Source organism: Danio rerio, chromosome 7, assembly GCF_052040795.2.
Source record: "Danio rerio strain M-AB ecotype USA chromosome 7, GRCz13ab, whole genome shotgun sequence".
NCBI lineage: Eukaryota > Metazoa > Chordata > Actinopteri > Cypriniformes > Danionidae > Danio > Danio rerio.
Window position 1 is genome coordinate 17928495 of NC_141027.1, and position 261506 is coordinate 18190000.

General features: G+C 35.8%; 8 protein-coding genes across 46 annotated transcripts in view; all 8 read left to right on the forward strand.

Annotated features, from left to right (window-relative positions):
- The window catches only part of eml3 (EMAP like 3), an 87666-nt gene extending 34073 nt beyond the window's left edge, over positions 1-53593 (forward strand). Inside the window, exons 2-24 of one of the 3 annotated variants that reach the window (XM_087260694.1) lie at positions 11959-12135; positions 12258-12369; positions 15863-16312; positions 22898-23011; positions 24185-24213; positions 27689-27718; positions 29273-29393; positions 30858-31007; positions 31080-31149; positions 32546-32656; positions 34650-34745; positions 38458-38592; positions 39447-39585; positions 41281-41432; positions 41556-41681; positions 41871-42002; positions 43446-43513; positions 43631-43719; positions 44817-44914; positions 47476-47563; positions 47668-47766; positions 50349-50479; positions 51977-53593. In XM_087260694.1, coding sequence (XP_087116820.1) covers positions 11959-12135; positions 12258-12369; positions 15863-16312; positions 22898-23011; positions 24185-24213; positions 27689-27718; positions 29273-29393; positions 30858-31007; positions 31080-31149; positions 32546-32656; positions 34650-34745; positions 38458-38592; positions 39447-39585; positions 41281-41432; positions 41556-41681; positions 41871-42002; positions 43446-43513; positions 43631-43719; positions 44817-44914; positions 47476-47563; positions 47668-47766; positions 50349-50479; positions 51977-52165 — 2906 coding nt within the window. In that variant the 3' untranslated portion in view covers positions 52166-53593. Of the gene's footprint in view, positions 1-11958; positions 12136-12257; positions 12370-15862; positions 16313-22897; positions 23012-24184; positions 24214-27688; positions 27719-29272; positions 29394-30857; positions 31008-31079; positions 31150-32545; positions 32657-34649; positions 34746-38457; positions 38694-39446; positions 39586-41280; positions 41433-41555; positions 41682-41870; positions 42003-43445; positions 43514-43630; positions 43720-44816; positions 44915-47475; positions 47564-47667; positions 47767-48617; positions 50480-51976 lie in introns of those variants that run through there. The other 2 variants (XM_087260695.1, XM_087260696.1) reach the window with 2 other exon arrangements.
- Positions 53594-56504: 2911 nt separating this feature from the next.
- On the forward strand, positions 56505-93120 carry mta2 (metastasis associated 1 family, member 2). 8 transcript variants are annotated; one of them, XR_015494594.2, is made up of 19 exons: positions 56505-56916; positions 66418-66485; positions 70152-70245; positions 77634-77751; positions 77855-77918; positions 79364-79481; positions 81342-81444; positions 81545-81644; positions 81736-81924; positions 82000-82074; positions 82197-82255; positions 85382-85482; positions 85590-85729; positions 85814-86042; positions 86134-86223; positions 87032-87150; positions 87238-87394; positions 90916-91680; positions 91833-93120. XR_015494594.2 is itself a non-coding variant. In XM_087258852.2 (18 exons), exons 1-18 carry the CDS (start codon positions 56889-56891, stop codon positions 90921-90923), a joined length of 1860 nt encoding a protein of 619 aa, XP_087114978.1. In that variant the 5' UTR covers positions 56505-56888; the 3' UTR covers positions 90924-93120.
- A 3742-nt stretch (positions 93121-96862) lies between these two features.
- Positions 96863-99838, forward strand: cth1 (cysteine three histidine 1). The gene is given in 2 exon segments (NM_130939.1): positions 96863-96970; positions 98515-99838. Coding segments are annotated over 2 exon segments (960 nt in total). The 5' UTR covers positions 96863-96961; the 3' UTR covers positions 99466-99838.
- A 3560-nt stretch (positions 99839-103398) lies between these two features.
- Positions 103399-121540, forward strand: taf6l (TAF6-like RNA polymerase II, p300/CBP-associated factor (PCAF)-associated factor). 4 transcript variants are annotated; one of them, XM_087259515.1, is made up of 12 exons: positions 103399-103540; positions 103664-103810; positions 105685-105771; positions 105852-106002; positions 106081-106131; positions 107483-107577; positions 108279-108353; positions 109423-109643; positions 113732-113864; positions 113969-114097; positions 115780-116276; positions 119247-121088. In XM_087259515.1, the coding sequence occupies exons 2-12, from the start codon at positions 103664-103666 to the stop codon at positions 119584-119586; spliced, it is 1926 nt and encodes a 641-aa protein (XP_087115641.1). In that variant the 5' UTR covers positions 103399-103540; the 3' UTR covers positions 119587-121088. The 4 variants fall into 4 exon arrangements, with proteins under 4 accessions (XP_087115641.1, NP_001186651.2, XP_087115643.1 ...); NM_001199722.2 differs by having other exon boundaries at positions 103399-103810; positions 119247-121540; XM_087259517.1 differs by lacking the exon at positions 115780-116276.
- Positions 121231-131316, forward strand: kcnk7 (potassium channel, subfamily K, member 7). Of its 4 annotated transcripts, none has more exons than XR_015494803.1 (3): positions 121231-123732; positions 125767-127031; positions 131038-131316. XR_015494803.1 is itself a non-coding variant. In XM_087259512.1 (3 exons), the coding sequence occupies exons 1-3, from the start codon at positions 123304-123306 to the stop codon at positions 130178-130180; spliced, it is 783 nt and encodes a 260-aa protein (XP_087115638.1). In that variant the 5' UTR covers positions 122798-123303; the 3' UTR covers positions 130181-130428. The 4 variants fall into 4 exon arrangements, 2 of the variants coding, with proteins under 2 accessions (XP_087115638.1, NP_001373286.2); XR_015494802.1 differs by lacking the exon at positions 131038-131316 and adding an exon at positions 128088-130428 and having other exon boundaries at positions 125767-127952; XM_087259512.1 differs by lacking the exon at positions 131038-131316 and adding an exon at positions 129825-130428 and having other exon boundaries at positions 122798-123334; positions 125767-126162.
- Positions 131317-142799: 11483 nt separating this feature from the next.
- Positions 142800-219284, forward strand: ehbp1l1a (EH domain binding protein 1-like 1a). Of its 23 annotated transcripts, XM_087260617.1 has the most exons (34): positions 142800-143060; positions 156948-157005; positions 159057-159152; positions 159874-159927; positions 160697-160875; positions 162322-162461; positions 164514-164579; positions 167132-167371; positions 170195-170398; positions 172617-172841; positions 174919-175365; positions 178016-178231; positions 181540-181599; positions 181692-181845; positions 186160-186573; positions 188986-191325; positions 191422-191487; positions 193337-195777; positions 195882-195930; positions 196245-196445; positions 197443-197931; positions 199291-202422; positions 202840-203083; positions 203163-203317; positions 204038-204086; positions 205601-206131; positions 206316-206367; positions 208434-208477; positions 208645-208756; positions 211765-211864; positions 211964-212037; positions 212836-212950; positions 215345-216474; positions 216524-219284. In XM_087260617.1, exons 1-33 carry the CDS (start codon positions 142957-142959, stop codon positions 215433-215435), a joined length of 12942 nt encoding a protein of 4313 aa, XP_087116743.1. In that variant the 5' UTR covers positions 142800-142956; the 3' UTR covers positions 215436-216474; positions 216524-219284. The 23 variants fall into 23 exon arrangements, with proteins under 23 accessions (XP_087116743.1, XP_087116748.1, XP_087116745.1 ...); XM_087260622.1 differs by lacking the exons at positions 197443-197931; positions 199291-202422; XM_087260619.1 differs by lacking the exons at positions 188986-191325; positions 191422-191487.
- A 533-nt stretch (positions 219285-219817) lies between these two features.
- On the forward strand, positions 219818-242617 carry si:ch73-40a2.1. 2 transcript variants are annotated; one of them, XM_087260712.1, is made up of 14 exons: positions 219818-220699; positions 220787-220848; positions 222406-223009; positions 227062-227218; positions 227429-227532; positions 230857-230991; positions 231676-231783; positions 233212-233292; positions 233453-233545; positions 235560-235681; positions 235823-235932; positions 236069-236231; positions 237830-237963; positions 241107-242617. In XM_087260712.1, exons 1-14 carry the CDS (start codon positions 220615-220617, stop codon positions 241387-241389), a joined length of 2241 nt encoding a protein of 746 aa, XP_087116838.1. In that variant the 5' UTR covers positions 219818-220614; the 3' UTR covers positions 241390-242617. The 2 variants fall into 2 exon arrangements, with proteins under 2 accessions (XP_087116838.1, XP_087116839.1); XM_087260713.1 differs by having other exon boundaries at positions 220395-220699; positions 230914-230991.
- A 3647-nt stretch (positions 242618-246264) lies between these two features.
- The window catches only part of rab1ba (zRAB1B, member RAS oncogene family a), a 15499-nt gene continuing 257 nt past the window's right edge, over positions 246265-261506 (forward strand). The window contains 6 exon segments of the mRNA NM_201142.1: positions 246265-246550; positions 252095-252167; positions 252342-252437; positions 252591-252686; positions 254263-254394; positions 259475-261506. The exon segment at positions 259475-261506 is cut by the window's right edge and continues 257 nt beyond it. Of these exon segments, the coding sequence (NP_957436.1) occupies positions 246537-246550; positions 252095-252167; positions 252342-252437; positions 252591-252686; positions 254263-254394; positions 259475-259669 (606 nt within the window). The 5' untranslated portion in view covers positions 246265-246536 and the 3' untranslated portion in view covers positions 259670-261506.

Here is a 261506-nt window from a genome sequence, read left to right on the forward strand (position 1 = left end):
TTCAAGTGTAAAAGGAGATATATGCTGTTTATACACACACATGCTGTCAACTCTATTAAAAATACTGGAGTACAATAAATTTTCATGTTTAAAAGACATGGTGCGGAAAAATGTAATTTAATGCAGTGCTTCTTGTACATTCCGAGACGCACTTTGTCATATATCAGTCAGTGAAGATTGATTGATTTGTAAACACTGTAGACCTTAAACATAGCGATTATATAGCGGCATACAATTCACCAGAAGCGATGTAACTGGGTTACTGAAAATTAAAAGTCCTTCTGCATATACCCTATTAATTGTGACTAATCATGTATAAAATAAAAGATTGTATTTAGATAACATATACTGTATATTTCATATGTAAATTTGAACAGATATTTATTTTACATTTAATTATTTGCATATATACAGTTGAAGTCAGAATTATTAGCCACCCTGAATTATTAGCGCCCCTGTTTATTTTTTTCCCCAATTTCTGTTTAATGGAGGGAAGATTGTTTCAGCACATTTGTAAACATAATAGTTTTAAAACTTATTTCTAATAACTGATTTATTTTATCTTTGCCATGATGACCGTAAATAATATTTTACTTGATATTTTTTAAGACACTGCTATACAGCTTAATTTGACATTTAAAGGCTTAACTAGGTGAATTAGGTTAACTAGGCAGTTTAGGATAATTAGGCAAGTTATTGTATAATGATATTTTGATCTGTAGATTATCGAAATAAAAAAATAGCTTAAAGGGGCTAATAATTTTGTCCCAAAAATGTTTTTTTAAAAATTAATAACTGCTTTTATTCTAGCCGAAATAAAACAAATAAGACTTTCTCCAGAAGAAAAAATATTATCAGACATACTGTGAAAATTGCATTGCTCTGTTAAGCATCATTTGGGAAATAAAAAAGAAAATCAAAATCAAAAGGGAGCTAATAATTCTGACTTCAACTGTATAAATATACGGGCAGCACTGCTGCCTCACAGCAAGAAGGTCGCTGGTTTGAGTCCGGGATGGGTCAGTTAGAATTTCTGTGAGGAGTTTGCACGTTTTCCCTGTGTTCGCGTGGGTTTCCTCTGGGTGCTCCGGTATCCCACACAGCCCAAAGACATGAGATATAGGTGAATTGAATGAACTTAATTGGCTGTATGAGTGTGAGAGTGTATGGGTGTTTCACAGTACTGGGTTGTGGCTGGAAGGGCATCCGTTGTGTAAAACATGCTGGAATAGTTAGCGGTTCATTCCACTTTGACGACCCCTAATAAATAAGGGACTTAGGTGAAAGAAAAATGAATAAATACATACATTAATTTATGCATTCATAAATACATGATAAATAGTTGCCATTAACACAGAATTATGGAAATTCAAACTTTTCTTTTGCATGCGATTGGTTGAGATTAATCATTTAATGGCACTATAAAAGTGAGTAAATAATGATAGCACTTAATTTTTTGGCTGAACTATTCCTTTAAGCCAAACAGTCTTACTATTTCCCGCAAATGTGACTCACCACCATCTGTAGTCATAAATGAGAGTTATTTGATGCAAACAGCGCCATTGAATGATTTGTAGCGCTCGTATCTCATCATGAATCTCAGGTCCTTACAGTAGATTCACTTTCAGTCCATATTTGTGGCCGCTGTGCACTCGTTGCACTTTGGCCCTGTTTAAATCTGCTTGGTGTATATGTGGTTTTGGACGCCGCTCGGTCTTGTGAAAGCGAAAAACATGTTAGCTGGATGAGAGCGTCCCAAATCTTCAATGAAGCCATTGTGGGAAGAGTGCAGAGGAGTCACGGTTCTAGCCCAGAGGCGTTGAATTGCTCTGTTTATGACTGTCTGTGTGTGAGACGGAGAAATAAAGTTCTGCGTGTGACATTAGGGCTGGTTTTTTGTCTGAAAGAGCAAAACATTGTGGTTCAGGAAGTCTGGACGTTGGTTGTGCGCACTTCCTGCTGTATTTCAAAGAACTTGAGCCAGTCGTTCGCAGGCTGCGTGAATGAAATGGGTCATGTCTGGCCTTGCTTTGGAAGAGCTAAATTAATAATTGGCTGAAACCTGTTTTAGACGGTAATTTCGTTTTATTGTCAAAGGAGTGCTATTAATCACAGTTTGCAGAATACAGTTGAGTGGAGAGTTTAAAGGAACATGGTTTATTTGAAAAGGTAATCTGTGATAACATTCAATAAGTCATCGTCACTTTTGATCAATTTTAAATCTTTTATTAATAAAAGTATTATTTTTATTTTATTTTTTATCATTTATTTACTTTCCCTCTGATAAATAAGTAGCAACAGCTGTTTTAAATATTGATAATAATAAGAAATATTTATTAAGAGTGAAATCACCTTATTAAGGCTGCATGATATTGGAAAAAACTGAAATTGCAATATTTAGTTTTTCTGCGCTATACATTGCGATATCAATATGATTTCACAATATAACTCTATTTTGGATAGATTTCATCATTTTACATTGATTGGGATATTACTGTACTAGAGTGCATTTGCAATAACTATACAAAATATACTAAATAAAATAAACAAATAAAAGCCCAGAATGAAAAAAATAGAAAAAAATTAAAAATGAAAAAATATTGCTTTATGGTTTCTGGTTTCATTGGTAATTAACTCTATTGAGGTACAGAAATTCTAATATCAAATCTAAAATAACACTGCATATTAGATATAGGGCGGCGCAGTGGCAAAGTGGGTAGCGCTGTCACCACACAGCAAGAAGGTCGAGTCCCGGCTTGGTCAGTTGGCATTTCTCTGTGGAGTTTGCATGTTCTCCCCTTGTTCGCATGGGTTTCCTCTGGGTGCTCTAGTTTCCCCCACAGTCCAAATAAGTTTGCTGTAGGTGAGTTGAATAAACCAAGTGTGTGTGTGTGTGTGTGTGTGTGTGTGGGTGGGTGGGTGTTTCCTAGTACTGGGTTGCGGCTGGAAGGGCATCAGCTGCATAAAATATATGCTGGAATAGTTGGCGGTAGGGTTGGGCAATTTCGACCAATTTGGCATCGTTAGATGTCTAATGTGAAGCATCGCAATGAAAGAGGCCATCGTCCATTGTAGGCAGGGGGTGGGGGTCATTGAAATATCAGTTAATTCATGACGAATTAATTGATTGTAGCCTACAGTTTTCACTACCTGACCCACATGGTCTTTGCTTTACCCAAAACCAAACCATAAATAAGTAAAGTTACAAACAAATTACCACCTGTCAATTTGAACGCAAAAAATTGGTTAATATCAGCCATCAATCACTCAGTCAATGCCTTCTGCCTTCCCTACAACTGCAAAAATGTGAAGCGCTGAAGATGAGAGAATGACAACACTGACAGGTTTTGTTTTAGAAAACCCCTAAAAGTCACTAATAATGGCACATCTAAGTAGTGATCATGTGCTGAATGTTAATCCACCATTTACACTTTTCCAAGAGTGGATAAAAGACTACCAGTGGCTTTAAGTCCGCTATGAAAATGACTAAAGCCATTCACTGTAAAGTCTGTGGGACGGGATTTGCAGGTAACAGCGTTTGCCACTTAATCTATACATTTTATTCGTGAGAGGTGCTGTATAATCCTTCATTTAATCCTTCATCCTATATGTAAAATTTAACACAGCTCATGAAAAGACCGTTATTGCTATTAGGATGACATGCAAATAATAAGTTCTATATCAACATAAATGTGGGACGGGGCAATGGATCGCGATGCCAACTCAGCATCGTGAAGTTTGTCGGCCATTAGCGATGGGCGATGGCATCGTCTATCAGCCCAACCCTAGTTGCCGGTTTATTCCGCTGTGGCGAAAAAAAAAGAATAATAATAAAATCCTAAGATTCCATTAGATTAAAGTAAATATTGCAGTCAGAGACTTTGCACAAACCCCAATATCGCTGCTGAAGCAATTATATTATGTTGTGCAACTCTACAGCATATATAGTACATAGAGTTTTTGTCATATGACCCTAAAACTGGAGTAATGCCAACAAAGGATTACATTTACTAGTGTTTAAAAAGTATTTAAAATATACCAATTTAAAAGTATGAAATACATTTGCAGACTGTTAAGCCCAAAACTACTTACAAATAAGCACAATAAAAGTAACCAAAGCAATAAAAGAACAGCAATATGCAAAAATGACAATTCCTAGTTAGTCTAACATAGTTAGCCTATTTTGTGTGTATATATTTGTATATGTAGATCATTTTTAACAAATTGGCTTAAAAATTGGCTTTTGTAGTTAGGCTACAAACACATATAAGTAGACAGACTAGAGATAGATAACAGTGTTATTATTAGATAAAGAAATAGAAAGTAAAAAATAGGGGGTAGTAAAAAGTCAAGGAACAAAGCATATGCATACTCCTAGAATTTTAAAAACAATCCATAAATGACTAGGGCTGAACTGAATATGCGCATTCAAAATAGTCACATCAATGTTGAGTCAGGTTAATATTATTAAAATATTTATACAATGAAGACAATACTTGTCACAATCACCAGCGATCTTCATAGATCTCTGGAGAATATTCACATTTACATGGACTACAATCCTTTCAATCCTTTACAATCCATGACATATCTGTGACGTATGGAATACTGTTTATAAGCCGCTACTCATTTGAATTGAGAAAATATTCCTTTATGGTCACTTTTTAGTCATATCACACTTTAAAGTGAATTTTATATGAAATCATAGCGTACACATCAGTCTCTGGACTTGCTGCATCATAAATACCAAATTACAATAACTATTTATAAAATATTAATCACTTTCTGGCCATCGCATAGTAGGCATGGATATATACATTGCGATCGTAATTTTCGAAAGTATTACATCGCTTAAGAAGGTCGCTAGGTCGCTGGTTCGAGCCCTGGCTCAGTTGGCGCTTCTGTGTGGAGTTTGCATGTCCTCTCTGCCTTCACGTGGGTTTCCTCCGGGTGCTCCGGTTTCCCCCACAGTCCAAAGACATGTGGTACAGGTGAATTGGGTAGGCTAAATTGTCCGTAGTGTATGAGTGTGTGTGTGGATGTTTCCCAGAGATGGGTTGCGGCTGGAAGGGCATCCGCTGCGTAAAAACTTGCTGGATAATTTGGCGGTTCATTCCGCTGTGGCGACCCCGGGTTAATAAAGGGACTAAAGCCTGATTTATACTTCTGCGTCAGGTGACCAGCGTAACCCACGGCGCATGCAACGCGCGTGGCTGTGCATTTATACTTCTGCGCGCTGTCTCTGTTGGTCTGCATTAACACTTCCGAAACACTAGTTGGCAGTGAGGTGTAAATGTTCCTCTGTGTCAAGTTTCTTCGCTGTTGTTTTGCTTTTCCTGAACACTTCCGGGATGTACAAGTGGCTCAAACTCGCTTATTTTGAGGCAGGAACCAGCGGACGTGCAACAACTTTAACTATGAGGTAAACACAAAACAAAACTTTCCATCCAGAGCTCCTTCACGGTACTCCACACTTGTAAAAATCGCTCGCGCCATTCGCGCGGCTCTCGGTCCCGCCCAGACTCGTCAGCGCTACCAAGCCGACCAATCACAGAGCTTACGCTACGCGTCGTTGCGACGTGTAGTTACATTTTTTGAGAGGTGCACGTCAGCGATGGCCACGGCGAAGGGCTATGCGTCAGCGCCGTAGCATTCGCCGGTGTTTGACGCAGAAGTATAAATCAGCCTTAAGCCGACAAGAAAATGAATGAATGAATTACATCGCTTTGTAAACATTTTTTATTACTATTTGATGAGTCTCCCTATACAGTTTGATATAGCATTTGGACCCAGAAGCCGCTTCATGTGACGTCACATTTAACAAGTGGATTAAATGACAACTTCTTGTTTCCACCATTTAAAGCTCCTGGAATATCTCGGCTTGTTGACATCTGCTCATTACCGTAAACACACTTCTGCTTCTGCTTATTTAAATACAGACAAAAGGGGAAGTTCAAAATATTATTTGTGGCATTAAAAAAAGCCACAGTTTTTGCTGCCTTGGATATTAATGATTATCAGAAACACAACTTTCCTTTAGAGAACATTGTGACACTTTTGAACAGACCATTGGTTGATCTACATTTTTGATTGTAATGCAATAATGTGCACCTTTTGTAAGGCTTGTTTGAAACAGTAATTATTGTGAAAAGCTCTATACAAATAAACTTGAATTAAATTAAATCTGTACAGTAAAGGCTTAACTGTACTCAACTGTTGCTCAACTCTGTGTAATTCATCCACTGCAAAGTCATCACTGAGGAGGAAATGCTTCAGGCTTGAAGAATCTTGCGGGGGAAATAGATTAGTTTGTAATTTCAGGTGATCAAAGCCTCATGAACTGGGTGTGTAAAGGTGAGGCTATAGTGTGTGTGAGAGTGATTATCAGCACTACTCCAATGTGACCTTTATTGCAGTTTGTCAACTAGACACAATGAAAAACTTTATTGTTAAACTTCACAATGATTAAACTATTCCTTCCTGGTCAACTATAATCCCTATTCAAATTTTTTAAATTTTAAAAATTACTGTACAACAAAAAGTCGGCACTCAAAACCTCTCAGATTTGCCAGTTCATCTGCAAATCTTTCGCGCTCTGACTTTTGCTACACATTTTGTGCGATTCCTGTAGCAGAACTCATTTGTGCATTTGTAGATGCACAAATGAGAGCAACGCGGGGAGGGGCTGGGCGTGGCTAAAGCTGTTTTATTGGCCGATGTCTGACCAATGAACAATGCTGGCCACCAGTGGGACTGGGGTGCAAAAGAAAAAATTCTATGATTATTGTATTATTTAGGAGTTTTAAAAACATATTTTCTAAAAAAGGCTTTTGTTAAATATTATTATTCTACCGAAATGTACCAGTAAAAGAGCTGCAAAGTCAGTTTATTGGCTAGAGACAGCCAATGAGATGGGACATTTTTGTACGTCAGCACACAGGGCAGCTCACGTTGTTTGAGGCATCGAGCAATCAGAAGGTGAGTTCTCACATTTAGATTTGCGAGCTCTCGAGTTTTGCTACTGATTTACCCAACCCGGGCTCATTGTGGAAACGTAGCCCTGCGGACGTTTCTGCGGACCACGATTTACGTCCCGGGAGGTACGTATTCGAGCGTTTTTTGTTTTCGCGGATCCGCGAGAGGCCGCTGTGCGCGCTTTTTCGCGTCTCGGGCGCCTCTCGGGAGCGCGCAGCGTTCGCGCCCGCGCCGTTCTCGCGCGAAAAGCCGCCGGATCAAAAAAAAAAAAAAGCAAAAGCCCTCGTCTTCGATTTCGACCGCGTTTTCGGATCCCGCCACGTTCTCGCCCTTATTTTTTGGATTCCGTTTTTCGTCTTACTTGATTTCCGGAACCTGCTGTTCCCCGGACTCGATCCCGGTCGTCGTCCACCGCGGCCGGCTCCGGCTCCTCCTCCTCCTCCGGGGCCTCCGCTCCGCCGAAACAACGCTGTGAGCTAAGCGGACAAACTGATTGCATCGGGAAAGCCCTCCACTCGGAGGCAAGCCGTCGGCCGGCGAGCACGAAGAGGAGGGGCGGAGCGGTGCCACACCGCTCCGCAGCGTTCACTCGAAAAAAACCAAACGCGGCCTTTACGTACCTCCGGCCACGTAAGTCGCGGTCTCCAGAAACGTCCGCGGGGCTACCTTTCCAGAAAGAGCTTGGGTTGGATTTACCTTCATAATATCTCCAAGTGAATTATGGTGCAGTTTGACTTTAATAAGCATCTAATACCAAAGACATGTTAACAAACCACAAACACCACTGGATTTCGCAAGATATGACCATGAAAAGGACAGAAATCCTGTGCATACCTGTTTTATAACCAGTTTTTACAATCGTGATGTTGCATATTTCAGTTCAGCACAAATGTTAGAATCGTCTCTGATTCTTTGTGTGTGACAAAACGGTGCTGTTTTGACTCCTTTACACAATTTATAAGCTGTTCTTAATAAACTGTTAAAAACAGCACTGCTCATGTAGATAAACAGTACATTGAGCACATTCAGCCAAGCACACTAAATAATCAGGTTGCAGATGCCCCATATAACTGTTTATTTGATAGTCAAATAGCCAATGTTTTATATGTGAAAAGCATCAGTCAAAGCTTATAATTGGCAGCATCAATATGAAGTGAATCAGCCCAATTTATCTGCTGATCATTTTTTTTTTATATTAAGCTGATAAAGAGTTTATTTGTGAATCACTTCTTTCGGTTGTTTAGCAATATGCATGATACATCTTTTAGAGGTTTCTTTTTTTTTTAGGTTCGGCTTTAGAAATAACAGTTAGATTGCTAACAGTTAGACCAGTCATGCTTTCCTTTTTTTTCCGCTTTTTCTTTCCTGGGAACTGAAGTATAAGTGTGAACATAAGGCTGTTGCTCAATGATTTTGGACCAGGAACCTACAATAGGGGAAATAAGTATTGTACGCCATGTGTTTTCCTAGGAATACCATTTCTAAAGGAGCTGTTGACATGGAATTGAACCAAGTTTTGGTAAAAACAATACAAATATAAAAATAAAACAAACAAAAATTAATCTGATAAATAAGTTATGTGTAATAACAATGGAATGACACAAGGAGAAAGAACTGAACTACTGAAATGTAATTAATACTTTATATAAAAGGCTTTTTTTGGTGATGGCAGCTTAAAGACGCTTCTCAAATGGAGAATGAACTCTGCTCAGGTGTGAGTTTTTGTTTTCAACAGAGTGTTAAAATCTTGATGTTCTGTCATGGGTCTTGTCTATCAATTCTGAGTATTTTCTATTGGATTCAAGTCAGGTGATTATAACTTGATTTTCTTTCTCTGAAAGCATTTGAGAGTCTCCTTGGCTGTGTTTTGCATCATTGTCTTGCTGAAATGTCCACCGTGTTGATCTTCTTCGTCCTGCTAATGTATATGTTGGACTGAAGCAGCTAATATTCATTCACAATGAGGAAGGGCAGAGGGTCGCTGAAGAACTACCAAGACAGGGGTGACCAACCCTGTTCCTGGAGAGCCACCTTCCTGCAGATTTTTGCTGCAACCCATATCAAACACACCTGCCTATAATTATCATGTGGTGTTTAGGCCCTAATTAATTGGTTCAGGTGTGTTTGATTTGGGTAGCAACTGAAATCTGCAGGAGGTGGCTCTCCAGGAACAGGGTTGGCCACCCCTGTACTGTACTAAGAGATTTTAGCTGCTGTTTCACTGTCTTTTTTCCCTTTCTTCATGTATTCAATATTTTTTCCCTGCGTAATTTCATTTTATTACACATAACTTCATTTGTAATTTAATTAGATTTGTTTTCTTTGCATATATGGATTTCTTTTGGTTGTTTCAAGTCTTTGACACTTTTAGAAATATGTTTTCTGAGAAAAATTGTGCCGTGTTTAATACTTATTTCCCCCACTGTATATGTGCAAAAAGCTTGGTAGTAAAAAAAGACTATCTTTTATTCTGTCTGCTTTTATGATGTGTGTTGTTAATAGAGGAACCGTTAAAGTTGCATATAATTCCACCCGTGTGTTTGTTTTGTGTGGCCTATTGTAACTAAGATAATAGGCATTTATTCCTGTTTAAATACAACCAACACATCCTATTTATTCAGTATGCTGAAACCTAGAGGGCAGAACATTCAGTCTTTTACAGTTTCACTGAAGACTCTTAATGACACTCATGCTGTTTCCATTACATTCCAAGATTTAAGGCCTCAAGAAGCTGTCCTGTTTTTTTCATTTAGGTATTTAGAAGCTCAATTATAGGTTATAAAAAAAGTTCACAAACAACTAAAACATCATAAATTTATCCACATGTCATTTTCGGAGTTAGCGACTTAGACTTGAAACCCAAAGGTTGTGGGTTCGATTTTTATACCAGCTCAGAGTTTTAGGTGTGAATATGAATAAATAGTGTTCTCGTCCAATCAGGACTTGTATGTGTGCGTGCGTGCGTGCGTGCGTGCGTGCGTGCGTGCGTGCGTGTGCATGCTTGTGCTTGTGTGTGCTTGTGTTCATTTACTGCTCACTTCTGTGTATTGACTTGGATGGGTTTAATGCAAAGGACTGATTATGGGTTGCCAGACTTCACATATTTTTATAAATGTTTTATGAAATTATAACTTAATTATAAGTGTTATTTAAAAAATCGTTCTTTTAATTTTAAGACCACTAGGATATCTTACGTTCTCATTCAAAATCATCTAAAATATATTTTTTAGATATTTATTCTATCTATATAAGTTTAATATATAATTTACTCATCATTTATTCGTTTTTTTTTTGTTTTTTTTTTGGCTTAGTCACTTTATTCATCAGGGCTAGCCACAGGGGAATGAACTGCCAACTTATCTTGCACAGTCTTGCAACTTATCTTTTAAACAGTGGATGCCCTTCCAGCTGCAACCCATCACTGGGAAACACCCATATTCACTCTCATTCACACTATGGACAATTTAACTATATAACTCCAATTCACCTATACCGCATGTCTTTGGACTGTGGGGGAAAACAGGAGCGGAGGAAACCCACACCAACAAGGGGAGAACAATACAGTTTACTAAAATAAATTACGTATAGTAAAACCTAAAATTATTTAGACTTAAAGTTACTTTATTTAACCAGCAAGTTTATTTTTTTACAAAAAATGACACAAAAACTAAAAAACTTTAAATCTGAATTTTCCAACCGTATGAATTTTTGGATGAATAATTATAATTAATGTTTTATATTTTATTTTTAGTATAGTGTGAACGAGGATTTCTTTAGTGTGTGTGTTTATGCTGTGTCACACTTGACTTTATATATAATATTTAAATTCTAATATATTTGAGGCGCAGTTTGTAGTGCTGTTGCCTCACAGCAAGATGGTCACTGGTTCGAGCCTTGGCTGGATCAGTTGGCATTTTTGTGTGGAGTTTGCATGTTCTCCACGTGTTTGCTCCACAGTCCAAAGACATGCGCTATAGATGAATTGGGTAAGCTAAATTGTCCGTAGTGTATGTGTGTGAATGAGAGGTTAAGGGTGTTTCCCAGTGATGGGTTGCAGCTGGAAGGGCATCCGCAGCTTAAAACATATACTGGATAAGTTGGTGGTTCATTCCACTGTGGCAACCCCTGTTTAATAAAGGGACTAACACTGTGAATTTGCTTATTATACATTTATTAACATTTTTTAAATGTTTCAATTCTAGATTCACAGACATTATTTTAACAAACTATTGAAAATATGTGGCTAAAAATAGCTATTAACTTCTATTTTTTTTTCTTTTTTGTGGGGCCAGTGAAAATTTTGCCTGGGCAAGTAAAAGTCCCTGCATGTAATAGGTCAGTGTGTTAGGTCATGTTAGGGAGATGCTACCTTAGTGATAAAACTAAAACATATTCATGCTAGTAAAATGTTAACAGCATTAAGTCATGCTAGCAGCAAGCTAACTTGTCCTCAAGCATGCGTTGCATCTGAAAGCTCTCAAATACTGCCTGCAGAGACGGCAATCCAAGTCAGGAAGATATCAAGACACGTCTGAAGCAAGTTCTGCTTTACTTCCTGTCTTGATAGGATTTTTGTTTATTTTTTGCTGCCTTTGATATCCCACAATCCTGTGTGCTCCATTTCTGAAAGTCGGGATAAAATAAAGATGGTGTCTCGAAGGGCTACTTGGATGTCAATTAGTGTGTAAATGTATGTTTTTGACCAGTATTTTCTACTTTTGGTGGCATTTCCAGTAAGAATTTAGTAATTTAGTAAGCACACATTCCTTAAGACATCACTAATGTTGTCTTATTTTGTTGTAAATGATTAAATAAGTCATTATGCTGTCTCCGTTTTCCCTCTGGAATCGTTTTTCACCGGATAGAAGACGGCCATTGCGTTCAAATGTATCAATGTTTTATATTTGATTTTTAATATAGTGTGAAAGATGTTGTTTTTTTATTTGATGTGTGTGTATTTATGCTGTGTTGTTTTTTATCTAGATGATGTGTCAGCAGAAAGCAGCACAGAGTATCCCGACAAGCTTTCTACAATGGAGGTGCGTCTCCAAGCACAGGAAGATGAAATAACGCTACTGAAGTCCTCATTGGCCGATGCTTTACGCAGGCTCCGCCTCCATGACCAACAGATACCCCTGCTTAAACAGCAGCTGATTGCTGGTATGAGCTTTCTTACTGTTTTTACAGTGTGCTACTGTACAGATATCACATCAGGTTTATAGCACATTGACATGTATTGCAACAGATATTATTGTATTGTGTTTCCTGAACAACCTAAACAGTGAACCCTGCTGCTGCTCGAGTGCTAAATCAGTCCTGTTATGTGGATGGATTCTCTAAACCATGCAGACTGTCTACAAGTTCTCTTGATGGATTTAACCACACACCTAACAGGTACAGAGGAGTCTAGGTTTGTAATGAGCTTAACACGCTGTTATCTAAGTATATACTAGTGTTGAGTAAAAATAAAAAAGTTCTATATTATTTTAAGCTTTATTTTAATCTTTTGAAAATAAGATTGCAAAAATAATATAACACATGAAGTGAAAATATGTGCTGTCATTTATTTATTTATTTGTTTATTTATTTTAAAGATTAAAGGAATAGTTTACCCAAAAATTAACTATTATTTACTCCCTCTTTACTCATTTCAAACTTTTATGAGATTCTTTCTTCTGATAATCACAAAAGAAGATATTTCGAAGAATGCTTGAAACGTGTAACCATTGACTTTCATAGTATTGTATTCAAATATATCTTTGGAAGTCAATGGTTCCAGGTTTCCAGCTTTCTTCAAAATGTCTTCATTTGCATTGACTGTAATGTAATGTGTATTTATATTGCGCATTTATTGTGTATGGCCATACACCCAAAGTGCTTCATAATCATGAGGGGTCTCTCCACACCACCACCAGTGTGCAGCATCCACTTGGATGATGCGACGGCAGCCACAGGACAACGGCACCAGTGCGATCACCACGCACCAGCTATTGGTGGAGTGGAGAGACAGTGATAGAGCCAATTCAGTGGATTGGGAGGATTGGGAGGCCATGATGGTTAAGGGCCGAGAGGAAAACACCCCTACTTTTTATAAGAAATGCCATGGAATTTTAATGACCACAGAGAGTCTGGACCTCAGTTTAACGTCTCGTCTGAAAGATGGGGGCCACTGAGAGTATAGCGTCCCCTTCAATTTACTGGGGCATTAGGACACAGACCACAGGTTAAGCACCCTCTACTCTCCTCACTAACACCACTTCCAAGAGCAACCAGGTTTTCCCATTTGGTCTCCCATCCAGGTACTGGCCAGGATCAGGCCTGCTTAGCTTCAGTGAGTAACCGGTCTTGAGCTGCAGTGTGATATGGCTGTGGATAGAAGAAGAAAAAAACTCATAAAGGTTATAATCTAGTTAAGAGGGAGTACATTATGACACAATTTTCATTTAGGGGTGAACTATCCCTTTAAGATTGGCTTAAAATGGTTATATATGACTTTTTTGTACTCAACACTGTGTATAAGAAATAGCACAAGACTGATTAACAGATATTCATCAAAATATCACAACTGTCATTTACAAATGAAATGCAGAAATGTCTTCCTGGAGTTGCAGATGTGCTCGATGACACTGAAAAGAAATGCTCTGCGAAACAGAACAGCCTGGTCGCCCACATGTGTTTAATACAAAGAAGCAGAGCAACATTCCTTGCAATCTGCACATTTGGGACATTCTGAACAACATCCAGGGAAAAGGGGAAAACTGAGAAAAGCATTCAGAATAATGTTAATGTGACTATAATGAGATTTCTGTGTTTGTGTGTAGGGCAATGTCAATTACAGTTCCCCTTTTTGAGGTTTACTGCAGGTCTGTGTTATTGAATGTTGATGGTATAGATTAAAGAGTTGGGCTACTGGATGCTGAAAGACTTGTACGTAGTTAGTTATACAAAAACTTGAGCTATCACAATTGTGAGTACTGGTTCATGTCAATTAGTTATTCATAAATAATAATTGTATCATTTACTCACCCTCATGTTAATCTTTACTCAATTTTTTTTTTAACTCAAACACAAATATTTAAAAAAGAACATTTAGAAATGGAGTTTTGGAGTATGTTGATGTTTTAGGGTAAGGATGTTGAACATTAGAGATGTAGTCGTCCATTAATCCATTGTGAAAGGTAAATGCAGGAGCATTCTAACTAAAATAAGCTTAAACAATTGCAAAGTTGTCAGTAGGTGAATATAGAATATTCTGTATAAATAAATTAGATATTATTAGATATCAATAAACATGAAAATATGTTTCCCCCCAATATTTAAAGTCTAAAAACAATACTTTATGTTGGCCTATTGTCATTTTCTGCAAATAGATTCTTTTAATCACCAAGCTTATTTAAGATGCAAGCTACTTTCTGAAAAGTGAAAGTGGCCAAGAGCTACTCGTGTCATGGTCACCAAACCTTTCAAATTGATTAAATATCATATATAATAGATCATAAATCTCACAATAACAATAAAAAAATCCAAACTTTTACACACCCCAGATTTTGCCCTTTACATTTAAAAATAATAGAACTGAACAATGCATTTATTTTATAGAAAAAATTACTTTGTGTAATTGAATACTGTAGCTGTCGACACAAAAAAATATAGTCTTATAGACATTGAATGTGTCATAACTCTAAAATTAACAAACATCAAAACTGAAGTAGCTACTAGTAGTACTGGTAGCACCAGTAGCTTGCAAGCAGCATGTTGGTGACCTCTGCTCTATAATACAATTCTTAATCTGATTCTTATCCTGTAGGTTTGTGAAAACTTCTAGAAAATTCTAAAAAAATTGTGAAATTTTAAGTTGATCAAACTAAGTATGTTTACACGGACACCAATACTCTGATTTTAATACGATTAAGACAATACTCTGATTAAGAGTCTACCATGTAAACAGCAGTTTTTGATTATCTAATCCGACATAAGCAATATAAACAGAAATCAAATGAAAACCCGTGGAGTAATACTATTTTAGTCGCATTATTGAAATCAAACTATTACTGTAGTGTAGAATTTTTCTCCTCGATTTGCGACAGGATATTTTTTATAGTTTGACACTATTCTCTGCACCTACGAAGTCAGTAAAAGACCACAGACACACTCAAATTGAAATGCACAGGGTTTGTTTTGCATTTGGTGTGCGGGAATCAAATTCCATTAAAACAACACTCCACCAGTCCTTACTCCATACTCACATCCAATACCTCAGTTTGTCCAGGGCATGAATGAAATGTTCCTGAATGAAAGTGAAACTGCCAAACTGCAGTTAGTCAACAAATTATTAATGAAACTCCAAAAATTACATGAAACTCCAGAGGAAATGTGGATAGCGTGCTGACGCAATGACATTAATCAAATTATGTGCTATAACATGTAAAACAAGATCATGAAAGGAACATTCGCTAAGCAACTCATGTAAACATCCTAATCACATTATTGATTCAATAACAGATCTGATTCAGATTATGCAAAAAATTCGACTACTGATGTCTATGTAAATGTAGTTATTGACTTCACAAATAGCTCATCAAATATAATTGAATCCTGCATAAATCTTCAATTCTTTCAGGTTTTATAAATTAGAAATTTGACATATAACTACTTGGTTAGTCACATATAGCTTTCAGAACATTTTGGTGAAAAATCTTAGAGCGTCAAAAAAGTTCTTAAAAGATATTTATGTTCAATGTTTGGAACATAACGAGAGAGTAAACGATGGTGACAATTTTCAATTTTAATTTTGTTGAATTCATTATAAGTGACCTGCAGCATTTGATCCGACAAGCATAATTTCAGACCCTTATCATCTCGAACTGTTTTGTTTGTGTATCTGTAGCCTTATTTCAAACACAGCAGAAAATGGGGAGGGCGGGGCTAAAACCATTCCCAGCCACAAACCGAGCACTAGCGAGAGGTGCACACAGACTGATCCTTGGATCCCGAACCACGAGTCCTTTCCGCTGGCCCTGACACGACGTGTGCAGAGTCTCTCCCTGGAGGACGCCTTACTGGAAGGCACCCCCTTCACAGATGAAATCCAAACCAAAGAGGAAGACGCTGATGAAGATGAGGGGAAGAAGGACCAAACCTGGAGCTCCATAGTTGAAGACACCATCCAGCCCACCACCATCAGAACCCTCCAGCAGCAGCACAGCAAAAGCAGCGAGGACAGCCAGGGTTCATGTCCTCAAACCCCAACATCTTCCTCACCGGCACCCCCAAAAGAGCCCACATCCAGCCCACATGGGGGTCCTCTCTCTCCCATTCAGGAAGGAGAGAAAACACTGTGCGTTCACCCGCAAAACATGGAGTCAGGCATTGGCTCTTGAATACACTGCAACTTGATTTGGTTTTAATCATTGCACTAATGCTTGTGTTGCTGCGCAAACCACAGTTACAGCTTGATGATGCAGTTTTGGCACCTAGGTCAAGCTTTATTAACTTGAAAGCATGGAGGAGTCACTTGAAGAGTGGAATTTTAGTTGTTGGATTTAGGATGAAACATGGTACTTGTTTGAATTGGATGTATTGTCAGTAGATTAAAAAAAAGAATCTACTTTAGGTTAACTGCAATCCTGAAAATCTTGCATTTAAGGACAATTAGAAAATATCTGAAAGTATTTAAGGGTCATAAAAATACAAATATACTCGGTAGGGATGCACCACAATTGGGCTATACTGTTCTGCACTGCTCAGCAGTGTTTAATTTGCTGGTTTCGCACTTTCTCCAGCTGTAGTCACTGAGCAATCTGAAGTGGCTTTCACATTAGATGCAGAAAGTGAAGTGCTATGAAACCCATTTATTTTAATGGGATGCGCCATGCAAGGACAGTTTGTTGCTACACTGACCAAAGCACAAGACCAGAGGGGTGTATTGAACTAGGTTGTGTTTGCACCTCAGTCAAAGATCAAATTAGCTTAATATTTCCCTTATCTATGCCTGAACCGCGCATGCTCAGCTGAAAGCAATGTCTGCTCAAATAACATGCCGACAGAACATTTCTTTGTAGTTACATTGCTGTTATGACAACGTTAAAAATAAAAAAAAATGATACCTTTAGATTTGTTCATTGTCAATAAAATTTTAGTATCAATAAACTTTATTTGGCATGTTTTTTATAATATAATTTAAGTTTTTGAGTTGAATTTAAAAGTCTTTACATTATCTAATAATTTTTATGTTTCGGTTTCCACTCAGAAATTAAATTATGGTGCATCCACTGATTGAATTTGTTATTTATAGATGTTTTACCGTACAACTTCTAAAACAACTATTATTCTTTCAGTGGGATGCCCTTCCAGCCGCAACCCACTACTGGGAAACACCCATACACTCTTGCACTCTCAATTTAGTTCATCCAATTCACTTATACCACAAGTCTTTGGACTCTGGGGAAAACCTACACCATCACAGGGAGAACATGCAAATTTCACACAGAAATGCCAGCTATCCCAGCCGGGACTCGAACCAGTGACCTTGATGCTGTGAGGTGCTAACCACTCAGTCACTGTGCCGCCAGTTTCTTGACATGTATAATACAAATCAGGAAAGCATCCTTATGTGGTCAGTTTAAACGAAGCATTTGAGACTGAACAATTTATGTATTGTCATCCTGAAATATGACCATGGGATACATCTTCTCAACTTGTTGCTCAAATTTAAAATATACACACAGCATCAGTTTAGGTTAAGTTAATTGTTTATATACAGTATATTGAGCCAGAAACATATTAATCACTGGTATAAACACCCGGTCATATACCATTAAAATAATCAGTTTATCATTATGATGTTTAATTAATATAATATTTAATATATAGAAGTTACCAAGACATGCACATCCCAAATATAAATCATAGACCTCAAAAGTATTTAATGTATAAATTCACTAATGTCAAGATATTTAATATATTAAAGTGCATATAGAAACTTTTCAGATTCCCTCACACTTGTTTATTTAAACTTACCATTGCAAGATATATTTTTAAGATGCGCATTTGTTTTATTTATGTTTTTGCATTTGGCCAACTTGCATTGCATTCAAGGTATTCGTTTAAACAGGTTAAACAGTCCATGTTAATTAAACGCATTACTTGCATTGTAGCATTTTTAAATCAATAGCATGGCTTCTGCCATCATCTACTGTTTGAACTACAGTAATGTATGAGTCCATCAGTAATACCAGAGACACAGACGTTTGTATCCCTAGGGCACTACAGAAGGACACATGTCTGAATTGATATACTTCTGGCATTCATTCAGCCCTTTGAAAGAAACAGATCCGTGCCAACAGAGCTTTACATTTGTTTTTGAATCAGCTCCATGCTTTGACTTCTTTGGAAATGCATTTGTGATTTGTTGAGGCAGATGTCAGAGTTTTGGAAATTGCAGCCTTGAGTTTTTTATAGAAAAAGGGAGGACAGCTCACTGTGTTTGTTCAGTTGCGATGTTGACTTAGCCCGGTATGCATGTCCGTTGATCCGGTTGCAAGAGCACCGCGCCATTTCTCAATAAATAAGGCAATAATATTGTGTCATTCAGACCCGTCGGCTCTCCTTCAGGTGAATATGAAAGATATGAGATCATTGCTAAAGCTGAAGAGCTGTCGGAGTGAGACAGGAATGTAGTCAGTATGTATGCCAAAACTGCTGCTAGGAATCTTGGCTGTAACATGGTTTTTGCAGAAACACAAAGCTCATGATTGAGCCTTGCTGGAGCATTAACATCATACTAACCCATCAAATAATCTCACTTAATCTTCTGAACAAAGCAAATCTGTGGATTCGTTGACTGATTTATCTGCATGCGTGCTTTGGGTGGTCTTTCGGGGGTTGTTATCGTCTGTTTTAACTTCTGTACTACTTGGTTTCCACAAATTTCGCCGTAATTCCTATGGGTGGATTTTAATTTCTGTTCCATGCTCCTTGTAAACAGTTTTGCCTCGTTCCTTCCTGGTTTCTTTGCGTGGATGTCAAGCAAATGTTTTTTTTTTTTTTTATGAGGCTCAAGAATGTTAAAGCAGGTTATGTCGCAACAGAGCTCTAGGACAAGTAAATTTGATTTTTATGCGGTGTGAAAATACAGTAAAATGTACAGAAAAATAGCAGCTGTAGTTGCCAGAATTTTACTGTTGAAAAAGTTACACTGACAACAACACAACCAAAAGCAGGTGGTAATGAGAAATTTGCACAATAAACCAATGCTCAAACAGCTTATACACTACCTGACAAGTCTTGTTCCTTATCCTAGTTTTAGAAACAACAAAAAATAACTTGACTTCTAGTTGATCATTTGGTATCTAAAGTGGCTAATATGAAAGTCAAAGACCTCTAGAGTTTTGTTTGAAAATTAAAATCGGGTTGACGGCAGAACCCAACGTCAGGCCAACATTTTTGTTATTTTCCATTGCAACCTAAAAACAACAACAAAATATTAACGCCTAATGATGTTACAGCTTAGCGTTTTGTGAACGTTACCACTGTTACGTCTGTCAAATGTTGGATTTTGGTTGCCATACTATAATAAGATATTTGATTAAGACTTTGGCTCGATATTAGATTTTAGTCACTGTGCAACACAACCTAAAATCAACGTCATTTCACATCGTTATTGGACCTCAAAATAACATTGCCTTTAGATGCTTGTGACACAAATCTAACCTAATATTAGCGTATATAACCATATAAGTGTCAACAAAAGGCATAAAACTAAAAAAAAGTGTCTTTCAGCGATTTCTAGCAAAGTTAATTTATGGTTATTCGCTATATACAGTGCATCCGGAAGGTATTCATAGGACTTTACTTTTTCCACATTTTTTTATGTTAGAGCCTTATTCCAAAATGTATTAAATTCATTTATTTCCTCAAAGTTCTACACACAATACCCCATAATGACAACGTGAAAACTTTTTTTTTTTAAATTGTTGCAAATGTATTGCAAATAAAAAAAAAACTGAAACATTACCTGTACATAAGTATTCACAGCCTTTGCTCAATACTTTGTTGATGCTCCATTGGCAGCAATTACAGCCTCAAGTCTTATTGAATATGATGCCACAAGCTTGGCACACCTGTCTTTGGGAATTTTTGTCCATTGCTCTTTGCAGAACCTCACAAGCTTTATCAGGTTGGATGGGAAGCGACGGTGCACAGCCATTTTCTCTCCAGAGATGTTCAATAGGATTTAAGTCTGGGCTCTGACAGGGCCACTAAGGGGCATTCAACGAGTCGTTGTTAAGCCAGTCCATTGATGTTTTGGCGGTGTGCTTTGGGTCGTTGTCCTGCCAGAAGATGAACCCTCGCCCCAGTCTGAGGTCAAGAGCACTCTGAAGCAGGTTTTCATTCAGGATGTCTCTGTACATTGCTGCATTAATCTTTCCCTCTCCTGACTAGTCTTCCAGTTACTGCTGCTGAAAAACATCCCCACAGTATGATGCTGCCACCACCATGCTTACGGTAGGGATGGTATTAGCCTGGTGATGAGCGGTGCCTGGTTTTCTCCAAATGTAACGCCTGACATTCCCTCCAAAGAGTTCAATTCTAGTCTCATCAGGCCACAGATTTTTGATTCTTATGGTCTGAGAGTCCTTCAGATGCCTTTTAGCAAATTCCAGGCGGGGAGTGGCTCCTGTCTGGCCACTCTACCATACAGGCCTGATTGGTGGATTGCAGATGGTTGTCCTTCTGTAAGGTTCTCCTTTCTCCACAGAAGAATGCTGGAGTTCAGACAGAGTGACCATCGGGTTATTGATCACCTTCCTGACTAAGGCCCTTCTCTCTTGATCACTCAGCTTAGATGCCCGTCCAGCTCTAGTAGAGTCCTGGTGGTTCCAAACATCTTCCACTCATGGATGGTGAACGCCACTGTGCTCATTGGAACTTTCAGAGCAGCAGAAATTGTTCTACCTTCCCCAGCATTGTGCCTCGAGACAATCCTGTCTCTGAGGTCTACAGACAATTCCTTTGTCTTCATACTTGGTTTGTGCTTTGACATGCACTGTCAACCCTGGGACCTTATATAGACGGGTGTATGCCTTTTCAAATCTTGTACAATCATGTAATTGACCACAGGTGAACTCCAATGAAGCTGCTGAAACATCTCAAGAATGATCAGTGGAAACAGAATGTACCTTAGATCAATTTAGAGCTTCACGGCAAAGGCTGTGAATACTGATGTACATGTGATTTTCCAGCTTTTGTATTTTGAATAAATTTGCAACAAATTCAAAGACTATTTTGTCACATTGTCATTATTGGGTATTGTGTGTAGAACTTTGAGGAACTAAATGAATTTAATCCATTTTGTAATAAGGTTGTAACAAAAAAATTTGGAAAAAGTGAAGCGCTATGATTATTTTCCAAATGCCCTGTATTTTAGGGAAACTCACTGTTATCCAACCAAAATTTTTACAGTAGCATTTTAAATCATTGCATGTAAATATGCACTTAACCATTTTTATGTTTACAACTGCACAACTCTCTTAACTTTTGCTTAATTACTAATTGACTCTAAACAGTGAGACTAAACATGATAATGCAAAATTATTATTATTATTTATTTTTATGTTAAGAGAGTTACAAATTAGCCCGTGCGATTCTTCAGTAACATTGCAGATGGCAGTCTGTAACTTGTCAATGTTCTGCTGGATTATAGCACTGAGAGAAAACAAATGTGGGTTTTTAATGAAAGCACTATGAACCACACTGGCACAATGTGGAAGTCCAATGCATGAAGTTTCCATGCACTAAGTGGACTGGACAATAACCATATTTTACATTACACACAATGTACTTGGATAAAACATAGTTATATCAGTACATAGTCAATTTAAGTTGTGCTGTTTTGATGTTTAAAGAATGATGTTCATTTTTTAAACCATGTATAAAATACAATTAATATACACAAAGCGCACACACACACACAGCAAATTTATCTCAGGTTTTATAATAAATGCAAAGAAATTACATCACGCTTTAGTCTATAAACAAATGATATTTGGAAATTAAAAATTAGAGCTGCATAACATTTCGGAAGAGTTAGGAAATCAATAATGATGCAATAACCCTGCATAATTTGTATTCACAGCAAACGCTGCCTGCTTTTATCAGCCGAGTTTCACTTCCCTGTCTTCCACCACAAGTATCGTCATTGATCACGTGACTGCAGTTATTTCCTGTTTCGTGTGGCTTGTATTGGACGTCTCTAAGGGTATTGAGAAGAAGAGGAAACAGGGCGTTCTAGAGGAAACAATCCCTCAGTGAACACTCATTCTCACACACATAATAAACAAATCAGCCAAATTCACTCCTACGCAACAGTGGCATTAACTCGCTGATCTCTGATGGTGTTTGTGTGTCTGCGTGATTGTGGGTTTAAAGAAGTGTGTGTGTTTGCATGCTGCACCTGTCCAATCCTAATGGGAGATTTCAGCTAAAACCATGCATGTTTTGCCACGGCTAGTTTGCATGCTCATTTTTGCATTGATGATTACTTGCATGTGTTACGGTAGATTTGATTTGATTTAAAGGGATAGTTCACTCAAAAGTAAAAACTGAATCATTATTTACTCACCCTCACATGATTCCAAACCTTTAATGAGTTTCTTTCTTTTATTAAACACAAAAGAAGATATTTTAAGGAATGCTGAAATCCTGTAACCATTTAGTTCCATAGGAAAAACAAATACAAAGTCAAAGTCATTTCAGCATTCTTCAAAACATCTTATTTTGTGTTCAAGAGAAGAGAGAAACTCATGAAGGTTTGAAACAAGTAAAGAGTCAGTAAATGATGGCAGAATTTTCATTTTTGGGTGAACTATCCCTTTAATGCTCTATCCAGTGACTGACTTGTGTTTTGTATTGTTAAAATCAGGGCGAGGAGAAACAGTGAGAAATGGAAAGAACCTCAAGACAAGACCAAACAGCGGCTCTCTAAGAAAGCGGCCTCTTCTACCAATTTACTCACAAGGTCTCCAAGTCTGGAAAGGTGAGAGTTTTTTTTTGTTTTTAAATTGTAGTATGCTATGTACTTATCACTTCTATGTAAGGAAATATTTTAGAGTGAAAAAAATAAAAAAGTAAAGCTCTATCTGCACAATCTATAGATGCTATCGATTAATCCAGAAAAACATTATGCCTCAGACTTTAGTTTATAGAGCAACAGAAAGATTGCCATGGTAATGCATGTATAATGGAGAGCCATGGGACAAGGGAGATTTTTGCGTAGCTTATTTCATTTTTTTTTTCTATTTTGGCGACATTTTAGTAAATAAATCATATAATTTAGTGTATCATTTTTTGTATTTTCTGTTAAGTTTTTTTGTAATATATGTTTGTTTTTGTATTATTTTTCTATAAGGTTTGGTTATTTATTTACATAAATCTAAACTAAATGAAAACAATCTTTTGGCATTTAAAAAAAAATGTAAAGTTTTTGTTTAAATAGTTTTAATTATACTTAAATGTACAATTTATTTACGTTTTTTATACATTTTTAAAGAAATGCCATGATTCTTACATTCCTGTTCACAAGAAAAGTGATAGTGGAATGATAGGAAAACATTTTTTTTAAGTTTTCATGTTACCTCACAAAGATGTTTTGCGTTCCCTCGCAAACTTGTTTTCCATAAGAGGGTGTCTGCTGGATCTTAAAAAGGATTAAAATTTAATTATGAGAAAGTTAAGGATTCTTAAAAGGTATCAAAAAGTCACGTTTTTACGAGATATTAAACTTTGTTCAAGCATTGTCCAAAGTGTTTGACTCCAAAAAAGCATAATATATTTATTTTCCTCCTTATATTAACAACAACGTGCTCAATCCACACGTTTGGTTCTGGCCGGGGTGCATTTCGCCAATAATAATTGGTCCTTTAAATCTGGTCAAAATCCTCATTTTCTTGTGGGCCACGTTTATGCCATATAAATTCAATTATAATGAATTTTCTTTTGAAATGGCTTCTTCAAAAAATCAGTTTTTAATTTTATAACTCAAGGATATAAAAAATAAGCAAAAGAAGGCTTTGGCTTGGCAATAAAAAAGGCAAACAAAAACACAATTATACAATTTCTTTGTTGCTAAATCTGCATTGAAAAGCTTTTGTGTTTAATTTTCATGTTAAATTATTTATTCACTAATTCACTTATTTGTTTGTCTCCTCAGTCGGGCAAAAGACCTCATCGCCAGTGCTGGTAAGAAGGCATCTGCATTTGATCTCTTTTTTTTAATTAATTTCATGTGCTTAAGTTATACAGATGGATGGGTTTTATTTTTTATATATATTTTTATTTTGTTTGTGGAGTTTCTGCCTATTAAATAGAGAGAGTCAGTTCACTATTGTCTCACTATTCATGTCGTTCACAATGCTCCTTTCTATTCTCATGCCTCGCAGTGTTTGATTACTAGAAAAACTGTCATGGGTTTGGAAAATAAGACACTTTTAACCTTTTTGAAAGTCTCTCACCATGTATTCATTGTCTGTTCAGTTTCATACAGTCTTAAATCACGATCGAAAGTATTCAGTTTCTTAAAAGCAAATGCCAAAGAAGGACAAATACCGTTTACAGGATCAGCAACATGTTGATCAGGGTAGTAATGTCTCAGCCAAACTGTCTTAGTCAACCTACTTTGTTTTTCTAATTAAGATAATTACTGTCATAAATCCTATTACTGGATTATGATTGTTGCTTTACATACTTTAATGTCTGTTTTCATGTCCAAGATTTATTATGTTAATTTAACTGTTTAACCATTCGGTAAAAGAGTGCAATGTGTTTTATTTGTAATAGAATACAATATTTAACTGTTACGTATTTTATAATAAAGTTTCATCTATATAATAATAATAAAAATAATAATAATAATGCATATTATTATTATTATTATTATTATTATTATTATTATTATTATTCAATTCAATTCAGCTTTATTTGTATAGCGCTTTTACAATGTAGATTGTGTCAAAGCAGCTTCACATAAATGGTCATAGTAACTGGAACAGTGTGGTTCAGTAACTGGAACAGTGTGGTTCAGGTTTTAGTGTTTAAGTTCAGTTCAGTTCAGTTTAGCTCAGTTCAGTGTGATTTAATCATTACTGAGAGTTCAAACACTGAAGAGCCAATTCATCGATGCGTAGCTCTACCAATCCTGAACCATGCGAGGCAGTGGCGACAGCGGAGAGGGAAAAAAAACTTCACCTGATGGGAGTGAAGAAAAAAAACCTTGAGAGAACCAGACTCAGTTGGGCACGACCATTTTAATTTCTCCGCTGGCCAAAAGTCTTGTGCAGAACTTCATTCGCCGTGGTTTAGGCTGGAGGATGGCCTCAGTGAAGACTCGTCTGTCCCTGGAGTGTCGCTGGAATCAGACTCATGTTCTCCACTCCCCACGACCATCAGCGCAGTAATACAATATTATTGTATTACAATTATTATATGAATAGATAAAAATTTATTTTGTTTATCAAATTTTTTATTTTTAACATTTATTTTTTATTTTATTTATTTTATTTAGTTTTATTATATTATACTATATTATATTATATTATATTATATTATATTATATTATATTATATTATATTATATTATATTATGTTATATTATATTATATTTTTTGTTTGATTTTAATTTATTTTTTATTTTTCATTTTGTTTTTTTGTTTAATTTAATTTTTAATTAATTTTATTTATTCATTTTTGCTTTGTTTTGTTTTTATTTTTTTGTTTTTAAATAATATTATTTTAATTTATTTCTTTATTTATTTTGTATTGTTTTTTATTTTATTTTATTTTGCATTTTGTTTTAATTTATGTTTTATTTATTTATTTATTTATTCATTTATTGTTTTTTATTTTACATTTTTTTATTAATTAATTAATTTAATTAATTAATTTTTATTTGTTTTGTTTTTGTTTTATTTTTTTATTTTTTGTTTATATTTTGTTTTATTTTATGTTGTTTTGTTTTTATTTTTTGTTTTATTATTTATTTATTTATCTTTTTTTTTTTTTTTCATTCATTTTCTTTTTGGCTTACTGCCTTCATTAATCTGGGGTCGCCACAGCGGAATAAACCGCCAACTCATCACTGGGAAATATCCATACACACTTATTTACACACATACTGTACACTATAAACAATTTTGCCTACCCAATTCACCTGTACCACGTTTTTGGACTTGTGGGGAAAACCGGAGCCCCTGGAGGAAACCTACACAAACACGGGGAGAACATGCAGAATTTCCCCAATTTCTGTTTAACGGAGAGAAGATTTTTTCAACACATTTCTAAAAATAATAGTTTTAATAAATCATTTCTAATGACTGATTCATTTTATCTTTGCCATAATGACAGTAAATAATTTTTTACTTTTTAAAAATAATATTTTTAATTTTTCAAGACACTATTAGGTTTAAAGTGCGATTTAAAAGCTTAACTAGGTTAATTAGGTAAGTTAGGGTAATTAGGCAAGTCATTGTATAATAATGGTTTATTCTGTAGCCAAAAAGAAAACATATTTCATAAGGGGGCTTATAATTTTGACCTTAAAATAGTTTTGAAAAAATTAAAAGCTGTTTTTATTCCTTCCGAAATAAAAAATAAGATTTTCTTCAGAAGAAAAAATACTGTGAAAAATTCCTTGCATTGTAAAACATCGTTTAGGAAATATTTAAAAAAGAATATCACAAGATTAGGAATCATTTTAAAGTTTTTAATTTTAAATAAACAAAAACACCCCAATGCTAGATTATAGAACAGATTTGGTCATGCAAACTTGGTGCATTGAGATCACCATGTCTGTAAACATTCATGAGCACCGTCAGATTTGAATTGCCATAACAAGACATTAGTGATGTGTGGTAATTAAATATTCATCTGTTTGTTTATTCATCATTTATACATCCTTCAGCAGTGAAACACAGAAGTGCTTTTGTTTCTCGTGCTGGAAAGTTACTCTCGTCCGTTATGCAACCGCTTTTCTGACCAAAATGATGGATTTCTGTTTCCTTTTCCCTCCATGCCAAAAACTCACACCACATTTTCACAGCACTTGGCCTCCTCATACGTGTGTGTGTAGCGTTTTAATAATTTACTCACCTGCGCTCTTTAAAAGCTGGGAAATATAAATGGAGGGTTTTATTTGACATATCACGACTGAGCTCAACATCAAACACATGTTGTTTCTCCCTCAGGATGAAACCGACACGTTTATGAAATGTTGTTTCGCCGTTACCTGGGTGACTAACATTGACATAACCTTCCTGATGGAGTCGTATATGCTAAATACAAAACCATACACTCTTTTGAGGAACACGAAAGCGATTCGACACAATTCTGATTATATAAAATACTTCAGTGATGTTGTGATGCAGACGTATTTAATCGTTTCTTGCTGTTGCTTTTATTATCATTCCATTACAGTGGACACGCTGATTGACTTGCTTGCCTCATTGTTTTTAAAAGGTCCTGTTAAAAAAGCAGGTTTTCCCTGTTTGATATAGTCCAAAACCAGGTCCAGACAGTGACAGAGATGAGTCAGCGAGGTGTTCCCATCAGAGCTTCCCGTATAGAACGGGAACTTGGAGACCAGTTGAACTGTAGGAATTTCTAATGTGTTTAGCAGATGCAGAGATAATGTTGTTTGTGTTTTTTTTGTTATCTTTTAACAGGTTCTCAGGGGTCTAGACGAGGAACTCAAAGTAAGTTTTTAGCATGGTTTGAATTCGAAATCATTTTCAAATATTAGAGTTTAAAGTGGAAATATTTACAAAGAGTTTTGAATAAGTTATTTTAATTATTTAAGCAGAACTGGAATACATATCTTAAAGAGACATAATTATAGTAGTTTTCACTACGCTCTTATTACGTTATTATAGGTTTATACTTTGAGTTGATCTTTTAGATTGCCAATATAGGAAGAAGTGATCGGCACTCATACAAATATTCTTGTTTTGATGTTTTGTTTTACGTCCTGTACACACTGAAGAGGGCTTTGCAAGGCAAGGCAAGGCAAGGGAAGTTTATTTATATAGCACATTTCATACACAGTGGCAATTCAAAGTGCTTTACATAAACAGGAATAAAAAAAGACAAGTTTAGGACATAAAATGCAGACAATAAAAATGATTAAAAAAAGGAAAAAACAATTTAAAATGTGTTAAAATAGGTTATAAAAGCAGAAACATTTGTGTCCCATTTCTGGACGACTATAAAATAAAACAGTATGAGTGCTGATGAGCAGGGCCAGATGAAATCTGCGGACGTTTTTTGCTATTTCTGAGGAGAATTTTGGTAAAAATCTGCTTATTTCTGCGGAATTATTTTGGGAGTATCATAACTAAAACCTTAATTAGTAAAATAAAAAGTAATGCCTTTTTAACTTTTATTTAATGTTTAAATTGCAAATCTAATTAGATTCACTTTATTTGGTAAACAAAGCAAGTCTCTCATATAATATATATACTACAAGACAGAAAATATTACTTTACAAACTGTATTGTACATAAATCAGATGAACATTTTCATATTAGTCAATAATATTACTGTAATTAATCAAAAAAACTGAATAAATTTAGATTTACACACATTTAATCAAGTAAATAAACAGAATTAATGATGGGCTTATAATATTTTAATACCCCAAAACTTTATAATACCCCAGACTGCAGACATACTCGCGCTTTCCACTTCAAGCTGCTTCTGTGTTCTACTTTGCTGGCATTTTACCAATAGCGTCTCTGCAACAAAGTGATGTCATGCTGCACGCGTTGCTGTTTCTGTGTGAAGTCAAGATTGAGGTCAAACTTTGTGCGACAGCATAACTATAGATGTGTTAAAAATAATGACTATATATATATATATATATATATATATATATATATATATATATATATATATATATATATATATATATATATATAACGTCCGATTCTGATAGAGTCTGAAACTGCGTAATTGGGCCTGATTTATATATATATATTTATTTATATATTGTATATATATATATATATATATATATATATATATATATATATATTGTTTATATATATAATTTACATTGTAAACGTGTAGAGTGACAATAAAAGGCATTCTATTCTGTTCTATTCTCAAAAAATTGAAGACAGGAACAATTTTTTACTATATATCCCTTAATATAGTAAACATTTAGGTCATTAATTTTTTGTTTTTTAAACATTTGCATTCTCATGTTTTATTTCTGAAATGAATGAATGAATTTATTTATTGGCTTACAGATCAGTCAATCAAGATGTTTATCCGTGGGCGACCGATCACCATGTACATTCCTTCAAACATTCAAAACTACGAGGAGCTGAAAATGGATCTTCCATCACAGAAACTGGATCTGGACTGGGTGTATCTTTAAATTATGATTATAATATTGTTGTTTAAAAATGTATATTGTACACTATATTTTGTAAGTAAGGGTAAAGGTACATCATGGCGGCTGTTATTGCTGAATAAAGCCCAACAGGCTTATCGGCATAAGACTGATGTGCTTTATTCTATGAAAACAACTCCCAAGCTTTTTAAATGGCTACTTGTCACAAAATGTAAAAAAATACACACAAAACATTGTTCTGATCTGTAATAAACTATTAAAGAATAACTATTAATAAAATGAATTAAAGTTGATAAATGAAAGCGGCTGAATGGAGCATACATTAACCTACAAAATATTCAATCACAACTTGATACCTACCAGTCAAAAACAGAAGAGAGAGGGACAAGCATATGGATGTGAATGTATTCGCTGATGGTCAGCATGATTCAAAGTACCTGGATGAGTTATTAGTTTCAGTCTTAATGGTATTACAAACCTTTGAACTGACCAATCAGAATCAAGTATTTCAGACAGCAGTAATAATATACAATCATATTGTATTTGAATCTTGTAAAATGCATTAATGTACACTGATTTTTTTAAAGAAGGAACATGTTCATGAGTATATTGATATTAAAAAGGTTAGTTTGCCCCAAAAATGTAAATTCTGTTAAGAATTACTCACTTGTATGTTGTTCCAATCCCCTGAGACCAGTCTATATTTAGCACAAGTTAGCATATTTTAGATGAAATTACAGAGCTCTCTCATCTTCCATAGACAGTGACAGTCCAGAAAAGGAACCAAAAATATTCCATGTGACTTTAGTGGTTTAACTGTAATCATACGAAGCTCCTAGAACACTTTTGAGCACCAAAAAAATTAAAACTGCTTTGTATTTTTTCCTGCATCCTGCCATCTGCATGTGCTATTACTATGGTCAATATGGCGTATTGCCACAAGAATCGGCAGTACAACACACAAGTATCATATTAAGTGTATCAAACACGTACCCTAATCTGATGTGGAAGATTTAAGGAAACAATGACGACTGTCAGGGATTGGAATGACATGAGGGTGAGCAATTAATAACAGAATTTTCCTTTTTGGGTGAACTAACCCTTTAATAATTTAACTTGTTTTAGCTTGTTTTCTCAATATCATATTATTTCGGGATTGTACCCAAGACGAAATGCTTATAACAAGACTCTTCCCATTTATTTAACAAATAGTATCAATCAGCTCTCCAACAATCTGACATGGTCTCTATGTTGGCACATGCAGCACAGCACGACTATTGGCCAACAAAATCTTCAGTCTGTTCTGTCCATTTTCTCATGTTTCATTGGTGGCAGTAAAGCGCTGCCTTGTTTTATTTATAATGTACTGACACAAATGACAGCTGATTTGAAACGGGCACTTGATGCCAAACACTGAATTAGATTTCCTTTATATAATGCATACTTGTTAGCAAATGTTCCTTGACTCATATTTTCAGCTATGGTTACCGGGGACGGGACTGCCGAGCAAACCTTTACCTGTTGCCATCTGGAGAAGCAGTTTATTTTATTGCATGTGTGGTGGTTCTGTATCATATCAGCAACCAAAAGCAAAGACATTATCGGAAGCACACAGACTGTGTAAGATGGTGAGTTGAGTGACTTGTGTTTCTTTTTATGTCAGTATTTTATTGACTTTACTCTTACTTCTTGGCTTCCAGTCTCGCCATTCACCCAGATAAGGTGCGTGTTGCATCTGGACAGACAGCAGGTGTGGACAAAGATGGCAAGGTGAGATGTATGTATGATCTTCTCTCCCCCCACCACACAACAGCCTCAAATCATTATGCAATTCTGAGTGTGCCTCACACAGGTGAGTGGGCTGGACAAACCACCTGTAGAAAAAACTCTTTCATCGCTCTGATACGTTAACCAACAATTGGACCAGATACTTTCTAATGGTACATTCAAACTAGGGGTTGCACCGATTAATCGACTAGTCTACTTTAGTGCTCTGCCAAGACGTTTTTGATTGATGTTGACTAGTCACGTTGCGCAGATCACGTGGTTTGACCTGACTTACACGACAGCTTTACACAAGAAGGTAAGTTCACTGAATGAAACTGCCCTCACATAATTTAAAGTATTTTTAAAAATTAAATTTTTCTTATGTCAGCGTCAAAGATTCACGTGAACTTAGAGTGAACATTAAATTGTAAAACAGATGGCAATTAGGTCGCTCCATGCAAATACCCTAGAGCAAATGATCACGTTTTCGCAACAATAGAAAAGTCATGCGATTGGCCGTTGTCCTCTGCGAAGCATAGACGCGAACATATTTTGTGAATGAACCGTGAAGCGCACAGAAACCATGTGCAGTTGTGGGGGTGTGGCAAACTTCACAGCATGTGTAAACATTATCCACAGTGAATATGATGAAGATGTGCAGTTAGGAGACGTTTCTTTTGTACAGTATGTTTTGACATAGTTTGACTGTTTAGGCAGCAACTTTTAAATGATATGACTTAATATCTGATCTTTGCATCTGTTGAGTTATACCATCCTTCATACATAAGCATGATTGATTATTGTATACATTTTCCACAAATACAAATGTAATGTGCCACATATGCAAATGTGGTCTTAAATACAGCGATTTCATTGGCTGTCATGATTATTAACACATATACATAAGCAAATCTTCCACCTTTTGTTTAAAGACTTTTGGCCTGATCACCTTTTATATTGACAACTTTCCTAAGTAAACTCTGTTCAAAGTGAACTTAATAATAGCGTGTGCTAAAACATGTGCTTGACAGAGATGTTCTAAAATTTAAATTGTCCAATGCCCGTGCTTTTCTTATGAAAGATGAAGTTATAAATGATACAAAATGTCTTTATTGAGTTGTGGATTACTTTGAGTCTCTCCCAATGCACTCATCAATGTGAATGGATATGGTTTTTGACTATTGTCTTTACTAATTGTGGAGTGTTGACCCGCTTATCCTCTATTAATAACCACTTCACAAATCACAGACATATTTCAGTTAACCAGTTAATGCAAAATGGAGATATACTTGTGAAATCAACTACTTGTTTATAAAACTTGTGCCTAAATTTGTGAACAAAAACATTAGTAACAACTTGTCATTGTCATTGACCCACTTGTGTATTCTGTGTTTGTCAGCCTCTTCAGCCCTTTGTGCACATCTGGGACTCTAAAACGCTAGTGACACTGCAGCAGATTGGTCTCGGCATATTTGAGCGAGGTGTCGGAGCCATAGCATTTTCCAATTCAGTGAGTTTTGCCTTCAATTTTGCATTCTTTCCTGCTGAAACGCAACACAGAGAGGGAATTTAGTTTTGTTCCTATGTACAATAAATGTGAAATATTATAAAAAGATATAAAGTATTTGAGAATATTGTAATCCAGGATCCAAATACTTTTTAGTCTGTGTGTTTTTAGACTAGGAACTAAGGCTAGGCGTTGACACAGATTTGATGGTTCAATTAAAATATAGTAGATTTAGAATATAAACTTTTTTAACTTTTAATACATTTTAATTAGGGTGACACGGTGGTGCAGTGGCTAGGGCTGTCGCCTCAAAGCAAGAAAGTCGCTGGTTCGAGCCCCAGCTGGGTCAGTTGGCATTTCTGTGTGGAGTTTGCATGTTCTCCCCGTGTTGGTGTGGGTTTCCAAGTGCTCTGGTTTCCCCCACAGTCAAAGACACGCTGTAGGTCAATTGGATAAGCTAAAATGTCCGTAGTGTATGTTGTTATGTCTTGTTCCTCCAGGTTGAGGGTTGAGCGTTGGGCTAACAACCCACCAAATAAAACTCAAATAAAAAAAATTTGAGTATATTCATAATATGAGTATATTCAAAAAATAATATATTCTAAAAAAAAACCAATATGGTGCAACTAAATATCAACTTCGATATAAATGGCCCTAGGAGTAAGTAAGTAATACATTTTAGTTTGCTACACAATTATGTTTATATTCTGTTAAAAAAATTGCTGCAAATAATATTAAAGTCCACATGAAATCAAAGTTTAAAATGTTTATTTTGCGAGGGCACATTGTTAGTCTTAAGTCTTAAGATTTTTTTTATCCCATTATTGAGTCTGTTTATTTAATTATGGAAATGTGTAAATATTTATTTATTCAGTTTTATTTTAATTTCAGAAATATTATTGACTAATATCCAAATGAAATATTTCTCATATTCCTTAAAAACAATCTTTCTGCTATATTTGCATTGTAAACTATAAATAAAAGTTAAAAAATATATATTTTTATTTCATATTTTAAGTTTTAGTTGCTATACTTTCAAAATCATTCAGTATTTTTACTAAATTCTGTATAGAAAAAGCCAAAAATGTCGGCAGATTTTGTCTGGACCTGGTCTTAAGGTGAAAAATTGATCCATTAAGTTAATCCACTGAACAATCCACAAAACATGTTTGGTATTCTTTAGTCAAAATACCGACAGTATACTGAATATACTGTATACAAAATACTGACCATTTTCTTCAGCTCTTGAATGACAGTGCTTCTCTGATGATGTCAGTTTCACAGCTTCTCCCTAGCCACGCCCCTCAAACCGTTACTATCCTGCAAGTGAAAGATGAGAGGAGGAGTGCAAAAATAAAACCCCACCCCCTACTCAATATTCCATTTTAGAATCATACTGAAATAAATCTGCCGCAGCTTCTGGTTCACACCCAAAAGTGAAGTTTTGTTCTCACATAAACAGAAAAAAATGTAGACAAGATTTTATGATTCTGCTAGAAACTTTGTTACTTCTAGAACTTCTAAAACAACAGTCTTTGGGATATTCATTTTCTTTTCGGCTTAGTCCCTTTATTAATCGGGGTCGCCACAGCAGAATGAACCGCCAACTTATAAAGCATGTATTATGCAGCGAATGCCTTTCCAGCTGCAACCAATCACTGGAAAACACCTATATACTTCCATGCACACACATACAGTTTACCCAGTTTACTTTCATGCGCACACATACAATTTAGCTTACCCAATTCACCCAGAGTCTTTGGACCTGTGGGGGAAACCAGAGCACCCGGAGGAAACCCACTCAAACTTGGGGAGAACATGCTAACTCAACACAGAAATGCCAGCTGATCTAGCCGAGGCTCAAAAACAGTGATCTTCTTGCTGTGAGGCGAGAGCATAAATTATGAGAGCATAAGTTAAACGAGAAGAAATTGTTATTCATTTCAAATACCTACATTTTGAGATATATCTAATCTTAAATTTTGTCTTTTTATAGGATGGTGGTACATTCCTGTGTGTCATTGATGACTCCAATGAGCACATGCTTTCTGTGTGGGACTGGAATAAAAACATAAAGCAAGCCGAAGTCAAGGTTTGTACACACACACACACACACACACACACACACACACACACACACACACACAGTACATAATAACATAATTGAGTACACCCCATTTTGAAAATAAATATTTTTATTTATTTCTCAGTAAATATAGGTCTTATATTTTGGTGCGTTTAAACACAGCAGATTTATTAAACAGATATATTTATTAAAATAATAAACATATTTAGAAATAGAAACATTATACATTTAACTTCAAGCTAAATATGGAGAAAAATTTACAAACTGCAAAATTTCAACAAAATGTTATACTTTTTTTGTTTCTATTCAATTTTGCTCTTTTTAACTTTTTAATCTAATATTTTTTCTGACATATACATTGGGGTGTACAAATTTTAGACAATTATTGTAGGTTATTTTTTTATCAAATTAGCTTCAGCTTTGGCTTTAGTACTGACTAATCTAATGTATATGCACAAATATAATATTGTAAAGCTTCCTGTAGAAAATATGAAGCTAAAAAGAGAGATTTGTGAGGGGTGTACTCATATACACTCACCAGCCACTTTATTTGGTAGACCTGTCCAACTGCACGTTAACACAAATTTCTAATCAGCCAATCACATGGCAGCAACTCAATGCATTTAGACATGTAGATATGGTCAAGAGAATCTGCTGCAGTTCAAACTGAGCATCAGAATGGGGAAGAAAGGGGATTTAAGTGACTTAGAACATGGCATGGTTGTAAGTGCCAGTCGGGCTGGTCTTAGTATTTCAGAAACTGCTGATCTACTGGGGTTTTCACACACAACCATCTTTAGGGTTTACAGAGAATTGTCAGAAAAAGAGAGAATATCCAGTGAGCAGCAGTTCTGTGGGCGTTTGTCGATGCCAGAGGTCAGAGAAAAATAGCCAGTATGGTTCAAGCTGATAAAAAGGCCAAAGTAACTCAAATAACCACTCATTGCAACCAAAGTATGCAGAAGAGCATCTCTGAATGCAAAACACGTCCAACCTTGAGGCGGATGGTCTACAGCAGCAGTAGACCACACCGGTTGCCAGTCCTGTTAGCTAAGAACAGGAAATTGAGGCTACAATTGGCACAGGCTCATCAAAATTGGACAATAGAAGATTGAAAAAACATTGCCTGGTCTGATGAGTCTTGATTTCTGCTGCAACATTCATTCAGATGGTGGGGTCAGAATTTTGGCATCAATACGATGAAAAAATGGATCCATTCTGCCTTGTATCAACGGTTCAGGCTGGTAGTGGTGGTGTAATTTTGTGGGGAATATTTTCTTGGCACGCTTTAAGTTCATTAGAACCAATTGAGCTTCATATCAATGCCAAAGAAAGCCTACCTGAGTATTATTGCTGATCATGTCCATTTCTTTATGACCACAGCGTACCCATCTTCTGATGGCTACTTCCAGCAGGATAACACGCCATGTCATTAAGCGTGAATCATCTCAGACTGGTTTCTTGAACATGACAATGAGTTCACTGTACTCAAAAGGCCTCCACAGTCACCAGAACTCAATTCAATAGAGTAACTTTAAGATGTGGTGAAATGGGAGATTCATATCATAGACGTGCAGCTGACAGCAGCATCTACTTGATGCTGTCATGTCAATATGGGTCAAAATCTCTGAGGAATGTTTCCAGTACCTTGTTAAATCTATGCCACGGGGGATTAAGGGCCTACTCACACTATGCCATCCGTATTGTGCCCAGGCCCGTTTCCCGGATCGTTTGAGAAGTGTGAGTGCGCTGAATCGGGCTCAAGCACGGTTCACTTGGCCGACCCTGGCCCGGTTGGAAGAGGTGTGCCTGAGCTCGGTTCACTTGGGCTTTGGCGCGGTACGATTATGTGTGAGTGCGAAACGCGCCAAAGCCCGAAACTGAAAGCGAGACGTGACTTTTATGGGGCTGTTTCATATGGATTTATTAATCATTCTTACTGTTCATTGAACGCAAACTGCCGTAGTTTATTCAAGATGCAAACTCCTCACAGCACGACAGCTGCGCGCCTTCAGCAGACCTCCTCATTCCTGCAGCACGAGAGCTTTATGATTGTTTATGAGCGCCAAAAGTGGCGGATCTGTTCGGCGAAATATCTGACTACGTGTCCCCGCATCCCTAAGGACTGTTTGGCGAAATATTTGACGGCATATCAAACGACTGAAACGATATAACTAGAGAAATCTCCACTGTGCTGCTGAGCGAGAGAACGCTTCTCACTGAACAGCCCAGCAGCGATGACGTAAGCGTGCCGAAGCCCGTTTGTGGTGTGAGCGCGGGCTGTCGGGGGAGACGGGATGGGGGATAAGCGTGCTTTGACCCGGTTCGAGGCAACTGTACCTAGTGTGAGTACGGCCTAAGGCAGTTCTGAAGGCAAAACCAACCCAGTACTAGTAAGGTGTACCTAATAAAGTGGCCGCTGAGTGTATGTTGAGCACTGTATGTTATCTACCATTACAGCATCCACATGAGTCTACACAGATCTAGTTTACATTCTCATGTTTAATAGTCTAGAAATTGAGCACATTAAGCACATGCACAATATTCCCTAATAAAAAAAAATGTGGATTTCGACCCTTCATCATGTCTGAAAGTCTCATAAATTACTTCCCAATATATTTCAGTTTTGAAAGTAAATCATCCCTGTGATTATTTCAGCAGCTCTTGACTGAATATCCAGCCAGCTGCTTCTAGCCTGAGTGTAAAACCATCAGCTTTATAGTGGAGATTTGCTTTTTTTTTAGTTCTGTGTGACCCTTTATCCTACATGTTTCTTCCCACATCTTCGTCATCGGCGTTGAGCGTGGTTTCCATGGAAGCAGCTAAATATTTTACAGTACATTTGTGTAAGTGATTGCTGGCCGTTTGCATGAAGTCATTTTTCTTCCTCGTGTTTTATTTTTGGGCTGTGCGGCTGGTAATAGATTTAGGAAGTTGTAGACTTAGAATAGCATGACGCTTTTCATGGAAGTTCAGTTTGCTGACAGAAGTTAATCCTAGATTTGCGTCAGACTTTTTCTTTTTTTTATTGAAGTATGTTTGGGGGATTTCTGGAAACAATAGTGCCTAAAGATTTATACACATAACATAGTTGCTGTGCGAAATTAAAGACCATGAACGGGTTTTAAAAATAAGGTCATAAGCAATGATATTATCTTCTGCAGAACTTTGAAGATGTAGTTACAGTTTCTGTATTATACCTTTTAATAATATAGGAAAATGACAGTGATTTTCTGTCATTACACTGTCAAAAGCTGCTATTGGAGTGGAGGATTGACTGGATGTTTAAAGTTGAATTGCCAGTTTTCTTCTGTAATAACAGAGCCACTGGCACACGATCATATATACACTGTGGAAAACCATATGCCTTTATGATGTGTGTGTGCTTGTTTATATGATTTATGAGGACACGTGAGTTTATGACCTAGGTATACCAATGTCGAGGTGATTTATAAAGACATTCATTGTGTCTTCATCTGTTATAATCATACTTATTTGTCTTGTTAATTTGCTACTGGTTTCCTGTGAGGGTTGGGTTTAGGAGTAGGGTAGGGTAATGTCATATAATAAGTGTTTTTTACAGTATAAAATACTTTATGCCTATGAGTAGTCTTTTCGCAAATATTAACCTGTGTGTGTGTGTGTGTGTGTGTGTGTGTGTGTGTGTGTGTGTGTGTGTGTGTGTGTGTGTGTGTGTGTGTGTGTGTTCTTGTTTCAGAGCACTAATGAGGCAGTTTTGGCTGTGGATTTCAGCCCTACAGACACCAACAACATCATCTCCTGTGGCAAATCCCATGTCTACTTCTGGACAATGAGTGCTGGCACAATGACCAAGAAACAGGGCATCTTTGGAGTGAGTTCATGTTTGGCCACCAAGTTGCATATATACAGTCGAAGTCAGATTATTAGCCCTCCTTAATTATTAGGCCCTCTGTATATTTTCCCCCAAGTTCCGTTTAAAGGAAATACAATTTTTTCAACACATATCTACACATGATCATTTTAATAACTCATTTCTAATTACTGATTTCTTTTATCTTTGCCATGATGACAGTAAATAATTTTTTATTAGATATTTTTGGAGGTATTAGTATTCAACTTAAAGTGCAATTTAAAGGCTTAATTATGGTTTGTTCTGTAGACAATCGAAAAAAATAAGACAGTTAATTTATTGACCGTAAAATATTTTTAAAAAAATTGCTTTTATTCTAGCTATAATAAAACAAATAAGACTTTCTCCAGAAGAAAAAAATATGATAATATAAAATATAGAAATATTAAAAATATTATTGTTGTGCCAAATGTAAGAACAGTATTCAGAATAGAAAAAGGAATGAATGGGTAAATATACCATTAAAAAACTGAAGTTATAATTATTTATTTTAAATAAATTAGATTAGACTTGATTTATAATTTTAAAAGTGAAACTACTGTTGGACAAAATGTGCTATTGTAAAATGTGCATCTGTTTCAGAAACAAATCCTAACCTGTGTTCCTGTTGCGCATGTTTTGATGGCAACTGCATTACAAAGGCCACTTTGGAATAAGTGACTTCTATTCTGGAAAATATTGTACACAATTTTTGTTAGTGCGTAGATAGTGTATGATTAGGTTTAAAGGCTATCATTGATTGCTCTCTCTGTGTGTCTTTACAGTAGTAATTGTTTGCCATTTTTGATTTAGTTTTTTTGTTCATTCATTTACAGAAATACAAAAAGCCAAAGTTTGTGCTGTGCTTCGTGTTCAGTCTTACGGGGGATGTGTTGACGGGAGACTCCGAGGGGAACATTCTCACGTGGGGAAAATCAGCTGCTGACATCAAAACATTAGGAAAAGGAGCAAAGGGTGCGTGAAATGACTTTGGATTAGGGACTTTCTTTTTAAAGATGACATTAAACAAAATGTTAAACTGTCTTTTTGGTCCCACTTGGTATTAAGTGGCTTTAAGTGATATGTACTCACACTGAAATTAATCATTTGTTACAATGTGCTTATTGTGTAAATACAAAATACATGTTTTTACATTGTACTTATGATTGATTAAATACCTGCATGTAATTAAATCTGTAATCGATTTCTGTAATTACACCTTTTATTTACACCATGGACCATCCCCTACACCTTAACGTACCCTTAAACCTACACATCAAAACAAACATGTTCCCAACCTTACCCGTATCTTACCTTAAGAGCACCAGAAGAGTTCAGCAATACATTATAAACACTGTAAGTACAATGTATTTAATTTTGATGCAAGTACATACTAGTTGAGGCCACTTATTATAAAGTGAGACCATCTTTTTTTTATTGTTATGGAAATCTGAGTGAAGCATCTTTTTGAAGTTGACAAATTTAGGTTGGGACTTGATTTTGTTCATTAAGAATGTGATAGATGTTTGACGTTTGCTATTCAGTCAATAGTATACAAGTCATAATTTGATCCCACTCTTATTCCAGTAAACTAATTACCAGAGAATATGTTGTTTAACAGGCAGACACATGTTTGATTTATATTATATAAAGATGTCATGGAATAAAAATCTGGATATATAAGTATAATAAGTGTTTGGTACATAAAAGGAAGTTTTCGTTACATGGAATTAGTATACTGTGAGCCTCAAACACTTATGCCATCACGAAGAGGCATAAGATCTCTTTAAATATATTTTTGGTTAGTTTAACATGTATATAGAGAAATTTGGCTTGTATGTTTGTAATGAGGCAACAAAACATGAATATAGACTGCTGAATATAAGTGTTTAATACACGTTATGCACCTTGTCATATCACTCAGCTCTTACTATGATTTTTCTTGAGTTTCGGACAGCATCAGTTTATGCAGAAGTTGGTTTTAATTCCTGCATCTGTTTTTTTATATACGTTAAAACCACAAAATACAAAGCTAAATACATTTCTGTTGGCCAGTTTTGTAATTAAGCCTGTTATTTCACCCACAACCCAGCCCAGGAGCAAACTTTCACTTAATTTACTAACCCCTACAGAAAATGTATTTTTGACAACTGAAGGATGATTATTTTGAGTTGTGTATTTCAGAGTACATCACGGTGTGTGTGTGTGTGTGTGTGTGTGTGTGTGTGTGTGTGTGTTTGTGTGTGTGTGTGTGTGTGTGTGCGTGTGTGTGTGTGTGTGTGTGTGTGTGTTTGTGTGTGTATGTGTGTGTGTGTGTGTTTGTGTGCGTGTGTGTGCGTGTGTGTGCGTGTGCGCACGTGTGCGTGTGTGTTAATATTCATGACCTTTCCAAATATGGTCAAAGCTTGATATTGACCATATTTGGAAAGGTCATGAATATTAACATACACATTCTAAGGGTAATTTTTGTGACTATAGAAGAAAATATAAAACCGTTTCTGAAGAATCTTTGCACTTACCTAAGCCACATACCCACTTTGCAAAAATTAGAGAACAATTTAACATATTGAATCGATTCACTCTATGGCACCTTTAATGTTGTTTTAGAGATTGTTTATTTAAAAAAAATATGTCTACTCTAAAATCTCATTTTTTCTTCTCTCCTTGCAGAGACGTTTCAGATCATGAAGCAGACCCGTGCTCATGAGGGCAGTGTGTTCACTATGTGCATCCTGCAGGGCGGCGCTATACTAAGCGGTGGCGGCAAAGACCGCAAGATCATCCGCTGGAGTGCAGACCTGGCGCCTGAAAGAGAGTGTGAGGTAAACCATGAGTCTGTGAGAATTGTGCGTTTATAGCTCTGTATAGGTTATGGAATATGAAGGTATAGCATTGATTGTATAGCTTGTAACCAGAAACATTCTGAATGCTCTATGTTCTTCCAGATTCCTGAGAAATTTGGAGCTGTGCGCACCATTGCAGATTTAGATGGAGAAGAGCTGCTCGTTGGCACAACACGAAATGCAATCCTCAGAGGGACATTTTCAGACGGTTTTGTGGCCATTGTACAGGTAAATAGACTGCATTTGTATTTCAATTAGGGTCTTTGTTGTAAATGAATACCAGACATAAACTAAAATAACTGTTATTTATGAAAAAATAACACATATTGAATTTGAAATCGACTTTAGATAGATAAATAAAGTTGGGATAATTTAGTGTGAATAAAAAATTTAAATGGATATTTCTTCAATTGTCAGGGACATGTGGATGAAATGTGGGGTCTTGCCACACACCCCACTCAAAATATCTTTGTTACCTGTGGAAATGATCGTCAGCTGTGTGTGTGGAACGCAGAGGACCACAGACTGGACTGGTGCACAACACTAGAGGTCAGAGAAGTCACTGGAAAATGCCACTGAAGTTTAAGCACACAAAGTATTTTATGTGTGTATCACTGGCTTTATACTACACTGTATACTGACACCTGTTAGAATGTTTTTGTGTGTGTTTATCAGTTGATAGTAAATACTATTTATACAGTTAAAGGCAAAATTAACTTTTGTGCAACTTTAATTCTTTTACAAATATTTCTCAAGTCATTTTTAAAAAGCAAAGACATTTTGGCAAGAATAAAAAAAACTATTGTAATAAAATGTAAAACTGCTAAGGTCAATAAGAAATTATTTTTGTTCAGCTGGCTACAGAACAAACTACTGTTAATAATAATAATAATAATAATAATACATTTTATTTATAATGCACTTTTCTAAGACCCGAAGTGATACCACAACAGAGAAATCAAACATGCAACAAAATACATGTATACATAAGAAAAAGTTCTGAAATATAAACACAGAATAATCAAGAATCTAAAAATGCAGTCTTAAAAAGATGAGTTTTTAGCATCTTCTTAAAACTAGCTGGTGTGGAAGCATTTCTTACAGAATAAGGGAGAGCATTCTGTAACCTGGAGAAGGCTCTCTCCCCCATTGATTTTAGGCCCCGTTTACACTAATGCATTTTCATTTTAAAAAGCAAAAGTTTTGCTACGGTTACGACATCCGTCCACACTACGTTGTTTTTGGGCCCCTGGCCTGTGCCCATAATGCCTATTGGTTAATCCAGCCCTGATTGTACTAATGTACATTGAAAAAGCTTGCTGTGATTTTAATCTTTCTGTTCGTAAAAAAATCCTTTTTTTTACGAACCCAACCTTTGTTGCATAGCTGAAAGAATTTGATATTATGTGCATTCCTGACTTAAAGTAAATAGTGTCACAGCATGCCTAAACATGCTTGGAAAGATTTTTTCGAAAGAAGTCTCTTATGGTAATTAAGGATGAATTTATATGATTAAAAAACAATAAAATATTTGATGTATGATTTAATTTTTTATGCTTTTTTATGCTTTTTTAAAATACAATACAAAAATATATATTGTTATATTACATTGCTAGTATTTATTGTAATTAGTTTAATATTGTTTTTGTAATGTATTATTTACTGTATCATATATAGTGTTATTATTTGACATAAACATAAATGATATAAATGTCACATTACACTGCAGAAATTTATTTTCCCAATAACTGATAATTCTTTTGACAATATAAATGTAAAGAATAATGATTCTTGAAAAAAGCTTTCCTAATAAGAATAACATTTTTACAGTTTTTTTTCCACTTCTGACTAAACCTGATCTTATATCAGTGTGTGATTTTAAACATTCATCAGTATAACAGTTCATTCATGTAAGTGTAAATCATCCACACAGTATTATCAAACATGTTCTGTAATGTGAAAAATGAATCAGAAACACATTCGTCTCGGCAGGACTCTGGTCTGTGTGCTGATTTCTGCCCTAATGGAGCTGTTGTGTCTGTTGGACTGAGCACTGCAAGGTAAAAAACATTTACTCACAGCACAGCCGATAACAATTACCACTTCACTTTTACAGTGTGCTTGTGAAATGTTTTTAATGGCTTTTTTGATGGTTTTCCAACCTCTCACCCATGTAGATGGGTTGTGCTGGATCTGCAGACTAAAGAAGTGGTGGCAGACCTGATTGACGGCAATGAACAGTTGTCTGTAATGAGATACTCACCAGGTCAGAGTTCAACAAGATCATTGTGCAATCATAATAATAATATAATACTGTATAATACTAAGCATACATGGTGAATTTCACAATATACAAGTTAAACTGACAAACGATACATTGAAACCTCATGCCTCTTCAGGGTGGCATAAGTGTTTGAGGCTCATGGTGTGCCAATTCAATGAACTGAACTTTTATTATTCAGCTATGCTTAGGTTTATCCTGATTTTTATTCTCTGGTTTGTTCTCTTGAAATGTGATCCAAATATTTGTAACTTGAAATAGATGGAAAATCTGCGATTTATGTTGTGCTTCTATGAAAATTTCAGCGTAGCTGCTATAATGACCTATTGTTTTTATGCCCACCAGGTCTCCGCAAAAGTTACGTGACTGAAAACTATCAATGGAATTTTTAAATATAATATAATATAATATAATATAATATAATATAATATAATATAATAAAAATAATATAATATAATATAATAAAAAATAATATAATATAATGTAATAAAAAAATGTAATATAACATAATATAATAAAATAAATGTAATGTAATGTAATAAAATATAATAAAATATAATATAATATAATATAATATAAAAATGTAATATAATATAATGTAATATAAAATAATAAAATGTAATGTAATATGATAAAATGTAATGTAATGTAATATGATCAAATGTAATATAACATAATAAAATGTAATATAATATAATATAATATAATATATAATATAATATAATGTAATGTAATATAATAAAAAATAATATAATATAATATAATATAATATAATATAATATAATATAATATAATATAATATAATATAATGTAATCTAATGTGATATAAAATAATATAATGTAATGTAATATAATATTATAAAATGTAATATAATGTAATATAATATAATATAATATAAAGTAATATAATATAATTTAATTTAATATATAATAAAATATTATTTAATTTAATTTAATTTAATTTAATTTAATTTAATTTAATTTCTCTGTTTCTAGCTTGATTGTGCCCTGTGTTTGAGTTTACATGAACATTGCTCTGTTTACAGTCAATAACTTGTATTTTACTGCTCACCCAAACACAGATGGCAGCTTTTTGGCAGTTGGTTCGCATGATAACTTCATCTACATTTACAGCGTCACCGAGGGTGGCCGGCGCTACACGCGATTTGGAAAATGCACTGTAAGCGATGCATGCTGGGAAAACGCATGGGTAAAACTGTTTTGAGGCAAGACACTGCAGGCAAAAAATAGATATTCATTGCGATTTTGATATTTTGAGCTTTTTGGCTTTTTTCTTTTTTTTTTTATTGATAGAAAAAATATCCAAAATACACTTTTAGGTGTTTGTTTTGTCATTCTTCATCAGTTTGAGATTTCAAATAGTCCATATTTTTAAAGACTGTTTTCAAACCGATTCTCCTGCACTGAGCTATTAATTCCCACTTCAGCAGCTTTACATCAGTAAAATTCACAGTTTTATACATATCTATTCTAAAGACGGATGTTTTCATGCCTTATTTACCTGTTTACACACATTACATTTAATTCTACAAAAAAGTATTGTTTACAACCAAAAGTATTGGTTACAGTATTGTTGCTGTTTACAGTATATTGTAAATTATAGAGTGATAAAGCGAGTCCTGAAATCCCCTCTAAAAAAAAACATTTGACTGTAATAAGTCTAAAAAAACTAAGAATGAAACTAGAATTTTGACCCTGAATTCATGCAGTTTAAAAATGTTCACTTGAAATGCTAGAAAATAACTACAGGGGTTCCTATACTTTTCAGCCCACAGCCCCAAAATAACAATGCCAGGGACTTGCAACCCTCAATATCCTCTGATATATAAATATATAAACCTTGCACACATACCAATTTGGCCAATTCTGTTCATCGTTTAATTTTGAAGAACGTCACTCAGAGACCATCCTCCATGTTTAGTTGTAGCTTGTATTTATTTGTGATGTACATGAGTGACATAAAGGTTTCAGAAAGTATAACCTGGTGCTATAAAATCAATCTACTGTGTCTTTACAGTTTTTCTCCATTGGTTTGGCTCATTTCCTGAAACAGAACTTACATTCTCAAAATAACATGGACAAACCTCTAAACCATTTGGCAATTGTTCACAACAGAATTGAACTTCTTATTCATTTCATCAAATTGCAAATGTCTAAGTACATCTTTGCAAATGATTAAGTTCAGATAGCCTACATTTAGCACAAATTGCAAGTGAATAGATCTTGTTGATCTAAACTGATCAGTTATTTTCAGTCTAATGGTTGTTCTCTCCAAAATGTGTCAGCGTCATATCATTGTATATGTCATTACATGCACAATAGTCTGTTCCATTGTCAAAATTAGTCAAGACCATAATACCTTCAATACCATACAGTAGGTGAATCCTGGAACATGTGAGTACAATTTATTACGGCTATTTATTCTGTTAGCTCTGATATGTGGAAGTAACTTTGTGTGTGGTTGATCATTACAATAAAAAAAGGAGTAACCATTATCATAGCAGTATGAGTGCAATGTGTGACGTCAAACCTCGGAGGCTATTCTTACCCTAAAATCCTATTTCTTTTTTTTCAGTTTAATACACAACTGTATTCTGTTAGCAAGACAAAAACAGTACAGTAACCATTGTCAATGAAGGACTGGGCTAAGATTGTAAGGTGGACATGAGGGATATTTTAGTGGTCCTGTGCCATAATGGTAAAACATCTAAACATTTTGACCTGCTGTGCTTACACAATGCTGAAGGGACGAAGCATTTTGGGGGTACTGACTATTTAAATGAGAAGGAAATTTACTTTTGACACATGAGTGAACTGTTTTGGGAAAGATGTGAGCTATAGTGTTGTGCTAAACTGTAACACTGTTTAGCCAAATGATCTTAGAATTTTGAGAATTAATTTCTGTTTCAAGGAAGGAGTCAAACCAATGCAGAAAAACTAAGCAGCCCAGGGGTCATAAAAGAATCGAAAGGCTCATGGCTTTTTATTTGCTTGTTGTTGTTTTTTTAATGTAGCTATTAAGTACTATTTTTTTTCCTCTGTAGGTTATGGATAACATATGGTTTTGTAATAGTTTCATAAAATAAATTTTTAGAAATCACCAAGCGACAACCTGCGACCCCCCGACTTTGGGAACCACTAAATTAGTATATATTTAAACATCAAAATGTGTTGTTTACAATAATGTAATGTTATAAATCAACTGTGTATGGTATGGTAAAAAACACCTGCAGTGTCTTGCCTTAAAGGGATAGTTCACTCAAAACTGAACATTTTACCACTATTTACTCTCCCTCAAGTAATTACAAACCTTTATGTATTTCTTTATTCTGTTGAACACAAAAGAAGATATTTTGAAGAATGTTAGATTCATGTAACCATTGACATTCATAGAAGAAAAAAACAAGTCAATGTTTACATTTTTCAACATTTTTCAAAATATCTTCTTTTGTGTGTATTTATTCATGTTCCTTTGGCTTAGTCCCTGATTTATCAGAGGTTGCCACAGTGGAATGAACCACCAATTTTATGTTCATCAAAGCAAAATAATCAGTTTGTGACAAGCTTATGGTGAGTAAATGATGACAGAATTTTCAGTTTTTGTGTAAACTGACCCTTTAGTGTACTTTGTTATAGTAATTAGTTGTGTGTGTGGTTGTCTAGTAGTGTATTTGTGTAAGAGTGCACTATTAGTGACGTAGATTAAACTGTTAATTACAGGGACACTCCAGTTTCATTACTCACCTCGACTGGTCCAAAGATGGGAAATTCATCATGTCTAATTCGGGCGATTATGAAATTCTATACTGTAAGTCTGCATGCCTGCTTGTGTAGATGTTGAATCCCATTCATGGAAGACAGTGAGTAATGTAAATTGTAATGAATTTGGACGGTTGTTTTTGTGGAAAAAAGGGGATGTGGCAAGCGGCTGCAAGCTGTTGAGGAACCGGTTCGAGAGTAAAGATCGGGAGTGGGCGTCCTATACCTGTGTGCTTGGATTCCATGTTATGGGTGAGGGAAGATCTCTTCTTTTTTCATTTCATTTATTAGTGGTAATTTATTACAAGTCATTTCTTTAGTCTTGTAATGTTATTTAAGTTATTTTACAAGATACTAGTATTCAGCCTGAAGTCTAATTTAAAGGCTTAACTTGGTTCAATAGGTTAAAAAGTGGTTTGTTCTGTAGCAAATTGAATATTTTGCAATATTTTGCAAAGGATATTGACCCTGAAATTGCTTCTATTCAAGCCAAACAAAAAGAATAAGATTAGAAGAAAAAATGTTATTGGAAATAGTGATATTGAAGAGTTTAAATTTCACAGAAGGGCTAACAGTGTTTTATAATCATTGAAACCAGGGGTGGGGAACCTTTTTTCTATCAAGGGCCATTTACATTTTTGTAATATCGTTCAGGGGCCATACTAAATTATAGGGCTGCTCGACTATGGGAAAAATCATAATCGCGATTATTTTGGTCATAATTGTAATCACGATTATCAGTCGAAGTCAAAAATATTCACCCTCCTGTGAATTTAGTTTATTATATATTAATATTACCCAAATGATGTTTAACAGAGGAATTTTTCACAGTATTTCCTATAATATTTTTTCTTCTGTAGAAAGGCTTATTTGTTTTATTTCAGCTAGAATGAAAGCGGTTTTTAATATTTTGAAACGTATTTTAAAGTCAATATTATTAGCCCCCTTAAGCAATATATATTTTGATTGTCTGCAGAAGAAACTACTGTTTAACAATGACTTGCCTAAATACACTAGTTAAGCCTTTAAATGTCACTTTAAGCTGAATACTAGTGTCTTGAAAACTATCTAGTCAAATATAATGTGCTGTGATCATAACAAAGATAAAAGAAATCAGTTATTAGAAACGAGTTATTAAAATTATTATGTTTAAAAATGGGTTGAAAATAAATCTTTCCATTATACAGACATTGGGGGGAAAGGGTCGCTAATAATTCAGGAGGGCAAATAAATCGGATTTTATATATGCACAGTTATTTTCCTCCCTGTAAATAAGGAAAATGAAATAAATACAGTAGAATAAAAATATGAAACAAACTGTGCTTCCCTGTAAGAAAAAAACTTTAGCTAAAAAAGTCCTTCAATCAAGAGCAGTGAGTGATTTTGTCCTTTTGTTGTTTGATTAAAAATAAAAACAGTCGGCAGCAGGGATATTGCGCACTGTCACTTTAAGAATAGTGCGGCTCTGATATGGTTTCTCTTTCACGTGTCTTTTGTTTCTTAACTCTCTTGTTTATTACACAAATGAGGGTTGATATGAATAATCACTAAACACTGCGCTCCGACACAAATGTGCATGTATTTGACCATTAAAGCGCTCACATTAAGATAGCGTTAGATGTGTGTGCTCTGCTCGTCTCCGAGGCTAAGCGTGCGCGCACACACACAGAAGCATGCCATGTGGTCTCGTTCGAGCTATTGAAAACATGAATGATGCACATCCCGTGCTGCAAACGTTACATTACAGCACATGCTTTTAGTCATTTTCATGTGAAACTGAGCAACAAATGTGTACAACTGTCACTTTCTATAACAGAAACTTATTTTTATTATTTTTCCTGAGGGGTGATTTTGAATTGACAGATGGGGCCGGATCAAATGGTCTCTCAGGCCGCATACGGCCCGGAGGCCGGACGTTCCCCACGCCTGATTTAAACTGTAATAACATTTATTATGATGAATTGCTCTTTTAAGTGTTTTAATAAGCACAGGTCTAGTAACGTATGTTGTTTCAGTTTATATACATTTATTTTTTACTGATTATTTCACCCATATTTTCACAGATTAACATAGGCATCTAGCTTACATGTATTATGCTTTCTATGTAAACAAAATAACTGTAATGAATTAACATTCAATTTGATTTAAAACAAAATGTTGTGTATTTTGAAACATGCAGTCGGTGTTTATTAAGTCTGAACTATTAGCCCTCCTGTTCATTTTTAGTTATTTTATATTTTTTAACCTTTTTAACACCAACTTTAATAAATCATTTCTGATAACTGACATCTTTTATTTTTGCCATGATGACAGTACTTAACATTTGACTCGACATTTTTCAAGACACTAGTATTCAGCTTAAAGTGACATTTAAAGGCTTAACTAGGATATTTAGGCGAGTTATTGTATAGCGATGGGTTTGGGTCAACAGTATTGACCTTAAAATGGTTTTTATTCTAGCCTAAATAAAACAAATAAAACAGAAGAATAAATATTATTGGAAATAATGTCCTTGCTCCATTAAATATCACTTGAGAACTATTTGAGAAAGAATAAATATTTCGTAGGAGGGCTAATTATTTTGCCCTCAACTGTACAACATTTTAAAATCATTCATTTCTTTAGATGTAAACATTCAAATGTGCTTCTTTGAACATCTATTAGTATCTTATTGTTTTGGTTTACAGTAGTGTGCATGATAAATCATACAGACGTAACTTTCTAAATACTTGTTTAAATGTGTTGAGTTAATTCTTATAGAGTTTGGTTCTGATTGGTAAAGTGTTTGTGAATATGCTGTTTCCCCTGTGTACTGATGTACTGATGTTGTGTAGGTGTGTGGCTGGAGGGGTCAGACGGGACAGACATCAATGCCTTGTGTCGATCACACAGTGAGCGAATGGTGGCAGTGGCCGATGACTTCTGTAAAGTTCATTTGTTCCAGTACCCTTGTCCCAAGCCAAAGGTCAGTCACTACCACAAAATAAAAATATATATAATTATCTTCAAATGAAAATACAATAAAGTGTATTAGATGCCATGTGCATAACGCACAACACATTTAGGTCCGTTTTGACACAGAAGAGATACATTTAAACAATTCAGAATAATCAAAAAAAAAATTATAATTAAATAAAAAAGGCCTTTGCTTTAAGGAGCTCGATATTCGCACATTAATGCTGTTTAATAAAAGATAGAACATTGTTTTAAAATGTTGCCTTTTTGTACATGGGTAATGAAGTTAGTGTAGATTTAATTTTGGACTGAATTGAATTAATAAACAAGTATATGGACAGCAGATGCCGAACCGTTGCAGCATGAAACATTGATTTTGTTTTTGCTGATTTAAAAGTGAAATTTCATGCAAAATTAATTTTTTAAAATCTGAATATTATTAAATATTAAATATAATATATATTAATCCTTTTTGTGTCCTTAAAATGTCAATTTGATAAAAAGTAGCATTTTATTTGATTACTTTTATATTGATGAAAGTGTATTTACATTTGCATCATAGTTTGTCTGTTGTTTGAATTTGTTCCCTTTTTAATTAGTAAAAATGGGGTAAATGCAGATAAAAAAAACATGGAAACAATATGGTTTTAACAAAAAGAATTGTCAGAAAAAGACTGTTTTATTAAATAATGATTGTTTTGAAAATGGCTCTTATGCAAAAATAATATTCATTTCTTGTGTTAAGAGAGTTAAAGTTAGCAATATATATACAGTTAAAGTCAGAATTATTAGCCCCCCTTTAAAATTTATTTATTTTTTTTTTTTTATATTTCCCAAATGATGTTTAACAGAGCAAGGACATTTTCACAGTATGTCTAATAATATTTGTTTCTTCTGGGGAAAGTCTTATTTGTTTTATTTCAGCTAGAATAAAAGCAGTTTTTAATTGTTTTTAACACAATTTTAAGGACAACATTATTAGCCGATAGTTTCGATAGTCTACAGAACCAATTATCTTTATAAAATGGTTCATTAAAAAATCAAAACTGATTTTATTCTAGCCGTAATAAAACAAATAAGACTTTCTCCAGAAGAAAAAATATTATCAGACTTACTGTGAAAATGTCCTTGCTCTGTTAAACAACATTTGGGAAATATTTAAAAAAGAAAAAAGAAAATTCAAAGGGGGGCTAATAATTCTGACTTCAACTGTATATATATATTTCATGTAAATGTGATACACACATAGAAACAAAACTATACATATATACATACATACAACTATATATATATAAACATTTTCTCAAATATATGCATGCATGTGTGTATTTATATATACATAATAAATATACACAGTAAACACACTTAAATTGTCAAAACAAACTTTTATTATGAATGTGATTATATATTATCTATATAGTATCCTTAGTTACAAAATGCACATTAATAATTGACATTTCTTATGATACATCAAATATCATCATTTATTCTCCAATTTCTGTAACAGGCTCCAAGTTATAAGTATGAAGGCCATGGTAGTCACGTGACCAACGTTCGGTTTACGCATAATGACAGTCACCTCCTATCATTGGGCGGCAAAGACACCTGCATCCTCCAATGGCGAATGAAAGGGGCGGGGACTGCGGAACCAAAAGAACATTCAGCTGCTGCTTCTCCTCCAGAAAATGGAACATAGAGAGACTTATTTACCTGGAATCCAGAGGGCAAAAACAGGCATGAAGATATTCCAGGAAATGAAACAAGGAGGAAATATCTTACTGCTCAATCTGATGTGACAGGAAGCCTTTGGTAGGTTATGCCAGCTTTTGTGACACAGCGCAGAAGTTATATACATACTGCATAGCTATTCACTACCAACGTTTTTTCATGAACTGATGTTACCCTGTTGAAAGTTTACATGGTGGGCGTTATTAAAAAATTGTGAAATGTCACATTGCATTCCGAAATATCAAAAGAAATTAATAATAAATATGATAATAATTATTACAAATATTTTTTTTAAAGTTCTTTTAAATTATTAAACCTTTTTTAATAATTTAATTACAGATTTTTGCCACTTATTTTTAAGACCAAAGAAATTGGGCACAAAATATTATTCAAACATATAAATTATTGAAATTTCTCTCTTTTCAGTGTATCACAACCAAAGGGTTCATTAAATTAAATGAAAAAATCTTTTATGTTCTACATTTAATTTGAGCAATAAATAGAAATAAAACAAATAAACAATACATTTTAAAAAGTTTTTTTATTAAGTTATTTTAATTAAAAAACTTTTTAATAATTAATTATTAAACTATTAAAATATTTTACTTGTTTTTATACACTGTATGCAACTTATTTTTAAGGCCAAAAAAATTGGGCACAAAATATTATTCAAAAAGTATATTATTAAATTAATAATAATAATAATAAATACAATTGCTGTGTCTTTCCAGTGCAACACAAGGGTTCCTTAAATGAAATAAGACAATCTTTAATATGTTTTACATTTATGATTGAAAATAAATAATAAATTGATATTATTAATCATTTAATAATAAATTATTAAAGTTTTTAATGACCAAATAAAGAACTTTCATAATTTATTATTAAATTATTAAAATATTTTAAAATATTTTAAAATGTTTTATATACTATATGCAAATTACAGTTTTTTGTATATAGTAAATAAATAAAATAAAATTTGCCACAAAAACTTATTCCCACAATAATTTGAATTTCTGTCTTTTCAGTGCATCACAACAGAAGGGTTTATTGAATGAAATAAAACAATCTTTACTTTCTACGTTTATGATTCTTTCCTCAGTGTACCTCTACATTTACATGTGCTCGTTTATGCCATTATGCCTTTCATATGCTTATTTTAATCATCCGCATTGATTTGTTTTTCCCTGACCATGAAATACTACATGCATAATTGTGTTATTGCATTATTAACCAAAACTCATGTGTCGCTGTGAAGCATGGTGTAACTGACAGCAGGATTTTCCTGACTTTATTTGACCAAAATACATCCAAAAGGCTTGTGTTTTATGGAGTCAGCGTGTTTAACAATGTGAAATATATGTGATTTTTAATCAATAAATATGCTTTAAAGTAAGCTTTTTTCTCTGTCTGTACTTCTAAATTCGGAATTAAATGTGAAAATGGAGCTTTCAGGACAGCTAAATGACATCTAGAGGACAATACGAGGAAGAGTTTTTAATGATGGCTGTGATGAGCTCTGTCGACCTGTTGATGGCAGTGTTGCGTCAGTTTTCTCCGTTCTAATCTGATCTTGCGTTGTTCAAGAGTGAAGGCATGTCTGCAGGAAAGTTGACTGAGCGTAAACCGGTTTAGAACAGCAATATACATACTCACCGGCCACATTATTAAGTACACCTGAACTTTTAGTGTGTTCATAATTAGTGGTTTGCTTGAAAGAAATCTGAATGATTAACCTTTATTGATATCGTCTGATGAGACCCATAAATGTACTTAAGTATGCACTAAATATTAATAGTGAATATGTTTTCTTGTTTTGTGTCATGTGTTTTCAGAATGACTTCATATAAACAATGTTATCTCATGAATTATGATAAACCACAACAAAAATAAACAAAAGCGTCATAAAATGAGTAATAATTGTGTCATTTTTATTAAACGTGTCTTATTGTGTTTATACTCGAATTCTAAAAATAATTTTAAATACATACTAAATGCAAGTGAAGTGTCACTTAATTGTTAACACTAACTTTAGACATGCGTTTTGTTTTGAGATATTTATGTAAGAATGAACCACTGATTCTGATTCTGATTTCATTTTCCTTCAGCTTAGTCCCTTTATTCATCAGGGGTTACCACAGCGGAATGAACCGCAGACTATTCTAGCATGTGTTTTACACAGCAGATGCTTTTCCAGCTGCAACCCAGTACTGAGAAACACCCAGACACACTCACAGACACTACGACTTGGTTGATTCAATTCACCTATAGCGCATGTCTTTGGGCTTTGGGGTAAACTGGAGTCCCTTTAGGAACCCAACACGAACACAGAGAGAACATGCAAACTCCACACAGAAATGACAACTGACTGAGCTGGGGCTTGAACCAGCTAGGTTCTTGCTGTGAGACGACAGTGCTAACCACTGAGCCATTGTGTCACCCCGTACAGCAAGTCGTTATACTAAAATTAATTAAAATATTAATGATTAAAACGCTCTTGGGTAAAACTTAAAGGATAATGGAAAATGATATAAAGATTAAATAACAATTGGTATTTTAAAGCTGCATAAACCCTACGACAGCATATGATTGAATAAATGAACGAAAAGAAATTGGAGCTGAAATTTTTTTTTTCCTTTTTTTTTATTTTTTTATTGTGAATATGGACAAACGTAGTACATAATATACACTCACTGGCCACTTTATCAGGTATACCTTACTAGTACTGGGTTGGACCTCTTTTGCCTTCAGAACTGCCTAAATCCTTTGTGTCATAGATTAAATTCCAAGGTACTGGAAATAATCCTCAGAGATTTCATGATGTGAATCTCCCGTTCCACCACATCCCAAAGGTGCTCAATTGGATTGAGATCTGGTGACTGTGGAGGCCATTTGAGTAACTTAATATCGTGATCAAAACACCAGTGTCCGATGATTCACGCTTGGCCATCAGAAGATGGGTGCACTGTGGTCATGTAGGGATGGACATGGTCAGCAACAATACTAGGATAGGCTAGAGATGGTTGTGCGTGAACATCCCAGCAGTTTCTGAAATACTCAGATCAGCCTGTCTGGCACCAACAACCATGCAATGTGCAAAGTCACTTAAATCAGCTTTCTTCCCCATTCTGATGCTCACTTTGAACTGCAGCAGATCACCTTGACCCTGACTAAATGCATTGAGTTGCAGCCCCCCCCAAAAAAATTGGGTTAACGAGAAGTTGGACAGGTGTACCTAATAAAGTGGCCGGTGAGTGAACATTTCACAACAATTATGAACAAATAAAACAAAATAAAAATGAGATGATTTTATTAGCTACACAATCAAAGTATAAACAGATGCCAGGAGTAAAATAAATACAGTGCTTGGCATAATTGAGTACACCCCATTTTGAAAATGAAATGAATATGTTTATCCATTTCTCAGTGAATATAGGCAGTGTATTTCGGTGTGTTTATACAAAACAGATTTATTAGACAGATATGTTTATTAAAATAATATTTTAGTCACCAAATATATTTAGAAATTGAAAGATAATACAATTAAATTCAAGCTAAATATTGCAAATTTCCCAGAGATGGGTTGCGGCTGGAGGGGCAACCGCTGCGTAAAAACTTGCTGGATAAGTTGGCAGTTCATTCCGCTGTGGCGACCCCAGATTAATAAAGGGACTAAGCCGACATGAAAATGAATGAATGAATGAATATTCCAAAATAACTACAACCTACAAAACTTTTCAAAAAAATATAATGTTTTGCTTTGTCTGATTTTTCCTTTTTTTAAATGTGTATTTAATATTTTTCTATATCATATAAATTTGGTTGTACTAGTTTTTGGCCGTTAATGTAAATTATTTTGTGAGGTAAGCTCCAGATTTAGCTTTAGTACAGACTAATCTAATGTATATCCACAAATATAATATTGTAAGCTTTCTATTAAAATCATATATGTAAAAGATAGTTTTGTGAGGGGTGCACTTATATATGCTAAGCTCTGTAGATGGGTAGGATAATAAAAAACAAAATATTTATTTAATCAAATTAAATTTGCATAATGCTTCAAATGTATTTTTTTTTAGCTTATCTGTTTTTAATGTTACACAGTGTAGTGCCATACTGTTTAGTCTCCTTTGTAAAATGTTCACAGTTCGGCTTAGCTTCAGCCCATTTCTTGACTGAAATGTATATTTGCCAGGAGTTTTCCGAATTCGACGTGACGTTGCGAGCTTTCGAAAATGACGTTGCAGAGGGGGTGCGTGCCCGTGCGCGCGCCCGTATGTGTGTGTGTGTGTGTGAAACAGAGCGGAGGTGAAGAAGAGGAGGATGAAGCAGGGAGCGGAGGATGGGAGGAAGAGTGGAGTGAGTGAGAGAGAAAGAGAGAGACGGGCTGGCTATCAAGGGCTCGTGTCAAGTGTGAATGTCTGAGAGGGGCTTCGATGGGAGTTTTATCGCAGCGCCGAAACAAAGACGCGATCTTTTTTTACCATCCGGAGAAACATTGTAGCGGAAACTTTAAACTTTTACCCGCCAGAGCGGCAGCGCCGTGCCGGGTCCCGGCTTTGTCTCGCGACGGGGGGAAGTACGCCAGCACACGCGAGGATATAAAGAACCAGCACCACGTTCGGATACACATTTTGACTCCCACGAAGAGGGAATCTGCGATTATTGCGTTTGTTTAGGAGAGCGAGAGAATGGCGGCCAACATGTACCGAGTTGGAGGTGAGTATTATTGTTAAGGCTAACACTAGCAGCAGGCTCGCGGGGGTTAGCATTAGCATTAGCGCGAGCGGCTGTTTCCGCCTTAGTTACAATGAGCGGAATCCCGTTGCTAAGCAGGCTAGGCTAGTTTCGTTACGGCTGCATTCGGGATAACTCGAATTTAATTATTAATATATGTATTAAAGTTCACTTGTGAAGGTTTAAAAACTCGTGCTGACTCTTAAAGTCTTTCTTAACTCAGTAGTTTTGGTTTCTTTTTAATAATTAGCCGCCGCAAGCAAATGAGCTAATTATACAGAAAGCCTTGCGTTAGTTTAATCCATTATAGTGCTTTTTACTTACTTTTTCTAGAGTTATGTTGAAGTTTTTGTCGTGCACGTTTCCCAAACTCTGTCAATCTGTCAAACCTTTGACAACTGAATCATATGGGAGACTCGCCGCACTTTCAGTTTCGTCACCTGTTTGAAAGGAAGCAGTAAAATAATCCAAAATGTTTAGTTAAAGGTGTATTACACGCATGTTTACACTTGGTTAACCTAGAAATAGTGTTTAGTACTAAAAAAAGTCTCTTTTCTATTCTCATATATGCAGAAGGCGCGTATAATGTCCTATCCAGCTGAAGTTTTCTCCATCATACATGTTCACTTCTACTGTAGACTCTCCTACATATGCCTCTCATATGTCTTTTGTCTGTAAGATGCTGGTGATGATAATATGCGTTAACATCACTGACTGACTGACGGCTTGGTAACCATCTACATTACAGTGCCTTTACGTTCTTAAATCCGTGAATCGGCCGTAAATAGGTCACGGCAATCAGCCTGTGTTGCTTTAGCAGACGCCGCTGATTGCTTTATTGCAGTTGCAGATTGAACATGCAGCGAGTTCTGCAGGAAAGAACTCACTTATTACACGCTTGTCAAAATGTATTAGTGTTTACGACGCGAGACTGGGTTCAGACGAAGAAGAAGTCTGCGTCAACTCACAACTGTCATTTGAACCGTTTTCTCCAATGAAGGTGCTGTGTGGGATGGCACTGTAATGATGTTCTGTCGTAGCTTGACTGCGCTGTTCGTTAGTGTTTGGGGAGGTTTGCACACCCAGGTACTGCTTTCGGTAGGTCACTGGACTTGACCTCCTTATTTAGCCTCGAGCTTTGCATCTCTGCGTTTTCACCTCTGTGTTCTGGAGGTTTGTGACTCAAATGCTGTCACTGTTTTTTGTTCAGTTCATTTGACCAGAGTGTTTGCTTTTGTCATTGAGCTTCCTAGAATGCATTAGTGATCGACTGAGGTATCTGCTGTTTAGTGCTGCCAGGCTGAATCATAAGTCAATATTTGTCTCTTTTGAAGAAACTGGCGTTTGACAGTAACTCTGCTCGACCGACAACCCGTGCGGAAGTGTCATGATTAAAATCATGAAGATTAAATTTCTACCTCTATTTAAAAAAAAAATGCATCATTAAGTAGAAAATTATTCATTATTCACATTTATGTGACTGTGGACTACAAAAAAAAAGTGATGTTGCACTGGAATATTTCTGGCAATAGGCATGACACGATAACTGTTTCAAGGTTTACCGAGTTTTGGAAAAGTCAAGGTTTTCTTTCTTTCTTTCTTTCTTTCTATCTATCTATCTATCCATCCATCCATCCATCCATCCATCCATCCATCCATCCATCCATCCATCCATCCATCCATCCATCCATCCATCCATCCATCCATCCATCCATCCATCCATCCATCCATCCATCCATCCATCCATCCAAATTTGTTTTTGGTTTTAATGAACATACAAACAAAAAAGGACAAAGACAAGGATATCAGTAGACACAAGTATTGCAACAAAAGTCATAAAAAAACAAACAGAATACAAAAATCATAATAAACAAATGAAGTTTTGCTGTGATTTGAGTAAAGTTACACTTATTATGAAAATAAATTCAGCCATTAGAGGCATCCATATTTTCTGAAAGACATCTCTTTTGTTTCCTAAGCAGTTTGTATTTTGCTTTAAGAGCATTGTTTCATTTAACGTGCGTAGAGTTGCTGAAGTTTGCCTTGTACACTTGCAATTTTTTAGGAACTTCTTTGGTTTGGTTTGTCAATCTTGTCAATGCTATTATTCAAAAAAGCTAATGATTCGCACTCAAGTAATTTCTTCGTACTGTTTTTATTTTTTCTTTCTCTTACATTCAACGGGTGATTAAAAGACACAGATGTTTTGGCACAATGCCTTCCTCAGTGCTCATTGTTTTATTTAAGAATTGTATATACAGTTTAAATGTTGGAGGCCTTTGTTGGTTCCAATTGAGCAAAATGCATTTTTTTGGAAGATAAGAAATGATGTCGAGTCGCTTTGTAGAAGTAGTATGAAGTGTCTTTTTCAATTCTGTACCAAACAGGTATGGTGTTGGTGTGTTGTCCAATGGAATTTGCAAAGCTTTGGATGTGAAGTCCTGTACTGCTTTCCGGAAAATGTTTAGCTTTTGCATTCCCCCAAAAAATGCATGATTGATCCTGAATATGTTTTACATCTGTGACACCTGGATGATACATTTTGCTCAAACGAAGTGCAGTCAGTCAGATACAAAGTCAAGGTTTTAAAACCATCAATTTTCTGTTATACCGTTCCTATGGTACATTTAAGACTTTTATGTATTTTCATGACTATTTATTTAGTTTTTTAGGGCAAAAGTATCTCCACATCAAAAGATATTGGCCAGCCCACGATTCAACAAACGTGAAAAACAAATCGGCTAAAAACCAACATCCAAACATGCTATAGAGCTGAGCAGTGCAGTGGCTTTACTTTATACCCCAAGAGTTTAATGATTCATTTTAATCATCTAGTCTGACATGTTAACTGGTCCAAAATATTTTAAATGTTTATTAAAATAAAGTGTATTGTGTTTAATGCTGAAAAAAGTTGTTGTTTTTTACTGTGACATTAAAAATAGAATATATTTTAGAGCAGAAATCACAATACAGTCATACAGTGAAACCATCATAATACCGTCAAAATCTTACACCGGCCCATGTCTAATAGCCAATATTCATTGTATGGGTCAAAATGACATACATCCTACATTACATTTGTAAAATTCATACTGGAATAGTTGCATTAAAACTTAATTTTTACTGAGTTACTAGGCACTTTGTTCAGTCAGTTTTAAAGGCGACTTTCTTTATATTTATTTTTTAAAGCCCTTAGGTTCCAGATCTTCAGATTCAAACCATTCATCAATGGAAGCTCTAATTGGAACGTTCCAATTGGACTTTCCATCAATGGACTTTACAATTAGACTCCAATTTCTATCAACAGACTTTTCCAAATAGACTTTCTGTCAAGTCCATCAATGAAACCGTACATCAATGGAAAGTCTAAGGTCTTAAGATTTTGTGGTCCAGCAGGGTCACATATAATTTACTGTAACATGCTTATGTGATCTAATTGCACTTATAAAAAAAAGAAAACAATTTCAGTATCTTCGCAGTTTCAATTTTAATCCTATTTTCACATCCAATAATGGTATTGTTATATGATAAGTAATGAAAATATAATATAAAATAACTGGGTTTAACAGCATGAAACTAAACAATATTGGTGTATGTATGTATATATTTTTTATTGTACACAATGTACACAATTTTGTATTCTTTTGCTATTGTACTAACGTTTAATTTAACACTGGGACAATTGCAGTGGTTTGTAGAACATTTATTTGCTTAGGCATAAAACCAATCAACAGCCAATAATTTTGGTTTGTTTGTTTGTTTCATTACACTCTGGTGAATTAGTTAATATGAAAGAATGCATTGCATTCCAATGTTAAAATCGACAGCATTTCAGTTGAATTCCCTGTTGTTTTTTAAGAATAAATTGGCAGTGCGTACGTTGATGATACATTGCGTTTTAAAAAAGCAGACTCCGTATTCAATCTCAAGCATTTTCTAAAAAATTTTATCCACTGGAAAACTCCTTATAATAGCTTACTGAGATGATACAAGCAAAATAAATAAATCCTACACTACTGACAGAAACATGCATTTATTGTGCAGAAATATTTCCAGATTCATTGATATGGCCACGTCACACACAATACATGTTGTATTTTTGGTCAAAATTGCAGCTGATGAAATGAAGTGAACATCAAATATAGGACACAATACCGGTATTAACAGATATTTATCAGTATAATGTGTCACAATCAAGAAACAAATTCCATGTTAAAACAGTGTTTTCGAATTTAACTTCTAGGGAGAGCATCAATATAATTCTCTGTCTTCACAAGACAAAAACAGAACACCAAAATTAATAATAAAAGATGCAATTTAAAATAGTGCTTGAACTAGTGTAGACATAGTCTGTGCTTATTGGCATTGAGCCAATACATAAATGGTTTCTAATAGTTGATCACAAGAATACATGTTGAGAAATCATCTTTGTCCAGGTCACTTGTGCTCACGGAACTCTTGGATTAAATGTCACTCTCTTGCTATGCAAACAAGCCTCACTGTTCAATAGTTAACTGTAGCAAATATTACTATTACCCTCTAGATGTTAAGGGCTGTATGCTTGTCATCCTCTGCTGTATCCATCTAACTCATACTTGTATGTGCACTGTCGTATGTAGGAATTCAGGAGAGAGGCATGGCAGAACTGAAAATGTTTTTAAATTAAGAGTCTACTTCAGGTGTTTTTTTATGTTTCTCATTGTAAATTTAGCTTGCTAAACATGTAGCAAAATGATGTTGTGTTGGAACAAAAGCGGTAATGAGGATTCGTTGCAGTTCTTAGAATAAAACAAGCATGATGCATGCTTTCCAAAGGAAGTTATGTTAGCTTGCCTTTTTTTTGTGGTGCATTAAGTTCAAACAAAGCAAAATGCAACTGTGCTGTTTGTTCGTTAGCAAGAGGGAATTGAAGTGTTTCAGACTTGCACTATAATTGAGATGGTTTTGGTTCATTGAAGCTTGCGTCGTTTATCACAGGGTGTTAATTGAGACTTCTAATAAAGATGCAAAGAGAGTACTTGTCTAGTGATGCAGACAGGAAGTTCTAGTCTCGTGTGGGCAAATATATATGTATGGATGACGCTGTCTGGTGTTAAATAAGGATCCTGTTCCTTGTGTTCATATACTGCTAGATAGATTTTATTTTTATTTTTTTATTTAATATGGCTACATTTACATATTCGGTAGATGTTTTCATACAAAATGAAATATATTGCAGTAGAGTGCAGTATATCATCATGTATGTAAATCGAGCATCCCAAGACCTTGCCATAGCAACATAAGCTATGTTTCCATTCAAAGATGTGAATTATATTTGTTCAAAACTGGAACATCGCATAAAAGATGTGTTATGCACTCAGTTATGCACATACGTTTTTTTTATGCACATCTTGGTGTTTCCATCAACCATTTTGCATCAAACTTGCCTTTTTATATGCATGTCCTAAATGCGCATAAAAATAGGTTTATGCAGGCATAGCTATATGGTCAACTTTTTGAGCTACAGGAATGCAGTCTGAAATTAAAGATAATGCAAAGTGTACTGTTCATTCACCAGACAAATCTTTAGGTGTTAAATTAACATGAAAACTAATATTTTAGCCAGTCCTTAAGACAACTAAGTCGTTGTAGTAGGGATGCACCACAATGCCCAATTTGTATTTTCCAAATTGTAATCCCTCCCCAAAAAATAGCGGGTTGGTTTCACTCTCTCTGCTGCTCTAGTCATTATGCAGCGTGAAGTGGCTTTCACACCATATACTGTAAGTGCTACACTATGAAAATCATTCATTTCAATTGGTTATGCTGCACTGAAAAAAATAATTCAGAGATGATTCCTTGGATTTACTAAATTCTTTTATGTTAAGTGGTTGTAAACAATTTATTTGTGTTGAATTTAAACAAACAAATTAAGTTAAACATTATTAAACTTAATTTGTTTGTTTAAATTCAACACAAATAAATTGTTTGCAACAGTTCTGCATGCAACACTTTTTTCAGTGTGCGCAAAGGCAGTTTATTTCTGCGCTGATCAAAGCTCAAGAGCAGCGTAGAACACTATCATCCAGCTTCTGAGCATGCTTGACATTTCTATTTAGTATACTTGTTCCTGTTGCTTGCAATAGCACTACTGTGCTGTAATGGCACTGATGGTAATATGATTCCTTGACTCGATCAAAGTCAATAAAATAAATTTACTGTCAATAAAATGTGTCTCCCCACATTTTAATTGAACACTTGAAAATTATAGGTGATTATAGTTTCACAAGTTCAGATTTAAAAGAAAATATAGATTGTTTTTTTTATGTGCTGAAAACATTCTGAATATGGTTAAAGTCTTACATATTCCTTTATAATATTTATTTAAATAATAAATAATTATTACAAAGTGGTTTCAGTTTTTAGCAAGGGCATCTAGTTGTTTTATTCTAGAGCATCTCTAATTTCTAGATTTAATTTTCCTCTTCTAAAGTGTAAACTTATCAGCCTTGCTATGTTTATCCTAACCAATCAACATTTTCTCATCTAATTGGCTGGATTTGGCACAGAACTGTCTAGTGTTCAGTAGGCATGGATCGGTATAAGATTCTGACGTGATGATAACCTTGGATAAAAATATCATGGTTTCATGGCATCACGGTATTGTGATTACTGCTGTAAGATATGTTCTTTTTAATTTTCTGGATGAAAAAACAACAACTTTTCCCCTATTGAACACAATATGTTCTATTTTAAGAAATATTTAAAGATTTTTGAGCAGTAAACCTGTTTAAATAATTAAAATGGATCATTTGCTTCTGCTATCTTCATTAGTTTTCACAAATTTCTTTACAACTTGAAGAGACAGTAAGACACTGCACTGTTCTGGTCCAAAGTTTGATGTTGGATGCTGGTTTTTAAGCGATTTGTTTCTCAACTGTTTCCTGAGTTGTGGGCTGACCAGCAGCTTTTGATGTGGAGCATCCTTTTCTGCTAGAGATACTGTTGCCTAATATCTAAATTAAATAGTCATAAAAAATTAAATGATAAAAATCTGACATAGACCGTAGGGACGGTATAAGAGCAAATTTGAGATGTTTTAAAACCTTGACTTTTCCAAACCATGGGAAACCTGTTTGAAAACCACAATTCTTGCTAATCCGCTTGGTGATGCTAGTAACACAGAAATTACACCTTTTAGGTTCAGTTAGTCTGCTATTTTTGTCCCTGTCAGTTTGTCCAAGCCTCAGTGGATTTTCAGATGTCTCTGAACACCAGATGCCCTGAGTTAACAATATAGCACATCTCTGCTTGAGGAACAGATGGCTAGACCCCGATTCTCCTTGAAGGAAATTATTGATCCATGCCGCTCAGCCTCTCCTCACTGTCTCTCTGATTGATGAAGCTCATGAACTTGGGAGAGAGACCTCCATTTTGATTTATCCCTTGCGGCACGGCTTAAGAACATGGCTGAGCTGAGGCCAGAACAGAAAGCATTAGTCCGATCAAAGATCAGCATCTACCAGAACTTCCAGCTGACCAGACCAGACCAGGAGATAGATGATTACATAACGGCGTGTGTGTGTGTGTGACCAGCACTCATTGTATGTCTTTCAATATTTTATTGACCCCTACCATTGCTCATGTCGGTTTGATTGATTGTAGGTGTTTAATGATGGAATCTCCACTTGTTTTCATGTGGTTTCCTTTGGTGAATTTTTGTTGGTTGAGCGCATTATTTTTATACATTTTAAATGTTTGAGCGTTCCAATACTTTGCAAATTTTCCATGTGGTTCTGATGGTGTGTTATCCAAATTATAGCAATGACCATTATCGGCTGATATTATACTGATATTCTATAATAATGATCCATACTTAGGGCTGTGCTATTAATCAGAAAAATAACTGAAATCGACATTCAGATCCTATAATCAATCACATTTTTCTAGGTCAATAATTTCAATTACTTTTTTCTACCAATTGTGGAATCACATGACCCCAATCTGATAAGGCTGATTTATACTTCTGCGTCGAATGCTTGGGTATAATGCGGCGCAGCTTTCACACGGTCGCATACTCGCGCACCTCTTTAAAAAGATAACTACACGTTGCACATTTTGTTTGCACTACATTGACGATGATTGGAAGGTGCACCAGAGATCCCTTGAGGCGGCATATTTTCTATCGCAATAAAATGATTATTTGGATTATTTAAAAAAGATTTCTTTACAGAAGATTCAAGAAATGCACTGTTTAAAATATCATTTACAGAATATACTAGAGTTATTTTATTTAGATGAAATACTGCCTATTTTCTACTTTTGAAAATATTGGAAGTAATAATTTTTTTTTTTCAAAAGTGCAAGTTATTTATTTGTGACTGTTCGTTTTAGGCAACGTGCTTTTTAATTTCCGTTGCTCAGCGTTGATCTTTTATAAATAATCATAGATAGTAAATATTGTGTGTTTCCTTCAATTATTGTAAAATCAGTAATGCACCTTTCATTCATAAGTCTCTCAATTGTAATATGTGAAGCATAATTACTGTACAAAACTTATTAGTGAACTATGAGGGCAAAATAATCGTTCATTAATCATAATCGAGTTAAAATGTTAATCAATCGAGATTTTGATTTTAAGTCAAATCGCTTAGTCCTATCCATAATAATATTGGATATTTGTGGTCTGTATTGTTATTATTGGATTTATATATATATATATAATGCTTCATTACTACACAGGTAATGGTGCTTAAATACTAATTTCATAACTCAATAGTTCAACTTTAATATCCATTTTTCGTACTGGACAATTTATATGATTTGTGCAAAAAAATAGTTTTTTTTTATTTTATTTTAATATTTTTTGGAATTGTTTCTAGTCCAAATATCTACATTTTAAAGCAAAAACAAAATTATTTCTCTTACCCCACTGGCACATAATTTTGTTTGTTTTAAAGAAAAACAGTTGATTTCCACTTTTTCTTGCGATGAAACGAAGCAATATTTTTACTTGCTCTAAAAATGTTTAATATTTGGACTAGAAACGAGACAAAACAAAGTAAGAAAAGCATTTTTAGCATTGTGATTATTCTATTTCTGTACCTGTATACTGTTAGATGTCAAATAGAGCTATTCAAACCATCTTGCGTAACTGTGTTCGCAATATTTATCTCAGAAAAAGAAAATATCATGCAGCCCTAATATATATTGTTTCTAGTGTTTTATAAAAAAAAAAAACATGTCAAATTTATCATGCATCATTATTGTGTGAATTATTATCAGCTTATGTTTTTTTTTTTTTTTTTTTTTTGGATTTGGAATACAAGTCAATGTCTGTTATTTATTAATAGATTTTAGTGCTTCAGAGTTCGCAAGGTTCAAAGTTTCTTATTAGTACAATCCCTGACATATTGTTTTGAATGTAATGTGTTTTGCATTCATTTAAGGGAAATGAAGTTCAGCGACGTGCCACTAACAGATTGTTTCTTTTGTCTTCCACAGATTATGTGTATTTTGAAAACTCCTCCAGTAACCCGTATCTGATCCGCCGAATAGAAGAACTCAACAAGGTGAGTTTTGAAACAAGTCGAAAGCCAGACTCTGTAATCTCCGAGGAAGCAGAGAAACACTAAGATTGTGAAGCGAGCACTGAGAAAATGAAGATTCTGTAGTATATCATCATGCTCAAATGTCGCCGTTGCTTCCATTTGGTTTGATATTTTTGGTTTCCTTTAGCATTTGTTTGCCCTTGAGCTGTTTTTGACCGGTATGACTTATAGCGCCAATATTACAGCATGCATACATAATGAATCTGATGTGTCACCATTCTTGCAGCCTAGAGTCATGCCGGCTGTGATTGGTTGCAGCTTTTGATGTCCTCCAATCATACATCATCAATAGCTTTGTGCAGGGATTTTTGACATTACACTGAACATAGATGATTGGCATATGCCAGCTCTCAGCTAAAGCATTGTCAGTCATGACAGCGTAACAGACTGTCTCTGTCACCTGCTCCCTCTGTTGTGCGTTGCTAATGCTCAGCCATCATGCCGTTGTCTACCGATTCACGCTGGGCTGTTTGAGATGAAGATCCAGCCGTAAGAGACTTATATAATGCTGAGAATGACACAGGCCTGTTTCCTGGAGCAGGGATTAAAACACTTTTATGTAACCTCGTTTTGAAAGACTGTGAAGCTCAGCATGACAAGTGAACTGATGGAAATGGTGTTATGTTCAATACGCGCTCACGTTAGACAGGGTTTAGTGTTGTCTTCAATATACACAACTGAGACCCACACCCTGTTGCATTAATTAGAAAGGTGTGGTTTTCATTTCCACATACCCTCTTAGGGTGCTTTCACATCTGTAGTTCGCTTCATTTGGTCCAGACCAAGCGCAATAAATGATACATTGTTGCATCTTCTGCCGTCTTTGGGTCGTTTTCACACCACAATGCTGGCTTTGGTCCGAACCAGTTAAAACGAACCAAAATGCAGTTATCTGACAAAATCCACATCTCTCATTGGCCAGATGTTGTTAAACATATTTCCTAAACTGCTTATTTATTGGTCAGAATACACGTGCGGGAAAATGCCAGTGAACTCCCGCAGGTAAACAAAACCTTTTACTCTGGAGGGACGACTGCGCTGGCTGATTGTATCCCTGCTTTAGACAAACTATACATTACGAAAATGAAGCGTGGCCGCGGCTGGAAAACAGTGTTTAATGCATCACTTGTCACTTCAGAAGGCGGCTAAATTAATTCAGATAAACTGCAACATGGTCATCTTACGGAAATATTACCAACGATCCATCAGGTAATGTTTTCCCCTCTCTCTCTGTTGGTAAAGCGATGTCAACGAATATTTTTCCTCCATATCCCATAATGCACAGCGCATCGGTCTTCGTAGTCCAAAACGCGCAGTACTTTTTGTGGTTGGACCTGTTTTAGTACGGATCATATTCTCACCACAAACGAACCACTCCAGGGTTCGTTTGAAAGCGTACCGAGACCACCTCTTCAAGCAGGTCTCGGTAAGCTTATTTGGTCCGCTTTTGGTGCACACTCGAGTACGATTGCTGCATTCTCACCTGCCCAAACGAACCGTACCAAAAGGGGAAACGAACTCTAGTGCGATTCAATCGAACTAAATAAGGCAGGTGTGAAAGCACCATCAGAAACAAAGGTACAGGAGCTGTCACTGGGGTTGTACCTTTTCAAAAGATACATATTTGTACCCAAAGAGTCCACAGTAGTACCTCAAAGGTGCTTATTAGTATGTAAAAAGTGCATTTGAGATACTATTATGGACCCCTCAGGTACAAATATGTACCTTTTGAAAAGGTATTGCCCAAATGACAGCTCCTGTACCTTTACTTCTGAGAGTGTAGAGTGGTATTTTTAATGCTGGAAAATAAGTGGAAGAGTGCTTGTTTTTATTGTTTAGGTGTTGTTTAAACTCTTTTGGTCTTTTAACTATTATTAAGATTATATTTTATCCTTTTGCTCTGCTGCTTAAATATTGAAGCTGTTTCTAATAATTAGTTTCTTTCAGTTCCACAATGACTTAAAAAAATAGCTTGAAGACCCCCACTATTCTTAAAAAATTGTATGAAACAGTTTAGTTTTACCACTTTTGAATGCATTCAGCCAATGTCTGGGTCTGGCAGGAGAACTTTTAGCTTAGCTCTCACTCAAATTACAAAAAAAAGAAGTTACTGTAAATTTCCCATTTATAACTTGACTACTGTAGTTACATCATGTATTAAAGTTGACTGAAAAAAGCTATTGTCTAGGCTAATATAGCTAGGAACTATACTCTCATTGCAATATATACCACCAGTTAAGGCTGGTTTATTCTTCTGCGGCGAGTGATCGCTGTGACCCACTACGCATGCCTTGCGCGTTGCTGTGCATTTAAACCTTTGCGTGCTGTTGCTCTGCGATAACACTTCCAAAACACTAGCAGGCAGTGAGATTTTTATGTTCCTCTGTGTTAAGTTTCTTTGTGGGTGTTTTGTTTTTTCTGAAGGCTATCTTAATGTACAAGTAGCTAAAACTCGCTCGTTTTGAGGTGGGAACCGGCAGACGTGTAACAACCTAAATTATAAGGTAAATACAAAACAACAGTCTCCATCTAGAGCTACTTTTTGGGACGCTACTAAACGCTTGCTCCAACATATTCGCGCAGTTCTCACTCCCACCCACACTTGTCAGCACTACCAAGCCAACCAATCACAGAGCTTGCGCTATGCATCGTTGCGATATGTAGTTAAATTTTTTGAGAGGTGTGTGTTGGCGTTAGCTAAGTGACTGCACGAAGGCTGCACTGGACCATACGCATGCGCTTAACGCAGAAGTATAAATCAGACTTTAGAATATGCGTAATATCATTGTGCCTGCTGCAGCCATTGTACAACATAGTGTTGTCATGATGCTAAAAAAATGTCAGTTTCCCGCGAACATTTGAGCGCTGTTGAGCACGTTCTTAAACACAGCTGATATGCTGTTGTGTTCACTTGCTCAACAGAAATGACTGTGATTGCTCGTGAAGGTCATTGGTTTACTAACTCACGACTGAGTGTAACCACAGATAAAGGGACACTGGAGCATTTTAAAGCCATGACGATCAGTCGATTCATCAGTGACTCGCTCGTATGTCAGCTCATAAACAGACCAGCTGATCTTCGTGGCTTTAAAACACTCCAGTGTCCCTGTATATGTGGTTACTCAATAAACAGTGGTAAGTTCAGTGAACTGATGAACTTCACGGCCAATCACAGTCAATTCTGTTGAGCACGTAAACACAAAGGCAAGTCAGCGGTGTATAAAAATGCAGCAAATGTTGGTAGGACGTAGACGTTTTAAAATTTCAGTACTGATTGGTACCAAAATTTAGTATCATGACAACACTAGTATGGCAGCAAAATTCCTAGTCTGGTCGACCTAGCAAATAGCAACTGTTAATTTTCATCAGTTTTAGTACATGATGTAACTTCAGAAGTGTCGAACCTCTGGTCATTTTTAGTGAGATGCTAATAGTCTAATTCTATTCAATGATCTATGCTAAGCTAAAAGAGCTCTCGCCAGACTCTGACATCGATCAAATCCAAAATTGGTAAAACAGTTTTTGTATGATGGGGTTTTATAAGTCAATGACATAAAGACAATAATAGCACTTGTTGAACTCTTGTATATATTTTTTCCTCACTTTTTTTTCTCTGTTTCCTTTAAGACTGCCAATGGAAATGTAGAAGCCAAGGTGGTCTGTCTCTTCAGGCGGAGGGATATATCTGCTAGCCTGAACACTCTGGCTGATAGCAATGCACGTGAGTAGCCAACTGTTTCAGTCTCCTATCAGTTCTTGTCTCTTTATAACATTCAAGATAAATCGTCACTATGTAAGCTGACTATATGAATTGTAAAACCAACCAGAATGTACAGCTTTGACAGGCACATTCAGAGTAGCTCAAATGCTACCAAAGTCGATTGCTGCAAAGTATATTTGAGTCAAACCATTTGCTTATTACATGGTCATGTGTCAAGGAAGCTTTAAAGCAAACAGTAAAAGTCAGTCACTGGTTACATTTTAAATACGTAGCAAGAGGAGTGGGATACATTGATGAATAATAAATTGTATGAAATACAGCATGACATTTCAAGCTGATTTTTGATAGCTTTTTTTTTTTGTTATAGTTAATATAGTTATTTATTTTAATTTTATTATTTTTATTAACAAGATGTTATATTGGACATACAAGATTAACTTATGGTTTTATGTTTAAAGGTGTTAGACCCCCCATTCTTCTCTCTGTAAAACCTATTCTGGTGGACTGTACTATACTGGCTGGGAAGTTCATAACAACATTACAAAGTGTGAAACACTTTTACGAAGCTCAAGAAAATTGTACTTTTTGAAAAAATATTTTTACCTATCATAAGACACAATTACATAGGAAAAAACTATTTTACCAAGGACGAAAGAAATGTTACAATTTTAGAATGAAAAAAAAAAACACTTTTACCAGAGCTGAAACAAATTTACAATGACAGATTCTTTACGGAACGTACCACACACCGAAAATATCAGCTCATCTGTGACTGTAGACGCAGGTTAACATGAGTCCAAAGGCACTGGTCTACGTCAGTCTACAACTATAAAAATCATGGTTTGACCAACTGTGATAAAACATTATTTAGTCATTATAGAGCTATTCTGAGAAAATATCAAGAAAACAATTTATCACGAGTCTACAACCAAAGCACAGCATATGTTGACTGATAAAAATATCAAAATCGACCTTAATGACCTGAATAGCTCAGTTAGATGGGTCGAATGATACTCGCGCTGAACCTTTTGACTTGGGTTTGAATCCTGTTGATGATGTATTAATTGCAATTATTTCTTCACATTAATTTTGGGTATGTACTGTTCTGCCACACAAATATTAAAATCAAGTATGTTTATAATGCCACTGACACCAACTAATAAGAATATTTATTTAGTATGGTCTTGTTTTGTTGCTGTGAAAAAGTGACTTATCTGCAAACGTGAATAGTTTACATCTGGAAAGAGCATCATAAACTTTATTTAAAGCATGTACTCCACAACACAAATTTACCACCAACGACAACAACACTCTTCCCTGCGTCACTTCCGCTGTGTGGTACATTCCCTTTCCGTAAAGAATCTGTCATTGTAAATTTGTTTCGGCACTGGTAAAAGCGTTTTGCGTGTTGTTTATAAATTTATTTTTTTAATTGTAAATTTGTTTTGTCCTTGGTGAAATCTTTTTTTTTCCTATAATTGTGTCTTATGATGGGTAAAAATGTTTTCCAAAATGTAAATTTGTCTCAAGCTTCGTAAAAAAGTGTTTCCGCACTGTCCCACTTGTTATTGCCTATAGAATGCTTTTTAAATCAACTCAGGGCATCAGTATCAGTTTTATTGCCAAGTGTGCTTCACACACACAAGGAATTTGCTTTGGCTACAGAAGCTTCCAGTGTACATAAAGTGACGCATGACAACACAAAATAAATATGAAAAAAAAAGATGATAAACATTTAACAGAGATGCAGTTAGTCAAGAAATCTGGATGTTGAATTGTACATACAGATTTGTTATAAATATACAGGTTATATTATTAAAGAGTGTTGCCTGAAATCATATATTAACGTTAAAATACATCTCTAATTGTTAGTATTTATTTGTTTGTGGTTTTATAGTATATATACTTTTAATGAATTGTTTTTGCCATGAAAATAGCTGTTGTTGCTATATTCCATTTAAATATGAAGATATGATATGACATGGCCATGCATCAAAATTGATTGTAAATGACTGGAATATTAGGGTTTTTATATAAAAGAAATATCCATGCATGCTATCTGTTAGTAGAAATCCCCTTCCCCCACTCAACATCTTTTATCTTACTGCAACCTGTCACTCACATAAGAGCAATTATCAAACAGCATTGGGTCTAATCCTTGGATAAAGTCCCACCCTACCTTTATCTTCTTTCTGATTTAAGTGTTTCAGGTATTGTGTATAAAGCACATTTGTGGAGAGCACTTTGTAGGTTTTGTGCAATAAAACCATAAAGATATCAAGGGCCAGACAGCTTGCACCAGTTTTTGGCATTAAAACAGTACTGTATGGATTCATGCACCGTGATGAATTGGTGCTGAAAAGACATGGACACCTGTCATTTTTCCATTTGACATCATTAAAGATGCATATTTTGGAGTTTCTCTGTCAGATGCAAATTTTATTTAATTTACTTTCTTTATTGTCCACAATTGGACATTTCTAATTGGCATCACCACAGACTACCAGATCAGTGTTTACATTACACATATCACAAAAAAAGGCAACACAAATACATTTAATGTCATATTATGTATGTATAGGGTTTGAATCAATTAGTATTTGAAATTCTAACGGCAGTCAGCGTAAGGGCATTTGATACACATTTTTCTTTACTTAAGGTTACCTAAAACTTCTTTTTGATGGCAAGAGCTGAAATTTTATAATTAAGGGATTGGAACAATCTTTAATAATGACGTGTACTTTCTGTTTAATTCTCATTAAACAAATTTCATTTGGTTGTTTTTGTGCTTTCCTACTTTTCCTACGCTACAGAGTTTTTGCCTTTCCTTAATTGGCAACAGTCCATACCTATAGTAGTATTTAAATAAATTGTGTAATGCGAGTTACTAACGTTAATGCGGCGAGTGTTTATCATTTTTTTTATAATAATCATTTTTTTAGTGCCTAGAAAAATTCCCTTATCAAAGTTAACCAAGCTCGTCATAGAACAAAACTGCCTTTTTTTTCAATTGATTGACGTGTTGTAAGAGAAGCCAGGATAGATGGAATCACACAGATCCTAGATTCTAGTTCTGTCTCGCAGTATGCAACGTGTTCTCCTTTTTAATGTGAAATAGTCTAACTGCAGTTTTCATACCTGGTCCTGGCTTACCATCACTCTGGACGTTTAGTATGTTTCTCTTACCGCTACAAACCTTTTTACTATTTGACCATACAAGCAAAATGGACATCACTGGATATTCTGCCATGATTTTAGTTCAAATGAAGTGTTTAATTTGAAAAGGGTATAAAACTGTGCGAGACGTGACTAGTATGCAGATGTGGTGATTATGGTTAAATAACCTTTCACTCCTCTGTAATAGGTTTTATCTGCAGATGCTGCGATCAGTGCGGTGTAGAGTTAATTTTTTTTTTTTAAGTGAAGTAAACTTTGAGTTGACCCAGAGCATTGGGTAGCGCTGTTGCTTCACAGCAAGAAGGTCGCTGGTTCAAGCCATGGCTGGGGCAGTTGACGTTTCTGTGTGGAGTATGCATGTTCTTCTTGTGTTGATGTGGGTTTCCTCCAGGTTCTCCGGTTTCCCCTACAAGTCCAAAGACATGCGCTATAGGGGAATTGAGTAAGCTAAATTGTCTGTAGTGTATGTGTGTGAATGAGAGTGTATGGGTATTTCCCAGTAATGGGTTGCGGCTAGAAGGGTGTCTGCTGTGTAAAACGTGATGGATAAGTTGGCAGGTCATTCCGCTGTGGCAACCCCTGATTAATAAAGGGACTAAGCCAAAAAGAAAATGAATAAATGAATGATTGAGACTTTGAGTTTGTTCTATTCCTGTGTGCAAGGGGTAGAGAGCAGTGAACACTATGTAGGGAACATGATGATCTGAACACTGTTCCTTCTTGGTCCAACCAGCTGTAATCTAATCAGGTGTGTTAAATGTAAGATATGCAGAGCGGTGGTACGCCAGGACCATAAAAACTGCTGTTGGTGACCCTTTCACATGAATACAGTCAGTGAACATTAAAATACTGAAGTGAACTGAAGGCATGCGAGTAGCTGAGCACATTGGTGCTGTCCAGTTCTGAAGTCTTTTACCTTTGCAAGTAACAGGTTTTAATCATTGATTTGTTGTCGTTGTTGTTGTTGTTGATTGTCTATTCTTTAGAACAAAAAACATGTGTGCATACTTCAGTTCAATATTATGTTTAGCATAACTCCTTTTTTTTTCTTCTTTTTTTTTTCTTTTATGAAGTTAACATTGACATCAGGAGTTTTTTTTTTCCTAGGACTTCCACATATTTATTTAGCCTTTCCTTAGATGGTAGAGAAAAAAATCTTGTGCCATTTCCAAGTCCTAAGTAGATTGCCTGCACCTTTATGGTTGCACAGATTACAGGTACTTTGGTAGCACTACCACACTATGGCTCCAAAATAAAAAATAAAAAAAATACAATAAATGAAAAAAAAAAAAAATTAATAGCAACAGGAAACATCTATGAAATCAATATTTTTTTTACTTTTATATTTGGTTGAAAAGAATCTCTTCTTTTAACGAATTTTGTTAAGTACAATTAGTAACTTAATTTTAATGTGTTTTTTTTTTGTTGGTCGGTTATCTACAAAACAAACGAAAAAACAAATAACATTTGAGGTGAAGTAATGTGCGTCAAAAGCCGATATTTTTCCCCAAACACAAACTGTTAATCAAAAATGAAATATTCATAATTTCTAATGTCTTATTTTTAAATGCGTGACCAAAAATAAAATACTAGCATATTTTAAACTCATTTCACATGACAAAAAGCATCTTATTTAAAAAATAAAAATGAATCTAAAATTATAAAATTTGTTGAAAAATGCATTTATATGTATTAAAGCTACAGCATTAGTTTGTTATTCGTTAAAATCAGCATGTGTTTTAAATATCTGTTTTTGAACGGTAAGTTAATGATTAATGAGCCATTAAATAAATAGAATAAGCCAGGCCGAAAACTGGCGCATAAGTGAGCGAATGGACTGATCAGCATAATGGCAAGTCTATGCCAAAAAGAACAGAGCACACCGGTGATGTTTGCGCAAAGAACTGAATCTAGGTGCGATGAAACTGGAGCCTGTGAGCTTGTTAAACCATTGTGTGTGCACATCTCCTGTGGGCCCGATAGATAGCGATCAATTTTCTTTCAAGACTGATTCTTCCCTTTCCTCGCACGATCACTTTCTATTTCTAGATGCGTTAAACTTGAGCCACAGTTGCAGCTGGCGGTCAGTTAGAATAGCCGAGCACAGGCGGGGCGGAGTTAAAACTAAATCGTCGATTCAGGCGGGTCGTAGTTTTCTGCAGTCATGACAGATCATATGGTGTGGTCAATGATTGATTGATTGATTTATTTAACATTTCCACACCTATCCACCCTGTTTTGTAGTTTCGATTTTGTGCAAATTAAATGTCCAGAGTCTTTAAAAGGACTTTTAAAGACTTGAAAAGAGAAAAATGATACCAGATTAATTTATTTGCCATTTTTGCCTTTAATGGGGTAGAACAGAAGATGTAGATTTTGATCAATATACATTTCTATTCTCATCTATGGTCGTGAGGTTTGGGTCATGACTGAAAGGACAAGATAACGAATACCAGTGGCTGGCAGGGTGCACCATAAGAGAAAGGGTGAGGAGCTTGACATCCGTGAGAAACTCTGAGCAGTGGAGCTGTTCCTCCATTACATTGAAAAAATCTAGTTGAGGTGGCTTAAGCATCTGTTTCGGATGCCTACCTGCAGAGGTGTTCCGGGCTTATCCCATCAAGAGGAGACCCCAGGAAAGATTCAGGACGTGCTGGAGGGCATATGTCTCTGCTTACACAAGAACACCTTGGGATTCCCTAGAAGGAGCTGGAGGAATGCCTGGGGAGAAGGAAGTCTGGGGATCCCTGCTGAAGCTACAGCCTAACCTTGGTCTTTGCATCAATGGATGACAAAGTCCGGATGAGATGCACCCTCTGAAAAAACCACAGATGCTTTCCTCATTTTGTATTTGAAGTCTTGCCTTCTGTTTCTCTATCGACATTGGTAAATAAACGGTGTGATTTCCTGTTCATAATCTCGGCATTCGAATATGGCCAAATAGAGCCCGGTGATGTGCTCTCTTGCCATTTCTGAACACCATCACATCATGTGTAAGTGCAAGCACCTCACGTGATTGATTAAGGTGCTGTATCACCTGCATTTATTCAACTGTGTAAATTTTAAACACGTGATCTACTGAAGCTGTTGTAATTACAAAATGGGCAGTTCAGGTTTGAGTCAAGGAAGTCATTGACACTGGCAAGAGAAAGCCTTCAAATCCTTTGCGGTCATGCGAGGTCAATGTCTGCTTGGCTGCCCGTTTAATACTCAACATATCCTCCTCTTTATGTCGCGCCACCCGACAAGACCAACACTGTCCTGTTACACAAGATCAGGGCTTCCATTTAGATCACCTCCTCCCCTCTCTACCTTCTGCCCATCTTCCCCCTTTCCCTCCCTCCTGAATGGGCTCCTCTGTGCTTATCCTCAGCTGCCATCCGCCCTGTGCTCTCAGAACAAAAGAGCCTTCATTGGACCCACCGGGCCATGGTGCTCAAAGGGTTAACACTAGGTTAACGCATGTCTGGCTGGTGTCTTTGTCAAGGAGTGAAAGTGTTATTAAATGCATACATGAGTGTGCGTGCGCATGTATGAATGATCTGTCGTACGTGTGTCTTGAGTGCTGTCTGCTTGTGCATGTGTGAAAGAGAGCTTGTGGCATTTTTTTTAATGCGTACTTGTGCATGGGGGGGAGGTTGTTGCTCAATGGGGGGATGGGCGCCTCAGGTTTGTTGCACAGGGTTTCCCAGTAAAGCTGGCAGGGACGCATTGGCCAAGGGGAGAGAAAGGAGGGGGCAGGGCCACCGGGGTGGCAGGAGGGGTTAATGGAAAGGGGTGTGGTCTGAAGTCCCGCCCTCTTCATTGACAGGGTTTCCTTTGGCTCCGCGCAGGGGTGGAGTCTGGTCAGATCGTCTGATAAAGTCCTGCCAAGTCTACTCACCTCACACGAGCATCCATTTAAGAAAGAATCTCCATCGTCATTGCATATTCATGTTGAAGTCACAAGCAATGCATCAGAATGCAGTGGGTTTGAGTTGCATCATAATGGTTTACTTCCCTTATAAGTCAACAGACCCTAACGTAGGATATTCAATTTACTTGTATCTGAATGAGTGTGAAATTGATCGCAAGCGTTACTAATAACCTTAAGTGGTGTGTAAACTGTTAAGGTTTGGTCTCTGTGTGTGCGCTAAGATGAAGCTGGTTTGCATCAGAACTAATTGAGGCCATTAGCATCACTCTCTTATGTTTGGGTGCATGTATTTTAGGAGACTTTGAAGAGGAGTCCAAGCAGCCTTCAACATCAGAACAGCAGAAACACCAGCTCAAGCACAGAGAACTGTTCCTGTCTCGACAGTTTGAGTCTCTCCCGGCCACGCATATACGGTAAACACACTCACGCCGCTCAACATCTCTGGATTGGGTGACAAAATCCTATCAGAATCAAAAGTATTTATGCTAAGTTGTTTTTTTATTTTGTTTTTTACAGAGGAAAATGCAACGTCACACTTTTAAATGAGACTGATGTTTTAACTGGCTACCTAGAGAGAGAGGTAAGTGTTCTCCCAGAGTACAAGTGCACTCACCGTGCAGTTTTTCAAAGTGTTACAAAGCTGACAAAAGCCATAAAGAAAAAAAGGCGGCTTCTTGTAGAGTGTCAGAGAAACAAATGTTTTCATTCGTTGCAATTGGAAAATCTCGATTATTCCAGCAAATAGAGATTTCTTAGCTCTTCTAAAGTTAGACTATTGGTATTGAGTTCTCTGAAAACATGGAACCTTTTTGTCATTTAATGCAAAAACAACTCTATAATGCAGGGTCGTAAAATTTCTTAAATTCACTGAAATATAGTATTGTAGGTCTTGTATCATTTTAAACATGTCTTAGTTTTCCTCTGTCCAAGTAAAGCTTCTCAATTGGGCTGAAAATCATCTAATCAACAATCCATCTCAAGAAAACCTTTTTTTATGAGAATGTTTTTTATTGCAAAGAGATAAAATTTACAATAGCTGTTCAACGACAGCAATGTCTATAAATTAAATTCCCCTAATCAAGGAAAGAAAACCAAAAACAATTGCACAATTCCTCATGATAATAGCAGAGCAACATATCACTTTACTTTATGCATTATATTCAGAGGTAGCCAAAAAACGCATTCAACCGGATTGCTCTAATAGTGGGACCATACTGTACATGTGGTTAAATTTTCAATGGTCGCTAAACATCGCCTGCTCTTTGCCTACTGAACTCATTCATAACCCAGCAGCTAATGATTTAAACTTTGTTGCTGATAATCTATTGTATTAAAGGCGAAAATATTTCATAAAGTAGAATGATCTCTCTCCAGTCCTGATGTTTAATCATTTTCTTTTCTTTTTTTAATAATTATAATACAAAATAAGGCCATTTATTTAAAATGAGATTTTTTTGAAATATGCCTGCTTTAAGTCTGAAAAATGAACTGACACAGTTTCAACTTCAATTTACTAGAACTTCTATGTTAAGCTGCTTTGACACTATCTACATTGTAAAAGCGCTATAGAATTAAAGATGACATTATACTCAATCAATTTGGACCAGAAGCCAACAAATGTTTATTTTTGATCATTTATTTAATTGTCTCCATAATAAAAACATTTTTAACAATGTTAAACTTGTGATTAAAAATATTATGTTGGATAAAAAGTGTGTACAACTAGAGTTTTCTTGTTTTGTCTTGTTAAATTATGTCGCTAAGAAAAATACAATTTTTTTTTTTTTTTTGTGGCAACTGACCGGGCCACTAAAAATAATCATTAGTGTTTAGCCCTGTTTAAGTTTAAAATTTCATTCAAAATGGTTTTAAAAGGGTCTTCTTGATTAAACCTGCAGAAACCCTGATATTGAAAATATTTTACTTTTGAATTTTTGTAAGACAACTTAACACCTTTTATTTGTTCAAAATGACTAAACGTTCATCACATGGTTCTGTTTCTAACATGTGTTTTTTGTTCTGCAGGACTGTTTCTTCTACTCTCTGGTGTTTGACCCAGTGCAGAAAACACTGCTGGCTGACCAGGGGGAGATCAGAGTCGGATCTAAATACCAGGCAGAGATTCCAGACAAACTGGCTGAAGGTCAGAAGATTTTCATTGTCCCTGTCCACTGGCATTATTAAAACAATCCTTTTTGATGCGGAAAACTTCATATATTTTAATGCTTTATTGGGGGAAGAACCACATGTGGTCAACTTCATTAGCCATGTTTTCATCCTCCTGTTTTTATGTGTGTTTTAGCATATTGCATTAAAATGCTTTATGGAAGCTCCAAGATCCACATACATTTTGAAAATGTACATTAAAAATGATCTAAACTTTTTATCTTATAAGAAAAATGTGCTTAATCTATGATGGTTACACATTTACAGAACACATTACAGCATGTGCGTCAAAAAATGTATGGGATTTGGTTTTAACTATTCATGTGATGATGACAAACATAGACATGATGGAATGACATTAATTGACAAACACCTGAAATGCTGTTTTGGTCATTCTGAAATGCCTTAACCAAAGTCCATCATCAGCGTGTCTGCACGGTTTTAAAGTCTTAAATTAAAAAACAAAAACAAAATTTAGCCTTAAAGTCTTAAATTCAAATAAATATTGACTTGTAGGTCTTAACATTTTTAACAGGTTTTAATTTGACTTTGTTTATATAAAGCTACTCAATCGATTCAACACACATCCAATCACCCACAATGCATCGCGATTGAACTTTTAGCAAAGCTATATTTTAACTAATATTGTATGTATACAACTAGCAACTGCTTGTTTAGACACATTATTTAAAGTATGCTAAAAAATAACTAGTTAGAAAAAGTATTTTGATGGCGCAAGTACATTTTTTTTTCTGTTTGGCCATTGAAAGAAATCCTAAGCGTTTAGCCTGTAGGTCTGAAAAAGGTCTAATAGGTCTTAAATTTGACTTTGTGAAACCTGCAGAAACCCTGATCATCAAAGATGTTCAATATTATTATTTCCGACAACTGTATTGAACGTCTGTACTGCCATTGAGCGGTCTCACATACTCTAAAAACAAACACACGCTCATTGCATTTCGTCTTCTGAAGGGCTAATAATTTATGATATAAGAAAAAGGCCCACAGTTTTTACTTTTAAATAAAAGACACTAGTTTATCAGGAAGTTCGATTTTTCTTTGACTCTATTTTCTTTCTTTTTTTTCTTTCTTTTTTTTTTGCTTTATTTTCAAATGTTTTATGCAACGTTTAAAATTGTGCATATATTTAATTAGCAATTTGGATGGACACAGCTAATGAGATTTAAATATGTATACATTAAACGTCTTGCACTAACCCTCAGTAACACTCATTTTCCAATGAGTTTTTTTTTTTATATATAAGATTTTCAATTAATAAAGAATTAAAGAACTACCACTAATGGTGATATACAGTAATCAGGAACTCGATGCTGAATCTATTGTAATTCCAATTTATAGCTGATATTGTCAGTACACAGAAAAAGGTGCATGATAGACATTTATTCATTCATTTTCAGCTTAGCCCATTTGTTTATCAGGAGCCACCACAGCAGAATGAACCGTCAACTTATCCAGCATATGTTTTTCACAGCGGATACCCTTCCACTTTCCCTGGGAAACACCCATACACTCTCACATTCACACACATACACTTCTGCCAGTTTAGTTTATTCAATTCACCTATAGGCTATAGCGCATGTCTTTGGACTGTGGGGGAAACTTGAGCACCTGGAGGAAACCCACTCGAACACAGGGAGAACATGCAAACTCCATATAGAAAGGCCAACTGGCCTAGCTGGGGCTTGAACCAACCACCTACTTGCTGTGATGTGATAGTGCTTAGCACTGAGCCACTATGCCGTCCTATATGATAGACAGTGAAGGCTAATAGCAAAACCGGAAAAAAGTTGTAAATGCAATATTTTCCCTCTCTTAGTTGAAGCAGACAGTCGCGTTCAGGAGAAGCTTGAGACAAAGGTCTGGGATCCAAACAACCAGCTGAAGGATCCACAGATAGACCAATTCCTGGTAGTGGCACGGTGAGTATTTCTCCGTTCTTTTAGCCATTTGTGCTTCATTAAAAAGCCACTGTTCTGTAGAATGATGTTAATTCTAGTCATCATTTCATTTCTATTTTAGGGCTGTTGGAACATTTGCACGTGCACTAGACTGCAGCAGTTCAATCCGCCAGCCTAGTCTGCACATGAGCGCAGCGGCAGCATCTAGAGACATCACACTGGTGAGAGAATCAATCATTGCACGATCCTCACTTATTCACTGCAACCACTATCATGCACATCTGACATTCTCTGTGTCCTGTCTGCTTCTAGTTCCATGCTATGGACACTCTCCAGAAGAACGGCTACGACCTCGCCAAGGCCATGTCGACGCTGGTGCCGCAGGGGGGCCCAGTGCTGTGCCGGGACGAGATGGAAGAGTGGAGCGCTTCTGAAGCCATGCTCTTCGAGGAGGCTCTGGAGAAATACGGCAAAGACTTCAATGACATTCGCCAAGACTTTGTGAGTTTAAAAAGCCATATTTAATCATTTCGTCATTTTAGACTGTTTTAATGAAACTCTGCTCTCGTCCTGCAGTTACCCTGGAAGTCGTTAGCTAGTGTGGTCCAGTTCTACTACATGTGGAAGACTACTGATCGTTATATTCAGCAGGTAAGAACATTTGAGTGTTCTTTTTTTTTCTTTGAAGGATAAGAGGGATTTTGAAGGTTTCTTCTGTATGCGTGTGAATGTTTTCTGAACATGTTTTTCAAGTTATTGTTTTTTCCCTCCAGAAAAGACTAAAGGCAGCAGAGGCGGACAGCAAGCTGAAGCAGGTGTACATCCCCACCTAGTGAGTGTTTAGTGTCACTGCACTTTTAAGACTGTTTCTAAATACGTGGCAAATCGAAGTAAATATGTAATTATAAACTATAAGTGGCATTTCTCAAAGATATGGCAAACAATTATTCATTTTAAATTAACAAAGACACAAATCTCATGTAATTAAAGGATGAATATATTAAAAATAAATAGACTACCTAAATGTTAATTTTTACTAAGATTTTATTTTGGTAAAGAATGTCTTTTAAACTTTTTTTTTGGTTTATTGTTTACCAAGGTTGCATGTATTGACCTGAATATTTAAAAAACTGTTGTAATGAATATTATTGTATGTTATCTAATTAGGGGTGTGAACCTACACTGGTCTCACGGCTCAGTTTGGTTACGATTATTATGCCATCGATTTGGTTCAATTTGATATCTCGGTGCATTGATGCTTTCCATACATAATTAGATTTTTTTCTTTATAACACAAGAATTTAAAAAAATTAAAATCTATAAATATAATTATTTATATATTATTTGTAATACAATTATGTCCTTTAATACAAGCAGTAAACTATTTGAGCTGTACCCTTAATTTGACTTGCTCAAGAAAACACTCTTTTTGAATGTATCAAACAAAACTCTAGTATTTGCAAAGAAGACAGCATGAGCATTTATAACAAATAAAGCTGATGTAAATATTATCCCGCTTGCTTTTTGAGCGCTTCCAAGTGATGTCTTACACCCCTATGATTGGTCATTGTCTTTACCCGCTCAACAGAAAGGGCTGCGATTGGCTTTAGAAATGAAAGCGCTGTTCACCGGTGAGTGATGCGGGAAGAACAGCCACGGTTGCAGTCTATAAGCACATAATACGCGATTATTACAAGTAATTCCTAACAGACAGTGGAGAAAACTTGCACCTCAGGCACGCTTGTGTCTGGATCCACAAATATCGCTTTAACAGCCAATAGGAGAGGAAAAATTACCTCACAAACACACCAGCGGGTCAACTGTCCAAAGTGAGAGAGAGAGGGGGGGGATGGAGTTTTACAGCATTTCTCTCTAGTAGTCAAATAGCGCCTCGTGTGCTGTGCCTTCTTCAGTTTCAATGAAAGACTTTCCAGCAAACTTACAAGCAGTTAAACTGTGCATAATTATCTACCTTTTAAGTAGTAGTAGTTGTGCAAGTAGGAGATAAATGACGTTAGTACGTAATAACCGGTTATGATCGATTACTGAACCATTATAGAATTGTCCCCATCTGCATCGCATAATACATAATAACAAAACATCTTCACGCACTTGCAGTGTTTCCAACTGCTTAGAAACTCTGAATAAACTAAATAAAAAGAATAAAATAAATAATCCTGCCCTAACTATTTTTCACTTAAATGACAATTTTAGATTACAAAACGAAAACACAGACTTCATCCTTTTTAACTGGCATAAGTTTTGTTTTTTTTTTCCCCCAATCATATTTTTTTCTTCCCTCAAATAAAAATAGCAGAGTCAAATCGATCCCTCAATAGAAAATATGCATTTAATTAATGCTCCGCTATAATTTCTATATCGCAAACCTCTGTCAACATTTTTTATAGAAGTCATTGGTTTAAAGATTGTCTTGAGCATCTGATTTTAACTTTGAGCTTCTGTGCTTTCATTTGCTCTGTCTCTCTCGCAGTTTGATAGCACTCTTTGCGAGACAAACAACAAGGTGCATAGATTGACTTTTTTTTTTTTTTTTTTTTAAATTAAAGGCTACATATAGTATACATTTATAATTACATAGTTTGCATTCATTTGTATATACATTTTATATTTTACATAGCTATTAATATGCAAAAATCAAATAGCCTAAATCATTGGATTTGTTTAAGGGTGCTTTCACACCTGTGAATCGATTCAGTTGTTCCGAAACAGAGATTAAAATTGTTACATTGTTGCTCTTTGCTCTTGGAGCGGTTCGCTTTCACATTGCAAAGTTTCTAATCGGACCAAAAGAGCTAAAACAAGTCACGTGCGAGTAAACTCTCCTCACATTGGTCAGAGTGTCAGGGTTTATTTTGCAGCGTCCCGCTCAGCTGTCAGGAGAGGTGGTGGTTTGGTGGTGATTGACAGGGTGCGCGCGTGTGACGTGTCTGAGGAGAGATGCGGTGGGGAGGGGTGAGAAGGGTGCGCGACGATGCCTATTTGAGGACTGGGAGAGAGACGCGAGATTACCGGGAGATCATCACTCGTTTGCGGGCATCCGGAGACTCGCGAAACTTCCCGCCCTACTCATAATTCTCTCTTCATATAGCCGTAAGCCTATTACATATCCATAAAACACTGTGATATAAGCGCGCTCGGATCGGATCGCTTTCTCACTGCAATCGAACCGCTCCAGGGTTCGTTTCAATCGAGCCGAGACCACCTCACTCAAGCGATCTCGGAGCGATTACTTTGGCGCGGAACAGAGCGCGATTGCCCTGTTCACATATGCCAATCGAACCGCGCTAACTGGGCAAACGAGATACGTTCCGAAACAAAAGTGTAGGTGTGAAAGCACCCTAATTCGTAGATTAAGTTATGTTGGCTATTTTTTTAATGGATCTTTTATAAGAACTGTAAATAATTTTTCCAATGAAAAAAAATGTTGGTTTGTGGGTTGCTCCGACTTGTGGCCAACAGTGGACATTTCAGAAAGTTTGCGGCTTCTTTCTCTACTTTTGCTAAGACACTGAGGTGTTTATAATGCAGATCCTGGAAAAGGGTTATCAGCACTGGTTTGGCATCAACTTGTCTGTTTCAAACTGTGACCATCAATGTCTTTATTTTCACTCCTTTCATTTTGCTTATTTAGCACAATACGTCTATAGTTGCACTTGTTACCGCCCGGCGGGTTAACAAATACATGTTGTACATTTATGCAGCAAAACTTAAAAAATACTAATTAAAAAAAAAGAATATTTTAAACCATTTAACTGATACATTAATTGATAAAATATGCATTCCTTCGGTTAACAGTTAATCAATTAATGCAAACACCCCTACTTTGTGTATTTTATACTTGCAATTAACTTTCGGCTGTGAGGTCTCTTGAAAATCTCAAATGGTTTGTACATGTCTATCTTCTGTTTACCAATCAAAATGTTCATCCCTCCTTCAGCACCAAACCCAACCCCAACCAGATCACAGCACCTGGAAATAAACCTGGCATGAACGGTGCCACCGGCTACCAGAAAGGCCTCAGTTGTGAAAGCTGCCACAGTGAGTCAACTCGCCACTGCAAACATCCACAAACAGTATTTAGATACAAGCTGAGTAATTCCCATGCACTATACTGTATGTGTTATCATGGCCTGTTGTTCTTGCAGCTGCCCAGTCTCAGCAGTGGTATGCATGGGGTCCTCCTAACATGCAGTGTCGACTATGTTCGTCCTGTTGGATTTACTGGAAGAAATACGGTGGTCTGAAGACTCCAACTCAACTAGAGGGCGCCACAAGAGCCAGCTCAGTATGTCAACACCTACGTCTTTTAAAAATATATACAGCCAGAAAATGAGTATATAGCTAAATGAACATCATATCTGTCCAATAGGAAGCAGCTCCGCGTGGTCACATGACCCGTCAGGAGGTGCAGGGAATGTCCCCGTTTACCAGCAGTGCGGGACGAGCTAAACTTCTGGCCAAAAACAGGCAGACCTTTATCCTGCAGACCACCAAACTCACTCGAATTGCCCGTCGTGTGTGCCAGGACATCCTGCAGTCTCGTCGAGCAGCCCGTCGCCCGTACGCTTCCATTAACGCCAATGCTGTCAAAGCTGAGTGTGAGTCTTTTTATGCAATATATAAATAAAAAAATGCTGTTTTATACAGTTGAATGAAGATGTGTCTGACTGCCTCTTTCTTTTCTTTTAGGTATGATAAGACTTCCCAAAGCAGCAAAGAGTGGTGTGAAAAACCGGCCTATTCCTCGACCATCCCTCATCAATATAGTTAAAGATTTGGGTATGGCTTCAGCATTATTTCATAATAGAGACATGCTTACATCTTATCAAATTAGCTGACTTTTAAAGCCTAAAGTGTACAGTCAGTTTTTATGTATATGCAAGTGTCTACACACAATGTGCATTGGCAGCAGGTATGCATATACTTTGTCTACTTGGTCTCAACACTGAAGCAGACCACTCGCTTGACATTTTGAAATAGATGAGATGAATCAAAACAAGAAGAATTATTACAGATCTTATTTAAAGGCTGTGTCCAAAAGCTCTAAAATGCTGCCTTTGGATACAGCATTCAAAGGTGTGAAGGTATTAAGGGCGTACTCAAACTATGTACAGTTGCCTTGAACTGGGCCAAAGCACGCTTATCGCCATTCCCATCTCCCCTGGCGGCCCGCACTCGCCTTACATTCGAGCCCTGGCACGCTTACGTCATCGCTGATGCGCTGTTCAGTAGAGAAGCGCTCTCGCTCAGCACAGTGGAGATTTCTTACTGTTCAATGACACTTGTCCTAAAAAAAAACTAACCAATATTCATTTTTAGTATAATCTGAGGGATTGTTTTTGTTTGTCAAGCCACTTCTTTTGATTAAATTAACACTGATGCGAATGTAGTGAGTTGCAACTGTAAATGTAAACACACACCTAAATAACTGCAAAGTATACTCTTGGCTTCGTGGTGGGGAAAAAACTACTCAAAAGTGAATAAGTATGGCTCAAGACTGATCATTTGACTCTTATTTATTATTTTACACAATTTTATTCAGAGTATTCAGAGTAATATGTACTCGTTTTATTTATTACTTTTTTAGCCATTCAAGCTCCTTTGAAACTCAAAGCCCCTCGAGGTGCTCCAACCCCGATCAACCGTAACCAGGTTAACCAGCCTCGCAGCGCATCTGCCCTGCTGGGCAAAAGGCCCTTCGACAATGTGAGTATCCCTTACTAATGTACATTAGCCTTTCCCAGAGGTAGAAAAAGTAGCGTACATTGATCTAAGCACCCTCATTGGCCACAGGCTGGAGGTCATTTGCTCTCCACCAACGGAAGACCGTTTGCAATGGGAATGAGAGCAGCCAACCAGTCCGTCATCAAGAGGCAGAAAGTCAGTCAAGGCGATGCTCCCAATCCTGTGGTGTTTGTGGCTACGAAAGACACCAGGTATGCGTTTCAGGGTGTGTTCACATTTGATTACTTTCATTCAGTTTATGTATTCTGATGCTGTTATGGGACGTTCACACAAAATGCGTTTTTCCTTTGCAACGTGCTACTTTCCTATTGTTTTCCAATGTAAACACACGCTTGACGGACATGCTTGAACGTTACGTTTGTGTCTTGCCTTATTTGACAGCGTTTTTTAGAACTTTCACATGCAGTGCAGCTCATTTCTGTGAGCTTCAAATGCAGTGGACTATTTAGAAGAGCTCGGAGGTGGGGCAACCATTGCAAGCTTTTGTTTATAATTGAAAATTGGCATGGCAACTGCTTTATTTACTGTTACATCATGGCAGAGAAAGCACTTATTGTGGCTTTGTCCAGAATATCCTAAGTTATAGGATGTATCTTCAAGTGCATATCATAATTTATCGTTTTTTTTTATTTCTAATGGGTCCATTTTTGTCGTTATTACATCACGTTCATATAATCACGTCACTAACCTCACACTATGCTACTCTTTATAAAACCCATTCCTGAGCACTGCATCAAGCGTTTTTTAGAAACAAAGACGCATTCGGTGTGAATGAGCCCTGAAATATTAATGCAACATGGACTTAACAAATCTATACTAATAGGTCACAAGATATGACCCTAAAAAAGAGAGAATGCTTAAGCATTCCTGTTTTGTGTGTATTGTTGTATGATTGTATAATTAATTTCTGGATTTATTAGGTATGGCTTTAAGTGAAATGATTATATATAACTTTGGTCACATTTTACAATAAGGTTTCATTAGTTAAAGTCAGTTATTGTGTTCTGACATGAACTAAGGATGAACAAAACTTTTACAGAATTTATTGCTTGTGAATTATTACAGTCCAAATTCCTGCTTGTTAACAGTAGTTAATGCACTGTGAGTTAGCATGAGCTATTAAAAAATGAGCTTATTTTTTAATAATTAGCATTACTCATTCATTCATTTTAGTCATTTAGGCTTAGTCATTTTATTAATCAGAAGTCGCCACAGTGGAATGAACCACCAACTTATCCAGCATATGTTTTACGCAGCGGATGCTCTTCCAGCTGCAACCCATAACTGGAAAAACACCCATACATTCTCATTCACACACATACACTACGACTATTTAGCTTAACCAATTCACCTGTACCACATGTCGTTGGGGAAACTTGAACATCCGGAGGAAACCCATGCGAACATGCAAACTCCAAACAGAAATGCCAACTGACCCAGCCGAGGCTCAAACCAGCGACCTTCTTGCTGCGAGGCAACAGCACAACCAGCTGCGCTTCCTAACTAACAAAAACAAAAATGAATAAATGCTGTAATTAAAGTATTGTTCATTGTGAGTTCATCTTAGTAAATGAACTAATACAACCGTAATGTCAAGCGTGACCATTGATGTAATATTTACAATTTAAAAATATTAATATTTGTTTCAATCCATAAAGGTATTTTCTGCAGAATAAATTAATTAAAGGATTGAATTAAAGGTGCAGTAGGTGATCTGCCTAAATTTTAACCGATTAGCACAATATCTTTCAACTACAATTCTTACAGTTCGTCTAAAGCCATGCCTCCTGAAATTGCGAACACATTAAGGATGACAGAGATTCACTAGATTTTGTCATTCACCTGTTAGAAAACTTTATTGTGCTTTTATAAAACTACAGTTCTGAATGAAAAATGTATCTAGCACATATTCAGTTGTGTAGTTAGCAAGCAAAACTTGTCATCACTCTCTCACATCAGTCTCACTCTCTTACACGATTTGTCCTAAAGCGACTACTGTATGCTTAGTAATTAACCGGCAGGCTGCAGGAAATACACCCATTACTATGCCACACTTACATGCAGTTTCAGACCGAATATTCAAAGCAGCGTGCTAAACAATGTAGGAAAATAAAAACCACCTTCATATATAGTGAATATAAAACCACCTGCAGCTCAGTAAAGCAGGCTAGGTGGAATAGTTTTATTTACTTGTTTTGTTTTTAAACTAATTGTTGCTGTTAAAGGTCCTTTATGAAACTGAAAACAGTCACATCAATCTTTCGCCAGAAGATTTCAGTGGCTGAACAACACTTCTGTGCATGTAGCCCATTCATAAAACAACAAAGTCTACATAAGTTTTGTGTGAATAAAATAGTTTTTAAACAAACATTACCTGTCTAAAAGAAATACTTCAGCCATGGTGTCATCCTGCGTGAACGCACATCGGTGGATCTGTGTGAACGGGTGCGCAGTTGTTCAAATCTACATTTGTTGAGAGAAAGTTTGAGCTACTTATCAGAATTATGGGAGTTATCGGCCAAACAATATTTAATTGGACAAATTTTTTAGTCTTATGCCTTAACCAGAATATAAAAATACATATAAATACATTCAGATCGTCTACTTTAAGTGAAGTTTATTTATAATTTAAGTTCAAGAGGATCATGTGCTTATGATTGCCTGCGGCTGGTCCCGCATTATCCAATTTATGATTCACTAACAGGATGATTCCTAAGCCTCTATAAATACCCATAGTTCCATAAAACAGCCATCTTCGTTTTGAAGAACACCCCCTTCCATCTACTCCGCCTCCTTTCCTAGATGGGTGGCACGGTGGCCCAGTGGTTAGCACTGTTGCCTCACAGCAAGAACATAACTGGTTCTAGTCCTTACCAAGTCAGCCGACATTTCTGTGCAGAGTTTACGCGTTCTCCCTGTGCTCACGTGGGTTTCCCCCGGTTTCCTTCCACTGTCCAAAAACTTAAGTTAAGTGACTAATCCAAATCAGCACCATGGACATACTCCTAGTAAGTGATTGCTCTTAAGAGATAATTACTATCTGTTAACAAGCTACTACAGCAGGTTAGTTCTCAAGATCTACCTGAGCTCAAACTCCCCTCTTGCCTTGCAAACGGGAGGTATCCCTGGGCTTGAGGATCTTATGAGCTCAGGGCTCTCTCACAGGGATTGCAAGCCAAACGCGCTTTATTATCAATCATCAGCTAAGTGTGAGCTCAACTTACTGAAATCATTTCTATTGGAATGTGAAGAGACTTTCAACCAGCACAACAACAAAAAATGTTTCTGAAGACAATTACCTACTGCACCTTAATGTAAACATGCATGAAAAGATGGCCTCTTTTTAGTTCTCTTACACGAACAAAATAAAACAAATTACCAAAACATTTTATCTTCAATTTGAAAGAATTGTCATCGGTGAATATTAAAAAAAGAAGAAAAAACAAGAGTAAACATATTGGTCAAAGTATTTATGTGTTAATGTATTTTAGTTGCTTTGATAAGTGTAATGAATTCCTGGTGCTGAAAGACTTTCTTTTGTATTCTTTAGATTCAAAGTGTGAATGCTAGGTGTGAACCAGGATTAAATTCTTACTTTTTTTTTTTTTTTTGTTCTTGGTCTGACCAAAAGAACGTAACTACAAGTGTTAACATATCTTCAAAAACACATCTTATCTACGTGTTTGATCATCCACGAGACTAACTCCAGACTTCATGGTTTTGCAGAGCCCTAAGAAAACACCTCACTCAGGCCGAGATGAGGCGGGCGGCCAGAAAACCACATCTCCCAGTCAAAATCAAACTTCCCCTGCCACCCCGGCCACTTCCCGTACCCATCATACCCTCCAGCATCAGCGAACCCATCGTGTTGGAGGACTGAGCGATGCTCCAGTAGACCACATCCGTTGCCAGAGCATGTTTAAAACCTGCCATCATCAGCTGATCTCCCCTCCGGACCCTCATACTCTTACACCAGCATAAACCAGACTCCATCGCCTTTTTACTCCCAGTGTTAGCATTCAAGGGTTCGTTCCCTGCTGTGTGTGCGTGTGTGAGTGTGTGTGTGTCCCTTTCTTTTCTTTTTTTTAAATCGCAAATCATTTTTAACTGTGTACGCAAATCATGTTCATTCTAAGATGGTGTAAAAGCACACTTTATTTTCTTTTCCTCCAGTTCTGTCGTCATTTGTATAAATATTAACAGGATTTTTCAAGAGTTTGATTCATGTGTGTGCGTGTGTTCGTATGGAAAGTGGGATTTAAATGTGCCAGGGGGAGAACGTGGTCTTTTTACTGTCATTTTTTAGGTTGCTTGTGTTAAAGATCACCCTTTTCATGCTATTTAGGCTAATAAATAATCGCTGCTCCTTTTACTCAGCAATTACTTGTTGGTTCTAGACCAGGGGTGTCCAAATTTGGTCCTCGAGGGCTGGTGTCCTGCAGATTTCAGCTCCAACTTGCTTCAACACATTTGTAAGGATGTTTTTAGAAAGCCTCAAACTCAATTCCTGGAGGGCCGCAGCTCTGCACAGTTTGGCTCCAACCCTAATCAATCAAAGCTGATCCAACTGATGAAGGTGTTCATGACTCTTTTGAACTTCTCCATTATTTGGATCAGCTGTGTTTGATGGGGCAAAGCTGCAGAGCTGCGGCTCTTCAGGACTTGAGATTGATACCTATGGCCTAGTAAGAGCTTGATTAGCTGGCCCAGGTGTGTCTGATTGTGGTTGGAACTAAACTTTGCAGGACACCAGCCCTCCAGGACAGAGTTTGGACACTCCTGTTGTAGTCTTTCAGGCCCAGGTGAATTGAAGGAAGATGGCATCTCGGGAAAGGAATTGCTCGCTACACACAACAGATCTGCAGTAATGTTTAGGGCAGTTTTTCAGACACAATGTTTGTTGTTTGTTTTTTTGGCGATCACAAGCAGTGTAGCAACTCCCGTCAGTGATATTTGAAGGTCTTGTAGGATTCTAGCTAAAAGCCGTCTTAGTGGGATGATTTTGGAAGGCTTCTGCTTTTAAGGTGTTCATGAATGTAGGTTTGAGGTGGTTCTCCTGTAGGAGGTTGGATGTGGCCATCGATTTTTCAATTGGGCCTTTGTTTTCTCCATAAGTGACGTCATGAACAAAGCCATAAAAGTTTGTTTTCCACTTCTGCTTTTTTTTTCTTCTCCAACATCTTGACGCACTCGCATTAGTCTTCTAGAGGTCTTGTGGGCTACTGGGAAGCTTATTAGCAATTGTAGATAATGAGAGGGAAAACACTTGAGTAATAACTCCACTATAGGCTGATATTGATGTATGATTTCCCCGTAAACTGGATCCAGTGAGAAATGGACAAATAGTTTTTGAATTTTCCTAGTCATGGCTGAACTATAGGCTGATACTGATCTGTATTTCTGCCTTATATCTCAGCCTCTCTTTCTTTATTTCTCCTCTCTTTCCTTATGCTGAACGGTTGGGCTTTTTTGACTGATTTTTTTTTTTTTCCTGGCTTGTTGAGATTAGTCAACACAAAATGTCATTGTAAATCGTTTCCCCCGATTTGGGGTTTTGTAATGTTTCTTAAACAAATGGAGCGTGCACTGCACACTAAAGACACAAATAAATGTTAACTTGTCCCCTTTTAAGTGTCACCGGTTTTTTATGAAGGGGGTTTGAGAGACCCCACCATGTTTTGGCATAGCTTGAAATAAAAAAAATAAATAAATGCAAAACCTGGGTTAACATTGATCTCCATTAAGAGTTGGGGGGGAGGGAGGACTGGTGGATTTTCGGGTTTGATTCAGGGGTGTGAAGGATTTCAGTTTTGTATATCGATGAGAGATTTCAACTCACAACTCAGTTTTTTTTTAATATTCCAGTGTCTGTGTATCCTTTAATGTATCTTGTGATAAGAAAATAAAGATTTTTTTTGTTTGTGGTCATAAGCTGAAGATTTTTCATTATTCTTTAAAAACAATTGTATTATTGTAAGAAGGGAGATGCTGATTTTATGGATTTAGTATGTGTATGTTTGGCATAAAATCATTCTTGTGACAACTGAAAATGTGTTGAATTAAATTTATTAAGTCTTAAAGGGATAGTTCACCCAAAAAAGGAGAGGAAAGTAATTTTTTTAAATGAACTGTCCCTTTAAGACAATACTCCATCCCATACTGTCTATGGACGTGCGTATGTTGTTTGTTTAACATAATTCATTCCTTCATTTTCTTTTCGGCTTAGTCTCTTTATTAATCAGGGGTCACCACAGCGGAATGAACCGCCAACTTATCCAGCATATGTTTTATGTTCTCCTGTTTTTAGATTGGATTAGATTCGGCTTTATTGTCATTACACATGTACAATTACAAGGTAACGAAATGCTGTTTAGGTCAACATAGTCAGTATTGTCTTAAAGGAATAGCTCATCAGTTTATTTACCCATAAGTGGCTCCAAACTAAACCTCTGTGAAACAAAATAATATAAACTAATAACTTTGGAAAAATAATACAGTGAAAGTCAATGTTTCCAACATTCTTCAAAATATCTTCTTTGGTGTATACGTTATAAAGTGCAGTTATAAAAAACTATGGTGATGTTTATATATGGATGTATATGAACATTATATACAGGTTATTATCTGAACAGAGATTCCCAATAGATGGATATATGTACAGGTTTCTATTAATAATCAGAGGTATGCAGATAGATGGCATGATTATTAGTGTATATGTACAGTGGGTATGTGCAATTCAAGTAAATTAGTGCAATGTTGAATACAAAAGAAGATATTTTGAAGAATGTTGGAAACATTGACTTCCACTGTATTATTTTTCAGTGGTTATCGGTTTATATCATTTTGTTTCACAGAATAAACTGAAAGGTTTAGTTTGGAGCCACTTATGGATATGTAGCTTTATATTTTTTTGATGAACTATCCCTTCAAGACAATACCCCATCTCTTATTGTCTATGGATGTGTATATGTCAACAAAGACAACGAAATGCAGTTTAAGTCTAACCAGGAGTGCAACAGCAGGATACAGGTATAAGTTATGTAAAAGTTATGGATGTACTATAAACATTATATACAGGTTGAATTAGCTGAACAGAGAATTACAATAGATGTGTGTGTGTGTGTGTGTGTGTGTGTGTGTGTGTGTGTGTGTGTGTGTGTGTGTGTGTGTGTGTGTGTGTGTGTGTGTGTGTGTGTGTGTATGCAGATACATATGAATATGATTACAAAATATGTACAGTGGGTATAAGCAATAATTCAAGATGAATAATTAGTGCGATGATGAACACAAAAGAAGATATTTTGAGGAATGTTGGAAACGTTGACTTCCACTGTATTATTTTTGGCTTTATTAGGTGAGACAATAAAATATACATTATATATGTGTATATATATATATATATATATATGAGCAAAATCACACTCGTAGCAGTCCAATATGGCTGTATATCGGCACTGGTTGGAGGCATGCGTTGGCACGAGGCCGCTGGCCGAGTGCCTTAGTGCCCCTACCAGTGCTGATATACAGCCATATCGCACTGCTACGAGTGTGATATTGCGTTTAAACAACAGTTTGACGGGATAATTGTGTATATAAGAACAAAATCAAATATGGAGAGTCTCAAAAACCCTTTTGGATGAGGAACTACTTTCTTCCGCATTAGATTGAAATCATAAGCTTACCGCTGTTAAAACAGTTAAAAGCATCTTTTAAATTTTAGATCTGTTGTGTAGCTTTTTGCTGGTTGTATGTGAGCGGAGTAATACACAAAGGGTAAAGAGCCTGTAGAAGTTCTGATATTGCAGAATATCGCACGGCTATCAGCCAATCAGATTTGAGAACTACACAGAACTGTTGTATAAATCTCTCTCTCTCTCTCTCTCTCTCTCTCTCTCTCTCTCTCTCTATATATATATATATATATGTGTGTGTGTGTGTGTGCACTGTTACAATTCACCAAACAGGAATTCATTTATACACTAAATAAGTATATAAGCAATAAGGTAAAATACCAGATATATACACACATAAGATAGCATAAAATTAATTTAAAAACAAGAATAAGTTAATTATACAAAGAAAAAAGGCAATTGAGAAATAGGTGTCTCCTTAAAAAAAAGAAAAGGGCTCCAGACTTTGTGGAACTGTTCTCGCTTTTGTTTTATTGCAAACTGAGTCTTTTCTATTTTAAGAGCATGTAAAAAATCAGAAAACCCATTGCAGATAAGAAGGGGGAGCTGCTGACTTCCAATTCATAAATGGTCTAGCCAGTAAAGTTTAAATTCCAAATACAAACAGTTTAAGTACAAACTACTTATTTAAAATAAGCTGAATCAACACAATTCTTGAGATTTCATTTGGGACAGCTTAATTGTTTTATGTTCAATTTACGAAAATTTGTTAAAAGTGTTAACTTAATCGATGTGTGTTGGGACAACATGAATGAATTGTGTGGAACCCTGCATTTTTTTACAGTGTACACTATCGGCCTGCAATGAATTTGAGTCAACATATTCAGCAGGATTCCAGACAGTGCTGTTAAAGGGGATAATGGGCAGAAACAGCAGAAAAACACCTGAGGATTTCCCCCCAAACATCAGACAGTTTCAAACAAGACCAGAAAGTAACAGTGTGGCTGAAAGAAGTCTTTAATTGATGTTTAAAATATATAGTGTATTTTATTGAGCATCAGAGTTTTTATATATATATATATATATATATATATATATATATATATATATATATATATATATATATATATATATATATATATATATATCTACAGACTATTTTGAGGGATGTGAACAAAATCAATGGTCTCAGTGTATTCTTTTTTAACATTTAATTTCTATAGCTTCAGAGAATCCAACAAGAGCCACAAATTGATAAATAATGTCATGACAGCTGTTTTAACATCAAGGTATAATTGAATTGCTCTTGTTACAGTTATGAAAGTTTGATAACACGCAGGAGATGTTCACATTGGCACATTGTAATGGTCTATATATATATATATATATATATATATATATATATATATATATATATATATATATATATATATATATATATATATATATATATAGTCAACATATACCCAGTGTATTTGAAATATATATTAAGATTTGGTTATTTACTATTAAATCAGTGAGTGCAGTGGCATCATTTCAGATGAGAATGGCCTGTTGTTATTGTGTAAGGTCACACAGTAAATCTATATTCTCATTTCAAGCCTCCCAATAAGCAAAATACAAAGCCTCGGATCTCCACTTCACAGACACACGCACAACCGGAGGTGTGACGCAGTAATTGATACAGGATGGGGCTGTGTGTATATTCTCAGCTCGCCCTTTGAAGTCTCCTAACAAGCTACTTGGCAAATGTTTATTCCAGGGGAATCGGCAAGAAATGCGGCGATCTCCAAATTTGATCAACTTGAAAACGCCCACCACAGACGCTTCAGACTGCCTCCAAATTAGATTGGCGGTCACCTGTGTTGAAAGTGATTGGGTGGTTCGCAGGTTGACGCGTCACAGCTGATTCGTGTTTTAAAGGGAACGCGGGAATGGACGCTGGTCGCTTTAAAACAGCAGCTCGAGCGGTTGCAGGTACGTAGGGCTTGCCAGGTATAAGGTGTAGTTCGCGTCTTTCATCTCGGATTGGGCAAAGGAGTATAAAGCGTGTGAAGAAATCTTTCCGGTGTAGTTGGGACGCTTTTGAAAGCTTAATATTCGGTTTCTTCAGTTTTGTGCAGCAGTCTGAAAACGCAGTAATGTTTGAGGTAAGTTTGATCTTTCATTGTGTTTTAATTTGAACTACGTTAAGTTTTACGTCAGGTTATCTTTGAGACATTACGACTAAACGCATGAAATATTTGCAGACCAACTGAACAATGATCTCTAGTTTGTTTTAGTTAAAGGCAGTTAACTGAACTCTTTAAAGTGCTTTCTATAGCTTTAAAGTGCTAAATTACATGAGATAGATCTGTATAGTTGGCTTAACCCTTTACTTAAAAAAAAAAAAAAAATTAAGTAAAAAAAAAAAAGCATCTGTGACTCCCTAAAGACCCCTTTAGGCGATAACTCGTTGATATAGTCTACTATAGACTTTAATATTCCCAAAACATGGTAGATGACATGGTAGAAAACATTATTTGGCAATCGATGGCTACAAGTTCTCAGTATTTTCTTAACCTAAACCTGGTTGGAAAAAGTGGACCAGTGTTTACAATCTTTCCACATGGCAATTGTTCACAATAGTATTGTCTTTGAGGGGTATCTATTTGGGGCCCTCAATAGTTCCTAAAGGCATATTTCACCACAAATTAAGTCTGATTTCAATTTCTTCTGGTGATCAAAGGATACTTTCTATTTTGGTAGCTGGTACCCATTGGCTAACATAGTTTTTCCTATGGGAGTTAATGGGTGTCCGTAACTGGCATTGAAAATATTTCCAATTAACTCATTGGTTACAATACTCAAGGTACATGAGGAGGAAGATTACATTATTTTTTTGGATTTTTTTTATTTTTAAAAGAACCCCTTCATGGTAAAAAAAACCTCTTTAAACCACACTTCTAACAATAAAAGGTTATTTTTTTGGGCATTGTTTTGGCTATATTAACTTAACGTCTGGTAAGCCATTGCCTTCCACAAAGTTCTACTGAAGCATACTTTTAAAAAAATTTTTTTTAACCTTTCTTTACGGAAAAGCTGGTTATTTTAAGCTTTGATCACTTCCAAAGTGGTTCTTTAGCAAAGCAGAATTGGTTCATTCTGTAGTATTGCTGTAAAAACCCTCATTTTAGCACCTTAATTGCAGACATTACCACTGCTTGGTCGCAAGTAGGCCCACATGCAATCTATGTGTGCAGAAATCTGCAGCTTTTTAGTCAATTATTGAGTAGTTAAGTAAATAAATAGCAAAATAAATGAATAAAATAAAATTGTGTTAATGTCAGACTTTAAGTTTTTTTTTTTATTAATTTTATTATTATTATTATTATTATTATTATCCCTCTCCTCTGGTCTCTTAGGAAATGTATTATATTGGAGGCTTTGTTTACCAAATAAGTGGATCTACTTGGATTTTCATTGTAAACCATTTAAATTTCATATAAAGTTTAGTTCTGACACTCTTAATCATTCCGCATAAATCCCAATTTAAAAAATAAATGGAGAAAAAAAAAATGTTATCGCTGAAATGGCAAATGTCTGCAGATTCTGTCTGGGCCTAGTCATAAGATTTGTTACTAGGACTTGTATTCCAATAATCTGGTCAAGCTTTGTCTTTTTAAGAGTCCTAAAATGCAGTCTTTTGTTCCAGACCAGTCAAGACGACCTGTTCCTGTTCCCCACTGAAGGCCTGAATGAGGCGTTCTTCCCCGAGGAGGGTTTAGGTGGTGGTGGTGGTGGTCTATCTCTAGCTGAGGCCTTGCTTCCCTTGGTCGAGTCTCCCTCTCCCCCAATGACCCCTTGGCTCTGCTCCACCCGCTACAAGACTGAACTGTGCAGCCGTTATGCTGAGACGGGTACCTGCAAGTACGCCGAACGCTGCCAGTTTGCCCATGGCCTCCATGATCTCCATGTGCCCTCCCGTCATCCCAAGTACAAAACGGAGCTGTGTCGTACCTACCACACTGCTGGCTACTGCGTTTATGGCACACGCTGTCTGTTTGTGCACAACCTTAAAGAGCAGAGGCCTATCCGTCCTCGCCGCAGGAACGTGCCATGCCGTACTTTCCGCGCATTTGGGGTTTGCCCGTTTGGCACCAGGTGCCACTTTCTCCATGTTGAGGGAGGCTCTGAATCAGATGGTGCTGAGGAAGAGCAAACCTGGCAACCTCCGTCTCAATCCCAAGAGTGGAAGCCTCGTGGTGCCCTCTGCCGCACTTTCAGTGCTTTCGGCTTCTGCCTCTATGGCACCCGCTGCCGGTTCCAGCATGGGCTTCCCAACACCATCAAAGGTCACCATGCCAACCACACGTCCTGGCCTCAGCAGATGACCAACGGAGGGTCTATTTCGCCAATCTCTGACACCTGCACTTCACCATCTCCACCTTCCTCGTCTCCTACATCTGCGTTGCCGTCTCCGGTCTATCCCGACAGCTCCGGTCCCATCACGCCTCCATCAGTGGAAGCGGTGGCCAATAATGCCTTCACCTTCAGCAGTCAGCATCTGAATGACCTGCTGCTCCCTCTGGCCCTTCGGCTCCAGCAGCTGGAGAAAGCTGCCAGTGCTGGTCCTCAAGACGCCCTGGATAAACCGCTGCTGTAGTGAAGTCTGGCATGCAGATGATCCCTGGAGATGACTTTTAACTGTGACTGTACTGTGCTGAATTCATGTTTAACCCTGCTTTTATTAGTTACTGTGTACAGTGTGTGGGTTTTTTTTAATTGCCTTTTGAGACCAATTCTCAAATGCTTGCTTTTTATTTTCTTAATTTTAAGTCTGTCTTGTACTTCTGAGGACACTTATTTTGACAGACTGAATGAAGCCCCTTAAGTGTGTGAACTGATTTAATTTTTACTGTTGTACATATGAAGGATTTGATTTATGAATGTTTCTAACTTATGGATTTTTCAACTTAATGACCTTTAAATTATATTAGAAACATCAACATCCTTGGATTTTAATAAAACCTCTTAATGACTTGCTTTGTCTTTCTTAATATGGCAAATGGTGAACTAAAGTACCAACTGCCTCTTTTTATTTTTTCCTGAGAAATTCATATGAACAGGTTTATTAGTAACCCTGCATTTAGCTGTAGTTCTCTATTGAATTTAAGCAGGGCCTATGTGGAACTGACATTACTACTTTATTTTTTCCTTTTGTTAGTCTCTTCTAGATCTTGATGGAGTGTATATACACTGTTAGTCTTACTTCCAATACAAAAACTCCTGGTAAATGATTCATTTTAATTTTTTTTTTAATTTCCCTTTACAGCCTAGATGTTGTTTTATAACTTAAAATCCAATCACTTCAAGTAGATGCCAGCATTTGGTTACCAAAGGGTAAAAAGCTCTATTGCAGTGCAGAAACCCTATTGGAAATATTGGGGCCATATATTTGTTCATATTTTAAAGACGTGGAAATTTTTTATTTAATGCAGTGTTTGTACAATCTGACACCCACTTTATATTGTAAATCAATCAGGCAGCGGTGATCATTGATGTCTGTGTATATATATATATATATATATATATATATATTATTATTTTATTTATTTTTTTAAACATGCTGATTTTAGTAACTGTAAACAGTTCACTGAAAGTGCTTGACACAGGAGGTTATTGCAAGAGTTCTTCTGCATATCTTCTGAGCCTTGATGTAAACATTTAATTCATGATCCTGTTAATTTTGTGTATATAGGTCAAAATAATTAGCCTTTAATGGAACTTAAAAACCTACTTTAAAAATGGATTTTAGGGTCGAATTTTTTAGCTTTACAATGTTTATATATATATATATATATATATATATATATATATATATATATATATATTTGAACACTTCTCACAGAGTAAAAAGAAATCTTGTTCAAATGATGTTAACTGTCATTAGCAGTTAATGATGCTCATTCTTCCTGCCTGCCCCCTTTTAAAGTTTTTCAAGTGCTTTATTTTGGTCAATAATATGTTCAATGTACACTTTTGGACCGATGTTAATGTATTTTAAAGCCTACTTTCCCTAAGCTGGTTTTAGTTGGTTGAACAGCCTGGTTTTAAATCATTCATTCATTCATTTGCTTGTCGGCTTAGTCTCTTTATTAATCCGGGGTCGCCACAGCGAAATGAACCGCCAACTTATCCAGCAAGTTTTTACGCAGCGGATGCCCTAAAAACATGCCCCAGTAAAAATCCTCTGTGCCCCAGTAAACTTTGAGAAATACAATTTACTTCATTCAAATGTATTAAGAGTGGTGATGCCAGAATAAAGACGTTAGGGGCCATTCACATTTGGCGTCTTTTGCATGCGCAAGTTTGTTATTCTCTATGTGCAACCGAAACACCGCTGGTGAAAACAAACTGACGCATGCGTGCAGAAAAATATTCCCCCGAGCCTCACGCGCTGCTCCTGCTCTTGTTTACATGCATGCTGATAAAATATGCGCCACGAATCAGGAGTAAAGGCCTATTCACTTACTTTATGACACGAGGTGTTGACACTTTCCCAGAGATGGGTTGCGGCTGGAAGGGCATTCGTTGCATAAAAATTTGCTGGATAAGTTGAAGGTTCATTCCGCTGTGGCGACCCCGGATTAATAAAGAGACTAAGCCGACGAGCAAATGAATGAATGAATGATTTAAAACCAGGCTGTTCAACCAACTAAAACCAGCTTAGGGAAAGTAGGCTTTAAAATACATTAACATTGGTCCAAAAGTGTACATTGAACATATTATTGACCAAAATAAAGCACTTGAAAAACTTTAAAAGGGGGCAGGCAGGAAGAATGAGCATCATTAACTGCTACTGACAGATCATTTGTACAAGATTTTTTCCAAGCCGACAAGAAAATGAATGAATGAATGAGATGTTGACACACAGCGAGTTTTGCAAGTTGTTAATGTTATTAAGTCTTACTTTCCCGACTCATTTCTGCTTACAGCCATATAGGCTTCTATAATATGATGATGATCTTATTTTGTCTAAGCATGGCTAGAAGCAAAAATGAGGGATAGAGTTGGGGATGTAAGACTTAATAACATTAATTCTCGGCCTTGAGTCATGATGAACAAGATGAACAGATAATTATAGGCTATATGCAAATTCTTAAGTGATCTTAGTTTATCACTCCAGTTTTGTCTTTGCATCATTTTCCAGTTATATTTAGGATTGTTTTCTGTTAATTATTTTAATATAATAATTGTATAATGATAATATTAATAATAATTTTATTTATAATAAATATAAATATTTTTAATATTGTGTATATGGGGGTGATTCGCCCAGGGTGCAATTTAAGCTAGAACCACCACTAGGTATGTTGATGATTGAGGTAAAGTTGGTTTTATATTTGCACATTCATTCAGTGATAACTTGTGAAATGCTCCCTATATTGTTTAGCAAGATACTTTGAATAGTCAGTCTGAAATCACATGTAAGCATGACCTGAAAACAACATTAGCACTATTTATTTGACTGTGAGCAATGTTGTGCTTTGATAGTGATTGGCTGCTAATATGAGTTCATCGTTTAGACTTTGCAAAGAATACTTTTTCTGAAATTACATTATTAAGGAGAACGTCTGAATGTGTGAGTAATCCAACCTCAATGTGTTGATGGGTTCTGTTATTTCAGAAAGTCTCTGACTAAACTAAAGTTTTGGCTTTTATTTGACGTGCACAAGCATGAATTCTGTCTAAATATTTAGCATTCCTATAAAATAATGTGTGCATCTGTTTATTGCTTTGAATAGCTTCGAACTGTTGAAAACTTCATAGCTTTTTCGTATGTTTCTGCAGAAAATAGCTCTCCATTTAAACAGTTTTAAAATTGTATGCTAGGCCTATATTAATATGGGATTCATTCTTTATTTTATCTTCTTTCTTTCATTTATATTTTACAACATTAAAACAAAACTTTGTAGGTAAGCATTAAAGCATGCTATAATGTGATACACAGTGCGTTTATTTTGAATTTAGCTTTTTTGCTTATATATCATGGAGGCCTGCAATCAATCAGTTTCACACAGACAACTACAATCAAACAAAAATGACAAAAGGATTTCTGGTGGTAAAATAACAATGAAACTTCTTTGTTACTTTGATAGACCTGTATATTTTTTTCCAGGAACCAGGCTTGACCAGGCTGGTTTTAGCTGGTCTTGGCTGGCCTTCCAGCCTGACTAGGCTGGTCATCTCCCAGTCTGAGCTAAGACGGCTAAAACCAGCCAACCAACCTAGGCTGGTATAAGCAGTTTTTTCAGCAGGGTTCGCAAATATATTTTTGTATTTTTAATATATTTGCAAATACATATTTGTACCCTAAATGGCGGCTTTACATTTTAATACAGACAGTTGAAGGCCTTGAATTTTGCAGTTCACATTGGCAGTTTGGCTGAAATGTTTTTCCATTATTATTAAATAATACAGCGTGTGTGAAATCAGACATGTAGAACACTTGATGCTAATATAAATGGCAAACTATCTGAAGCGAAAACTCCGCGCCACAGAAAACAAACAAAACTGCGCATGCGCGGAGTTCTTAGCCAATCGGACACCCTCCTCAAGTTCAGCAGTGTGTTGTCGGAAGAGTTTAGCATCTTGTGCTAACGTACTCACAACAATGCTGTAAATCAGAAAATAAATGACATTTATGAGCCCACTCAGCACCGGTTGACAATAAGAAGGTACGATGCGTGTTTTTAGCCCCAGTTTGTTATGCTAACGCAGCCTTGCGAGGAGTAATAAGGAGAGGCTGGTGTTACGCGGGTCTGACGTTAATCCGCAGCATCTTTAGTTCTAACGTGAAGATGACCGAGAGGGAGGAACGGCGCTTCGCTGAAGTGCCCCGGGAGTCCGTCAAACTGATGGCGGAGAGCGCCGGAGTGGAGCTCAGCGAGGAACTGGCGGGTCTGCTGGCCGAGGATGTGTGCTACCGGCTCAGGGAGGCCACACAGGTCACATATACCAGTTCATCTTTTCATTAACGTTACTGGGCTGCAGTTGGTTTTATATTTCCACATTCAGACTTTCTCATTAATAATGTCATTTTATAAAAGTATTATTTGTAAATTATAAATGGGGAAATCAATTAATGACTATCAAAATGTGACTATTAAAGTATAACATTCTTCAGAGCCAATTGAATGTTGCTAATGTTTTTTTGAATGAAGTCATACTTGACTGCGATTTCAGACCAATAGCGTGGTAAGTAAAGTTAATCATGAGGACCGTTAAAATTAGCGAATATAAAACCAACTTTACCTCAATGATTTAAAGCTTATACAGACATGAACAAAACTTGTTGTTTATTTTCACCTATTTTGTGATTATTGATTTTTTTTTTATCCGTTTCAAGTTATTTCAGTGACTGCTGTGGGGCTTTCTTCAGTTAAAGGGCACCAACCATTTTGTCCATATCTGTATGTGGACCTGCTTTGCTTTGTAGTTTGCACTGATGTGTGTGTGTGTATGTATATATATATATATATATATATATATATATATATATATATATATATATATATATATATATATATACACACACACACACACACACACACACACACACACACACACACACACACACACACAGTTGAAGTCAGAATTATTAGTCCCCCTGTTTATTTTTTCCTCCAATTTCTGTTTTTTTTTTTTTTCAATGCATTTCTAAACAAAAGTTTTAATAACTCATTTCTAATAATAATTGATTTATTTTATCTTTGCCATGATGACAGTAAATAATATTTTACTTGATATTTTTCGAGACACTTCTATACAGCTTAAAGTGACATTTAAAGGTTTGACTTGGTTAATTAGGTTAACTATGTAGGTTAGGGTAATTAGGCAAGTAATTGTATTTCGATGGTTTGTTCTGTAGATAAAAAAAAAAAAATAGCTTAAAGTTGCTAAAAATTTGGACCTTAAAAAATTAATAACTGGTTTTTCTCTTGCTGAAATAAAACAAATAGGACTATAAGATAAGAAAAAAAATTATCAGACATACTGTGAAAATTTCTTTGCTTTGTTAAACATCATTAGGAAATGTTTAAAAAAAGAAAAAAAAGTTCAAAGCGGGGCTAATAATTCTGACCTTAACTATACTAAAAATGTAGAACTTTGTTTTAGTATGTAGGCCTTTGGACTAGAAGCAAGAAAAAAAATTAAAGTGAGAAAAACATTTATTTTTTTATGTTAAATCAGTCATTGATAAGGTCTATTATATAAAGGGATATTGACAATCAGTCAATCATCAAGTAATCGTTAGCATCCCTAAATAAAATAGCCTATAGTATACACATTAAAGGATATTTCTCCCTAAATTCACTGTACTCCCCATTAAAAGGACAGCTCATCCAAAACTGAACATTCTGTGACCATTAACTCACCTTTTACTTGTTCCGAACCTGTTTTATTTATTTATTTGTTTTTATGTTGAACAATAATATCCAATAACTAGTAGGTAATGTCTTTACAAACAAACAACAAATAACAAAGATTTTGGATAGTAAAATAACAATGAAACTTCTTTGTTAATTTGATACTGTAATTTTCTTTTCTTTTTTTACCGGGAACACCACTAACACTACCACTAACTAACTTCTAACAAAGTGGAAGAACATCTCCCTCAAATTCAAAAAAGTATCAAAACAGATTGTATACCCTGTGTGAACACATTCAATACATTTTAGACTGTGACTTTTTTAGGTTTATATTTTTTCATATATGTCATTTTATTCTTATAAAGCATTAGCAGGAAATGGTATTGTTAGACATTGTTATAAAAACAAAACCTTAAGGCTATACATTTAATCTGCTTTTCCACCCACAGAACAGCTCACAGTTCATGAGACATGCGAAGAGACGGAAACTGAGTGTGGAAGACTTCAACAGAGCCCTGCGATGGAGCAATACTGAGGTATAGCTTTGAGTGCATTGTTAATAATATGCATATTAATGGTGTTCATTGTGACTCTTTAACATCTGGATGTTTTCTAGACCGTTTGCGGCTATGGTGCACAAGACGCCTTACCTTTCCGTCCACTAAAGGAAGGAGAACTTTTCTATGTAGAGGATCGGGAGATAAATCTGGTGGAGTTGGCACTTGCAACCAACATACCCAAAGGCTGTGCAGAGACGATGGTTCGAGGTGAGAGTGGTTTAGTCATTAGGAAAATTTGTATCATTTCATTTTAAGAATGACTAATTTTGTTTTCCTCATTTGCAGTACATGTGTCATATCTTGATGGGAAAGGGAATTTAGAACCTCAAGGCACAGGTGAACTTCAAAAATATTTCATTACAACAATGAAATACAGCAACATCTGTATTATGATCAATAAACCAAGAAAAAAAACTGCAATTTCTATCTATCTATCTATCTATCTATCTATCTATCTATCTATCTATCTATCTATCTATCTATCTATCTATCTGTCTGTCTGTCTGTCTGTCTGTCTGTCTGTCTGTCTGTCTGTCTGTCTGTCTGTCTGTCTGTCTGTCTGTCTGTCTGTCTGTCTGTCTGTCTGTCTGTCTGTCTGTCTGTCTGTCTGTCTGTCTGTCCGTCTGTCTGTCTGTCCATCTATCCGTCTATCCATCTGTCCGTCTATCCATCTGTCCGTCTATCCATCTGTCCGTCCGTCCGTCCGTCCGTCCGTCCGTCTGTCCGTCCGTCCGTCTGTCTGTCTGTCTATCTATCTGTCTGTCCTTCTATCCATCTGTCCTTCTGTCCGTCGGTCGGCTATGGTCGGTCGGCTATGGTCGGTCGGCTATGGTCGGTCGGCTATGGTCGGTCGGCTATGGTCGGTCGGCTTTGGTCGGTCGGCTATGGTCGGTCGGCTATGGTCGGTCGGCTATGGTCGGTCGGCTATGGTCTGTCGGCTATGGTCGGTCGGCTTTGGTCGGTCGGCTATGGTCGGTCGGCTATGGTCGGTCGGCTTTGGTCGGTCGGCTATGGTCGGTCGGCTTTGGTCGGTCGGCTATGGTCGGTCGGCTATGGTCGGTCGGCTATGGTCGGTCGGCTATGGTCGGTCGGCTATGGTCGGTCTGTCGTCCGTCCGTCCGTCCGTCCGTCCGTCCATCTATCTATCTATCTATCTATCTATCTGTCTGTCTGTCTGTCTGTCTGTCTGTCTGTCTGTCTGTCCGTCCGTCCGTCCGTCTATCTATCTGTCTGTCCTTCTATCCATCTATCCTTCTGTCCGTCTGTCGGTCGGTCGGCTATGGTCGGTCGGCTATGATCGGTCGGTCGGTCTGTCGTCCGTCCGTCAGTCAGTCAGTCCGTCCGTCCGTCCGTCCGTCCGTCCGTCTATCTATCTATCTATCTATCTATCTATCTATCTATCTATCTATCTATCTATCTATCTATCTATCTATCTATCTATCTATCTATCTATCTATCTATCTATCTATCTATCTATCTATCTATCTATCTATCTATCTTTCTGTCTTTCTGTCTGTCTATCATTTATCATCTATCTATCCATACATCTACCTATCCACATACATACCTACCTACCTACCTACCTACCTACCTAGCTACCTAGCTACCAAACTACCCACCTACTTGCCTATTTTGGTTTATGTATAATATGAATGTGTAATAAACTGACAGGATGTTTTTTTGTTAGTGCCCACTGCTGTTCAGTCTCTATCAGAAGATCTTCTGAAGTATTATCAGCAAATAACACGGGCCATTTTAGGAGAGGACCCACACCTCATGAAGGTACTTGTACTAGTGTACAACACTGGATGTCAGTAATGTCACTTTATCAGTAGAAATGAGCTGTCAGATTAAAAAAGGGTGCATTTAATTGATCAGAGGAGACCAAAAAGAATTGAAATATGTAATTTTGGTCTGTTCATCAAAGAATCCTAAAAAATGTCGCACTGTTTTCACAAAAAATATTGTATAAGACACTTAAGACTGTTGGAAATTTTGCTTTGCTACTACATGAATAAAAATATATAGAAATATAAACCTGTTAGATCTATTCTAAAGTATATAATTGATGACTTTACTAATAAATTATTTGAGTCATTGCAGAGATGTATGAATGCAGTCGTTCAATCACATGGGAGATACATGAGATTAATACACAATATTAATTATTTTTCCACTGCACCATGACTTCATATTTTATACTGTGGATTATTTCCTTTTGTCTAAGCTAAGTCAGAACTTACTGTCCTAATTAAATTATTAAAAACTAATTTTGTAAAATAAGCGTAATCTAGAGGCTCTCATATAAGCCACTTCTGATACCAAATGATCAACTAGAAGTCCAGTTATTATTTGTTGTTCCTAAAACTTGGAAAAGCGACAAGACTTTTGTCAGGTAGTGTATTTGGTGAGCATGTAAAACATTTTTCAAAATCGCTAATGTAAATGATAAGGAGGTAAACTATGTATTATTTTACTTCCAGGTGGCTTTACTGGACCTCCAGTCCAACTCAAAGATCGCTGCCCTCTTGCCTTACTTTGTTTACGTCATCAGTGGGGTAAGTTTGCTTTTGTCCATGAAGTAAATTAAAAAAAAATAATTCCCTCGACTTTTATATTTACATACCTTCAATAACTGCAATTGCTGTTAAAAAAGAAATCATGTTTTTAAAGGAGCTCTATGTAAGTTTTTGACTGTTCTAAAGTATAATAAAAACCATAATATGTTTGCAGATATTTAAGAAACATGCTACATTACTGTTTTTCTGAAAAACAGTGCTGAAGTCGGATATTCTGCTTTGAAAATGTTTTTTTCCATGCTGGAACGGCTGTCATAGTTTTGATAATTTTATCCTGCCTAATACTAGCTTAGCCAATTATATTTCAGCACCCCTGATTGCCTAAGTAGAAAAATAATTATTTCATAAGTGTATTTCATTCACTCATTTAGAAAAGCTCTGAAAGCATGCGCCCATGAACAAAATGCCACCTCCAGAGGACAGTAGCAGATTCCGACATGAGACAGATTCAGTTCCACATAATATTATAATTAGCAAATGATATAAATATTACGAACGTAAACATTAGGTGAGATGGTTACATTGTATTGTCGTGTTCTAACAAGACGCTTCATGACTGGATACGCTGTGATAAGCAATTAAGCTGTTTGCACCAAACGAAACAAGAGAAATTTAAATACAGCCATCCAGAAGCACAGAATATGCCCTTACAAAATGATAAGGTTTATAACCTATTTAACATTTATTAAATCTTTACATTATTAAATCTACATGCTGAATCACCCGTATGTGTTTAGTTCTAAAGTTCCATTTGAAACGGTTTATTTTTTCAAGATCTGAGGTGAACTATCTGCTATTATTCTCAGTAGTATGGCTATAAATTTATATTGTATATCAAATATGAAAGTGAAAAATCATATTTAATAATTTTAAAGTAAAATTTGAAGTGCTTTTTTATTGTAGCTATTTTATGTAAGACGTTGTTATAATATGCCACAAAATAGCCATCAGTTAACCATATAAACAGAAAAACCAACAAAAATCACGACCATAGTTTTAATATAATCCATATTATAATATGTCATTCTCTCTGTTTCCTCTTCCTCAGGTGAAATCAGTAAGTCATGATCTGGACCAGTTAAACCGGCTTCTCCACATGGTGAAGAGTCTGGTGCAGAATCCGTACCTTTATCTGGGATCGTATGTGCGCAGTCTGGTGTCCAGTGTCATGTACTGCATCCTGGAGCCTCTGGCGGCCTCCATAAACCCCCTCAATGACCACTGGACCCTCAGAGACTACGCCGCCCTTCTGCTCAGCCACATCTTCTGGTATGTCTTTAGCATCCCGCAAATAACTACATTACTATTTTGACAATAGACGTAATCAGGTTGCACATGAGAGATGTAGAATCAGCTACTCAAGACTTACACACTCATATTTATTGAAAGGGTAGGGAAAACTTAGTTGTGACTTTTCTATGAATATTTTGATGATAAAACATGAATGTGTGATTTTTTTCAATGATATTAGAAAATGTTTTTATTAAGGAAATGTTTAAAAAGCTATCTTCTGGTGGAATTTTAGAAAATGTATCATGAGTCAAACTTAACGATTGTATATATCTCTTTTCAGTGTTGTTGTTGTTATTCGTATATCTTTTGTATAATGAATGTTTATTATGAAACCGGTAACACTTTACAATAAGGTTCATTAGTTAATGCATTTACTAACATGAACTAATCATGAACAGCACATGTACAGCATTTATTAATCATAATTTAACATTTACTAATGCATTAATAACATCCAAGTCCATGCATGTTAACATTAGTTAGAGACAAAAACTCTTAAGTAAGAAAAGCATTTTTTGTATTATGATTATTCAATTTCTGTACCTGATTACTATTAGACTGTCGAGAAAGAAATTAAATGCAACATTTCAAACCATTTATTAATGGTTTGAAATATTAATGGAAATTCTTAATTTGAAGTCTTAAATTTAAACCTCGCACAAAAACCATGACACATAATGCACATCAATATTTCAGAGATCATATTTGAACATGACTGTTTATCATTACCATGACATTTTAATGTAAATATTAGGTGTAAGTGAAATTTTAAGTACAGTAGGGACTTTCATGGCACTACATATGCTGGGGGTATGAAGTACAAAGGTGCTTGATTTAAAATGAATAGTGCTTTTAAAAAGTCCTTGACCCGCTGTTCATGAAAAAGTGGGGGAACCTGTATAATAGATGTACATTCATCCAATGTTTAAAAAAAGAATTTTCTCATAATATACATTTTAGTGCTGCAAAATATATAGTTTTAGCTTCAAAACTGCAACATGCACATTCGAAATAATCACATCGCAGGATCTGCCAGATTGAGTCTGAATTGCATTTAAGAATTTTTGCCTTGTTTCTTTTCCAAAAATCTACATTTTAAAATGAAAACAAGATTTGTTTACTTAACTCATTAGCTGATTGTTTTACTCATTTTAAGTTAAACTTAATTTTGACCTATTACTTCTGAAGGTAAAAACTAAATATTTTTTCTTAATTAAAATTTTTTTTTTATGTATATTTGGAATAGAAATGAGACAACAACTCTTAAGTAAGAAAAGCATTTTTTGTATTATGATTATTCAATTTCTGTACCTGATTACTATTAGACTGTCCAGAAAGAAATTAAATGCAACAATTCAAACCATTTGGTGAAACTGTATTCGCATCGCAATATAAATTGCAGAAAAAGTAAATATCACGATATCAGATTTTTCCTATACATTGCAGCATTACCTCTTTTCTCAGTGTCCATAATGGTTTGTTCAAGGTTTATTCACTCTCTAAACTATCCAATATTACACTTTCCAAAAGACTACTTTGCTCTGATTGGCCAGATGGCAAAATCTATTTGATTATTCGGCTGATTATCGCTTGTGACCAATTAACTTTTTTTTTTTTGCCATTAACCTACCATCTACCCATTAATGCCGCAGTCACACTAAAATTTGAGCATGCAAAATTCTGTTCTACTGTGCTGTGAAAATGGGTTAGATTAAACAACATGATTAGACATTTTAATGCACCATGAGTTAACGTGAACTAACAATGAACAACTGTATTTTTGTTAACTAACACAAACAAATACAGTAGTAGATGTATTGTTCATTGTTTGTTCATGTTAGTAAATGCATTAATTAACATTAACTAATGAACCTTATTATAAAGTGTGACCGAGAAACCAATATGATTGCATGCTATATATTGTATATTTAGAAAAAATTTTTGCCATGAATATAGCCAATGCTGCTGATATGGCAATAAAGCATCAATAAATAAACTTTAGCATCCTATACCAAACTCAACTGCATGTATTATGCTATTTTAAAGGGTGTAATTTGGTTTAAGTCTCCTATAATCAGGGTACCCAGACTTCTTGAAAGTCCTTGAATTTCAGAAAGATGAATTCAAGGCCTGAAAAGTACTTAACAAACACAGGTCCTTGAAAGTGCTTTAATTTAAGGTTTATTGTGTTATTTCAACAATTGTACTGTTCTGTTTTTAGAAACTGAATAAAAAAACTGAGAAATTCTTAATTTGAAATCTTAAATTTTAACCTCACACAAGAACCGTGACGCATAATGCACATCAATATTTCAGAGATCATATTTGAACATGACTGTTTATCATTAATATGACATTTTAATGTAAATATTAGGTGTAAGTGAAATTTTAAGTACAGTAGGGACTTTCATGGCACTACATATGCTGGGGGTATGAAGTACAAAGGTGCTTGATTTAAAATGAATAGTGCTTTTAAAAAGTCCTTGACCCGCTGTTCATGAAAAAGTGGGGGAACCTGTATAATAGATGTACATTCATCCAATGTTTAAAAAAAGAATTTTCTCATAATATACATTTTAGTGCTGCAAAATATATAGTTTTAGCATCAAAACTGCAACATGCACATTCGAAATAATCACATCGCAGGATCTGCCAGATTGAGTCTGAATTGCATTTAAGAATTTTTGCCTTGTTTCTTTTCCAAAAATCTACATTTTAAAATGAAAACAAGATTCTTTTACTTAACTCATTAGCTGATTGTTTTACTCATTTTAAGTTAAACTTAATTTTGACCTATTACTTCTGAAGGTAAAAACTAAATATTTTTTCTTAATTAAAATTTTTTTTTTATGTATATTTGGAATAGAAATGAGACAACAACTCTTAAGTAAGAAAAGCATTTTTTGTATTATGATTATTCAATTTCTGTACCTGATTACTATTAGACTGTTCAGAAAGAAATTAAATGCAACAATTCAAACCATTTGGTGAAACTGTATTCGCATCGCAATATAAATTGCAGAAAAAGTAAATATCACGATATCAGATTTTTCCTATACATTGCAGCATTACCTCTTTTCTCAGTGTCCATAATGGTTTGTTCAAGGTTTATTTCACTCTCTAAACTATCCAATATTACACTTTCCAAAAGACTACTTTGCTCTGATTGGCCAGATGGCAAAATCTATTTGATTATTCAGCTGATTATCGCTTGTGACCAATTAACTTTTTTTTTTTTGCCATTAACCTACCATCTACCCATTAATGCCGCAGTCACACTAAAATTTGAGCATGCAAAATTCTGTTCTACTGTGCTGTGAAAAGGGGTTGGATTAAACAACATGATTAGACATTTTAAAAAGCCATTGGTCCATATTTTACATTTCTGTCCAGAGAGGTCATGTTTTGATCCTCGATTGGTCTCAACACAATCATGTGATGCGATTTCACAGGTCAGAGTTCACCAAGCTTGAACTTTGCAGCGCAGCGAAACTTGTCGCATGAGCTTGCATTTCTAGTCTGACGCATTAGTGTGCGTATGAATTGCAGTCCATGAGGCGAAAAGTCCAGTGTGACAGTGGCTTATTGTGGTTTTTGAGGGTTACTTGGCCTTTGTAAATACAGTGATACAAACAGTAACAACAGTGTTGATTTTATTGTATAGATTTATATCAAGTCCACATCCTTTGGAATTGCATGCAAAGCTAAACAACACTTTTACAGATGCAACTATAGTATTTGAGGGTCAAAAGTTATCCGTGGCCAGCAAATGCAGATTATAGCACTGCCTATGTTGGTCTGTGCAGGAAATAAGCCTGGAATCACTTTAAAAAAAAAAAAAAAAATCAATTCAGAAACACTTTGTTTTGGGGTGACGGTAACTCCAGTTATTGTACATGATGATTTAAAAAAAGACACAGACCTTTTAGATTCTAAAACATTACCCCCCCCTCTTTCTTATGCGACTATTTTTTTTTTTTGAGTTTAAGCTTCTTCTTTTTTTTGAATAATTGAATCTGTCAAAAACTGGTCTGACTGGTTGTTTCATCTATGCTATCTTGTAGGACACATGGTGATCTGGTGAGCGGCCTGTACCATCAGATCCTGCTCTCTCTGCAAAAAGTCCTGTCCGACCCAGTTAGGCCTCTCTGTTCTCACTATGGAGCTGTAGTGGGTCTGCATGCCCTTGGCTGGAAGGTGAAGCCCAAACAGAAAAACGCACATAAACACAAACACAAGCTTCACACCTAAACGTCACACTGTTTGTTTATTTATTTATTTGTTTGTTTGTGTTTTGACAGGCTGTTGAACGTGTACTCTATCCCCACCTCCCTGCCTACTGGGCCAATCTGCAAGCTGTGTTGGATGATTACTCTGTGTCTAATGCTCAGGTGAAAGCTGATGGGCACAAAGTGTATGGAGCCATTCTAGTAAGTAATAAAGCTGCAGTCACACTAGAGTTTGAGTGTGCGAAACTCTGTCGTAAGGCGCTGTGAAAAGGGGCATAATTAACCAGGATGATCAGACATTAAAAAAAGTGAGCGATTGCTCCATATTTTAAATTCCTGTACAGAGAAGTCATGTTCTAATCTTCGATTGGTCTCACGCAATCACATTATGCGATTTTGCAGGTCAGAGTTCACCAAGCTTGAACTTTCCAACACAGCGAACTACGAAACTTGTCGCACGAGCTTGCATTTTCGGTCTGCTGCATTCGCATGCATATGAATGGAAGTCTATGGGGAGAAAAGTGCAGTGTGACTGGGGCTTAATTCTGTAGTGCATGAAATGCAGTATGAAGTTTCCGATCTTTTCAAGTAGGGCAGGAAAATATGGGGGAAACTAGTCATTAGTCATTTATTTTGCAATGGGCGCATCTGCAATAGTCACAAAGCAGGATATTCAGTGTTGAGTCGTATTATAGTTGTTATAATTAAGTTTAACCTTAACAAAGTGACTGTTCATTACATGTGTTTTTATGGCCTGGGACTGTGAGAATTTCAAGTTTAAACCATTCAGACACAAAACACTACTAACATTTATTATTATTATATTTATTATTATTATTATTGTATTATATTATTATTTATAAAATATAGTTTGATTCTTTAATTTCTGTAACTAAATACAGAAACGTTAGAAACAGAAATGTTAGACTCCTTCAGAAAACAAAGGATAGCTTATTTAATTTGTGTCTGTTATATATCTATGCTTCTAATTTGTTTATAATAACTTCTATAAATACACTTCCTTACAAAATCATCCTATTCATTCATTCATTCATTCATTTATTTTCCTTCTGCTTAGTCCTCGATTTATCAAGGGTTACCACAGCAGAATGAACCTCCAACTACTCTGGCTTATGTTTTTTGCAGCGGTTGCCCTTTCAGCCGCAACCCAGTACTGAGAAATTATCCTAATCAATACAAAATAATTAAATCTCAAAAAAATCTAATTTAGTAATTGGGTAAAATGTTTTCATGTATCTAAATGGATTGCAAAAAAATTGTTTGAATATGATGGAGCCCTACATTTTTCACTATGAATTTATTTATACACAGTGTACTTATGCACTGTAACTTAAGCTTATTCTGCCATTTATTCGGGCTATTCTGGCATATATTAATTTAGCCCCTTCTCCCATGTAATTAAAGCTGCAACAGAGCATGAAACGTTTCTCACTGCATTTTTCTTACCATTTAAATAAGTGCATCATCCTGGTTTTGTTTTTAGTTTTGGATTTCTTTTCTACTTGCAATATTTGTTCTAAAAAAAAAAAAAAAAAAAAAAACAATAGAATACTGGAGATGCCTCTGTTCATGTATTTACAGTAGTATCATGCTAAGCTTTGATGGCAGTTCACTCATCTAAAACAGTGTTTCTCAACCATGTTCCTGAAGAATCAACAACTCTGAATGTTTTCCCTGTCTCCCTAAACAAACACACCTGATTCAGATCTTCAGCTCATTCGCAAACATTACAATAACTGTAATGGGTGTGTCAGACAAAGGAGAAATCCATAACATGCAGTGTTGGTGGTGGTCCTACAGGAACGTGATTAAGAAACGGAAACCATTAAAATGAACAGCCTACTTTCTTTTCCTCCCTGAAGGTGGCGGTAGAGCGTTTGCTGAAGATGAAGGCACTCAGTCTGACCCTGGCTGCAGAAGGAGGCAGTGCTGCTCTTTCGGGCTCTGTTACAGGAGCTGTCGGGTTTAGAGAAAACTCGCCGGGCCTCAGCCCACCACCAGAACCTCTTTCCGAACCTCCACTTGGCATTGCAAGCCATCTTCAAGCAGGTGGAGCCGGCTGCCCATGGGAGGAGTGGACGCCTGTATCTCTTCCTGCTATGTACTGTGAACTCTACTCGTTTTTTGGAGACAGTCTGGCAGTGCGCTTCAGCACTGACCCGCCACTAGCTGGCGCTGCACCTGCAGATCCCAGTCAGCCTCTAGAGGGCAGAAAAGAGACTGCAACTGCTGCCCCTAATCTTGAGAGCACTCGAAAAATGCCCCAGCTGACAGCCAGCATGAATATAAGCCCACGGCAAGATGGAAGCCCACGTACTGAACCACAGCCTCCTAGTCTGGCTGCTACTGTCCCGGGGAGGTAGGAATCAAGCAACAACAGAAAATTAAAATTGGTCCAGTTTTTGGTGGTAAAGGGATATTTTAATCACTATGTGTTTAATCATCCTCAAGTGGTTCCAGACCTTCGTCTGGCAAACCATCGTGAAGTTGGCATGCCATAAAAATAAATAATCCCCAAAACTACTGTATGCCACATAGATGTTTGTGCTGAGATGATTGGCGAGATATTATTTTTATTATTTTTTCGACCATGTGACGTCACTTTATACTCCAAGTTGCTCAACTTGCTCCAAATCAGCACAATTCGTTTGCATTCAAACCAAAATATTTTGGAAGCCATGACGTCACTTTCCACCCCAATTTCCCTAAATTGCACAAAACTGGTGTCATTTGTTTGTGCTGGTTTGTGCCGTTAAAGCAAACACTGTATCTATTTCCCCTATTTAGATAGCCTACTCAAAATTTTCACTCTCCTCAGTTGGTGTAAATTCGCCAAAACCAGTGACATTCGATAGTGCTGGATTTGTCTTTGAAATTATCTTTAAATATGTTTTCAGAATTCGAAGCAGTGACATCACTGAACACCCCATGCCATACAAATCTCTCCAAACCTGTTTGCTACTTCAAATTTAACCAAAATATCAAAATTCTGTTGTTTGGCAGGACGGGTAGAATTTTCATTTGTGCTGCTCAAATCGAACACCACAAATTGAAACCATTTTTGTGAGATTTAGGAGAACTGGCTTGGAAAGTGACATCATGGCTTCCGGAATATTTTGTTTATATCTAAATAAGGAAAATAGAAACAAACAGCTTTCAGTAGTTTTAGGGATTATTTATTTGTATGGGGTGCCAACTTCACAGAGGTTTCTGTTAGACAAAAATGATATAAATGAAAACAAAAACTATGCACTGTAAATAAACAGCCAACTTTATCAAATGAGTGTAGTTAACTCAAAGTTGCAGAAAAGGTTAATTCTACTCATTTGAAAAAGAGTTTTGAACTCAGTGTTAAAGGTAGAGTTAATTAAATACCTCTTTACTTCCACTTAAATGGAGTAAGCTTACAGTACTCATATAGATTCGTTTTTTAACTCGTAGGGTTTGCAGCAATCTTTTTCCTCAAACGGTTTGAGTTGCCTTAACCTATTGGGTTTTACAGTACTCAAGTACACAGTTTACTGTGCTCAAATTGCTTCGTTTACTCAAATGGATCAAGTTCACGGTACTCATTAGGATTAGTTTTTGAACTTAAATAGTTTGTTTCAATCAGTTTCCTCAAATGGTTCGAGTTACCTTAACTTTTTGGCATTTACAATGTGGAAGTCAATGGTTATAGGTTTCCAGCTTTCTTTAAAATCTCTTTTTTCTCTTTTTCAATGATGTCAGTAAATGATGAAAGTAGTTTCAGTTTTGGATTAACTATGCCTTTAAGATGCGTTTTCGTGATCAGATTGCAAGTGAAAACAGGTAGACAAATTGCAGTTCATGTGCAGAAATTTCAAAAAATAAGCTTGCTAATTTAGATAAAATATACTGTTTAGATACTTTAGTTGATTTAGATACTGTTAAAAATTATTTTTAAGTAAATAAATTACATTTCAAATACAGAAAATTATGTTGGCATAAAGTTATTTTTCGCAATAGGCTAGTTATTAGTGTATCGACACTTAGCTCTGAGGTGACCTGAGTTCGATTCCTGGCTCAAGGTCCTTTGCCGATCCTTCCGCTCCTCGCTTTCCTGCCTGCACTATAATGTGATGTGAAAATAAAGGTTAAAATCCCCTTAAAATAATAATTATAAAAAAAACCAGTAAATTTTAAAGTGGTGAAATCATGTAAATATAGGTTACACATGATTTAATTAAAGTAAATATATATAATGCTATTTCCTTTTCAGAAAACTTCTTAATAAAGCATTTTAACATGTGTATATACATCATTGTCTACATTTAAACCAGTTTAACAAATATTTTAGAAAATTTTAATTAATTAGATTTTCTATATTGTTATTATTGTGCAGGAGATAAGGCAGTTTCTCCACATACCACAATTTTTTTTCAAACAGATCATGCAGTTTCTTATTGCCTAAAACTATCCCTATATGTTGCTTAGCAGAAAAAAAAAAAACATTAGTTTTTAGGTTTTTGGGAACTATTATGTACATTTGAGGTATCACCATTGACCCTTTAAGTGCAAATGTGTACAAAACCCTTTATTTTTGAGAGTGTAAATATTTAAGATGATGTATATTTTGCACAGATGATGTGAGGAATTTAACAAGTGTCCTGACTTTCCAAAAGTGCAGGACATCTGCAGCAAATAAAAAGTGTGCAAGCTCCTGTAAATTTTGCTTGATTTTGCATTTAATTCAATGATAGCAGAATTTATCAATTCTAGAGAAACTGCTCAACTCATTAACTTCCAATACTATTCATAATAGGTGATGGAAACTCAGCCTTTTCGCTTCCTGTCTCCATACTGTCCTGTCTAATAAAGGCAAAAAGGCCAAACATAAATCGTACAAAAAAAAAGAGTCAGGAAATTTGAAATATGGCTTAGAGTGACATTTATAAAGCCAATGAATAATTGTTTTAGAGAGACAGAATATTAAAGGACGAAATAGAAAAGGAAACCGATCAGCAGCTTTTGTCTCTGCTGTAAAATCTCCAAACTACAGTTGAAGACACAATTATTAGCCGCCCTCCTGAATTATTAGAATTAAAATTAAAAAATTTTATATATTGTTTTTTATATATTAGAATTAAAATGTGGCTTAAGGGGCCTAAAAATTTTAAAACTGCTTTTATTCTAGCCAAAATAAAAGAAATAAGAATTTCTCCAAAAAAAAAAAAAAATATTATAGGAAATACTGTGACAAATTCCTGGCTCTGGTAAACTTGGGAAATATTTGAAAAAGAAAATAAAATTGACAGGAGGGCTAATATTTTTGCTATTCATTAATATTCCTTTTGTCCTGTGTCTGCAGATCTCTTGCCCGCTCGTCCTCGTCCTCATCATCCGTCTCACGTTCCAGGTCATCTTCATCACGTCCCGGACGCTCGAGCAGTCAATCCAGAGACATTTTCCCTAAAGCCCGTTTCCCACTGCCCCAGGCTGGACCTCCTGCTTTTTCTTTCATCATTGGCGGGCGTCAAATGGGCCGACGCTGTCAGGGTCGACGCTTTCAGACGAGCTTTTCCCCAACTCCCCCTCTAACCTCGCTCCCACCCCGCGCTTACGCCCACAAGCTGCCGGTCATCGGGAGGGTCAGCAAACCTGTGCGCCGTTGGACGTCTTCACATTACTCACTTCACTTGCCTCTTTAAATCCTGAGGGTGACGTATGGGACGTTTTAGAAACACGAGACTCCAGTGACATCTCATCTGGTGGCTGCATTTGAGTAATACAGATATAAATACTAATACTAAAATGTTTTTGACATTCAAAATGCATCACTATTCTCTCTTCAATGATTGTGGGATAATCTTAACAGCAGATGGGAATAATTTAAACAGCTCATTATGAATTCACTTAAACCTTATTAATAATTATTTTAGGTTCAAGTGGTATTTGAATGGCAGTGTTTCCCAACCCGGTTCCTGGAGGCACACCAACAGTACATATTTTGGATGTCACCCTTATCTGACCCATTAACTTCAGGTTTTGAAGTCTCTTATAATGTTTCAATGAGTTTATTTAGGTGTGTTTGATTAGGGAGAGGTTGAAAAGGTGTGATGTTGGTGTGTTTTTAGGAACAGGGTTGGGAAAACAACAAGAAATTAGATGCAAGCAGAGTACAGCTGTTTGTAAAGCATACGTTTTTTTCAAGATGCATCACTATTCCCTCTTGAATTGATTCTGAGCTGATTTTAACAACAGATAAGATTAATTTAAACAGCTCACTGTGGATCCACTTAAACTTGATTAATTTTAGGTTTAAGTGGTATTCATAAGGAATTAGATGCAAGCAGAGTACATTTGTTTGTAAAGCATACATCGCCATCTTCTGTGAAAAACTAAGCTCAGAAACCATTCAAGAGAAAATAGTAATGCTTTTTTTTAGATCTCATACTTAATTTCTGAAACGATTATTTGCTACATTTAGGGTTTTCACGATACTGGAATTCGGTAACAATCTATACTGGAATTTTAAAAGCGTCCATTTCCCCGCAAACTATTGATTGTGATTGGCCGTCAAGGTCATCAGTTCACCGAACTCACCGCTGTTTACTGAGTGTAAACACAGATACAGGGACACTGGAGTCACGTCGATCAGCTGGTTTGTCTATAAGCTGACCTACGAGTGATGAATTAGAACACCCCAGTGTCACTGTATCTATGGTTACACTTAGTAAACAGCGGTGAATTCAGTGAACTGATGACCTTCACGGCCAATCACAGTCATTTCTGTTGGCAAAAATCAGCGATTTCTAAGGAATTTTTACGAGAATTGAACGTTTTTAAAATTCCAGTATTGATTGGCACCAAATTCCAGTATCGCGACAGCCCTAGCTATGGCTTTTTGAAGTGCTTTACGCAGATAAGGCAAATATTATTTTAGAGGGGAGATGTTTTTGAATGGCCGTTTTTGAATTACTCTTCTGATTCTGATCAGTAGATTTTACTTTGAATTATTTCATACTTATGTTTGAATCTACTGATGATGATAGTGACAGTTAAAGTGTATATTTAATGTTCTCAAAGGATGAAGATGAGCAAATACTGCTTCATTGGCTTTAGTTATTACAGTATGTATGTTTGTATGAGAGTGACGTTTTTACAATGACTAGACTGCTAAAAATAAATACATTATGTAATGTCGGCAAAAGATATTATTTTGTTGTCTCTATTATGTGGTTTGTAATAGTGGCAAGGATTTTTATCATTTTTTTGGGGGGGAAGTGTGGTGCAGTGCGTAGCGCTGTCACCTCTCAGCAAGAAGGTCATTGGTACGGGCCCCGGCTAGGTCAACTGGCATTTCTGTGTGGAGTTTGCATGTTCTCCCCGTGTTCGTGTGGGTTTCCTTCAGGTGCTCCGTTTTCTCCCACAAGTCTGAAGACATGTGCTGTAGGTGAATTGAGCAAGCTAAATTGTCTGTAGTGTATGCGAGTATGTCCTGGTCCTCCAGATTAGGGGTTGAGCGTTGGGCTAACAATTCCCCTCGTAAAAAAAAATAGATGTTACAAAACACCAATATGGTGCAGCTAAATATCAACTTTGATATAAACAGCCATGGGAGTAAGTTTTTTTTTTTTGGAATTGGTAAAACTGCGGTCACACTAGAGTTTGAGCTTGTGAAATTCTGTAGTACGGCGCTGCGAAAAGGGGTGAAATAAAACAAGATGATTAGACATTTTAAAAGTGAGCGATTGCTCCAAATTTTAAATTCCTGTACAGAGAGGTCAGTTTTTGATCCTCGATTGATCTCATGCAGTCAAGAGATGTGATTTCGCAGGTCAGGCCTGAACTCTGCAACATTACGAACTGCAAAACTTGTCGCACAAGCTTGCATTTTCGGTTTAACGCATTTGCATGCGTATGAATGGAAGTCTATGGGGAGAAAAGACCAGAGTGGCCGCAGCTTAAGTCACTGTTTTCTTTTATTTGAGCAAAACACTGCATTGAGTTTGCATACATCATTACGCAACATGAAGGCCATGCTCTTTACTGTTGATATACTCAGGACCATTTGCTGTAGAATAAAATAAATTAAGTTACTTATGAAAATATATATGAAGAGTTCAGATGCAAAAATCTCTAAATGCAGTTTGATATTTTCTTCTAAAATTAGCATTTTTCTCAGATTCCTGTGTGTAGGCTCACTAATTTTTCTTTTATAGTAACGGTTAAGTTCTTTTTATCGCCTTTAAAGTGAAATAACTGAACATAAACAGAGATGGCTGAGGAAAAAAGCTAATTTTAGGAGAAAATTCCAGACAGCATTTAGAGGGTTTTGCATCTGAACTCTTCATATATACATTTTTGCTCTGACAATTTATCTCACTTCAGAAGACCTCATTGTATCATCAGGAGCCACATATATTAATTTAGTTTTGTCTGTATATGTTTTTCAACACTCAAAGTGCTACAAGCTATAGACTTTTGTTCATCTTTTTGTCCACAAAAATCCACGGTTTCAGCTAAATAACCTATTTAATGTTAAATGTTATTATTTTAGTAGAAATATCAGCTACATCTTGTGAATAAAGAGCAAATGTTCTCTATTTTTATTCAAAAAAAATTGTACTCTCAAAGAAAATAGTGACTTTTTAGAGAAATCTTGATTACAGGAATCAGAGTGTAAAACTTTTAAGACCGTTTTTAAGATTTTCCATACATTTTAAGACCATTTAACAACTTAAAAGGTTACAACTGGAACCTGGCAAGATTTTAACTTACAGTATATTTACTAAATATTAATGTAAGAAACTAATCTAAAACTAAAACATTATTCATATACTAATTAAAAATGTATTAAATCTAGCTAATTCAGCAGATTGGCGCCTATAGAACTGCAGAAATAATGGTGTTGCATTGGTTACTGTAAACAAAGCAGCAGGATGTCATCTAGTAGGATTTCATTGATTTCACTACACAGCATCCTAATATTAGCAGATTTAATTCAGAAAGACTTTATACATATCATACATTGCATAATCAATAAAAAGATAGAATGTAATACCTTGTAAAATAGCATTTAAGACTTTTTAAGGGCTTTAAATTTCTCTGCATTGATTCATCAACTTTTAATGCTGTTTAAGATCCCGCGGACACCCTGGATTATGATCTGATGTTTTAAAGACATATTTTCAGAGATTACCTGATTACATTTCATTTCTATAGCTTCTGGAGACTTTTTGAAGCAAGCCACATACTTATTATTGAGACTGATTGGCTATTGTTTGTATATTTTCTACACACTTGCATGTATTGACTTTTGTTCAATTGAAAATCTAATTAAAACATTTGCTCTAGGTTGTGTTTTAGAGAACAGTCTGCTGGTGTCACAGATGTCTTCTGACCCGCTGCATTAAACTTTCAGCATGGTGTTGAACTCTCCATGTCAGAGCCCAGGTTTGGTTACACATGCAGCACACCTGCACCGAGGTAATACACACACAAATGTAGTTTAACAATGGCTGTTCTTGCGGATAAAGCTCTGACTTTCCTACGTGTTCACGCGTTCATCTTTCTGATGGTCGCGTACGGCTTGTTTATCGTCATGGGCGCTGTTGTTTTGATGGTACTTGAGCAACCTGAGGAGAATTTGCTGGTTCAAGAGGTCCGTGAACTGAAAGCTCGTTTTCTGGCAGATAACCCGTGTGTTGAGGAGCGAAGTTTGGATGGTTTGTTAATGGACGTGCTGTCTGCTAGTAAACGCGGTGTGGCTGCACTCCAAGCAGACAGTGACGAGTGTAATTTCGACTTTACGTCGTCGCTGTTTTTCGTCATCACCTTCCTCACGACCACAGGTGAGCAGCGGCTAGATGGGATACAGCTGTGGATTATGGAAGGCCGTTGGGGCCAAATAGTGGTTTCGCACGTGGACATAGCGTAATTTTTTGTGACTCTGCACAACAATAATTAACATATTTACATTACTGTGAGTGGTAGGCGCTAATTAAATACAGTTTAATGGGTAATTTGATAAATAATACTTGGTTTAATTAATAGTTTTACATTACAGTGAAGGGTTGGGATGGGGTAGGTGCTATTAAAATGCAATTGAATGAGTAATTTAATAAATAATATGAATAATGCTTGTTATAATTACTGTTTTTACATTACTGGGTTAGGGGTAGACGTTAATAAAATGCAATTAATGTGCAATTTAATAAATAGCATAATTCTTGATCTGGCCGCAGCTGTATCCCTTCTATAAACAGCAGCGGTCATCAGTTCTCATATAAAACTATAGCTACACATTTATTGATCACAACTATTTTAGTGTTATGTAATGTCATGTGTTGGTAAATGAGGCAGAATAGAAGCAGCAATTGACTGTAAAATTGTGTTTAGCACTTTATTGCAGTTTTTAATGTGTGTTTTAGAATTATTTATGTTTTTTCACTTTCATTATACAGTCAATTGGTTCATGATCCATGTTTAGGTTTGATCAAAATACATATAACCTATATAGAGGTCTGTTTATTCATTACAATACTTTGTGTTTGTGTACTTATTATCTGTCTTTTAATTTTAAAGATTGTAATTTATTTATTTAATTTTTAATATTAATATATTCAACATTAAGTCTAGAGCTACACAATTTGTACACAACCTTTATTTGTTTATTTATTGTATATTTATTCTCCTAATGATTTTGGATAAAGCGTGTTTTTTGTTTTGTTTTGTTTGTTTCAGGTAAACCAAATGCATGATCTATTTATTGTTTATCTGAAAAACAATTTATTTTTATTATTTTTAGTCTACATATTTGGCATGCAACTGGCATGTATGGACTGTATTTATATATTCATGCATTTATTTGTTTATTTATTAATGTTTCCCCTGTAATTATACAGTCAACTTACCAAATGCATGATCTAATTATATTTATATTTTAAACAATTTTTTTATCTTAATGTTTTAATCTAAACACTCGGCATACAAAAATTTGTTACTAGTTTATGCATGGATTTGAACTTTCAAGATGAAGCATATTCTTTTCTGTTGAGTATACAGTGAATCTGCCAAATGTATCCATTTATAGTTAATACTTTAAATATTTATTATACTTTCAAGATTTAACAGTACAAAACGCTTCATTTATGTTTGTTAAGTTAATTATCCCTTCAGAACTTGCTAGAAGAAGCTTTTTTTTCAAATCCATGATATAATTAAAAGTCGTATTTAAGAAGTGTTAATATTTGCACATACATTCAACGGCCACTTTATTAGGTACACCTTACTTTTACCGGGTGGAACCCGCTTTTGCCTTCAGAACTGCCTTAATCCGTTGTGGCAAAGATTCAACAAGGCACTGGAAATATTTCTCAGAGATTTTGGTCCATATTGACATGATAGCATCACGTAGTTGCTGCAGATTTATCGGCTGCACATCCATTCTCCTCTAATCTCTGGCATTAACAAGACATTTGCGCTCACAGAACTGCCACTCACTGTTTTTCAGACCATTCTCTTTAAACCCTAGAGATGGTTGTGGGTGAAAATCCTAGTAGATCAGAAGTTTCTGAAATACTCAGACCAGCTCATCTGACACCAATAACCATGCCATGTTCAAAGTCAATAAAATCACTTTTCTTTTACATTCTGATGATCAGTTTGATCTGCAGATCTTCTTGACCAGGTTTAGATGTGATTGCTATGTGATTGGCTGATTAGAAATTTGCATTAATAATAATAATTAGAGAGTGATAAGTAATTTGATTGACATATTTGGTTGATTTTTTATTTTTTAATTTTATTGTGTGGTTGACAGTTTATGATATTCTTTAATGAAAAAAAACCCGCAAAATCTTTACTCTCCAAGTTTTTTTTTGCAGGTTATGGCACCACCGTGCCCCTTTCAGACGAGGGCCGTGTGTTCTGTGTGGTTTATTGTCTCGTGGGAATCCCTCTCACCATGCTGCTGCTGTCCTGCCTCACTCATGCCCTTCTGCCCCGAGTAACTCACACCCCTATCCAGAACTTGCAGCTGTTCTGGGGTCTGTCCCGTAGCCACGCTGCGCTCCTGCACTGCAGCATCCTCGGCTTTTGTACAGCCGCACTCTTCTTCCTGCTGCCCGCTGCTGCTCTCTGCCTGCTGGAGGACGACTGGACATACCTGGAGTCGCTGTATTTTTGTTTTATCTCACTGAGCACAACTGGTCTTGGTGACTACCTGCCTGGCAAAATACAAAACCAAGCAGTGCGGCAGGGGCTGGAGTTCGTCACCTCCTGTAAGTCAGGATATTTTATTTTTTTTTGGAAGTTTGGTTAGAGAAGGCTTTTCATGTTACTTAATACTTGGGCTGATTAATTATTTATAGATTTCCAATGTATTTATTTTAGGTATTAATATCTGCATTTAAGAAGTATACAAGCTCAAGGATTAAGACAAATTGTATTTCTTTCATTTAAATGTTGAATCATTAAGGGGTTTAAAATACATTTTTGTAGTTGTAATGTATTTTTGGCACACTCAATACAAAACAATTATTCATTCATTAGCTTATTGATCATAAGACTTTCTGATAAACACACTTAACAAGCTCTGCCTCTTACACATATAATTCTCCTTATGGTCATGTATTGTCCAATTATTCTATAACTTGAAGGGATAGTTCACCTAAAATTTTTAATTCTGCCATCCTTTACACACTCTTGACTTGTTTCAAACTATTTTGCTTGATTTTTGTTCTCTTGAACTCAAAAGAAGATAGTTTGAAGAATGTTGGAAACCTGTAACCATTGACTTTCATAGTATTTTTTTCTAATTTGGATATCAATGGTTACTGGTTTCTAACATTCTTCTAAATATCTTCTTTTGTGTTTATCAGAACAAATTTAATGTTAACTGCTTTGGAACAAGTGAAGGGTGAGCAAATGATGGCAGATTTTTCTTTTTTGGAGGGGTGAGCTATCCTTATAAATGCTTCATATGCTCAGGATGATACTCTTGTATAAGGGATTTTTGTGGCAAAATAAATTCTCGTAGCTCAGTTTATTGCTCACTGATTACTCAACTAAGAAATGTTTTAATTTATTTTTAAGTAAACGGTCAACAGGGGTGTCACGGTGGCGCAGTGGGTAGCACGTTCACCTCACAGCAAGAAGGTCGCTGGTTCGAGCCCCGGCTCAGTCAGTTGGCATTTCTGTGTGGAGTTTGCATGTTCTACCAGTGGTTTCCTCTGGATGCTCCGGTTTCCTCCACAGTCCAAAGACATGTGCTATAGGTGAATTGGGTAAGCTAAATTGGTGGTAGTGTATGTGAGTGAATGACTGTGTATGGATGTTTCCCAGTGATGGGTTTCAGCTGGAAGGGCATCCGCTGCATAAAACATATGCTGGATCATGGATGGGTTGGCGGTTCATTCCGCTGTGGTAACCCCAGATTAATAAAGGGACTAAGCCGAAAAGAAAATGAAGGAATGAATAAACAGTCAACAGACCGAATGCATGATCTATTACAGTTTTTTACAATGGCTATGACCGTTTTTTTCAATACATTTAACAAGTTTTCTAAACTCTCAACACAGTTAGCACAACATCCGTCTTCATGGGTTATACAATTAACACATTTATTGTTGCTTCGCTTTTACACAAAATGCATCCATTTAACGCCAATTTAAATTGCTCGAACCTTTTTTACACACAAGCACAACCAATGTAATTTTACATCAAATTCACAATGCTTTCACACAGTATGTCAGAACGGATAACATCATGTTCTAAACACAACTTATATAGGCTAAAGTCAAAGTGAACAGCTGTTTATATTGTGAATTTAGACACAAATATATTTCCTGTATTTTATTCCATTGCTTATTTCAGTTTTATATATATATATATATATATATATATATATATATATATATATATATATATATATCAAAGCTGATTCCTATCTAGAAAGCACACTCATGTGTTGAGGTTTCACACATGATCATACTTTTTCTAAAAGAGGACTCTTTGGGCTTTTGAAAGGAACAGTGAGCGCATCAAAGAACTCCGTCACCAATATGTCCAGGTAAGGTTATGCAATACAGTCATTACTGTACTATACACAGTGTGTTTTGCAGTAAATTACTCTATAAACCTGGAGTTCATGAGTACATGCAGTAGATATACAGTACAGTATGACACAGTGTCTAATTACTTTCAGAGAGTCGTGGAGTTGGAGGCCAATCAAGTCACACATGAAATTATCTATGTTAACGAGGCTGGCTTCAACTTGACGAAAAGGCGTCGCTGTGGGAGAAACATAATAGGCGAAAGGGCCACAGTTACCGTGCTGTGCCAGAGAACAAAGAAGATGGGCAAATGCAGAAGACAGAGTAGGATAGAAGATTACTTAGTTTTTTTATTATAATTCCAGTGCTTGTTCTGTGTGTATATCTTGCAGTGATGTCCTTTTGCAAATTAAGTCTTTACTTTAGCAATTCTGTGTTTGTATTTTTGTTTGTACATAAACTGTGCATTTTATAAAGCTACACTGAGATGGTCGTTCATTTTTTGTATTGAATATCTGCAGCAAAAGAAAGAAAATGCATGCATTTACTAAACCCAACAAAACAAAAATGTAGAGAGGCTTCAGATATAAGGGCAGAGCTGACACATATAATAATGCAGTCTCTGAAATGTTAGCTGATGAGAGTGTTTTATTTTTTGTCAATGTGTTATGATTGACTAAATGTTCCTGTTAGAAGAGCACGTGTTAGTGTTTTGAATAATGATTTGATTATGATTCATGTTTGCAGTGTTAGACATGGTGTATTGTGTTAGTTTATTATAGTATTTTGAACATTAGTTTTGGGGTTTAGTTTACAATGTGTGATTTTGAGCATGAAATTAATTGTTTTGCCAATGTGTTTTAGGTGTGTTGCTGCATTAAGAGTTTGGCAAATTTGTTAAATGTATTGAAAAAACTGTCATAGCCATTGTAAAAAAAAAACTAACATTATAGTTTGAATATTTTTTATATTTGTCTATTTTAGCCTGTCATTTTAAAAGTTGTGCTTGTTAAAACATGCTGACTTGCTTAAATGTTAGAAATGTGTCTGGACATGTCAGCAGTGTACATTCCATGAAAGTATGCTTACTAGCTACTTGATAAAAGTTAAAAATGTGTTAGCATTTTGTCATTTGTTGTATTTATCAATTTGTAACACATGACAAAACATCACCAAGTTTTAAAGCATATAAACAGGTTATTACCTGTTAGCATTTGACAACATGTTAACAATTTAAGTGTGAAAAGTTTCTAGCAATGTGCTAAAACATGTTACTAAGTTATGTTATGCAACTTAAATTGTTTAACTTTTCAACAAGCTAACAGTATTAAAGAATGCTTGCAACCTGTGGAAGGGTTAGCAATGTATTAAAACGTGCTAGCAATTTGTTAAAACATGTTTGTCATGCTAAGTTATGTAAGCAACTTAAATTGTTTAATTTAATTTGTTAAAACAAGCTTAATAGTGTGTTGAATCACGCTATCAACCTGTGGAAAGGTTAACAATGTATTAAAACTTAAGATAACAATTTGCAATAAAAATGTTAGTGTCATGCTAAGTTACGTTATGAGCTTAAAAGTGTATGTTAGCTAAACAGTGTGTTAAAGCATGCTAGCAACCTGTGGAAAGGTTAAAAATGTATTGAAGCTTGCTAGCAATTTGTTGAAACATGTAAGTGTGATGCTAAGTAATAACTTCAATTTTTTAATTTAATTTGGTTAAACATGCTAACAATGTTTTAAAGGATGCTAGCAACCTAAATGTTAGTATGCTAGTAAGGTCAAACTTCTAAACTTTTCTAAAACTATTTTTAATGTACTGGTCAGACTTATACAGTCTTATAGTTTATATTTTGAATGAATTTATATGTATTAAATCTCTGTTTTCAGGTTATCTGTTGCTCGGACTGATCGTTTTGCTCGTGGTTCTGGAAAGCTTCTGGGAGCTGCAGCAGTTTCAGGCAGTCCTGCGTTTCTTTTCTGGCCCGCGGCTCAGTGAGCTAAATGGACTGAGTTTAGATGAGCTCGTGCTCACCGGAGACATGACCGGTCCAGAGGAGGAACCTCAATACACCCTTCCAATTTCCACCATCTCCCCTGCTTTCTCAGACTCACCTGCCACTCCAACAATAGAGCTGCTGCCAGTCTTTGGCCTGCCATCCATACCAGCCTCCAAAGATTATGACCACTCTTCACTACGGCCAAACCCCACCTCAGATCTGTGTCATTCCACATCCTCTAACTGACTGAAGGAAACTGGGCCGCGTAAGAATATTACATGTTATCCAACAATAGTATGCCTTCAAATATTGTAGCATTTATCTAAAATAATTACAAACATGTGACCACTAGGTGGTAGTGTTTATTTATTTATTTCCTTCAACACTGAGGCATGCCCTTGTCTGTATTTGTTTTATTAATAAGTAATATTAACAAGGTGAATTATCTAAACAAACTTTTTAAGGCAATAAAAATACCACAGATATCTGAAAAATAGTATTGTCAAATATTTTTACGTTAGTCAATATATGAACACACTCATTCCATTAAAGGTAGTGCAATTCCCATAGCATTACTTGTCATGTTTGAATATGACAAATAAAAATATGGGAATGGCACTTCCTTTAAAAGTTTTTTACCTGGTAAAAAAATTGATTTAAGTTTTAAAAACTCTTATATGTACCATTTCAAGATTCACTAGGAAATATAAATTTCAAAATCTATATTTTAAAAAATCTATATAATTGATTGCAGTTCCCATACATTTGATTGTGGTTACCTTATCTATTTATTTCATTATCATTCATTCATTTTCTTTTCGGCTTAGTCCACTTAATTAACCACAGCGGAATGAACAACCAACTTATCCGCACGTTTTACACAGCGGATGCCCTTCCAGCTGCAACCCATCACTGGAAACATCCATACACACTCATTCACACACATACACTACGGACAATTTAGCCTACCCAATTCACCTATAGCGCATGTATTTGGACATGTGGGGGAAATCGGAGCACCCGGAGGAAACCCACGCAAACACGGGGAGAACATGCAAACTCCACACAGAAACAGCAACTGACCCAGCCGAGGCTCGAACCAGCGACTTTCGTGGTGTGAGGCGAACGTGCTACACACCGCTTCACTTATTTTATAATATTTATGTATTTATTTTGATGTATATTTAATCTAAAATCATTAATTTTGTACTTCTTTCTTAAAGAGATATTCCACCCAAAAATGAATATATCATGAATTTCTTTCTAGACAAAAAAAAAATCTGTTAGTTAGCAGTTTTTCGTATTTTGTGATTCATGTTTTTATTTTATTTATTTATTACATTATGGGAGCTTTATCTTTCTTCCAACAACTTTTAACTTGGAAAAGTAAAAAAAAAAAAAAAGCGAACATTTTTAATCATTTAAAGCAGAGATGCCCAATCTAGGGCCCGCAGGTTAAAGTTGGCCCATAGTAACCTTTGATTTGGCCCTCCATCCCATCTGAGAAGAGAGGGAGAATAATGGGGATGGTTTCGAGATTTTTAATTCAAATTGAATGTAACCCTTTGTTTGTTTTATTGTTAAAAGCTAACTGAATTGTTCAATTAAATAAAATTAATCAGATATTGTTTAAATGTACAGTACTGTCTCCCGACAATGCGGAGACTTTGATGAGCAAATCAAGTCAAAGGCAGGTTCTGCTTGACTAGTGTCTCAACATTGAACACCACTGTGTTACAAATGTGTTTATTACTGTAAGTTATCATTTTAAAATTACAAAATACAATTTAAAGTAATATTTTCTATTTATTTTAAAATATTCAGAATTAAATAAGAAATCACCCATTGAAGCTTTAATGTAATATAGTTTGGTATATTTACCTTCGGTCCACGGCTCCCAATGATATTTGGTTTTTGGCCCTTCATACAAAAAAGTCTGGGCACCCCTGGTTTAAAGTGATATATTGTCTGGGTTAGTATTGTAAATTATGCTACAACAACCTTGTCTGAACTGCCAGAATGTTTTCTGTTATTTTACAGAATTATTTCTCTATGTATTAGTTCAAACTTAGTGAAAAAGTATTCACAACCGCAAATAAACAGAAAACAGAAACTCTTAATTAACAGATATTTTTACAGTGTACTGCTGAACTAAGAACTAGACATCTCTGAAAAAGTTGGAAAATAGCAGCCATTAACATAGATATATAGATAGTAGAAACAAAACAATACAATACTTCCCCCCAAGATTCTTAAGAATATCTTTCTTTGTCTTCAACAGAAGAAAGAATCTCAAACAGGTTTGGAACTACTGGAGATAGAGAGAGTAAAAGATGGCAGAAAATTCCCCTTTAGCATACCACAAGTTCATGCATTTAAAAAGTTAGTAAAGAAATAAACGCAGGCACACTTTCTATTCAAAATTGAACATGTTTAATGAGCAAGCTTTTTAAGTTTGGTCAAATATGTTTGAACTCCTAGTATATAAAAACATTTATTTATTTATTTATTTATTTATTTATATTTTATTTTTTTATTTATAATTTTTAAAGCATTCAGCTTTTTACATTAAAAGTGTTCAGTCTGAAAGTTAGTGTTTGTCATGTCATTGTCAGTTTTAGCAGGGAGGGAGAAGATGTTTGTATGTATGTCTTACTCAGTGTCTGTGCCCAGCGCTGATGGCTCTGCCAGTCTGACATAAACACACTTCACAAGCTCCTCCTCTTACTCTGCAATGAGCTCATATTATTCTCTTACAGTCTTTGGTCATGTATTGTCCAGTTCTTCTGTAGCCTAGTTGTGCTTAAATAGGGAGTGCATTTAACTTAATCTTCTAGGGCTTAGTGGCCACGTTGATGTACGGCACATTTTAGCACTTAAGTGGCTATTTAAAATACTTGGAATGTTTTATATTTTGTTACAGACATACAGTGTCATCCTGCAACTGTTTTGCAGCATATGAAATGTCCCAAACACTATTTTTAGCTGTCCAAAATGGGGCAAAAAATTGTGTTTTTACTCCTCTGATAGTCAAAATGTAAAAAAAATGTATGTCATATATGCATTAAAAACAGTCAGGAAAAGGTGTTTTATATAAATTTGGACCACAAGTCCAGATATATGGACATAATTTTTCTCTAAAAGTACATCATATTAAAAGATGATATTTAGGTTTTATTTTAAGTAGGTTCCAAATAGGCCTAAAATAGCAAAGATAAATAAAAAATGCATGTAAAAAAAACATTGGGACTTAAGAGGTTAAAGGGATAGTTCACCCAAAAATTTTAATTCTGCCATCATTCACACTCTTGATTTGTTCCAAACTATTATGCTTGATTTTTGTTCTCTTGAGCTCAAAAGAAGATAGTTTGAAGAATGTTGAAAACCTGTAACTGTTGACTTTCAAGGTTTTATTTGTTTTACTATGGATGTCAATGTTTACAGGTTTCCAACTTAATTCTAAATATCTTCTTTAGTATTTATTAAAACAAAATAAAATGTCAGCAAATGATGGCAGAATTTTTTTAAGGGGGGGGGGGTGGGTATGGTAGGGGTGAACTATCCTTTTAAATGCTTCATATGCTCAGGCTTTTATATGACTCTTCTATAAGGGATTTTTGTGACAAACTAAATTGTCATAGCTCAGTTTATTGCACACTGATTACTACAATTAAGCCACTCATGGGTTTATCAAACGCAAAAGCGTAAACGTTGGGTAAAATATTAAGTGATGGACCTAAATCTATAGTTTGGTTAAAAAATGCATGTCATAATTTACTTACCCTTGTTTTTTATTTTCTTCTGTTAAAGATAAAAAAAGATATTCTGAAACATAGAACTATGGAAGTGAATAGTTACAGGTTTTTAGCTTTCTTCAGTTATCATATTTTGTGTTCAACAGAACAAAAAAAACATGAAGTTTAGAACCACTTGAGGGAGAGTAAATAATGCGTACATTTTATTTTTGGGTGAACCATCCCATTAAATATATCATTTACTTTCCAGCTCAACCAATAGTATAGTTTGAGGGTGTAGCTACAGTAGCAGAGATGAGCCAGAGGGTGTTTAGCTGGAGGTCATGAACATGACTGATGCCTTAATGGGATAGTAATGCCTTAATGGGAGACCCAAAAAGAAAGAAGAACACTAAAGACAATTTTTAGCTAAATCTATGATCTTTGATGATTTGCATAATGTAAGTCAATGGTTACCATTGTGTTGTCATTAAAAAATTAAAACATCTGTTGCATCAGTTATAAAAAAAAGCATAACAATCTTTAAAGCACTGATAGAAAAAGCATCTGACTTTCTCCAAGTGATTTGATTCCACTGACAAGAAAGGAAACTCTGAAAGGCAAAATCTACATATGAACTGTACACACATACTGTATACTTGGTGAAAACTTAACTCTTTTGTTTATATATAAAACTGAGAATGACGTATCTGCTTTTGACCGAATAATTTGTATCTGCATTGAAAAAATATTTGCTTCTGCTTCGGTCAATGTGATTGCAGAAGTTGTATGTAGGTCAGGACCAAAATAAAGTTAGACCACAAAAGCTGTCGCAGTGCTGGCTAATAGAACCTCAACCCATTTTTAGTGCCTAGATTTAAAATGAAAGTCCACCCTCTTGAAAAAAATGGAAATGTTCTCACCATTTCCTTACACTCTGGTGGTTCAAAACCTTTGTGAATATATTTCTTGTGTTGACCACAAATAGGATAGTCTGAAGCATGTTGGAAAAAAAAATCTGGAACAAATAAATACTATGGAGGTCGATTGCTTTCAGTATATTTTCCTTTGTGTTCAACAAATGAAATAAATCCAAAAATGTTTTTAACATGTTGTGCATTAGTAAAGGGTGGCAGTATTGTTATTTTGGGGTGAACCCTTTAAACAGTAGCTTAATAACCTGTCAGTTTTTCAAACACAAGAAATATTAAAAGTAGCAGATGCGTAGGACAAAAATAGCAAAAGAGTAAGTCTGCCTCCCCTCAAGTGATCCAAGACCTGCTGACATTTGTTAACAATCACAGGACACGAGTCCTCGACCGAAAGAAGCCTGACATGAACTTCCCAGAGGAGTTGCAACAAGTTATAGGGGTTTCCCCGCTTGTTTATTTTGACCACCATAAAGCATAAACAACAATTTTCCATAACCTGCTGGCCTCATGTGTATTTAAATCCTCAGTCGGTCATCTGGAAACAGCATATCTCTCCTTAAATCAAACCCCATCCTCATTTATTAATGCTTTTGAATTGCTTTATGACATCTTAATTTTCACTCCAACAACTTTTGACCTTGAAAAGTTGAGAAAAGTGACTATTATTAACATGTTTAATAGTTTAAAGTGATATATTATCTGGTTTGGTGTTATATATTACAAAACAAAAACCTGATAATAAACTGCCAGTACATTTTCTGTTATTTTACAGACTTATTTTATCTATTTATTATTTCTTATGTGATTTCAAACTACTAAAATGTCAATAAAAGTCACGTTGTTAAAGTGTAGAGTTGAATCATCAACATAAAAAGTCTATAGTGCAGGGATCAACATCCCATAATGCAATTCACAACTGTACATAAATGGAAAACACAGATATTTAACAGATATTTTCTTTTACATGTGTTTGGCACAGATGAGGCTAGCGTGTGTGCGTGGGGTATATTCATATGACCTTGTTACCATAGAGCTCAATGCTTTCACACTGCCGTCATTCAGACTGACTTCAGCAGGTGTTTCACGCATGTCTATATTTGCCACAGTGGTTTCAATGCTATCTCTGATCTCGAACAGATGGGATAGCATTACCACAACGCAGTTTTCCACTCCTAGAGAGAGATGTATGTCAAAGGATCAACAGATTGCATATTCAGGTTCATAATGTCGCTCTACACGTTTACATTTGCATATAGAGAACTCTCCGATGTCTGTTGATCAGTTTTTGCTAGTTATTTATTTATTTTTTGGTTGATCTCTTTAAATTGATAAGAAAAGAGTCATTGCGAAGGTCACTTTGTAAAGAAAACAGTACGCACACACAAATGATCTGCATTGGAAATGCATTGGAAATATACTGTAATAGTTAGTATATAGGCCAAACACTGTTCAGCTCAGTTCATCTTGATTCCTATAGCTCCTTTACAATCAGGGACGGACTGGGACAAAAATTTAGCCCTGGCACTGTTGCCACACCAGCCCACATTACCACACCGACACAGCCCCACCCACGGACACGCACATTCACTACTTATTTTGGTGTAAAGATAGTGAAATAATGTGACATTTTTGCCAGATTTTGATTATGTCTGGGTAACCTTGGTTTGGGTCGGCCCAACTTGAAACCAGGCGGCAGTTGCCGATTGCGCCAAATGCTTAACATTTTTTATTTATTTTTTTATCATCATCATAATATCACATCTAGCAAGAGATTAAAGCTGTCTGCACTTAAAAACAATACATATTAAAAAAAACTGACCGGCCCACATTTAAAAATTGGTCCGGCCCTTCTGGCATTTGCCAGAATTGCCAGATGGCCAGTCCGCCCCTGTTTACTATGCAGATTGTGTCAAAGCAGCTTAAGATAGAAGTTGTAGTAGATTGAAACTCTGTCAGTCCAGTTTGAAGTTCAGTTCAGTTCAGTGTGGTTTAATTTCCACTGCTGAAAGTCCAAACACTGAAGAGCAAATCCATCGATGCGCAGCTCCACAAGTCCCAACCAAGCAAGCCAGTGGTGACAGCAGTGGGGAACAAACTTCACCAATTGACCAAGTGAAGGAAAAAACCTTGAGAGAAACCAGGCTCAGCTGAGCATGACCATTTCTCCTCTGGTCAAACTTCTAGTGCAGAGCTGAAGTCTAGACGCTGGAGAACATTGGATGTCCATCGTGAAGTAGCTGCAGTATACACTCTCCGAAATAAAGACAATCTGTCACTGGGGTGGTACCTCTCCAAAAGGTACACTTTTAATACCTGTGAAGAGATGATGCCAACCACACAGAACTTCTAGATGTCTCCATGATCCTGGACCAGGCTGTATCCTGAGCAGTAGCTGTGGTGGTCATGGAGGTGCGGCGAGCATGAGACTGATTCCTGTAAGACCTCAGTGACAGACAAGTCTCCGCATTGATCCTGAAGGGCCAGCCTGTACACCAGCTGGTCACCTTCTCACACCTGCAGCTTTTCTGTAATGGACGTCCAGCATTCTCCAGCCTGCGGTCAAAGGAGAAATGGTCATCGCCAACTGAGCCTGATTTCTTCACTTTCGTCAATTGCTGAAGTTGGTTCCTCGCCACTTCCTTGCTTGCTTTGGGACTTGTGGAGCTGTGCATCGCTGGATTTGCTCTTCAGTGTTTGGACTTTCAGCAGTGAAATTTAAACCACACCGAACTGAACTCTGAAAACTGGACTGACAGTTTCTTTACTAGAGCTTCTTTGTTAAGCTGCTTTGACATCAATCTAGATTGTAAAATCCCTCTAAAAATAAAGATGAATTGAAATGAATACACATTTGCACTTTTAGGTAATAATATGTACCTTTTAATGATCTGATAGGAACAAAAATGTACCTTTTGAAAAGCTATACCACCCCCCCCCCCAGTGACAGATTTTGTACTTTTATTTCTGCATTGTAAAAAATGATATGACAAATAGTAGGGATGTAACAATATTGTAAATACCGTCATACCGCAATAGTAATTATTTTCAATATTAGCGTAGGCGCATGACTCAATAAAACTATATTTCTGAGAGTTTTAAATCGGATATGTGGAAGCATTTCAGTTTCTTTCTAAAAAGATACGAAAAAGGAGAAAAGATCACAGACAAAGACAAAAACAATATGCAGGCACTGCCAGACTGTGGTGAAATATAAGTCGGGGAATACGACTTAAAACAGTCATGGGGACTGCAGAACACAGCACACTTGTTAGATTGATGCAGACATTGACTTGTACGGCAAAGAGACCTCTATCTCACTCATGGCTTGTCCTCTCAAGTGGTGGAAAGACAATGCACAACGTTACCCACTGCTGTCAACCTTGGCTAAATCATATCTCTCTGTCCCAGAAACCTCAGTCCCAAATGAGAGTTTTTTTTTCTGTTGCAGGGAACATGCCCAGAGATCCCAGCTTTTACCAGATTATAGTTATATGATAATTTTCCTTAAAAAACTCATCTCTATCTAAGTGAGTGAGTGATTAAATGTTGAATGTGATGAGTTTTCAACAATACTAAATTGAAACTTTATTCTTTTTTATATGGTTTAATAGTTTTTTGTAATTAAAATTGAAAAATTGAAGTTCCTGTTTCGAAACATACAGATAGATGGCTGATTTGTATGTCATTGATATGTTTTGTGCTAAGGTAAATAAACACTTTTGGCACTTTTTTTGAGTCTTTTCATTAGTTTTGTTTTTCCTGTAAATTATTCAATAAATACCGTACTGTGCCATTCATACCGAGGTGTTATCGTACCGTGAAATTCTGATACCGCTACATCCCTAACAAAAAGTCATGACAACAAATGTTTTTATGTTAGTTTCACTTATTTTAATAAACTAATTATGTTTCAACTGCATAAAACAGTTTAACATTATTTGTTTAGTCAGTTTGATGACTAGAAAATAGTTTATTTAGCAAAAATAGCAAATTAACTAGTTAATTTTTTTAACTAAAACATTTAGGCAGCAACAATGTTTTGAGTGTAGAAAGTACTTTTTAAGTGGTTATCTTTGTAATTAGTTACCTAAAATAGGAATGATCTTCACAAGCGTTTATTCAAATTCATGCTAGCTTGTGTTCTGTTGTTATTAAAGGTCATTTCATTTGTTAAATAGGGGACAAAACTTGAATAATTTTTTTTATATTATAATCTACAAAATTGCTTAAACTATATTACTATCATCTTTGTGTAACATTTTATTTATTTTTTGTTCAAACACTCTCATTTGCATATTAAGAAATGTACCAGTCGTGTTTGTTTAGGTTTGTCTTGTTTTAGAACAGTGGTTCTCAAACTTTTTTCATCAAGTACCACCTCAGAAAAAAATTGTCTCTTCAAGTACCACCATTAAAATGAGCAGCATTAAATACAGTAGCGTAGTTGGCCCAGTTAAGCAGCTACAACTCAGCACAGTTAAAAAACGTGGCAGATTACCTCAGAAATATAGGCTATATGTCATATATTACATATTATATGCATAATTTTTTATATATTTTGAAATGTGCGTAGCATGTACATGACATATTTCATTTCTCCACGTACCACTAGAAGGAAGTCTGCGTACCACTAGTGGTACACGTACCACAGTTTGAGAACCACTGTTTTAGAACATTTCCTGCAGTTGGTACTTGGGCATGAGGAGGTCAATGCCACAGGAAAACAGGAAGTTCTGAGTCCAGGGCGCACTCTGCTAACAGGAAGTCTACAGCTTTGAGCAGGAACTGTATTCATTATTGGTGAGTGTTAATTACGTCTCTCTCTTCCTTTTCACTTTGAATTATAAAAGCAATTAGTTGACTTTACTTTAAAAAAGTGAGTACACCAGTTGACGTAAAATTATTAATTAAATGAGTTGCGCAAAATTCTGAAAATTAAATCAACTTAACAGTTCCATATTACAACAGGTTCTGTATCTAACACGGTAGTTTTAAGATATACCAAAGACTCTAGAATAAAGGGACTTTGCATGTACAAAAGTAATAATTACCTTCTCCTTTCCAAGCTCTTTCCGATGACTCATTCTGATATCTTACGCTCTTTCCCATCCACTGAGCAACAGGTCAGCCATGACGCTAAGCACGGCCGTCGATCGGTCATTAGGTTTAAAAAAAGTGTGTGTGTATATATATATATATATATATATATATATATATATATATATATATATATATATATATTATACAGTAAACTAAATGTGTAATTTCTTATGAAAATTGTTAAATAACTTGCATCTTAGACAGAATTTTACTCACTTCCCTCTAAAGACGGCGCATAGAAAATGTTGCTTTCTCAAGCTGATGTTTCTGAATGTTGAAGTGAAGTATGTGCTCTCTTTCACGTCCACGTTCCCACTTCCCAACCCTGCCATGAGCAGACCCTCTCACCCATTAATGTTAATGTGGTGAAATCATGCGCCTGTGACTGTTTTTTTTAAGATTACTTTTGAAAACACTATCAGTTGGGTTTAGGAACGGGGGTGGATGGGTCATTTGGTCTGTCAGTCAGTCGACAGAAAGCTGGCCTGGTCAGCTGAAGTGTAAATTGCACCCTCTGGTGGAGAAGATGACACGTGAGAGAAAATTGAGATCCTCAAAAAGCGTACACAGTAGCCTCTGGCGAATTTGCAAAAACTGTGAAAAGACGTACCTCCATTTTCGAATTTTATTGTCCCCAAATAATATAGACCTGGGTACGCATCTGTAGTGAACCTGGGTGGGACTTGAAAGCCTCAGACTTTTTTTTCTCAAAAGTGTTTTTATTGAACATGTTAGAAATGAAACCTGCAGTACGAATAGCTTTTAACATTTTCTCTTTTTATTTTTAGACTTTAAAAAAAAAAGTTTATCTTGCTTGCTGTGCAGAAGTTCCCCTTTGGTTTTGGACTTGCCACACCTGCCAAAGCTAATCTGAACTCTAATCAACAGGGGCAAGTTTCAGCTTGTTCCCTCTCACTGTTCTAGAATCAGCTTGCAAAGCCCAAAACAATCATGATGTCTGCAAAACTGGTCGTAATAACACAGACTACCTGCTATTTTAGCCCCACCTAAACATAGATCAAACAGCATGACTGGGGGGTGTGCTGTAGTGAACAAGAACTCACACTTGGCCATAGTAGATATTAAAGTAATGCAAAGTAACATCCCAGTCTTGCTGTTATTAATCATCAGTCCCATGGTATTATTTGCAGCAGAGTTACAAAAAAAAAAAAAAGAGCTCACAAATGAGGTACTGATGACCTTTGACCTTCCTTAGAGCACTTTGAATAGCTTTGCCAGCCTCCATTTTTTTCCCAAGACAAACTGCTTCTCTCGGCAAGGTAAGAAAGCACAATGAGATATTACTTTACCTCACCCAGGGGAGATCTGTGCTATATATCATGTTTTTGCCCTGTTAATATTTTTACTGCTCCTTTTACACACTGACAATGGTGGGGAATGTTAATAAACTGTTTCAGACTAATAAATTCTGGGGACAAAACAAATTAATTAAACAGCTAAATGTATCAGACAGTTACAGTAATATATAACATCATACAAGTAACATATGATATATAATTGTCATTGAAATATTTTATCTTTACCTGATATTTTACTTGATATACACGATTTATCCAGCCAATATGCTATTTGAAATTTTTTTTTACACAATTATTCTGCGTTTTTTTTTATTATTTAAAAATATATATTTTATTTGTTTATCTATTTTTATTTATTTTATCTTTTTAATTTTTTTACTTATTTTTTATTATTTTATTTTATTTTTAAAATAATTTCATTTTTATTGTATTTAGTTATTGCTTTATTTTTTAATTCTTTTTTAAAATTAACTAATTAATTAGTTTAATTAAAAAATTTATTTTTATTTTTTTTTAAATCTATTTATTTATTTTTATTTGTTTTATTTTTATTTATTTTCTTTTTAAATGTATTTGTTTTAAATTTAGTTTTTTATTAATTCATTTATTTTTATTTACTTAATTTTTAAAAATTAATTAATTAATTAATTAATTAAAAGTCTAAAGCTACATTAAATAATTCATGACCAGTGCTTCTATTTTTTGGTTATTCCCGTAGGTAGTAGGACATGTAAATTCACACGTTATTATTCTTTCATTCTTTCATTCATTCATTCATTCATTCATTCATTTTCTTTTCGGCTTAGTCCCTTTGTTAATCAGGGGTTGCCACAGCGGAATGAACCGCAATATTATCCAGCACATGTTTTACGCAGTGGATGCCCTTCTAGCTGCAACCCATCACCGGGAAACACTCAAACACTCTTTCACACGCATACACTAACGGACAATTTAGCCTGCCCAATTCACCTGTACCGCATGTCTTGGACTGTGGAGGAAATCGGATAATCTGGAGGAAACCCACACAAACGCAGGGAGAACATGCAAACTCCACACAGAAATGCCAACTGATTCAGTCGAGGCTCGAACCAGCAACATTCTTGCTGTGAGGCGACAGCACTACTTACTGCGCCACCGCGTTGCCATAATAATAATAATAATAATAATAATTATAATAATAATAATAATTATTATTATTATTATTGTTTTTGTTGTTGTTGTTGTTGTTGTTGTTAATAGTCATTTGTGACCCTGGACAACAAAACAAAAAATTTGTTGCATGAGTTTATTAATTTGTCAACAGCCAAAAATACATTGTATGGCTCAAAAATTACATATTTTTCTTTAATCCTTTCTTTAATTTATCTTTAATGTCAATTTTTTATATTAAAAAAACATTATTTAAAAATTAAAAATATAAAAAATATATAATGCTATTTCCATATCATATTGCTATTAATATGCAGAAAGAATATACATATATATTTGTTGTTGTTATACCTTGTTTAATATAGAGCTGAATATAGTGTTTACAGCACAAAACTACGTGTAAAAGCCTAATAAAACCTAAGTTTGCAATGGCTACAATAGTTTACAAGTGGAGCAATAACGCTGTACGTTTTAAGATTCATTTTTTAGCATACAATGAATATTATATTAGATTTGAATAATTCATGACCCAGCGCTTCTATCTTTTCCAGTCATTCCAGTGTGTTGTAGGATATGTCAGTGGCTGGCTGTGTGTTTCCTCTGCTCAGTGTGTCTGTCTGCGCTTATCTTCATCTGACATTTGGAGCATGTGTGAATGAGGCGGTGGCGCGCGGAGCTGCCATCCCTCAAACACCAGGGGAAAGCCAAGTGACACAGCAGTTCCCGAGATGTGTTTTTAACTCGTCAGGCTCTTCACAGAGGAATTGTCTAATGTAAGTCCAGCCATCATGACATCGGTGTGGAAGAGACTCCAGCGCGCTGGAAAAAGAGCGTCGAAGTTTCAGTTTGCCGCGTCCTTTCAAGAACTCACCGTAGAGTGCACTAAGAAGTGGTAAGACGTCGGACTTTACTACTTTATTGTCACACTGATGTCACGAATGCTCATTAAACACAATGCCGTTTATGTTTAACGTTACAAGTTTGACGTAACTGCACCAACACCAGTTTAGCGAGTGACGCAACGCTCCTATTATAAACAACACTGAAGCTCGTGCGCTTGTGTTGAAGCCTATATGTGATGTAGTCGAGATATAATGTAACTTTAGGCTACTTTATTGTCACTGAGGTGTGGTTAGTTATATTTAAAGTAATTATGTTTCAAGAAGGAATGACATCTGAGAGCTTGTTTACTCTGACGAGCACTTTTTTTGTAGGTAATGAGTTTTGTTATTAGTAGCCGATACCTCCGTTCACTTCCGTTTTACTTTCAGTTCTTATGAAGAGACATTGTAGTAGGCATCTTCAATGACACAGCAGTCATTAGCAGCTACAGACCTTTTTTTTGTATTTGCTGGTACAAATCGAAAGAGACTTACAAATAATGATCAATATAGCTCTGAGTTCCTATAGAAGTATTAAAGGGATAGTTCACGCAGAATTGAAAATCAACACAATTCTTGAGTTTCAACTTAAGTTTTTATGTTCAGTCTAATTAAATTTGTAAAAAAAAAATTTGTTAACTTAATCGATTTGTGGCCGGCATGGTGGTGCATTGGGTAGCACTGTTGCCTCAAAGCAAGAAGGTCGCTGGTTCGAGCCTCGGCTGGATCAGTTGGCATTTCTGCGTGGAGTTTGCATGTTCTCCCCGTGTTCGCGTGGGTTTTCTCTGGGTACAGGTGAATTGACTAAGCTAAATTGTCTGTAGTGTATGTGTGTGAATGAGAGTGTATGGGTGTTTTCCAGTGATGGGTTGAAGCTGAAAGGGCATCTGCTACGTAAAACATATGCTGGATAAGTTAACTGTTCATTCCGCTGTGGCGACACCTGATTATTAAAGGTACTAAGTCATACCTGCCAACATTTGTCTCTGAATATCCTGAAGTTTTCCGGGCGATGGAACAAATGGGAAAAGGGTCTGAAATACTGGAGACTCTCAGGAAAAACGGGAGTGTTGGCAGGTATGGACTAGGTCGAAAAGCAAATGAATGAATAATCGATTTGTGTTGGGACAACATGAAGGAATTGTGTTGAACCATGCATTTTTCACAGTGCACCCTCAAGTAGTTCCAGATGTGTATGAGTTACTTTATTCTGTTGAACACAGAAGAAGATATTTTGAAGAAAGCTGAAAACTGGTAACGAACAGGCCCTTTCACACAGTGATACCGGTAAATTTCCGGAACGACTTTACCGGTAAATTCAAAAAAGCGCTGTTCACACAGGCGAGGACGTTATGGAATTTTTCTGGAAAAGAGCATTCACACATCCATTCCAAAATACCGGTAAATTCTGACATCATTAACCAGAAATTACCTCTAAACGGCTATTCTTGTATTTGTAAACATTTGACTACATCACAAACTCTGTGGATGGATCAGAATTGTGAACAACTTCGATGAAAACGCATAGATAAACACTTTCGCATGTCGAGATGTACATGATATGTGTGTGTGCTGGCGCTCACAGGCTGTTTCATGGGCACACGCAAAGCTTGAAGGTAAACACACAACGGCTTATCATAAGCATCTTATCGATAATTAATTACACGGTTGGCATTAAGATGAACATATAAACGTGATCTGACTAATTTCTAGCAGCTAAATGTGTCTGGACAAATATTCAAAGGCTTTTATTCTCATAAACCGTGCGGACGTGAATACGTCTAACTGTTCTGATTGGCTAAAGTAGACGTCTCACACCAGCACGTTCTAGACGTGGACGCGCTCTTTCCGGCAATCTTCCTTCTGCATTCACACAGCGCAGGATTCCGGTAAATGTTACAACTTCTCTTTCCGGAAAATAGCCAGAACGAATTTACTGGTATTTTCAAAAAGGACCTGTTCACACATACACACCTTTCCAGAAAATTGCTGGTAATTTTATTTTATTGACTTCCATTGAAGGAAAAATAAATACTGCGAAGGCAATGTTTCCAGCTTTCTTCAAAATATCTTCTTTTGTGTTTAACAGAATTGTGGAATTACAAACCTACGTCACACATGACGTCACGCAGGTTCTACCATGCATACTGGTTGCAAAAAAAGGCCAGTTGCAATAGCAAACATGTCGTGTTTTGTGGTAGGATGCCAAAATCGAAAGTCCAAGAATAGAAAACTTAAATTTTAGCGTACACCACACTGCTTTTAATGCCAACCGCAGACGTCTTTGGCTAACAGCCATCAGAATAGCTGAATGGAATGAGGACCTAATTAAAAATCCTTGACTCTGCAGTTCTCATTTCATATCTGGTAAGTTCACGATATGCTAAATAGAGGTGTGAACCTACACTAGTCACACGGTTCGGTTCGGTTACGATTATCATGCCATCGATTCAGTTCAATTCCATATTTCGGTGCATCACGGTGCATTGACGGTGCTTTCCATACACAGTTTTATATTTTCTTCACAGGAGCATTTCTTGTATTAAAATATATGAATATATTTATATTTATATACTATTTGTAATACAATTTTGTCATTTAGTACAAACAGTCAGATATATAAACTGTAACTTTAAACAAAACGAGCATTTAGCAAATAATATAAACAAATATAAATATCCAGCTCAAATTCTGATCCTTGTCTAGTTCTCTTACACCCCTTTGATTGGTCACACCCTCAAAAAAAAAAAAACGGTTGCGATTGGCTCTTGCGCGCTGCGTTCTTCACAGATGAGTGATGCTGATAAGCGGCAGGCGGCAGCGGCGATCTCACAGCTGATGTATGATAGACACGGTGGAGAAAACTCTGCAGACACACACTCGTTTCTGGATGCAAAAGTAACGCTGTAAAACAGCCGAGAAGAGAAGAAAAGCCACGCCAGCAGGTCAAATGGGCCACTGTGTGTGTGTGTGAAAAAGAGAGAGAGAGAGAGAGAGAGAGAGAGAGAGAAATGGAGTAGGCTACTTTCATTCTCTCAATCTCAGTGAAATAGGGGCTATTGTTGTATATGTCAGTGAAAGACTGATCCAGCAAACACACACAGTGAAATTGTGCACAGTTTATGAGTTTTAAGTAGTTAAAGCGCTGTAAATACTCGCGATCGCCTCCCTCGCGACTGAGCGCATATGAGGTAAATGACGTCAGTAATAACCGGTTATGATTATTACTGAACCGATACCGAATTGTCCGCGTCTGCATCGCAGTGCACTGAAAAAACGATTATTTTTGACACCCCTAATGCTAAATCATACATATTGCTAAATGTGGTATATTGAACTGCGGACATAGAATGCTAAGAATGAAACGTGAAAGTGAAAGTTTGCATACTCTGCTGACTGTACAGGTGCAGTTTGCTGTCAGAATGCAGTTGATTTGCTTGTTGATGATTACCCAGGCCTTGTATAGCTCCGTTTTTGTTCCTTGTCTTTGGCTAGGCAGAACTTCGGTTTTTAGCTCTACAAAGTTTTGAATCTGGTAATAATGGAACATTATTTTTTGCACATGACCACAAAGAACAAAATTGTAGGCATCCGAAGACTTTTAGGTCTTTAACTTCTCTCTTGTAAATTCACTTGGAGTTTCAATGAGATTGTATATTTGGGACTGGATGCTTGGCCATTTCGTATTACCCATTGGGAGGGTGCTATCACAATGGACCTGTCAGACGAACGCCGCTCACTTTAACGTTAATTTTGCAGAATAACTGTGCTTATCACAGGGTGACAAGCTGTTATAATATGCTGAAAGCCTTTTAATACACCACCTTTGTTTAGATTGCAGTTCTACACACTCTTAAAGTGCATATTGGGATGCTTTAAAACAGTTTTTGGAGGAGTACTTGTTAAGGGCTTGTTGCTCAATAACTATTCATTCGTTTTTTTTCGGCTTAGTCCCTTTATTAATCTGGGATCGCCACAGCGGATTAAACCACCAACTTATTCAGCATATGTTTTACGCAGCGGATGCTCTTCCAGCTGCAACCCATTACTGGGAAACATCCATACACACTCATTCACACACATACACTACAGACAATTTAGCTTACTCAATTCACCTGTAGCGCATGTCTTTGGACTTGTGGGGGACTTGTCAAGCTCTAATTGCTCAATAATACTGCATAATACATTTAAGCCTACAAATTTTTATTAAATCATTGGAGAATAAGTATTTAGACTGAAAGTTTGTTAGGATCACAAAACACAAAATAAGACAAACGTCAAATTTTTTACATTTCACAAGATATTTATGTGTTGAGGATTTTTGTGAAATGTGAAATGTAAGATGACATTTTCCCAGTATTTCCTATTATATTTTTTTTCTTTTGAATGTAGTCTTATGTCTTTGTTTGGCATCTTAGGTGTTGATAAATAAGTAAATAATATAGCAGATTTTGTACTTTTCCTCATAAGAGTGTTTAAAGTACTTATAGTGTTCTGTAAAAATGCTTAAATGTGACTTAATAAACGTCACCTGTTTAATAATGTCAAACATTTATTTTAATATTATAAAGTATGCATTGTAAACTACAGTAGGCAATAGCCTGTTTGTAAATCTTCACCACTCTAACAATCAAGATCACTTAATGTGCATTAGAGGCATTGCAATTCATTTCATTATATATTTTTGGTAATCTTTATACCATCAAGACAATGATTGTAGGAGCATAATCTTATTTCTAAAGTGAGTTCATATGATAGTGATCCTCCAACAAAGACAGGAAATGGGCTTTTATTTAGTTTCCGGCAATAAGGAAATAAATCCCATCAATTTTTGTGATATATTGTGCTTGTTAACAGATAATGACAGATAATTTCCTAAAAGCAACCAGTGTCCAGGATATAGTTTCTACACAAACAAGTGCAACTCCATACTGTTCTAGACATTACTAGTCAGTGTGTGAAAATAAATGTTGCTAAACTGAAGAGTTAATATGTGAAAAGGCTGGAACAGTTAGAGAGATGTTATATATTTGTTTTTATTTTATTGTGCCAACTTGGCATCAGACCATAGAATGAAGACAGAGCAATTGCCATAATGAGATCTAAATGCCTTTATAATTGGATAAAGCTATTGTTCATTTTAAGACTCCACATGTTTGCATATTTTGTAATACATAGTTTAATATTGTTAGAATTGTTTGGTTAGCCCTGTACACAGAGAATGCATTTACTTGATCCAAAATATAGAAAAAACTGTAATATTGTTAATAAGTTAATAGCAGGAAAAAAGTACTAGCCACTCATTACACAATTGTGCAATAATTTAAGTGAAGTTTATTCATAAACTAATTTCGAGAGGATCACGTGCTTATGATTTATCACGTCCAGTCTCGTATTTGCTAATCACTAATCTTCCAATCATATGAGCCCTAAGGCACCATAAATAGCCTCAGTTTTCAGTTCACTTTATCTTCGTTTGGAAGAAACCCCCCTCCTCCCCTATTCTCCTCCTTTACCTCTGATTGGGCGGCACGGCGGTCCAGTGGTTAGCACTGTGAACCACACAGCAAGAATACTGCCGGTCCTAGTTCTATAGGACCGGTGAGTGTTTCTGTGGGGAGTTTGTATGTCCTTCCCGTGTCCGCGTGGGTTTTCCCCGGGTTCTCCGGTTTCCTCCCACCATCCAAAGACATTCAACATACATAACAATCAAGCTTGTCTAATTCCTTACGTTCCCTTAGCTACAGCGGCAGGGGAGTTCTGAGATCCACCGAGCTCGGGCTCCCTTCTTGCTCTGCCAACGGGAGGAAGCCCCGGGCTCGAGAAGCCCTTGAGCTCGGGGCTCTCTCCCGGGACAGCATGCCAAATAAGCTTTGTAAATCATCAGCTAAGTGTGAACTCTTGAAACAATTAATTCAGGCAATATGTTATTAGAAACTACAAAAAATGTAAATAATTTTTTAACAAAATAATCAGAAATTAAATTCAAAATCTAAATAATGGATACACAGTACTTGCTAATTACAAGCTATGGACATTTTCTGTTAAAATATGCAGTCACACGTATGTTATTTAACATATTTTACATAGTCTTAATTGTGAGTGTAAAATTAAGCTACTGTATTGGTAAAATAAGTGCAAGTGTGTTTTATAGGGATGTAACAATTCACAGTGAGCTGGTTAAAAATCGATTCAAATATTTGACAATTCGAATTGGTTGAAAGGGTTCAACGGCAAGGATTTTTTCTACTGGGCCGATCGGGCCAGTGGTTGAGATTTTTATTTGCCCTGTCAACATTTTTTATTTTAAATAATGTGGCAAAATCATGTCTGTGAATCTAGAATGTAAACATTTAAAAAATGTTAATAAATGTATAATGAGCTAAATTCAAGATTTTATGCAAACGAAAGAGCAGTATGGAAAATGTGCTGGTATTTTATTGAAATTCTTAATTATTTTTATAAAAATGGCTCGCCAAACTGACGGCAACTCTTTTTTTTTCCAGTTTCAATTTTGTACTTATGTAATTGTCTGCTTCCAAGACTTTAGAAACAGACGTTCTCTTTTAGCCTCATAGTTTGATGTTGCCATCTTTCCGCTGTACTTGTTGTTACCAGGTTACGAAAAAAATAACGTGCTCATCGTTACTGGCCAATAGGGGCCAGTAACAATCCTGTCTACTGTTCCAAGCATCTTTCACGTTGGCCCCGGGCCACTGGGCAGTCCTTATTGTTGAGCCCTGGGTTGAAATGTTGAATGAATCGTGATACATGTTTTGAACAGAAGGGGCACTGTGTTTACAGGTGCAAACTCGCTTTACCTGCACAACAGCGGCGAGCAAGAAGTGGGGCAGCAGAATAAAATGACAGCAGTGAAGTGTGCTAGACAAAACGCTAACTGTGTGCAAATACTGCAAAAAGACGCTTATTTACACTAACAGAACAACGAATATGACGCACATAAACCATTAGCACAGTGAAAAACTAATGTCACAGACTTCTATACGCAAAAAAAAAAAAAAACTTTTAACATGCCAAACCGAGCGGACCGGTTGAGTTGCAGCTTTGCTTGCTCCGACGACAGCTATGGAGATCACACGGTGCATCAGTGTTTTCATAGCGAAAGTGTGAAGATGTTTTTCAAACTGAAAGAGAAAGTTGTTCTGTTACAGAAGCACTCTTTAGATTATTTTAACCCTCTCCTTTTCAAACTAATTTATGCGTATTGTAACAATTTGCTTATTATTATTGAGTATTTAAAAATGTTCAAGATTATCTCTTTTTAAAGGGCACCTAGGTTACCCCTTTTTTCAGATTTAATACAAGTCTTTTGCGTCTCTAGAATGTGTATATAAAGTTTCAGATCAAAATAGCCATCAGATTTTTCATTATACCTTTTACAAGATGCTGTTTTATACTGATTTCCAGCAGGGGGTGGTTTTGTCGTACTGCGCCTTTAAGACGAGTTTTTCCCGCCTACTATTTCTACATGCCTCCTCCCTCAGCTGCGTCAGACAACAGACAGACTTAAAGGAAGAAGGTCTCACGTAGCGTTTGTGAGATACTACAGTAAGAACTAACCTTTACTAATCAGTATTGTGAAGTTGCATTGATGAGTCACACACAATATCGTTACAAAGTTAACGCGCGCGCGCACACACACACACACACACACGCACGCAGGCAGGCAGGCAGACAGACAGAGCGCGCTTAGCTTAGTTAAGGCTAACCTCAAGTACTGTGTGGATATCTGTTATGCTAATGTACAAAATAAACCTGATTTAACTTCCACAAACCGGGATTGAAGCGTCTTGTTTTATAATTGTTCTGACACGCGGCTGTGGTGATGAAGTAAAGCTGAAGTAAAACGCTGTAATTAATTACACACATACTCTGTTTTAAAACACTTTAAACATGTGAAACTTACTCTTAATCACATTTGATGATGATTGCTGATCCTAGCGAACAGAACAGAGCTTTTATTCCCGGTTGCTTTGCGTATGTCTGCCTGGTCTTGTTGACATATACACGTGACTACCGGAACATGTTAATGCGCGCAGCTGTCAATCAATTCGGTGGGCGGGGGGATCGCACACCTACGTAATGGTGCGATCGATTTGAAAACAGCTCCAATTGGCCGACCCTTTTTTTGTAGTTAAATTGAAAAAAAAGGACTGGGTGTGTTCATATCAACCCAGTATGACGGTCTATAAACTATACCAACACACAGATCTTTCCAAACAGCTTGAAAAGTAGATTTTTTACCATAGGTGCCCTTTAAGTGTATCAGATTGATACTAATTAATTATACAAGTAATATTAATTATTCACCTTCATAATAATATGAATTATTCACCTTCATAATCTTGTCTCTATCCTAATATATAATTAGTCATTTTATAATCATTTTTTTTTTTTATGCCAGTCAGGCTCTCTTCTTGTATCAGAGGGGGCTAATTGACCACCTCTGTCCACACTGCTCTCTGATTTAGGAAAGGCTTTCCTCTCCACACCAGCCATCTCAGTCCCCAGTGAAAGAGTTTTTTCATCAGCAGGGGACGTTGTAAATGTGCAAAGACCTCAACTTATGCAAAAAAAAGGAGATATGCTGATATTAATTTTTTAGAAAAGTAAAATCCCAGCAGCACAGTCACAGTTTAAGTTTTTTTTAAAATTCTTTTTTCAGGTTTTTCCCAAATGATGTTTAACAGATCAAGGAAATGTTCACAGTATGTCTGATAATGTTTTTTCTTTTGAAGAAAGTCTTATTTGTTTTATGTCGACTAGAATAAAAGCAGTTTTTATTTTTTAAATAAAGATTTTAAGGTCAAAATTAGCCTCTTTAAGCTACATATTTTTCCGATAGTCTACAGAACAAATCATCGTTATACAACAACTTGGCTAATGACCCTAACCTGCCTAGTTAACCTAATTAACCTAGTTAAGCCTTTAAATGTTACTTTAAGCTGTATAGAAGTGTCTTGAAAAATATCCAGTCAAATATTATTTACTGTCATCATGGCAAAGATAAAATAAATCAGTTATTAGAGATGAGTTATTAAAACTATTGTGTTTAGAAATGTGTTGAAAAAACTTCTCTCTGTTAAACTGCAATTATTTAGGGGGGCTAATAATTCTGACTTCAACTGTATTAATGAGTCTTCTTTAGTTTGGATTATTATTTTTTTGGTTGGGGGTGGGGATTTGTTTTTAAAATAGCAATGATTTTGCAAAACGTGCAGCATTTTAGAAAAAATGAAAGGGCTCTTCACCTTCAAATTGTTTCAAATAGTTTTGTTTAAAAATTGTGACTAAATCACATTGTGAGATTAGTATTGTGAATTGTATCGAAACATGAGTCAGGTGAATCGTTACATTACGAAGTGATACAATAACATTTCTCAGCATTTTATTATAGACAGATTTGATTGGCTGATGCTGTGATAATGTCATCTTACATTCCCTGTGATGTAACAGCTGACCTCAGAACAGCTGTACAGTACTTTCATTTCAATGACTGAGCTATTTTTTAGATGATAAATGTGGTTAGTGTTACCAGACTGACTAGTTGATTCATAGTGTTTGAATTGGGTTATCATTCTACACAATATTATATACATTTATGTAAACATTGCACACATTGTAAATGCACCACCTGTCTAAGGCAGGGCAAGGCGAGTTTATTTATCTAGCACATTTCATAGACAATGGCAATTCAAAGTACTTTACATAAACAAGAATAAAAGAGACATAAAATACAAGTATAAAGAAAATGAAAACAACAAAGAATAAAACTTAAAAATTTAAACATGTTAAAACAAGTTTTAAAGAAATGAAAAATTAAAGACATAATAGTGCGATCTGTCAGATGTAGCACAGTGCTCATTTAGTAAAGGCCCAGCTAAACACATGTGTTTAAGTCTAGTCTAACTCTTGATTCACTTTCTTCTTGCACAGTTTTATAGATTTAGCACAGTGCTTCAGAGCGGCTTTATATCAACGCGTGTGCCATTTCTCAGTCTATTTCTGTGGAGCGCATGACTCTGTCAGCACGCCGCTTGGCCTCTTGCATCCATTCACACAGCTGCTGCCGACACTGACCTGCAATACGAGACCCAGAGGCCCACCATTCTGCAACTCCACCTTTCCTTTCCTTTATTGCCACTTCAGATGCCATGTTTACATGCGGAGATATCATTTAGACTTTCGCCAGTTTGAGGAAATTATTTTATAGAAGCACGTTTATTTACTCGATCAGCATTTTTCCAGGTGTCCTGTTGACTGATAGATGCCTGGGTAAGGCTTATCATGCATTTATGCAGTTAAAGTCAGAATTATTAGCCTCCTGAATTATTTGCCCCCCTGTATATTTTTCCACAATTTCTGTTTAACGGAGAGAAGATTTTTTCAACACATTTCTAAACATAATAGTTTTAATAACTCATTTCTAATAACTGATTTATTTTATCTTTGCCATGATGACAGTACATAATATTTCAATAGATGTTTTTTAAGATACCAGTGTACTACCTGATAAAGTCGCCTATCCAAGTTTTAGGAACAACAATTAATCACTTAACTATTAGTTGATAATTTGGTATCAGAAGTGGCTTATATGAAAGGCATAGGTCTCTAGATTACGCTTATTTTACCAAAATAAAATATGATCATGATCATATGATTTCAAATTATTTAATTAGGACAGTAAGGTCCTTATTAAGGCAAATGTCTTGTCATTTAACAGAAATAATATACAGTATAGAATATATATTGTCATGGTGCAGTGGAAAAAGCATTAATATTGTGTATGACTCCCATGAGCTTGGAGGACTGCATCCATACATCTCTGCAATGACTTAAATAGCTTATTAATAAAGTCACCTGGAATGGCAAAGCAAGCGTTCATGCACTCCCAGAGTTCATCAAGATTCTTTAGATTCATCATCAATGCCTCCTCCTTCATCTTACCCCAGACATGCTCAATAATGTTCATGTCTGGTGACTAAGCTGGCCAATCCTGAAGCACTTTGACCTTCTTTGCTTTCAAGAACTTTGATGTGGAGGCTGAAGTATGAAAAGGAGCACTTTAGAATTTGCCCTCCCCTGTGTGTTGTAATGTAATGGGCAGCACAAATGTCTTGAGACATCAGACTGTTGATGTTGCCATCTGCTCTGCAGATTTCTCGCATGCCACCATACTTAATGTAACCATGATTTTCCCTTCAACAAACTTAACTGATTTCTGTGAGAATCTTGGGTCCAGGCGAGTTCCAGTAGGTCTTCTGCAGTATTTGTGATGATTAGGACGCAGTTAATTAGGCAAGGCATTGTATAACTGTTGTTTATTTTGTTGACAACTAAAAAAAAAAACACTGCTTAAGAGGGCTAATAATATTGACCTTTAAATGCTTTTCAAAAAATTAAGAAATGCTTTTATTCTAGCTGAAATAATACAAATAAGACTTTCTTTAGAACAGAGATGCCCCAAGTAGAGCCCGCGGGCTGAAGTTGGCCTATGGTAACCTTTTGATTGGCCCACCGTCCAATCAGAAAAGAGAGTGGGAATGATAGAGTGGGTTGGAGTGAATGCCTTTGACAGAGATCGAATTGAACATAACCTCTTGTTACTTTTATTGCTGAGCTACAAAAAAACAAAACAAAAAACAAACTAAAATTAAATGATTCAATTAAATGTTGCTAATGAATCAGACTTTTAAAATGTAAATACTGTCACTTAACCGATAGAGGACAATGCACAAGTCGTCTGCGAGCATATCAAAGCAGGAGTAGCTCGACTAGTGTATTCAGCAGCATCGAACTCCACTGTGTTTTGTGATTGTTTACGTTTTTACAGTAATAAGTTCCTTATAAAATGTTTAAAGTTATACTGGTTTAGTTGATATGATTTAAAGCAACATTTTCTAGTTAAAAAAAAATATTATTGTATAAATGAGCAAATTCACCTTTTCAATTTCATTGTAATACGGTTTGTTATGTGTTCTGCCCAGAGCCTTTAATAGAGTTTGGTTTTTGGCCCTTTATAAGAATAAAAACTTTAGGCTCCTCTGCTCTAGAAGAAAACAAAATATTAGGAAATACTGTTAAAATTTCTTTGCGCTATTAAATATCACTTGAGGAATATTTGAAAAAGAATAAATAGTTCACTAGAGGATTCAAAATTTTGACTTCAGCTGTATACTACCAGATTAAAGGACCTGTATGAGATGCATAACTGCAGTCATCTGCATGCAGAAATAGCGGTTGGTCATAGCTTGTAATTTTGTGTAATTACATCAATAATGCTGACAAAGCAGACATTGTTTTGTTATTGTCAGCTGTTCAAAATAAGCATTCCCGCATATCGGTTGATTAAAAGCATGTAGGGAAATGAAACAAAAATTTTCTAAAGAGTTTGAAAATGAGACTCTGGAAGCCAAAAGCACTTCCACAAGGAAGTGGCATAGTGTGTGTGAGTTTAACAGCTGATCTGATACTGTTTGTGTGAAGAGAAGCCACACCCTCCATTGAGAAAGAGAGAGAGAGAGTTTGACGTACACAATGAGGAAAAGTAGAGCATGTCTCATGTTATAATTCCCACAAGCACTTAAAGGAAACCCTCCTCACACTCTTTTACATGTTGCATACATTTCTGTTAATGGACAATCACTTCAATTATACAGTCATTTCATTTCCCTTTGGTCTTAATACAAGATGTAACTACAGAAGAGTTAAGCTTAAAATGATTGACATTATTTGGTCACATTTTAAAATGAGATGCTAATGGTCTAATCCAATTCAGTGATTTAAGCTAAGCTAAGCTAAAAGTGCTCCTGCCAGTCCCAGAGATAGGTTGAATAGATAAAAAAATGGCTAAACTCAACTGTTTAACTATTAAACAATTGAATTGTAAAATGAGCCTATTTCCAAAAAAAAAAGAGGAGTGATTCTTTAATGTTACAAAAAATGTATTCATATATTTATTGTTTTATTTGTTCGATGCATAAAACATTATATATTTTAATGCAATTATAAATATTAAAATTGTTTTTTATTATTAATGATTATATTATAATACATTTTTAAAAATTATATATACTTTTAACTGAGTTACAAAATTTGCAAGTCTTCTATACATATCAATCATTAACATTACAGAAATGCATCTATTTATTGATTTATATAATGTTTTCATAATAGAATCCAAATGATTAAAATAATTGTGAAATAATTGCAATAAATTTGAATATATTTCCTATTTTATGTCTAGTTAATAATTGTTTAAATTGTTCATAACTTTTCTTTACCTCAAAGGAATCCTCACATGACCCTTTTATTATTATTCTGTTATGGATAATTTCAGAAGATCACATGTATTCAATATTGGCCTGTCCTGTTTATACACCATGATGGATCTCATGTTACTATTCTTATTAACCAAAACATTTTTGCTTGCCCATAGTGGACTGGTATCCTCTCATTACGAATTCATTACACACACAAACAGTGTAAGCCTGTTGGAACAAGAGCAAATATATATTGACTCGCCCCTGAACAAGCCTCAGCATTTCATACAATGAGACAGCTAATGTTTTCCTGTATGTGGGTCAGAAGAGTAACCTAATAACCAAACTGACTGCACATGATGGCCATTCCCTTCATGCATATATCGAGACTAACCTCCTTAAAGCAATTCTCTGGGGAATGTTATCTGTGTGGCTGCAAATCCAAATTGTGTTTTCACTGTTTTATGAGTCTGTTCATATTTTGTAAGTATACGGAATATAGGTGTAATGGCACATGCTCAGTGCTTTTGAATATTTGTTAGATGTGATGATAAAAGTGTGCATTAATTGCTTTTATTATTTCTGTATTAAAATGTGTTTTTTTGTCATTTGCAGGCAGCCAGACAAACTGCGAGTGGTTTGGACTAGACGAAACAGACGCATCTGTAGCAAGGTGAGAGGAAGATGAGGGTTATTATTATTGCAACATTTATTACTTTAAAGTACTACACTACCTGACAAAAGTCTTGTCGCCTATCCAAGTTTAAGGAACAACAAATATTAACGTGACTTTTAGTTGATCATTTGGTATCAGAAGTGGCTTATATGAAAGGCAAAGGCCTCTAGATTACACTTATTTTACCAAAATAAAACATGATCATGCCTTGATTTCTATTTATTTAATTAGGACACTAAGGTCTGACTTTGCTTCGACAAAAGTATTGTCATTTAACAGAAATAATGTACAATATAGAATATAAAGTCATGGTGCAGTGAAAAAGAATTAATATTGTGTGTGACTATCATGAGCTTGGAGGACTGCATCCATACATCTCTGCAATGACTTAAATAGCTTATTAATAAAGTCATCTGGAATGGCAAAGAAAGCATTCATGCAGGACTCCCAGAGTTCATCAAGATTCTTTGGATTCATATTCAATGTCTCCTCCATCTTACCCCAGACATGCTCAATGATGTTCATATCTGGTGACTGGGCTGGCCAATCCTAGAGCACATTGACCTTCTTTCCTTTCAGAATTTTGATGTGGAGGCTGAAGTATGAGGATCAGCGCTATCCTGCTGAAGAATTTGCCCTCTTCTGTGGTTTGTAATGTAATGGGCAGCACAAATGTCTTGATACCTCAGGCTGTAGTTGTTTCCATCCACTTTGCAGATCTCTCGCATGCCCCCATACTGAATGTAACCCCAAACCATGATTTTTCCATTACCAAACTTGACTGATTTCTCTGAGAATCTTGCGGGTTCCAATAGGTCTTCAGCAGTATTTGTGATGATTCATTAGAAAAATCTACCTTCTGCCACTTCCAAATGATCAACTAGAGATCAATTTATTATTTGTTGCTCTTACAGTTGGGATCATTGACAAGACTTTTGTCAGGTAGTGTAAAAGTATATATGGCTGTGGTTATTATTATTATTTTTTTATCTCTTTATTCATCTAAAATACATGTTCATTTTCACACATATGAAACTAAAACAAGTATTTTGTTACAATTTAAGGGGGACACAATACAGATAGGGCTTTAAAACCCATTTCAAATGCTAATGTTCAAAAGCTGATCACTGGTCTATTTAGTCTGAAAGTCTGAGGGAAGAAACTTTCCTGCATCCGGTCACGCACCAGCCGGCTGAAGGAAAGTTTCTTCCCTCAGACTATCAGGCTGATGAACACTTAACACACCACACACAGACTCTTCCATACCCTCACTGTACACCATCAATATGTAGCATGCACTGCACTTTAACCAATCCATACTTGAAACAATACTGCCAACAACTATGTGGACACCTGTTGATTGTACATATCGCTGTCAATTTCATATTGTCGTTGTATTCGACAGTATCAATACTGTCATTTTATTTGCACTGTCGTTGTATTTGCACTGTCATTTTATTTGCACTGTCTGTATTTTCGTTGTATTTGTATTTTGTACTGCCTGGAGCCAGCACCTAAGCTTTTCACTCATCATAGCACACGTGCTGCTGATGATGTGACAATAAAAGTGATTTGATTTGATTTAAATGTTCAAAAAAGTATGATCTTTTTTGCATAATTAACAATTATTTTATTCATTGTTCATTTTTGTTGACTATTGACTGCACTACTAAAGCTGTAAAGTTTATGAATAGACTGAATAGTATGTTGCTTTCAACACCATGACATAAAAACATAAAATAAATCTCTGCATACTGGGGTCATTATTAACCACAGAGAAAGCATTGATAGGTGTTCGCGCAACAGAAATGAACACTCCCTTTAAGCACACATAAAACAGTTGGTAACAGTGTGATGTTAGATTTGTAACACATGCTGAAATTTTGTTTGTCACAAATACATGATTACCTTAAAATTGATGATTTATGGATATATGGATAAACTTGAATAACCATTGTCTAGACAATGTTTATGTTAGGATTCATTGTGTAAACATGATGTGTTTGAGTATCACCAGCTGTGTTATTAAATGTCAATGTGTTTATCAGCTTCATGGCTGGCAACCGGGCATCAAGAACCCATACAGGGGGACTGTGGTCTGGCAGGTTCCAGAGAGCGTGGACATCACCGTCACTCTCTTTAAGGTGCTTTATAAGCATTGTAATATATATAAAAAAACACATGTAGAGTAACCATTAAACAGTTTTTGGCAGGTAATAATTTATTTATTTTTGGAAGTTATAAACACCACTGTTTAAAAAAAAAAAAAACTTCAGATGTTTTCAGTTTTATAATAAATGTTTCACCAGAACAGCATATTTGCATTGTATTTTTATAGCATACTTTGTTTTGTATTATATTTTATAATATGATATATTATTTCTTTTACCTGTATATATAGGAATTGGATATCATTTGTGATATGTTAAATATAAAAATATATATTTAATTGTTGCAGATATATAGTTTAAATATGTGACCCTGGACCACAAAACCAGTCATAAGTAACTTTTTTTAACATCAAAGTTTAATAAATGAGCTTCCTATTGATGTATACTTAGCCCGAGATACAAATATTGGAATGTGGTATCTGAGGATTCAGAAAAAGGAAAATATTGAGAAAATTACTTTTAAATGCGTCTAAATAAAGTGCGTGACAGCAAATTACAAAACAAATATTGAGTTTTTAGATATTTACAGTAGAAAAGTTATAAAATGCATCCCTTGAACATGGTCTTTACTTAAAATGACAATTATTTTTTGGCATAAAAGTCTATTCGATAAATTTGACTCATCAAAAATGGCCAAAAATATAGCTGTGCTACATAAGTTTTATTTTAATTATAAATAATTTTTTTTCTATAGGATCCGAATGCAGATGAATTTGAGGACAAAGACTGGACATTTATCATTGAGAATGTGAGTCTGATTACTCTGTAATCACAAACGTTAGCTGTTGCAATTAGGGCTGCACATTATATAGTTTCAGCATCGATATTGCAATGTGATCATTTGCAATGGTCACATCACAGGATATGCAATGTTAAGCCTGTATTATAATTTATCATTTGCATGTATGTTTTGAGGTCTGTAATATGTAATGATTTAAAAAGTATTCAGGCATAAAAAATTTTTAACTATTTGTAACTTTAATAACAGTAAATTTTATTTAATTATTTTAATTATTTAATTACTGCACCTGAATCCTGTTAGACTCGGCAAACGATAAATGTAAACTGCATTGATCTGAGCGTGTAGATTTGCTTAATAGATTTTATGCAGATTCATTCCCACTACAGAATCATCTCAATCAATCTAAGCTTATAAATACTTTCCAAATAGAAAAATTCAAGTCATCTGGAAAGTTGTATTCAAATCACAATAATTATCACAGTATAATAAAATATTGCAATGTTACATTTTTACAATATCGTGCAGCCCTATTTGCAATGCAAACTAAAATGCTTAAAAGTGTGACCTACTTCTTTATTTTTTGGCTTTGTAATAAGCTCATGCTATCCCAGAAACGTAGTATTTTGGAGAGTTTTGTCCTGTAAGAGATATCACTTTTGCTGTAGCGTGTCTTTAATTTTGTTCTGATTGTTTTATTTTTTGATAAAACTTTTGCTTTATTTAAAAGTAGTGCTCTTTTAAAACATCTAACCTCATCTCATCCCAACATCCACAGGAAACAAAGGGTCACAGAAAAGTTTTAGCGTCAGTGGATGTGAATATGAAGAAGTTTGCAAGCGCGACCCCGGCTCAGTTTGACCTGTCGCTTACACTGAAGCCTCTTTCTGTGAAAGTGCTGGACGTCACACTCAAGCTCACCCTGTCCTGCGTCTTCCTGAAGGAGGGCAAAGCTACGTGAGTTCAACAGACCATCGGCAGTGCGAGGATAAAGAACGAGCCTCCTCCAATCGGCCTTAACTTTCACTGTTTTTTTTTCTTCTTCGTGGAATGGTGTTGTGCACTCCACCGAAGACATCCATTAGCCTACATATTTAATTTTGTTCGTTAAGCGCAAAGATTTGTTCCAAAACTATTTCTAAATTCAGTTCTATATACCAGCAAACAAATAAATGAACAACAGTGATGAAGTGTGGTCAAAAAACACTGTATTTCTGTATTACTCTACATCCTGTGTGTTTTAAGCAATGTGTAAGCGAAGCGCATAACTGACGCACCCTGCGCTGGACTTTAGACCTGCTTTCAGCTGGTCTATTTCTCAGTCTGTTTTAGTCCCTCAAAATAGCAACGCGCCAACAATGCGCCTTAACACACCTCTTTTCCAGACTCGAACACCCATGAGTCCACAAAGTGCGACAAATGAATTTACTATTTAAACAATGTGGTAGAAAATGGGAAAAATTAAGGTTGCGCTGGTTAAAAATAGCAACACATCAGGGCAAACATGTCTTGCGCCTTATTGTTCCGGATGTAGAGCCCTTTGTCATTGCGAGTCTCAAAATGTTGCATACAGCAAGGTTTATATTGTCCAAAAATGGTGACTAAGTGCAAATTATGTGTATCAGTTGTGGAGTAATTAAGACATGTAAAATATTCCAGGGGAATAGTCTCTCGAATAATTTAATGCCATCCTTTCATGGAAGGGGGTTTATCCATGACATCAAAATGTTTTTCCTTTTAAAAAAAATATATTGCAATTGTCCTTTGCTGTTTTAATACTTACAGTTTTTAATAGTAATTCTGAGACGCTTTGTTTGTTTTATTACTATTTAAGAAAATCACTCATATAAAGTTTTTGGTCTTACGGCCCACTCATAATCATGTTAAATAATTATGATTTCAACATTGTCAATAATATGATTGTTTGTTTTTTTGGCAAAATCGAGCAGCCCTAGATTATATTGCATAAACAGTGTTGATGCATCATAAAACTAAAACAAAAGAATACACATCATACTACACTAAAACCTGAACCACACTGTTCCAGTTACTGAACCACACTGTTCCAGTTACTATGACCATTTATGTGAAGCTGCTTTGACACAATCTACATTGTAAAAGCGCTATACAAATAAAGCTGAATTGAATTGAATTGAATTGAATTGAACTATAAATATTACATATTGACAGAATAGGTATTAGCCTATCATCTTTCTGTGTAAGTTGTGCAATCACTTGCCTGCTGACATCTTTTGGAGAAATAAGTGCAAGTAAATTAAAAAAATGTGTTTGCTTATTCTGTTCAAGTACATACTGTACTGGTTTTATAGGTTGTAGAACAAGATTACCTTTACTTATCTTCAATACATATCAACAATATTGATTGTTGTTTTCTGTGTTCAGTGATGAAGACATGCAAAGTCTTGCGAGTCTGATGAGTTTAAAGCAGTCGGACATTGGAAACCTGGATGACTTTAATGACAGTGATGAAGAGGAGGACAGAAGACTGAGTGCAGCGGTGAAAAATGCCACAGCAGTCATAGGTAATGTCGACATGCTTGCACAGACATTTGGAAACAAGTTTAGAAACCGGCATTTCCTGTTCTGAAAAGGCTATTTGCAGTTTTTATGTGTTGTTTCCTGGTTTTAGGTTCATTTGCAGTGAGGCAGATAACCTGGTGGTTGTTTGCTATTTTTGGTGGTTTGGTAGTTTCATGTTGAATAAGTGTCTGTGCCAATATAATATTGTATTTTAGATTTAAATGTTTGCAAAAATACAGTAGTATCTCAGTTTTTTGTCTCTTTGATTTCTCATTTTGGGATAGTTCACCCAAAAATAAAAATGCACTCTCTATTTACTCACCCTAAAGTGGTTTCAAACCTTTATGAGTTTCTTTTGAATGAAAAAAGATAGTTTAAAGAAAGCTGAAAACCTGTAACCATTGATTGACTTACAGAGTACACTCTAAAAAAATTTCTTAAAAAAAACAGGAAAATGGTTGGTGTAATAGCCTAGTGGTTAGTGCGTCGACTTATGGTGCAGTAGCACGTCAGGGCGTCCCGTGTTCGATTCCCGGCTCGTGGACATTTCACTACCCTACCCCCATCTCTCTCTGTCCTATCTAATAAAGGCAAAAAGGCCAAGAATAAATCTTTAAAAAAAAAATAAAAAACAGGAAAATGTACTGGCAGCTCATTACACAGACTTTTTACCGTAATTAAAAGCAGAAAACTTCTGTTAATTGACAGTGTGTCCACATATAAAAAACTAAAAAACATAAGTTTTTTGATGGTTAAACTACTGTAAAAAAAAAAATACTATAAACAAATTTAACATTTTATATCACTTGGAAATATTCAGTGTTTTAATATTATACCTACAGTAAAAAATTGGAAGTACTCTGTGTTCTAATGGTATATCTACAGTAAAAAAAAACAAAACAAACAGATTGTGTGTTTTAATGGTACTGTAAAAAAAGGGGCCTTTTTGCGTTTTAATAGTATATCTACAGTGAAAAAAAATGAACAGATTGTTTGTTTTAATGGTATACCTACTGTTAAAAATTGAAGTATTTTACTCATTTAATGCTAATTAAGCTGTATGAAAATGGCAATTGGTAAGTATACACATATATCCATTTGGGAAAATACACGTTATTTATCCAAAACAAAACCTTTAGCAGTAAATAGTTTTGTTAACTGTGCACTTACAATGATTAGTAACAAAACAACTTTGCAATTTAAACAGGTTCTTTAATGAATACAAACCATTTGCAATTCTAAATAGCTAGAAAACAACTAATACTATGGAAGTCAATGGTTACAGGTTTCCAGCTTTCTTCACACTGTCTTCATTTGTGTTAAAGCGCTGAAGCAAGTAAATGATGAGAGAATGTTCATTTTTGGAAGTACTATCCCTTTAATTATGTTTTTGTTGTTGTGACTGTTCTGGTTTAGGACTGTCTTGGAAAAAGTAAAGGACACAAAACGGGCCAGTATGTGGCAGCAATTATTAATTCAGACAATTTGTACAAAACTATTTATTTTGAAATAAAGCAACCCAGCATGCATTTTGTGTTAAAAAACCTAATAGACATCTAAACATAGACATCTTGGATAAAACAACACTGTAAAAATGCTGTGTTCCATGCAATTCCTTCATGTTGTCTGAACAATAACTAATTAAGTCAACCTAATTGTTTTTACAAATTGAAGTGGATTGAACAATCCAGTTGTCCCCGAATAAATCTCAAGAATTGTGTTGATTCAGCTCATTTTAAATAAGTTGTTTGAATAAGCAGCAACAATTTAGGCTCAATTTGTTCTTTAAGAAATATTTGTGAAAACAACATTTACCAGAATAATCAGTATTATGATTTTTGGCATATTTTATAAGGTCATTGACAGTTCATTGCAGGTGTAAGTTTGTAACATGAGTAATAATGCCAGTTTCCATATTTAAAATAAAAATGACAGTAATTTTGTAGAGTAGACAATAACTATTGCAATCCTCTAGTTCACATTGCAGACCAATTTTTTTTTTTCTCCGATGGTCTTTTCTTTTTCATTCATTGTTCTGTCCTGTCTGTGTTCAGCTCCTCTTCCTCCTGCTAGGAGAATACATGACAAGGCCTGGAGACCTGTTGTAGACTCAGACACAGGTAGCAGAATAACTGCTATGGCTTCTTTTCCCACCCCTCTTTATTATGATTTCATTCCTTTACAAAAGAGTTGACATTTTATGTTTAATTTCAAGATTAATAAGAATTATTTATTTTGCGGTGAGCCTTATGTGCTAATAATTCTTGTTTAATTAATTGCTATTAAAATACTGGGACCGCTTATATAGTTTACATTCAATAATTGTTTTTGTTTTTTTTTGCAATGTATGTTTTGTTTTATATTCTATTGTTTTATATTATATTTATACAATGTATACAAGAAAATACCCAGTAAATGGTCATTCAGTGTATGAGTAGTTTAACAAAATTTTTTAGGCATATTTATTGCAATAATCATTTAATGACATATTAAAATACAGTCCCAGTGCAAACATAAAATTTTACGTATTGCTAACAATTAATTAATATGCAAAATACTCATCTATTAATCAATACTAATTCATTGTAATTATAATTTTAATACTCTGGCATGACAGTCCTCTAGGTTTTACTCATTTGTAAGATGTTTGTAATAATTAGAATATAAATATAAATATTAATATAATATAGTAATTAAATATAATAAAATCATGTATGATTCTTTCTTTCTTTTATATATTTACTATTATATTTATGTTGCGCTGTTCATAATATTTATAAATTTACTATTGTTTATATTTTGTATTTTAAGTATTTTAATACTAGCATATTTTTGCACAAATGATTTGTAAACTTTTTGTATTTGAGTATTTTTGTACCATTTCAATAGGGTATATGCACAGACTGTTGGTTTTCAGTCAACCAGCTCAAGTGCTTCCGTTGATCTGACATGCTAGCTGTGCGATATGGGTAAAAGAAACCTATCACGATTTTCTTAAGCAATATTGCGATTTCGATTTTAATCATGATTTTGTCACAGACAGACTGAATCTGTGTTTACAGTGTGAGTCTGAAACATATTTCAAAAGAAAACCAATTAGATCTTTACCAAAGACCTGTAACATATCTCTAAAACAGACATAAAATAAAAATCACCTAGCAAAGCTGTAACAAATTGTCTCTAGAACAGACCTATGACAAAATAAATGTGTGTGTGTTTGTGTGTGTGTGTATGAGCATGTGCGCCATCAAACTCAAGTAAGGCTCCAATGTTCTGTTTGACTAAATATCAGAAGTAGTTGTGGAAGAAGCTGTGTGTTCACAGATTTGTTTTGTCATGCAAAGATCATAGATCTTTTTGTGACGCTGCCGTGAAATAGGCCGTTCACACATCGCATCTTTTGCACTCACAAGTTCATTATTTCCAATGGAGGCGCGTGTATTGCATGCACTCATTGAGAGCGGCATGCGCAGGTGCACCCAGCTGAAAAAATCTTATTAAAACTTATTAAAATGTCTCACTGTGAGTCACGTAACAAGAACTGACCAATCAGCTTTATATGGAATATACACATTTTGGTTACCTCAGACAAACACAAATCACCCCAACACCAAGTGCTTTTTAATTCTCTCCATACATAAAACTTGCATTGGAACTGCAGCAATGTTTTGTCAGTTTGTCATCCTCTGAGAAAATGGTTGATGATCACCTAGCAATGACAATGTTGAAAATCCTGAAGGAAGAGATGCGCTTACGCAAGCGCATCTCTTCCTTCAGGATTTTCAACATTAGACGCACTTTATGACTGACTTACAAATTACCTAGTTCTGCCATACATCAACCTTCCTGTATCCAAAGTAACTTAATCCCACACCACAGATGTTGACTTTTTTGGCACCGAGTCCTCCTGTGTGGAACTCATCATCCCTGTATATGCAGGGATAAATGTAAAAAAAAAATTTAGCTCATAAATAAAGCTTTTAAATAAGTATTTTCTCTAGACAGTTTGGGCCTTTCCTCGAAGCGAAAAAGGTTGAGAACCCCTGAACTAAATCAATGCTATTCTGATCCACATCTATTTACCTGATTATATTTTAATTACATTACATTGGAACATCAATGCTGTAAAAGTAACCTCATGAAAATAATCATATAAAAGTTAATCATTGGCTGAAAAACACTGGCTATGCATTTACCCCATTATTCTGTAATACAAATCAAAATAAATGTCATGAACAACACACAAAGACTTAATTTTCAGACTTAATTCATTCTTGCTTCAGATGCTACAAATAAGTTAAGAAATGTTATCAGAATAATGCATTTCCGACCCAGTGCTGCTAAGCAGTATAAGGATAGACTCTGATTCTAGGCCTGTTTTGCATCTGTCAGAAAGTGGGTGAAATTGCATAACACATTCCCATGACCTCAGCATACCAGTGGTTGTGTGTGTATGTGTGTGTGTGTGTGAGAGAGAGAGAGTTTATCTGACATCTGCATCTCTGTGCTTTCGCCTATTCATTTTCTTCTCTTCAGAATGATTCCCTGCTCATTTCAGTTCCTCATCTTTAATTTTAGGTCTGCTACTTCTTCTTTAGTAGCTATACTCAACGACTAACTTCCTCTGTTTTTTTCTGTTCCTTTTCACAATCATCATCATCATCACTTTCAGCTCATTCTGAACCGGATCGGATGAGCTGTTCCTTCATCACTCCTAATGCTCCTCTCCAGTACCGTCCTCTGTCTTTTGACCCTTCTGTCCTGCCTCTCGCCCCGTCCTGTTTCCAACCCCTCCATGCGGCCACCAGTGTCCCGCAGACACGGCCGTCCCAGTATGCCTTCACTATACCTGCATTTGCACGTGCTCATCCACCTGCACTACCCAAAATCTTCCAGCCACCGACGGGCTCAGGTACAAATACTCATTTACCTGAAGCTGGTCTCCATCCACTCCACTGTATACATGCTCATAGCTCAGTGATCATCCACAAGCTCACACTTCTGTGGGATTACTTAAAGGTGCATGAAATCATTAATTATGACAGGCTTTATACGTATGAATGAGATGTAAATAATGGTATGGGAACCCATTTTTCATCAGACTAAATATAAAGCTTTATATATTTTTTGTTCAACAGTTTTTTTATTTGCATTTTGCATGAATTTGCATGCATTTAAAAGTCTTTTTTTTCACCATTTAACTGATATAGTAAAATACACTTACTGGCCACTTTATTAGGTACACCTGTCCAACTGCTCGTTAATGCAGATTTCTTAATAGCCAATCACATGGCAGGAACTCAATGCATTGAGGCATGTAGACATGGTCACGACGATCTGCTGCAGTTCAAACTGAGCATCAGAATGCGAAAGAAAGGTGATTTAAGTGACTTTGAACATGGCATGGTTGATGCCAGACGGCTGGTCTGAATATTTCAGAAACTGCTGATCTTTTGGGATTGTCATGCACAATCATCTCTAGGGTTTGGAGAGAATGATCTGAAAAAGAGAAAGTATATAGTGAGCGGTAACCTAAATATCCACTTGTTACAACAGAAGAGCTTTTCTGAACACACAGCATGTCAACCCTTAAGGCTGATGGGCTACAACAGTAGCAGACCACACCGGTTGCCACTTCTGTCAGCTAAGAACAGGAAACTGAGGCTACAATTTGCACAGACTTATCAAAATTGGACAATAGAAGATTGGAAAAACTGATGAGTCTTGATTTCTGCTGCGACATTTGAATGGTAGTGTCAAAATTTGGCGTCAGCAACTTAAAACCATGGATCCATCCTGCCTTGTATCAATGGTTCAGGCTATTGGTGGTGGTGTAATGTTGTGGGGGGTATTTTCTTGGCGCTCTTTGGGTACATTAATACAAATTGAGCATCGTGTCAACACCACAGCCTACCTGAGTATTGTTGCTGACCATGTCCATCCCTTTATGACCACAATGTACCCATCTTCTCATGGCTACTTTCAGCAGGATAACGCGCCATGTCAGAAAGCGTGAATCATCTCAGACTGGTTACTTGAACATGACAATGAGTTCACTGTACTCTAATGGCCTCCAGAGTCACTAGATCTCAATCCAATAGAGCATCTTTGGGAGATTCGCATCATGGATGTGCAGCCGACAAATCTGCAACAACTGTGTGATGCTATTATGCCAATATGGACCACAATCACAAAGAAATATTTCCAGTAACTTGTTGAATCGATGATACAATAGATTAAGGCAGTTTTGAAGACAAAAGGGGATCCAGCTCGGTACTAGTAAGGTGTACCTAATAAAGTGGCTGCGTGTATAGTAACAGTAATTATGTACAATTATTTAAAATGCGTGTATTAATAATTTGTTTTAACTAACTTTAGTTTTTAATGAAGAAATTATTATAATGTGCAGATTTTGTTTATTATTATAAGTATTAGAATTCAAATTTTTATGTCGATTTTGTGTTAAATATATGCATGAAATTACTGCTTGAATCCATTATGACATACCAGGACAGCTCATTTTTAAAGGATGGGTATTATGGAACATTTGTAGAAATGTTATTGTTCTGAAACACGCTTGACTCCTTGATTCATTAAAAGAACTATTAATATAGCCTAACAGTTGGATTCCTGAAGAAGAAAACTTAATAAGAATCATAAGAATAAAAATGAGAATATTGTAATTATAACAACTGTTGTTCAACGTTTAAAGACAGATTTGTGTACACATTTGCTCAACCCGTCTCTTTACAATAATTTGATAGCAGGATACTACATCACCCATGATGCTGTACAGAAAATTTCACCAATCGCATCAAAAGATATCAATAGCTCTGCCCACTCACATGAATTACCCATGATGTTATTTTTGTCATTAAAACCATTAAGTATTCTTCCACTTTATGGCTATTATTATTATTATTATTATTATTATTATTATTATGTTTTTTTCCCACAAGGGATAGTTCACCACAAAAAGAAAGTTCTGTCACCATTTATCCACCTTTTATCCTTTACTCCCTAAAGTCATTTCAGAGGTCACTGAAAACACTTACTTTCTTTAGCTTTTAATCATGTGTTGTGAATTTATGTATTTTGACTCCTCGCATGTTTGCATGTGTTTTGTGTTTTATGTACAGCACTTTACTTATTTTGGTTGGTTAAAAATGCTATGGAAATAAATTGAGTTGAGTTGGAAACCTGTAACTATTGACTTTCATAGTATTTGTTGTCTTATGATGGAAGTCAATGGTTACCAGTTTTCAGCTTTCAGCTTTCTGATGAGTACATTTTCATTATTGGCTGGACTATCCCTTTAAATGAACACTGACAAATAAAAAAAATCTTATGTAAAAAAAAATACATAAATAAACAGGAAAATTACTTCGGGAACATTGCCGCTTGACTTTTGGGCTTTTGGAAAAGGGCCCATTTGAAGCAGCAAATTAATTTAATGGCTTTTGTTCAAGCAGGCGACTTCCTGATCCCCACAGTAACCATTGGAGAACCTTGTGCATTTGAACATCAAGCTAGCTCTAATTAAGCTCTTGCCTTTTACAGTACTTTCCCTGTTACAACTTTATCTATTGAATCTTTATTTACTTCACTTAATGAGTGCTGTTTTTGTTGTTGCTTCTTTTAAAACACAAACATCAACAAGTTTACAAAAAGCTTTCATTGTTTCTGTCTTTTCTCCTCTCTGTCTCTCATCATGCTATATATTTTTTCCTTTAAGTTGCTGTGTCTGTCACTCAAAGGCCGCCAGGAGGTCTTGCTAACTCTGAATTAACAGCGAGCAGTCGATCTGCTGAAGGTGGTGTAGTTCCTCACCCACAGCCCCACTCTTTTCTTCCTGGGATTAGTACACCCTTTTCTCTGTCCACTTCTCAATCCTCCTCATCCCCTCAGCAGACTACACTACCTGATGTACCCAAGAGAGGTAAAGGGCTGCTTGCGAGTCAGATTAGATGGTTGCTGTTCACCTTTTTATTTTTGTGATGCACGTTTGAGTGAAATGGCTTCTCGACCTTAAAACAAATGCATGCAAGAGGCTGGATTTTTGTTTATATGTTGTTGATTGGATGGTTGTGGTTTGCTATTGGTGGATCACATGTGATTGACAGGTTGATCCCGCCCTTGTGCCAGTGAACATGTCAAAAGAGAAAAGTCTTTATAAAGTGGATTTAAGATTATGAGAGCATATGAATTTACACAAATATGTACTAGGGCTGCATAATTAATCGAAAAAAGATCGCAATGTCGATTCGACCCCCTAGACGATCTTAATCCAGCATTTCTACGATTCTGCCAATCATATTTTCAAGATCAGGAGAGAAGCATAAAGGCGGCCGCACAAGTCTTCACATTGTTCTATATAGGTTTCTCAGCAACTTAAACACCTCCAAATGGTGTTGAAAGTGTCACATACTGTATTTTTAAGATAATTCACCCAAAAATTATTCATTTTTGTTTTAATGTAATGATGTATTCACAGCCACGAAATCACACATGAGCTGCCCGTGAGCTGTTACCAAAGAGAGGGTGTGTGCACCCCTCTGAATGAAGACTACATTAGTGAACATAACCTGCATAGGCTGTGAATAACGTTCAGTTTTTGGCACAGAGTGACAAACGTTTGGGAGCCACGCGGGAAGTACATTGAACATTGTTTAAATAATCATATCGCGTTTTGAATCATTGTATTCTGATTACTGTGCATTATTGACCAGAAGGGCGATGCAGTGGGGCAGTATAATGCTGTCGCCTCACAGCAGTGTGTATGGATGTTTTCCAGTAATGGGTTGCAGCTGGAAGGGCATCCGCTGTGTAAAATATATGCTGGATAAGTTAACGGTTTATTCCGCTGTGACGACCCCAGATTAGTAAAGGGAGTAAGCCGAAAAGAAAATGAATGAATGAATGAATATTGACCAGAAACAATTTAAAACATATTTAAGTCCACCATTGCAAGTCTATACAAAATTTAGCACTTACATATTACAATATATTATTTTTGTTGTTTTACCATATGTTTGAGAAATAATAGCCTACTTATATTAACCTTTATTTTACATCTGTAAAATCGTGAGAAAATTGTCATCTTTATTTTATGCAAAAAAATTGTGATTCTCATTTTAGCCAGAATTTTGCGGCCCTGATTAATTAAATATTGCAATATACTATAATATTAATTGGTTTCATTCTAGCTCTTTGAGCTGTACATAACAGCCTATTGTACTGTTTGATATTGCAAAGTGAAATTTGGCGTTATGTTTCTTTTTTTATGATATTATTTTAAGTTATTAATAAATACAGTGGCGTGTAGTTGAAATGCTTTTAGTGTTTACTGCATTTTGGATTGCTCAGTTTGTAGCTTGCAACTGTGCAATGTGTTTTTGGACATTATTTTCACATTTCTTTTACTCTTTACCCATAAAAAGGCCTCAATACTTCAAGAAAAGTCAAAGAAAGAAGCGGTTTGAACTTAAAATGATAGTTTACTAAAATCATCATTTTTTTTTATCCTCACCCTTCACTTTCTTTAAACCTTTTAGAGTTTCCTCTGATCAGTGTAAAAGAAGATCATTTTAACAACGCTGGTAACCTGTAATCATTGACTTATTTGTTTTTTCTTTAATAGAAGTGGATGGTTACAGGTGTCCAGCTTTCTTTAAAATATTTTTTATATCTTAAATATCTTCTTATTCTTGTTCATTTTTGAGAAAGAAACTTAAAAAAACGTTTAATGAAAGTGAAGGGTGAGTAAATGGTGACAGAATTTCCAGTTTAGGTGAACTATCCCTTTAATTTGAATAGAATCATGCCAAAAATAAATGTGCAGATCTCATGCAAACATCTGCATGACTATTATGCTTTGCTAACTGCTGTTTTTTCACCGCTGGATTTTTAGTTGTATGTTTATTTAGTTTGATAGAAAATATGCTGCACAAATTTACACAATGGGGATGTTTTCTAATATATATTGACTGATGCTATCACATTATAATCTCCATTTCACCTCTAAACAAAAAACAAAAATTCACTTTACTTTGAGTATATTTGGCATCTTAATGTTGCACCTTATCCTTGATTCCATTTTGCCTTGTTTTCTTCAATTGTCTTCTTTCTGTTTCATCATTTCATATGCCCTGTCTTAGCCACCTGTTCTGCTGCTCGTAGCAAGACCTGGAGACCACACAGCTTTCCCTCTTCAAGCTCCATCCCTTCTGCTTCTGACCCCTCCTCTTTTGATTTTGGCCCCTCCCCTCATGGTTCAATGACTCTAGCTGGACCACAGCCATCAAAAATATATCGTGCCTCATTGGCTGAGCCAGGCTCCGCCCTCACGAAACCTACAAGCATGCCTTCTGCCACAGAGACAGGTACTTAGGCAGATGTCCATATTTGACAATATTTATATTTAATTTTTTATTGATGCAATTTGCTGTTAAAGTTTCTGTGAAATCAAAAGGATAGTATTATAGTTTAGAGTTAGTCCACATCACAAATCTCATGGTTCGGATCACATTATGGTTTTTTAGTCACAGATCGGACCATTTTCCTGGATCAGCCAAAAAGTGGAGGAGACAAATGTAATTTGCTTTCCATTTATATAAAAACAGTACTGCAAGACACTTTTGGTTTTAACAAACAGATCTTAGAACCTTTAATTAAAAAAAAAAATTAAATGAAGAAAAAAATCAGCTGAATAAATGTAATTGATAATGGTAATGCTGATAACACTAAATGTAGAAATCTAACATAATTTGTACAACCCATATTTATTTTTTTTAGTCTCATTTTCAATAAATTATTCAGTTATTCACTCATAAAACTTCATGTTTCATTGCTAGATGGATCATATTTGAAGAATTATTCAGTGGCGTATTTTTGATGACTGGTTGTCGCCACCTATTGGTTAAATAATGTAATTTCTGCCTACAACTTTCATTTTTGAGCATATTACGGTGATTTTAATGTGTGTTAAGATCTCGAGTTGTTAATGATTAATAATAGTGCAGCTTACACTGAATGCATTGATGCAGGCTAAACAAGTAGTGACAGAAAACACCCTTAATGAAACCCACCATATTCAGATAAACCTACTACAACTTCTTCCGAAAGCCTAAATACTTTCATACATATTATTAAAATGACGTGAGAGACATACCTCTCTGCGATCGTTACAAATTTAGGATTAATCTACCAGTAAAAAAAAAATGTATGTGCAGGCCACGTGTGTTATGAACCATGGGTTGTGATCCGTACGAATCATGGATCATCCATGATCCGTTATACCCCTATACTATCAGGCTAATGTTTTTTAACATACTATGTATACAGTAGATTTCAGACGCAGCCCATTTCTTTCACATTCGAGGGCCTTTTAAAATGACCAGAAACACTAGTGCTTATAAGTTTCAGTTTAGAAAGACTTATGATTTTGAAATAAAACTTGTTCACCGCAGTTTTGTATTTATTTTAAATACAGATAAAAAAGTATTTTTTAAAAATATTTTGTTATGATGTTTTTAATATATTTGACAATGTAATTAATTTATTTGATGGAAAAACTGAATTTTCAGTATAATTTCTATTATCATCAGTCCCTCAAGATAAATAAATAAATGTTCTGATTTGCTTTTTAAGAAATATTTCTTATTATCAGCATCACCTATGCACTCTATTACTGCAGGTTAACTGTGTTTATATAGAAGACTTTAACTGTTAAAGTTATTAGTAAATTAAAGTTATTTGTAAGTGATAAAGTTATGGTAACTTATAACCTTAACTTTTCTGATTTTGATTGTAATGCAGTAATGTGCACCTTTTGTAAAGCTGCTGTTCACAAAAAAATTATACAAATTATACAAATAAACCTGAGTTGAATTATTATCACCAGCGCTTTAAGTCTTTATGAAGTTCTTAAAGTCTTACATTTTTACATTTCATGTTATTTTGATAAATTGTAAGTTCAAAATAACATCATTTAAGTTTATAATCACTTTTGGTTTATTTATAACGAATAAATACAAATAATTTCAATTAAAAATTTCAATTAAAAAATGAAATGTAACTACTACTGGCCAAGACTTCTGAATAGAAGTGAGGACTGTTTCTGAAATTGTAAACCATCTGTCAAAGAAAGGTAAACAGAAGATGTGGGTCGCTTAAATTATAAACACAGTCTGCCTTTAACCATCAGAAACAAACAGACACAAATTAAAGCCATATCAAAAGCATTCATGGGGCATTTAATTTCCGTTTCACCCCCTCAAAAAATGTTTTCTTTATTTTTCAGTCATTATTCCAACATTGCAAATCTATGCTAACCATTTTAATTTTCTTTTTCCCCTCTCTCTCTTTTTCTCTTTTTTCCCTGTGTTCTGCATACATACACACTCACTGGTTCATTCATCAACTTTCATCATTGACCAACGAAATCATGCTCCACTCCAGCATCTTGGCAGAAAGAGTGGAGATCTCCAAAGCTGCGGCCTGCTCTGTGTCCTGCTCCATCCACATCCTCACAACATACTAACCAGCAGCTTCGCCCTGCACAAACACATCCTCTAATGCATGCCCCCATTCTCACACTCCCTTCACCCCCGACCGTGGCGTTTTCCACTGCTACTCCAAATCCTGGTCTAACATCTCCCAGTGTCGCTCCCTCCTCTGAGATACTCAGCCCTGTCTCTGTCCCTCAAACGCTGTCATCTGCCATCCTCACTCCTCCTCCAGCATCACTTGTTGGCCCCATTGCTCCTAGTTCTAGTTCTCCATCTGCCCCTTTTCCCTGTGTTTCTGCTCTCCTGTCTACTCCTCATCCCGCTGTTTCTGATGCTCCTCTGTGTCTCACTTCTGATGTTGGTCCTGTGGTCATCACTCCTGTTGTCTCCGATCCAGGTAGAGAGAGAGAAAATATACTCCTGATGACTATTTTAAATCTGTCTGCATGTGTTAAATTAATGTAACGATCTGTTTTCATCTTATGAGTTTCAGATGAAAATATTGTCTGCAGTGTGAACAGATTTTGGATGCCCTTTTTGTGGAGCGTGAATATTGTGAAAACTCTAAAACTCGCTGTTTAAATCAATCATGCCTTGTTTTTTTTAAAGGAATAGGTTTATTCAAAAATGAAAGTGTCATTTAGGCGGCACTATGGCTCAGTGGGTAGCACTGTTGGCTCACAGCAAGAAAGTTGCTGGTTCGAGTTCCGGCTGGGCCAGTTGGCATTTCTCTGTGGAGTTTGCATGTTCCTCTTATGTTCATGTGGGTTTTATTCCGGGTGCTTTGGTTTCCCCCACAGCAGTGTTGAGGAAAGTTACTTTTGAATGTAATGCATTACAGTATTGAGTTACTCCCCCAAAAAGTAACTAGTTACATAAATTAGAAATGCATTACGTTACCTTTGAGTTACTTTTTACTTGGCTGAGGCTTGATCTCTTGCAGGATTTTTTTAAAAATAGAGTAGCACTGCATTTAAAAACAGTCCGTATAACCTACACCTTCATTTACTTAAAAAAACACATAAAATAAAATCTTCTGAGAACTTCCTGACGCTGCATATATATACAGATTAATGAAATTTAAAAGCAGTGTGTTTGCTACTTTTGTATTTTTGTCTAAAAGTAACTTTTTTTAAAACTATTGCGTTACTTGTTACTTAGGGTGCTTTCACACCTGTGAATCGATTCAGTTGTTCCGAAACACAGATTACAATTGTTACATTGTTGCTCTTTACTCTTGGAGCGGTTCGCTTTCACACGGCAAAGTTTCTAATCGGACCAAAAGAGCTAAAACAAGTCACTTTTGAGTTAACTCTCCTCACATTGGTCAGAGTGTCAGGGTTTATTTTGCAGCGTACCGCTCAGCTGTCAGGAGAGGTGGTGGTTTGGTGGTGATTGACAGGGTGCGCGCGCGACGTGTCTGAGGAGAGATGCGGTGGGGAGGGGTCAGAAGGGTGCGCGATGTAGCCTATTTGAGGACCGGGAGGGAGATGCGAGATTACCGGGTGATAATCACTAGTTTGCGGGCATCCGGAGACTCGCGAAACTTCCCGCCCTACTCATAATTCTCTCTTCATATAGCCGTATGCCTATTACATATCCATAAAACACTGTGATATAACCGCGCACGGATCGGATCGCTTTCTCACTGCAATCGAACCGCTCCAGGGATCGTTTCAATCGAGCCGAGACCACCTCATTCAAGCGATCTTGGATCGATTACTTTGGCGCGGAACAGAGCGCGATTGCCCAGTTCACATATGCCAAACGAACCGCGCTAACTGGGCAAACGAGATACGTTCCGAAACAAAAGTGTAGGTGTGAAAGCACCCTTAGAAAAGCAATATTATTATGTAACTCGCGCTACTTGTAATGCATTACCCCCAACGCTGCCTTGCAGTCAAAAGACATATGCTATAAGTGAATTGGATGAACTAAATTGGCCGTAGTGTATGAGTGCGTGTGTGAATGCGAGAGTGTATGAGTGTTTCCTAGTACTGGGTTGTGACTGGAAGGGCATCCACTGTGTAAAACATGCTGGACTAGTTGGCAGTTCTTTCCACTGTGCCGACCTTAGATTAATAAAGGGACTGAGCCAAAAAAAAAGTAACGAATCAGTTATTATTTTTCTAGAATATTTTTTTTAAAATTAAATTTGACATTATATTTTGATTTTATTTTTTATTTTTTTTTTAACTATTATTGGATGTTTGTTGTAATCTCAATTGAATAACAAAGAAAGGTTGGGACATAGAATAGCTCCTCCTCTTCTTAAAAAACACCCAATACCGTATTGTTTTATCACAGCTCTGGTAGTAAGAGTGGTTGAGCTCAAGCAGATCAAATGAAAAGCAAATGAGAAGCATTTTGGATGAGGCGAGACATGTCAGATACTAGCGAGCAAAACATTTCTGATCTGTATCTTAAATATTAATATTTAAAATAATAGTAAATATGGAAAAATATGGTGTTCTGAAACTGGACGATCTAGATTACAGATAGACAGTGTAAACGTTCACAAGACACCAATATTTTGTAAAATAGGTGTTTGTATCAATCTACAGTACATATATGTATAGTTTGTATTTAAATAGACACCTGCTCGCACACTGCAGTTGAACAGTAAAATCATAAGTGCAATGTTTCATGGTCATCCATATATCGGTGCAGAAATGCAAACTCATCACATTTTATTTAATATAAAAATTTGTTTGCCTTTGAGAATCACACACTGCTGAAATAGTCAGAGGTTACTGTAGGTCAGAAGATTTTAAATATCCCTTAAAAAACTGAAAAATTCAATAGGTTTGATTAATAAATGTGATGTAATTGAATTAAATATAAACATTTGGTTCACTGATGCAAACTGACCAATTTGACCCTCCATACCGCACCCTGCTCATAAGCTGTTTCATTTTTTAAGACCCAAAGTACCCAATCCCAAAGCAATTTACTTCCTCAACACTAATCTCCTTTCTCCATTCATCCTTTTCTAATCATTCTCTCCTTTTTCTGTCCTCTGTCCTTTCTCATCTGGTCAACCTCAGAGTCTATCCCAGAGCTCCAGACTTCTGAATGCAGACATCAGGTTGTGCCCACAGTGGTTATACCGAATGTGCGCAGGCCGATAGCTCCTTGTCCTGTAGATGCTCCTTCTTCTCCTTTCTCTTCCTCTTCTTTAATTCTTCCTTCACCCTCTTCCATTTATACCCAAACATCTACCATAACCTCCATTTCAATGCCTTCCTCTGATTCACTCACAGGTATACAAGCAGTATGGTGGGCTGGCTGAGACTTTTTTCTGTTTGTGTGTGTGTGTGTGTGTGTGGAACAGGTTTTAAACATGTCTTGAGCTTGTGAGATCTGTTTTTGATTTCACTCCAATGTTGCATAACAGTACAGTGTCAGAAAGCCAAAGCATTCCATTCTCCCCAGTGAACTGCATTCATATTTCATGACTATAGAACTAATAAAACAGTCAGCATTTCAGTCAGTAAATCTTGATATGAAATGACATGATGTTATGCCCCCTCTAGGTCAACTTCAGAGTAACAGCTACCTGCTAATGTTATATTATATAGTACCATTTTATTATTTTCTATCCTGTTCCATTCTCTTCTGTTCTGTTCTGTTTTATTCTATTCTAATTTAGTCTGTTCATTTCTATTTTATTCTATTCTATTCTATTTTAGTCTAGTCTATTCGGGTCTGCTCTGCTATGTTCTATTTTATTCTATTCTAATCTATTCTGTTCTGTTCTATTCTAGAGTCTATTTTATTCTTTACTACTCTAGTCTTTTTGTTCTATTCTATTCCTTTCTATTTTATTCTATTCTATTTTATTCTATTCTAGTCTAGTCTTGTCTAGTCTATTTTATTCTAGAGTCTATTCTATTCTTTACTATTCTAGTCTTTTCTTTTCTGTTCTATTCTATTCTATTTTATTCTATTCTAGTCTATTCTATTTTATTCTATTCTATTCTAGTCTATTCTATTCTATTCTATTCTATTCTATTCTAGTCTAGTTTATTCTAGAGTCTATTCTATTCTAGAGTTTATTCTATTCTATTCTATTCTATTCTATTCTATTCTATTCTATTCTATTCTATATGTTCTACTCTATTCTATTCTATTCTATTCTATTCTATTCTATTCTATTCTATTCTATTCTATTCTATTCTATTCTATTCTATTCTATTCTATATGTTCTACTCTATTCTATTCTACTCCTATTCTATTCTATTCTATTCTATTCTATTCTATTCTATTCTATTCTATTCTATTCTAGAGTTTATTCTATTCTAGTCTGTTCTGTTCTATTCTATTCTATTGTAGTCTATTATTATTCTAGAGTCTATTCTAGAGTCGGTTTTATTTTATTCTATTCTTTTGTAGTCTATTCTATTCTATTCTATTCTATTCTATTCTATTCTATTCTATTCTAGGGTTTATTCTATTCTAGTCTGTTCTATTCTATTGTAGTCTATTCTAGTCTATTTTATTCTAGAGTCTATTCTAGAGTCTGTTTTATTTTATTCTATTCTATTGTAGTCTATTCTATTCTATTCTATTCTATTCTATTCTATTCTATTCTATTCTATTCTAGTTTATTCTTGTCTATTCTGTTCTCTTCTGTTCCATTCTATTCTATTCTTTTTTTATTTCAATCTATAATATTCTAGAGTCTGTTGTATTATTTTTTCTAGTATATTCTATTCTTTTATTGGCTATCCTATTCTGTTCTGTTCTATTCCATTCCCTTCTGTTCTTATCTATTCTGTTCTATTTTAGTCTAGTCTATTCAACTATATTCTATTCTTTTCTATTCTATTGTAGGCAATTGTAGTCTATTCTAGAATCTATTCTATTCTAGTCTGTTTTGTTCTATTCTATTCCATTCTAGTCTTTTTCAGTCTAATCTATTCTAGTCTATTCTATTGTAGTCTAATCTGTTCTATTCTATTCTATTTTTTTTATTGGTGACTATTCTATTTTATTCTATTCTATTTGGAGTAATATTATCACAAATGAAGAAAATTGCAGTATTAAAAATTGCAGCATTATAATATAACTATTTAAAATGGTGACAAAGTGATATAAGAATAATGCTTTAATGCTCTTAATTTTTAAGTTTTATTTTCTGCAGTCATCACTTCAGTCACATAATTCTTCAAAAATTCTATTTGTCTCACTTGCCCAAAAATGTGTTATTCTTGTTGTTGAAAACCATTGTGCTGCTTGCTATTTTTTGTGGAAGCTTTATTGTTTTTATACATGCTATACTGAATTTCAGTTATCAAGATGTGTGCTATACACTATAATAAGATACATTACCATTACAAAAGTCTTGTCGTCGATCCCAGATATAAGAGCAACAAATAATAACTTGACTTCTAGTTGATCATTTGGAAAAGTGGCAGAAGGTAGATATTTCCAATGAATCATCTGTTTAACTGCATCACAATAATCACAAATACTGCAGAAGACCTATTGGAACCTGCATGGACCCATTATTCTTTCAGAAATCAGTCAAGTTTGGTGAAGAAAAAATCATGGTTTGGGGTTACATTCAGTATAGGGGTGTGCGACAGATCTTCAAAGTGGATGGCAACATCTACAGCCTGTGGTAGCAAGACATTTGTGCTGCCCATTACATTACAAACCACAAAAGAGGGCAAATTCTTCAGCAGGATAGCACTCCTTCTCATACTTTAGCCTCCACATCAAAGTTCCTGAAAGCAAAGAAGGTCAATGTGCACTAGAATTGGCCAGCCCAGTCACCAGACATGAACATTATTGTGCATGTCGGGGGTAAGATGAAGGAGGCATTGAAGATGAATCCAAAGAATCTTGATGAACTCTGGGAGTCCTGCATGAATACTTTCTTTTCCATTCCAGGTGACTTTATTAATAAGTTTTTTGAGTCAATGCTGAGATGTATTGATGCAGTCCTCCAAGCTCATGGGAGTCATACACAATATTGGTTCTGTTTCCACTGCACCATGACATTATATTCTATACTGTACATTATTTCTGTTAAGTGACAATACTTTTGTCTAAGCAAAGTCAGACCTAATTAAATAATTAAAAATCAAAGCATGATCATATTTTATTTTGGTAAAATAAGCGTAATCTAGAGGCATTTGCCTTTCATAAAAGCCACTTCTGACACCAAATGATCAACTAGAAGTCAAGTTATTATTTGTTGTTCCTAAAACATGGATAGGCGACAAGACATTTGTCAGGTAGTGTACATTTTGTTTTTAGACTGATGCATTAAATACATTAAATTATGCATGCAGTTTGCTTGAGTTTGATAAAATCTTAAACTTAAAACCAGACTTGTGTTTTAAGAAACTGATGTGAAGCTTGACATTCCTATCAATTCCATGTTGTGTGCTGTTTTCTCTTTAGCAGGGGAAAACATTTTTAATAATGCTTGAAAGCATGTTGAATATTGCCTTATTTTGTGCCATATATTATATTATATTATATTATATTATATTATATTATATTATATTATATTATATTATATTATATTATATTATATTATATTATATTTCTGTTTCAGAGAAACACAGACAGTTAAGTGTATTAACTGAGGAGGAATGTCCTAATACAGTGAGTTCTGGTGAGTATACAGTACATTACAGTGGCTTTATTGGTTATAATTTTGAGCATCTTTCTGGAAGTGGTAGTTATTGTTTGTCAATACCTTTACAGCTGATGAGGTTGCAGATACTAAGGCCATAAATGTTCCTCAAAACCATGAACCTCACCCTCGCAGAGTCCTCAGTATGGCCAATCAGCGACCAAACAGCATATTGGACAAACAGCGGCCTGCTTTTGGACTTGAGGTTGTACGGCCTGCAAAAGGGTGAGCAAATAAGGAAAAAAAACTTGCTGAATGGTTCATTGTTGCATGTGTGTAGATGCTCTGGAGTGAATGAATGTTGGTTGCATTGATGCACAGGAAGTGAACAAGTTTCTGGTGTAACAGAGTGTTTCATTTGCTACAAATGGGTTTTTGTAAAGACTAACACTCTGGGCTCGATTGTTTTAATTTTTTTTCAATCATTAATCATTAGTGAAATTAACCTCTTGAATGAACGAATGCGTGTTGGTTTGTTGTGTAAATATTTGTCATTTACAGTATATACTGACGAAGATTGCTTATGTCTGTGAGGACCTAACCATTGCAATTAAATCCAAATTCAACATTGTTATAATACACAGTAGCCAACATTTGAAGTGAATCAAGAAAGTTTTTCAAAATTGTCCTATGACAAAAATGGGTGTTGTTCAATAGTTTTAGGACATCTTTGATGAAAGGTCATGATCCACTTCAAATGTTGACTACTATTATCACTATATTATTACTTGACTACTGACAATAAGTTGACTTAAGCTACAAAAGATTATTCAATTTGAGCCTTGGCTATATATATAAGTGGGGCTAAAATCACTTAATTTGCTTTTTGTACTATATTGCATGTTAAAACGTCAATGAATGAAGTAAAAATAGAGATAATTAAAGAGTGGAGACACTTTTGCAAGATAGCTATTTGTGGAAATTTCCTCTGCATTTAATACTGTGAGACTCTCAGCTTGTAGGTGCATTTGATGTGAGTCATGGTTTGGTTTTATGGATTTTAGACTTTTTGACATGCAGGAGTCATGTCGAATGGAGTGCTTTCAGACATGCTTGTTACATCAAAAGAATTTCCGGTAACACTTTATAATAACTACACACTATAAATAATTTATTAAGCATTGGCAAATAGTGAATTCATTATCCGTTAAGCATTAACTCTACATTAATAAACATTAGTAAGCAGTTTATAACTGCAGCTACAAATGCTCTATTCTTGACTTATAACCACAATTAAATTATGCTTAATAATTGTATTTTCATACTTAGTAAATGATTAATTTTTTATTACTAAATTAAGTATCGAATAATTTACAAACCGTTTGTATTTAAGAGTAGTTGAGGGATTTTAGGATCATTTAGAATGAGTTAGTAAATGATTAATAAACGATTGAAATTAACGTTTATATGTCTTATTATTCAGGCATATACTAATAGTCAACTAATATGTTAATAAATGCTTTATTAACTCAACTTCATGCAGTTTTGTGACCTAATCTAAAGTGAGGACTATTCATGCTTTATAAATCCCTTATAAATGACAAATAAAGGCTCAGAATCAAATGAACTATAATATTTGCAATCTTTTCTAAAATGTAAAATTACTGGAAAGTTTAAACCTTGCTGAATAACAGGAGTGTCAAAATACAACAAAACTGGATAAAACAACAATATAATAATTAAACAATGTAATAAAATGTAATGTTTAAACTCTACAGTGATTCTATTTTAGATAAGGTTGCAAAGATTTATTTTTTATTTGAAGTACAGTTTCATTTGTGTCTCTTTAATTGAATAGGAATGAATAATGTCATTCTTTGATTTGTAAAGCATGAATAGTCCGCACTTTAGATTAGGTCACAAAACTAGGTGAAGTTGAGTTAATAAAGCATTTATTAACATACATAGTAAGTATTAGTATATGCCTGAATAATAAGACATATAAACGTTAATTTCAATCGTTTATTAATCATTTACTAACTCATTCTGAATGATCCTAAAAACCCTCAACTACTCTTAAATAAAAACGGTTTGTAAATAATTCGATACTTAATTTAGTAATGAAAAATTAATCATTTACTAAGTATGAAAATACAATTTTTATTATTAAGCACATTTTAAATGTGGTTATAAGTCAAGAATAGAGCATTTGTAATGAATTCACTATTTGCCAATGCTTAATAAATGATTTATAGTGTGTAGTTATTATAAAGTGTTACCGAATTTGCTCAGGGTTGCGCACTGTCCTCAATTCTTTTTATATTGTACACAAATGAATGTCGTGCCACTTAGGACAATTGTGATATAGACGAATATGCTGATGACAGTTTTTTTACTATTGTTAACAAATACATATTGTAATGACAGCAATAATCATAATGAGCTTTTTAAGTGGTGCAAAGAAGCTGAACTACAACTGAACGCCAAAAAAGCGAAAGAGAGAAAAAATTCTCCAGATGTGAAACCAGTGTATTTTAATGGAAAACAAGTTGAAACGGTTCAGGAATATAAGTATCTTGGCACAATCTTTGATACTACATTAAAGTTTCAGCAGAACTCAGAGGCTGTTACTAAGAAAGTGCATCGGAGAATGTATGTTCTTAGGACACTGAACTCTTTCTGTGTAGAAAACAAAATACTAAGAACTTTTTATACTACCTATATTAAGAGTATATTAAGCTTTTCCTTTTTTGCTGATTCTCTTCACTTTTCATTAGAGACAAAAATCTCCTTCAAAACTCCCAGCAGACACACAAGATGTTAATATTAAGTTAGATTTAGGTTGTGATGTTAGGTGACTAAAATTCAATGTGTAGCTAGCGTCTAAGGACAACGTTATTTTGATGTCCAATAACGATGTTAAATTATGTTGATTTTAGGTTGTGTTGGAGAGTGACCAAAATCCAACGTCTGATACAGTAGATGTCATAGTGGTAATGTCCATGCAACATCAAGGTGTAACATGATTAGACATTGATATTTGATTGATTTTAGGTTGATTTTAGATTGGATGCTGGACATTGATGTCGGCCTGACATTGGTTATGAGGTCTGATTTGTATCTCCAAACAAAATCCAATGTCCTCACGACGTTGGGGTATTTTAGGTACAATGTCAATATGATGCCATGTTGACATGCTGTGCCTGCAGGGCATAGTCAAGACTTGATCCAAGATAATTGGTTTGCCTCTGTGGAGTCTAGCAGAGTCACATGGACAGCAAATGATAAGGAAACTCAAAGTGTGGTAGGAGATGATTCCCATCCCCTGAAGCCTGTTTTGTTCTGTTGCCTTTACCTTTGTTCCTGAGGCAGTATGACTTTACAACCTTTCATTTTAGCAAGTTTTAATTACATATATATATATATATATATATATATATATATATATATATATATATATATATATATATATATATATATATATATATTTTTTTTTTTTTTTTTGTACTATTTATGAAGTTATTATGAAGTATGCTGAATTGTGTTTTTTAACATTGTTTGCAAGTGATTTGTTTGTTGTATCATGATGCTACTGCCCTAATTGAATTGCCCCTGGTGGGATTAATACAGTTGTTAAACTTAACTTACTTAAAATTATGTATTGTATGAGCATATTTATAAGCAGAGTATATTTTAGTCTTTCTTTTTCTCATATATTTTAGTCAATATATGAAGAGTTTAGATGCAATATCCGCTAAACGCCTCTTTCGCCAAAAATGAGTTTATGACATTTTCATGAATGAGTTCATGAATATTTTAGGCACGTAGTACACCTTCAACAAATAGATTTGCTTCAAATCATCTAAATCCCAGCGTCAGTGTGCTCAGAAATAACAGTTTGTTGGCAAAAGCCTCTAAACCCCACTTGCCTTTGACAGCAAAAGCTGCTATATCCCGAGAACCAATCAGAAGGCACAAATCGAATCATATGTTTTCAATGTAGTTATTGATTAATGCACTTTCTTGACACATTTCATACTAATTCATTTTTCTTCTGCTCTGCTTTGTCCCTGGTTTATCACAGCAGAATGAACCGCCACTTGACAGATTTATATATTTTTAATTTCAGATGGTTTGTGAAATGTGTTTTATGTTTGGTAAAATAATTTTTAATGGCATCTTCATTTTCAACTAATTACATTGTTTGGATCCAATAGGTGGATTTAGAGGGTTTTGCAATAAAAGCAGACGTGGATTTAGCTGGTTTGGACGCAAAAGAAAATTTACCTTGTTAAAAAAAGCAAAGAATTGTCTAAAGTGAAAAAAAAAAAAAAAATGTATTTTATTTACCAGCTAATAACCTCATGATACATATAAAATGAAACTTCTGAACCTTATCAGAGGAGCCTGATAGAAAATGCTCCTTATATATCACATATTAAAGTTTTTTAACATGCTAATTTATTTTTATTTTTTGTATTTTTATTTTTTGACAAAACGCCTTTGCTTTACAGCATGGTGTTTCATTAACAGATTGGATAACTATATCAGTCTGATTATTTTTTTTTTTTCATCAGTTTTGATGTGCTTTCTTCCTAGACCAGAGAGTATGGCCTCTCTGCTGGCCAGTGATCATACCTCATCAACTGCGACTGATATCACATATTTCGAACTGCCAAAATCAGAGCTGTCTTATAAAGATAAAGTACCCACTCAAGAAGCCCCTGAAGCCCCTGTCCTAGAAGCTGCTGCAGCCCCTGCATTCACCGCTCCATTACCTGAAGTCCAGATCAATCAGTCAGAGAGTTCACAGAGCCCTGCTGAGCTGGCCGTTTTACACTCGGCTGCACATGAGCAGACAGAAGACGAGACAATTTCTCATAAAAACAAGCCAGAGCCGTGTCCAAGTAGCTTTCAGCCGGCAGAAATAGAAGAGCAAGAGGCCAAAGCAGAATCTGTGCCTCAGCTGCTCTTAAGTTCAGAAATGTCCCCGTCAGATCACACTGATGAGGGGTAAGTATGGAATGATGCATGTTCTGAGACCATCAAAATTAATAGTATATAGTAGGGGTGTGTGAACCTACACTGGTCTCATGGTTTAGATTGATTGGGATTATTTTGTCATCAATTCGGTTTAATTCAATATCACAATGCATTGCACTGCATCCTCAATTTTCAGTATTACTTCACGAATACAATTTTGTCATTAAATACAAGCAGTCAGACATGCAGTATGAACTCAAAATGCTTCTTGAGTGAATCAAACATCAAATAAGTGATAAGGACTTTTTGTCATGAGGTGGGTGTGGTCGAACAAGCAGCATAAAGGAAGTCAATGTTAAGGCTGATTACCTCACGAAATGGATGAGGCTACTTAAAGTGTCACCTTTGAGATATTTTTTAAAACAACAGGGGCAGTCAAAAGAAACCAACCGTAAAATCAGACGAAGAAACATATAAGTAGGAAGTTACCAGAACTACGATATATCATTAATATCATTCAAGACATCTAATTATTTTCATAATTTTTATAATTAACTTTAATGATTATAAAGATTTGTGTAACGATTCAAGATTTTTCAACTTTGATTCATCACTTCTTTTGTTCATATCTCAGATTGTTCTACCTATTATAGTTTATTAAAATGTTAATGACGACAGATCATGGGTAGCTCTAAAAATATGTTTTTTTTTTATTATGGCAAAATTAAAAGCAAAAAAAAAAAAAGACCACTTACCAAACAAATACTGACGTGAAATTTAGCCCACTCCACAATTCACACATTTCTGCATGGCTAGTTTGTGTCCTCTACTGTTATATACTAAAAAGGCAATAACTTAACTCAGTTCAATTCACCTTTATTTGTAAAGCGCTTTTACAATGTAAATTGTGTCAAAGCAGCTTTACATATAAGATTATAGTCAATTGAAACCGTGTCAGTCCAGTTTTCAGTGTTGAAGTTCAGTTTAGTTCAGTTCAGTGTGATTTAATAATCACTACTGAGAGTCCAAACACTAAATAGCAAATCCATCCATGAGCAGCTCTAAAAATCCCGAACAATGCAAGCCAGTGGCGACAGTGGTGACAGCGGTGAGGAAAAAACTTCACTTATTGGTGAAAGTGAAAAATTAAAAAACCTCGAGCGAAACCAGGCTCAGTTGGGCACGACCATTTCTCCAATGGCCAAACGCCTTGTGCAGAGCTGCAGTCTAGGTAATAAACGGTCTAGGTAAATTCCTGCCTATTATCACCAGTAAAGCCCAGAAAAACAGAGCATCAGTATACTGTAAACCGATAGGTTCAAATATTTTTTTTCAGTTATCAAATAAATAATTTGTTACTTCATTTTAGTTTTGTAACTAGTAAATTGTTTTAAATTCAAATTTGTAACATATACATCAGTGTAAAACCTATGAATGGTGTAAAAACATATTCTGTAATTGTTTATTTTGCAATGGCCTCTTTTTTTGGCTTAAACTTATCACACAAGTTTTTCTAAATTTTCTAACAGAAACTTTCTTCCTTTCTCACTGCTGTTGCAATTTCGAGCCAAGATTTATTGGTCATCTGTTTATCCCTATGATCACGCAATAGACAGATGATAATAAAGATAAAGATGTCTGTACATAAAGATGCCTGTACAGGCATACCTGTTTCATCTCTTTAATGTCAAATCTGGCACCGCACACACTGTTCACTCGAGTCTCAAAAAATTTAGTGCGCTCCTCTATCCGAAATCATGTCGCGCGCACCCAAAGCAAACCTCCGCAAACACTGCAATGACATCGCACTCAAGCGAACTAGCGAACGGGTCAAGTATAAACCAGCCTTTAGGAGACTGTCTCTCCATCTCAATCACTGCAACGACACAGGTGTTAGTTATGTTTTTGATTGATCTACTTTTCAGCTTCCGGTCTCCTAACAGGCTCTTCCTCTGTGCGGCTGTTCGACCACACCCCCCTCATGACATGACATGTTCAGCATTGACTTTTGCTGTTCAGTGAATGGGGGAGATGGATCTTTTGCACAGTGTGCCCTTAGCATTGACACAGGGTATCTTGAGTTCTACTGTACCTTCAGTGTCAGTAAAATGTGCCCATATGTAGGCTTTTAAAATTTTAATTACTTGCAAATGCATCTCACCTCCCTTGCCATAGTATGCTTCAAATCCAACAACAAGCAGATCTGTCAGTTCATTGTAACCAGTTATGGTCTGTTACAAAACCGATACTGTATCGTCCTCTTTACATCTCAATGCACTGAAGAAACAATTATATTTGACACCCCTAGTATATAGTTACTGTTACATTTGAAGCTTTTTAAGCTTGTTTAAAGCATATAATGTATGCATTGCCATCCATTTGCTAATTCATAAATTCATTTTACATCCCTCTGATCTCTTTTCTAATGTCCCTGTCCCTCAGCACCAAAAGCATGGCCGCTTTGCTGCCCTCTTGCCCAAAAACATCCCATTCTCCTTGGTCACCATCCACTTTGGCTGATGATAGAGCTGAGAATCAAATGACAAACGTGTTTATAGATGGTCTGCCTTTAATGAACAAGAAAGTCAGTGCTTTACCCATTGATAAGAAAGTGCCTAAAGGTAAAGAGGCTTCATCTGTTTTCAGCATGCCAAATCTTCTCCCAACATGTCCAAAAGCTGCTTTTGTACCTGGGATGGCATCTATAAACTTTCAAGACGCTAAGTGTCCTGAGGATGAGTCTGTGAAGGTATTAATAGAGTATATTCAGAAAGAGAAACCAGATGATTTTATTGAAGAAATGGATACCTCACTGTATGATCAAAGCACAGTGGAAAATATGATATCACTACAGTTAGCTTGTCCAAAAGCTGCCAACATTCCTGGATTTCCATCTATGCCTTTCTGTGTGGTCAGTCTTCCACCATTATGTCCAGATGTTTCTGAAATTCCAGGTTTTTCTTCAAGATATCCAAGCCTTTGCACAGACAAACTCTGGCCTAAAGAGAATGTAGTGATTTGTTTTAGGAGAAATAAGCGACAGATTTTACCAACATCATCAATGAAGATAAATGATGAAATGACAAGAACTATGTTTGCGCTTAGACCGTCTTGTTCAGCTTCACCTAAGATTTCAGGATTTCCATCCGCTCCAAAACCAGTTGCACCAAATATGGTTAGGATTTCACATTGCTGTCCAAAGGTTTCCAGTATTGCTGGATTTCCATCTGCAAAAGTCTTTGCTGTTCAAAATCTCTTTCATATGTGGCCATCCAATAATGAAGCATCTCTGATAACAGCACAAAAGAACCAATCCAGTTTGCCACGAATTGTAAATGTATCAATAGAAGATTGTTTAACCAGTATGGTGAGCTTAGTGCCATCTTGCCCAAGGAAAGCAAGGACTCCTGGTTTTCCAAGTGCACCAAAACAAGACATCACATTCTCTATAACAAAACTCCTACCTTTATGTCCATCAGCTTCTTGTGTCGCTGGAATATCATCTATACAAACTCTTACAAGCAAATTAGATTCACTTCAGAAATGGCCAAATGACAAACCATTCTGGATCAAGACATTGGCCTCCCAGCAATGTCGTTTTATCAATCGATATCCAGCTCAGTATGAAGTTACAGAAGACAAGTATATTTTCAACAATATGCTGTCATTAATATCATCATGCCCCAGAAAAGCAAGAAATCCTGGACTTCCTTCTGCACCATGGCTCATGCCTGAAACACAAATAACATCTGGTACTTTATCAGCATGTCCACAAACCTCTAAAACACCAGGCTTTCCCTCTTTAGTCCCAAGCAAGCTTGACAAGGCTGTGGTTAATATTTGGCCTTTTAAGGAGAAAGCATTTATAGAGCGAAGGTGTTTGCCAGAGTACACATTTGACGAGTTAAACATTGCTTATCAGAACAAAGCAAATCTTAAAGGAATGCATGCTATTTTGTCCAGTTGTCCAGTAAAAGCAAAGATTCCTGGATTTCCATCTGCACCGAAGCCCAAATTAATGCTTTATCTTTTACCTTCATGCCCAAGAATCTCAAATATACCTGGAATGGTATCAAGCATAATACCTGAAGCAGAACTACAGTGGCCTGGAAATGAAATGCCATTATGCTTTAAACAACTGAGCAGAAAGTGCCAGTCTATACAGGCTGTTCCACCTCAATACACGGAAATAGAATATAACGATATGGTAGCTTTGCGTCCAACTTGTGCAACCAGGGCTAAAGTGCCTGGATTTCCATCTTCCCCAAGACTAACAATTGAGAAGGCAACACCAGATATGGCATCGCTCAAGCCATCTTGTCCTCATTTGACAAAATTGTTAGGTATGCCATCTATTGACTTAAGAAATGAAGCAATGGGTTCAGGTGCATGGCCTCATGATGCAAATCAGCTGCATATAAGGACCTCAAAGGATGACATGATATGTTTATCTTTAAGAAACTTGAATCAGCCATATGATGCCTACCTAAATTTCACAGAAGACATGTCTATGATGATGCCATCCTGTGCAAAGCAATCCAATGTCCCTGGCTTTCCATCCACATATTCAGAATCTCTACAAATGCTTTATCAGACCCAAGCACAAACAGACAATCTTGGCAATAAACAAGAGACTCCAACTGTGCTTGATCAAGCAGATACTGAGATGAACCTCTGCAGTGCAAATGAGTCTGACAGTAGTTTTGCATTTGAAAAGACCAAGGAGAATGTGAGCTTTTTGGGAAGAAGTGAGGAAGGACAAAAGGGAATTCTGGAAAGGGGGTAAGTTCAGAATTACCCACGTGTTTGTTACACCAACAAAGAAAATATACAGTGCGCATCCTGCAGTGCATGAAATACTTTGACACTTGTTTCTAGGAAGATGCATTGCAGAATGTGGCACTCCTTACCAGACATGCCACTATTACTGACTGTTGAGGAGAGGTGAGTTTTGCAAAGAAACAAAGATAAAGAGTATTAACTCAATGCTTTGCCTTGCCCAAATCAGATGTTTTCCGCCTGCAAATAACATTTATATATTTTTCACTTTACAGTAAGTGCATAGTTCTTCCCAAAGTGAAAAAGCTGTAATAATTTACTCAACCTTTTGTCTTTACATGTAAACAAATGTGGTCCAATTTTAAAGAGCCCCTATTATGCATTAAAAAGGTAATATTTTTGTTTTGGGCATCTCCAGCAACAGTCTGATATGCATGCAAGATTAAAAAACATTTTTTTTGTCTTATAATATGCATTTCTTTTTACCTAATTATTCAAACAACTCCCATATGGTTTGTTCAGTGCTTTAATTGTCCCCAAAAACCACTCCAAAGTGCAATGCTAATCTGCACTGATTGGTCCTATGCCCCATTCTGTTGTGATTGGTCGACTGTGTTCAGCTTGAGACAGAGTGAATTGCCCACAACGGCTTATCAACACGTTTCAAGTAGTCAGAGTGCAGAGAATACAGTATATGTGAGCCCAATGCAGGAGTGCATTGAAGCAATGCAGTTAAACACCAGCATATTACTTAATTCTCAACCATAACACACGTTCAGTATTAATCCACACAAAAGCTGAACTATTTTGAAACTTGACCGCCACACGTGTGTAGGAAGCTGATGGTGGATATAGCAACGACAAAGGACAGAGATTCACGAGCTCACAAACGCGTTTAAATCTGTATAAAAAGCAGTCCGCATTGCGTTTTCAATGTGGTTTTAGACATGATATGAGAATATAAAAAGTTAACCAGATACAGTACAAGCCATGTGAGGCAGTTACAAGTAACTAATCACAATTAAATACACATTTTGCAAGCTAGAGAAAACAGGGAGGCAACCATTTTAATCACACTTACATACACTTGTGAAATGGAGGAAGAAACTGATCCATGAACTGTGTACTGTAAAGTTTTTGTCAAGCTCTGACAAAGTCCCATACATCAATAGTCTTTTCTTGGTTCTTTAACAAATGGCCAACAAATTCCCCATTGTAAGTGTGTAGATTGCTGTAGCACTTGTCAGAAAACTGACATGAACACAACACAAGGCTGGAGCTATAATGCTGAGATATTTTTGCAAAAATAAACTTAAACCACTGATTCTTCACATCCTCATCTTTGAGTGGGGAAAATCATACTAACTTTCCCTCAAACTTCAGAGCACAGTCTTCACGACATGATTCACCTGGGATCTGCTACTGTTTGTCGTCTTTCCCTTTTTTTTTTTGCTATTGTTTTTGTGGGAGGGGGTTTTAATTTTCCACAACAAATAGCCGGGGCTTGAGTTCCATATCGACGTCATGCTGTCACTGCTAAACATTCATTACCACGACGATTCATTTAAACCTCTCTGAGTCGACTCTTTTATAAATGAATCAATAGTTTTAAATAAGGAGCACTTTCAGATTTAAGCCTAAGGATATTTCACTTCACCTAGAGCTGTTACACTGCATGAAAGGTCATTTTCAAAAACCAATAATAAGGGCTCTTTAAACCAAGAAAAGCCTCAAGTTTGATTGACATAAAGGCGAGTAAATGACGGAATTTTCATTTTGTGGTTCAACTATACATTTATTGTCATTGATGCACAAAAGTGAAAAAAACTAGGCACAGTGTGTTAAGTGTCTGTCCTGCTGTAGATGTAAATCGAAACATCCAGTTCAGAAATTGTTCAGGAGGACATGTGTATTAAGTGGCTGCCAGTAAATACACTGATGCATGCAGTCATATCATCTTGTACTGTCATACAACCACAAATCTGACATCTGGTCATATGCTTACTTTTCTCAGACGTCAAATCATAAGAGCTCTTCCCTTTAAGAATCATGGAGATGCTCTGGTTGAAAAAATGGATGTAGATGAAGGTGTATTATCGGCATCACTAGACAGTCCAGAACCATTTGCTGGTGACATAAAGAAAGAAAACGAGAATACCGAAGATGACCGTAATCAAGTCTCTTCAATGTCAGAAAATCTGCCTAAAGAAGCACATCAAGGGTGTATCCCAAACATGGTAGACCTTTTTCCATCATGTTCACTGTTCTCAAGAGTTTTGGGATGTCCGTCTACGGCACTGTCTAGCATATGCAAAACAGACATCATCAACTGGCCCTCTGATATGAGTGTAATTTGGGATGAACATCATGAATCATCAAAAAATATGTTGTTTATGCCATACTTGGAAAAATCCCCCTGTGAGGGAAATATGGTGTCTCTGACATCCACATGTCCAAATGAAGCAAGAATTCCAGGCTTTCCATCTGCTAAGAGACCCACAGAGGCCTCATCTCCATCCGATCCAGAAACATCCATTATTGTTAACACATCTTCATTGACCCTAAATCCAGAGGAAAAGGAGGAGCAGCTGAGCATGGAAACATCATTACTGGAAGACCTTTCAAAACCAAAGCCAGTTTTGGACATCGACAGCCTTATTGAGCATTCAGAGATTCAATGCTCAAAACTTGTTCCTGATATCCAATTTGCACCAAAAAGTAAAGAAATAACTATTCAGTCATGTGAGGAACTAACACTTCAGTGGTCTACAATAGTGGAGACCAAACTGAGGGGTGATTCCATACCTGCGGATGAGACCTTCATATCTGGATTACCGTCACAAATCCCAGATTCAGTCCCTACATCCCAAAGAGACCCAAATATGTTGGAGCTCCTTCCATCCTGTCCGGTGCTTTCTAGAATCCCTGGATGTCCATCTTTAAGGGTAATCAAAGACAGGGAGTACATCTGTAATCAGTCAATAATATTTAGCCATTTATTAAAAGATAGGCAAACAGGCATTTTTAAATCTAGTAAAGATAAACCAGATACAAAGATTATAGCACTGGCACCAACATGCCCTCAATCATCAAGCATTGCAGGATTTCCATCAAGACCACACCTTAAATCACAGATGAAGCCAAACATGATAAACATTGGTCCATCTTGCCCAAAGATTTCAAATATAGCTGGTTTTCCAAGCATCCAGACACCAAGGATGCCCAACTGGCCTATGAGTGCAGTTATTTTGTGGTCATACACATTAAAGGAACCGCCTGTTGTTTTGGACAAGATATGTATAGAAAACAGTCATCGAATGTCTGCTTTGACACCTACTTGTCCATCAGTGGTCTGTGTTCCAGGTTTTCCATCTGTTCCTGAACCAATAATGCTAAGTATGCTTCCCGCCTGCCCAGAGAAGTCTAATATTATTGGATTTTCTTCTAAAAGAGTCCATTTAGATTGGTCCATTGACAAAAATACATTATGTAATGCGTCCTTTAAAAAGCAACCTGTTGTTCTTGTTGACAGAGTAGAATGGTTTAACGAATCAACTAAAATGTTTGCATTAGTTCCAACCTGTCCATTAAAGGCAGAACTACCAGGATTCCCATATGCACCTAAGTGCAAAGCTACACTTCCTCCCAATATGGTTGATCTACATTATTGCCATCCAAAGACATCAAGAATCATGGGGTTCTCATCAAGTGAGAGAATAAACACAGGAGCATGGTTTGAAGAAGAAACACCCATGTTGGTGCAACCTCTGAAAACAAGATCAGAACAGCTCAGTCAGTATATTTTAGCAACTCAATATGAAGAAATAGACGCAAATATTTTGGAGAGGATGTTTGCGCTTGTGCCCACCTGCCCGAGAGAAGCTTCCATACTTGGTTTCCCCTCTCTACCTCAACCTAAAGTGCAGGGTTTCTATCTCCGTAAAGAACCAGACATAGTTAACGTTTTGCATTGTTGCCCAAAGTCTTCTCCAACCTTAGGTGTTCCTACAGTAAAAACGGTGCCCATAGAAGAGTCTCAAGAGAGGATATGGTTTGCTCAGAAACCCATATGGGTTAATCCTCTTAAAGAAAGACCAATGATGTCTATGAGTTGTACAGAAGATAATGAAAATTATTTTAAAAGCATGTTCTTGCTTGCTCCAACCTGCCCTAAGCAGGCCAGAAGTGATGGGTTTCCATGCTCAGAAGGCCTCAGAAAGGAAGTTACCTCATCATCTTCCCCAGAGCCTCCAATCTCTTCAAAAGATGAAAACGATTTTAATAATCTGACCTCTGAGGAGCCATGTTTCCCAGTTGGAGTAGGACTTCCTGATTTCCCACATGCTGCTTATGCGTTTTCTTTAAGCCCAACCCAAGAACATGTAATATCTGAAACCACATTCAGACAATACATAGAATCAGAAAGGAAACAAACCCCAGATGTAATAGGAAGTGGTAAGAAGCTTATTTTTAGAGTGTTTATTGAACATTGAATCATTTGTATTCTCAGAAAAACACAGAGTTTGTGTTCTTTTCTTTTTGATTTCCTTTTTTTAAAGATAATTCTAAAGAAACGGGATTTGTTCTTGAGATGCCCTTGGCTGAAGGGTGAGTTAAATAGCATGTTTTGAATGTGTAAACACTTTTAGAACTGCTATTGTGTTCCGATGTTGCGTTTTCAATTGACATTGTTGAGGTTTTATGCAATCACCTTTTTCATGTCAAGACAATACTCAAAAACTGTTCAACAAAACATTACTTGACATGATTTATATGACCATTAATATAAGACTTTTTACTAACATCATTATATCATCTCATTGTAACATTTTAGTGCATGTATGTGAGAGATATGCATGGTAAGAGACATGCTTGTGAATGGAATCGCACTACCTTTTAACTAGTGAACTATTGTTTATCAGTATTGAAAACTATCAGGAGAGGTGTTTTCTGGAAGAGCAACTTGCTGACGAAGAGACTTCTAGTAAAACCCATGAAACAGCAGAACCAGGAGAGACTGCTATAACATTAGGGTGGGAGGTTTTGGAGGCAGATGATACTTCCACAGAAAAAGAAGGCTCTTCTGGTCTTGTCAAGACTTTAGTTGATGTCTTTCACAGAGGGTAAGATTAAATAACCCGTTAAAACCACTGAGCATGCTGGCTTGGATTTTACTTCAGAAACACTTGAAATTTATGTTTATGTTTAGTCATTTTCAAATAAAAGTTCCCATGAAATCAAAATCAATTTTTAGGTGTTAGTATCAATATGTTAGTATTAAGGATGTACAGTTGAAGTCAGAATTATTAGCCCCCATTTGAATTTTTTTTTTCTTTTTTAAATATTTCCCAAATGATGTTTAACAGAGCAAGGTAATTTTCACAGTATGTCTGATAATATTTTTTTTTTTTCTGGAGAAAGTCTTATTTGTTTTATTTTATTTTTTATAAAACTTTTTTTTTCTCATCAAATCTTTTGACCAATAAAATGCTCTATAGTATCTAGGTCCTGCCCTCTACAAGACACTTCTCATTTACTTTTCATTTGATCTGCTTGAGCTCAACCGCTTTTAAGCCGCAGTCACACTAGAGTTTGAGCGTGCGAAATTCTGTCGTACAGCGCTGCGAAAAGGGGTGGGATTAAACAAGATGATTAGACATTTAAAAGGTGAGCGATTGCTCCATATTTTAAATTACTTTACAGAGAGGTCATGTTTTGATCCTCGATTGGTGTCACGCAATCATATGATGCGATTTCGCATGTTGGAGTTCACCAAGTTTGAACTTTCCAACACAGCGAACTGCGAAACTTTCCGCACGACCTTACGTTTCCGGTCTGACGCATTCATGTGCATATGAATGGAACTCTATGGGAAAAGTGCAGTGTGACCGCAGCTTCACTGGCAGAGCTGTGATAAAAAATTTAACTCTATTGGCTATTTTTTTAAAAAGGGGGAGGAGCTTGAACCATCTTCAAGTTTTGGTTTAATTTAAATCACACATTGAACAAAACTGCACATTTCAAAGCACTTCATGGGACATTTATGTATGATTTTAGTTTTCACTAATATTAGTTTGCCATTTATTTGAACATTAAGAGTTAAGAGTTGCTTTCTTTTAGTTATGAGACAGTTGCTGCAATATTGCAGCCCTCAAGCTCTGGATCAGTCACGGACACACTAGATGCTCTCGACAATCTTTCATCTACTGTGGATCCAGAAGACAGCAGTTTTCCAATGGCGAGTGGATGTGACCATTCACTGGAAGAGCTCATACAGGCTGCAGAACCCGAGGTGTTTGAATCTGCCGAACCCTACATGTGGCGTTTGGTTAGTGGACGTTCAGAAACATCACTTTCTTCAAAAGAAACTGAAAGCTGGTTTGTTGATGATGAAACATTTTGTCTAATGAGGAAGTGGCCCCCCTTGACTGAGGCTGACCTTCATGAGATAAACAAAGTGGAGGAGGACAATACACGTGTTGAGTCACTGATACAAGAAGGTATATCTTCAGTTCTAGAGGAAGCTGGTAATGATGAGATTGTCACAGAAAGTAAAATGTTTGAGACATTGAAGGAGAAGGTGTCAGCCACAATATCTCCAGAGGAGGGGTGAGTTAATTAGGAGTGTTGCATTCAGACCCAAACTGCAACCCCCGCAAATGACAGAACGGCTGTTTTTTTGTTCTTTTCTTTTAGTATTTGCACTCACATGGCTGTTATGTTTGTGATTTTTGTTGTTATGAATATTTGTGTCCATGTGTCTAATTATGCTTTTGCCTTAAAGATGCAGTGTGTAAATTCCAACATAGGCTTAATCCGAAAACATAGCCCTTTATGCATTTCTGGAGATCCCGAATTATGTAGCCAGAGCTACTTATGGCTGCATTTCATCTTAAAAACAGGCGCTATGGGGCAGTATGACATTTTTTCTTTTCTCGCTAACTAGCTGACAGCTTACTTGCATGTGGACGGCTTTTCCGCTGTTACCAGTTCATCCGGTAGCTTGACATGTATGCCGGCGGACTTGAGATGCAGAGAGGAGTTGACTGCAATAAGGGGGTTTCGAGTCCAGTGAAGAACAGTTCCAAAGACTGGGTATGACAAAAACAGAAGCAAAAAACATAAATAAATGAACAAGTAAAGAACAGGGTGAGAATGTGGTAAAATCTGAAAGTGTGGTAAAAATCAGGGGGCTTTTCTTTTTCTGGATTGCTTTTCTAAACACTGCATTTGGGTTTAGGGAAGGGGGTGGGCGGGTCAATAGGTACTTTTAAAAATACTATTGGTTGGATTTAGGGAAGGGGGAGGGTGTCAGTCAGTGAGTTGGTCAAGAGATATTTGAATCTCAAAAAGGGTACACAGTGGCCTTTGTCAGATTCACGAAAGCAAAAACTGCAAAAAAAAAAAAAAAAAAAAAACACACAAGAAAACGTAGCTCCTGGGATCTAATTTGCACTTTCCAGAAATGTATATAGGGGTGCTTAATCAGAATGAACTTGGGTTTGGTAAATTCAGTGCCACAAAGAATGGTTGTGTAAACACAGATACACATACATTGGTCTTTCATTCCTGCTTGTTATTTCATTGTTTGTCCAAATAGGTAGTTCTGCCCCCCAAATCATGCCATTGGTTGAGCTAGAAGTAAAAACACCTATACATAATACTGATAAAAGAAAGTATTTCTTATAATTTAAATAAATAAACCTAGACACAAATAAGTTACACACTGCACCTTTCAAAACATGTATTTGTTCAGATTGTGAGCTGAGAGCTCTGCTGGTATTACTGTGACCAATTAAACGGCTGCATGTTGCAAATGTATGCATACTCTGAAAGCTGTCTTTTATGCTGTACTGTTGCTTGACAAATATATATACAAATTGATGGAGACTTATAATGCTCTTATGGGATTGTTTTTGTCTTCATTACATTAAGTAAATGTAGTGATACTATATTTTTGTCCTTAAGGCCCCAACATCATATTGTGCAAGAAGTCTCTCTGTTCATCCAACAATCTAAGGATGAATTACTGGATGAAGACTGTTTATCCTTATCATCTTCAACATACCTTAAAAACGCACAGGCTGTCTCAGAACAGACTGCTGTTTTAACTTTAGAACCTGTGCCACCAGCAAGGACCAAGAAGCAAGACATTCTGCAAGAGGCATCGATTGCTGATCCAACTGAGCCTAATGATCTGATCAATAATTTCTGTGTCATATCACAAACTGATAATTATTCTCAGAGTTCACCACATAATGTACAGCCAGGTACAGCCCTCACTGCCATTTTTGCAGATAAGAGTTCAACTCCAGAAACAGATAACCCAGTTGTACCTGTTCCATTGGCACGGACCAGAAAAAGCCAAAGTGCTTCTGTTCCTGAAGGTGCCTCTGTTGAAGAAGCAGCCAAAATTGAGATTTGTGCACCAACACCTAAAGAAAAGCTGAACTCCCAAGAAATAATAGTATCAGGGCATATTAACCATACTGAAAATGTTCCCTTGTTGGCTACAAAGGACACAGTTACACAATTATGTGCCCCTCTGAGAAGGAAGAGTAAATCTCAAACCAGCAATGTTGATGAAGCCAGAGGAGAGTCTGAAGTAAAGAGCACTATGTCTTCTGTCGTTGCCAACATGTCTCAGCCTGAAGACAAAAAAAAGATTGGAGCTGGAGATGAATTGAAGCTAAAAGACCAAGTGCAGCTGGATTTGAATGTTCCTTGCAATGTGGAAAATCGTATCAAATGTACTGATCTTCCAGTCGCAATGCCATGTGTGAAAAAGCATCTCAGTGGTTCTTTTACAGATGATACTTCTTCCCCTTCTGGTGGAGAATCAGATAACATTAGTCTTCAAACAGAAGACTATGAGAACCATCTACCTGTGCCAATGCAACGGTCAAAAAAACGTCTCAGTGTTTCTTTCAAAGAAGATCTTGCAATTCCTTCATCCAATCTTCTGCCTCAAGGAGGTTTAGATGCTATTGTTCTCCAAACAGAAGACCATAAAGATTCAAGTCTACCAGTTCCAGTACCACATGCAAAGAAAGGTCTTAGTGATTCTTTTCCAGATGATCTTCCAACCCCTCTATCCACTCCACCTCAAACAGAATTAGGGAACACTGTTCCTCAAATAGAACATCCTCAAGATCCAAGTCTGCCAGTCCCAGTTCCACGTGTAAAGAAACATCTCAGTGACTCTTTCTCAGAAGACTTTCCAGCCCCTTCATCCACCTTTCCATTTCAAGCAGATCCAGATGAACCACAAACAGACAATCAGGATTCAAGTCTGCAAGTTCCAGTAGCATGTGCAAAGAAACATCTTAGTGGCTCTTTCGCAGATGATGTTCTAACCCCTTCGTCCACCCCTTTTTCTAAAGCTGATCCAGATAACATTGCTTCTCAAACAAAACATATTCAGGATTCAAATCTGCCAGTTCCAGTACCACGTGCAAAGAAACGTCTCTGTGATTCTTTTCCAGATGATTTTCCAACCCCTCCATACACTCCTCCATCTCAAGCAAATCCAGATAGTATTAAACCTCAAACAGAAGACAATCAGGATACAAGTCTGCCAATCCCAGAGCCATGTGTAAAGAGTTTTAGTGGTACTTTCTCAGATGATATTACAAACCCTTCATCCACCCCTCTGTCTGAATCAGATCCAAATAGCGCTGCAACCCAACCAGAAGAAAATCAGAATTCAAATCTGCCAGTTCCAATACCACGTTCAAAGAAATGTCTCAGTGATTTTTTTCCAGATGATCTTCCAAGCCTTTCATACACTCCTCTATCTCAAGCAAATCCAGATAACATTTATATTCAAACAGAAGACAATCAGTATACAAGTCTGCCAATCCCAGAGCCACGCGTAAAGAAACGTCTTAGTGGTACTTTCTCAGATGATATTACAAACCCTTCATACACCCCTCTGTCTGAAGCAGATTCAGATAGCACTGTAACCCAACCAGAAGACAACCAGGATTCAAATCTGCCAGTTCCAGTACCACGTGCAAAGAAACGTCTCAGTAATTCTTTTCCAGATGAGTTTTCATCCCCACCATACACTCCTCCATCTAAAGCAGATCCAGATTGCACTGCAACCCAACCAGAAGACAATCAGGATTCAAATCTGCCAGTTCCAGTACCACGTGCAAAGAAACGTCTCAGTGATTCTTTTCCAGATGATCTTCCAAGCCTTCCATACACTCCTCAATCACAAGCAAATCCAGATAGCAATAAACCCCAGACTGAAAACAATGAGGATACAAGTCTGCCAATCCCAGAGCCACGTGTGAAGAAACGCCTTAGTGGTACTTTCTCAGATGATGTTCCAACCCCTCCATACACTCTTCTATCTCAAGCAGATCCAGATAGCACTGCAACTCAACCAGAAGACAATCAAGACTCAAGTCTGCCAGTCGTAGTGCCACTTGTAAAGAATCGTCTCAGTGGCTGTTTCTCAGAAAATCTTCCAGCCCCTTTAACCACTCCTCTGTCCGAAGCAGATCCCGATAAAATTGCTCCACAAGCAGAATACTGTCAAGATTTAAGTCTGCAATTGACAATGCCAGTTGTAACAGGACTTCAAAGTGATTCAATTCCAGATGATACAAGTATACCCATCCCTTCTCATTTCAAGAATGACAGGGACTCTAATGAAAACCTTCCAAGCTTGACTCAAGTTTCTCCCTCGATAGTCTCAGAAGAAGCCAAGCTTCCTCTCTTGGATAGTAAAGAATGTGCTGTTGAAGTTTCCACACAGTTGAGCACAGAAGCAGGGATAAAGAAATCAACCACCTCTGTTGCCAGTGAAGTAGAGTTAACCAGCATGTCAAACAGAAAGGGCCTGGAGGAGTCTGGTTTAGATACCGTTGGGCTGGTAGACCCTGATGCGGCAGAGATCAATGAAAAACCAAAGACTGGTGATATATTTGGTGAACATAGTGAGGATGATGAGGGGAGGTATAGTGTTAAAGAAAAGGAAAGTGAAAAAGATCAAAGCATTGAAGAAAAGATGACTGCTGTATATTTTGGAGATGATGCTGTTGATTTGAGCACTGTAGATGACACAGGGGTTGTCTTAGATGTTTCTAGGTAAGTTACATGTGATTGCCTGCTGTCATATTTGCAGACATTAGCATGCAAATTAATTACTTTACAAGTGCTGTGCATGGTCATTGGAGGTGGTTGTCTTTCAGAAAAAAATGGTGCATCTTTAATGTATGGGATTTTGGCTAATTTAGTCAGAAATGTTTGATCTTTAATGTTAATATTAAGTTTTGTATTTTTATGAAAAACATCCTGTGTAAAAAATAAATGATTGTGTGATAAAAGTGAAGACATTGGTCCTTGTTTGTGTATTTTTTTGTCACTCATTGCAAAATTAAATCTGAATATCCTTGAATGCTTGCAAAAATACATTAAATTTATTTTATCAATATACCATATTTAATTAATAGCTTTTGCAGTACTTTTAAACGTATTTCTTTTGTTGTGATTTATTTTATTTAGACAATCTGCAGCAGAAGATTCCCCAAGCACTCCTGTGCCAATGCCTCGCGTCAAGACACGTTTAAGTGCTTCTTATCCAGAAGACTCCATTACCAGTTCCTCATCAGACAACCAATGTAAGGTTTCAGAAAAGTCTCTTAATGAGCCAACAGTGCCTGCTCGTAATAAACGAAGAGCTGCAGGAGATGCCATAGACCTTCAGGAAGCTTCCACAGCCCACACATTGTTAAACAGTGAAACAGAGGTGGGTGCATTTTTTATTATGTTAATTATATTATCGTAATAATAACCAGATGGTTAATTAGCTTTTTGTTTTATGCCAGATTGTGACCTTGGTGAATTCAAGTCAGTCTCTGTTGGAATGGTGCCAAAAAGTCACGCAAGGTTACAAGGGTGTGCGTATCACAAACTTCAGCACCTCGTGGAGAAACGGACTCGCTTTCTGTGCCATCCTGCATCATTTTCATCCAGAAAAACTGTGGGTGTTTTTTGAAAAAGTAATTAAAGTGATAGTTCACCCAAAAATTTAAAATCTGTGATCATTTACTCACCTTCCACTACTTGATACCAACCTGTTTGAGTTGATTTCAGCTGTTGAACAAGAAAAAGTATTTTCCCAACATTGCTCAAAATATTGTCTTTTGTGTTTAACAGAAAATAGAAACTCACAAAGGTTTGGAACCACTTGAGGGAGTAATTTTTTTATACATTTGTTTTTGGGGTGAGCTATCCCTTTAATGGAGAAATGAAGCACTCAGTCAGGTTTGCATTATTTTGTAAATAAAAATATATATTAAAAAATTGATTAATGTAACCATTTAGCAGAAAACAGCATGTTTTACTGTAGATTTTAGACCAAGGGTGCCGCCATCTTGGAATATCGCTATTTCTGACAACACGGGGTTGGTTCTGTTCACTCAGCTGTACAGATACAGTGGAAGTATTGGACTGAATACGAAGACTGGAAAGCCTAATTTAACCCAATGCGTGAAGTTGTGGGCGTGGAGCTGGTGCTGAAACATGTTTTTTTTATATATATTTACATTAAAGTGGAATCCAATGTACAAAATAATGTAAACTTTACTGAGTGCTTCATTTGCCCTTTAAGCTTATTTCATAAATATCACACGGTTATGTGTATTTGAACATCTCAGTCTTACTAGCTGTGTTATTTATTTGTTTGTTTTTCTGTATTTAGGAATTATGAAATGCTAGATCCATATGACATTAAGCGCAACAACAAGAAGGTGAGCTAACCCGTTTTATGCAAGATTAATATTTTATTTTCTTTTTAAAATGAATTTTTTTTTTAGTGTAAAACTAAAATTACAATACTTTTTATCTTTCCACTGTGCAATTGATCTGATTTTTATTATTAATGCTTATTTTTATTTGAATCTTTAAAGAGTTAGTTGACTCAAAAAACATTCTGATATTAAATACTCACTCTCATGTCATTTTTATTCCCTGAGACCTTTGTTTATCTTCAGAACACATTAAAGTATTTTAGATAAACAACATTTTCAGAGGTCCAGAAAAACCATTTAAAAAAATTGTCAAAAATTTCCATGTAACTTCAGAGTTTCAAATGTAATCATTTAAAGCTCCAAGAACACTTTAGTGTGCAAAACAAACATAACCATTACTTTTCCCCCGTTTATACTGCCAGTTAAATGTTAAAACGCATGCAATTGGATATTCAGAGATCAGTTTCAGGCCTCCTTCATATGTGAAAAATAAATCAGATATAAATTGCGTGACAATGCGACTATCATGTAAACATGCAGATCGAATTTATTGAGGCATTCTGCTTCGTACGTCAGTAAACTTTCAACAATGTGGTACTTCGCGGTTTATTGACGTAGAAGCCCTAACCCAAAAGTGTTCTTGAAACTTCGTATGATTACAGTTGAATCACTGAAGTCACATTAAGTGAAGTTTATTTATAAAGTAATTTTGAGAGGATCACGTGCTTATGATTGCTAGCGGCTGGATCCGCATTATCCAATTCTCAATGCACCAATCAGACAACTCCTAAGCTACTACAAATACCTTGGGTTACGTACCGCCGCTATCTTCGTTTTGAAGAATCCCCCATCCACTCCTACTCCTTCCTAGATGGGTGACACGGTGGCCCAGTGCTTAGCACTGTTGCCTCACAGCAAGAATGTCTCTGGTTCTAGGCTTTACCAAACCAGCAGACGTTTTTGTGCGGAGCTTGCATTTCTCCCCCTGCTCACGTGGGTTTCCCCTGGATTCCCCGGTTTCCTCCCACCGTCCAGAAACATACAACATACGTTAATTGACTAATCCAAATCGGCACTCTAGACATGCTCCTAGTAAATAATAATCTCTCAAGAGAAATCACTATCTGTTATTAGCTACTACAGCAGGGGAGTTCTTGAGATCTACCTGAGCTCAAACTCCCCTCTCGCCTTGCAACGGAAGGGAGCCCAGGGCTCGAAGATCTTATGAGCTCTCTTATGAGGGCTCTCTCCCAGGACAGCAAGCCAAACAAGCTTATAAATAATCATCAGCAAAGTGTGAGCTCTTGAAATGTTTTGACAATGTTTTTGGTTCCTTTTTGATTGAACATCTCTGACTATTGGTGTCTATGAAGGACAAGATAGCTCTCAGATTTAATCTAAAATATCTTAATTTGTGTTCTGAAGACAATAAAAACTGAATAATTTTTTAGGTAACCTAACTCTTTAACATCATGGTCATCCATTATAAAGATTTCCTTCCATTACAATTCTAGGCATTTGATGGCTTTGCTGAACTGGGCATCTCCCGCCTGATCGAGTCCTCTGATATGGTGCTGCTGGCAGTGCCCGACAGGCTCATCGTGATGACATATCTCAACCAGATCCGCACCTATTTCACAGGCCAGGAGCTCAGTGTCATACAGATCGAGAAGAACAGCAGCGAGTCCAGTTACGCCGTCGGTGAAAAGAGGGAAGAAGCCGATCACGAAGCCGCTGTTCGCTACTGTGCCGAAAGACTCCAGAGCAGCGGCATCACTCTAGAAACCAATGGAAATGCTCCAGAACGGGAAGCTAAAGCAGGTGCCGGAGCTATGGTGGCTCCTCCAAGAACCAAGCGAACACAGGGCTCGAACCAAGCTGGTGGATCAGGAGCCGCTCAGCCTCCAGTGGCTCCACCCAGAACTCATACCTCAAAGGCCTTTTCTCATATCAAGGATGCAGATCTTGTAAAGAGACGGAGATCGAAGCTGCGGGGAGAGTCTCTGGATGAGCCCGAACAACACAAACAGCAGAGCAGTGCTGAGGTAAAACAAATTTTTGACTACCCATTTTTGTAACGCAATATTCAAAGGATTATGCTACAACATTATGCTATAAGTATATTCATCATCAAGTTTGTGAGGGTGATAATTAAAAAAATAGATAATTGGGTAATCTATTTGGACAATTGTATAACATTAAGCTGCTGTATGTTATGTTTTTACCCAGGCTGCATCAGTCCAAGCAGAAACTGAAGCAACCAAAGGAAGCCCAGAATCACGTAAGATTTAACATTTTAATGTCTTTTTTTGTTTCAACACATTTAATTGTTGGATTGAGGTAAACATTTTCTTAGCAGAGAGTAAAAAGCAATCATTTGTTTGTTGTAAACTATTGTAAAATGAATTCATTTACATGACCTGGGGGGTATTCCAGAAAGCTGGGTTAACTTATCATCTGCTAAACCCTGAACTCTCAGTTGACTGAGCCAAAACCTGCTTAATGTGAGTATGTCGGTTCCAAAACAGCTGAGAAGAGTTAGTTAAATCAATCTCCTGAAGATAACTGCGGGTTAATGTGTGTGCATGGCGCATACCTGAAGACATTTTCAGTAGATCGCCGAGAGAATGTCACAATGAGAAAAAAGGGCAACGCACTTTACAGAGGTGAAGCTGGAGGTTTTAATGCTGGCGTACAAGTCATTAAGGTCAGTTATAAAGAAAAAGCAATACACATCTGAAGGAAAGAATTATAACATAATAAATAGATAAGAAAAGAAAAAATAAATAAGAGAAAATTTTTTAGTTTATTAAATTACACATGCCACCCTCACTTTTATTGTAATGAAAAATTAAATGTAACTTTAACATCTTTTTGAGTATGTTGTGTAACCATTCATCCATTTCATTTTCCAGCCATTAATTTCTTAAGGCCACAATAATAATGTGTATTGACTACTATACAGTTGAAGTTCGAATTATTAGCCCCCCTTTGAATTTTATTTTATTTTTTAATTATACCCAAATGATGTTTAACAGAGCAAGGAAATTTTCACAGTATGTCTGATAATATTTTTCTTCTGGAGAAAGTTTAGTTTGTTTTATTTTAGCTAGAATAAAAGTAGTTTTTAACTTTTAATCCAACACAATTTAACACAATTTTAAGGACAAATTATTAGCCACTCTAAGCTATAAATTTTTTCGATAGTCTACAGAACAAACCATCAGTATACAATAACTTGCCTAATTACCCTAACCTGCCTAGTTAGCCTAATTAACCTAGTTAAGCCTTTAAATGTCACTTTAAGCTGTATAGAAGAGTCTTGAAAAATCTCTAGTTAAATAATATTTACTGTCATCATGGCAAAGATAAAATAAATCAGTAATTAGAAATAAATTATTAAAACTCCTATGTTTAGAAATGTGTTGAAAAAAATCTTCTCTCCGTTAAGCAGAAATTGAAAAAAAATATTGAAATTAAAGAAAAAACATGGGGGCTAATAATTCTGACTTCAACTGTATTAGGCTTCTAGAAATTGTAATCCTTCTGGAGATAGAAGAACTCTGTCCAAAGTCAAAATTAACACTGAAACATTCTCTTAAAAGGTAAGGACTGGAGCTTTGTATTAAACAACTAGACTGAGGCCTGTCTAACTGCTTTGGGCCACCAGATAACTCTGAGAAACTGCTCTGTCCCTTAATAAAGGTTAATCAGTGGTTGAATTACTGGACCTTAAACCACACAGTCTGTCACAGTTGTAAGTGTTTGTTGTCAGGTAGCTTTAGGTTCTTTTTATGCTTTTTGTTTTGCATGCAGATGAAGTTCCATCTGCCTCAACTAACAAGCAGTGTAAGAATTTGTCCACACTTTTCCATATTTGAATTTCGCCATCGAACAGAACAATCTTTTATTTATTTATTTTAATTCTAATGTCGAGAGAAGTCAGCTGAGGTGGCTTGGGCATTTGTTTCGGATGCCTCCTGGACACCTACCTAGGGAGGTGTTCCAGGCATGTCCCACTGGAAGGAGGCCTCAGGACATGCTGGAGGGACTATGGCTCTTGGCTGGCCTGTGAACACCTTGGGATCCCCCCCAGGAGGAGCTGGAGGATGTGTCTGGGGAGAGGGAAGTCCGGGATTCTCTCCTAAGATTGCTGCCCCTGCGACCTGGCCCAGGAAAAGTAGTGTAGAATATGAATGAATGAATGAGTTCTAAAGTAGCTGTGTAACGTCCATATTCAAAGGTTATCCACTTACTAACTCTTATATTTACCCGGGTATGTCACATAACCTGCTTTCTGGAATACCCCTCTGATTCAGAAGTATTGTTTTTTTAATTTTTGTACAGAAAACGTGGAGATTGTTGACGAGGCCGCTGCAGGAGAGAACCAGGTCATTCATTGATTTTCTATTTGTGGCTTGCTGAAAAAGAATCTGTCAAATATTGCCTATATAGGCTCTTCATAGATTGTCTTGCATGTAATAGTATTTTATAAGAAGCTGCTTCTGAACCAGGAGTAGAGAATTGGATAGGGTTGTAAATGCATGTGTGTTTGCAGGATGTCAGTCAGTATGTGCTCAGTGAGATGCAGGCGCTGGAGGCTGAACAGAGGCAGATTGATCGCAGAGCAGACACTGTGGAGAAGAAACTCAGGAGAATTATGCAGTCTGGTAAGTCAAAAGCTCACTTCTTGCCTTTTATATAAACCGCTACATAAAAAAATTAGGAAAAAGGTTTTTTTTTTTTTATATCAGGACAATTAAACAAATATACAGTTGAAACCAGAAGTTTACATACACTAAAAAAAGGATCATAACCATTTTCTTAAAAAAAAATGTCTGATGGTAAATCATACTAAACGTTTACTATTTTAGGTCTGTTAGGATTACCTAACTGATTTACATTTACTAAATGCAGGAATAATGAGAGAATGTTTTTGAGAATTTTTTATTAATTTCTAGACAGTCAAAAGTTTACACACATTTCCTTGGTATTTATTTTAGCTTTGCTTTTAAACTTTATAACTTTGAATAAATGTTTTGGGTATCCTTCCACAAGCTTCTCACAATAGTTTGCAGGAATTTTGGTCCATTCCTCCTGACAGAGCTGGTGTAACTCAGTCAGATTTGTTGGATATCTTGCTCGCACAAGCTTTTTTTCAACTCTGCCCACAAATTTTCTATAGGATTGAGATCAGGGCTTTGTGATGGCCAGTCCAAAACATTTACTCTGTTGTCCTTAAAGCACATTTGAACTAATTTGGCAGTATGCTTAAGGTCATAGTCTGTTTGGAAAACCCATTTGTGGCCCAGTTTTAATTTCTTGGCTGATGTCTTGAGATGTTGCTTCAGTTTTTCTACATGATGTTCTTTCTTCATGATGCCATCTATGCTGTGAAGTGGACCAGTCCCTCCTGTTACAAAACAGCCCCACAACATGAAGCTGCCGCCCCCATACTTCACAGTTGGGATGGTGTTTCTAGGCTTGAAAGCTTTCCCCTTTGTCCTCCAAATGTAACACTGGTCATTATGGCCAAACAGTTCAATCTTAGTTCCATCAGACCACAAGACATGTCTCCAGAAATATCCTTTTTCCCAGTGTAAATTAGCAAATAATTATCTGGCTTTTCTTTTGATGATTCTAGCTTATTGATTTTCCCATGTTGTCACACAAGGAAGCAGTGTGTTTGAGGTTTTCCTTAAATACTATTCTACAGTTGTGCCTCCAATTAACTCAAATGTTGCCAATTAGCCAATCAGAATCTTGTAAAACCTTGACACCATCATCTGAGCTTTTTCAGAGTCATACTAATCTTATTGTATGTAAACTTGACTTTCAAGAACAGTTATAACAATTTCTCCAAAAATATCTCTCATTATTCAGCTATTAAGCATAACAGAAACACATTTGATAATCCAATTTACCTAAAAGAGAAAAGTTTAGTCACCTTAACATCCGACCTTTTTAAATGGTTATGTGCCTTTATATACAGTGTATGTAAACTTCTGGTTTCAACTGTGTATACAGTTAAAGTAAAAAACATTTGCCGTTTTCAAATATTTACCAAATGATTTTTCACTTTTCATTTCAGGTGGGCTAATAATTCTGACTTTAACTGTATATAGTCCTTGTCAGGTCTTAAAATTTGCAAGATCACATGACATTTCACACTGTAACCTTATTTCTTTATCAAGATAGTAAAGCCATGGGTAATGGAATTAGGACACCCTCTGATCCAGATGCCTGTAGGTCCACATTTCACATTAATTACTTAAAGTAATCATTTTCTACAATTTAAAATTTTACATAGACTGTTTAATACACCTGATGTTAGACATAAAATGAATCCAGGTCTGTCTGAGTTGTGTGTGAAGTGTAAATTAGACATTGGAACTTTCTATCATTGTATGTGGAGTTGTCCTTATACACAGCAGTTTTGGGACTTGATTAGACTACAGCTCGACGCCATCTTTAAATGTACATTTCGACTGGGAGCAAAGACCTGCTTACTGGGTCTCAATGATGATATACCTTATAATTTTCGGAACAGAGACCTGCTACATAATTTGATTTATTTTGCTCGGAAATGTATCCTTGTAAAGTGGATTAATGAAGAACCATCCAGTTTAAATCAATGGCTGCTTGCAGTCTGCAGCATAATCCCACTTGAGGCTTTCTCCACAGCTATAAAGAACGAACCTTTTCTATTTTATCGGACCTGGGATCCTTTCTTTGATTATTTAGGAACCTCTAAGCCTTTAAGACTAAAATCTTGTCTGATAGACTCAGCCTGGACAAAAGAAATGTAATATGCCTTTTTGCAATATAATATTGTATTTTTTATGTCTTTATTATTTTTATTATTATAAGTGTTATTATTATTTATTTGTTTATGTAATTACAATTTAATTTGTATTTACTACTATTTTTATTTTATTTTTATTTTTCATGTGGGGGTCAGAACTCAAATTACATGTATGACAGATACTATCTTTCTACTCAATGTAATTTTCTGCCATGTTTTTGCACTAAAAATGTTCAATAAAAATATATTTGAAAAAAGAAAAAAAAAGTCATCATTGTCTGTATGACATCATCAGTCTCTCAGATCATCATGGAGGAATTTTTACATTTTTTGGACTGCTCTCACTACAGCATTTCTGTCAGGATGAGCCTCTGGATTTTTGGACTATTGCACCTTTTATTACTTTTTAGCTTTACTTCAGTTGTAAATATGCTGATGTGCTTGGGATTTTTGTCTTGTGGCTAAGTTTTAGCTGTGGATTGGGCATTCAGTCAGCAGGCACCAGAAGGCTGCACACAAACAAACTGCTAAAACTTCTGCAAAAATAGCAGGGCCTGACTTATTTTGTTAATGCTATTTGTTGTTGTTCATTTGAGGATTTATTTCCCCCATTTAAAGACCTGCCAAGATCACATAATATTGCATGCCCTCTAATATGAAAATGTTGGAATTTCATAACTTTTTCACATATATACTGTATATAGGGGCACACAATACAAAATCAAGCTTGTGCTCCACATTATGTACTATTAAAAGCTTTTAACAGTACATTGAAGCATAGTAAAGTGTAGTTTTATTCTAGTTTTAGTAACATAAGCAAGTGTCTGCGCAGTTGAGCCCTGATGAAGTTGTGCTTTTATGGCTAACTCACAGGTATTGATCGTGTGGAAGAGGAGGCTCTCATTCAGGAGTGGTTTACGTTAGTCAACAAGAAGAACGCTTTAATCAGGAGACAAGACCATCTACAGTTACTGTATGTCTTTTCACATTTATTCTCAGCCACTTTGTGTGTTCCCCTATAAGATGGCTTTATTTGACCAGTGGATGATTTTATGTTCGTTATGTGTTACAGACAAGAAGAGCAGGATCTGGAAAGGAGGTTCGAGCTGCTGAAGAAAGAGCTGCAAGATCTTATGGCAGTGGAAGGTAGTGATTGCTGCTGCTTTTAAAGCACCACACCATGAAGCTTTGACGCTCTTATGAATCCGTTTTTCTCTCCTATCAGTGGTTGGGAGTATGTTTCAAAATGACTTCATTTCAGGGCTTTGATTCATCGTAATGTTTAGAAAATTCAATAGTTCTCCACTAGAGGGGTGTAATACCCTAAATCTAAATGATTAGTGTGTGTGTTCACTCAGATCCCCTCCTAGGGGTGAATCACTGAACAGGTTTCATCGGTGTTACCTGATCTTGGATAAGTTGTGGTAGTTTGCATTCATTTTAGTGAGGCATTTATAAAACTAAAAGGAGTAATGTTAGTTAATAGTTTCTTGTTGGCATGTTTAGCAGAAGCAAACAATATGTAAGCCTTGAACATGTATAAAAGAATATATATTTTGCAGACAAATAATATTTAGGGATATTAGATGATCAGCTAAGTGCATTTATAGGTTACTTTCAATTTAAAACCACAATATGTTGTTAAAATATCAATTGTAATGCATGTTTATTGCATTTACACGGGTTTGACCAGCAGGTGTCTCTAACATGTGCTGTTTTAAACACTTTAAAATAGTGAATCACTTTGAAAAGCAATTGGTTAAATTGTTTTGAATCTTTGAAAAGCTTAGTTTCTCCTATCACTTAATTAAGGTATAACTGTACCTACATGCATGTGAAATATGTGTAAAACTAAATGAAACTTGAATTGTAATGAAACAAAATAACAGAGAATATGAAACTCTGTCATGTTATTCTCTCCATTTTTGTTTGTATTGTCTGCAGAATGGAAGAAAACACAGGCTCATAAAACCAGAGAGCAGCTGTTGTTGCAGGAACTTGTGTCTTTAGTCAACCAGAGGGATGAGCTTGTGCATGACATGGACGCCAAAGAGAGAGGGTGAGATACATTAGTTCACTTGACAAGACACTCGTTTTTAGAGCGGATTGATTATAAATAACTCATCCATGTGAAGGCTCAGATAAATGCTGCTCTTTTTAAACCTATTCATCAAAAAGATTGTTTACAACTGATAATAAGAAATGTTTCGAGCACCAAATCGACACATTGCAGTTATTTATGAAGCATCACGTGACTGTGAAGACTAGAGTAATAATGCCTTGACATCAGAACAATAAAGCAAAAGAAAGCACAGAAATAGATTTTGTTCAGTGACAAAACTACATGCAGAAACATGACATTTTTATGTTTTCTATTAATTCCCATCCAACACATTACTCGTATATGCTAAATAGGAAAAGATTGTTTTAAAGCAGTAGTTTATAATCTTTGGTATTCATTGTTCGAGGACACTCACCGGCCACTTTATTAGGTACACCTGTCCAACTGCCTGTTAACGCAAAATTCTAATCAGTCAATCACATGGCAGCAACTCAATGCATTTAGGCATGTAGACCTGGTCAAAACGATCTGCTGCAGTTCAAAGCGAGCATCAGAATGGGGAAGAAAGGTGATTTAAGTGACTTTGAACGTGGCATGGTTGTTGGTGCAAGACGGGCTGGTCTGAGTATTTCATAAACTGCTGATCTACTGGGATCTTCATGCACAACCATCTTAAGGGTTTACAGAGAATGGTCCGAAAAATATCCAGTGAGTGGCAGATCTGTGGGCGCAAATGCCTTGTTGATGCCAAAGACCAGAGGAGAATGGCCAGACTGGTTCCAGCTAATAGAAAGGCAAGTCTTTACGCATAACATGTCCAGCCTTGAGGCGGATGGGCTACAGTAGCAGAAGACCACACCGGGTGCCACTCCTGTCAGCTAAGAACAGGAAACTGATTTCCTTGCATCAATGGTTCAGGCTGGTAATGGTGGTGTAATATTGTGTGGGATATCTTCTTGGCACACTTTGGGCCCGTTAGTACTATTGTTGCTGACCATGTCCATCTCTTTATGACCGTGTACCCATCTTCTGTTGGCTACTTCTAGCACGATAATACACCGTGTCAAAAAGCACATATCATCTCAGACTGGTTTCTTGAGCATGACAATGAGTTCACTGTACTCAAATGGCCACCACAGTCACCAGAACTCAATCCAATAGAGCACTTTTGAGATGTGGTCGAACAGGAGATTCACATCTTGGATGTGCAGCCGAAAAATCTGCAGCAACTACGTGATGCTATCATGTCAATATGGACCAAAATCTCTGAGGAATATTTCCAGTACCTTGTTGAATCTATGCCAGGAATGATCAAGGCAGTTCTGAAAGCAAAAGTGGGTCCAACCCGTTACTTGTAAAGTGTACCTAATAAAGTGGCCGGTGAATATATACTCAGTCCACGGATCCTTAAAAAGTCTTCAATTCCACTGTATAAAAATGAGACCTTAATAAGCTTTAAAATGTCTTAAATCTGAGTTTCAGAGTGAGGTCATTAAAATGCAATCGCACTGACCCCCTAAAGAAGATTTTGATATTGATTTATATATTGATCATTGACAAAAAAGTTTTGATTTCTATTAATTCCCATCGTTCACAATAATCTTAAACGCTAAAGATAAAAACTAATTATTACTAAAAAATTATTAACAACAAATTTTACGAAGGTAAAACGATGACGCGGTGGTGCAGTAGATAGTGCTTTCACCTTACAGCAAGAAGGTCGCTGGTTCGAAGCTCGGCTAGGTTAGTTTTCATGTTCTCCCCCATTCACGTGTGTTTCCTCCGGGTGCTCCGGTTTCCCCCACAAAGCCAAAGACATGCAGTACAGGTGAATTGTGTAAGCTAAAATTGTCCGTAGTGTATGTGTGTGAATGAGAGTGTATGGGTGTTTCCCAGCAATGGGTTGCAGCTGGAAGGGCATTCGCTGCGTAAAACATATGTTGGATAAGTTGGTGGTTCATTCAGCTGTGGTGACCCCAGATTAATAAAGGGACTAAGCCAACAAGAAAATGAATGAATGAATGATAATGTTACGAATAATAGAATAATAATAATGCAAATCACACTGTAATAATGTAACAATAACATTGAAGGAATAGATTATGTTTTAAAGCTCATTCATTTTTAAAACAATTAGGTTGTCCCCAAAAAAACTCAAGAATTGTGCTGTTTTAGCATATATTAAAGTACTTAAATAGTAATTATATAACTACCTAATATATTAAGTAGTTTGAACAAATAGCAAACGAGTTTAATGTCACCTGACAATAAAAATATAAAATTTTTAATATTATGAAATATTACCACAACATATTAAAGCATCACTACAACGTACACTGCTCTTAATATAACTGTTTTCTTTGGCTCTTTCTCCATGCCCTCTTCCTCCAGGGCCCTCGAAGAGGACGAGAGGTTGGAGAGAGGTCTAGAAATGAGGCGCAGGAAGTATGGAAGTCGGAAAGAGAAGTGTGTGTTACAGTGAGGGATGGACCGGACCATCCTTTTACACACTGTTGACGGACTGTTAAGGTGTGTTTGTGTGGACCATATCACAAAAAAGAAAAGACAAGGAAATAATGACTAGATGAATCCTCACGGTGAAGAGTTTGAGCAGCATGAACGCTTGGAAGATGAAGATGTGTTTCCTTTTAGAGGCATTTTAGTATCAGAGTATATTGTTGTGAAGTAGATGATGGTCTACAGTCTTCTTACAGCAGTTCTTGTGTTTAAACAATATACATGTGGCCTTTGCAGTGTTATTTACTTGATTATTTAACATGTTTGTATACGTCAGTTGCTGCAGTGATTTTAAGCACTATATGGAAAATAATATATGTTCGGAGTTAGTTTTGCTCTGTTACAGGATTGTTTTGTTTTGCTTATGTGTAGCTAAGCTAAAGCCAGCAATTCAGTAGCAAGACACTAAATTTCTCCATGGCAACGTAGAAATCTGATATATGGCAATATATGCAAATTACATACAGACAAGCCCGAAATTAATCATACGCCTGGCAAATTTAAATCTTAAAGATTCTTTTATTCAACCAGCAAGTTTTATGTATTTATTTTTTGTTCCGGAAGTTACCCAAAAGACAATAAGACGATGTACAAGAGGCCTCACTGGCTATGATTCCATCCAAAAAATGTGAATTAAATTTATGCGCAAAACTAAAATATCAAATATGAAACGGAATTTGCTGCATGAATCTTTTCTTTATTTAATAAGTTACTTGCGTCTCAGAGAACAATGTCGACACACAATGAACGTGTGGTGGCGTTTGAAGGCATGAGACACGGAGCATTGTGTCTATTCTGGAGGTAATTAATAATATAATAATATAAAAACACTAATACTGAAATGGTTAAGGCGTTTTAGAATTAACAAAACAACATTTCAGATGTTTACAGTGTGCTCAGCCTCTGTTCACACACATTAGGTGCGTTCGACATGAAGCACGGCTGCAGCTGGTGATCAACAAGATTAGCCGAGCGCAGGCTGGGGTGGAGTTGAAAACGAAGTCGTCAAGTCGGACACTTTGGGGCTCAACGTTGCGGTAGTCATGATGACAGATCATTTATTTATTTATTGCAATAACAACAAAATATTTACAGTACAAATAAAACAGAATACAGTCTTTACAAACTATATGACATTTTTAAACAATAAGGGAATTATAAAATAAATGTAGTTGGCCTATATAACAAACACATGAGAAATAAGGGGAAAACATGAGGGCACAAAAAAGGAAACAAATATCCACGAATAGGCCTATTAAACACAAAACAATATGCAAAAATTCTAGAAACATTAGTCTTTAGGCTGCTATATGTTGAATGGTATGGCAATACTGTTCCAGTTCTTGTTTGAATATGCTAAAAAGGGTTTACATTTATTTATCTTCATAGATATAAAATTGTCCAATATTTATTAGTGTAAATAAAATAAGGTGTTTTGATGAAATCTCAAACAATGATTAAGATAAATTTGGAAAAGGAAAGCATTTTTAAAAAAACACTTAATCCAAAAAGATTGAACAAAAGGACCAAAATAAATGAGCTACACTTAGTAGAAATTTCCCAGAAAGAGCAGCAAAAAATAAAATTTCTGCATAAACGGCTTGACAGGAAATAAAATATTTTATAATCATAGACTATCAAAGAAAAAAATATAGCTTAAAGGGGCTAATAATTTTGTCCTTAAAATGTCTTTTAGAAATTTTTTAAAACTGCTTTTATTCTAGTCAAAATAAAACAGCTGAGCTCCAGCGAGGGGGAGCATGAGCTGTCGCTTCTCCTCCTGTAAGCTGTTTTAATGCGTACACCAACCCCACCCCTAACCCTACCCCCAGTGACATCACTCGTAGAAGAAGTGCAAAAAAGGTGGAGCTCAAGCTTAAGCTCCCCCTCGCTGGAGCTCAGCTCTCCTCAAATGGCTCTGCAGCGAGCACCACTTGCTTTATTCAGAGGAAAAAAATATTATCAGACATGCTGTGAAAATTTCCTTGCTCCGTTGAACATAATTTGATAAATATTTTAAAAAAAGAAAATTAAATATTTTGATAAATTGGTTACTAAATATTAGTTATTAAAACTATTACATTTAAAAATGAGTTCTCCGCTCCATTCAGCAACACTTGGGAAAACAATTTTTAAAAGAATTTCAATTTTACAGAAGGGCTAATCATTTTGACTGTATGCACGGATGTACATATTTGTAATTCCGATGGTTGGGGAAAAAAATATGTAAATGGACATTTTTGCAATATTGCCAAATATATGTTGCATACTATATATATGACATACAGTGGGAAATAAGTAATGAACACGTCGTTTTTTTTTCCTGGAAATAATACTTCGAACCAGATTTTGGTAAAAACCCAAAAAAAACAAACATTAAAATAAAACGAAACAAAAAAAAAGTCTGAAAAATGAGTTATGTGTATAACAATGAAATGACACAAGGAGAAAGTACTGAACTACTGAAATGTAAATAATATTTATATAAAAGGCTTTTTTGTTGATGTCAGCTTAAAGATGCCTCTCATATGGAGAATGAAGTCACATGCATTGCTCAAGTGTGAGTTTTTCCACAGACTTCAGAGTCAAAAAATCTTGATGTTCTGTGGGTCTCATCAAATCTGATCTTGAACTTAGTATTCTCTATTGGATTTGAGTCAGGTGATTGACTGTGCCGTTCTACAGCTTAATTTCCTTTCTCTGAAAGCATTTGAGAGGTTCCTTGGCTGTGTTTTGGACCATTGTCTTGCTGAAATGTCCTCCCTGGTTTCATGTGTTCAATACTTTCCCCCTGTGTTTTTCTATTTTATTACGCATAATTTCATTTGTAGTCTAATTATTTTTGTTTTCTTTGCATATACAAATTTCTTTGGTTGTTGTCAACGGCACCATTAATAATATGTTTTCTGAAAAAATTGGTGATGTGAGCATACTAATTTTCCTTGCTGTATATGTACTGTAACATCCAAATATGAATTGTAAGTGATGTATGTAATTTGCATATATTTTCACATATCTGGATTTCTATATGGTTTAAAGCACTCCTTTATTTAGTTCTAGATATAATTTCCCAGTGACCCCCTCACAAAACATTGGACTCATTTTAGAGCAAAGACAGTGTGTGCATGAAGTTTGAATGCTGAGATTTGGTTTTAAAATGTATGCTTGAATGTTTATATATTAATACAACTATGGCAAAAATAAAGAGATGATAATAATAGTAATGTTCATTAAACTAATGATGACATTTCTTCCCAATTTTAAACAAAAACCTTGTCATTTAGTGCATAAAATGACAATTTGCCAGGAAAAAAAGTCCATATATTTATTTGTAATCAACACAGTACAATGTTTTAACTTCACAAGGTTTAAGAAAGCAATATTTGAAAGCAAAACAGGATTCTCAATAACAAGAAATTGTTATTTTCTGCAATACGGTGCTCTGAATGACAATATTTTTATTGTAAATTTGGACAAACTTTTATTAGACCTTCATAGAATAAAAAATAAGAACACAAATAAATCTGAAGAAACTAAAAAAATGTAAGTCGAGTCTCTTAATTCATTTCCATAACTGTGCTTATATAAACAGTACAGAATGCAGAAGCAGTTTTAGTGAATTCGCTGTGATTCATTGTTTAGCTCTTTGCCTTAATATTGTTTTAGCTCTGTTTACAATGTTTGAAATTTGATTTGTATTTGAGAATATTTGTATTGAGTTGCACAACAGTGAATTGTTTTTAAAGATAGTCTGATATCAGCTAAAAAGCTGACTTGTCTTTAGGAAATAAAGTCATTTTAAGGTTCTATATCACATCCATGCTTGATGGTTGAACAGAAACGGTGGGCTGTGTACTGTGTATGTGTTTGACAGTGTTTTTCAGTTTTGTGGTGGTCCTCACAGCATGCACAAAGGGTCTTGTCATCTCTGGATTCCTGCACTAGCAATTTATATTAAAGAGCTATTACAGAGTCGCCACCCTAAGAAAAAGAAGCCACTGAAAGACAAATTAATAGAAGTATTGACTAAAATGAACATCTGATTTTTTAGTTTTTTGTTAAATATTCATTTTTAAACTCTAACTTTTAGTTATTCATAGGTATTGTCTAATAATAAAAACGAAAGATGAGTGAATTTTATCGGTCACTTCCTCTGTTAAAATGACACATCAGCACACATCCGATTCTGTATAATGCTATATTTGTATATCCTGTTTTACAAAACACATCCAAAGAAAAAAAGTGTTGCTTAAGCAGGGACTTTGGTGACTTTGTAAAGAAGGAAGATAAAGATTTTGTGTCAGCCTTTTTTGTTGCAGTCACACTGAAGTTTAGTAAAAGTACTTTTCCCATTATAGTGAAACGTCAGATTATCATATTAAATAATGTGTCATTTCTGATTTTCATATAAATAAGAATTCCTTATGAATATCTTAACAGTGGATTTAATGTACATTAATGTACATATTTAGACCGCAGCAAAAGTCATTTTGTTAATAATAATTGTATTAAACTAGAAATTTAAACCACACTGAACTGAACTAAACTGAACTTCAACTCTGAAAACTAGACTGACACAGTCACAATTTAACTTCTATGTTAAGCTGCATTGACACAATCTACATTGTAAAAGCGCTATAGAAATAAGATGGATTAAGCTTTAAAATAAAATAATTACTCTTTAAAATTTGGTTTAGATAACGATGACAACATTTAATAGCTAAATACGTCTTACAATTAAGTAGTGTTCATTTTGTGTGTGATGAAGCACGATCAGATAAATGACTGGTTTACAAGTTTGTTTACAAGTACAAGTTTCACGAGTTCACAGCCTTCGAGGATTTGTATTCAGACATTCTCTCAAGCTTTAAGATTTCCAGCCAAAATACAACCACATAATAACGATAAACATGCCTAATTAGCGGATAATAAATTCGATGTATGCTGAAGTGAGGGTCGTGAGAAAGAATTGAGCGTATGAGAATCGTTTGAATCATAAATACAGAACCGATTCCAAAATGATTCGTTCACGTAGAACTATTTCTGAACTGAAACTATCTATTGATAACCACTTGCTGAAGTTTGAAAGCTAGGCTATTCGGAAGTAGCAGTAAAAAAACTGGTATGTGAAGAAGACGACTAAAATGGACCTGTTTTCCTTTGCGTTTTATTTTCTATTTTGCATTTCATGGACTTTCTCCTCAAACATCATCTCCACACCTATCAGAAGTAAGACTGAAGCTTCATGTTTGTGTGATTTTAACTGTGGTATTGCTGACATATAATAAACAAATATTAATATGCGTGTTATTTTAGAAGAAATATTTGATTCAAGCAAAGAGAGTCGATCGAAGTGGACAGGCTCACCAGCAAGAGATGTAAGTGGCACTTTATTTCATTGTGTTTTATTATTATTATTTAAATATAATATCTGGGTCATATTAAAATGGCACAATGGAATTTGTATTAATACCTAAAGACAAAATGTCCTGATATAATGTTATATTTTAAAACGAACAATGCATTTTATTACCTTTATTGTTCATAAAAAAATTTACTTTGTATTATTATATTATATTATTGAGTGTGTTATGCTCAGCGATGCTGACATTTTTTTTTTAAAGACCACAAACGAACAGCAATAAACATACTCTCACTGATCACTTTATTAGGTAAAACCTTAATAGTACCCACTTTTGCCTTCAGAACTGCTTTAATCATTTGTGGCATAGATTTAACAAGGTACTGGAATTATTCCTGAGATTTTGCTCCATATTGACATGATAGCATCATACAGTTGCTGCAGATCATAATACTCAGGTAGGCTGTGGCGTTGACACAATGCTCAAATAGGACTAATGGGCCCAAAGTGTGCCAAGAAAATGTTCCCGACACCACTACCACCAACCTGAACCGTTGATACAAGGCAGGATGGATCCATGCTTTCATGTTGTGGAGCCAAATTCTGATCCTACCATCCGAATGCTGCAGCAGAAATCGAGACTCATCACATCAGGCAACATTTTTTCCAATCTACTATTGTCCAATTTTGGTGAGCCTGTGCGAGTTTTAGCCTCGATTTTTCTGTTCTTAGCTGACTGGAGAGGTACCTGGTGTGGTCTTCTGCTGCTGTAGCCCATCCACCTGAAGGTTGGACGTATTGTGTGTTCAGAGATGCTCTTCTGCATAATTTTATTTGAGTTATTTAGGTTACTGTTGCCTTTCTATCAGCTCGAACCAGTCTGGCCATTCTCCTCTGATCTCTGGCATCAAGAAGTCATTTGCGCCCACAGAACTGCCGCTCACTGGACATTTTCTCTTTGTTGGACCATTCTCTGTAAACCATAGAGATGGCTGTGCGTGAAAAACCCAGTCGATCAACAGTTTCTGAAATACTCAGACCAGGCTGTCTGGCACCAACTACCATGCCATGTCACTTAAATTACCTCGGTTTGAACTGCAGCAGATCGCCTTGTCCATGTGTACATGCCTAAATGAATTGAGTTTCCGCCCTGTGATTGGCTGATTAGAAATTTGCATTAACGAGCAGATGAACAGGTGAACCTAATAAAGTGGCTGGGGAGCGTAACATTTAAAATGAATTTAAGCATTAATAATCTTCAGTGTTACATTTCTCAGAAATCATAACAGGGTGAACAGGCTCTATATCTTTGATGAACAGAAAGTTTAAAAGCTGTAACAGATTTATTTTGTAGCATTGCAGCCTAAATGTTTTACTGTGACTTTTGATCAATGTAAAGCATTCTTGCTGAATAAACAAAAAATAATTTTAAAAGAAAAATACAAATGAATCCAAAACTCTGAACTATATGGCTAGTTTTATACACATAGTCGAGAACAAACAATTGTTAATATCAGTTAATTTATTAATGAGTGATTAATGTTATTTTTGTGTGTGCTTTTCTCAATTTAAGTGGGAGGAAACAGAAATGCAGCTTGGAAAGCCCCATGCACACCCAGTCTACCATGCTTGTAACCCTGAATTCAAAAAGAAATCTAAAAAATTATTGACAAAATGGATCCCAAAACAAGATGCCCGTGAGCTTCTGCTGGACCTGAGTTTTGCCCAAGTGGACCAGCAGCCTCTTTACATCTTTGTTATTAAATCTAACCAGTCTCAGAAGCCATATGGACCACAAAAACCAGTTCTTGCAATCACAGTCCAGCATCCATTCCTTGCAAACGGCTATCCTCGGGATGAGGACCTGAGTCATGCCAAGGCTCTAAATTTGGGAAACATCTCTGAGAACAGCTTTTACCTGGAGTTTTCATACAGCGGAAACTGCATGTTCATTGCTTCAGTCCAGGTGTTCTTCCTCAAATGTCCAGCTTTTACATGGAAGCAGATGAAGTTTGAGGAAACTGCAGCAAGAGGGTCGAGGAGAGGAGTGTGTGTGGATGGAGCAGTGGAGATTTCGACCCCTCTGACTGAGTGTCAGTCTAATGGGACATGGGCTTCACCGCAGGGCTCATGTGTCTGCAGTGCAGAATACCAGAGCAGTGGAGACACATGCAAAGGTGAGGAAGTGTTTTATGTGTTTAACAGTGCCCTAATATTGTCACCTTTGGTAAATACCTAACAACTTACCATTCCAGTCCAATTTTTTTATACCCATCACTCCCTAACTTCCCTCTGTCTCATACTTCGGATGTACATTATTGATTACATTGCGCAAGTATCAACTATTGGTGGAACAGCTGAATGGAATGCTCTAAACCAGGGGTGTCCAATCTCAGTCCTGGAGGGTCAGTGTCCTGCAATGTTTAGTTTTAACCCCAATCAGACACACATAGGCTAGCTAATCAAGCTCTTGTAGGCTATCTAGAAACATCCCTGCAAGTATGTTGAGGCAAGTTGAAGCTAAATCTGCAGGACACCAGCCCTTCAGGACCGAGTTTGGGCACTCCTGCTCTAAGCCCTTGGGTATGACCATGTAAGCTTCCCTCGTTCGCTTAATGAAGTGGAATGCACTTCAAAATGGCGTAGTGGTTTTCCCTGAGGTAACAAGGGAAGTTTGCGAGTGAGTTTTTAAAAGTAGACTAGAATGGAGCCATGGTCTGACCATGAAGTTGATAACCCAATGTATCTGAGGGATTTATCAACCAGCAAAGCACAAACAAACTCTGTTTCATTACCTCCTTCAAGTGGGCTACATTAGTGGACTAATGTAGGGAATAGTGATTGAGGGTAGGGGTGATTTTAGATACATAGATACAATCATAGACGTGTTGACTAAAACAAGGTTCAATTTGGGCTGTCAATGAAGATCTAATAGACATCTAACAATAGTCCAAAATAGGCTCGTCCTCAAATAGACAGACTAGATGAGGGGTGTCAAACATACGGCAAACAGGTTTAATCCAGCCCATGAGATGATTCTGTAAAGTATAAGAACGAGCTACAATTTTTCAATAAAAGAAACTGCTGTTCCAATTAGGGCTGCTCGGTAATGGAAAAAAATCATAATCACGATTATTCAAAACAATTATCAGTTGAAGTCAAAATTATTTGCCCTTCTGTAAATTTTTTTTTATAAATATTCCCAAATGATATTTAATTAATTAATTAATTAATTAAATTAAAGAATTTTTCACAGTATTTGCTATAATATTTTTTCTTCTGGAGATAGTCTCATTTGTTTTATTTTGGCTAGAATAAAAGCAAGTTTAAATATTTTGAAACCTATTTTAAGGTCAACAATCTAAAAATATCTTGTAAAATATTATGCACTGTCATCATAGCAATGATAAAATAAATTAATTATTAGAAACGCATTTATTTTTACTTTCATTTAGTTGTCAAAACTATTATGTTTAGAAATTAGTTGAAAAAAAAATCCTCTTTCCATTAAACAGAAAGTGGGGGTAAAAGGGTCGCTAATAATTCAGGAGGGCTAATAATTCTGACTTCAACTGTAGTTATTTTCCTCCCTTTAAATATGGAAAGGTAAATAAGTACAATTGAATAAAAACAAACTGTGCTAAAAGCATCTTTACTGTAAGGAAAAAAAAAGCTGTAATTATAGCTACAAATGTCCTTCAGTCAAGAGCAGTGAGTGATTTTCTCCTTTTGTTGTTTGATTAATGAAAAGCAGCCGGAATATGTCACTTTAAGAGCAGTGCGGCTCTGATAAATTTTTTCTCTTTCACTTTGAAAACCTTCCACAAAATCTCATGGTCATGTTGGATTGTAGTTTTGGGGACTTTCTGCTAACAGTGCATTGGGACAAAATGGACACACATCCACTTCCAGTGTAATTCATTGTATTTCCAGTTGCGCTGATGGTGACATAATTGTAACACAAATACAGCTGAAGGCAAGAGTATTAGCCCTCATGTGACTTTTTCTTTCTTTCTTTAAATATGTCCCAAGTGATGTTTAATGGAGCAAGGACATTTTCAAAGTATTTCCTATGCGTTATTCTTATTTTTACTTCTGGAGAAAGTCTTATTTCTTTTAGTTTTTCTTAAATAAAAGCAGTTTTTACATTTTATTATTTATTGGCTAATTAAGCTAACTTGCCTAGTCAACTTTAAATTGAATACTAGTACTACAAGACAAAAATAGTATGTACAATCATCAAAGCGAGGACAAAATACATTTGTTATTACAAATTAGTTAATAAAACTATTATGATTAAAAATGTGTTTTTTTTTGTCTTCGTTAAACAGCACTCTGGAAAATGTAAAAAAAAAAAAAAAGATTACAGGTGGGCTTATAAGTTAGACTACAACTATGTAATTAACAAGGATATTTGTTTTTTGATAGAACTGTGGTGTGTTTGAGTTTTTTTATTTGAGTTTTTACTAATAATTCGAGCAAAACACTGAACATTCAATATTTATTATGGGTCGCCACAACGGAATGAACGACCATCTAGGTTGGGTTCTAAAACCAGATACTATTATGGCTCCGGTACCTTTGTAACCTGTATGAACCGGACTGAATCAGCATAAGAATTTTGGTACCTAATTTCTGTGCCACTGGTGCTGCGACAATGATGTAAGAAGCATCAAGGGGTGAATCAAAGGCACACATAGGTTGTGTCACACCATCTCTAAACATTTAATTTTAAACAAATTTGAGGGATATGAACACCTTCGTGATGTTAGACAGTTGTTCTTGTTGCTTTAGGGAACGCATGCACGTAGGCAACAAGCACAGTAGCAAATCTGGTGAGCAACTCCCTTCAGATTCAGCAACACGCATGATCACATTCATCAAACTTGCTTAAACTGAGTGTTCTAAAGTATGTCTATATTTTATAAACAAGGATTCTGACACAGCAACGTGAAGCAGATGCTTTACAAAAGTTTTGTGTAAGCGGGTAAACACATCAAACCTTATGAAACATTTGAGAGCACCGGGAAACAACTTAAAGACAGAGAAATGCACTTGCGACATCATCTGGCACATTCACTGACTGCGTTTACATGAACATCAATACTCCGATTTTAATACCATTATGACAATACCCTGATTAAGGGTGCTTTTACACTAGCACTTTTGGTCTGCACCCGGGTTTGTTTGACGTCATAGTACGGTACGTTTAGCTAGTATGAACGTGTCTTCAAAACTCGGGTGCGCACCCGTGAACCGTTCCCGAGTCCACCTTAAAGAGGTGGTCTGGGGTTAGGTTCATGCGAACTCCAGTACGGTTCACTTCTGATGTGAATGCAATCATACCAAATAATGGAAGTGAACCGCCAACTGTACAACAAATTATCGTTTTCATAACGTTCATTCATGTGTGTGTGTGTGTGTCACGTTTCGTGCCTTGATGACAAGCGGGACTGAGCCACAGCAAACACAGTGATAATGTGTGCTTGTCTCCTCCAAAAACAGCTTCTGCAGACACTGTTTGAATGTTCTGAATGTTTAGCAAAGCAGTTTAGAACAAGCAAAGGGCAGGAGTGGGCGTGGTCAGCAGGGGAGAAGGAGGGGCGTGAACAATTGTTGTCTGTTAGCTCACAAAATGAGACACAAACCGTGAGGAGACGCATGATTTTATAGTTTACAAAGTTAAAATACAAAGAAATAAACAGTAATTTAATGCCCTGCTACATTTGTTATTCGTAATTTCATTACAGATAACCACAATTTATATCATTATAAAGATAATAATGATAAGCTTCAGACGTGCTCTGGCAGAGCTGTTCACTGTTCCCATCAGCGATCTCCCAATATTATCCAGCTGCAAACTCAACCGCCATCAGACCGGCATATTTACGGTGTTTAATGGTATTTTACATTTGTCTGTATATTTATGAATAGTATATATTTAATAGTTGATATTCAGTCAGTCCACTTTAAAACAGAAGCTGGTCTTTTGCAATCTCCCTGTTGACCTGTGGATCTCTCATATGTTTGTAAATGAATAAAGGTTTAAATGAGTATTTCATACAAACATTTTAGAGAACATGTCAGACAGGTGGGCCATCAAAAATTGATCGGAAAAAGAAGTGGGCCCCGAAGTGAAAAAGGTTGAGAACCCCTGCCTTAATGTATTTATATTATTTGTCCATATATGAATTGCACAACTCAATATTTGACATGGTTTTATTTTCAGCAAATGCTCCTGGCAGTCTGTTGGCCACCCCTCCCTCAATAAATGATCCCAGACCTGCACTTCCTCCTGTCCATACTGGTGTTGTAGTAGGTGGAGTCCTGCTTCTTCTCATCGTCACAGGTGTCGTACTCCTCTTTGTACGGCATCACAAGCTCAGGTAATCATACTCTATACTCTAGTGGATCCTGACGGTTATGTAATCACATGCCATCCAATAGTCTCGCATGGACATTGCATTCAATTTTTAGCATAGCAATTGTTAAAGGTTTTTTTTGTTGTTGCTAAGATGTAAGGAATACATCTGAAATATTAGCAGAGGATATAATGACTGTATTATGGCTGCTTTGTGTGTATACTGTATGTTCAGAGGTCATCAAGATATGGAGCTTGTGTCCGAATCTGCTGTGACTCAATATCGACGTCAAACTGAGCTACTTGACAGCAAGACTTCTTCTGTTTCTCATCCTGAAGGTTATCTTTATTCATTCATTTGTTCGTTCATTTGTTTGTTTATTCGTTCATTGGTTTGTTCAGTTGTTCCCTTGTTTGTTCTTTCGTTTGTTCATTCATTCAATATATATTAGTGTACACACATCTGATACAAATCTACTACTAGTTTGCATGCCACCAGTACTCTTTTCCATTAAGTTTTAATAATTTATTAGCTACTAGTGGAAATTCTTTATCGAACTAGTAATAAACATTCATTACACAGCAGTTCTTGTTTCTCATACTGATTTGTTACATGCTATAATCTATTATTAGAGTAGTATTTATCTACTTGATTACTTGTATGAATTTGTTATTAGATACAAGTACATATTTCAATAGTGACTAGTACACTGAAATAAGTTGACTGAACTAAATTAATTGAGTAAAGTCGATGCCTTAATTTAATTGAGTAATGGAGTCTTCCAAAACTTGCATATTTAAGTTTGTTTAACTTGCCGGTTTTGTAGACTATACTCTAATTGTTCAGTTCACCAAACTTAGAACTACTTTCAATGCACTCAATGTTTTTTTTTTACTCCGAATGACCAGTTTTTTTATACATCATTCAGCATACATCATTTTTTTAAGACCACCATCCAACAGCTATGACATTTTCATTTTGTTGTTTTAAGAGAAGTTTCAAAGATATTGGGGGTTTCTTAACTTTATTTTGGGTACATTATCCTTTAAATCAAAATATTTTCCATCTAAGAAATAATGAATGAATAATAATGAAGTTTCATTCCTCAATTATCTAAAAGTCATTAAATCAACGCAAAAGCAGATCAACATATTTCAATGCACTCAATGTTTTTTTACTCTGAATCAGTGACCAGTTGTTTTTTTTTCTATGCATATATACATATATATATATATATATATATATATATATATATATATATATATATATACATACAACTAAAATCAAAACACGACCCCAAATCAGAAAAAGTTAGGACAGTACAGAAAACATAAACAAAAAAGAAAGTAGTGATTTCTAAATTTACTTTGACTTGTATTTCATTGCAGACAATACAACAAACATTAAATGTGTTCCTCATAATTTTTTTATTTTCATTTTTTTTTCTAAATAAACATTTTGGTTCTTGCAACACATTTCGAAAAATGTTGGAACAGTAAAGCATTTATCACTTTGTAATGTTGACATTCCCTTTGACAAGACTTAAAAGACGTTTAGGGACTGAAGACACTAAGTGATAACGTGTTTCAGATGTAATTTTGTCCCCTTCTTCCTGCAAACAAGTCTTAATGTGGTCAACAGTGCAGGGTCTTCGTTGCCGCATTTTACACTGTTAACATAGGGCTTCCTTTTGGCATAGTACAACTTTAGCTGCCATTTGTGGATGTCACTACGTATTGTGGTACTTGACATAAGCTGCGTCCCAAATGGCACACTATACACTATGCACTCATGCACTATGTACTTATGCAATTACACACTCAACAGGATAGTATATGTATGTAGTGGCGTCCCAAATGGCACACTAATGTTGTTTTACTAAGCGCAAATTCAAACCGTTTCCCTAATGACGTTTGACGGTCACCAAATCAGTGAAATAAACGACCGAATTATCAGATAATACCTGCCGTGAGTATAACCGCATTCACCATCGGGAGGCGCTATAATCACTATATGATCACATTATAATCACACTTTGCTTTCACCATCCAAAATAAATAAAGTTATTCAACATGTGTGCCCGATAGCTCCGCCCCTTCCGCTACGTAAGCAAACCTGAAGTAGTTGAGTGTGTGAAGTGTCCATCATTACACACTTCGTTTTAGCGGCTGAATGAGTGCATCATCCGGGTAATTAAAGTGCACTTATTATTTTTAGACTTTTTAGTGTGAACACACTACTTACACTATTTATACTACAAAATGGCGTAGAATAGTGCATAAGTATGCGATTTGGGACGTAGCTATAGTTTGCCAAAGTAGTCACGAGCCCATGTGGTGATATTGCTTAAAGATGAATGATGATTCTTGATGCAGTGTTGCCTGAAGGATCAGAGATTATGGTAGTTTAGCGTAGGCTTGTGCTCTTGTCTTTACGCACTGAAATGTCTCCAGATTCCTTGAATCTTTTAACTATGTTATTCTCTGTTGAAGGTGAAATATCCAAATGTCTTCCAAATTTTTCTTTGAGGAATATTATTTTTAAACATTTTAATAATATTCTCATTAATATATTGGCAAACCGGCGATTCTCATACTGTCTTTGCTCTTAAAGTACTAGACCTTTGTTGCATGCTGCTTTTTGTACCAAATCATACAGTAATTACAATCACCTGTTGACATCACCTGTTTCAAATCACATCACTGTTTAACCAATTTACCTGATTACTAGCCCTAAACTGCTCCTCTACTAACTTTTTTGGGAATGTGTTAAAGGTCTGAATGGCAGGAAAGGATGTATACTTACAAATGAAATGAACTTGACCAGATAAAAACATGAAATATTTTACATTTTCATTTACATGTAGTCATTTAGCAGATGCTTTTATCCAAAGCGACTTACAAATGAGGACAAGGAAGCAATTTACACAACTATAAGAGCAACAATCAATAAGTGCTGCAAGTTTCAGGTATGTAAAATGTAAGAAGCAAAACATTAGTAATTTTTTTTTCTTTTTTTGTAATACAGTTTGCGGTGGAGCCAGTGAGGCAATTGCAGATTAGGAAGGAAAGTGGAGACTAAATAGTTGAGATTTTAGTCGTTTCTCGAAGACAGCGAGTGACTCTGCCGTTCTGATGCAGTTGGAAGTTCATTCCACCAACTGGGCAGATTGAATGCGAGAGTTCGGGAAAGTGATTTCTTCCCTCTTTGGGATGGAACCACGAGGCGACGTTCATTTACAGAACGGAGGGCACATACATCTGCAGAAGTGAGAGCAGATAAGAAGGAGCAAAGCCAGAAGTCGCTTTGTAAGCAAACATCCGAGCTTTGAATTTGATGCGAGCAGCAACTGGCAGCCAGTGCAAACGGATGAGTAGCGGAGTGACATGTGCTTTTTTAGGCTCATTAAAGATTTTGTCTTTAAATTGCCTTCAAGTCAAAGTAAATTTGGAAATCACTACTTTGTTATTTGTGTTTTCCACAGACTCCCAACTTTTTCGAATTTGGGGTTGTAGTAAGAGATTTAAAGCCAGCATAAAGCTTTTGTGAATGTAGCTTAGTTTGTTATTTTGGGACTAGCAAACGCTTAGAAAGGCTTGAATGAATTGAACTGACTAATGACCAGTTCTGTGTGCACAACTAAAATCTTGATCTTTATTCAGTTTGTAGGATAATCGGCCAAAATCAGAGTGCTGAATGTAAACCCTGCTTTCCCACAGCACAGATAGAGGAAGCATCTCAGTATGACTGTGCTTATGAACCTATGCGCCCTCACACACTTCAGCTGAAATCTACAAGTATGTCTAAGAAATTGGTCAATGTTGCAATCGATTCCTGTACTGTCATCTGCTCATTCGAATTTCTCACAACTCAAACCAAGCATGTAACCAACAATCAAAATACAGTTGTCTGTGGCCAACACTGACAAATTGTCAAACTATTTATGTTTATTTACAAACCTAGAGATGTTTGGATATAAGCATTTATTTTTAATATTTTGAAATATATAAAATTTCATAAAATGGATATGCAGTTGTGCATAATAATAATATTAATAATAATAATAATAATAATAATAATAATAATAATAATAATAATAATAATAATAATAGAGACTTTAACAGAATAATTGTTCTAATATGGTGATCAGATGTAAAAAAAGGCTCTCTTTTTATGATTTTTTGCAGTGATTCCATACAACAATTTTGGGTTTCTTAAAGAATCTTTCAGTGAATAGTTATTTTGCCTAAAAGGTTACAGTGGAAATGATTTGTTTTCTTAATATTTGTTCTGTGTGAAGAACTTCTAAGTAACATTTTCTACTGTAAATAACCTTTTGTGAAATGTAAAGATTCTATGGATGGTAAAATTCCAACCAATGCTCATATATTTTTTGTTTGTTTGAGTTATGTAATATTTGACTTTTTTTATTTGGTTAATTTAATCAATGTCATTTTCATACATCTGTGTTTCTCTGTCAGTGTCAGACTCAGATCAGATGTTGGATGGGATAAAGGATCATCTGCTGTGTCTTAGAGATGTGCTGGTGGAACGGACAAAGTTACAATTAAGCCAAAAACTTGGGAAAGGTAAAACAGATTTTTTTTGTCCCCTAGGGGTTTTCTAAACAGTAATAAACAGATGTGAAATCACAAATGAAGACTGTTAAAAGATGACAAAAGAGAATGTTGACGAATGAAAAATGCATGACAAAATCAAAACTGAATATTAAAAAGGAAAATATATATGTCATGGTAACCAGTGATCCAGCCTGTGCAAACTGCTGAAGAACTACAAATCTGCCACTTTAATGAGCTACAGTACAACTGCCATTATGCACTTCACTCACACTCACCGGGTCCAGATCCCCCATGATTGCAAACACACACAGCTGAAGCTGTTCAGGACTAATTAGACAGACCATTTATACACCTTTCCAGCACACACACATGGCTGATTCTTGTTAGTGTCTATCTCCAGTAATATGTCTTAAGCATTTATCCAGTCTAGTTTATCAGTGTTTGACTGCCTTGTTCCCATGTAAACATATCTGAAAAAAGCAGCACATTGATAAGGTTGAGTATTGAGCACCAAATCAGCATTATACAATATTATTTATAAACAAAAAAGTCATAATTTTACTGTTTTTATAGTGTTTTAATCTTTACTTTCCTAAATACATGTATATTTCAGAAAAAGGTGAAGGTTAAAATACACTTTAAATTTCTTTTAATTGATGTAAAATGCAATGACTTGCAAAGTTAAATGGATAGGTCAGAAGGCAGGCAGCATACAATGTAAATAAACAAAACAAAGCAAGGAATAAACACGGAAGGCAAGGCAAGGGAAAACGCATCATAATGTTCACAATCAGTGTACAAGACTCAGCCACAATGTATGTGTTAGTGCTGTCTTTATATTCCATGAATCAGTTCGTGAGCAGCTTCAGCTGTGAGTTTCTAATCAGTGGAGACCTTGAGCAGGTTTGTATGTGTGTGTGTTGCATGATTGGATCTGTAGTTCATTATGAGGCAGGATTGTAGTTTTTCAGCGATCTATGGTAGTTAGATTGCTGGTGATCATGACGCATAGATGAAGGAAAGTATAGGTTTTTGGTCACACTTATCAACAAGGTTTTATTAGTTAACGTATTTACTAACATGAACTAATAACAAAAATTACTTGTACATCATTTATTGAGCATAGTTTAATATTTACTAGTGCATTATTAACATCCAACTTAATGCTGGTAACATTAGTTGATGCATCATGAGTTAACATGAACAACTGTATTGTCATTAAATAACATGAACAAATACTGTAATTAATGCATTGTTCATTGTTTGTTCAACCAAGTTCAACCAAGTCTTGTTTATGATAACACAACTGTTATGTACTTTAATTTATGCCAGATTACATTTTAAGTGAATAATTCAGATGAAAATAGTATTCTGGGTGTCATTTTAGGATCTGCAAATGAATTATGCATGCTTACGCTGGATTTTGTCCATTTGCAGGGGAATTTGGAGCTGTTTATGAGGGCATATTTTCCCCTAAAATAGGACAAGACATCAGAGTTGCGGTCAAAACATCTAAAGGTGTGTGTGTGTGTGTGTGTGTATAATATAAATCACAGCAAAATATGAATGTCTAGGAAAGATGACATATAATCTAATAATATAATTAATAATAATTAAGCACCAGCCTGTGATGATGCATTTTTCACAATTAATAAATATCAACTTTTTTTTTTTGTAGACGTGATCCACAGTGAAGAAGATCTGGAGTCTTTCCTGAAGGAGGCGGAAATGATGAAGCATTTCGATCATGTGAATGTAGTTAAATTGCTTGGTATGTTTCTGAATGGGATAACTATTTCATGTCTGAAATCTAGGCTAAAATCTATAATTGATATGTAGTTGGATCTGGCACGGCAGCTGGTCCGCTGTGGCCTGTAGGTCTGTTCAAGGGCATATGAGTGTGAAGCAAATGAACAGTGGGGGATGCGACTGACTTTTACCTCCTGCTTGTCTTTGACCTGCTGAATTATGGCAGGATTATACCGTTGTAGGAATTAAATGGATCATAGCAGCTGTGATGTGTACTAATGTAAATGGCATCTGTCCAGTGTTGTCATGCTTAGCATTCAGTCAAGGAACACCCATACAGACTCATTCACACACACTCATACACTACAGCTATGACTGTGGGGGAAATCAGTGTACCCGGAGGAAACCCACACCAACACGGGAGAACATGTAAAGTAAACATCTGCGCGGGACTAAATTTTGAATCCCGCTTCCACCCGCACCTGCCAGGTTTTAGCCCGAACCCGACCGCTCCCGCTTATGCTCAGCATTTGTTGTCTAGCTGCCCGACTCGCTCTGTTTTCTACCCGCTGCGCCTGTTCCTGGTAACAAAAACCGAAACCGAAACAAAACCGAAAATCACCCAGCTATACAGAATCCAGACAGCCTATAACAAGCTGTCTGTATAAACACACACACACACACACACAGCACCAAGCAAGCCAAGCAAGTGACACACACAGACAGCAACATCACACTCTCTCATTCACACACACACACACACACACACACACACACACACACACACACACACACACACACACACACACACACACACAGCAAAAAACAAGCTAAACGCAGCACTCATTCACACACATACATACGTGTGCTCGCTCGCTCGGGAGTCGTGAGCGATATTGTTAGACCACCCGCTCCCATCCAAAAATACACCTGTTACCCACTGCTCCCGCGCTTTATTCAGTAATTTATGAAATTCTGAAATTTCCAAAATGGAAAATTATTATTATTAAAAATAATTCAAAAATTAATATTAATAATAATTTTCAAAACCGTTAACAAAAATAATTATTAATAATTGAGCTCCAATATTGTATATAACAGCAAAATGTTCATAAACCATGAAACACTGAAGACTGGAGAAGTGCTGAAAATAAAAGTTATATTTTGAAAAATAATAGTATTTATAAGTATTAGTAAAAATTATTACAACAGGACGTCACGGTGGCGCAGTGGGTAGCACAATCACCTCACAGTTAGAAGGTCACTGGTTTGAGTGAAAGCTGGGTCAGTTGGCATTTCTGTGTGCAATTTGTGTGCATTCCTCTGGATGCTACGTTTTCCCCCACAAGTCCAAAGACATGCACTATAGGTGAATTGGGTAAGCTAAATTGTCTGTAGTGTATGTGTGTGAATGAGTGTGTATGGGTGTCCGCTGCGTAAAACATATGCTGGATAAGTTGGCAGTTCATTCCGCTGTGGTGACCCCTGATTAATAAAGGGACTAAAATGAATGAATGAATTATTACAACAGGAAACAGTTCATTTACATTTATATATATATATATATATATATATATATATATATATATATATATATATATATATATATATATATATATATATATATATATATATATATACACACACACACACACACACACACATACACATATGTATATATACACACACACACACACACACACACACACACACACACACACACACACACACACACACACACACACACACACACATATATATATAGTATATAAATATATAGTATAGTATATATATAAATGTTACTATATAGTTTATGTGTTAAACTAAGCCGAAAAGAAAATGAATGAATGAATTATTACAACAGGAAACAGTTCATTTACATTTATATACACACACACACACACACACACACACATACACATATGTATATATACACATACACACACATATATATATATATACATAGTATATAAATATATAGTATAGTATATATATAAATGTTACTATATAGTTTATGTGTTATTTTCATCCACCAGGGGTTGCTCTAGAGTGGGATCCGGAATCTTCTATGGTTGTACCACTGGTTATTCTCCCATACATGAAGCACAGAGACTTACACAGTTTCCTCAGAGCGACAAGATACGATGATGTTCCCATGGTCTGTCCCACAATCTGAGAAAAACAAACAAACAAACAAACAAACAAACAAACACATTTTCAAGAAGTTCTTCTCCTTTTACAATCATGTCTTGTGGATAAAGCTAAAATAAGCATTGATCTCTTAACCTCTTGTCTCCAGTTTGTGCCTCATCAGAGTCTTCTGCGCTTTATGATGGACATTGCTGCGGGAATGGAGTATCTGAGCCTTCAGGGTTTCTTACACAGAGATCTGGCCGCCCGCAACTGCATGTGAGTCTCCACTAGAGGGCGACAGAAAGCACATCTGTTAATACTTCTATTGTCTCAAAAATGCCACACCTAATGGACTCAAATGTTTTCCCTGTGCTGGACTCACAGTCACACACTCCTGGGTTTGCTTTCACAGGTTGGGTGATGATCTGCGTGTGTGTGTGGCGGACTTTGGCCTCTCTAAGATGATGTATTCCAGCAACTACTACAGACATAAGAGTCAGGATGTTAAACTGCCTGTGAGGTGGATGGCCATAGAGAGTGTGTCAGACTTCATATTCACCACCAAGAGTGATGTGGTGAGGGCTGTTTATGCTTACAAACCAGCATTTAAGTGTTAACTCACTCAAAACAGAATGTTACTATTTACTCAAGGCAGTCCTCGCTGCAGCTCACAGCTTGATGACATACTTCACCAGGTCCAATATGTGGTGTAAGTGAGGCGTGAGCGTTTGTTGCCAGAAACACTCATTATTTAAATTAATTGTTAAATTAAACTTTTAACAGGCTAAAATGTCAAAAGGCACAAAATAAGATTGTTCAAATCCAGCTGTCTGACAAACGGTATTTTAAACAGATTTCATTTAGTTTTAGAAAGAAATTATTTAATTATTTCACCCAGAGAAAAGCGCTGAATTATTCAACAGACATACAACTGCACTTCACTTTTACGTAGTTCATGAATAAATCTATATCTATGTCATAATTTTTCATGCTACTGCTGATATGCAGTGGTGGACAGAGTACAGAAAAATCATGCTCAAGTAAAAGTACCATTACTTGCCTAAAAATGTAATGCAAGTAGAGTAAAAGTATCTGTTTTAAATGTTACTCAATATATGAGTAAAAAGTAGCCCTTTTTAAAGTTACTCAAGAGTAGTAATAATATTAATAATAATAATTCCTTTTTAATAATTTATATAGCCATTATAATTTATTAACCATTTATTTAGTGCTTTTCTAGACATTCAAAGCACTTTACACATTTTTGGAGGAATCTCCTCAACCACCACCAGTGTGCAGCATCCACCTGGATGACACGACGGCAGCCATATTGCGCCAGACTGCACACCAGCTGATTGGTAGAGAGGTGACAAAGTAATGAAGGATGGTTAGGTGGCCATAATGGACAGAGGCCAGTGAGCAGATTTGGCCAGGATGTCGGGGTTAAACCCCTACCCATTTTTGAAGGACATCCTGGGATTTTAAATGACCATAGAGAGTCAGGTCCTCGGTTTAGCGTCTCATCAACGAGCAGTATAGAGTTCCTGTCACTATACTGGGGCATTAGGACCCACATAAACCACAGTTTGGTGATCCCCCTGCTGGTCACACTATCACCACTTCCAGCAGCAACCTAGCTTTCTCATGTGGTCTCCCATCCAGGTACTGACCGGGCGCAGCCCTGCTTAGCTTCAGTGGGAGACTATGTGAGAGTTGCAGAGAGCTAGCTGCCGGATACTTCTTTTAATCTAGCCAAAATAAAAGAAATAAGACTTTCTCCAAAAGAAAAAATATTATCAGACATACTGTGAAAATTACATTGCTCTGTTAATAATAATTTGGAAAATATTAAAAAAAAAGAAAAAAATCAAAGGGGGGCGAATAATTCTTCAACTGTATATAACATTATAGTTTGTGTATAGAACATCTGACATCAATCACATTTCTGGTTCTGATTCTCAGTGCAAAATACAATGGCAAATAATAATAAAAATCTAATATGACATCAATATATATTTTTGTATTACTTTAATATAAATTCCTTTTTTTCCATTTACTCTAAAAATGTATTATTATTTGTCTGTGGGGAACAATTTGACAAGATGTTTCTGTGAGATTTACATACTAACAAACAACCTTTTTCACTAACTATGATGTTCCTGATGTTTCTCAGTGGTCATTTGGGGTAACCATGTGGGAGATCACATCTAGAGGGAAGGTACCTTATCCAGGTGTCTCCAATTACGAGCTTCTGGACTACCTGGAAAAAGGACACCGGCTTAGCCAAGGGGACAATGACAGCAAACTGTAAGCATTTTGCAAATAATTTCATTAATTCATTACAAGAAAGTACCATAAACATACAACTGATGCAATATCAATACACAGTTCAACTATCACTAATTGTTTTTTTATTCCAAATATGGTATGTTGCAAGACCAATCAGGAAGAATAGTTTTTAAAGGGATAGTTCTCCATAAAGTATAAATTTGTGTCATCATTTACTCACCCTTCAACTTGTTCAAAACCTATTTGTGTTTGTTTCTTCTGTTGAACACAAAAGAAGATGTTTCGAAAAATGCTGGTTGCTGGGACCCATTAACTTCCAGTCACTTTTTGCCTACTAAAGTTAATGGACGCCAGAAACCAGCATTCTTCAAAATATCTTTTGTGTCTAACAGTAGAAAGAACCTCTAATAGATTTTGAACAAGTGAAGGGAGACTAAATCATGACAGAATTTTGAGTGAACTATCCCTTTAAGACCTGTTCTGTGAATCCATCACATCCTAAATTATAGGATATAAATTCATAATTTGTGCTTGGTAGAAACATTAGTGGCAAGTAATATGTATGTATTTATTTATTTAAGGTTTATTTGACAGGGACAATGTACATTAATAATAAAAATATGTACAGAAATAAACAATAATAACAAATGTAAAAAAAAATCTGTTGTCCCTGGACTAATGGTAAAACAGTCATTCTACAAAACACCATTTATGAATGCATAATAAATACCAGAGCTGTGAACCTACACTGGTCTTACGATTTGGTTCGGTTATGATTATCATGCCATCGATTCACTTCAGTTCGATGCTTTACGGTGCATTGGCGATGCTTTCCATATACAGTTTTATCTTTTCTTCACAGCACAGCAATTCTTGTACTAAAATGTATAAATATATTTATATTTACTATTTGTAATACAATTTTGTCCTTTAATACAAACAGTCAGATATATAAACTGTGCCTTTAAACAACATGAGCATTTATAGAAAATAAACAAATATAAATATCCTGCTCGCTTTCTAATTCTTGTCTAGCAAATGCTTTCTTACACCCCTTTGATTGGTCACGCGCTCAACTGAAAAGGCTGCAATTGGCTCTACGCGCTGGCGCTCTTCACAGATGAGTAAAGCTTGGTTTAAACACTGATAAACGGTAGCGGTGATCACAGCTGATCCATGATAGACGCAGTGGAGAATGGGCCACAGTGAGAGAGTGAGAGTAAAAAAGAGAGAGAGAGAGCGAGATGGAGTACTTTCATTCTCTCAACCGCAGTGAAATAGGGGCTTCTGCTGTAAATGTCAGTGAAAGACTGTCCAGCAAAGTAGTTTTTAAGTAGTTGGATTATTGTAAATACTTATGCTTGCCTCCCTCGCCATAGTAAGCTACGGCAACATACCCCATATGAGATAAATAATGTCAGTACAGTACTGGTTATGATTATTACTGTATGGATACTGAATTGTCCGCATCTGCATCGCGGTGCACCAAAGAAACAATTAATTTTGACACCCCTAATAAATACTACTGTCAAATGCAACTGTCAGACAAAATAATCAATAACTATTTGCAAAGACAACATAAAAGAAGCAACAGTAGCATTAATCTTTCAATCAGTATACAATCAAACAACCTTGTGTATAAAAACAGACAAGAAGTTTGCTAACCCTTCATCAAGGTAAGTGTGCAGAGGTCTCACACACACACACACACACACACACACACACACACACACACACACACACACACACACACACACACACACACACACACACACACACACACACACACACACACACACACACACATTTGTTTTTTGTAAATAGTGGGGACATTACACAGGTTTCCATTCATTTCATACTGTGCAAACCGTATATTGTATTGCCTCCACCCCACCCGTAAACCCAACCTTCACAGGAGACTGTGTGCAGCTTTACTCACTGATTAAACTCATTCTGTAGGATTTATAAGCATTTTGAGAAATGAAGACATCACCAATGTCCTCATATTTCACCTCCTTTTTGTAATACCTGTGTCATACCTATGTCATTATACAGATTTGTGTCTTGATATGTCACAAAAACACGTACACACACACACACACACACACACACACACACACACACACACACACACACACACACACACACTAAACTCCATATAAGAAGAGTCAGAAACTTTGGATGTTTTTCTGGACTGTGATTGATGATCAACAGTAAAAATTACATTTCTTTTTACCTCTTCCCAACAGGGAAAACCAGCAACAATTAGGAATGCATGATTATATGGTGTCATGGCTTTGCAATAAAAAAAAAATCATTATAATGGAGGTAAATGGGGCAAAAACAGCCACCAACATAACGAAAGGGTAGTCAATTTGCCCAGTGTATTGTTGAATTTTTGAAAAATATCTAAAGCATTTTCCCAAAATGTGTGTCAAAATAAGATTTGTCACTAAAAATTAGATTAGATTAGATTAGATTACATTAGATTTAACTTTATTGTCATTACACATGTACAAGTACAAGGCAACAAAATGCAGTTTAGGTCTAACCAGGAGTGCAATAGCAGCAAGTGTAGGATACAGGTATAAGTTATAAAGTGCAGTTATAGAAAAACCATGGTGATGTTTACAGATGGATGTATATACAGGTTGTATTGACTATGATCAGAGATTTACAATAAATAATTTTATGTACAGGTTGCTATTTATAATCAGAATTGTGCAGACAGATAAACAATTACAATTGTATATGTACAGTAAGTATGTAAAGCTCGAATAAATTAATCAGTGCAATGCAGTGCAATGAATATGTGCGATTTTAAATGTGTAAATGTTAAATAGTGCAGTGATTGTGAGGAGTATAAGTTATGAGGAGAGTGGGGGGTGTATTAGGGGGCAAAATAGTCAGTAGGGGGCAGAGTTCAAAAGGGAGACAGCTCTAGGGAAAAAGCTTGGCCTCAGATCAAATCATTCCATTTGCTGAAACACAGAGAAGTTTGTTGCCAAATTAAGACTTAAAATCCCCTCGGAGTGGATGAAAACATCCTCAACAGCACACAAGGGTTAATATTAATGTTGACAGTACTGACTTTTTAAGATCCGGAAGATGATTCAGTTTTGAATTTGCTCTTATTTTCACTATTTGCAACTTTGATTCAGATATGAGCTTATGTTGAGCTGCTGGCACAGAGATCCATCTCAGAGGCCAAGTTTTGGAGAGCTGCACCAGAGCCTCAGTGCTCTTCTGTCTGAGCTTCCACCTCTGGAGGACAGAATGGAGAGCCACTACATCAACCTGGGCCTGGAGGCTGCCAACGATCGACAGGACAGTGCACAAAACCAGGTGGAAAATAAAACAGACTATCTGGATCTGCTTAAAACTGGTGAGGGGTTTGAGGAAAGAGAAGGAAAGTATAAGGAGGGAGAGCAAAAGTATATGTGAGAATAGTTTGCATTATAGATCAGTTCCACACAGAAAAAAAATATTTAAAATGTATGTTGCTTCCTATGCTTTTAATTTGCTGCGATTCATGCCTTTATTTTTATATTTCTTCTCTACACTTTTCTCAAATTGTTCTTTGTACTGTAATTAAAAATCTCAGCAAATGTCCAGAATAAAAAAGAATAAGATTTTTTTTTACAAGTTAATTATAGTTTTATTTATTATGTAGTATCCTTCAGATGATATTTGGACAATTATGCCAAAAAATTAAATGTTCTTTAGATTAATATATTTTTAATTGATTGATCATTTTTTTTGAATATATTTTTACACCCTTGAAAAGGTACAACAATCGATAATTGTTTTTGGCATGTCAATACCAATCATTAAGTTGGTTCTGAAGAAATTAGGCGCACTTGTGTTTTTCAGTCTGTGATGACTGCACTGGAAATAAAGAGAATCTAATATAATCTAGCAGAAATGTTTGTGCTTTGCCCAAACTAAAACATTCTGTCAATTGTTAATCTGAGATATCAAACTCAGAATTGAAAAACAACGTTTATTTTTATGTTGTTGTTTTTATTCCTTATTTTGAATACGGCTGGACAATTACTCGTAAAAGTAATTGAAATCGACATTCAGAATCTATAATCGATCAAATTATTCTGGGTCAGTTTTTTCAATTAGTTTCCCTACCGCATTGTGGTGTCATGTGACCCCGTTCTATTAAGGCTGATTTCTACTTGTGCGTCGAAAGCACAGGTATGGTCCGGCACATCCTTTGCGAAGTCACATACCAGCGCACCTCTCAAAGAATGTTTCGTTTGCACTATGTTGACGATATTTGTAAGCTGCACCAGTGATGCCTTGAGACGGCACATTTTAAATTACAATAAAATTATTATTTACATTAACATATTTGTTTACAGAAGATTCAAGAAATCCACTGTTAAATATTATTTACAGGATATACAAGAGTTATTTTATTTAGAAGAGAGACTGCTTATTTTCTACTTTAATTTTGAAAAGCACTGAAAATAATTTTTTTTTTTTTCCAAAAGTGCAAGCTATTTATTTTCACTTTTTTACAAGAAAGTTGGTTTTAGGTAATGTTTGTTTTAGTTTTAGTTGTTCAACATTGATGTTAAATAAATTATCAGAGAAAGTGGATAGTGTGTGTTTACTTCAATTTTTTTTAAATCAGTAAAGCACCCTTCATTCAAAAATCTCTCACTTGTAATATGTGATCATATTTTCTGTACAAACTTATCAGTGAACTATGAGGGCAAAATAATAAATAAATAAAATAATTGTTTATTAATCGCAGTCAAGCTAAAATGTTCAATTAATCGAGATTTTGATTTGAGGCCAAATCGCCCAGCCCTAATTTTGAATAGTAATAGGCCTATTTTGGCATGTATGCATGCAAAATGCATTTCATACAACAGATAACTATGGCTTTATATGTATATTTTTCCACAACAAATGTTAGAAAAGTTTCCAAAGTCTGTGTTTTAACTTTTTTTTTAACTTCAAGAGTAATCAGCCAATTGTTTTCAGTAAAAAGAAAGGAAATTTATTTAAGATTTACAAGTTTAGATAGATGGGTGGCACAGTGGCTCAGTGGTTACTGTTGCCTTACAGCAAGAAGGTTGCTGGTTCAAGTCTCAGATGGGCCAGTTGGTGTTTCAGTGTGGTTTGCATGTCTTCCCCGGGTTAGGTAGGTTTTCTCTGGGTGCTCTGGTTTCCCCCACAGTCCAAAGACATGAGCTATAGGTGAAATAAATATATTAAATTGGCTGTAGTGTGTGTGAATGTGTATGGGTGTTTCCCAGTACTGGGTTGCGACTGCAAGGGCATCCGCTGCGTAAAACATATGGTGGATAAGTTGGTTCATTTCGTTGTGGTGACCGCTGATAAATATGGGACTAAGCCAAAGGAAAATGAATGAATGAATGAATGAATGAAACTCAAAATTGTTTTTATGTGAGTATATTTTTTCACAACAACAAATGTAAGTTTTTTGTTTTTATGGATGTTTTTTTGTTTGTTTTGTTTTTTGTTATTTTTTACTTGAGGAGAAATCAGCCAAACATTTTGAGTAAAAAGAAGTGAAACTTATTTAAGATTTACAAGTTTATATAGCAGATTTCATTCTCAAAAAGAGGTTAACAGATAATTAATGGCTTATAACTAGGGCCAGACTGAATCTGCAGACTTTTTTGCTATTTCTGCACAGAGTTTTGTAAAAAAAAAAATCAGCAAATTTATGCGGGAGTATCACAACTAAAAAATGTATGTATGAAGTAAAAAATAATACATTTTAAGCATTTATTTAATGTTTACAATGCAAATCCAACTAGATCCACTTATTTGGTTAACAAAGCAAGTCTCTTATATAATAGGTCTACTAAAAGACAGAAAATTCAACTTTACAAACTATATTGTAAATAAATCACATGAACATTTTAATATTAACCATAATGTTACTAAAAAAAACCTGAACAAATATAAATTTAAACAAATAAATAAATAGCAGATTCTGTGTGGACCTACTTACAGTAAAACTAAATACAAATTAATACCAGAAAATCCACTAATACTGAATGATAAAATATAGTAAAACTACATTAGTTTCATCCTGAAGGGGGAAAATCTTGATCCTTTTTGGACTGCAAACACCACCAGATTGATATAAGCCAAAAAGAGCTAATTATATTACTATAATCTAAAACATTATATTAGACCCTACTATTATTATATTATTATCATAATGTTTGTACACTTAAAAACCCTGGGTTTATGTTACCCCATCACAAACCAATTTAGTTAAATTTATAGTTTTGACTAATTTAAGTGGATTGACCATAAAACAATTAAGTTGCACAATCAAGAATTGTGTTTCAGCTTATTTTAAACACAGTTGAAGTCCGAATTATTAGCCCCCCTGCTATTTTTTTCCCCAATTTATAAATATAATAGTTTTAATAACTCATTTGTAATAACTGATTTATTTTATCTTTGTCATGATGACAGTACATATTTTTTGACTGGATATTTTTCAAGACACTTCTATACAGCTTAAAGTGACATTTAAAGGCTTAACTAGGTTAATTAGGTTAGGTTACAGTTTTTCTCAGTCGCTTTGGTGCATTTCTCTCTACACTATTAACATTTGCACAACAGGTCATGCATTTCTCAAAACAATTAGTCATTTGTGCACATAGTAGCAGTTTCTCATTCCTTTCAACAAACTGCAAATGCTTTTGGACACGCATTAATTGTTTTCATACAACTCTGCTGTTTATAACATTATCATTTGCTTATGTCATGTCAGTCAAAATGAACTAAACTTGTAAATGCTGAATAGTCATTCAATATAAAACTAATAGTCCTCATTTCATCACTTGAGTTATTACATACAAAAATGATGAACTTGATGTCAAAATCGGTCAAGCAAACTTTATAAAAAACAATTTAATCTTTATTTTCCTGAAAATGTCTTTAAAATTTAACAATTTGATGATTGATTTACAGACCTGTGTATGTTGTAGGCTCAGTTCCAATATGTACTGCAATATTGTGTACAGTTGTGCACAGCTCAACCTAAAGGGAGTTTATGTTTGTTGTAAATAAGGGTGTATTTATTCTTTTGCACAATGCTGTGAATAAATTAGGATTGTAAAGAGCATCTGCAGTAAAATTGTGAAACATACATATTCAGTGTCTTGTACTCAGATACCTTACTAAATGCAGTGATGTCCAACTTTACTGTAGTTTTCAAATGGCTGTGCAAATAGTATACAGTGCTGTCTTGAGCATTTTCTGCAAGTGTCACCAAAATCAGACTTTTTTTGCATTGAAAAAATGTACAGAGTAAAGTGTCATAATAAAAACATGACTAAGCCATTTGACCATCTTGTTCGTAAACAATGGTGTCAGGACTTTTCATTTTGATGACACTGACACTTTGATTTACATCATTACTTGCTTTAGAGGAATGAACTATCTATTTTGAGCAAGTGACGCGCTTTTGCAGGTTATCAGCTAGGTTTTGCAGTTTGCACTAATTGTTTTGCAGTTTGCATTAACTGTTGTGCAAATGTAAATAGTGTTGTGAGAAATGCACAAAAGCGTCTGAGAAAAACTGTAACAAGGCAGGTTAGGGGAATTAGGCAAGTTGTTGTATAACGATGGTTTGTTCTGTAGACTATCGAAAAAAACATATACCTTAAAGGGGCTAATCATTTTGACCTTAAAACGTTTAAAAAAAAATTAAAACTGCTTTTATTCTAGCCGAAATAAAACAAATCGGCCTCTGATGAAAAATTTCATCAGACATACTGTGAAAATTTCTTAGCTTTGTAAAACATCATTTGGGAAATATTTAAAAAAAGAGCAAAAATCAAAGGGGGGCTAATAATTCTGACTCAACTGTAACGTTAAGTGGTGTGAAGCAGCAAAGTATTTGAGTGTATGATCCAAACACTATGACATATATAAAACAGGCAACTGCTGGATATCATATCTTATGGTAAATTATAATCGTTTTTTTATTGTCCACAACTGAAAACATGTCTTTGGCTTACTAGTAAACACCAAAAAGAATTATGCAGCTACTCATATCGTCTCAGCATTTATGATTCTTGGAACACTTATGGTAATAAAGGTACATTTTAAATAAATAACATAACGATTGGATCTCTTGGGAGTAATATATTTCATCGCTTAGTACCGCTGAGGGACATTTGATACGATCAATTATTCATTCATTTCATCGGCTGAACATCTTGAATATTCTCTGGGTTGAGTCTGAGATCAGTCCGTAATGCCACGTCATCTGATGTCACTGCCGCACCTGCGCAGCCATCTTGTACTTCGAGCGAGGGGCAGATCGGAAGGAAGGAAGAAAAAGCTGAACAAAATAACAGCGTATTGCGTTATATGGTCAGTAATGTCCGTCAAGTGACTGGATCCAACGAGAAGAGCGTATTGAGGTGTGATCGGAGGGGGTAAATCAGAGAAAGCTGCCCCAGTGCCTCTGTAATCCAGACGTACAAGTCATCCTCTTCATCATTATCGCCTCTGCTCGCGGAGAAAAGAGTCCGATCTCCTGCTGAACCCGACGACAACGCCACAAACACGCCATGAATCCTGAATAGTGAGTATTTTAGGCCCGGTGTTGGTTGCGGGTGTCAATGTTTTGTATAATCATGAAGCGTCAGTGTAACTAGCTTTGTCTAGCTTGAACGGCTAACAACGTCCGGAACTAGCGGCGAATTCAGAGGATGTTTGTTGATCTGGAGCCTGTATTTAGATTGTTTATTTATCTAAATGACATAATTGTTTAGTCTTAAACGTTTAAAGTGTAATTTGGTCGCTATTTCGTGTTTATATCACGTAATTTCTGCTTCTGCCGTACTTCGTGACGTCATATTTGGCGTGTTGCGTTGCGACGCAGTGACGTCATTAGTTTACTGACGGTCAGCTGAATCCAGCTGTCAAAATGGATCTCGCATATAAGCGCAAGTGCCCTGTGCCCGCATCACACGGTGTTTTGAACCGCATACGAGCCTGTCATTGTGAGGCGTCCTAGTGTCATGTGGTTTTTATTAGGCCTGTGAATTGAAAGTCGGTCTTACTGCTTGAAGGGGTCATGAAGAGAAGCGTCGTGCTCAGTGATTTCTTAGTAGCATGCGGTCAGTATTAGTTTTGTACTCACACATTCAGATGTTCTCCTTATTGTAATTTCAGAAAATTATTCTTTGCACATTTTAAATAGTGAAATCATATTAGCAGCCAATTACTATCAATGTACAACATTGTTCACAGTCAAACAAATAGTGCTAGTTTTGTTTTGAAGTTATATTTACATGCGATTTCAGACCCAATATTCAAAGTACCTTGATAAACAATATAGGGAGCATGTTACAAGCGGTCACTGAATGAATGTGGGATTATAAAGCCAACTTTAGCTCAATGCAGTCAGTTTACTAGTTTGTAGGTAGTATAAAGATTATTTTTGAATAATATATGAATATCCTGAGGTAAAAATAATATGGAAATTGATTATTGTATTGTGTATCCATTTACGGTTTAACAACTGTATCGATTTAACTAGATATAGATGCTAAAAAAACACAAACATGTTTCAAACACGCCTGTCACTGTGTGAGTTTGCTAATGATCAGTTAAACATGTAATCTTCTCCTCAGACCTGTAAGGACACTCAAACAAACAGATTCATTCATTCATTTTCTTTACGGTTTAGTCCCTTTATTAAGCCGGGGTTTCCACAGCGGAATGAACCGCCAAGTTATCAGCACGTACCTGTACCGCATGTCTTTGGACTGTGGGGGAAACCGGAGCACCCAGAGGAAACCCATGCGAACGTGGGCAGAACATGCAAACTAGCCAACTAGCGTCGCCCCACACCGTCACCCCCAAACAAACAGATTTCACATTAAATTTATTTGTATGAATTGTCAAATTCTGCTTTTAGATTACACCTTTCAGTTGTCTTAAAGGCACAACATGTATTTTTTTATTTAAAAAAATACCTAAAAACCACTAAAGCACTGTTATATTTTTTGGTGGTATATGCTATTTACTCATTCTCAGGCCATACAAATGTTTCATTATATTTCCTCAGTATAACCTTAATAAAGATCTTTAGCTTGGTTTTAAGAAAAGGATTTAAACTGTAATCCATAATTCATAAAACACAATTCATAAAACACAATTCAACATACAGGGTTGTTGATTTAAATCAATACCTAGAGTACCTGCCGATACATTCAATCCTTATGTGATCAGTCTGTGCAAGAAACTAAACATTATTTACAGTATTATTACCCTTAATTCACGGCTTTGCCAAACATTTCTGAGGATGTTCATGACAGTCTGAGAGGTGAGCTTCCTTTTGCATTATGATGTAGATGCAAGCGCAAACTCACAGGTGATCTAAAACTGCTTTTAGGGTTGTCAAAAGTATAGTTTTGTATCTATCAGTACTGAAATAAAAAGAAAATGTCCAATCCAAAATTAAGCGCTGTTGAGCACATTCACTATGTGGCTTTGAAACGGTTCAGTATCTGTGTATCTGTGTTTGCATTTGGTGAACAGCATTGTGTGAACCAATCACAGTCATTTCTATTGAGCACATGAACACGATGGCCAGTCTGCAGTGTTTAGGAATGTATTTAAATGTTAGCTGGAAATTAGCGTTTTTAAAATTTCAGTACCAACTGGTTTCAAACTTGATACTTTTGACAACCCTAGTTTTTATATCTTAAATTTTATATGTATTAAATATCCAGGATAAGCAAAGGTAAGTAACATTTCCGCAAACTAACACACACATTCTTCCTCGTTGCTGTAGAGCAGGGGTTCTCAACTGGTTTGGCCATGGGACCCACATTTTTACATGGTCATCAAGCCGCGACCCAAATTTTTAGGAACTATAATACAATTTTAGGAATTATACTTAATTTGTATTTATTTGTTAACATAAACAAGTAGTGACAGATAAACATAAGAAATTCACCAAGACTTACAAATAATCAATATTTTATTGTTGTCATTTAACAAAATGAATCAAATTATAGAAATATTACAAAGTAAAAAGACAAATACTGTTACTAATAAACTGTTAATAAAACATGTTTTCTGGTTTCTAAATGTTGTTTTAATTTAGAAGGTTTCATGCTCTCATGAGAGCACCTCACTACATATGACACTGAGGCTTTAAGTCTTTTTTTGTTGTCAATATATATATATATATATATATATATATATATATATATATATATATATATATATATATATATATATATATATATATATATATATATATATATATATATATATATATATATATATATATATATATATATATCCATACTTTACAAATTCGGGGTCGCACTTACGCTTGACATATTTGTTGCAATAATTAAATGAAATTTTTACATGTCAAAAAGTACGGTTGTCACGCACGCATTTCAAAATAAAAGTCTGTTATAAGCTAATATAAGTAAAAAAAAAAAAAAAAAAGTAACTTTTGTTGTTGTTTTTTTTTAACACACTCCGCAACCCACTGAAAATGTTCCCACTTTTGGGTCGCGACCCACCAGTTGAAAAGCATTGCTGTAGATTATCATCTTACATTTGGTAAAGCTGTAGATTAAAAGTAATGCTGTATAGCGTTCAGGTTTTTGCACAAACTGGTCATTTGCCTTCATGAGCCTTCGGTGTATTCTATGAAGCCGTGGGTATTCATTTAGTTTTGCCTTCCTATGTGTTTTTGACACTGGAAGTGCAATAGCAGTTTGCATGCATTTTAACAACCACCAGCTGAAAACCTTTTTAATTGATCTATTCAAGGAAAAAAACACAATGACCTACATCATGAATGACTTGAGGGTGATTAAATTAAGAGCTAACTTTAATTATTAGCGGATGTTTTCATTTAATTAAATTATATGCGCCCGTCAGCTTTGGCCATTGATAAACTTGCTAATATTCTGTTCATGAATATGCTTTTCCTGTCCAAGACTCAGGTTTTCCTGTTGTTTGTGGGCTCAACACCTCTAGCTTTTTTCCCCCTTGACTCATGCAAGCACTCTGTGTATCATCAGAACACTAGCAGACCCTTGATTGCTTCACAACTGTTGTATGGTGCAACATTTCTCAGTTTGTCTAATGTTAGTACTTGAATCCAGAATAGGTCCCTCATTGCAACAGTGTCATCGTTGGAATCACATTGGCTCAGCTGTATTTTGAGCTAGTGGCAGGGGATACTTTGTTTATGCTGATTTTGTTTTGAACCTTCTTCACTGTCAGCGTGATGCTGGTTCCTGGCTGGCGAATCTTGAAATGGCAGTTGATTTAGCAACACTGTAATCTAATGTAGTTTTTTAACCGGTTAATATTTAAGCAGACCTAATGACACTTGATTAATTATACAGGTACAATTAAAAGTATGTTGTTTTTAATTGAAATTAGGCTGACTTAAAATATTACATGTAAAACGTGCAAATTAGGATAAAAGCTTCTAAATGAAAGCTAGAAGCTAACCAAGTTAGGAATAAATACCAAATTAGTATATGGGTCAAGGATGAGATGTGCCATTTTGGTGTCCACATCAAAACCTATTTTTAAAAAAGTGATTTGATATACTTAGAAAGCTTATTAAAAGCAAGTATAGTGCTTGTGCTTTAATGTTTCAAAAGCCTCATGTGGAAAAAAAGGCAAAAATATGGGCGAATGTTGCGTTGTCGTTCAGAGTAACAAATACAATCAATCGCCACCTTATTAGGTACACCAACTGCTTGGTAGCGCAAATTTCTAAACAGCCAATCACATGGCAGCAACTCAATGCATTTAGGCATGTAGACATGGTCAAGACGATCTGCTGCAGTTTAAACTGAGCATCAGAATAGGGAAGAAAGGGGATTGAAGTGACTTTGAATGTGGCATGGTTGTTGTTGCCTGAAGGGCTGGTCTGAGTATTTCAGAAACTGCTGATATACTGGGATTTTCACGCACAACCATCTCTAGGGTTTACTGAGAAAGGCTTGAAAAAGAGAATATATCCAGTGACCGGCAGTTCTGTTGGAGCAAATGCCTTGTTGATGTCAGAGGAGAAGGGCCAGACTGGTTCCAGCTAATAGAAAGGCAACATTGGAAAAACGTTTCCTGGTCTGATGAGTCTTGTTTTCTGCTGCAACATTCAGATGGTAGGGTCAGAATTTGGCGTCAACAACATGAAAGCATGGATCCATCCTGCCTTGTATAAACGGTTAAGGCTGCTGGTGGTCGTGTAATGGTGTGGGGGATATTTTCTTCACACAATTGAGCATCCTCTCATCGTCACAGCCTACCTAAGTTTTGTACTGACCATGTCCATCCCTTTATGACCACAGTGTACCCATCCTCTGATTCCTACTTCCAGCAGGATAACGTGCCATGTTATAAAGCGCGAATCATCTCAGACTGGTTTCTTGAACATGACATTGAGTTCAGTATACTCAAATGGCCTCCACAGTCACCAGATCTCAATCCAATAGAGCACCTTTGTGATGTGGTGGAATGGGAGATTCGCATCATGGATGTGCAGCCGACAAATCTGCCGCAACTGCGTAATGCTATCAAGTCAATATGGACCAAAATCTCTGAGGAATGTTTCCAGTACCTTGTTGAGTGTTGCCATGAAGGATTAAGCCAGTTCTGAAGGCAAAAGAGGGTGCAACCCCATATTAGTGAGGTGTACCTAATAAAGTGGCAGATGAGTGTATATTTATTTAAATGTAAAGTTTGTTTTTAAATTAAGAATTTAAAAAAGGTAAAACCTAATGATCTGAAGGATAATAGTAAAGATTCAGATTATTTATATTTTGATTTATCCTTTTAATATCATAAAATTATTATTAAGACAACATTATTTTAGTATATAAAACACTATAAACTAAATATTTAGTTTCTCCTAAGAAATAAAAGAATATTATACAAATTCTAACAACAAGACTTAAGTTGGTTTTATAGATGGGTGATCTCTTTTTGTCATTGACCTATATAATACTTTATGAAACACTGTACTTTACATTAAAACAGGAGGTACACTTTTTAATATCATAATATATAAAACCTAATTTACCCCCCAAAAAATCTTGATCTATTTAACGTGTTTTCTGTTTCTCCTTCTTAGTGACTACCTGTTCAAGTTGCTCCTCATCGGTGACTCTGGAGTGGGAAAGTCGTGTCTGTTGTTGAGATTTGCTGTGAGTAAATGCACAGATGGGTTGTTTCGTCAGCTTTTGCTGCAAGACATCAATTAAATCACTTGAAGTCATGCAGTTTGAAAGGATATCGAGTTTTTATATCCTATAATAGATCACAGCTCGAGCGTAGAATATCAACAACTATAACAAGATTATTATTTTTTTGTTCTGCAGGATGACACATACACTGAGAGCTATATCAGCACCATCGGCGTGGACTTCAAGATCCGCACCATTGAACTTGATGGCAAAACCATTAAGCTACAGATAGTAAGTACATTCATCCTTTCTCATAACACTTCTTTTTTTTCTACAAGTTTACAGACAGCTTGACAGTCTATAGAAAACTTAAGAATTTTAAATTAGACCCTTTTACTAAAAGCACATTGTTTGACATGAGTGTTTTTTTCTTGTACTCTCTAGTGGGATACTGCAGGGCAAGAAAGATTTCGAACTATCACCTCCAGTTACTATCGAGGGGCTCATGGAATCATTGTGGTTTATGATGTGACGGATCAGGTATGTTTTCTCCCTTGTTTAGACCAAATTTAACAAGTCGCTATTTGCAACTAAATAATGAATTGCTGTTTATAAAATGGTACTTTAGTTTTGAGCTTTAATGACATGTTTACCATATTTAGTTCAGGTTTGGTGCTTGTTAATTTTTGGTGATTGCTAACACTGTTATTAATTTTGTAGTATTTAAGTATGTGCTATGTGCCAGTTAGCCTTTTTTTCTTAGTAAGTTGTAGTAAGTCTGACTTGCAATTTTATTAAAATTATTTATTATTCATTTTAAATGATTTATATTTAGCTTTGTATTAATTTGAGTACTTTATGTATTTTAAAATGTGATTTCTTTTTATTTAATCTAATATTTAGATTGTATTTTATTTCAGCTGTTGAAAGCAAACTTTAAGCCTGATTTATACTTCTGCATCTAGTGATTGCTGTACGCTCACTGCACATATTGCATGCAGCTAATGCTATTACGAGCATTTATGCTTTTTGTCTGTGCTGCACTGGCAATAACACACCAGAAATGCTAGTTGGTAGTGGGGTGTGTAAACCCTTCATTGTGCCATTTTTTTATTTTGCTAGTTTGGCTTTAAACTGCATGCTACTGTTGAAGTAGCTCAAACTCACACTCATTCAGCAATAAAAGATTCAGAATCCAGCAAACGTTCAACAATTTTAATTGTAAAAATTGCAATTGAAAAATGTTATTCGTGAGTGCCGCTTTGTGTTGCCATCACAGAGAGGCTGTAAGTCTGTTTCCAAAACCTTTTCATTCTCTGTTCCTCGCTAGTGGAATGATCTTTCCATTCCCACACGCACTGCTGATTGAAATGTTTCCTTGGCTTATATTTTTATATATTGCTCAGCATAAATGTGTACACCCCCTTTTTAAAAAAAGAAAAAAAGTTATACATTTTTCTGAATGTAGCCAATAATTTAAACAAGACAGTTACACAAGTGTACTAAAATACAGTGGTCACTGAAATAGCTTTCAAATTGTGGTTCAGCACTGAATTAAAATACTTCAAACTAATGAAATTTGCCGGGACAAAATTGAATGGTACCAACATTCAGTGTATATTCATTAAAATAAGCATTTAGCCACCTAACATTGAATAGAAAGGTAATTCTTTCTTTTTTTAAACCTTTAAATTCAAATTATTTATTGATTCAAAATTAAATAAAATTTAATAAATTTAAGATTCAAATGAGTTATTGATTTGTTTTATTTTTTAAACTATACAATTTTAGTCAAGTTTTATATTTTTATTTTTCTCCCTTAAAAAAAATGTTTATTAACAATTAATTTAATATTTTTCCCCAAAATATTACTTTGAGTGTACTCCTTTTTAGACTGTGATCTTACAATATTTAGTACAATTTGTCCAGTTTTGGCATTGCTACTCACCAATCTTTATATATATGCACAAATATAATATTGTAAAGCTTAAAAAGCTTAAAGAGGTCTTCATTTATGCTGAGGACTGTGTGTATATACATATGTGTACACTTTTGAATTTTGTGACTTGCAGGGTTGAAATGAAGAGTTGTTTTGTCTTTTCTGCTCTCTCTATAGGAATCGTATAACAATGTTAAACAGTGGCTTCAGGAAATAGACCGCTACGCAAGCGAGAATGTCAACAAGCTGCTGGTGGGGAACAAATGCGACCTCACCACCAAGAAAGTAGTGGACTACACAACAGCCAAGGTATTAATGCCTCAATCGAGACACATCTTATCTTATTTAGTAGCTTTGTTTCCCTTATTATCAAATCTAAGTGGACTTTAAAATCCCAATTGTGTCCATTTTTTAGTGACATTTGGTAGCATAATGCCTTACGTGTCAACATTGGATTGTAAAAAGCCCCCCTCTAAATTACGACATATGTTCATCTGTAGCTTTTTCCGTTGTAAATAAACAGTTAAAATGGTCAGTAATGTTTTTTTAATGATATTATTATATACAAAGGATAGAATAAATAGTACACATTAGAAAAAGCTGCAAATAAATTAGCAAACAGTTTAGCCTATTAAAATTAATAGCTATTATAAAGAAGTTGAATCAAATCTCATTAATCTTTTCTTCACTGTTTAATTTTACATTCTGATTAAAGAGCAGAGAATGAACTTTTCATATAGTTTTTTTTTTCATTTAATTACATTAAATAGCAGAGCTGTCACTTTTTATGCTCATTTAAGGCTAAATTTGTTGTGTTTAAAAGAAAACCCACCATTATCAACATGTTTAAATATTTTATTATTATTATTATTATTATTATTATTATTATTGTGTATATGTCTGTTCAAACATGCTCCCAAAACCCAGAGTCCACTTTCGCTCTGCTTCAAATCGCGTGTACAGAATCCGCATCTGACAGTCACGCACCGCTACATGAACTGACTGTTTAGAAGATTGCATTGGAGGGGCAACAGCACCAGTAATAGAAAGGATGGGAAACCCGCTGTTTTTATTTACTTTCAAGTGTTTTCATGCCAAAATAAAATGAAAGCATAGAATAGATTCACATTTAAGAGCAAGAAGTGTCCCATAGTGGTTCAGCGGCATGGGTTGTGTATAGGGAGGATCGACCCTTTAATGTTTAATGCCACCCTTTATAGAAAGATAAAAAATATGGGAAAATACCTTTACAGGAGGATGGCGGGATAGAACTGTAAAATACAGGAGAATCCCGGGAAAAACGGGAGGGTTGACAGTTATACATAATGCATACACTGTTTCTCTAATGCGTCCGCTAGGCATGGGCCGGTATAAGATTCTGATGGTATGATAACATTGGATAAAAATATCACATCTTCTCTTTTTAAATGTCTGGATAAAAGACAAACACCTTTTTCCCCTTTTAAACACAGAATATTTTATTTTGAGAAGCATTTAACATATTTTGGAGCAGTCAACATGTCATAACATGCTTAATAATTCAAACAAATTGCTGATGTCTTCATTTATTTCAAAAACAGATTTTTGATGATGGTAAACGATGAAATCATTATCACATTTACACCCATATGCATGCTGATAAAATGGCTCTCTTGCTTTTGTGAGATTACCTACAATTTTTTTTTATGTAAATATATTTAAATAACTTTTAACAAAATCAAATCCCTTGCAATTAATTGTATTTAATTTCATTGACTTTAAATATATGATCATTCAAACTGCATTCTAGTAGGTTTTATAACTCACTGAATGCTTGGACTCCCCAACTGTGTTTCCGACACATTTTTGGGAGCAGTTTTAGCTGAAAGTTTATTTTTGCAGAGTGTGTGACCTACTTGATAGTGTCAGCTTTTACATGATTAAAACAAGTAAATCTCACACACTACTAGCGCATACTGCAGTTTTGTGTTCTGCTCTAACTTTTTAAAGCAGGATGGATTCAGATTGGCTGTTTATGCTTTATCTGATTCCAGGGCTGGATAATTTGATCAAATTAAAACCTTGATTGATAATTAAACTTTTTACCTCGATTGCGATAATTGAACGAGTATTTTCATTTTCAATTAACCTCCACTATAGTTCATTAAAGGTTTGAACTGTAAATATACTCAAATATTAAAGGTGGAATTTTTGTTCTAGTGAAAGAGCAAATTTCTTATCTTTGAAATATTAAAATAATTGATAAACTATTAAAATAATTTATGAATTAATGAAACACTTAAAGCAAAGTGCACATTGCCTAAAATGAAGATGTCTTGTGAAAAAAGTTACACTTCAGTTTAATTTTAAGGCAAGTTTACCCAAAAAATGTCAAATAACTTACATTTTTTTACAGTATTGAATATTTTGAAAAATAAAATAGGTTATCCTTGGGGTCTTAAATTTCAAAAACAAAATTTTAGGCCTTAAGTCTCAACTTCACTGAAAAAATTTCTTGTAGGTCTTAAATAATTTTAAACGGGTCTTCATTTTTCTCTATGTAAAGCTACTCGGTGGATCCAGCACACATCCAATCACTAACAATACATCTCAATAAAACTTTTAGAGTATTCATAACTAATATTAAAACAGTCTGTTGGGCATACATTTAGTTTTAAAAAGCTCAAGTTATGTTAAAAAAATGTATGTATAAATCTAGGGTCTGCTTGTTTTGACAAATTATTTAATATATGTGGCTAAGAAATAACTAGGCCTAATTATAATTTGTTTTTGATGGGGCAAGTACATTTTTCTGCTGGGCTATTAGCCCTGAATACGTCTGAAATTTCATTATTCATTGTCTTAAAAAGTCTTAAATTTGGCCTGGTGGAACGTGCAAAAACCCTGTGTAATGGTTATGGTAATACATGGGTACTGGCCTTTGAGCTGCCACCATTTCTGGTCAATTCTGAAGAAGCTGACAACTAAGAATATGATTTACATGCAATGTGTCCATTATCTGAGGTATGAGATACTCCCATGTTCTCATGGCTTGCATGTATGAGAGAGACAGAGTGTGAGTTCATAAATCGTCAGATATATGCTGTGCATTCACTGATATAGACAGTAATAATTGCTTTCACTGCCCTGTCAGCGACAGTTCAACAACAGATAATTGAAAATATATCTGCACAATAATTATTCTTAGCCTACATCTCAATCACTGGTGAGTGAAATGTAATGGTCCATTTGCCATTGGCTCACGATAGACATAATCCGCTTGTTAAGTGGTGACGTGTTGGTGATGTATGTAATACTGTTTCCGGGTCCAAGCCGCCATTTATTTGAGTGGAGAAATCATTCGTTTATAATCACGTTTTATTCCTATCACACATTAAAGTTAATTTTACATAAAGTCATAGTGTACACAACAATCCCTGGGCTTGCTGCATTACAAATACCAAAAATGTAACAATTTATAAAAAAATGAATCACTTTCTGGCCATCCGATATTAGGCATGGACATATATACTGAGATCGTGATTTTCGAAAGTATTAAATCGCTTTGTAAACGTTTATTATTACCATTTCATGAGTCTCCCCATTCAGTTGAATAGAGCGCTTGGACCAGGAAGCCGCTTCGCGTGACGTCACACTTAACAAGCGGATTTTGTCACCACATTGTAAAATTAGCTTGAATATGCGAGGGATTTTCTCAATGTAGAGGATGAGCAGCAATGCATGTACAGGTAAAAATGTTTTTAACACACCACTCACAGTGTGATATTGCTATAAACGACATGAGCACAAAGCTCAAACACGTCCATTTAGTGCAGAAATCACACGTTGGTAAACTGTAAGGGGACATTATTAACAGGATTAATAAAAGAAAATAACATGCATAGAGGAAAATATGTTGGTTAGAGTTCTTGTTTTTTTTTGTTTTAATTTATTTTCGACTAATGGTCAAGCCCTTATTTTAACTGTGAAAGTGATTACAAAAAGTCAAAAATCTTTTTTTAAATATTGCTTGTTTGAAATTTTTTAAATTATCCGCCTAACAACCGCAATATTAAGTAGTGTAAAATCTTCTCGTTTACCAATTTCGTTCTGTGTGCGAAAGACCTATTAAATGCAGTGACCAGACTGTACCTGTTAACCTGAGGCTGATTTATACTTCTGCATCAAGCGCATGCATATGGTCTGATGCATAGCCCTCATCGTGGCTGACACCAGCGCTGATGCGTAATATAGATTTTAGGGTTCAAAATGACCACCTCAAAGGAGAGGCCAAGTCGGAGCACTCACTCTGGTCTGGTCCCCCAGGCTGTGTGGTGGTTGGGGAAATTCCTATTTGAATTAAATCAATCCATTACAGTTAGCTTAAGTTTGGCAAACTAAATTCGGGACATCGCAACCTGCAGAACCTGGGTATTTTTTAAAAAATGACCACCTCAAAGACTAAAAGTTAAACTCTTTAAATGTGTGTGTAAATGTGAAGATTGTAAAACAGCTACATGGCTATCAAATATTGAACAGGAGCTCTTCTCAATTTTCAATTCAAAATCTTAGGTAAATACTCAATTGTTGTTCTTATAGTGGCTATTAAAGTCATGCAAAATTATATTCATGCCAAAACCATTTTAATCTTCTGCAAAGTGGCCTGTTTTATCATTCATTTGATGTCATGAAAATTCTGCTTTTTAGTCAGTGATTTTCTTTGCTATTTGACTCAGAGTTTTCATGGGCTGGTATATAAGATTCTGATGGTATGATAACCTTGATATAAATATCATGGTTTCATGATATCACGGTATTGTGATTACTGCTCTAATATATGTTCTTTTAAAATGTCTGGGTAAAAAAAAACAATTCCCTTTTTCCCTTTGTACGCAATAAATTTTAATTTGGGAAACATTTTAAGTATTTCGGAACAGTAAACATGTCAGGCTAAATAATTTAAATGAATTATTGATTTCTGCTATCTTCAGTTGTTTCAAAAATACAAATTTCTTTACATTTTTAAAATGGCATCTTTGGAGATCTTTTCTGCAGGAGATACTGCTGACCTAAAAAACAACATCAACAAAAAAAAAGTAAATAAAAAAAATCACCTTTACCTTAGGAGCGGTATAGCAAAAATTTTAACAGTTTTAAAAACTTGACTTTTCCAAACCGCGGTATACCTTGAAAACGGTTATGGCCCCATGCCTACTCAGAGTATGGGAACCCTGGTGATTCCAACAATATTCTTATATCATTATTGTTATCAGTATAGTTCTTATCCTTGCTGTAAGAGTCTTGTCTACAGTCAATTGTTTTTGACACTTACAGAGAAATGGCAAGAATGAGGTTTGACATAACAAAGCGTTCTGAAATGTCTCATTCTGGTTCTTTTTTTGCCTCACAGGAATTTGCTGACTCTTTAGCAATTCCCTTCCTTGAGACGAGCGCTAAGAATGCCACAAATGTGGAGCAGGCCTTCATGACTATGGCTGCTGAGATCAAGAAGCGTATGGGCCCTGGAGCGACAACCGGAGGAGACAAGCCCAACCTGAAGATCGAGAGCACTCCTGTGCGGCAGTCTGGCGGAGGCTGCTGTTGAACAGCTTGAGCGTGCGCGCGCACACACACACAAAACCATCCCTTACCCCTTCAAAAGCATTTTCTCACACACACACACCAAAAAAAAAGCATCATGGGAGGAACCACTGCATTAAGAGCCAACGTCTAACAGCCTCACGGCTTCATTTATAACATCATAGTCTCCTTGTTTTTATTCTCCTTTATTTTCCTCCCCGTGCACATTAATAACCCCGCCCACATCTGTAACCCCGCCCCCTGTACGTAAAGTCCAGGATGGGACTTCTGTAGTCATTTGTCCATGTAAAGAACCAGATGTCTTCATGAGAAGCAGGTCCAGGGGTGATTGGAAAATCCTCCTTTTAAACAACTAGGGAGGATAAGAAAGTCTCTCTAGTATGTCTATTTCTGTCTCACGTTGTCACTTGAATGAGGTTTTGTGGCGAAAGCATGGCTTCTGAGGCTGAAGTCAGCTGCAAAGTCGGCAATATTCTATACTTGTTCTCATCCTACTAGTATATTATTGTTATTATGGTGATTTTTAAGACTGATTTGTTAGTTTTTTTTTTTTCCTGTAGGTTTTTGTTTTTCTAATGAAGGCTTGTACAAAGGCTTACTGCTGTCAATGACATAGTCCGGTTAGGGACAGGGACGGAAAGGGTTGTTTATAATCTGGATTTGGAGGGGTCTAGGCTTAAGGCTGGTTGTTGAATGCTACTGTTCCCTCTTTTACCTCAATGACCTCTGCTACTTTTGAGTGCACAGCCATCGCAGGTTAAAAATGACTGCACGAACACCATATTGACACGCGCTGGGATTGTATCCTCCTGTGATCAACAGTTTCGTAGCTTTGAGATCGATATTTTCGTGTCATTTTACCATCAGGTTGAGTCGTCCCATTGTTCTCGCTGCTGCCAAAAACGGTCCATCTTTGTGCGTCGTATTTATTTACGTTCGGTAAATATATTTGCATATTTGTGAAGGGCCTTAATTTCACCACCAATGAAAGCGTGGTGGTTCTACGAATCCGGTTTAGCGTAGGATTGTTGTGTAGGAATATTGGGATTGACTGGTCCAGTGTTGGAGACCGGATATGACCTCCCATGTTCTTCAAGGAAAACTCTTAGTTCGTACGCATAGATTCTAGCCTACAACTTGTAACTTTTCTCAAATTTTAATGGTCTAGAAGCTCATTCAGATGTTGCCTTTGAATCCCACATGGTTGCATTTAGCAAATTTACGGAAACCACAAATGATTGGACCTGCTGACAGTGTTTTTTTTTTTTTTTTTTTGACCTGGCTGTTTTATTATGTGCAACGTAGAGTTTGTGAACTTCACTAGTATTAGTGCATCACTCTTGTCTTAATTAGGATAATCTCACTCTCATTGTGATGTTAGATCACTTTCTGAGCCATCGTAATCTAGTTTTTACACCACTAACGTCTGCCAATACTGACATCATCACTAATGTTTTGTGGTGGATTTCCTCGTACTATTTTTGTAAGGTAGCGTCAGGTTGGAGGGAGCAGTAGCAGGGATTATGGGTGTGTGTGCAATGGCTGGGATGGGCAAGGGGCAACTGCAAAAGCGGCGTTTGGGAACATTCCTTTGATTTTAAAACAGGTCCGTTGTGGATCCCGCGTTACGTCTGTGTGAAAAGAAACCGTATATGAAAGTCTCATTTAAACCCTGCACTCATTCACACACTAAACAAGTGCTTTTTTCGGGGGGATGTTTTGAAAAGGGGTCATTGTTTTCTCTGAAGGTTTGCTGTATTTCTCGATTTCGATGAAATGTGTCGGGGTTGAGGAAAGATGAAGATGGGTGTGGGGGTGGGGGGTTGTTGCTTATGAATGTG

Coding starts and splice junctions, on each gene's coding strand:
- mta2 (XM_087258851.2), top strand. CDS start 56,889: ATGGCGGCCAACATGTACCGAGTTGGAG. Junction 81,445..81,544: donor CAATTCCTGGTAGTGGCACG/GTGAGTATTTCT, acceptor TTTCTATTTTAG/GGCTGTTGGAACATTTGCAC. Junction 85,483..85,589: donor CAGTTGTGAAAGCTGCCACA/GTGAGTCAACTC, acceptor TTGTTCTTGCAG/CTGCCCAGTCTCAGCAGTGG.
- taf6l (NM_001199722.2), top strand. CDS start 103,664: ATGACCGAGAGGGAGGAACGGCGCTTCGCTGAAGTGCCCCGGGAGTCC. Junction 113,865..113,968: donor TGCATGCCCTTGGCTGGAAG/GTGAAGCCCAAA, acceptor GTGTTTTGACAG/GCTGTTGAACGTGTACTCTA. Junction 116,277..119,246: donor GCTGCTACTGTCCCGGGGAG/GTAGGAATCAAG, acceptor CTGTGTCTGCAG/ATCTCTTGCCCGCTCGTCCT.
- kcnk7 (NM_001386357.2), top strand. CDS start 123,396: ATGGCTGTTCTTGCGGATAAAGCTCTGACTTTCCTACGTGTTCACGCG. Junction 123,733..125,766: donor CACCTTCCTCACGACCACAG/GTGAGCAGCGGC, acceptor TTTTTTTTGCAG/GTTATGGCACCACCGTGCCC. Junction 126,163..129,824: donor GCTGGAGTTCGTCACCTCCT/GTAAGTCAGGAT, acceptor CTCTGTTTTCAG/GTTATCTGTTGCTCGGACTG.
- ehbp1l1a (XM_087260617.1), top strand. CDS start 142,957: ATGACATCGGTGTGGAAGAGACTCCAGCGCGCTGGAAAAAGAGCGTCG. Junction 195,778..195,881: donor CCCAGATGTAATAGGAAGTG/GTAAGAAGCTTA, acceptor CTTTTTTTAAAG/ATAATTCTAAAGAAACGGGA. Junction 212,038..212,835: donor AGATCTTATGGCAGTGGAAG/GTAGTGATTGCT, acceptor TATTGTCTGCAG/AATGGAAGAAAACACAGGCT.
- si:ch73-40a2.1 (XM_087260712.1), top strand. CDS start 220,615: ATGGACCTGTTTTCCTTTGCGTTTTATTTTCTATTTTGCATTTCATGG. Junction 223,010..227,061: donor CAGTGGAGACACATGCAAAG/GTGAGGAAGTGT, acceptor TTTTATTTTCAG/CAAATGCTCCTGGCAGTCTG. Junction 235,682..235,822: donor GATACGATGATGTTCCCATG/GTCTGTCCCACA, acceptor TCTTGTCTCCAG/TTTGTGCCTCATCAGAGTCT.